Here is a 239975-nt window from a genome sequence, read left to right on the forward strand (position 1 = left end):
TTTAATTAAGGTAGAATGTGACCAAGATCAGGTAGATATTGTTTTAAAATATGTTAGTGATGTATATAAAGGTACCAATAGTCTTATTATACTTGATGACTGTGCAAGTTGCTTAGATGTTAAAAATAGGACATCGCAATTAATAAAATTAGGCTTTAGTGCTCGTCATTATGGGCTTTCTACTATTGTTATAACACAGCAATTGACTAGTATTTCTAAGCCTTATCGCGAAAATATAAGTTATTTAGTTACATTTTATAATACAAACCGCAATGATATGAAAACAATATTTGATGATTATCTTTATGGTGTTGAGAAAGATGATATAGAAGAAATAACCAAAAAATTGAAAAACAATAAGTATGCACATTTAGAAATACAACTTGTATATCCATACCAATGGAAAATTGTTATTCCACAATAAAACATGTGTTAATATATATGCCAAAGCGTAAAGAACCTGAAACAATTGATGATATAATTAATGAGATTGATTCCACAAATGATATTATCAAAGATGGTATGTGATGAAAATATACAAGATAAACCGCAAGAGGGTTTTAATAAAAGAGATCAACTACTTAAACTAGCTGAAGATGGTGATTTAGACAAGTCAGTTGCTTACATTAAAAAGCTAGTCAAAAATTATTGATAAATTATACACTGAATACGAGAAAAACGATTACAAAAGCTAATGAGTTTTTAACTGATTTAGTTATATCAAAATTTTCAGATATATTAAAAGGGTTTGATGCTATTGAAGATCCCAAAGAATTAACAAAACAGCTTAAATCAGACGACCTTTTAAAACGAGATGTTTATAGTTTAGTAGAAAAATATCACCCTATTACCTTTTTAGGTTTTTTATCTGGTGGTATAACAACCGTTAAACATGTTTACGAACATAAAAATAATAAACCGGATATAAAATCTGAGGAATAATATAAATGAGCTTATTTTATGGGCATGATAAAACAGATATTAATGTAAATATACAAGGACCTGTAGATAAAACACATCTATCAGATAACCACTACACTAAAACTCAAGTTAATAATAAATTTAATGACTACTATACTAAAACACAAGCTGATGGTAAGTATGCTTTGACTTCTAATTTACTAAAATATTATACTAAAATGCAAGCTGATAATAAATATGTTTTTGTTTCAAGATTAGCCAACTATTATACAAAGAATGAAACAAATGGTAAGTATGCTTTAAGTTCTAATTTAAATAAATATTACACAAAGACTGAAACAGATGGTAAGTATGCTTTGACTTCTAATTTAAATAACTATTATACTAAAACACAAGCTGATGGTAAGTATGCTTTGACTTCTAATTTAAATAACTATTATACTAAAACACAAGCTGATGGTAAGTATGCTTTGACTTCTAATTTAAATAACTATTATACTAAAACACAAGCTGATGGTAAGTATGCTTTGACTTCTAATTTAAATAACTATTATACTAAAACACAAGCTGATGGTAAGTATGCTTTGACTTCTAATTTAACTAACTATTATACTAAAACACAAGCTGATGGTAAGTATGCTTTGACTTCTAATTTAACTAACTATTATACAAAGAATGAGATTGATAGCAGAGTAAATGGTAAAGTAGTACACCATAGCAATCAATTAAATTATAAAAATTTTAATAGTCGACAAGATACTATCAGAATTTATTTTAATAATGTTAAATTTATTGAATTTACACTTTTATTAATAAATCCGTCTGATAACTCTAAAACAATTGAATTAGATATGATGGCAGATAAGATTAAAAAAATTAAAATAACAAATGATAATGAAAAAAGATAGTTAATGCATTACTAGATTTATATCACGTATACTGTGTTGATGATGATTTAACATATATTTATATTATTATTGAACCAAAAAATCTACAGTTTCAATTGATTATGACGAATGGAAAAGAAAATGGCTTAAAGCATTTAATGGATTAACCAAAATACAAGTTTATTCACAACATCAATCTACATTATCTATGACATTTAATGGTTTTCACATAATTTCGGGGCTACTATAGAAGATAATATTCTATCAACTGAAAAATTTGTAAATGATGAAATCGAAAAATTAAAAAAATTATTAAAGATAACTATCAAGCTAAAACTTAAGATGAAGAATAATCCTCATGTTTGACTAAAACTGTTTGTAATAAGTAATTAATACAAAAGCGATATACAAAAAAATTCAAAATCCTGAAACAATTAGTAAAAACACTTTTAACAAAATTATATAAAACATTGTTAAACATGTACATGTGACACGCACTTGACAGACAAATTAAAAACATATAGATTCCATAGTTTTTAAAGAGCATCTATGACATTGTTGGCTCAAAATTTCAGGCTTAGTTGCCTGAAATTTCTCGACACAACGATTTAAAAGATGCTTTATTAACACTTGATTATTAAAGAATATTTCTACCACGCGCTGAGTTTCAAGACCATTGTTAAAGACCACTAGTTAATCCAATATACCATTGACTATAAAGCGCTGCTACTGATATTTTAATAACATTTTATTATTAACACTTGATTATTAAAGACGGTTTTTAAAATTTAAACGCACCTATATATTTCAAAAACATATAGATTCCATATTTTATAAAGAGCATATATTAAGCCTCTGGTGTCCTACGGACACCAGAGCCGAAAATTGTAGCTAAAGCTAGAAGTTTTACCCACCAGGCTCGCATGAATTCTCGACGATCCATCCCTTCAAGCATGGAGTAAATATTACTTCGTAATATTTACATCATGCATGCGATGCCGGATCGTCTCGAAACGATGCTTTCTTAACATTTATTTCTAAAGATAGTTTTTAAAATTTAAACGCACCTATATATTTCAAAAACATATAGATTCCATATTTTTAAACGACAGATTGAAACCTCGAGATTTTAACCCCCCTTTGAAACAATGACTTTTTTACGCAGCTTTTTTACATGGCCTTTTGCGAGAGGGACGCCTTTGAAAGATGGCCTTTTTCACACTACTTTGAAATAATGACTTTTTTTTTGCACAGCTTTCTTTACATGACCTTTTGCTGAGGGACGCCTTTTGAATCATGGTCTTATTTTGCGCTGTTACAAAGATAGTTTTTACCCAAGGTTAAAAGTAGTATCGTACATGGGGGGATATAGAGCACTAAAAGTGCTCTAGAACCCCCATGTACTATACTACTTGTTTCTACTTAAGGCATTTGTCAATATCTATTTCAGTATTATAAAATCATATTAAATGTTTCAATTAATCATTGAAGATCCTCAAATAATTCAGTTTATCATCTTTGTATAAGAATGTAGATAATGTACATACAAACCTGAACATTGTACACCAGCATCATTAAAATGTACACAATTATGCAATCCCCATTCTCTATGTGAACAACTCGAAATATTACTTTCATTTCCTACACATTGAACGTCGTCTAACCATATCCTTCCACTGCCACGTGGAACATTACGTCGTAGTAAAGCCCTGAAATAATAGTCATAACCAAGTTGTCGACACACAACTTTAGCATCGTTTATATCCCAGCCATCATCACAAATTGTTCCCCATTCTCCATTGTAAAATACCTCTACACGACCTTTGCCAATAGAACTTTCTGGTCCCCGAAGTCTAACAGAGTTGATAACTGATAAAAAAAGAAAATCAAGAGATAATGCAAAACATAGAAGTCTCAACTCCGAAATATTCTAAGTTACATGTATACATATAAATATCCTAATATGTTAGATGCCATTGCAAAATCTTCTTAGGCGAAATTAATGAATTAAATTAGTAACAAAAATTAATAAAAATATTACATGAGTACAATATCAAAACGTTTTAGACAAGTAGACACTATTTGACTTTCATGAGTCTAAATAATTTTTATTTAGATCAGTCCTCATTTCTTTTGTAATATAAATATCTTATTAACACTTTAACTTGCGAATGTTCCCATTAGTTTTCCATCAAACATTTGATTTTATCGCCATATGGTAACACTGACCCATAACTTGTTGAAACAAGAAAAAAATAAAAGTAAATTGTTTACATAGACTCTTCGCTCACAACGTGGAAAACTATATCGTATTTTAAAATAACTGTCTTTTAATTATTCAGAAATACGTTTCTGGTGCTCTCTAGGCATGGCTTTAACTGAACCTTAACGGTCAGTTAAAAACAAATTAAAAATGAATTCTTAAGATAGACAGCACGATATTAAAAGACATAAAATTACACTCAGTGTTAATTTGGAGATGCTTCTGTTAAATATGCAAAAAAAATTTTAATGGGCCTTTATAAGCCACAGCCTACAGCCTTAAAAAGCTATAATGAAGGTAAACAATCGTAAAAAAAACAGACAATTTAAGGATTATTACATTCCTCCACGGAAAATTTGGTCAATGGACTGCCCTTTTTCTCAAGTATTATCGAATCTTTCTATGGGCTATCATAAAATAGTTATGTTTAATTATGTCCTCGTGGAACGAGTTGTGTTTATATGTTTAATTTACGTCCGAAGCTGTGTTTATACTTAACGAATTTGTCAATATTGTTTCAGTATTTGAAATCATATTAAATGTTTCGATTAATCATTGAGGATCCTTTAAATAATTTAGTTTATTATCTTTTTAAATAAATGTAAAAAATGTAGAAACAAACCTGAACATTGTATACCAGCATCTTCATCATGTGTACAATTATGTGATCCCCATCCACTATGTGCACAACTCGAAATATTATTTTCATTTCCTACACAACGAACTTCGTCTAACCATAATCTTCCACTGCCATGTGGAATTACCTCCTAGTAAAGCCCTGCCAGCATAGTCATAACCAAGTTGTCGACACACAACTTTAGCATCGTTTATATCCCAGCCATCATCACAAATTGTTCCCCATTCTCCATTGTAAAATACCTCTACACGACCTTTGCCAATAGAACTTTCTGGTCCCCGAAGTCTAACAGAGTTGATAACTGATAAAAAAAGAAAATAAAGAGATATTGCAAAACATAGAAGTCTTCACTCCAAAATATTCTAAGTTACATGTTTATATATAAAGTATCCTGTTTTGCTGGGTGCCATTGTAAAATATTCTTGTGCGAAATTATTCATTTAAATTAGTAACAAAAATTTGATAAAAAAACTTACATAAGTACAATTTTAAAACGTTTTGGACCATCAGACACACTATTTGACTTTCATGAGTCAAAAAAATTTTTTATTTAGACCAGTCCTCAATTCTTTATGTAATATAAATAAGTTCTTAACCCGTTAACTTGCGAACTTTCCCCATTGGTTTCCCATTAAATCATTTCATTTTATTGCAATATGGCAAAATTACCCCATAAATTGTTGATACAGGCAAAAAATAAAGAGTAAATAGTTCACTCATACTCTTCGTTTAAAACGCGGGAATCTTTATCGCATTTTTAAAATAACTGTCTTTTTAATTATTGAGAAATATGTTTCTGGTGCTCTCTAGGTATGGCTTTAGCTAAATCTTAATGGTCAGTTAAAAACGAATTTAAAAATGAATTGTTAAGATAGACAGCACGCCATTACAAGACATAAAATTACAGTGCAGTGTAAATTTGGAGATGCTCCTTATTAATGTGCAAAAAAATTTTAATGGAGCATCATAAGCTACAGCATACAGCTTTAAATAGCTATAATGAATGTAAACAATCGTAACAAAACTGATAATTTAAGGATTATCATATTCCTCCAAGGAAAAGTTGGCCAATGGACTGCCCATTTTCTCTGGTATTGTCGAATCTTTCTCTGGGTAATCAAAAAATTGGTTATGTTTAATAATGTACTCGTGGAACGAGTTGTGTTTATTTGGTTAATTTACGTCCGAAGCTGTGTTTATACTTAAGGCATTTATCAATATCTATTTCAGTATTATAAAATCATATTAAATGTTTCAATTAATCATTGAAGATCCCTCAAATAATTCAGTTTATCATCTTTGTATAAAAATGTAAATAATGTACATACAAACCTGAACATTGTACACCAGCATCGTTAAAATGTCCACAATTATGCAATCCCCATTCTCTATGTGAACAACTCGAAATATAATTTTCATTTCCTACACATTGAACGTCGTCTAACCATATTCTTCCACTGCCATAAGGAACATAACCTCCTTGTAAAGACATGTAAGCAAAGTCATAACCAAGTTGTCGACACACAACTTTAGCATCGTTTATATCCCAGCCATCATCACAAATTGTTCCCCATTCTCCATTGTAAAATACTTCTACACGACCTTTGCCAATACAACTTTCTGGTCCCCGAAGTCTAACAGGGTTGATAACTAATAAAAAGAGAAAATAAAGAGATATTGCAAAACATAGAATTCTCAACTTCTAAATATTCTAAATTACATGTATACATATAAAGTATCCTAATATGTTAGATGCCATTGTAAAATCTTCTAAGGCGAAATTAATGAATTAAATTAGTAACAAAAAATTGATAAAAAATATTACATGAGTACAATATCAAAACGTTTTAGACAAGTAGACACTATTTGACTTTCATGAGTCTAAATAATTTTTATTTAGATCAGTCCTCATTTCTTTTGTAATATAAATATCTTATTAACACTTTAACTTGCGAATGTTCCCATTAGTTTTCCATCCAAACATTTGATTTTATTGCCATATGGCAACACTGCCCCATAACTTGTTGAATCAAGCAAAATAAGAAGTAAATTGTTCACATAGACTCTTCGCTTACAACGTGGAAAACTATATCGTATTTTGAAAATAACTGTCTTTTACTTATTCAGAAATACGTTTTGGTGCTCTCTAGGTATGGCTTTAGCTAAATCTTAACGGTCACTTAAAACGAATTTAAAATGAATTCTTAAGATAGACAGCACGAAATTAAAAGATATAAAGTTACACTGCAGTGTTAATTTGGAGATGCTCCTTTTAATATGCAAAAATTCTTATGGAGCTACATAAGCTAAAGCCTGCAGCTTTAAAAGCCATAGTTAATGTAAAATCGTAACAAAACAAATAATAAAGGATTATCACATTCCTCCACGGAAAATTTGGTCAATAGGCGGTCCTTTTCTCTGGTATTACTTAATCTTTTTATGGGCATAGTATAATAGGTTATGTTTAATTATGTCCTTGTGGAACAAGTTGTGTTTGTTTAGTTATAAATCCATACCCTGGCACGAGTTACATTCTCCTGAGTATCCTTTCATACACTTGCAGTTTAATGATCCATTAATTTTACGATAGTAAGTGTTGGGTCCACATAAAGGAAGTCGAAAAGTGTTTGTCGCTATATAGAATAATAAAATTAAAAATAAAATCAACTATGGATTTCAAAGAAAACATGTTCTTTCTCAAAGAACACAATTTGTTATTCAGTATCCACTATGACGTACCCAGATAGGAGATTTGTGATGTATTGTCGATATCTTTGGTGTTTACGAATATCGTAAAAACAAAACAATTAAATAAATGTTGAAAATTTACAGAGTATGAACAGATTTGCTGGCTGTTCGGGATACTATAAAGGATGTATCTAAAGAAGTTAGATAATTAAGAAATGTTCAGGAAATTATCAATTCATCAATATTTCTAACAAAATGTGCCAAAGCTCATGTATTTTGGCATTGCCTTGTCTTGATTATTTAAAAGTAAAATTGAATTAAGATTTAATCTCGAAAACCATGAGCGTACTTCGTAATTGCCTCACTTTGAACTGCATGCAGAAAGAAAATGAAAAGTTTCAAATCTAGTTTAATCCAAAGATTTAAGAGTTTGAAGTCTGTTTTGCAATGTACTAAATATTTAGAAGATTTGATAAATATTAAGCTCACTTCACAACATGCTCAAATTGGACGTTTTTGTCTTTCATTCTATTTTCATGAATTTTTTTCTTATTTAAAACTGGTTACAAGCCAGAGTGATTGTTGAAATGATGTAAGAAACAATAAGGATATAAATTTAACACCCAACAAATTTGGCAAGAATAGACAAACGGCAAAAACATCCAGATTAGACACTTTGCACTTTAAACTTAATGTTTATCAAATTTTCTATAATTTTGGAAGGAAGAACAACCGTTTAATAATGCATTGTAACTTTAAACTTTTTAACGTCTTTCAATTTTAAGTACATTAGCGTGAGAGTTTTTGCAAGTCTTAGCTTGTTATGTCAAATAAGTAAATATTTAACTACCGTTTGAGTCAGGAGTGATACTGTGTATAGCTACAGCCAAATCAAGATAACCGTTGTTTACAGGAAGAACATATTTACGCCTCATACGTTGATCTGTTGTGTTATGGACACTAACGACACTTCGTCCGACACTAGTTATGATATAAATGAAATCTTTAAATACTGCCATGGGACCTCCTGAAGTTCCAAAATCAATTACATCATGGGAGTAGTAATCACAAGAAAAAACATTTCCGTTTGAAACTCGCCAATAAATCTTCTCTTTAGCCATGTCAAGCGTTAGATCATGTGCTATTGATTGAAGTGAAACTGAGAAGATATGATGTTTATTTGCATTCATGCTCCATAACCATAAGAAAAGTTCTGTACTTTCTGCCAAGAATAGATACCTTAATAAAAATATTTGTTTTGTACATTGTTTTCTCTATACGTAATGAAATACATAAACAATAAACAGGCTAATATATGCATAAAAGGAAAGATAGATTTTTTTAATTTAGACAAAGATGTTGTCAAAGTATTCAGAACTACTTTCATATATAGACGGTTTAATGGAACATATTCATGAAATTTGTAATATAGCAACATAAAGCTATTTTAGCTAACAGGAAAAGATCATCTTTAATATTTGAAGTCCCTCGTTTGAAAACCGAACTAAAATATATGAAGTAATTAAACATTGCATGTGATTCAGAGCATAATAAATGTAATATGTTATTTTTATTCACATAACTTCTATAATGATTGGTATTGTTTGAGATTGTTGTCGGAATGAGTAATGCTGTAGTTTGGAGTGGCTGCTGAATGAATTGTGTTGGTAATTGATAATGCTAAAAATTATCTGATGCGTGGAAGTTTTGTTCGAATTGAAAATTTGGTGTTGGTAAATGATATGCACCATTTAATGTAGATATAAATTTAAGAAAGCTTTGTCATTTCAGGTTTAAGCTTTCTTAATTTTTCAGTTTCATCTCGCATGAAAAGTAGCAGCTCCTTGGATGGATCATCGTCTACAAATGTCTTTAAAAGAGCTATAGCTTCACAAACATTGTCTTTTGTTGATACTTTTTTTTAGTTTGTTTGGACAAACGATTTTTTACAACTATCTTAACCTTCTCTAATCAAATGTCAAATTTCTTCATTGTTTTTCTGAAAAATTAGAAAAAATTGACACTGGAGCTAGCACTATTGGTATCATTTAAAAATGATTATTCTATCGCCATGTCATGTTCATGTTTTAAGAATCTCTGGATTAGACAAGCTGCAAAACTGCTTGAACACTATGGCCTTACTTTATCAAAATGTTTTATGCATCTGGCAGTTTTAATTATCATCGCAGCATATTTGCATTCTTTATACATTTCTTAAATATATTACTCATTTGAGTAACAGTAAAGTCCTTGTCTTCTTGTCGTTCATTTCACCTTGCCCCGAAGTCTATAAAAACTTTCTCGCATATACTACCATTCTTTTGGTTTTTGTGTTCGTAAAAATTATTTTTTCTTGTAATATGATAAAAATTAATGCCCAACATAAAGTTTTAATTAGAGTCATAGAATTAGACCAAAAGTTTTAAAATGGAATTTATACCGACGTTTCGTCCTTAGTCAAGACATATTCAGTCAAATTTATAATTTATAATGCGATGTTAAGACAAGATATTGTATTGATGTAAGACAAGATAGGTGTTAAATTACGACTTAAGAGGCGGTGTCAAATGGAATATTTGATAAAGAAGTTGGGAAGTAAAATATACTTAAGCTAAGAGAGGTTAAGTGCAATGGAACTTTCTTTAACGATGGGTGAAGACTTGTATTTATTCATTAGAAGGCTTACATGAATGGAGAGCTCGTAGGAATCGTTAGAAAGGGAAATTTTTTTGAAATTCGTAAATTACTCATAACATATTCAGAAAGTTCTCACTTCACAGGCTGTTCAGCCAATTTATTTTTAATCTCTAACATGATTATTATCTTCAGATTCATCATCAGTTGAGCAACTACAGATCTAACGTTTGCATCAATTACACTAAGAAACACAGCATGAACTAAAGGTAGTGGAACGATTTTCGATTCCGGTGATTTGATCGGATGTGTGATTGGATTTATTAAAGAGTAGTGTGCATACAGTTAATTTGCAGCTCTTGCCTTTTCAACATACTCCGCCATTCAATGCAAGTTAAAAGAAGGCTTGAAAAACCATAAACTTGATATACTGATTTTTTTCTAAATTGCCACATTTTTTGAAAATTAAATTCTTTTTTATATTTTTGATGTAACTACGTGGGAATGTGCGCATATTTTTTTTATCTTCAATAAAAAACGAAAGGTTGAAGTTTTTGACGTTCATTAGCTTCGTGAATTTTTTAAAACTTTATTGCTATTTCGTATTGAGATTGTTGCACATCTCTTACACTGTCTCAAAAAGGGTTATAGTAATTGAAAGGGCAAAGCAAAGCAACAAACAATGCTCCCAATCTGGTGAAATCTTTTGCGTAGGTTATATCTTATTAAGCATATGATTATTATGGAGGCGTCAAGCAAATTGCATTTTCTCACAAAGAAAAGTGCTCTTGGGTGGCCAGCAGAAGCCAGTAATCTTAATAAATGTAGAACACCAAGTTGCACAGTGAAATTGGAATACTTTTTGTTTGTAGGTTGTGGCAAACCAATGTTGTGTGAGTATTTGACTGAAGTTTCATCGGTAAAGTATTTATTTAATACTTTATTGTAGTTTCTATCTATATGTTTTATTTCATTCAACGAATTCATCAATTATAAACATTGTTTTCTCCGTTGTTACATTTTTGTCAAAGCTCTTTGGTTGCTTAACATAAGTATCGCTGTCGATTTTTGCAATTTCAGGATCTGCATGTTATTTTCTGCTGCGTGTGTGCTGAATAATCACACGAACTGAGCTCATCCTTGCAGTTGGTTTCAAATGCCTCATAGTCACGCAATAAAATATTGCTGGCCAAATCTCGTTGATTTTATTGAAAAGCTGTCTAAATATATGACGTTTGTTTCTTTATACACAAAAAATACTTAATATTCGCACCCTCAGGTAAAAGCGAGTTTTGTTTTTCCTCGGAAATCAATATTTTTTCTATTCTTGTACTTTCAAATAACAGGCCATGATACGGACTTCAAAAATTCAACTTTTCTATTAAATTAAAATGCAGTCTCTAATAACAAAAACTCTTAGCTTACTTAAGAAAAGCCTCCAATAGATTGACATAGTTTCTTAATTTTACGTTAAAAAGTTAATAAAAAGAATTTCAATATCGCCTTACCCCTGTTTTGAGTCAAATGCGATGCTAGAAAATCGCAAGCCTGGTTGAAGCCTCATAACACTTGTAATTTTCTTTTCCAAAAAAAATTGGTAGATAATGTTCGTGGAGTCAATGTAAAAGATACGACGACCAATCCAGTCAACTGTAATATCATGAACAGAAACATTTTCCGCAACAATTTCGTTTCCAGTCAAGTCAAAATTTCCCCGTTTGATGTCTTTGTCATCAATGTAGTAAAGCATATTCTCAACTACATCAACTTCAATGTCATTATATTTTGATGCATGGTCAAATTTATTCTTACTGGAGCCATTAATAGTGCTGACATGAATATCTCCAGTAATAGAATCAACAGAGTATATTTGATCAAAGCTCAAAATAATGAAATATGGCTTTGGATAAACACCTAAATAAATAATAAAAAATATATAAGTAACAACGATGCAGGTGGAATAGTAAAATGCAAACCTTTATAGACTTTAGTATCATAATATTGGTGAAACCAGAAAGAGTGTTTTTAGAAAGAGTTTTTCACAGTAGAAATTTAGTACTAACTGAAATTAGATTGGCTGCATAACTTCTACCTATTATTGATGCATACTTTTATTTTAGTGCTATGAACAAGAAACTATGAAAATTTGTCAAATCTAAAGATTATACCTTTGTAAAAACACATTTCCGTTTGCATTTGCATCATTTCTTTGTTGTATTGTTTTACTTCCTTGCATGCAGTTGTGTTATCGTCATTGCCATTTTTATCAACGCAAGTTTCTATCCATTCTTTCACGTCGTCTTTAGTGTTTCTAACCTTTTCTTGCAGATTGATATGTCGTCATTACCATTTACTATATGGCACTAATAGACAGGATTAGGAGAGTCCCAAGAACCACTTTTGTTGAACTTGATATCATCTTTATTTTCTATTTATTAGAAGGTGGATGATTATTAATTTCTTTAAAGCTTTTGTAGTAAAACATTTACTTTATTTATGAAAGGCTTATCATCAATATAATCATATAATCAGTTTGTTCTTAAACTTTTTTAGGGATGTATAAATCAAGTATTGATTTCTATAATCATGTAACATTTTAACTTCCTTATCCAAAGAGTATTTTCACGTTTCCTTTCAGAAAATTGATGATGATTGAATATTGTTGCAATAGATTAGGCAAATTGTTCATTATAAAGACTCATGCTTACAACAATTCATATAAGAAGAGTTCACCAGCGTAGAACGTGTTTTGAATAAATAGATATAAGGTTTCTAGGAAAGCATAGAAAGATATAGTACATTTTAATGTCCACCATAAGGAAATGACGCAAATTATGAAATTCACGAAGAGCAGTTTACAAAAAATTTAAAATCGGTTGATTTCAAATTTGCTTTTGTTAACTCAGTTTACCAGATGAATGGGAAAAACGTATTGCTAACTAAGCCAGCAAAATTAAACGCAAAATAATCTGTTGCTTAGTGTTTAATAGACTCGTTTGTCTCTGTAACTACATGCCGTCTAGTTACAGAAAGGGAGGCCCTTTAAGCAATACATGATATTCTGCTTTACAACATCTGTTAGTCGTATAAAGAAGTTCGACTCTCCTAATTATATAAGTTCTGAATTAAATGAAATTTATAAGCATTTTGACAGAGCTGCTAAAGTAAAGAAAGTCTAAAAAGCTAAATAGAGGAATGCAACTTTGCAGTATTAAAAAATTTCTACTTCTTCAATTATTTTGTTTCAATATTCTTGCAATATTGAATGATTGTTGCAGAAGCAAGAAACATAGAACAAACAAGAACAAACAAGAGCCAAGAAATGTATCATTTGTTCTGCATGTACTTCTTGCTCTTTATAATGACTTCGGTATTGATGTTTGATGATGATTTGCGCCATTTTAATTTGTTGATTTATGTACCTCTCTTTCTTTATCATTTCCTTCAATCATAAATTTCAGTTTTAATGTCCAATCAAGTATTCTTTATCACACATGCATTCAAGTTTTAGATTACTATTTCCTCTGGCGTATCAATATAATAATAATTTAATACATTTCCAGACATTCCTAAATATCAATTAGTAGAACTTTATCGTTGGTTGTGATCAATCAATTCGTTTTTGTTTTCAACATAAGGATAAATATGAAATGATAAAGAGATTTGCAAAACGGTAAATTTTTTTAAAGAATTTTAGACTAGTCAAATTACCAGTTGGCAGCTATGTATATATGATGCATGCTGCGCTACCCTTAATTACAGAAAATGCTTAAAAATACATACAAAATGTTTCATAAAGCTTTAAGTATTTTATAAGATAAAGATCGTGTTAGATTATCTGTTGGATTACGTATAAGCATGACTATGATAAATGAAATGTATGTTCTTAATAAGGAAGTGAAATCCATAAGAGCTATTGTTATAAAGTAAATGGTTTGAACCCGCGTGTATCGTTATATGTTTGTAAATGATGATCGTCCAGGTTAATAAAGTCCTGAGAAGGACTGTTTTTGATGTTGTTGACTGACGTTTCGACAACCTTAGCGGTAGTCATATTCAGAGTCAAATGAGGAGTAAACGTCAGGTTAGCCGTATTTGTTGTCTGGTTCTTACGTCATTGTATTGTGTGTACAGGAAATGTGCAGGAAATGTATTGTATTGTGGATTAGTGTGAAGTGAAATATTTTATTTTTAGTTGTGATGTGTGATTTAGGTGTGACGTTTTAGTTGTAGTGTGTGAGGGTGTCAATTGTGTATTTGTCATTGTGAATTAGTTTGAAGTGATTTTTTAGTTGATCGTTTGTTTTATTGTGAATAAGTCGTTTGTAAGGTGCCAGTAATTGCTGTGATCTGTTCAGAGGGTTTGTTCCAAGTTGGTATACCAACTTTCTAATGTAAGCCGTTGTCTATAGTCAGTACTGTAAGTGATGCATTTTGCCGAGTCCCAGTCAATGTTGTGCTTTGTGATTCGGTGATGTTCGGCAATGTGATTAGTTTTGTCTTGTTTCTTAGTAGCTCGTTTGTGCTCAGTAAGTCTTATGTTTAAGTTCCTGCCAGTTTCCCCGATATAGGAGGCGTGGCAGTCGGAGCAGTTTATTTTGTAAACTGCACCTTGTCGTTGTTGGGTTGTTCTTTGTCCTTTATGTTCGTTAGTACTTGTCGTAATGTTGTGATTGGTTTATGTGCGACACGTATGTTGTATGGTCGTAAGATACGCGAGATAGTCTCAGACGTACCTTTGATGTAAGGTATCGTTGCTGTTGTCACTGAGTTGTTCGTTTCGTTGGGTTCGTTGGGTTTGTAAGTGTTGCGTTTGATAAAGTCAGAGTTATAGTTGTTTTGTCAAAACACGTTTGAGATAGTTGTTTTCGTTTCGTAGAGCGTCCGGTGAATCACATATGATTTGTGCACGTCTTGTTAATGTTCTGATTGTGGTGGCTTTGTGTGATGTAGGGTTGTAAGATGATTGGTCTAGTAGTCGGTCAGTATGTGTTGTTAATAAACTGTTGTTCCTAGTTTTTGATTGTCATGTTTTACCAAACAGTCGAGAAAAGGAAGAGTTCCGTTTTCTTCGACATCTTTGGTAAATTGTATGTGGGTGTTCTGTTTGTTGATGTGAGTATGGAAGTCATCAATCTCGTCTGCATGTAGTGCTGTGATTGTGTCATCTACGTAGCGAAACCAAAAAGGTAGTGCATGTTTGTAAGTCATGAGTGCCCGTTCCTCTATAGATTGCATTACAATTTCAGCAACTACAACAGAAGTGCGTCCATTTTGTTAAAGTAACCATTCCTGTCCATGGACAGGAATGATTACTTTAACAAAATGGACGCACTTGTTAACGACAGACAAACGTACGAACAACTCAAACGAGACCCAACACCATCACTAGTACGCAAACTTAACAGCAAGATCTTCTCTATGAGAAAATCTAACATTATATCTGAACGTATTTACTATCGACTCAGATGTTCAGTACCACGACCACCCAGACTATACGGACTACCAAAACTTCACAAACCACAAATACCCATGCGACCAATTGTATCATTCTGTGGTTCGCCTACTTACGAACTTTCAAAGTACTTGACCAACATACTGCAACCACTTACAAACAAATCAAAACACAAGCTACAATCCACTGAAACTTTCATTAAAAAACCAGACAACTATATACTAGTGTCTTTTGATGTGAAATCCCTGTTCACCAGTATTCCACTTAATCTGGCACTTACTTGTACAAAAACCCTCATTACAAACACCATGGACGTACTGCCATTACCGACAGAAGACATTATGGAGTTACTAGAGCTCTGCCTCACCTCGACTTACTTCCAATACAAAGGAACACACTACAAACAATTACATGGGACAGCAATGGGCTCCCTTTTGTAGTTGCTGAAATTGTAATGCAATCTATAGAGGAACGGGCACTCATGACTTACAAACATGCAATACCTTTTTGGTTTCGCTACGTAGATGACACAATCACAGCACTACATGCAGACGAGATTGATGACTTCCATACTCACATCAACAAACAGAACAGCCACATACAATTTACCAAAGATGTCGAAGAAAACGGAACTCTTCCTTTTCTCGACTGTTTGGTAAAACATGACAATCAAAAACTAGGAACAACAGTTTATCGCAAGCCAACACATACTGACCGACTACTAGACCAATCATCTTACAACCCTACATCACACAAAGCCACCACAATCAGAACATTAACAAGACGTGCACAAATCATATGTGATTCACCGGACGCTCTACGAAACGAAAACAACTATCTCAAACGTGTTTTTGACAAAAACAACTATAACTCTGACTTTATCAAACGCAACACTTACAAACCCAACGAACCCAACGAAACGAACAACTCAGTGACAAAAGCAACGATACCTTACATCAAAGGTACGTCTGAGACTATCTCGCGTATCTTACGACCAAACAACATACGTGTCGCACATAAACCAATCACAACATTACGACAAGTACTAACGAACATAAAGGACAAAGAACAACCCAACAAACGACAAGGTGCAGCTTACAAAATAAACTGCTCCGACTGCCACGCCTCCTATATCGGGGAAACTGGCAGGAACTTAAACATAAGACTTACTGAGCACAAACGAGCTACTAAGAAACAAGACAAAACTAATCACATTGCCGAACATCACCGAATCACAAAGCACAACATTGACTGGGACTCGGCAAAATGCATCACTTACTGTACTGACTATAGACAACGGCTTACATTAGAAAGTTGGTATACCAACTTGGAACAAACCCCCCTGAACAGATCACAGCAATTACCGGCACCTTACAAACGACTTATTCACAATACAAACAAACGATCAACTAAAAACATTACACTTCAAACTAATTCACAATGACAATACACAATTGACACCCTCACACTACAACTAAAAACGTCACACCTAAATCACACATCACAACTAAAAATAAAATATTTCACTTCACACTAATCCACAATAACAATACACATTTCCTGCACATTTCCTGTACACACAATACAATGACGTAAGAACCAGACAACAAATACGGCTAACCTGACGTTTACTCCTCATTTGACTCTGAATATGACTACCGCTAAGGTTGTCGAAACGTCAGTCAACAACATCAAAAACAGTCCTTCTCAGGACTTTATTAACCTGGACGATCATCATTTACAAACATATAGAGCTATTGTTCTTGCGTTATGTTATAAACTCTGAATTTTAAGTTTTCTTTATGTTTTCTTTGCTTACCATTGAAGAGGAAATTTGGCTATCAATGAAATTTCTCCTTCGAATTCTGATAATTTATTTTCTATCCTTCTCCAACAGCAGCTTAGAAAAAATGTAACTGAAACAAAACTTGTCGTGTCTTAAAGTGCTAGTAATATTGGCTTTTTGAATTTTGACATCACGCAAGACAAGTACTTTTATGTGGACGGGGACACAAATTTTCATGATTTTTCATTATATTTTGGGATGAAGAGCCATAATTGCTGAAATATAGTGTCAGAAAAAATATGCAACAAAAAATTGTTTCAGCAAGTCCAAAAATACCATTTACATTGAAAATAACAGACCAAATTATTTTAATTCCTTATAACAATACCCGGAAAAAATGTTTATTTTGACGTTATTCAAAATTGGTCAAGTATTTCAAGTGTCTCTACAATCTAAAAGAAAAATATGCACTGCAGATGTTAGTTTCTGTTCATAGATAAGATACAATAAGCCAAAAAAGAGTACTGTCTATAAACAACTTTTGTTCAATTTTTAGAGTTCATTATATTATGTTTTATCCATTTTCTACTTAACCCAACATGAAACTTTCTAAAGTTCATCATTTTCAGACAAGGCTAGTTTCTTAGATGATTATCTTTATAGATGAACTATATACGTGACGGTGACACAAATTTTCATGATTTTTATATATATTTGGGATAAAGAACAATAATTGCAGAAGTTTAGTGTCAGAAAAAATATGCAACAAAAATATTGTTTCGACAATTCCGAGAAATATCATTTACATTGAAAATAACAGACCAAATTACTTTAATTTCAAATAACAACACCCGTGAAAAATATGTTTATGTTTACGTTATTCAAATTGGTCAACTATTTCAAGTGTCTCTATAAACTAAAAGAAAATGTGCACTGCAGATGTTAGTTTCCGTTCATAGATAAAATACTACAAAGCCAAATAAGGAGTATTGTCTATAAGCAATTTTGTTCAATTTTATAGTTAATTATAATATGGTTTACCCCCTTTTTACTTAACCTAACAAGTAACTTTCTAAAGTACATCAAATTGAAACAAGGCTGGTTTCTTAGGTAATTATCTTTATACATCCCATTTGGCACGATTTTAATTTCTCATGTTTTTATTATATTTAATTCATTTCAACGTATTCATTCCCTTTCCTCTCTCAAAAATAGTGAAAATAAGGACAAAAAAGAGACATTAATGTTGTAAACCCTCCCCCCTTAAACATTTTAAAAGCAAAATTTATGAATTACATTATTCATGATATACATGATATTCTGTTTACAACATCTGTCTGTCGTAGAGAGAAGCTCGACTCCATAATTATATAAGTTCTGAATTGAATGAAATTTCTGAGCATTTTGACAGAACTGTCAAAGTAAAAAAAGTCTCAAGAACTAAATATAAGAATGCAAGTTTGCAGTATTGAAAAATTCTTACATCTTCAAATATTTTGTTTCAGGCAGTTAAAAGGCGTTTTCCATCTTCAAAAATGGTCTTGTAATATTGAATAATTGTAGCAGAACAAACAAGTGCCAAGAGATGTATCGTTTGTTCTGCATATATTTCTTGCTCTTTAAAATGGCTTCTGTATTTATGTTTGATGATGATAGTAGTATAGTACATGGGGGTCCGAGAGCACAAAAAGTGCTCTCATATCCCCCATGTACGATACTACTTTTAACCGTGGGTAAAAACTATCTTTATAACAGCGCAAATTAAGACCATGGTTCAAAAGGCGTCCCTCAGCAAAAGGTCATGTAAAGAAAGCTGCGTAAAAAAATCATTGTTTTCAAAGGGGGGTAAAAAACTCGAATTTTCAATCTATCGTTTAAAAATATGGAATCTATATGTTTTGAAATATATAGGTGCGTCCGGTGAATCACAAATGATTTGTGCACGTCTTGTTAATGTTCTGATTGTGGTGGCTTTGTGTGATGTAGGGTTGTAAGATGATTGGTCTAGTAGTCGGTCAGTATGTGTTGGCTTGCAATAAACTGTTGTTCCTAGTTTTTGATTGTCATGTTTTACCAAACAGTCGAGAAAAGGAAGAGTTCCGTTTTCTTCGACATCTTTGGTAAATTGTATGTGGCTGTTCTGTTTGTTGATGTGAGTATGGAAGTCATCAATCTCGTCTGCATGTAGTGCTGTGATTGTGTCATCTACGTAGCGAAACCAAAAAGGTAGTGCATGTTTGTAAGTCATGAGTGCCCGTTCCTCTATAGATTGCATTACAATTTCAGCAAGTACAACAGAAGTGCGTCCATTTTGTTAAAGTAATCATTCCTGTCCATGACTGTGGTCATGGACAGGAATGATTACTTTAACAAAATGGACGCACTTGTTAACGACAGACAAACGTACGAACAACTCAAACGAGACCCAACACCATCACTAGTACGCAAACTTAACAGCAAGATCTTCTCTATGAGAAAATCTAACATTATATCTGAACGTATTTACTATCGACTCAGATGTTCAGTACCACGACCACCCAGACTATACGGACTACCAAAACTTCACAAACCACAAATACCCATGCGACCAATTGTATCATTCTGTGGTTCGCCTACTTACGAACTTTCAAAGTACTTGACCAACATACTGCAACCACTTACAAACAAATCAAAACACAAGCTACAATCCACTGAAACTTTCATTAAAAAACTGTGCACTATACAAATACCAGACAACTATATACTAGTGTCTTTTGATGTGAAATCCTGTTCACCAGTATTCCACTTAATCTGGCACTTACTTGTACAAAACCCTCATTAAAACACCATGGACGTACTGCCATTACCGACAGAAGACATTATGGAGTTACTAGAGCTCTGCCTCACCTCGACTTACTTCCAATACAAAGGAACACACTACAAACAATTACATGGGACAGCAATAGGCTCGCCCGTTTCTGTTGTAGTTGCTGAAATTGTAATGCAATCTATAGAGGAACGGGCACTCATGACTTACAAACATGCAATACCTTTTTGGTTTCGCTACGTAGATGACACAATCACAGCACTACATGCAGACGAGATTGATGACTTCCATACTCACATCAACAAACAGAACAGCCACATACAATTTACCAAAGATGTCGAAGAAAACGGAACTGTTCCTTTTCTCGACTGTTTGGTAAAACATGACAATCAAAAACTAGGAACAACAGTTTATCGCAAGCCAACACATACTGACCGACTACTAGACCAATCATCTTACAACCCTACATCACACAAAGCCACCACAATCAGAACATTAACAAGACGTGCACAAATCATATGTGATTCACCGGACGCTCTACGAAACGAAAACAACTATCTCAAACGTGTTTTTGACAAAAACAACTATAACTCTGACTTTATCAAACGCAACACTTACAAACCACACGAGCCCAACGAAACGAACAACTCAGTGACAACAGCAACGATACCTTACATCAAAGGTACGTCTGAGACTATCTCGCGTATCTTACGACCAAACAACATACGTGTCGCACATAAACCAATCACAACATTACGACAAGTACTAACGAACATAAAGGACAAAGAACAACCCAACGAACGACAAGGTGCAGTTTACAAAATAAACTGCTCCGACTGCCACGCCTCCTATATCGGGGAAACTGGCAGGAACTTAAACATAAGACTTACTGAGCACAAACGAGCTACTAAGAAACAAGACAAAACTAATCACATTGCCGAACATCACCGAATCACAAAGCACAACATTGACTGGGACTCGGCAAAATGCATCACTTACAGTACTGACTATAGACAACGGCTTACATTAGAAAGTTGGTATACCAACTTGGAACAAACCCCCCTGAACAGATCACAGCAATTACCGGCACCTTACAAACGACTTATTCACAATACAAACAAACGATCAACTAAAACATTACACTTCAAACTAATTCACAATGACAATACACAATTGACACCCTCACACTACAACTAAAAACGTCACACCTAAATCACACATCACAACTAAAAATAAAATATTTCACTTCACACTAATCCACAATGACAATACACATTTCCTGTACACACAATACAATGACGTAAGAACCAGACAACAAATACGGCTAACCTGACGTTTACTCCTCATTTGACTCTGAAGATGACTACCGCTAAGGTTGTCGAAACGTCAGTCAACAACATCAAAAACAGTCCTTCTCAGGACTTTATTAACCTGGACGATCATCATTTACAAACATATAGAGCTATTGTTCTTGCGTTATGTTATAAACTCTGAATTTTAAGTTTTCTTTATGTTTTCGTTGCTTACCATTGAAGAGGAAATTTGGCTATCAATGAAATTTCTCCTTCGAATTCTGATAATTTATTTTCTATCCTTCTCCAACAGCAGCTTAGAAAAAATGTAACTGAAACAAAACTTGTCGTGTCTTAAAGTGCTAGTAATATTGGCTTTTTGAATTTTGATATCACGCAAGACAAGTACTTTTATGTGGACGGTGACACAAATTTTCATGATTTTTATATATATTTGGGATAAAGAACAATAATTGCAGAAATTTAGTGTCAGAAAAAATATGCAACAAAAATATTGTTTCGACAATTCCGAGAAATATCATTTACATTGAAAATAACAGACCGAATTACTTTAATTTCAAATAACAACACCCCGTGAAAAATATGTTTATGTTTACGTTATTCAAAATGGTCAACTATTTCAAGTGTCTCTATAAACTAAAAGAAAAATGTGCACTGCAGATGTTAGTTTCCGTTCATAGATAAAATACTACAAAGCCAAATAAGGAGTATTGTCTATAAGCAATTTTTGTTCAATTTTTATAGTTAATTATAATATGGTTTACCCCCTTTTTACTTAACCTAACAAGTAACTTTCTAAAGTACATCAAATTGAAACAAGGCTGGTTTCTTAGGTAATTATCTTTATACATCCCATTTGGCACGATTTTAATTTCTCATGTTTTTATTATATTTAATTCATTTCAACGTATTCATTCCCTTTCCTCTCTCAAAAATACTGAAAATAAGGACAAAAAAGAGACATTAATGTTGTAAACCCTCCCCCCTTAAACATTTTAAAAGCAAAATTTATGAATTACATTATTCATGATATACATGATATTCTGTTTACAACATCTGTCTGTCGAGAGAAGCTCGACTCCATAATTATATAAGTTCTGAATTGAATGAAATTTCTGAGCATTTTGACAGAACTGTCAAAGTAAAAAAAGTCTCAAGAACTAAATATAAGAATGCAAGTTTGCAGTATTGAAAAATTCTTACATCTTCAAATATTTTGTTTCAGGCAGTTAAAGGCGTTTTCCATCTTCAAAATGGTCTTGTAATATTGAATAATTTTAGCAGAACAAACAAGTGCCAAGAAATGTATCGTTTGTTCTGCATATATTTCTTGCTCTTTAAAATGGCTTCTGTATTTATGTTTGATGATGATTTCCCCTATTTCAATTTGTTGAATTATGTACCTCTTTCTCTTGATTATTTCTCTCAATCCTAAATCTAAGTTTCAATGTCTAATCGAATATTCTTTATCATACATGCATTCAAGTTTTAGTTTACCATCAGTCTCATGTAAAAACGTAAAACACTTTAATTGCTGAAATTTAGTGTCAGAAAAAATATGCAACAAAAAAATTGTTTCAGCAAGTCCAAGAAATACCATTTACATTGAAAATAACAGACCAAATTATTTTAATTCCTTATAACAATACCCGGAAAAATGTTTATTTTGACGTTATTCAAAATTGGTCAAGTATTTCAAGTGTCTCTACAATCTAAAAGAAAAATATGCACTGCAGATGTTAGTTTCTGTTCATAGATAAGATACAATAAGCCAAAAAAGAGTACTGTCTATAAACAACTTTTGTTCAATTTTTAGAGTTCATTATATTATGTTTTATCCATTTTCTACTTAACCCAACATGAAACTTTCTAAAGTACATCATTTTCAGACATGGCTAGTTTCTTAGATGATTATCTTTATAGATGAACTATATACGTGACGGTGACACAAATTTTCATGATTTTTATATATATTTGGGATAAAGAACAATAATTGCAGAAATTTAGTGTCAGAAAAAATATGCAACAAAAATATTGTTTCAACAATTCCGAGAAATATCATTTACATTGAAAATAACAGACCAAATTACTTTAATTTCAAATAACAACACCCCGTGAAAAATATGTTTATGTTTACGTTATTCAAATTGGTCAACTATTTCAAGTGTCTCTATAAACTAAAAGAAAAATGTGCACTGCAGATGTTAGTTTCCGTTCATAGATAAAATACTACAAAGCCAAATAAGGAGTATTGTCTATAAGCAATTTTGTTCAATTTTATAGTTAATTATAATATGGTTTACCCCCTTTTTACTTAACCTAACAAGTAACTTTCTAAAGTACATCAAATTGAAACAAGGCTGGTTTCTTAGGTAATTATCTTTATACATCCCATTTACTCAGAAATACTGAGTTTATGGTCTATGGGGAAGTGTTTGTCGATTAATGAAAGGAATTTGTGGCCAATGTTCGATGTTTTTGCTGAATGGAGGGTTGTACCAAAGTATATTTTGTCGAAGTCTGTTTTTCCGTTTGGTAGTAGAGTCTGAGTCGAATTTTAGTATGTATCGGTATCCGTTTTCATCGAGTGCTTTTTGGTATGGTGCAGTTATTTGGTCAAATGATGCTTTGTCCGATGATAGTGAAGATAGACGTTTGTTGATGGCGTCGGGTATGTTCTTCGTTATGGATGGTGGATGGTTGCTTTCGCTGTGGACGTATTGCAGAGAAGTGTTGGGTTTTGTGTAAGGGCGATATGAAAAATTGTTAAGATTGAAGGTGATGTCAAGGAAGTCGATGATTTTTGTTTGCTTCAATAGTTATGCGTAGTCCATTGTTGTTGAATATCCGGCATATTTTCTTTTTAATATTCTCTGTTTCTCGAGGTGTGGTGTTTGAAATGGCAAGTCCGTCGTCTCGATAAAGTCCTATGTCTGTTGTGATGTTTTGTAGTTGAGAAAGGAGTTAGCTTCCTACGAGTTCGCATGTCTCAGCTCCGTCGAAGCTACCCATTGTGACGTCGAATGTTAAGTTATATTTCTTTTGCCAGGGTTGTTGGTTGTGTATAAGGAATGAATTCTTAGCGTGTATAATGATGTTTTTCGGCGTTTGTGATGTTGTCGTAGGTTGAGGCAAAATCCAGTGCTTTGTTAAGTAGGTCTTGATTAATGGATGGATAAAAGTCTACGATGTCGAAGGATATGAAGGTGACGTTTTTTTTGTGTTTGATAGATTTGAACCACTGGATCACAGATGATGAGAATAAATTAGTAAATTATTAAATAATAATTTATATAAGTATTTATAATATTAGTTTGCTCATTATTTCTAATATTAAATATTTCCATAATTAATGATTAAAGAAAACAAACGAAGAGTGGAAAGGCATCTTTTTTGAACATGATGAAAACTACATGACGTTTTAGCTACTGGATCTTATAAAAACATCAAAGTTCGCTTCAAAAACAAAGATTTAATAAAACCAACTTACTTTACCATCTTTACAATCTTTCATAGCTTTCTTTACCATAATACGTGTGTCTAATATCACCTCCAACATTCTAAAATAAATCAAACTTTTTGAACATATAACAGCCAAAGATATCAAGACCCATTTAGGACAGTAAAGACTTAAAAAGGAACGCTATGTACATCGAATGACAAAGAAGGAACGCTATGTACAACGAGTGACAAAGAAGGAACGCTATGTACATTGAATGACAAAGAAGGAGCGCTATGTACATCGAATGACAAAGAAGGAACGCTATGTACATCGAATGACAAAAAGGAACGCTATGTACATCGAATGACAAAGAAGGAACGCTATGTACATCGAATAACAAATAAGGAACGCTATGTACATCGAATGACAAAGAAGGAACGCTATGTATATCAAATGACAAAGAAGGAACGCTATGTATATCAAATGACAAAGAAGGAACGCTATGTACATCGAATGACAAAAAAAAATTGCAAAATATACTACAAAATGCAAATGTTATTTTTTCAATAATGTTTTGAATCAATAAAAATGTGACCTGTAACCAAACCAAATGAATGTGAAATATCCCACATTACCTGGGTAAATTTCCTCGTCTTATGTTAGATTTTACAAAAACAGAGCCGTTGCGCTTAGATGAATATCATCTTGCAGTTTCTGAAAGGAAATTTATTGTTTCAAATGTATTGCTTGTCGTAATGGTAATTTAGTAAAAATTCTCACCTCCAGTAAAGTTGGAGGAACATTCAACGATGTACAACCAAACTCAAAATGAACAACGACAAGTAAGACAGAGAAAATGACTTTTTACCTTAATTTTACAATCCATGCTACACGACAGAAGAAGATGAGCAGATTTCGGAAAGAATCCTATTGCAGAAACACCTTTAGAGTGTGACCAGACCTAAGAGAAAGATAAAATAATACAATAATACATAAGTACGAATATCTCCATTGCCTTCTTTTATCACGACGGTAGAAGGATGAACTACAGGAAAACAAATACTTCAATGTTATTAAAAAGTGCTGTATAAAGTGAATATTTGCATCAGGAAGTATCGTTACGTTTTTGTCGAGGTTAGTAGAGTCCTGTGAAGGACTGTTGCTGTTGATGTTGACTGACGTTTCAAAAACCTTAGCAGTAGTCATCTTTAATGTTAAATGATCAGTAAATGTCGGACATTAATAACGCAATATTTGTTAAAGCTCTCAGACCCGCCATGGAGCGAGTAATCACTCAGGAATTTAAAGGCGCTGGTATTTATCTTCCTGGGTCAAGAAGTATAGAAGGTGATAGCTTTATTGGAAATCTTATTGGAAAACTCATACCTACGGTCACTAAACTCATACCAAAACTGTTACCGTCTCTAGGCCTAGCAGCTATATCACGTGCTATCACCGGCAGCACGCAAAAAGCAGTTGCTGGTAGTGGTGTAGTTAGGAAAGGTGGTGCAGCTGCTAAAGGTGGTGGACGTAATAACTACACAGTTCACGGCGTTACACTTTCAACGGCTCAGAAAAATAACCTGGCAAAGGCAGTCAGAGAAGGAACCGCACTGACTATACGACTTACCAAAAAAGCACTTGACGGCCCTGACATGCTTATGCTTACTAAGACGCAAATTAAGCGCATAATGGATCTGGGTTGGATTTAAAATTGTCTAAGAGTCAGATTACAGCCATGGTTTCATTTTATAAAGTACTAGCAATTTTTTCTCGCAATAGTCACCATCTTCTGTAATAAAAATAATCACTATGTGTACTTTACCTTGACAAAATACTAATGTCACTTAAGTTTAGTTCCTCTCTTTGAGCAAATAATAATGTTCACTATCCTTAGCAACAATTTCTTTTGCAGAATCTAAAGAGAAACAAACAAACATCAATTTGTTATCTTACTAGAGAGGTTACTAAAAATTGATCTCTTTGTTTTTAGAATTAAAATCAATCAATTCAAAAAAATCCTACCAATTTTAGGCTTTTTTGCAATGGATTGATTTCTTAGATAGCAACTTCTGGTTTGATGTCGTTCAACAAGGCTAAGTGCAACATTAGTGAAGTTTCCAAAGTATGAAGCCAATCTTTTAAAGTAACTGTGCTTTGCTTCATATTGCATGCACCAGTTCCGAATCATTGGTCCAAATCTGAAAAAATCAAGGACTTATGTTAGATAGAGGGAAACCAATGATGAAATTTTTACATGCATTTTGAGTTACATACCATATTTTTATTTATAAACTAAGATACAAACTAGCAAAATCATACCTGTAAATGAGTTGGGTAATGAACCAAGTAATGCATCTTGGGTATAACTGAAAGCCCAGGATAAAGCTGGGTGAATTTCCACAAAAATTTCTTCAGGTCTCTTTCCAGGATAGCAAGTTCATCAGTGCTTTTGATTGGTGAAAAAAACAATGTCAACAATTTTAAGGAGCAACAGAAAATGCATCCACTTTTCTTCATCCTGAGGAATGGCAATGCCGAGAGCTAAAGGAAGGAATTTTCCAAGGCACCACATTTGTCTTGCTATAAAAAGAAAAACCAATCATTTAAATCAAGGGTGATGGTATTAATTCTTGTGACAATCACTACACCCTACCTTTTTGCTTTAAACTATTGTTTTCACTCCTCAAAGTTGTCCGCGTGATTGGTGATGGCTTGTTTTTATCATTAAAATATCCATAATCAAAAGAGTTAATTCTTTCATTAAGTTGCTCCACTGTTAAAAATTTTTCTTTAAATATAAAGTCCTTCAGCAATTCTTTACATACATACTGAAGTACTCCTTCTAGTATATCATGCATTGCATCACCTGGCATGCCATCTGCTAGATGAAAATACCTAGAGTTGCGAAGAACTGATCTCCTGCAAAGCCCATATGCTTTACTCAGTTCTGGGTTTTCTTCAATTTCTTCAATCTACATTTTATCTATGTTGAAACAGGTTAATAATGTATTATAATAAACATACATACTTTCTGCTTTATTTGTTCAGTGGTTCCCATGCATTGCTGGCATTTCAAATGTGCACCTGGACTTTCTTTGAATCCACCCATGAGTTGTGATCCAAGATTGTCTCCAGAAACCAACACAATAGTCCCAGAAAATGACATAGGTTCACCTTTAACAATGAACTGGTGACCACCATCCTCAAAAAAGAAGTGTGACAGTTAATTTTAAGCAATTTTTATCAAACTACTTTTTCTGCACAATTATCAATAACAGGTAATAAGCTAAAAAACAATAAATAGGATCCTTACTTGTTCAAGGTATTCAAGGTCATTCATGAAAGGCTCAAAGAGAATGTCAATGCCATATTTTTTGATAATTAGAACTGTTGCCATAAGGAGTAGGTGAATGTTATCACGCTTGGATCGATATCGAGGATCAATATTTCCAGTTGTGTAGTAAACAACTCCTGTCATATAGAAATAATGGCATATGATGTAATAAGAGCTTCTTATAGCCTTTCATTGCTCATCCACTTTTTTACATTTGAGTGACTGATTTAGTCACTATGATGTCATTAAATTATTACCTAACTTATGATTTCCAGTTTTACTACCAAGGGCATTTGCAATTTCCAACTCATCATAGTAAAGCATGATTTGTAAAGCAGTTGAGTCCTTGGAAAACAGTTGATGGGTTTTAAAATACTGGCCATCGCAAACATCCTCAATCACATCATCATGTTTATGTTGCCGAAGATGACCATGGTTTAGCTGAAATTGAAATCGAAGAATGAAAATATTAAATTTATTAATAAATTAAATTTATTATTAACCAGCAATGGAAATGTCTGGTGGTAGGATGGGTGCCTTCCTACCATCAGACTTTTCAAATTAAAATCAGGCTATTTTCATATTTTCATGAAATAATTGGAATATATTTTTGGAAATGTGCTCTAATAAACGCATGTCACCATTGTTTTTGCTTTTATGGAAACTAACACAGTAAAACACACATAAAGTTCCTTTTATGGTTATACATAGAACATGTATTAATATTTTGCAACCCTGTTATTGATATGGGTACTTGCAAAGATGTAGTTGTCATAGTTTGATAAACTTGCCAACAAAAAAAAAACACAACCATGCTATTAACAATCTGACCTGTTCAAGTACTCCTTTTACATTGAGCACTTTTTCCAAGGATTTAAGCAGTGGTATGTACATGATTTCATCATCTTTAATAACCTCTTTGTACACAGTCCTTGAAAGTCTTTTCACAATCTGTGTCCAAGTTTAATTCGTCTGAGTTGCTACAATTAAAATAATGATTATGCATAACAAGCACTAAAGAGCAGCTGGCTCAAATCTGTTAAAAATCTTAAAAACTTTATTCAAAACTCTTAACATTCTAAAAACAGTCAAAAAACATAGAAATAAAACTTACAACTAAGCCAAAATGCTCCTCAAAATAAGCATTCTGTTTATACTTTGTGGAAATATGTTTGAATGGATTTGAGATAGCATGTCCTTCATCAAATAATTCATCAAGACCTGGCACATCATTATAATTTAATCCAGCTTTCTCTAAGCAATTTTGCAAACGGTGTTTAATTGCTTTGACTGTTCCTTGGACAAGTTCAGTGGATTCTTCTACAATGTTATCCACACATTTTTGTGTGAGCAGATTGATTTCTTTTGTTTTTAGAAGAAATTGGGCCTTTTTGTGTTCCATTGCTTGAACAGAGTCATCAAGTTCATTTTCCCTGTTGAATTCATCAATTAAGAGTTCAAGTCGATCCTCATCAGGACAAAAATTGGTTTGAGTGCTACTCGCTGATTCAACGCAACATAGATCACGTGAGTTTAAGTCAACATTGGCGTGCTTTCTTCTAAGATGACTTTTGTAAGAGTTAAACTAAACAACAAATCCGTGAACGCACTGAATAAGTAAATATTTTTAATAAATAACAAACAAATCAGTGTCGTATCAAGAATCAAAAGCTTACCTTAGCGAAGGTTGAATTACATTCCGGCACTTCGCAGAAATATGCAATCTGGCATCGTGTTTATGAACAGCGACCAAATGATGCAACATTCCAGCGACAGACGTTGAAAAAACGTTGCACATACCTGACAACACAATCGTGGCATAATTAATTGAACTTTTACGAATATTCTCGCGTCACTAGTCAAGTGACAACACCGTTACCGTTTGTTAGAGCAATGAATGAGTGAATGAGTAAAATCGATTTGGCCACTTGACATCCCACTACGCAAAGCGGCACGTGCCTGACTGCTTGTTGCCGATGTATGTAGTCGCGTGGCGTGTTTCTAAACTTCTTGTGCTTTGTTGAAGTGCATTTAAGCGTTGAAACTCTTGTATTGTGGGCAAAATGGAAATCAACAAACAATCATCCGTCGCTGGCATTATTCTTTTTTTGAAAAACAACAAATTGGATGAAATTGTCGAAGATTTTAAAGGTATTGTCTCATCCTGAAATGTAGGTCGCATGTGTGAGGGTTGTTGTCTCGTGCATAAATCTAGTGTAGAAAATAATTCAAAATTAGATTTATAGATGACTTGCCTTGTTTACGTTTTGCTAGCAGGCAGATTTTGTCGAGCGCTTTTAGAGAATACCAACAGCAATAACGTAATTTCATTGACGTTTTGCTTCTTATATTTTAAAGCTAATCAAGTCGACGGCGAGGATTTTTCAATTTAGAACCAAATGATATTTATCAGATGATTCCTCGAATAAAACTTCACAAGAAGTTTACGTGTATTTGGAATGACGTTACTCAAAAGGTAAATTGAAGCCTTACAGGTTTTCTACATAAAATGGTTCAAAATACTTGGTTTGTTATTGGTTTGTTGATTATATTTTTTACTGCCATGTGCTTTGATTGTGTCGTTATAAAATGAGCAGAAGTAAAATTTCAGGCTTCATCTATTAACAGGGTCATCAGCTTCAACAACACACTCTTGTGTCACTTCCAACAACATAAGAACCATCAACAAGGATGTGAATCCAGACATTCCGAGTAATTCTGCTGATCATCAAGAAAATCATGATGAGGTATCAAGCAACACAGCTTGACTTGTTTTGTCTTGTAATTGTGTGGATCCAGATGAACCATTGCTCCCATTTTGCATGAAATAGCTTAAAAAACATTTAGTCTGCTTACTATACAATGTTTTGTTCGTCTATGCTTTAGTTATGTTGTATTATGTTTGATGAAGAGTCACCATAAGTAGAATTTATGATTCAATCCTCCATTAACAGGGCTTTTCAGAATCAGCTTCAACAGTGCACTCGCACATCTATTCAAGCCACATAAGAACCATCAACTTGGATGTAAATGAAGACATTGTTCTTAGTACTTCAGCTGATCATCAAAATGATGAGGTATAAAGGCTGAAGCCATTATTTGTATACAATATTTGTTCTAATGCTAGATCATAAATATACAATGTATGTAGTTCATAAATATACAATGTATGTAGTTCATAAATATTTTGCTGCGTTATTTCTTTACTTCTTTATGTTGTATGTTAAGGTTGAATTTTACTATTTTTTAAGAACATTCGACCAGAGAAACATCTCAAGGACAATGCTCCAAAGAGTCCCTTGACAGCTAATGTGAAAAGACAAAGCAAAAGAATATCAGCAGTATCCTTGAAGAGCTGGAGGATTGTCCAGTTGAAGATGAGAAAGGTTGGTGTAAAAATCAATAAGTTAAAATCCTTATTTATACTGAAGTGTTAATGCTTTAGAGAGTGATAATGGTAATATATTCATTCTATGCTATGTTGATTATTTTAGAGGTCAAGAACCGGTGTATAATGGCATGTTTGCCTTATGTGTTAGATGACCAATGCACCCATCGAGATATGAACAAAAAGCTATTTTGGGACATTGTTGATGTAAGAGTTGATATTGTCACAAATAATATTTTCTGCATAAATGTGTGAAAAAATTGATAAATAATTTTATCGCTGTTGAAGGGTAAAAGCTTGGGGGAAGTTCAAGAGATCATTAATAAAAGTTCATCTCCTAGACTCCTATCAACAGGAACATTAAGAAACATTCATTCAATAATGTTGGTGGCTGGGGATGACTGTGGCAAAGCTGAAAACGGAAAATATTGACAATGCAGTTATTATTTTACTTAGTTCTTTTATACTTTTAATGCGAGTATCCTAAAGGCATTAATGGACATTGCAAAATGTATTTATTCTTTTAGAACATTTGCTTTCAAATTCAAAATGCAATTTTAACGCTCAATTGCCAACTTTTGTCGATCATTTTATTTCTTCTAGGAAGTAGAAAACTTTTGTAGTGTTAATTAATGGCATGTAGTAGAGATTTTAAGTATTCTGTGTTTGCAAAAAATGTGCTATTTATAATTGTGTGAATGATTTTCTTTAGCTTAGTTAAAAAGATCCTCTATATTGGTCAAATGGTCATGGATATGCACCTGAAAAAAAATGCTTATTTAATGGTAAAAACAACCAAATAAAATTGGTCAAGTAAATTTTTAATTTTAACCATTTTTGTTTTTGGTATTTTTGACCAATTTAGGAATTGGTTGTTTTGACCTATAAAAATTGTTCTTCTCAGGTGCATTCAAATGACCAATTTTTTTTGGTCATTTTGACCAATCTATTTTTACTGTGTAGAACATTGGATTCCAGGGTTAGAAAATTACTTGATCATAAAACTATAAATGCATTTTCAAATCTTAAGAAAGTTTGACGTAAAATAATATTAAATATATAATTTTATTTTGACTATGTTAATTAATCTACTTCATTCAGTAGCTAAATAATTGCAGGCTACCAACATGTATGAATTGCGTGCCAATTTTTTTAAATGTATGCCATTGTATTTAATAAACGCAGTGTTTTGGGAGATGTACCCAAAAGCCAAGAAATGAAAAGAAACGTGAATATTCATGATAACTACGATAAATAATGTTATGACAAATGTCTTCACTTGGCCCCAAATGTGGACACTGTTTTTTTTCCAAAACAAAACGAAATGGGAGGGAAAACCGGCGGATCCGGTAAAAAACCCTCCAATAAAAGAAAAAATAGAAAATTTAGAAGAATTGCTTCAAATTTTTGTAGTTTTTTATGATGTTTTATACTTTTGTTGTTTTCAATGATCCTGATGATCTACTTTAACATGCAGCGTAGTCAGATCGTGCGTCTTATACAGTCGTAGAAAAAATTTAAATTTACGGAGCAATAAAAATGTGGGTTGACTACTCTATTGACAAAGCAAATATTATTCGTACATAAGAAACGCAAACTTTTGTAGAGCACAAAAAATGAAATAGTGCAGAGTGTTAACAAAAATTGTAATCAATAGACGAAAAACGAAAACTAATAGCAGCCATATATAAATCATGTATAAAAATTATTCAGTACGTAGGAACCTGACCATTCACCTGTCCATAACAATTAAAAATGAAATGACTAAAGAGACGTTTTGACTTGCACAAAAATAAATTTTGATGTCTGCTAGACTTTATTCCCTTAAAATTTTCTATGTTGCCTCATTAATTAATAGCTGGCTTTCACTCGTGTGTTTTATCAGAAAACTTAACAATTTTGAACATTTAGTTATACGGAAATTTTTAACGCTCGAATTTGAAAATGCATTATACTGATAGACATTATGGATAAATAAATTAGCAAGTGTGCATTTTATAATAACGACGCTTGTTTCTTGGTGTGTCTGCCCGACTTCGTCGTTCATTCATTGTCCAGTTAGAAGGCCTACAGACATAGCTACTCTATAAAAAACACGTTATAAATGTCAGCATAATGAAGGAACAAAAACAGAAATTAATTATATTGAAAAGAACAAAACTTTAATACCTGATTTCCAAGGGTTGTCCTGGTTAGTCTGATCCAGGCGACTTGGTCGGTCTCTTCCTTTTTTTTCACCGCATAGTTTTTACGTTGTATCGTTGAAATTAATTGTAAAATTTTTATCTTAGTAATTCAATGAACGCTATTTGCATCATTGCAATTTTCTTAATGAACGTTAAATAAAATTAGTAAAAAGTAGCGAGTGAAAGCCAGCTATTTTCTCACAGCAAGTGACATCTTTTATTGACACTTTTTAAGCTGGGTGTTTTTCATGGTTAAGTTTCAAATTATAAAAATAGACCATCAGGTTCTTTTTAACTATCTCATGCAGTTACTCACACAAGTTAATTTTAGCACTTATATCTACTCAACTTACAAACCACAAGATATAGATCGTGTTTTTCCATTCGCTTCTTTTCCATCTTCGTAGAATGTAGTCCATTTTTATAGTGCAATCCCTTCAATGTAAATGTTCATACGTACATATGCTGTTATGCGATGTCCATTCATCATGTCGATACCAATCCATACACAAAGTAAGGAGCATCATCAACCAATACAGAAGCTACTGATACGATGAATCGCCCCTTCGATATACTACAATTCACAATGCACTGTTATGGTAACTTCAAGCGAAGGAAAAGGGACCGCCCTTCAATACCCTAGTTGTATCATTACTCAAAGAATGCTTAGTGCAGAGTTGATCTTCTGTGAGTATCGGTTGACCACCTTTAGGTGGGTTCATATAACAATGGGGCCCATCATCATTATATGAACAAACAACTGACATCAACAAAGAATCCAAACTACAAATGAACATTCTTGGCCATGAATCACCATGACACATGAGTAATGAGAAACTAGTAAGAGTAATTGAAGTGAATGACAAAGGTGGTAAAGGGGCTTTCGCAACTCCACTCTTGTGGGATCTACAATATAAGAAAATAAGAAAGACATGTATGAGATTTCATGATTAATAACTTTGCATATGACGTTAGTTTGCGTTTTAAATTTTTAATCAGATATATTGAGAATGAGCAAATTGTTATATGTTTTGTGTTTGACTATTTAAACGGTAGAACATTCACCTTCATTGCACGAATAGCTTTAGTGAGTTGAGTTTGAACGATGTAACAAGTTTCACACGATCAAAGACTTATAATCGCGATGAAAGCATTTTACCGTGAAAGCTCTCAAATTACGAGGAGTTCATTATTCAATGTAACTCATACTTCAGTACTCGTCAGTAAAAAGACAGAATTTACCTTTCTTCCTACAACGTCAAAGTGAGTAATTTTCTGTTGAAGTAAAACACGAATTTAAACATGTTAACGTTTCTTTAATTGACGTCATAACTAAAATTATTATTGTGATTGCTCCTTAGGAGCATGTCACCTTTCACAAAGACAACAAGTAATCCTTTAATGCGTTTTATGGCCTGTTTCAAACATTACATTTTACACGAGCCGAATGTATTAAAGACAAAAGATAATAAGGAATTTTATCTCATTATCTTTTCTTTCCAATGCATTGGGCGTGTGTAGAATGCAATGTTTGAAACAGGCCTTAAAAACGCATTGAAGGATTACTTGTTGTCTTTGTAAAAGTTGACATGCTCCTAAGGAGCCAATCACAATAATAATTTTAGTTATGACGTCAATTAAAGAAACTTTAACATGTTTAAATTCGTGTGTTTTACTTCAACAGAAAATTCAAAGTAAAATGACTACCGCTAAAGTTGTTGAAAGTTAAATATTCGCTGTGCAAATTATTTACCATCCAGTCATAATGGACTTTGCTCTAAGAAACTTGACAATTTACAAGGTGTAAATACTGTGAAATCAACTCTAAAATCTCGCAAAAAACTTTTTCTCCATGACGAATGAACGAAAACGGTCACTTTTAATTTCGCGTTGGAAATGGGCTCTTGGTAGATAAATGCAAAATGTGCCACAGGAAAACAAATAGTAAAATATCTTCGCAAAGTGAAAGTTTTAATGAGAAAAACATGTTATTTTTTCATTATGAAAATGATATCTATGTTCTTTTTTCATGCTTTCCTTGACTTTGAAAAATGTTCAAAAAACAATAATTTCACATCATTCCCATACGTCAACAGGATTACCCCCTTCTGGGAATGTTTTGGCAGGGTAACTACTATTTTGGTCGGGCAATGCCTATGGGTTGCGCATCGTCCTGCCGCACTTTTGAAATGTTTAGCACTGCACTAGAATGGATCGCTAAAACCCATTTGAGCATTGAACATATTATTCATATTCTTGATGATTATCTCCTTGCTGCCCCTTCATCCGACCAGTGTTGCGTTGCATTACAAAAGTTTACATCTCTTTGTGCTCATGTCGGTGTACCAATAGCTCCAGAAAAAACGTTTGGTCCTGTAAATATCCTCACTTTTGCTGGCATTGAGCTCAATACGCATGCTATGGAAGCCCGTCTACTAGAGGACAAAATCCTCAAAACAGGCACGCTTCTCGGAGAATTTCTCAAGAGGAAAAAGGCCACGTTAAAAGAAATCCAGTCGTTGATTGGCTTGTTGAACTTTGCATGCATGGTCGTCTTACCAGGCAGAGCATTTCTTCGTCGGCTGATTGACATCACCAAGGTAGTTAGGGTAAATCATTACTACATTCGTTTGACAAGGTCTGTAAAAGCAGATTTGAGTCTTTGGAAATCTTTTATCGATGATTTTAACGGTCGGTCATTTTTTTCTTTCCGACTATTGGCTTCCATCTAATGTTTTGAATTTGTACACAGACGCTTCTGCAAGCTTTGGCTTTGGAGCCATTTTCGGTAAATTTTGGTGTTACAAGGCCTGGCCTGAGCACTGGAAAAATTAAACATTTTATTTTGGAATTTTACCCAATCGTTCTAAGCGTATTGCTATGGGGTCACCTTTGCGTGATCAACGCGTACTATTTCACACAGACAACGCAGCATTGGTCGAAATTTTAAATAGATCTACCTCTCGGGACCCGACAGTGATGATATTTGTTCGTCGCCTGGTGCTAGCTTGCTTAAAATTTAAAATTTTGTTCCGTGCCAAACATATCCCAGGTGTGTACAAACATCTAGCTGATGCCTTGTCGCGTTTTCAGGTTTCAAAATTCAAAGACCTAGCCCCCGCGAACATTCACACTTTGCCGTCGGTTGCTCCCGAACATCTACTACCGCACAATTGGAAGCTGTAACTTCTATTTTACTACAATCTAGTTTGCAGCCATCGTCAATCCCCACTTATCGTCGTGCTTGGAAATTATTCCAACAATTTTCGCACGAGGCTCTTCAAAGAGCTTTAGTTTCACTTCCCATTTCACCGACAGACCTCAGTTTATTTATTGCTTTCTTGTTTCAACGTAAGTATGCGCCTTTTTACGGTGCTTACATATGTCTGCGCTTGGGTACTGTCATCGACTGGCGGATTACCCTGACCCTAGTAAAGCTTTTTGGATTGTTCAGATTTTAAAAGGCTATAAAAAGATAGGAACTCGAATTGATTCTCGGTTGCCAATTACTATGCCCTTACTTCGCAGTATTCTGCGGAATATAGCAACATTAACTTCCACTGTGTATGACAAGAGGCTTTTCAAGCCATGTGCACCACTGCATTTTTTGCCTTTTTACGTATAGGTGAGATTACAACTTGTCATAGGTCAGCTTCAGTTATCAATATTAACCAGGTAGTTAAGGTGGTCGATGCAACTAATAAAACAATCAAAATTAAGATAACATTAAATGACTTCAAACATTCGTATAACGAACGACCTGCCGTTCTGACGTTATCGCGTCGTTCAGATATCTGTCCGGTTCAAAGCTTGCTGGATTACTTTTCTGTTCGAGATTCTTCTAATGGACCGTTGTTTTATTTAAGTTCAGGTAACCCTGTCCCACGAACTTTATTTACCATTTTCTTAGCTTCAGTGTTTAGAGCGTGTGGTCTGGATTCATCCAAATACAAAGGGCATAGTTTTCGGATCGGAGCAGCTACGTTTGCAGCAGAGTGGGGTTTTTCTGACGAAAAGATTCGTGCGATGGGTCGTTGGCGATCGGATGCATTTCACAAATACATTAGACCTCCAAGTTTAAATGTTTCTTCGTTGTAATGGCTGGGGACTTACGGTGGCTGCATTCTTGTTTGGCAAGACAAATGCTCATAGTACATATTCTGTTGTAGTTGAGGTTAGGCAAAATGATCTTACTTGCTGTCGTTTAGCTGATGCAGGGGCTAGGCTAGCGGCTTCATGATTTCTTTTTGCATTGTGTTCATTCTGTGTTCGGATGCAGGGGCTACGTTCACAATTAACAGCATAGCATGTGGGATTGATATCTCTTTATCTCACTCATAGATGAACAGTTGGGGTACGTTCATAGTTAATAGTTCTCATCTTCTTAAACATTTGTCTTGCTCGTTTAAAAAATTATTAGTGTTCTTATATATTTTATTGTACAGGCGTTTCTGCCGCTGATGGGTTGGGGCGGCCTCCTTAGCTCAGGAGGCTTATGGCGTTTTTATCACCCCACCTTTTCTGTGCTATACAGAAAAACTTTGTTCGTAAAGATTTTTGTTTAAATTGTGTAAAATAATTAGTTTATATTATGTTATACTTGTTATTTCTGTTTTAATAAATCGGCATGTGCTTTAACAGATTGCCAATTTTTACCCAAAAGAGAGTACTCTTTAATGTCATGCGCACAGAAAACAGAGCTCATCAGCCCAAGAACCTCCTTGAATTTCGATTTGTTATGATTAAGCGGAAGCGATAAAAGACCAAATTATTTTAATTCCTAATAACAATACCCCGAGAAAAAAATATTTACTTTGACGTTATTCAAATTGGTCAACTATTTCAAGTGTCTCTGTAAACTAAAAGAAAAATGTGCACTGCAGATGTTAGTGTCCGCTCATAGATAAGATACTATAAATTAAAAAAAGGAATATTGTCTATAAGCAACTTTTGCTCAATTTTTAGAGTTCATTATAATATGTTTTTACCCCTTTTCTACTTAACCTTACATGAAACTTTCTAAAGTACATCAATTTCAAGCAATGCTAGTTTCTTAGGAAATTGTCTTTATACATAAACTATATACGGGACGGGGACACAAATTTTGATGATTTTTAATTATGTTTTGGATAAAGAGCCATAATATCAGAAATTTAGTGTTAGAAAAAATATGCAACAAAAACACTGCTTCAACAATTCGAAGAATTACCATTTACATTGAAAACAACAGACCAAATTACTTTAATTTCAAATAACAACACCCCGTGAAAAATATGTTTATGTTTACGTTATTCAAATTGGTCAACTATTTCAAGTGTCTCTATAAACTAAAAGAAAAATGTGCACTGCAGATGTTAGTTTCTGTTCATAGATAAAATAATATGAAGCCAAAAAAGGAGTATTGTCTCTAAGCAATTTTTGTTCAATTTTTATAGCTCATTATAATATGATTTACCCCCTTTTACCTAACTTAACATGAAACTTTTCAAAGTACATCAAATTCAAACAAGGCTAGTTTCTTAGGTAATTATCACTATACGTCACATTTCACATGATTTTAATTTTTAATATTTTTAACAAATTTAGTTCATTTCAACTTATCAATTCCCTTTCCTCTCTCAAAATGCAGAAAATAAGGACAAAAAAGACACATTAATGGTTGCGACCCCACCTCCGTAAAAATTTTCACAGCAAAATTTACAATTTACATTTTCATAAGTTGCAATCCTCATACAGGCAAATTTTTTTCGTTTTCACCGAATGTATAAAAGCCAAGTTTCTGCACATGCTTTTTTATTTTTCTATCATAAATTTTGGCGTACTACGTATGTTTGTATCTTATTAACATAATGTCAAATCTAAGTTGTTTGGGCCCATTACTTGTGCAATATGTATAAATGTACATCATTAGATTATACTTTCGAACAATTTTTCTGAAAATAATAATGATTTTTCTACAATTCATTTTTAAAAATATTACATTGTCATTGAATGGAAAAACATTCTCACAAATTTATTCAGTTTCTACAAAAAAAAAACGCTTTCTGAAAAAAATCTGCAGAGAAATGTCTCTTTTGTTACGTTGCTTTTGAGTCGGATTGTGTAACAGGGAATATTTAATACTGATTGCAAAAAAACATAAACACCTCTTAAAAATTTTTTTTTTCATGTTTAAATTATTCAACAGCTTAATTCCATTGACGTAATTTTATTAGGAGTGCAAGCTGACTCACGCTACACTCAGCAAACGCCGATCAAATATTGCATGTTGCGCCCGCGATGAAATAGTAAAAATAAGCATGCAGTGTAAACTGACTCACGCTGCACTCAGCAAACGCCGATCAAATATTGCATGTTGCGCCCGCGATGAAATAGTAAAAATAAGCATGCAGTGTAAGCTGACTCACGCTACACTCAGCAAACGCCGATCAAATATTGCACGTTGAGGTGTGGCTGAAGGAAAGTCGAACAGAGCATATCTTGTGAAAATTATAGCATAAAATTTAGTTGAGGTTAAACTAAGTTGCTTTACTGAAGAAAAGACTGCACAGATGTACGTAAGTTTCTCTTGATATTCTGCATTATAAAGTTAAAATTAATAGGGTTACAATTTCAGTTTAAATGTGTATAAATTTTTGTTTTTGTTAGTTATCCCAAATGAGAAAGACGACGGAGGCCTAAATGGCTGAAATTGCTGTCGGAGGATCGAGTAAACATCGTCTTCGTAAATAGAATAAAATAAAGATCAACTTTCTGTGAGTCATAAAATAAGTTTATAACGTAAACTCACATTATAACAAAAATGATGTGGCGTCTATAAATAACAACGTTTTACAACAACAAAATGTTTTATTTGTTCATCAAAGAAAGTCGTAATTCAAAACATTGATATTAACACCAAACATACCGATGCTTTCCTGTTATGTTTATAAAACGCAACATACTTTTCTATGTAATTTTCAAATTATGAAATTATTTACCAAAGGTTACCAATATTTTTAAAAATAATTTCCTGACGCTAAAAAGACCTTATCCACCGTGGATAGAGAGTATAAAGGAACAGTCAGGGGTCGGTCACACCAATCACAACCCATGAAATGGAGCAAAGTTTGTTTTGATTCATTTTATTAGCAATATAAAGAAAAGACCTGGTAGCAAAGTTTTTCTGGAATGTAGTGCAGTACTAATATTATCACTATTTCATAGAGGACTATGAAGACAACTGGTAGATGTTATTGTCGTAATGACCATAATGACATTATGAAGTTGTATATTCTAGATGATTTTTATTTAGCCGGGTAAGCTTGCAACATATGTTATAAGATCTAGAAAGACCAACTTACCGAAACATTTCTTTTTAGATTTGAAAAAATGTATCCATTCCAGCATAGGCTTTCGTATGATCCTGGGATATTTACGCACTAGTGTTCTTTGCCACACAAAGAAGAGTGACATTCGTCGGTATCTAATGTTTTACGACAAAGTGTTTTAAAATTTGTACATTAAATAAACAACTTTATGTCTAATATAAAAATGTTTTTAAGGTGAACATGAAATTTTTCATTTCATTTGTTGTTTTTGAATATTTCTTAATTGATTTTGTGATAAATTAAAGAACATACATGATTGTCTTAAATTTTGAATATTACATGATTGTCTTAAATTACATAATTCTCTATTGTTTATATACCTAAAGAAATTATACATGATTGTCTTAAATTTTGATATTTGATTTGAACTAATCAAATTTTAAAACTTCAATTAAACTCTGTATCAAATGGACTTTTGTATAAAAACCCTTTCCTGAATCATACAGACTACGCTTGTTTTTGAAGTGTGAGCAAGTGGCGGCAAAAAGTAGCCAAAATTGAAGTTTTTTACATGATACGTGAGTGAGTGGGAAATCACGACTTCTATAAGTGGAGACAAATCTACGCTGACCACTGAAACTAGTTGCTGGTTACCATATCGAGCTAGTTATTTGTTAAATTAAGAATGTAACATGTTGAGTGCGATGTAAATGAGACATTTAATGATAATTCCAATATTTCACATGTTACATACAAACACAAATAATAGTTTCAAAGTCAGTGGAAATTTCTGGTCAACGTTAACAGAATCAATTAATTAACGATCATTTATGGTACATGAAGGATGAGTGCTTCACAAGCAGTACTAGTACTAGTGCAAATAAAATTAGTTACATATGGCAATAGGATTGTTAAGGTAGCAGCTAAGGTATAAATCATAACTAGTACCTACATAGCTAATAGGACTAAGAAGTGTCACGTGTACGAACGATGATTGCTATTTTGATTTACTCTCGTCAATAAAAGACATATGAAAAACAACTTAGCCGTTAAAAACAATAAGATTATCTGGGAAAAACTCTTATATCAGATGCATATCAATTTTTATATCCTTTCTTTGCATGGAATCAATAATTTTTGAGTCTGTTAATTCAAGATGCTGACTTAAATTGGCAAAAAAATGCATAGACTAAAATAATTATCTTAAATCATCATCATCATCATATCTTGTCGCGCGAGGGGCGATCCAAACTCGGGCTGGAAGTTTGGAAGTGTTGCGCGTGTTGTAGCAATCAGTCGAAATGAGGGACGGCACGTGAAGCCTTGCTACTTGTCTCCATTATCTTAAATTATAGCGTATCATCCAGACTAAATACTCTCGAAAATTTATTTACTAAACAATCCTTCGAGAAAAATTTTTTACAAGAAGTTACATGAACCATATTTGATCCAGAAAAAACAGCTGGAAAAGATGCTAGCTTCGCCAGACATGAACGTTTGCAAAAACTGCGATGCCTAAATGGACTGAATTCAAATTTTGAGGAAAGTAAGGCCTCAATCATTACAAGCCTTTAAAACAAAGAGCACCACAACAAAGAACTGATGCTATTTATGGCTATTGCATAAAGAGGTGTTATAAAACGACCAAACGAAAAAAATTTACAAAAAAATTGAAAAGGTGATTCAAAGTCAAATAAAAGTAACTTTTGGAAATGTTGCATCGTACCATAGATTATGACAAATATGTTCAATCAAGTCTTATTCTTTTCATTATCAAATATATTATTTTCTAAGTAAGTCAACAAACACAAACCAATAACTATAACCAGGACTATAAACAAGCAGGTTGGCTACGCACAGGAAACTAGAACGTTGACTGCATAGGAGGGGGGGGGGGATGTTCATCTGTTTATTTCTGCCAGACTGATTTTTTGTTTGTTAGTGATTTTAATGTCAAAAGAAATCACTCGGAAAGAGCTAAATACATGAATATTCACAAGCGTTCTTGTTTCGGTTCTGTCTATACCGGTGAATTTTCTGTCTCTTTTTAACTGCATGTTTACTCAACCTCATATTGCATGATACCCCTTCATCAAGTATCCTCAACCTCATAACGCATCATATCTACTTCATAAACTATCCTCAACCTCATAGTGCATGATACCCCCTCCATTAACTAACCTCAACCTCATAATACATGATACCCCCTTCATCAACTATCCTCAAACTCATATTGCATGATACCCCTTCATCAAATATCCACAACCTCATAACGCATCATATCCACTTCATAAACTATTCTCAACCTCATAACGCATAATACCCCCTTCATCAACTATCCTCAACCTCATAATGCATGATACCCCTTCATCAACTAGCCTCAACCTCATAATGCATGATACCCCTTCATCAACTAGCCTCAACCTCATATTGCATGATACCCCTTCATCAACTATCCTCAACCTTATAATGCATGATACCCCCTTCATCAACTATCCTTAACTCATAATGCATGATATCCCTTCATCAACTATCCTCAACCTCATAATGTATGATACCCCTTTATCAACTATCCTCAACCTCATATTGCATGATACCCTCTTCATCAACTATCCTCAACCTCATAATGTATGATACCCCTTTATCAACTATCCTCAACCTCATATTGCATGATACCCTTCATCAACTATCCTCAACCTCATAATGCATGATACCCCCTTCATCAACTATCCTCAACCTCGTAATGCATTATACCCCCTTCATCAACTATCCTCAACCTTATAACGCATAATATCTACTTCATAAACTATCCTCAACCTCATATTGCATAATACCCCCTTCATCAACTATCCTCAACCTCATAATGCATGATACCCCTTCATCAACTATCCTCAACCTCATATTGCATGATACCTCTTCATCAACTATCCTCAACCTCATAATGCATGATACCCCCTTCATCAACTATCCTCAACCTCGTAATGCATTATACCCCCTTCATCAACTATCCTCAACCTTATAACGCATAATATCTACTTCATAAACTATCCTCAACCTCATAACGCATAATATCTACTTCATAAACTATTCTCAGCCTCATATTGCATGATACCCCCTTCATCAACTATCCTCAACCTCGTAATGCATGATACCCTTCATCAACTATTTCAACCTGATATTGCATGATACCCCCTTCATCAAATATCCTCAACCTCATAATGCATGATGCCTCTTTCATCAACTATCCTCATACTCATAATGCATGATACCCCCTTCATCAACTACCCTCAAACTCATAATACATGATACCCCCTTTATCAACTATGCTCAACCTCATAATGCATGATACCCCCTTCATCAACTATCCTCAACCTCATAATGCATGATACCCCTTCATAAACTATCCTCAAACTCATAATGCATGATACCCCTTTCATCAACTATCCTCAACCTCATAATGCATGATACCACCTTCATCAACTATCCTCAACCTCATATCGCATAATACCCCCTTTATCAACTATCCTCAACCACATAATGCATGATACCCCCTTCATCAACTATCCTCAACCTCATATTGCATGATACCCCCTTCATCAACTATCCTCAACTTTATAATGCATGATACCCCTTTCATCAACTATCCTCAACCTCATAATGCATGACGCCCCCTTCATCTACTATCCTCAACCTCATAATGCATGATACCCCTTCATCAACTATCCTCAACCTCATAATGCATGATGCCCTTTCATCAACTATCCTCAACCTAATAATGCATGATACACCCTTCATAAACTATCCTCAACCTAATAATGCATGATACCCCCTTCATCAACTATCCTCAACCTCATAATGCATGATACCCCTTCATCAACTATCCTCAACCCATAATGCATGATACCCCTTCATCAACTATCCTCAACCTCATAATGCATGATACCCCTTCATCAACTATCCTCAACCTCATATTGCATGATACCCCTTCATCAACTATCCTCAACCTTATAATGCATGATACCCCCTTCATCAACTATCCTTAACCTCATAATGCATGATATCCCCTTCATCAACTATCCTCAACCTCATAATGTATGATACCCCTTTATCAACTATCCTCAACCTCATATTGCATGATACCCTCTTCATCAACTATCCTCAACCTCATAATGTATGATACCCCCTTTATCAACTATCCTCAACCTCATATTGCATGATACCCTCTTCATCAACTATCCTCAACCTCATAATGCATGATACCCCTTCATCAACTATCCTCAACCTCGTAATGCATTATACCCCCTTCATCAACTATCCTCAACCTTATAACGCATAATATCTACTTCATAAACTATCCTCAACCTCATATTGCATAATACCCCCTTCATCAACTATCCTCAACCTCATAATGCATGATACCCCTTCATCAACTATCCTCAACCTCATATTGCATGATACCCTCTTCATCAACTATCCTCAACCTCATAATGCATGATACCCCTTCATCAACTATCCTCAACCTCGTAATGCATTATACCCCCTTCATCAACTATCCTCAACCTTATAACGCATAATATCTACTTCATAAACTATCCTCAACCTCATAACGCATAATATCTACTTCATAAACTATTCTCAGCCTCATATTGCATGATACCCCCTTCATCAACTATCCTCAACCTCGTAATGCATGATACCCCCTTCATCAACTATTTTCAACCTGATATTGCATGATACCCCCTTCATCAAATATCCTCAACCTCATAATGCATGATGCCTCTTTCATCAACTATCCTCAACTCATAATGCATGATACCCCCTTCATCAACTACCCTCAAACTCATAATACATGATACCCCCTTTATCAACTATGCTCAACCTCATAATGCATGATACCCCTTCATCAACTATCCTCAACCTCATAATGCATGATACCCCCTTCATAAACTATCCTCAACTTTATAATGCATGATACCCCTTTCATCAACTATCCTCAACCTCATAATGCATGATACCACCTTCATCAACTATCCTCAACCTCATCGCATAATACCCTTTATCAACTATCCTCAACCTCATAATGCATGATACCCCTTCATCAACTATCCTCAACCTCATATTGCATGATACCCCCTTCATCAACTATCCTCAACCTTATAATGCATGATACCCTTTCATCAACTATCCTCAACCTCATAATGCATGACGCCCCCTTCATCTACTATCCTCAACCTCATAATGCATGATACCCCTTCATCAACTATCCTCAACCTCATAATGCATGATACCCCTTTCATCAACTATCCTCAACCCTAATGCATGATACAACTCTTTCTAAACTATCCTCAACCTCATAATGCATGATACCTCTTCATCAACTATCCTCAACCTCATAATGCATGATACCCCTTCATCAACAATCTCAACCTCATAATGCATGATACCCTTTCATCAACTATCCTCAAACTCATAATGCATGATACCCCCTTCATCAACTATCCTCAACCTCATAATGCATAATACTCCTTTCGTCAACTATCCTCAACCTCATAATGCATGATACACCCTTCATCAACTATCCTCAAACTCATAATGCATGATACCCCCTTAATCAACTATCCTCAACCTCATAACGCATCATATATACTTCATCAACTATCCTCAACCTCATATTGCATGATACCCCTTCATCAACTATCCTCAACCTTATAATGCATGATACCCCCTTCATCAACTATCCTCAACTTCATAATGCATGACGCCCTTCATCTACTATCCTCAACTCATAATGTATAACATAACCTCATCAACTATCCTCAACCTCATATTGTATGATACCCTTTTCTCAATAACTATCCTCAACCTCATAATGCCGATACCCCTTCATCAACTATCTCAACCTCATAATACATGATCCTTCATTAACTATCCTCAAACTCTTTGATGCATTATACCCTTCATCAACTATCCTCAACCTCATAATACATGATACCCCCTGTCAACTATCCCCAACCTCATATTGTGTTGATACCCCTTCATCAACTATCCTCAACCTCATACATGATACCCCTGTCATCAACTATCCTCAACCTCATATTGCATGATACCCCTTTCATTAACTATCTCAACCTAATAATACATGATACCCCTTTCAACTATCCTCAACCTCTATCGCATCATATCTACTTTAAACTATCCTCAACCTTAACGCATAATAATTTCATCAATCATCCTCATCCTCATAATGCATGATATTCCATTCATCTACTATCCTCAACCTCATAATGCATGATACACCCTTCATAAACTATCCTCAACCTCCATAATGCATGATACCTTCACTTCAACTATCTCAACCTCATATTGCATGATACCCCCTTCATCAACTATCCTCAACCCCATATTTCAAGATACCCCTCATCAACTATCCTCAACCTCATAACCATCATATCTACTTTTAAGCTATCCTCAACCTGATAACGCATAATACCCCGTTCATCAACTATCCTCAACCTCATAATGCATGATACCTCCTTCATCAAGTATCCTCAACATCATAACGCATCACTTCTACTTCATAACCTATCCTCAACCTCATAACGCATAATACCCCTTCATCAACTATCCTCAACCTCATAATGCATGATACCCCCTTCATCAACTATCCTCAACCTCATATTGCATGATAACCCCTTCATCAACTATCCTAAACCTCATAACGCATCATATCTACTCACAAACTATCCTCAACCTCATAACGTGCATTACCCCTTCATCAACTATCCTCACCTCATAATGCATGACGCCCCTTCATCTACTCATCCTCAACCTCATAATGCATGATAACCCCTTCATCAACTATCCTCAACCTCATATTGCATGATACCCTTCTCATCAACTATCCTCAACCTCATAATGCATGATACCCCTTCATCAACTATCCTCAACCTCATAATACATGATCCCCCTTCATTAACTATCCTCAAACTCTTGATGCATTATACCCCTTCATCAACTATCCTCAACCTCATAATACATGATACCCCCTTCGTCAACTATCCCCAACCTCATATTGCATGATACCCCCTTCATCAACTATCCTCAACCTCATAATACATGATACCCCCGTCATCAACTATCCTCAACCTCATATTGCATGATACCCCTTCATTAACTATCCTCAACCTAATAATACATGATACCCCCTTCATCAAATATCCTCAACCTCATATCGCATCATATCTACTTCATAAACTATCCTCAACCTCATAACGCATAATACCCCCTTCATCAACTATCCTCATCCTCACAATGCATGATACCCCATTCATCTACTATCCTCAACCTCATAATGCATGATACACCCTTCATAAACTATCCTCAACCTAATAATGCATGATACCCTCTTCATCAACTATCCTCAACCTCAGATTGCATGATACCCCTTCATCAACTATCCTCAACCCCATATTTCAAGATACCCCCTTCATCAACTATCCTCAACCTCATAACGCATCATATCTACTTTATAAGCTATCCTCAACCTGATAACGCATAATACCCCGTTCATCAACTATCCTCAACCTCATAATGCATGATACCTCCTTCATCAAGTATCCTCAACATCATAACGCATCACTTCTACTTCATAACCTATCCTCAACCTCATAACGCATAATACCCCCTTCATCAACTCTCCTCAACCTCATAATGCATGATACCCCTTCATCAACTATCCTCAACCTCATATTGCATGATAACCCTTCATCAACTATCCTAAACCTCATAACGCATCATATCTACTTCATAAACTATCCTCAACCTCATAACGCATAATACCCCTTCATCAACTATCCTCAACCTCATAATGCATGATACCCCCTTCATCAACTATCCTCAACTTCATAATGCATGATACCCCCTTCATCAAGTATCCTCAACATCATAACGCATCATATCTACTTCATAACCTATCCTCAACCTCTTAACGCATCATATCTACTTCATCAACTATCCTCAACCTCATAATGCATGATACCCCCTTCATCAACTATCCTCAACGTCATATTGCATGATACCCCTTCATCAACCATCTCAACCTCATATTGCATGATACCCCTTCATCAACTATCCTCAACCTCATATTTCATGATACCCCTTCATAAACTATCCTCAACCTCATAACGCATCATATCTACTTTATAAGCTATCCTCAACCTCATAACGCATAATACCCCGTTCATAAACTATCCTCAACCTCATAATACATGATACCCCCTTCATCAACTATCCTCAACCTCATATTGCATGATACCCCTTCATTAACTATCCTCAACCTCATAATACATGATCCCCTTCATCAACTATCCTCAACCTCATATTGCATGATACCCCTTCATCAAATATCCTCTCCTCATAACGCATCATATCTACTTCATAAACTATCCTCAACCTCATAACGCATAATACCCCCTTCATCAACTATCCTTAACCTCATAATGCATGATACGCCCTTCATCAAGTATCCTCAACATCATAACGCATCATTTCTACTTCATAACCTATCCTCAACCTCATAACGCATAACACCCCCTTCGTCAACTATCCTCGACCTCATAATACATGATACCCCTTCATCAACTATCCTAAACTCTTAATGCATTATACCCCTTCATCAACTATCCTCAAACTCAAAATGCATGATACCCCCTTCATCAACTATCCTCAACCTTATAATGCATGATATCCCCTTCATCAACTATCCTCAACCTAATAATGCATTATACCCCCTTCATCAACTATCCTCAACCTCATAATACATGATATCCCCTTCGTCAACTATCCTCAAACTCATATTGCATGATACCCTTCATCAACTATCCTCAACCTCATAATGCTTGATAACCCCTTCATCAACTATCCTCAACCTCATATTGCATGATACCCCTTCATTAACTATCCTTAACCTCATAATACATGATACCCCTTCATCAACTATCCTCAACCTCATATTGCATGATACCCCCTTCATCAAATATCCTCAACCTCATAACGCATCATATCTACTTCATAAACTATCCTCAACCTCATAACGCATAAAATTCCCTTCATCAACTATCCTTAACCTTATAATGCATGATACCCCTTCATCAACTATCCTCAACCTCATATTGCATGATACCCCTTCATCAAGTATCCTCAACCTCATAACGCATCATATCTACTTCATAAACTATCCTCAACCTCATAATGCATGATACCCTCTTCATCAACTATCCTCAACCTCATTTTGCATGATACCCCTTTCATCAACAATCCTCTACCGCAGATTTCAAGATACCCCCTTCATCAACTATCCTCAACCTCATAACTCATCATATCTACTTTATAAGCTATCCTCAACCTCATAACGCATAATACCCCCTTCATCAACTATCCTCAACCTCATGATGCATGATACCCCCTTCATCAACTATCCTCAACCTCAAATGCATGATACCCCCTTCATCAAGCATCCTCAACATCATAACGCATCATTTCTACTTCATAACCTATCCTCAACCTCATAACGCATAATACGCCCTTCATCAAATATCCTCAACCTCATAATGCATGATACCCCCTTCATCAACTATCCTCAACCTCATATTGCATGATACCCCCTTCATCAACTATCCTCAACCTCATAACTCATCATATCTACTTTATAAGCTATCCTCAACCTCATAACGCATAATACCCCCTTCATCAACTATCCTCAACCTCATGATGCATGATACCCCCTTCATCAACTATCCTCAACCTCAAAATGCATGATACCCCCTTCATCAAGCATCCTCAACATCATAACGCATCATTTCTACTTCATAACCTATCCTCAACCTCATAACGCATAATACGCCCTTCATCAAATATCCTCAACCTCATAATGCATTATACCCCTTCATCAACTATCCTCAACCTCATATTGCATGATACCCCCTTCATCAACTATCCTAAACCTCATAACGCATCATATCTACTTTATAACTATCCTCAACCTCATAATGCATGATACCCTCTTCATCAACTATCCTCAACCTCATTTTGCATGATACCCTTCATCAACTATCCTCTACTCAGATTTCAAGATACCCTTCATCAACTATCCTCAACCTCATAACGCATTATTACTATTTATAAGCTATCCTCAACCTCATAACGCATAATACCCCTTCATCAACTATCCTCAACCTCACATGCATGATACCCCTTCATCAACTATCCTCAACCTCAAAATGCATGATACCCCCTTCATCAAGTATCCTCAACATCATAACGCATCATTTCTACTTCATAACCTATCCTCAACCTCATAACGCATAATACGCCCTTCATCAAATATCCTCAACCTCATAATGCATGATACCCCTTCATCAACTATCCTCAACCTCATATTGCATGATACCCCCTTCATCAACTATCCTAAACCTCATAACGCATCATATCTACTTCATAAACTATCCTCAACCTCATAATACATGATACCCCCTTCATCAACTATCCTCAACGTCATATTGCATGATACCCCTTCATCAACTATCCTCAACCTCATATTGCATGATACCCCCTTCATCAACTATCCTCAACCCCATATTTCAAGATACCCCCTTCATAAACTATCCTCAACCTCATAACGCATCATATCTACTTTATAAGCTATCCTCAACCTCATAACGCATAATACCCTTCATCAACTATCCTCAACCTCATGATGCATGATACCCCTTCATCAACTATCCTCAACCTCAAAATGCATGATACCCCCTTCATCAAGTATCCTCAACATCATAACGCATCATTTCTACTTCATAACCTATCCTCAACCTCATAACGCATAATACGCCTTTCATCAATATCCTCAACCTCATAATGCATGATACCCTTCATCAACTATCCTCAACCTCATATTGCATGATACCCCCTTCATCAACTATCCTAAACCTCATAACGCATCATATCTACTTCATAAACTATCCTCAACCTCATAATGCATGATACCCTCTTCATCAACTATCCTCAACCTCATTTGCATGATATTCATCAACTATCCTCAAACTCATAATGCATGATACCCCTTCATCAACTATGCTCAACCTCATAATGCATAATACTCCTTTCGTCAACTATCCTCAACCTCATAATGCATGATACACCCTTCATCAACTATCCTCAAACTCATAATGCATGATACCCCCTTAATCAACTATCCTCAACCTCATAACGCATCATATATACTTCATCAACTATCCTCAACCTCATAATGCATGATACCCCTTCATCAACTATCCTCAACCTTATAATGCATGATACCCCTTCATCAACTATCCTCAACTTCATAATGCATGACGCCCCCTTCATCTACTATCCTCAACCTCATAATGCATGATAACCCCTTCATCAACTATCCTCAACCTCATATTGCATGATACCCTTCTCATCAACTATCCTCAACCTCATAATGCATGATACCCCCTTCATCAACTATCCTCAACCTCATAATACATGATCCCCCTTCATTAACTATCCTCAAACTCTTGATGCATTATACCCCTTCATCAACTATCCTCAACCTCATAATACATGATACCCTTCTGTCAACTATCCCCAACCTCATATTGCATGATACCCCCTTCATCAACTATCCTCAACCTCATAATACATGATACCCCCGTCATCAACTATCCTCAACCTCATATTGCATGATACCCCCTTCATTAACTATCCTCAACCTAATAATACATGATACCCCCTTCATCAAATATCCTCAACCTCATATCGCATCATATCTACTTCATAAACTATCCTCAACCTTATAACGCATAATACCCCCTTCATCAACTATCCTCATCCTCACAATGCATGATACCCCATTCATCTACTATCCTCAACCTCATAATGCATGATACACCCTTCATAAACTATCCTCAACCTAATAATGCATGATACCTTCATCAACTATCCTCAACCTCATATTGCATGATACCCCTTCATCAACTATCCTCAACCCCATATTTCAAGATACCCCCTTCATCAACTATCCTCAACCTCATAACGCATCATATCTACTTCATAACCTATCCTCAACCTCATAACGCATAATACCCCCTTCATCAACTATCCTCAACCTCATAATGCATGATACCCCTTCATCAACTATCCTCAACCTCATATTGCATGATAACCCCTTCATCAACTATCCTAAACCTCATAACGCATCATATCTACTTCATAAACTATCCTCAACCTCATAACGCATAATACCCCCTTCATCAACTATCCTCAACCTCATAATGCATGATACCCCTTCATCAACTATCCTCAACTTCATAATGCATGATACCCCATCCTCAACATCATACTCACGCATCATATCTACTTCATAACCTATCCTCAACCTCTTAACGCATCATATCTACTTCATCAACTATCCTCAACCTCATAATGCATGATACCCCTTCATCAACTATCCTCAACCTCATATTGCATGATACCCCCTTCATCAACTATCCTCAACCCCATATTTCAAGATACCCCCTTCATAAACTATCCTCAACCTCATAACGCATCATATCTACTTTATAAGCTATCCTCAACCTCATAACGCATAATACCCCGTTCATAAACTATCCTCAACCTCATAATACATGATACCCCTTCATCAACTATCCTCAACCTCATATTGCATGATACCCCTTCATTAACTATCCTCAACCTCATAATACATGATACCCCCTTCATCAACTATCCTCAACCTCATATTGCATGATACCCCCTTCATCAAATATCCTCCACCTCATAACGCATCATATCTACTTCATAAACTATCCTCAACCTCATAACGCATAATACCCCCTTCATCAACTATCCTTAACCTCATAATGCATGATACGCCCTTCATCAAGTATCCTCAACATCATAACGCATCATTTCTACTTCATAACCTATCCTCAACCTCATAACGCATAACACCCCCTTCGTCAACTATCCTCGACCTCATAATACATGATACCCCCTTCATCAACTATCCTTAAACTCTTAATGCATTATACCCCCTTCATCAACTATCCTCAAACTCAAAATGCATGATACCCCCTTCATCAACTATCCTCAACCTTATAATGCATGATATCCCTTCATCAACTATCCTCAACCTAATAATGCATTATACCCCCTTCATCAACTATCCTCAACCTCATAATACATGATATCCCCTTCGTCAACTATCCTCAACCTCATATTGCATGATACCCCCTTCATCAACTATCCTCAACCTCATAATGCTTGATAACCCCTTCATCAACTATCCTCAACCTCATTGCATGATACCCCTTCATTAACTATCCTTAACCTCATAATACATGATACCCCTTCATCAACTATCCTCAACCTCATATTGCATGATACCCCCTTCATCAAATATCCTCAACCTCATAACGCATCATATCTACTTCATAAACTATCCTCAACCTCATAACGCATAATACCCCTTCATCAACTATCCTTAACCTTATAATGCATGATACCCCCTTCATCAACTATCCTCAACCTCATATTGCATGATACCCCCTTCATCAAGTATCCTCAACCTCATAACGCATCATATCTACTTCATCAACTATCCTCAACCTCATTTTGCATGATACCCCTTTCATCAACAACCTTCTACCGTGATTCAAGATACCCCTTCATCAACTATCCTCAACCTCATAATCATCATATCTACTTTATAAGCTATCCTCAACCTCATAACGCATAATACCCTTCATCAACTATCCTCAACCTCATGATGCATGATACCCCTTCATCAACTATCCTGAACCTCAAATGCATGATACCCCCTTCATCAAGTATCCTCAACATCATAACGCATCATTTCTACTTCATAACCTATCCTCAACCTCATAACGCATAATACGCCCTTCATCAAATATCCTCAACCTCATAATGCATACCCCTTCATCAACTATCCTCAACCTCATATTGCATGATACCCCTTCATCAACTATCCTAAACCTCATAACGCATCATATCTACTTCATAAACTATCCTCAACCTCATAATGCATGATACCCTCTTCATCAACTATCCTCAACCTCATTTTGCATGATACCCCTTTCATCAACTATCCTCTACCTCAGATTTCAAGATACCCCCTTCATCAACTATCCTCAACCTCATAACGCATCATATCTACTTTATAAGCTATCCTCAACCTCATAACGCATAATACCCCTTCATCAACTATCCTCAACCTCATTATGCATGATACCCTTCATCAACTATCCTCAACCTCAAAATGCATGATACCCCCTTCATCAAGTATCCTCAACATCATAACGCATCATTTCTACTTCATAACCTATCCTCAACCTCATAACGCATAATACGCCCTTCATCAAATATCCTCAACCTCATAATGCATGATACCCCTTCATCAACTATCCTCAACCTCATATTGCATGATACCCCCTTCATCAACTATCCTAAACCTCATAACGCATCATATCTACTCTTATAAACTATCCTCAACCCTATAATACATGATACCCCTTCATCAACTATCCTCAACGTCATATTGCATGATACCCTTCATCAACTATCCTCAACCTCATATTGCATGATACCCCTTCATCAACTATCCTCAACCCATATTTCAAGATACCCTCATAAACTATCCTCAACCTCATAACGCATCATCTACTTTATAAGCTATCCTCAACCTCATAACGCATAATACCCCTTCATCAACTATCCTCAACTCATGATGCATGATACCCCCTTCATCAACTATCCTCAACCTCAAAATGCATGATACCCCCTTCATCAAGTATCCTCAACATCATAACGCATCATTTCTACTTCATAACCTATCCTCAACCTCATAACGCATAATACGCCCTTCATCAAATATCCTCAACCTCATAATGCATGATACCCCCTTCATCAACTATCCTCAACCTCATATTGCATGATACCCCCTTCATCAACTATCCTAAACCTCATAACGCATCATATCTACTTCATAAACTATCCTCAACCTCATAATGCATGATACCCTCTTCATCAACTATCCTCAACCTCATTTTGCATGATACCCCTTTCATCAACTATCCTCTACCTCAGATTTCAAGATACCCCCTTCATCAACTATCCTCAACCTCATAACGCATCATATCTACTTTATAAGCTATCCTCAACCTCATAACGCAATACCCCTTCATCAACTATCCTCAACCTCATAATGCATGATACCCCCTTCATCAACTATCCTCAACCTCAAAATGCATGATACCCCTTCATCAGTATCCTCAACATCATAACGCATCATTTCTACTTCATAACCTATCCTCAACCTCATAACGCATAATACGCCCTTCATCAACTATCCTCAACCTCATAATGCATGATACCCTTCATCAACTATCCTCAACCTCATATTGCATGATACCCCTTTATCAACTATCCTAAACCTCATAACGCATCATATCTACTTCATAAACTATCCTCAACCTCATAATACATGATACCCCCTTCATCAACTATCCTCAACCTCATATTGCATGATACCCCTTCATCAACTATCCTCAACCTCATATTGCATGATACCCCCTTCATCAACTATCCTCAACCCCATTTCAAGATACCCTTCATAAACTATCCTCAACCTCATAACGCATCATATCTACTTTATAAGCTATCCTCAACCTCATAACGCATAATACCCTTCATAAACTATCCTCAACCTCATAATACATGATACCCCCTTCATCAACTATCCTCAACCTCATATTGCATGATACCCTTCATTAACTATCCTCAACCTCATAATACATGATACCCCTTCATCAACTATCCTCAACCTCATATTGCATGATACCCCTTCATCCTCCACCTCATAACGCATCATATCTACTTCATAAACTATCCTCAACCTCATAACGCATAATACCCCCTTCATCAACTATCCTTAACCTCATAATGCATGATACCCCCTTCATCAAGTATCCTCAACATCATAACGCATCATTTCTACTTCATAACCTATCCTCAACCTCATAACGCATAACACCCCCTTCATCAACTATCCTCAAACTCATAATGCATGATACCCCCTTCATCAACTATGCTCAACCTCATAATGCATGATACCCCTTTCGTCAACTATCCTCAACCTCATAATGCATGATACACCCTTCATCAAGTATCCTCAACCTCATAACGCATCATATCTACTTCATAAACTATCCTCAACCTCATAATGCATGATACCCTCTTCATCAACTATCCTCCACCTCATTTTGCATGATACCCCTTTCATCAACTATCCTCTACCTCATATTTCAAGATACCCCCTTCATCAACTATCCTCAACCTCATAACGCATCATATCTACTTTATAAGCTATCCTCAACCTCATAACGCATAATACCCCCTTCATCAACTATCCTCAACCTCATAATGATACCCCCTTCATCAACTATCCTCAACCTCAAAATGCATGATACCCCTTCATCAAGTATCCTCAACATCATAACGCATCATTTCTACTTTATAACCTATCCTCAACCTCATAACGCATAATACCCCTTTCATCAAATATCCTCAACCTCATAATGCATGATACCCCTTCATCAACTATCCTCAACCTCATATTGCATGATACCCCCTTCATCAAGTATCCTAAACCTCATAACGCATCATATCTACTTCATAAACTATCCTCAACCTCATAATACATGATACCCCCTTCATCAACTATCCTCAACCTCATATTGCATGATACCCCTTCGTTAACTATCCTCAACCTCATAATACATGATACCCCCTTCATAAACTATCCTCAACCTCATAATACATGATACCCCCTTCATCAACTATCCTTAACCTCATAATGCATGATACCCCTTCATCAACTATCCTCAACCTCATATTGCATGATACCCCCTTCATCAATTATCCTCAACCTCATAACGCATCATATCTACTTCATAAACTATCCTCAACCTCATAACGCATAATACCCCTTCATCAACTATCCTCAACCTCATAATGCATGATACCCCAATCATCAACTATCCTCAACCTCATAACGCATCATATCTACTTCATAAACTATCCTCAACCTCATAACGCATAATACCCTTCATCAACTATCCTCAACCTCATATTGCATGATACCCCTTCATCAACTATCCTCAACCTCATAATGCATGATACCCCTTCATCAACTATCCTCAACCTCATATTGCATGATACCCACTTCATCAACTATCCTCAATCTCATAATGCATGATACCCCCTTCATCAACTATGCTCAACCTCATAATGCATGACCCCTTCATTAACTATCCTCAACCTCATAATGCATGATACCCCCTTCATACTCTATCCTCAACCTCATAATGCATGATAACCCTTCATCAACTATCCTCAAACTCATAATGCATGATACCCCTTCATCAACTATCCTCAACCTCATAATGCATGATACCCCCTTCATCAACTATCCTCCACCTCATAATGCATGATACCCCCTTCATCACCTATCCTCAAACTCATAATGCATGATTCCCCCTTAATCAACTATCCTCAACCTCATATTGCATAATATCCCAATTCATCAACTATCCTCAGCCTCATATTGCATGATACCCCCTTCTGAACTATCTTCAACCTCATATTGCATGATACCCCTTCATCAACTATCCTCAACCTCATAATGCATGATACCCCTTCATCAACTATCCTCAACCTCAAAATGCATGATACCCCCTTCATCAAGTATCCTCAACATCATAACGCATCATTTCTACTTTATAACCTATCCTCAACCTCATAACGCATAATACCCCTTTCATCAAATATCCTCAACCTCATAATGCATGATACCCCTTCATCAACTATCCTCAACCTCATATTGCATGATACCCCCTTCATCAAGTATCCTAAACCTCATAACGTATCATATCTACTTCATAAACTATCCTCAACCTCATAATATATGATACCCCCTTCATCAACTATCCTCAACCTCATATTGCATGATACCCTTCTGTTAACTATCCTCAACCTCATAATTCATGATACCCCCTTCATCAACTATCCTCAACCTCATATTGCATGATACCCCCTTCATCAAATATCCTCCACCTCATAACGCATCATATCTACTTCATAAACTATCCTCAACCTCATAACGCATAATACCCCTTCATCAACTATCCTTAACCTCATAATGCATGATACCCCTTCATCAACTATCCTCAACCTCATATTGCATGATACCCCCTTCATCAATTATCCTCAACCTCATAACGCATCATATCTACTTCATAAACTATCCTCAACCTCATAACGCATAATAACCCTTCATCAACTATCCTCAACCTCATAATGCATGATACCCCAATCATCAACTATCCTCAACCTCATAACGCATCATATCTACTTCATAAACTATCCTCAACCTCATAACGCATAATACCCCCTTCATCAACTATCCTCAACCTCATATTGCATGATACCCCTTCATCAACTATCCTCAACCTCATAATGCATGATACCCCTTCATCAACTATCCTCAACCTCATATTGCATGATACCCACTTCATCAACTATCCTCAATCTCATAATGCATGATACCCCTTCATCAACTATCCTCAACCTCATAATGCATGATACCCCTTCATTAACTATCCTCAACCTCATAATGCATGATACCCCCTTCATACTCTATCCTCAACCTCATAATGCATGACAACCCCTTCATCAACTATCCTCAAACTCATAATGCATGATACCCCTTCATCAACTATCCTCAACCTCATAATGCTTGATACCCCTTCATCAACTATCCTCCACCTCATAATGCATGATACCCCCTTGATCACCTATCCTCAAACTCATAATGAATGATTCCCCCTTAATCAACTATCCTCAACCTCATATTGCATAATATCCCAATTCATCAACTATCCTCAGCCTCATATTGCATGATACCCCCTTCTTGAACTATCTTCAACCTGATATTGCATGATACCCCCTTCATCAACTATCCTCAACCTCATAATTCATGATACCCCCTTCATCAAATATTCTCAACCACATAACGCATCATATCTACTTCATCAACTATCCTTAACCTCATAACGCATAATACCCCCTTCATCAACTATCCTCAACCTCATAATGCATGATGCCTCTTTCATCAACTATCCTCATACTCATAATGCATGATACCCCCTTCAACAACTATCCTCAACCTCATAATGCTTGATACCCAACTTCATCAACTATCCTTACACTCATAATGCATGATACCCCCTTCATCAACTATCCTCAACCTCATAATGCATGATACCCCTTCATTAACTATCCTCAACCTAATAATGCATGATACCCCCTTCATCAAATATTCTCAACCTCATAATGCATGATACCCCCTTCATCAACTATCCTCAACCTCATAATGCATGATGCCTCTTTCATGAACTATCCTCATACTCATAATGCATGATACCCCCTTCATAAACTATCCTCAACCTCATAATGCATGAGGTTGAGGTTGAGGTTGCCTTTATTTTGGTTGAATATTAGGTTTGCATTTTTTCAGATTGGCCAAATTCTTGGTAAAACATTAATATTGATTCAGGTGATAATACGTAATGATTCGTCCTTGGGTAAAACTATTCTTAATGTTATCATTAATGAATCTACACTAATGTCGAGATCGGGTAAAGACAGTGTGTTGCTTCTAGGCGTGCAAAACCCACCCGTCTTTCGTAAAGAAGGCGATAATTCCAAGCCTGTCAGTTTTATAATCAGGGTAAAAAGTGCAGAAAATACCGAAGAACTTCTCACGAAAATGAAGCCGTTGTAAATTTGTGCTGATTACATAAATATGTGGTTGATCATGTCATCAAGTTCAGTAGAGAAGTACTTGACAGAGTAGTGGTGATGATTTTGTCGATTCTTAATGGAGGGATGATTAGAAAAAAAAGATTTGTAGCTACCTGGAAGCTACTTGGTGAAGTTTTGTAGAATACTAAGGGTTTTTTAAAAGAGTGATAATATTTTACTTTAAGACTAAATGGCAACATCTCAAAAATGGAACCCTGAGTTGAACAAACAGAGCTTACAAAGTCTGGACGATCACGAATATGGAACTTTTTCTCACTTATATACTTCATATATATATATATTGCTGCACTCTTGAAGAGCTTTTGTAGCTCTGTTTTACATACCTTTATTAAAACCTATGGTAAATATCCATTCTTTCACACTGTGCTAGTGAATTTATTTTGTGACAGTTGTTGTGATTCGCGTTGCTGCTGAAAAAATTATTTATAACATTCAATGAAAACTTCTACATTGCAAGAATCTACAAAAATTTCAAGTAAGCACATGCTGATACACGTAATTTAGATACAAAGGACGCTACATGGTTGGTTGATAATAATCTATCATGAGATTAAGTTCACAATGATAGGGTAACATTACACAAATTACTACACTTTCCTTATTTCATTATAAAGACGTGGCTTGGCAAACACTTACATTACACTTATACATACGGCAGTGTCATTTTGGCTACATAGAAAATGTTGAAAATGATCTATTTCAACTTTACTTTTTGTTATTGTAAATGTATTTACTAAGTTATCTTCGTTGGCAATTAATTAAGTTCATTGTTCCGCGCTACCTGCACTTTGCTTCTATCAAAATGATTTTTAATTTCTATGTGTTTAAACGTTGTTTTTTTTTTTGAAAAGCTTGGTTCTTTCTGATATTAATGCTCCCTGGTTGTGTGCTTTGATTTTCGCGCCACTGTTCTTTTCCACTATGCTTAAATCACTGCACCCAAGCTAAATTTGTACACTCTGTTTTACATGCAGAAAGTTAAACCATTTGCTTTTTCCTATTCTTTAAGGATATATGAGATCCTTCTTTTGATATTTGAAAAACATTTCTAACACTACCCAATCTAAATGTTTACTCGTTATCTTCTTGTGAAATATTTGGTAAGTTGTCTTTGCTTGCAGAGTAACTTAAGCTCATTAAGCCGCGTTGTATTTCGCTTCTATTAAAATGATATTTGATTTCCATGTGTGTTTAGACCTTTTTGTGAAAAGTTGCGTCCTTCAAATTGCTAATTTTATCGGTCCCTTGTTATTTTCAATGATTTTTGAGCTTCTGTTTCCTTCCACTATGCCTAAATTGCAACATAGTTGTTATAAAAATTTGCACTCTGCTTCACAAATAGAAAGTAAAACCATTTAAATATTTCAACAAGGCTCCATCTACAAACATAAAGTATACGTAAGGGTCTGGGAGTGATTGCCTAAACCTTTCAACGGTCAAGTAATTATTTAATGTTTCATTCCAGTTTCAGCCGCTTTGTTTGAGACCACACAGGGGCTTACAAGGTATTTAATATGTGAACAACTTTTCTCCGTTCTTAATCCTATAATTTAAATAACCCTTAACTTGCTCAAAATAAACATCCCTGTCAACTAAATATGCCGATAGCAGTATAGATATTTTAACAGAAGGTCCACTCGTGTCGGAACCTTTAATGATCGTGTCCCTCACTTTTATGAAGCAATTTCTAAGAAGACACGCCTTCCAGAAAGATACTTCCGCTAGATCGCATTACAAAATATAGATGTTTTTACAAATATATTGATTTGCACTAAAAAAGCTTGGAACCTTATCTTATTCGAAAGATGATAACTCTTTGTAAACATTGATAACTTATGGTAATCACCAAGACTAACTCGGTTGATCCGCCTCTAAATGAGAATTTGCTACGTTATTTAATCTATAACGTTAATCAACTGCACGCTTACTGGTAATAGCAGTTATGCTATGCTGGCTGGCTTACTTTCGACTTTAGATGGGTACCTACCTGTGTTCTCAACTTGATCTTAAATTTTTACCTCCAATTTTTTAGTTTCTTGCTCTGAATTGCAACAGGTTTATAGTACAAAATGATGGACATTATTCATTATCCGTTTTAATTTTGTCAATGACAAATTTATCGACTCCATCAAAAATTTTACCTTACTCGCTCTATTTTCGTGGTTTCTTAGTGATATACTAGGTAAGCTGGACTCCTCTTATCACATTCCGCAAAAATGCCTCTTTTACCTCTTGGCTCGAGCTTTCTGGGATTCTGTATGTGTTAGCAAAAACACATTGAACCGAACCATGCATTTTAGTAAGAATAGACTTAAATCTCGTTAGAGCCTCATTTGCAATTATTTTAATTCTATTATTGCAACACCTGTTTGCAATATATGTAGATGCCATTACTGCACAAGTTGACAACAACTTTGGTAATTTTAATTCTACTGGTAACCATCTGGCCATATTGAATAAATTTGACCAGTCTCTCTCTTCCCATTTTGGTAAGGCGAATAACTCTCAATAAACAATGTCTCTTGCATGATTAGACTATTACTTAAAAGAAATTTGAACTCATATCCTGCAAATTCTCCTAAATTATCACTTTTGATAAATTTTAGTTTTCCTTTGGTTGCAATTTCAGCAAGAAATTCAATAAGCATTTCTTGACATCATATATTCGAACAAAAGAATATTTAGCTACATAACCCACGGTTGTTTATTGTCACATTTCACAACTAAATCTGGGCTAGAACTCAAAAGGCCAAAACAAACTGCTATGAAATGAAAACATTGACACAATACAAAAATTACAAAATAATCCGATAAGACCTTCACAAATCAGCTCAAAAAATTAGACGAATCTGATTTTAATACATTACATTCACTTGATTATTTTCCTGTTCTTTTCCAAGTTAATCTTGATGATAAGTATTCAATAGAGGTTGAGAAAGGCATTAACTTGAAGAAGTCTTTTTTTAATGTTAAGACATATAAAAATGTAGATCCAGGTGGTAATGATGCTTCAATGTTTTCAAATAATACATGTCTCGGTACTTGTTGCAAAAAGATCAAAATGATTTGATTTTATAAGACATAAAACAAAAACAAAAAAAAATTTTCTGTGATGTATTTCAGAGTAAATTACACGCAATAAAAATTCTCTTCTTTGCATATCCTACGTGTCACGTTGAAATATTTGACATTTTAATGCTTTTATCTCAGGTAACTTAAATATTAGGGTATGGTATTTTGAAAAATGAGGTAGAGAATATTTGATTACAAAAACATTTATTTATTGTTTTTTTTGAAAATTTCTAAGATCCCATTTTAAACTTGTACGAAATTTTTATCATCAACAAAACCTCACAAAAAGAAGCAAACATACTTGTAAGTGCTCTTCCTCAATGTAAGAGAGAACGAAAAAAGATAGAAAAAGAGTTATTAGAAATCGAAGCAACTTATCATGTAACTTAATGTAGTTTTAGTACGTTCATCAAAAATATTACGGCGAAACAAATTTTTTTCACTTTCTTTTATTTGACTATTTTTTAGCCTGTGTTCAGGCATATACCATCTAACTCAATATAGGCAAGATACCACTTCCAGGAAGTTAGGTAGCGATGTATGTAACACACCGTCGTTGACGCTAGGTTGTTACTACTCAGCGACATGTTTGCCAGGTTACCAATGGTAGTCGTTATAACACATAGAACTAAAATACATGGAGCGCTACCTAAAGCCAATAGTTGAAGCGAAAAGCCCAAATCTTACACCAGATAGGCGAGATTTTACCCCAGACACGCGTGCTTAGTGTTTTGAGACTCTCGCACGGAGTAATAATTGACTTCACAAGCGTGTCTGATGTAAAATCTCGCGTTTCTGGGGTAAAATTAGGGCTTCAAAAAATTATTAAGGTTTTGTATTACAAGTAGCACTCCATGTATTTTAGTTAAATGTTATAACACCATCTGCAATCATGTCGCTATGTCGTTATGTTGTCGAGGTGTAAGGACCTAACGACGAAGATTACAAAGGTTTGATTAAATTATAAGTGTTCTTTCTTAAAAAAATGGGTAAAAAAAGTCGTTAAACTCTTTACTTAGGCATAATGAAATGAAAATGTCTCATGTTTTTGATTTAGGATAGTAAATGTAGTCTATTGTAAACAGATTCTGTGAAAATCATTGACGTTTTAGCATTTCGTAAATATTTACTCTAATAAAGCAAGGATGTTATTTACAAATGAAGTAATTCATACACAAATTAATAAATAAAAGATGTTTACTGCATGTGTTTGCACAGGCTTATGCAATCCGAGGATACCTTTGGGAGAACTCGAGAGCAGATCAGTGCAAGCCCGAGACCGAATGTCTAGGGTTGCACATGCTCAAGAATTTTTACCCCAGACACACTTGCAAAAGCCAGTAAAAAAACGAAAAACATCTTTAATTTTTTTAAAAAAATAACAATAATGCGAAATAAAAACCGTTATAATATTCTTTTAACGTGTAGTCATGATCAATTTGCAAATTCTCTTTGATTGATTGATTGATTTGATTGGTTGAGCTTAGATCGTTTTCGCAAACTCATGCAAACACAGGTCTAAACCCATCAGCGCCCGTGCTTCGTTGTGTTTATTTTATAATATGAAATGATGTCAAGTTAACGATACTTTAACGTTACATAACAGTATATTTTCTGAATTACCAAAACTTTCTGAGAGATACCGTACTCATCTGGTTATGATTCTTCACTGATATATGTCATGAGAAAGATAAACACTTTATTTTAGCTGTAGTCTGTACTAAGAAAAAGTTCAAAAAAATGAAATGTTTTCACTAATAATTTATAATTTGCATTCATTGTACAATCATAAACATTGCAATTGAAGAAATGGTACTCTATGTTGTGCTTGATGTTTGATAAATCATAAATGATTAGAAACATAATAATTCATGAATGCAATATCTGACGTCATTTTCTAAAATCGTCATCCATTTTGAGTGAGACAAAATGATTCTTAATTTTATTTCGATATCATATTCCAAACATTTCTGATTCCTACAATGCATCAATTTATTGGTAAATCAATCTACAGGATTAACAAGTCCCAACGGAAAAACTAAATGTCAAGATTTACAATAGATTGATTTTAAGATTTCTTTTAATTACAAAGCTGTCGAGGTTTGCCTCTCCTTTGGAAACACATCATAAACTGATTTTATTAATTTTATTTTCATGCAATCGCGGTCATCTCTGGTTGGTGGGCAGTACAAGTGGCATGGTAGGTAGCAATTGCCAGCATTGTCTTGCGGAATCCACGCAATAACTTTATGTAACTTAAAAGAAAATCTTACGGCTTGATTTGTCAATTGTCAAAGATAATGTAATTCAGTAAATCATTTGATTTGTCAATAATATTTTATTCTTAGCAGAAATTAAACTTCATCATTTTACTTTTTATAGATTATGATAATATGTACATTTACTTTATATGATAATATGGTTGATTACAATTTGTTTACACGTAGTTTTGTATTACAGATACATTTCAACAATGGATAAAATGTCAAACACACAGCATTTTCTACATAAGCTTTCAAATTTTCCACGACACTTTTACGATCTTCGATTAGAATTAGGTTTTAGTGTATTTCTTTGACATGATTCCCCATCACTAGGATCTTTCCTTATAACCTATAAAATTTCATGAAATTTAACTCTTAGAAAAGCGCTTTCCTGCTTTCAGTCTATATCAAGGAATATAGGAAAACCCTATTCATGATCTGAACGGAAAAAAATTTTGCAAATTTTGGCCAGTTTTAAATTTTGTCCTTAAATACTACTTGTGTTTGCCAAGTCTTACCATGATTAAATCAAAACGTTTCATCCATTGGCATAATCATAGTATTTTTCCTTGGTAGCAATAGAAAGATGAAACACGTCATTTTTTGCAATGAAAAGTAAAAGAACAAAATATAATCTTTCTCCCTGAAGTGTTTATGAAGGAAAACTTCATAAACACTTCAGTAGCAAGTCCCATCAAGCTACTCTGGCTGATTTTGCTCGTTTCTCAATAACATCTGGCCATATTGATGTAATGATGAATGCGAAAATGAAGGAAATATTGATGCAAGAGAAAGCACATGAAGAAAAGAACAAAGAAATTATGTTGATTCTTCTTGATGTGGCTCGCACTCAGGCAAGCAGTCGTTGGCATCCAGAGGAGGCGACAATGACAAGGACGGAAAATTAATTCAGATTGTAAATCTTTTTCCAATACATTCTCCTGTTCTCAAGCTGTGGCTGGACGATCACCGCCTAAGGCCATATAGTACAACATATACAAGGTCAGAGGCACAAAATGAGATGCATCATTTGCTGGCTCAATCTGTGAGGGATGAAATTTGTGCTGAATTAAGTCAGCCGGTGTATTTTCTGTGTCTGCAGACACTACACCTAATACTTTGAATCAAGACATGCTTATCGTCGCTGTAAAATATGTCAACCATATGAGCATCCCATGCGAGAGACGGCTTGAAATGAAAGAGAGCCTTGATAAAACCGATGCTGGAGCGGCTAAAGTTGTTATTAAATCTTTAATAGAAAATGAAATCGATATAGATATGCTTGCATTTCAAACATACGATTTCGCAACATCAATATCTGGATAACTAAATGGTGCTCAAAAAGTGTTGCAAGACATTTTAAAACGACAAGTGCCTTACATCCCTTGCCAGAGACATCGGTCTAATACATTCAACGAGCATTGTTGCAATTATAGCTCAATAAGTACATCAACGTACGGCGCTCTAGATTACGTATATGTGCTCTTTAGCAAAAGCACAAAAAGAAATAAAATTGTAGAAGAAAGTTGCAAAGATGTTGAAAACAATTTAAAGTTTCGAAACTTGTCAAAGACAAGATGGGTTTACAATTCTGAGTCCATTGATGCTGTCTGGAGAAGTTATGAGGTAATACCAAATGCTATTGTGAAAGTTATTAATGCTCGAGAAGTAGAATCAAAAGTAAAATCTAAAGGCGATGGAATAAAAAAGAAATTTCTTAGTTTTGACTTTCTTTTTGCTGTTATTTTCATGCAAATCATAATGACAAAACCAATCCCTAATCAAACAGCAGGAGGAGGGCTAAATATAATATATTCACTTAACCTGATTGATGCTACAGTAAAAAACCTTAGACAAATTCGAAGTGACGATAACGGATTAGACTCAGAGATAGAGGCAATGGTTGCATTTGTTACCAAAGTAGGAATAGACGTAATGGCAGAATACACACGTCATCATCGATCAAGAAAGTCACCCAAACGAATTGGTGAGCATTCCGAAATAACAACAGAAAAACCTTTAAAGATTTGTACCAAAAGAAATGTACTTGGTTCTAGACTCACTTATTACCGAGTAAACCAATATCATTAAAGTTTGCATAGACCAGATAAAACCTTTTGGAGAGAGCTTACAGCTGCCACTAGAAAGGCCGATGGCTGAATCAGTTCATGAAAAGTGTAGTCTTTTTCCACCGGCGGTATAAGATGTTGATGCAGAAATACTGCTGTCTGAGTTGGAAGTTTTTAATAACATTGTGTCGTCACAACTTAAATCAGAACCCAAATCCCTTTAAGACGTTGCTTTATTTGCCTTCAATCACAAAAAGTCTTTCCAATGGTGTGCTAGGCGTATCAACTATTGCTGACCGCTCCAGTGTCCGTTGCAAAAGATGAAAGGTTTTTCAGGAAGTATATGATTGTCAAAAACTGCTTGAGATGCACGAAGATAGATACGCGATTAAATGACTTAATCGATCTTGCATGTGAAAAAGACCCTACGGACAATGATGACTTAAATGTCATTTTAAAAAATTGGGCAACTACAAGGATGCAAAAAAATGACATTAAAGATTTAATAATAGGCTAAAGTGCGTTCTGTCACAAGAATACAATATGTATTACAAAAATATATAGCGAAAATCTGTTCAATCATCACAATATTTTATTGTTGAATAAGTACTAATCTATATGATCTGCAGGGCATCTTGTATCCTTGCAGGGCAATTTCATCCCCCACACACATTAAAAAGGCGCTAGTTTAACTCCTGTGCATAAGTTGTGAACCGGTTAACTTGCGAACTTTCCCCATTGGTTTCCCATTCAATCATTTCATTTTATTGCAATATGGCAAAACTACCCCATAACTTGTTGATAGAGGCAAAAAATAAAGAGTAAATAGTTGACTCATACTCTTCGTTTAAAACGCGGGAATCTTTATCGCATTTTTAAAATAACTGTCTTTTTAATTATTGAGAAATATGTTTCTGGTGCTCTCTAGGTATGGCTTTAGCTGAATCTTAACGGTCAGTTTAAAACGAATTTATAAATGAATTCTTAAGATAGACAGCAGGCCATTACAAGACATAAAATTACACTGCAGTGTAAATTTGGAGATGCTCCTTATTAATGTGCAAAAAAACTTTAATGGAGCATCATAAGCTACAGCATACAGCTTTAAATAGTTATAATGAATGTAAACAATCGTAACAAAACTGATAATTTAAGGATTATCATATTCCTCCAAGGAAAAGTTGGCCAATAGGCTGCCCATTTTCTCTGGTATTGTCGAATCTTTCTCTGGCAATCATAAAATTGGTTATGTTTAATTATGTACTCGTGGAACGAGTTGTGTTTATTTGGTTGATTTACGTCCGAAGCTGTGTATATACTTAATGAGGATCCTGAAATCATATTAAATGTTTAAATTCATCATTGAGGATCCGCCAAATAATTCAGTTTATCATCTTTGTATAAAAATGTAAATAATGTACATACAAACCTGAACATTGTACACCAGCATCTTTATGATGTGTACAATTATGCAATCCCCATCCTCTATGTGAACAACTCGAAATTTTATTTTCATTTCCTACACATTGAACGTCGTCTAACCATATTCTTCCACTGCCATAAGGAACATAACTTCCTTGTAAAGACATGTAAGCAAAGTCATAACCAAGTTGTCGACACACAACTTTAGCATCGTTTATATCCCAGCCATCATCACAAATTGTTCCCCATTCTCCATTGTAAAATACTTCTACACGACCTTTGCCAAAAGAAATTTCTGGTCCCCGAAGTCTAACAGAGTTGATAACTGATAAAAAAAGAAAATCAAGAGATAATGCAAAACAAAAGAAGTCTCAACTCCAAAATATATTCTAAGTTACATGTATACATATAAAGTATCCTAATATGTTAGATGCCATTGTAAAATCTTCTTAGGCGAAATTAATGAATTAAACTGGTAACAAAAAATTGATAAAAAAACTTACATGAGTACAATATCAAAACGTTTTAGACAAGTAGACACTATTTGACTTTCATGAGTCTAAATAATTTTTTATTTAGATCAGTCCTCATTTCTTTTTGTAATATAAATATCTTATTAACACTTTAACTTGCTAATGTTCCCATTAGTTTTCCATTCAATCATTTGATTTTATTGCATATGGCAACACTGCCCCATAACTTGTTGAAACAAGCAAAAAAATAAAAAGTAAATTGTTCACATAGACTCTTTGCTTACAACGTGGAAAACTATATCGTATTTTTAAAATAACTGTCTTTTTACTTATTCAGAAATACGTTTTTTGGGCTCTTTAGGCATGGCTTTAGCTGAACCTTAACGGTCAGTTAAAAACAAATTAAAAATGAATTCTTAAGATAGACAGCACGACATTAAAAGGCATAAAATTACACTCAGTGTTAATTTGGAGATGCTTCTGTTAAATATGCAAAAACAATTTTAATGAACCTTTATAAGCTACAGCCTACAGCTTTAAAAAGCTATAATGAATGTAAACAATAGTAAAAAAAACAGATAATTTAAGGATAATTACATTCCTCCACCTAAAATTTGGTCAATGGACAGCCCTTTTTCTCGAGTATTATCGAATCTTTCCATGGGCAATCATAAAATAGGTTATGTTTAATTATGTCCTCGTGGAACGAGTTGTGTTTATATTGTTAATTTACGTCCGAAGCTGTGTTTATACTTAAGGAATTTGTAAATATTGTTTCAGTATTTAAAAATCATATTAAATGTTTCGATTAATCATTGAAGATCCTTCAAATAATTCAGTTTATTATCTTTGTAAATAAATGTAAATAATGTAGAAACAAACCTGAACATTGTATACCAGCATCTTCATCATGTGTACAATTATGTGATCCCCATCCACTATGTGAACAACTCGAAATATTATTTTCATTTCCTACACAACGAACTTCGTCTAACCATATTCTTCCACTGCCATGTGGAACATTACCTCCTAGTAAAGCCCTGACAGCATAGTCATAACCAAGTTGTCGACAAACTACTTTAGTATCGTTTAAATCCCAGCCATCATCACAAATTGTTCCCCATTCTCCATTGTAAAATACATCCACACGACCTCTGCCAATCGAACTTTCTGGTCCCCAAATTCTAACAGAGTTGATAACTGATAAAAAAAGAAAATAAAGAGATATTGCAAAACATAGAAGTCTTCACTCCAAAATGTTCTAAGTTACATGTTTATATAGAAAGTATCCTGTTATGTTGGGTGCCAGTGTAAAATATTCTTGTGCGAAATTAATCATTTAAATTAGTAAAAAGCTTACATAAGTACAATATCAAAACGTTTTGGACCATCAGACACACTATTTGACTTTCATGAGTCGAAAAAAGTTTTTATTTAGACCATTCCTCATTTCTTTATGTAATATAAATAAGTTCTTAACCGTTTAACTTGCGAACTTTCCCCATTTGTTTCCCATTCAATCATTTCGTTTTATTGCAATATGGCAAAACTACCCCATAACTTGTTGATACAGGCAAGAAATAAAGAGTAAATAGTTCACTCGTACTCTTCGTTTAAAATGTGGGAATCTTTATCGCATTTTTAAAATAACTGTCTTTTTAATTATTGAGAAATATGTTTCTCGTGCTCTCTAGGTATGGCTTTAGCTAAATCTTAACGGTCAGTTAAAAACGAATTTAAAAATGAATTCTTAAGATAGACAGCACGCCATTACAAAACATAAAATTACACTGCAGTGTAAATTTGGAGATGCTCCTTATAATAGCTATAATGAATGTAAACAATCGTAACAAAACTGATAATTTAAGGATTATCATATTCCTTCAAGGAAAAGTTGGCCAATGGACTGCCCATTTTCTCTGGTAATGTGGAATCTTTCTCTGGGCAATCATAAAATTGGTTATATTTAATTATGTACTCTTGGAACAAGTTGTGCTTTTTTGGTTAATTTACGTCCGAAACAGTGTTTATACTTAAGGCATTTGTCAATATCTATTTCAGTATTATAAAATCATATTAAATGTTTCAATTAATCATTGAAGATCCCTCAAATAATTCAGTTTATCATCTTTGTATAAAAATGTAAATAATGTACATACAAACCTGAACATTGCACGCCAGCATCTTCATGATGTCTACAATTATGCAATCCCCATTCTCTATGTGAACAACTCGAAATATTATTTTCATTTCCTACACATTGAACGTCGTCTAACCATATTGTTCCACGGCCATAAGGAACATAACCTCCTAGTAAAGCCCTGAAATAATAGTCATAACCAAGTTGTCGACACACAACTTTAGCATCGTTTATATCCCAGCCATCATCACAAATTGTTCCCCATTCTCCATTGTAAAATACTTCTACACGACCTTTGCCTTTAGAACTTTCTGGTCCCCGAAGTCTAACAGAGTTGATAACTGATAAATAAAGAAAATCAAGAGATAATGCAAAACATAGAAGTCTCAACTCCGAAATATTCTAAGTTACATGTATACATATAAAGGATCCTAATATGTTATATGCCATTGTAAAATCTTCTTAGGCGAAATTAATGAATTAAACTAGTAACAAAAATTTGATAAAAAAACTTACATGAGTACAATATCAAAACGTTTTAGACAAGTAGACACTATTTGACTTTCATGAGTCTAAATAATTTTTTATTTAGATCAGTCCTCATTTCTTTTTGTAATATAAATATCTTATTAACACTTTAACTTGTTAATGTTCCCATTAGTTTTTCATTCAATCAGTTGATTTTATTGCCATATGGCAACACTGCCCCATAACTTGTTGAAACAAGCAAAAAAATAAAAAGTAAATTGTTCACATAGACTCTTCGCTTACAACGTGGAAAACTATATCGTATTTTTAAAATAACTGTCTTTTTACTTATTCAGAAATACGTTTTTGGTGCTCTCTAGGCATGGCTTTAGCTGAACCTTAACGGTCAGTTAAAAATAAATTAAAAATGAATTCTTAAGATAGACAGCACGACATTAAAAGGCATAAATTTACATTCAGTGTTAATTTGGAGATGTTTCTGTTAAATTTGCAAAAAAAATTTTAATGAACCTTTATAAGCTACAGCCTACAGCTTTAAAAAGCTATAATGAATGTAAACAATCGTAAAAAAAAAGATAATTCAAGGATTATTACATTCCTCCACGGAAAATTTGGTCAATGGACTGCCCTTTTTCTCGAGTATTATCGAATCTTTCTATGGGCAATCATAAAATAGGTTATGTTTAATTATGTCCTCGTGGAACGAGTTGTGTTTATATTGTTAATTTACGTCCGAAGCTGTGTTTATACTTAAGGAATTTGTCAATATTGTTTCAGTATTTGAAAATCATATTAAATGTTTTGATTAATCATTGAGGATAGTTCAAATAATTCAGCTTATTATCTTTGTAAATAAATGTAAATAATGTAGAAACAAACCTGAACATTGTATACCAGCATCTTCATCATGTGTACAATTATGTGATCCCCATCCACTATGTGAACAACTCGAAATATTATTTTCATTTCCTACACAACGAACTTCGTCTAACCATATTCTTCCACTGCCATGTGGAACATTACCTCCTAGTAAAGCCCTGCCAGCATCGTCATAACCAAGTTGTCGACAAACAACTTTAGCATCGTTTAAATCCCAGCCATCATCACAAATTGTTCCCCATTCTCCATTATAAAATACATCCACACGACCTCTGCCAATCGAACTTTCTGGTCCCCAAATTCTAACAGAGTTGATAACTGATAAAAAAAGAAAATAAAGAGATATTTCAAAACATAGAAGTCTTCACTCCAAAATATTCTAAGTTACATGTTTATATATAAAGTATCCTGTTATCTTGGGTGCCATTGTAAAATATTCTTGTGCGAAATTAATCATTTAAATTAGTAACAAAAATTTGATAAAAAAACTTACATAAGTACAATATCAAAACGTTTTGGAACATCAGACACACCATTTGACTTTCATGAGTCGAAAAAAATTTTTATTTTGACCAGTCCTCATTTCTTTATGTAATATAAATAAGTTCTTAACCCGTTAACTTGCGAACTTTCCCCATTGGTTTCCCATTCAATCATTTCATTTAATTGCAATATGGCAAAAGTACCCCATAACTTGTTGATACAGGCAAAAAACAAAGAGTAAATAGTTCAATCATACTCTTCGTTTAAAACGTGGGAATCTTTATTGCATTTTTAAAATAACTGTCGTTTTAATTATTGAGAAATATGTTTCTGGTGCATAAAATTACACTGCAGTGTAAATTTGGAGATGCTCTTTATTAATGTGCAAATGAATTTTAATGGAGCATCATAAGCTACAGCATAAAGCTTTAAATAGCTATAATGAATGTAAACAATCGTAACAAAACTGGTAAATTAAGGATTATCATATTCCTCCAAGGAGAAGTTGGCCAATGGACCAGGCGCGGATCTAGGATTTTTCAAACATCAGTCATAAAATGTCGAAGGCGCTCCGCACCTGGGGGTGTCTGAGGCATTCTCCCCTGAGAAATTTTGAATTTCAGAGCCTTGAAAATGCCATTTTCAGCGTTTTAGAGCAATACAAAATGTATTTGTGGGCATCGTTTTTGCGTAAAAACAACACATTTTGCTTACGTTTTTTTGAAAAAAAAAAAAATGAAGTGAACAATACTTGAATGTTTTGCCAAATATTTAGGCTCATTAGCATGTCTAGGAACGTAAAATTTATTTTACAATAATGCTATTCAAAAACAGATATAGCCTTTAAAAATTTCTACCAAGTTGTCAGGCATAGACCCCCCTAGAGACCCCCATTCAAACCTCTATGTAATGAGTTAAGTTAGAAATTTGGTACTACAAGTGACAGTTCATAGATCTAGAAAAGCTCAGACTTCAAGCAATGCAAGTTTGTTGTAACCCTTTACCCATCTCCACATCAGTGCCAGCAAATTCACCTTTTGAGAAAAAACTCAAAATTTTTTTCTGCCAAAGGTTAAGCAAAAATTATCAGAGTGAAAATTTGCAGTTAAGGACAGCTTAATGCCATAAATGTTTATTAGGCATTTCACTAGACTATCATGTCCTGTAAGTATATGCAAAGTGTGCTATATAGCAATCACTAGTAGCATTGTATTTGCAAATACAAACAGAATGTAACCAACATCTCTTTAATTATATAATTACATGAATGTTAAAATTGGTTCTTGTGTCATGCTTACTGGTTATGATAAATATCTTTTCTTATGATCAAAGCTTGTTTAAATGTACATCAGAAATAATTTAGTTTAGAAATTATAATGATCATCAGAAAAATACTTTGCTGTTTTGCCAAATTTCAAGGTTTATCTGCATACATAGTAAGACATTTTTACTTTATAGAAAATGCTTTTCATACATCAATAGCCCTTTGGAATTTATGGCAAACAATCTGGTATGAGCCGTAGATTAACACACCTTTACATCTCTACATGAGGTGTTCAGTTAGAAAAGGGGACAATATGTGACATGGGACAACATTTCATGTATGTGAAATACTAAGGTTTAATACCATTCCAGTCAAATTGTCAAAATAAAAATCACAGGTTATAGTAAACAGCTTCTCATGTAATCAATGTTAGTTTTCTCAAATCTTAAACAATATGTAGTATAACTGTCCAATGATTGAATGATCAATGATCATAAACTGAAAAGCCCCAAAAAAATTTGTTTATGATAAAGTAAATAATAGTATGGCGCCTTATGGCTACAGATTTTTTGTCCATTGAAGTATATTTGCAGGAATGTAGGATTTCGCTGCCGTATAACGGCCACGATTCCCCAAGCACTAAAGAAATCAAAGCTAAATGTCCTTCGTCAACAACAATTTTAGAAGCATCGATCTGCTTACCATACGCCATATTGACATAAATCGCATCACACACTCGCATAATTGACTTTGATATATTACATTCATGCATACACTTCACTTGTCCTTTACTTACGATTTTGGAAGTAAATTTCTGCTGATAAAACTCAAAACCATGTTGGCTTTCTTTTGAACATCAATGACTGAAATGTCGCTCGCGAGATCGTCTTTGCCAAGCATTTAAAATTTATCCATAAATTTCCACCCTCTTGAAAAAATTCACATTTTGGACAGCAGCATTCATGTCAATATATGAATTTGTAAAAGATTTCCATAAATTCCATCTGATTGTAGTTTAGTTTCTATCATGCTTATAAAAAAAATTACTATAAAACGATCAAACATTCAATTCAGACAGTGAGCTTGACTTAGTTAGTTCAGTTGGCTATCAGTCGAAATCCGTCAAACCAATCACAATAAAGCAAAAATTCAAATGAACCAATTGTAAGATAGCAATTGGACTCCCTTATACGTCCGGCCACCCTTATTATCAGTCGAGACCATTCCAGACTGTCCACTTATCTGGCTATTGACCAATAAAATAAGCGTTTTTGACGTTCATAGACTCCTTTATCCGTCGAACCAGTCAAGCCACCCCGCTTATCAGTCGGTTATTCCAGGTCAATTAAAATTCAACTGATCTGGTTACCAACGAGATATTCATTGGATTAGTCATTTGTTTTCAATAATAAATAATGCGGGATTTTTATCACGAAGTAAATGCGATAAGAAAATAAGAATAATTAATGAATTTTTAATTAATATGAATAGGCAATTTTTGAATTTCAAACATCAGTCGCGCGACGGATTTGACATACTCTAGATCCGCCCCTGCAATGGACTGCCCATTATCTCTGGTAATGTCGAATCTTTCTCTGGGCAATAATAACATTGGTTATGTTTAATTATGTACTCGTGGAACGAGTTGTGTTTATTTGGTTAATTTACGTCCGATGCTGTGTTTATACTTAAGGCATTTGTCAATATCTATTTCAGTATTATAAAATCATATTAAATGTTTAAATTCATCATTGAGGATCCCCCAAATAATTCAGTTTATCATCTTTCTATAAAAAGGTAAATAATGTACATACAAACCTGAACATTGTACACCAGCATCTTTATAATGTCTACAATTATGCAATCCCCATTCTCTATGTGAACAACTCGAAATATTACTTTCATTTCCTACACATTGAACGTCGTCTAACCATATTCTTCCTCTGCCACGTGGAATATTACCTCCTAGTAAAGCCCTGAAATAATAGTCATAACCAAGTTGTCGACACACAACTTTAGCATCGTTTATATCCCAGACATCATCACAAATTGTTCCCCATTCTCCATTGTAAAATACTTCTACACGACCTTTGCCTTTAGAACTTTCTGGTCCCCGAAGTCTAACAGAGTTGATAACTGATAAAAAAAAGAAAATCAAGAGATAATGCGAAACATAGAAGTCTCCACTCCGAAATATTCTACAGCCTACAGCTTTAAAAAGCTATAATGAATGTAAACAATCATAAAAAAACAGATAATTTAAGGATAATTACATTCCTCCACGGAAAATTTGGTCAATGGACTGCCCTTTTTCTCGAGTATTATCGAATCTTTCTATGGGCAATCATAAAATAGGTTATGTTTAATTATGTCCTCGTGGAACGAGTTGTGTTTATATTGTTAATTTACGTCCGAAGCTGTGTTTATACTTAAGGAATTTGTAAATATTGTTTCAGAATTTAAAAATCATATTAAATGTTTCGATTAATCATTGAAGATCCTTCAAATAATTCAGTTTATTATCTTTGTAAATAAATGTAAATAATGTAGAAACAAACCTGAACATTGTATACCAGCATCTTCATCATGTGTACAATTATGTGATCCCCATCCACTATGTGAACAACTAGAAATATTATTTTCATTTCCTACACAACGAACTTCGTCTAGCCATATTCTTCCACTGCCATGTGGAACATTACCTCCTAGTAAAGCCCTGACAGCATAGTCATAACCAAGTTGTCGACAAACTACTTTAGTATCGTTTAAATCCCAGCCATCATCACAAATTGTTCCCCATTCTCCATTGTAAAATACATCCACACGACCTCTGCCAATCGAACTTTCTGGTCCCCAAATTCTAACAGAGTTGATAACTGATAAAAAAAGAAAATAAAGAGATATTGCAAAACATAGAAGTCTTCACTCCAAAATATTCTAAGTTACATGTTTATATATAAAGTATCCTGTTATCTTGGGTTCCATTGTAAAATATTCTTGTGCGAAATTAATCATTTAAATTAGTAACAAAAATTTGATAAAAAAAACTTACATAAGTACAATATCAAAACGTTTTGAACCATCAGACACACCATTTGACTTTCATGAGTCGAAAAAAAAATTTTTATTTAGACCAGTCCTTATTTCTTTATGTAATATAAATAAGTTCTTAACCGGTTAACTTGCGAACTTTCCCCATTAGTTTCCCAATAAATCATTTCATTTTATTACAATATGGCAAAACTACCCCATCTTCATCAAAAGCGTGTAACTTTTTCAAAAGCAAATTGCTGCTTGCATTTTATGATTTAGTTTAACATGTAACTGATGGAATAAACTAAACTCTGTAAATATTTAAACTTCTCTTCTGTAGATATTTTATTTCTTAGTAAATTTTGTAATTGTTTTTGAACAAAAGCATGCCCTTGTGGAAATCAATCCCAGTTGACAAGGCCATTGTGTCAAAATAAAGATTTTCATTCATTCATTCATTCATTCATCATTGAGGATCCCCCAAATAATTCAGTTTATCATCTTTCTATAAAAAGGTAAATAATGTACATACAAACCTGAACATTGTACACCAGCATCTTCATAATGTTCACAATTATGGTTTCCCCATCCTCTATGTGAACAACTCGAAATAGTATTTTCATTTCCTACACAAGAAACATCATCCAACCATATTCTTCCACTGCCATAAGGAACATTACCTTGTAAAGCCCTGCCAGCATAGTCATAACCAAGTTGTCGACAAACAACTATAGCATCGTCTATATCCCAATCGTCATCACAAATTGTTCCCCATTCTCCATTGTAAAATACTTCTACACGACCTTCGCCAATAGAACTTTTTGGTCCCCGAAGTCTTACAGAGTTAATAACTGATAAAAAGAGAAAATAAAGAGATATTGCAAAACATAGAATTCTCAACTCCGAAATATTCTTAGTTACATGTATACATATAAAGTATCCTAATATGTTAGATGCCATTGTAAAATCTTCTAAGGCGAAATTAATGAATTAAGTTAGTAACACAAAATTGATAAAAAATATTACATGAGTACAGTAACAAAACGTTTTAGACAAGTAGACACTATTTGACTTTCATGAGTCTAAATAATTTTTTATTTAGATCAGTCCTCATTTCTTTTTGTAATATAAATATCTTATTAACACTTTAACTTGCGAATGTTCCCATTAGTTTTCCATTTAATCATTAGCTTTTATTCCCATATGGCAACACTGCCCCATAACTTGTTGAAACAAGCAAAAAAATAAAAAGTAAGTTGTTCACATAGACTCTTTGCTTACAAAGTGGAAAACTATATCGTATTTTTAAAATAACTGCCGTTTTACTTATTCAGAATACGTTGTTGGTGCTCTCTTGGCATGGCTTTAGCTGAACATTAACGGTCAGTTAAAAACAAATTAAAAATGAATTCTTAAGATAGACAGCATGACATTAAAAGACATAAAATTTCACTGCAGTGTTAATTTGGAGATACTTCTTTTTAATACGCAAAAAATTTTAATGGAGCTACATAAGCTACAGCCTACAGCTTTAAAAGCTATAATGAATGTAAAAATCGTAACAAAACATATAATATAAGGATTATCACATTCCTCCACGGAAAATTTGGTCAATAGGCGGTCCTTTTTCTCTGGTATTATTTAATATTTTTATGGGCATCGATAAAATAGGTTATGTTTAATTATGTCCTCGTGGAACGAGTTGTGTTTATATTGTTAATTTACGTCCGAAGCTGTGTTTATACTTAAGGAATTTGTAAATATTGTTTCAGTATTTAAAAATCATATTAAATGTTTCGATTAATCATTGAAGATCCTTCAAATAATTCAGTTTATTATCTTTGTAAATAAATGTAAATAATGTAGAAACAAACCTGAACATTGTATACCAGCATCTTCATCATGTGTACAATTATGTGATCCCCATCCACTATGTGAACAACTCGAAATATTATTTTCATTTCCTACACAACGAACTTCGTCTAACCATATTCTTCCACTGCCATGTGGAACATTACCTCCTAGTAAAGCCCTGACAGCATAGTCATAACCAAGTTGTCGACAAACTACTTTAGTATCGTTTAAATCCCAGCCATCATCACAAATTGTTCCCCATTCTCCATTGTAAAATACATCCACACGACCTCTGCCAATCGAACTTTCTGGTCCCCAAATTCTAACAGAGTTGATAACTGATAAAAAAAAGAAAATAAAGAGATATTGCAAAACATAGAAGTATTCACTCCAAAATATTCTAAGTTACATGTTTATATATAAAGTATCCTGTTATGTTGGGTGCCACTGTAAAATATTCTTGTGCGAAATTAATCATACAAATTAGTAACAAAAATTTGATAAAAAAAACTTACATAAGTACAATATCAAAACGTTTTGGACCATAAGACACACTATTTGACTTTCATGAGTCAAAAAAAAAATTTTTATTTAGACCAGTCCTTATTTCTTTATGTAATATAAATAAGTTCTTAACCGGTTAACTTGCGAGCTTTCCCCATTGGTTTCCCATTAAATCATTTCATTTTATTGCAATATGGCAAAACTACCCCATAACTTGTTGATACAGGCAAAAAATAAAGAGTAAATAGTTCACTCATACTCTTCGTTTAAAACATGGGAATCTTTATCGCATTTTTAAAATAACTGTCTTTTTAATTATTGAGAAATATGTTTCTGGTGCTCTCTAAGTATGGCTTTAGCTAAATCTTAACGGTCAGTTATAAACGAATTTAAAAATGAATTCTTAAGATAGACAGCACGCTATTACAAGACATTAAATTACACTGCAGTGTAAATTTGGAGATGCTCCTTATTATTGTGCAAAAAAATTTTAATGGAGCATCATAAGCTACAGCATACAGCTTTAAATAGCTATAATGAATGTAAACAATCGTAACAAAACTGATAATTTAAGGATTATCATATTCCTCCAAGGAAAAGTTGGCCAATGGACTGCCCATTTTCTCTGGTATTAACGAATCTTTCTCTGGGCAATTGTAAAATTGGTTATGGTTAATTATGTACTCGTGGAACGATTTGTGTTTATTTGGTTAATTTACGTCCGAAGCTGTGTTTATACTTAAGGCATTTTTCAATATCTATTTCTGTATTATAAAATCATATTAAATGTTTAAATTCATCAAAAGCGTGTCACTTTTTCAAAAGAAAATTGCTGCTTGCATTTTATGATTTAGTTTAACATGTAACTGATGGAATAAACTAAACTCTGTAAATATTTAAACTTCTCTTTTGTAGATAATTTATTTCTTAGTAAATTTTGTAATTGTTTTTGAACAAAAGCATGCCCTTGTGGAAATCAATCCCAGTTGACAAGGCTATTGTGTCAAAATAAAGATTTTCATTCATTCATTCATTCATTCATCATTGAGGATCCCCCAAATAATTCAGTTTATCATCTTTCTATAAAAAGGTAAATAATGTACATACAAACCTGAACATTGTACACCAGCATCTTCATAATGTTCACAATTATGGTTTCCCCATCCTCTATGTGAACAATTCGATATAATACTTTCATTTCCTACACAAGAAACATCATCCAACCATATTCTTCCACTGCCATAAGGAACATTACCTTGTAAAGCCCTGACAGCATTGTCATAACCAAGTTGTCGACAAACAACTATAGCATCGTCTATATCCCAATCGTCATCACAAATTGTTCCCCATTCTCCATTGTAAAATACTTCTACACGACCTTCGCCAATAGAACTTTTTGGTCCCCGAAGTCTTACAGAGTTAATAACTGTTAAAAAGAGAAAATACAGAGATATTGCAAAACATAGAATTCTCAACTCCGAAATATTCTTAGTTACATGTATACATATAAAGTATCCTAATATGTTAGATGCCATTGTAAAATCTTCTAAGGCGAAATTAATGAATTAAATTAGTAACACAAAATTGATAAAAAATATTACATGAGTACAATATCAAAACGTTTTAGACAAGTAGACACTATTTGACTTTCATGAGTCTAAATAATTTTATATTTAGATCAGTCCTCGTTTCTTTTTGTAATATAAATATCTTATTAACACTTTAACTTGCGAATGTTCCCATTAGTTTTCCATTTAATCATTAGCTTTTATTCCCATATGGCAACACTGCCCCATAACTTGTTGAAACAAGCAAAAAAATAAAAAGTAAGTTGTTCACATAGACTCTTTGCTTACAAAGTGGAAAACTATATCGTATTTTTAAAATAACTGCCGTTTTACTTATTCAGAATACGTTGTTGGTGCTCTCTTGGCATGGCTTTAGCTGAACATTAACGGTCAGTTAAAAACAAATTAAAAATGAATTCTTAAGATAGACAGCATGACATTAAAAGACATAAAATTTCACTGCAGTGTTAATTTGGAGATACTTCTTTTTAATACGCAAAAAAACTCTAATGGAGCTACATAAGCTAAAGCCTGCAGCTTTAAAAAGCCATAATTAATGTAAAAATCGTAACAAAACATATAATATAAGGATTATCACATTCCTCCACGGAAAATTTGGTCAATAGGCGGTCCTTTTTCTCTGGTATTATTTAATATTTTTATGGGCATAGATAAAATAGGTTATGTTTAATTATGTCCTCGTGGAACGAGTTGTGTTTATATTGTTAATTTACGTCCGAAGCTGTGTTTATACTTAAGGAATTTGTAAATATTGTTTCAGTATTTAAAAATCATATTAAATGTTTCGATTAATCATTGAAGATCCTTCAAATAATTCAGTTTATTATCTTTGTAAATAAATGTAAATAATGTAGAAACAAACCTGAACATTGTATACCAGCATCTTCATCATGTGTACAATTATGTGATCCCCATCCACTATGTGAACAACTCGAAATATTATTTTCATTTCCTACACAACGAACTTCGTCTAACCATATTCTTCCACTGCCATGTGGAACATTACCACCTAGTAAAGCCCTGACAGCATAGTCATAACCAAGTTGTCGACAAACTACTTTAGTATCGTTTAAATCCCAGCCATCATCACAAATTGTTCCCCATTCTTCATTGTAAAATACATCCACACGACCTCTGCCAATCGAACTTTCTGGTCCCCAAATTCTAACAGAGTTGATAACTGATAAAAAAGAAAATAAAGAGATATTGCAAAACATAGAAGTATTCACTCCAAAATATTCTAAGTTACATGTTTATATATAAAGTATCCTGTTATGTTGGGTGCCACTGTAAAATATTCTTGTGCGAAATTAATCATACAAATTAGTAACAAAAATTTGATAAAAAAAACTTACATAAGTACAATATCAAAACGTTTTGGACCATAAGACACACTATTTGACTTTCATGAGTCAAAAAAAAAATTTTTATTTAGACCAGTCCTTATTTCTTTATGTAATATAAATAAGTTCTTAACCGGTTAACTTGCGAGCTTTCCCCATTGGTTTCCCATTCAATCATTTCATTTTATTGCAATATGGCAAAACTACCCCATAACTTGTTGATACAGGCAAAAAATAAAGAGTAAATAGTTCACTCATACTCTTCGTTTAAAACATGGGAATCTTTATCGCATTTTTAAAATAACTGTCTTTTTAATTATTGAGAAATATGTTTCTGGTGCTCTCTAAGTATGGCTTTAGCTAAATCTTAACGGTCAGTTATAAACGAATTTAAAAATGAATTCTTAAGATAGACAGCACGCTATTACAAGACATTAAATTACACTGCAGTGTAAATTTGGAGATGCTCCTTATTATTGTGCAAAAAAATTTTAATGGAGCATCATAAGCTACAGCATACAGCTTTAAATAGCTATAATGAATGTAAACAATCGTAACAAAACTGATAATTTAAGGATTATCATATTCCTCCAAGGAAAAGTTGGCCAATGGACTGCCCATTTTCTCTGGTATTAACGAATCTTTCTCTGGGCAATTGTAAAATTGGTTATGGTTAATTATGTACTCGTGGAACGATTTGTGTTTATTTGGTTAATTTACGTCCGAAGCTGTGTTTATACTTAAGGCATTTTTCAATATCTATTTCTGTATTATAAAATCATATTAAATGTTTAAATTCATCAAAAGCGTGTCACTTTTTCAAAAGAAAATTGCTGCTTGCATTTTATGATTTAGTTTAACATGTAACTGATGGAATAAACTAAACTCTGTAAATATTTAAACTTCTCTTTTGTAGATAATTTATTTCTTAGTAAATTTTGTAATTGTTTTTGAACAAAAGCATGCCCTTGTGGAAATCAATCCCAGTTGACAAGGCTATTGTGTCAAAATAAAGATTTTCATTCATTCATTCATTCATTCATCATTGAGGATCCCCCAAATAATTCAGTTTATCATCTTTCTATAAAAAGGTAAATAATGTACATACAAACCTGAACATTGTACACCAGCATCTTCATAATGTTCACAATTATGGTTTCCCCATCCTCTATGTGAACAATTCGATATAATACTTTCATTTCCTACACAAGAAACATCATCCAACCATATTCTTCCACTGCCATAAGGAACATTACCTTGTAAAGCCCTGACAGCATTGTCATAACCAAGTTGTCGACAAACAACTATAGCATCGTCTATATCCCAATCGTCATCACAAATTGTTCCCCATTCTCCATTGTAAAATACTTCTACACGACCTTCGCCAATAGAACTTTTTGGTCCCCGAAGTCTTACAGAGTTAATAACTGATAAAAAGAGAAAATAAAGAGATATTGCAAAACATAGAATTCTCAACTCCGAAATATTCTTAGTTACATGTATACATATAAAGTATCCTAATATGTTAGATGCCATTGTAAAATCTTCTAAGGCGAAATTAATGAATTAAATTAGTAACACAAAATTGATAAAAAATATTACATGAGTACAATATCAAAACGTTTTAGACAAGTAGACACTATTTGACTTTCATGAGTCTAAATAATTTTATATTTAGATCAGTCCTCGTTTCTTTTTGTAATATAAATATCTTATTAACACTTTAACTTGCGAATGTTCCCATTAGTTTTCCATTCAATCATTTGATTTTATTCCCATATTGCAACACTGCCCCATAACTTGTTGAAACAAGCAAAAAAAAAAAATTAAATTGTTCACATAGACTCTTCGCTTACAAAGTGGAAAACTATATCGTATTTTTAAAATAACTGTCTTTTTACTTATTCAGAAATACGTTTTTGGTGCTCTCTTGGCATGGCTTTAGCTGAACATTAACGGTCAGTTAAAAACAAATTAAAAATGAATTCTTAAGATAGACAGCACGACATTAAAAGACATAAAATTTCACTGCAGTGTTAATTTGGAGATACTTCTTTTTAATATGCAAAAAAATTCTAATTGAGCTAGATAAGCTAAAGCCTGCAGCTTTAAAAAGCCATAATTAATGTAAAAATCGTAACAAAACATATAATATAAGGATTATCACATTCCTCCACGGAAAATTTGGTCAATAGGCGGTCCTTTTTCTCTGGTATTACTTAATATTTTTATGGGCATAGATATAATAGGTTATGTTTAATTATGTCCTTGTGGAACAAATTGTGTTTGTTTAGTTATAAATCCATACCCTGGCACGAGTTACATTCTCCTGAATATCCTTCCATACACGTGCAGTATAATGATCCATTAATATTACGATAGTAAGTGTTGGGTCCACATAAAGGAAGTCGAAAAGTGTTTGTCGCTATATAGAATAATAAAATTAAAAATAAAATCAAGTATGGATTTCAAAAGAAAACATGTTCTTTCTCAAAGAACACAATTTGTCATTCAGTATCCACTATGACGTACCCAGCTAGGAAATTTGTGATGTATCTTTGGTGTTCACGAATATCGTAAAAACAAAACAATTAAATAAATGTTGAAAATTTACAGAGTATGAACAAATTTGCTAGCTGTTCGGGATACTATAAAGGATGTATCTAAAGAAGTTAGATAATTAAAAAATGTTCAGGAAATTATCAATTGATCAATATTTCTAACAAAATGTGCCAAAGCTCATGTATTTTGGCATTGCCTTGTCTTGATTATTTAAAAGTAAAATGAATTAAGATTTAATCTCGAAAACCATGAGAGTACTTCGTAATTGCCTCACATTGAACTGCATGCAGAAAGAAAATGAAACTCTGTTTGAACTCTGTTTTGCAATGTACTAAATATTTAGAAGATTTGATAAATATTAAGCTCACTTCACAACATGCTCAAATTGGACGTTTTTGTCTTTCATTCTATTTTCATGAATTTTTTTCTTATTTAAAACTGATTACAAGCCAGAGTGATTGTTGAAATGATGTAAGAAACAATAAAGATATAAATTTAACACCCAACAAATTTGGCAAGAATAGACAAACGGCAAAAACATCCAGATTAGACACTTTGCACTTTGAACTTAATGTTTATCAAATTTTCTATAATTTTGGAAGGAAGAACAACCGTTTAATAAGGCATTGTAACTTTAAACTTTTTAACGTCTTTCAATTTTAAGTACATTAGCGTGAGAGTTTTTGCAATTCTTAGATTATTATGTGAATAAGTAAATATTTAACTACCGTTTGAGTCAGGAGTGATACTGTGTATAGCTACAGCCAAATCAAGATAACCGTTGTTTACAGGAAGAAAATATTTACGGCTCGTACGTTGATCTGTTGTGTTATGGACACTAACGACACTTCGTCCGACACTAGTTATGATATAAATGGAATCTTTAAATACTGCCATGGGAGATCCTGAAGTTCCAAAATCAATTACATCATGGGAGTAGTAATCACAAGAAAAAACATTTCCGTTTGAAACTCGCCAATAAATTTTCTCTTTAGCCATGTCAAGCGTTAGATCATGTGCTATTGACTGAAGTGAAACTGAAAGAATATGATGTTTATTTGCAGTCTTGTTCCATAACCATAAGAAACGTTCTGTACTTTCTGCCAAGAATAGATACCTTAATAAAAATATTTGTTTTGTACATTAGTTTTCTCTATACGTAATGAAATACATAAACAATAAACAGACTAATATATACATAAAAGGAAAGATAGAATATTTTTTTAGTTTAGACAAAGATGTTGTCAAAGTATTCAGAACTACTTTCATATAAAGACGGTTTAATGGAACATATTCATAAAATTTGATATTATAGCAACATAAAGCTATTGTAGCTAACAGGAAAAGATCATCTTTATCATTTGAAATCCCTCGTTTGAAAACCGAACTAAAATATATGAAGTAATTAAATATTGCATGTGATTCAGAGCATAATAAATGTAATATGTCATTTTTATTCACATAACTTCTGTAACAATTGGTATTGTTTGAGATTATTGTCGGAATGAGTAATGCTGTAGTTTGGAGTGGCTGCTGAATGAATTGTGTTGGTAATTGATAATGCTAAAAATTACCTGATGCGTGGAAATTTTGTTGGAATTGAAAATTTGGTGTTGGTAAATGATATGCACCATTTAATGTAGATATAAATTTAAGAAAGCTTTGTCATTTCAGGTTTAAGCTTTCTTAATTTTTCAGTTTCATCTTGCATGAAAAGTAGCAGCTCCTTGGATGGATCATCGTCTACAAATGTCTTGAAAAGAGCTATAGCTTCACAAACATTGTCTTTTGTTGATACTTTTTTTCAGTTTGTTTGGACAAACGATTTTTTACAACTATCTTAACCTTCTCTTTTTAATTGTCAAATTTCTTCATTGTTTTTATGAAAAATTAGAAAAAATTGATACTGGAGCTAGCGCTATTGTATCATTTGAAGATGATTATTCTATTGCCATGTCATGTTCGTGTTTTTAAGATTCTCTTGATTAGACAAGCTGCAAAAACTGCTTGAACACTATGGCCCTTACTTTATCCTTACTTTATCGAAAATGTTTGATGCAACTGGCAGTTTTAATTATCATCGCAGCATATTTGCATTCTCTTACACATTTCTTAAATGTATTACTCATTTGAGTAACAGTAAAGTCCATGTCTTCTTGTCGTTCATTTCACCTTGCCCCGAACTCTTTAAAAACTTTCTCGTATATACTAAAGTTCTTTTGGTTTTTTGTGTTCGTGAAAATTAATTTTTTCTTGTAATATGATAAAAATTAATGCCCAACATAAAGTTTTAATTTGAGCCATAGAAATAGACCAAAATTTGTAAAATGGAATTTATACCGACGTTTCGTCCTTACTCAAGACATATTCAGTCAAATTATAATTTATAATGAGATATTAAAACAAGATATTGTATTTACAAAAGGTGTTAAATTACGTATTAAGGAGGCGGTGCAAAATGGAATACATGATAAAGAAGTTGAGAAGTAAAATATACTGACGCTAAGAGAGGTTAAGTGCAATGGAACTTTCTTGAACGATGAGTGAAGACTTGTATTTATTAATTAGAAGGCTCTCATGAATGGAGAGTTCATAGGAATCGTTAGAAGAGGAAATTTTTAAATTTGTAAATTAATTATAACATATTCAGAAAGTTCTCGCTTCACAGGCTTTTCAGACAATTTCTTTTTAATCTCTAAAGTGATTATTATCTTCAGATTCATCATCAGTTGAGCAACTACAGATCTAACGTTTGCATCAATTACACTAAGAAACACTGCATGAACTAAAGGTATTGGAACGATTTTCCAATCCCGTGATTTGATTGGATGTGTGATTGGATTTATTGCAGGGTAGTGTGCAGACACTTAATTTGCAACTCTTGACTTTTCAATATACTCCGCCATTCAATGCAAGTTAAAAGAAGGCTTGAAAAACTATAAACTTGATATACTGATTTTTTTCTAAATTGCCACATTTTTTGAAAACTAAAATTCTTTTTTATATTTTTGATGTAACTACGTGGGAATGTGCGCAGTTTTTTTATCTTCAATAAAAAACGAAAGGTTGAAGTTTCTTACGTTCACCACCTTCGTGAATTTTTTAAAACTTTATTGCTATTTCGTATTGAGATTGTTGCACAGTATATGAAAGGGCACAGCAAAGCAACAAACAATGCTCCCAATCTGTTGAAATCTTTTGTGTAGGGCATATCTTATTAAGCATATGATTACCATGGAGGCCTCAAGCAAATTGCATTTTCTGCTAAAGAAAAGCCCTCTTAGGTGGCCAGCCGAAGCCAGTAATCTTATTAAATGTACAACAGCAAGTTGCACAGTGAAGTTGGACTACTTTTTTGTTTTTGGTTGTGGCAAACCAATATTCTGTGAGTATTTGACTAAAGTTTCATCGGTAAAATAATTATTTAATATTTATTGCTGTTTCTATCGGTCTGTTTTATTTTATTTAACGACTTCGTCAATTATAAACATTGATCAGTCCGTTGTTACATATTTCTCAAAGCTTTTTGGTTGCTCAACATAAATATCGCTGTCGATTTTTGCAATTTCAGGATCTGCATGTTATTTTCTACTGCATGTGTGCTGAATAATCACACGAGCTGAGCTCATCCTTTCAGTTGGTTTGAAATGCCTCATAGTCACGCAATAAAATATTGCGTGACTATGAGGCATTTTATTGAAAAGCCGTCGAAATATATGACGTTTGTTTCTTTATACACAAAAAAATACTTAATATTTGCTCCCTTGGGTAAAAGCGAGTTTTGTTTTCCCTCGAAAATCAATATTTTTTTTTATTCTTGTACCTCTAAATAACATGCCATAATACGGACTTCAAAAATTCAACTTTTCTATTAAATTAAAATGCCGTCTCTAATAATAAAAAATCTTACCTTACTTAAGAAAACCCTCCAATAGATTGACATTGATTACGCTTACAAGTAAATAAAAAAATTTCAATATCGCCTTACCCATGTTTTGAGTCAAATGCAATGCTGGAAAATTGTAAGCTTGGTTGAAGCCTCATAACACTTGTAATTTTCGTTTTCAAATGAATTTGGTAGATAATGTTCGTGGAGTCAATGTAAAAGATACGACGACCAATCCAGTCAACTGTAATATCATGAACAAAAACATTTTTCGCAAAAACTTCGTTTCTAGTTAAGTCAAAATTTCCCCGTTTGATGTCTTTGTCATCAATGTAGTAAAGCACATTCTCAACTACATCAATTTCTATGTCATTATATTTTGATGAATGGTCAAATTTATTCTTACTGGATCCATTAATAGTGCTGACATGAATATCTCCAGTAATAGAATCGACAGAGTATACTTTATCGAAGCTCATAATAATCAAATATGGCTTTGGATAAACATCTAAATAAATAATAAAAACTATAAGTAACAACGATGCGAGTGGATTCAAAAAATGCAAATTTTTATAGACTTTATGATCATAAAATTTTGTGAAAGACCAGAATAAGTATTTTCAGAAAGAATTTTTCACTGTAGAAATATTACTAATAACTGAAATTAGATTGGCTGCATAACTTCTACCTATTATTATTGAATATTGTTTTTGGTGCTATGAACAAGAAACTATGAAAATTTGTCAAATTCAATGAATATACCTTTGTAGAAACACATTTCTGTTTGCATTTGCATCATTTCTTTGTTGTATTGTTTTACTTCCTTGCATGCAGTTGTGTTATCGTCATTGCCATTTTTATCAACGCAAGTTTCCATCCATTCTTTCACGTTTTCTGTTAATGTCTCTAAGCTTTTCTTGCAGATTGATATGTCGTCATTACCATTTACTATTTGTACACTAATAGACAGTATTATAAGAGTCCCAAGAAAGACTTTTGTTGAGTTTGATATCATCTTTATTTCCTATTTGTTAGAAGATGGATGATTATTAATTTCTTTAAAGCTTTCGTAGCAAAACATTTACATTTTTTATGAAAGGCTTATCATCAATATAATCATATAATCAGTTTGTTTGTAACTTTTGGGGATGTATAAATCAAGTATTGATTTCTATAATTATGTAACATTTTAACTTCCTTCTCCAAAAGTATTTCCACGTTTGCTTTCAGAAAATTGATGATGATTGAATATTGTTGCAATAGATTAGGCAAATTGTTCATTATAACGACTCATGCTTACAACAATTCATATAAGTAGGTTTTACCAGCATAGAAAGTTTTTTGAATAAATAGATATAAGGTTTCTAGGAAACGAAAGCATAGAAAGAAATAATACATTTTAATGTCCACTATAAGGAAATGACGCAAATTATGAAATTCACCAAGAGCAGTTTACAAAAAATTTAAAATCGGTTGATTTCAAATTTGCTTTTGTTAACTCAGTTTACCAGATGAATGGGAAAAACGTATTGTTAACTAAGCCAGCAAAATTAAATGCAAAATAGTCTGTTGCTTAGTGTTTAATAGACTCGTTTGTCTCTGTAACTACATGCCGTCTAGTTACAGAAAGGGAGGCCCTTTAAGCAATACATGATATTCTGCTTTACAACATCTGTTAGTCGTATAAAGAAGTTCGACTCTCCTAATTATATAAGTTCTGAATTAAATGAAATTTATAAGCATTTTGACAGAGCTGCTAAAGTAAAGAAAGTCTAAAAGCTAAATAGAGGAATGCAACTTTGCAGTATTAAAAATTCCTACTTCTTCAAATATTTTGTTTCAATATTCTTGCAATATTGAATGATTGTTGCAGAAGAAGCAAGAAACATAGAACAAACAAGAACAAACAAGAGCCAAGAAATGTATCATTTGTTCTGCATGTACTTCTTGCTCTTTATAATGACTTCGGTATTGATGTTTGATGATGATTTACGCCATTTTAATTTGTTGATCTATGTACCTCTCTTTCTTTATCATTTCCTTCAATCATAAACTACAGTTTTAATGTCCAATCAAGTATTCTTTATCACATATGCATTCAAGTTTTAGCTTACTATTTCCTATGGCGTATCAATGTAATTATGATTTAATACAATTCCAGACATCCCTAATTATCAATTAGTATAACTTTATCGTTGGTTGTGATCAATCAATTCGTTTTTCTTTTCATCATAAGGATAAATATGAAATGATAAAGAGATTTGCGAAACGGTAAAATTTTTTAAAGAATTTTAGACTAGTCAAATTACCACATGGCAGCTATGTATATATATAATGCATGCTGCGCTACCCTAAATTACAGAAAATGCTTAAAAAAACATACAAAAATATTTCATAAAGCTTTAAGTATTTTATAAGATAAAGATTGTGTTAGATTATCTGTTGGATTACGTATAAGCATGACTATGATAAATGAAATGTATGTTCTTAATAAGGAAGTGAAATCCATAGGAGCTATTGTTCTTGCATTATGTTATAAACTCTGAATTTTAAGTTTTCTTTATGTTTTCTTTGCTTACCATTGAAGAGGAAATTTGGCTATCAATGAAATTTCTTCTTCGAATTCTGATAAGTTATTTTCTATCCTTCTCAAACAGCAGCTTAGAAAAAATGTAACTGAAACAAAACTTGTCGTGTCTGAAAGTGCTAGTAATATTGGCTTTTTGAATTTTGACATCAACACAAGACGAGTACTTTTCTGTGGACGGGGACACAAATTTTCATGATTTTTCATTATATTTTGGGATGAAGAGCCATAATTGCTGATATTTAGGGTCAGAAAAAATATGCAACAAAAATATTGTTTCAGCAAGTCCAAGAAATACCATTTACATTGAAAATAACAGACCAAATTATTTTAATTCCTTATAACAATACCCCGGGAAAAAAATGTTTATTTTCACGTTATTCAAATTGGTCAAGTATTTCAAGTGTCTCTGCAATCTAAAAGAAAAATATGCACTGCAGATGTTAGTTTCTGTTCATAGATAAGATACTAGAAGCCAAAAAAGAGCATTGTCTATAAACAACATTTGTTCAATTTTTAGAGTTCATTATATTATGTTTTATCCATTTACTACTTAACCCAACATGAAACTTTCTAAAGTACATCATTTTCAAACAAGGCTAGTTTCTTAGATGATTATCTTTATAGATGAACTATATACGTGACGGTGACACAAATTTTCATGATTTTTATATATATTTGGGATAAAGAACAATAATTGCAGAAATTTAGTGTCAGAAAAAATATGCAACAAAAATATTGTTTCAACAATTCCGAGAAATATCATTTAAATTGAAAATAACAGACCGAATTACTTTAATTTCAAATAAAAACACCCCGTGAAAAATATGTTTATGTGGACGTTATTCAAATTGGTCAACTATTTCAAGTGTCTCTATAAACTAAAAAAAAATGTGCACTGCAGATGTTAGTTTCCGTTAATAGATAAAATACTACAAAGCCAAATAAGGAGTATTGTCTAAAAGCAATTTTTGTTCAATTTTTATAGTTCATTATAATATGGTTTACCCCCTTTTTACTTAACCTAACAAGAAACTTTCTAAAGTATATCAAATTGAAACAAGGCTGGTTTCTTAGGTAATTATCTTTATACATCCCATTTGGCATGATTTTAATTTCTCATGTTTTTATTATATTTAATTCATTTCAACGTATTCATTCCCTTTCCTCTCTCAAAAATGCTGAAAATAAGGACAAAAAAGACACATTAATGTTGTAAACCCTCCCCCCTTAAACATTTTCAGAGCAAAATTTATGAATTACATTATTCATGATATACATGATATTCTGTTTACAACATCTGTCTGTCGTAAAGAGAAGCTCGACTCCATAATTATATAAGTTCTGAATTGAATGAAATTTCTGAGCATTTTGACAGAACTGTCAAAGTAAAAAAAGTCTGAAGAACTAAATATAAGAATGCAACTTTGCAATATTGAAAAATTCTTACATCTTCAAATATTTTGTTTCAGACAGTTAAAAAGCGTTTTCCATCTTCAAAAATGGTCTTGTAATATTGAATAATTTAGCAGAACAAACAAGTGCCAAGACATGTATCGTTTGTTCTGCATATATTTCTTTCTCTTTAAAATGGCTTCTGTATTTCTGTTTGATGATGATTTGCCCTATTTCAATTTGTTGAATTATGTACCTCTTTCTCTTGATTATTTCTCTCAATCCTAAATCTTAGTTTCAATGACTAATCAAATATTCTTTATCATACATGCATTCAAGTTTTAGTTTACCATCATTCTCATGTAAAAACGTAAAACACTTTGCAAAAATTTCATAATTCTTAAATGTCTATGATAGTTTAAAAAAATTTTTTTGTTATCTGTATTTAGACTAAAAATACTTAATGATTGTTGCTCTGAATATTTTTGATGTAGCTACTATTTCCTCTGGCGTATCAATGTAATTATGATTTAATACATTTCCAGACATTCCTAAATATCAATTAGTAGAACTTTATCGTTGGTTGTGATCAATCAATTCGTTTTTGTTTTCATCATAAGGATAAATATGAAATGATAAAGAGATTTGCGAAACGGTAAAATTTTTTAAAGAATTTTAGACTAGTCAAATTGCCAGATGGCAGCTATGTATATATGATGCATGCTGCGCTACCCTAAATTACAGAAAATGCTTAAAAAAACATACAAAAATGTTTCATAAAGCTTTAAGTATTTTATAAGATAAAGATTGTGTTAGATTAACTGTTGGATTACGTATAAGCATAACTATGATAAATGAAATGTATGTTCTTAATAAGGAAGTGAAATCCATAGGAGCTATTGTTCTTGCATTATGTTATAAACTCTGAATTTTAAGTTTTCTTTATGTTTTCTTTGCTTACCATTGAAGAGGAAATTTGGCTATCAATGAAATTTCTCCTTCGAATTCTGATAATTTATTTTCTATCCTTCTCCAACAGCAACTTAGAAAAAATGTAACTGAAACAAAACTTGTCGTGTCTTAAAGTGCTAGTAATATTGGCATTTTGAATTTTGACATCAACACAAGACGAGTACTTTTCTGTGGACGGGGACACAAAATTTTTGATGATTTTTCATTTTATTTTGGGATGAAGAGCCATAATTGCTGAAATTTAGTGTCAGAAAAAATATGCAACAAAAATATTGTTTCAGCAAGTCCAAGAAATACCATTTACATTGAAAATAACAGACCAAATTATTTTAATTCCTTATAACAATACCCCGGGAAAAAAATGTTTATTTTGACGTTATTCAAATTGGTCAACTATTTCAAGTGTCTCTACAATGTAAAAGAAAAATATGCACTGCAGATGTTAGTTTCTGTTCATAGATAAGATACTACAAGCCAAAATAAGTATTGTCTATAAGCAACTTTTGTTCAATTTTTAGAGTTCATTATAATATGGTTTACCCCTTTTTACTTAACCTAACATGAAACCTTTCCAAAGTACATTATATTCATACAAGGCTAGTTTCTTAGGTAATTATCGTTATACATCCCATTTCACATGATTTTAGTTTCTCATGTTTTTAATATAGTTAGATCATTTCAACCTATTCATTCCCTTTCCCCTCTCAAAAATGCAAAGAATAAGGACAAAAAAGACACATAAATGTTGTGACCCCCACCACCCCTCCCCCTCCGTAAACATTTTCAGAGCAAAATTTACATTTTCCACTTAAATTTTCATAACTTACAATCATCATACAGGAAAGTGGTTTTTCATTTTCACCGAATGCAGAAAATACAGATAAAACCTGCACAAACACCACGGTGGTAAACCACGGTGGTTTTATCAGGTGGTCACAAACACGGTGGTTTTATCACCACGTGGTGATAAAACACACACACGTTTTATCACCACGTTTTATCACCACGTGGTGATCACACGCACACACACGTTTTATCACCACGTTTTATCACCGTGGTTTTTTATATGCGAAAATACAGATTAAACTGCTCCTCATCGGTTCTTAGTTCTTGAACCAAGTGCAGAAAATCTCCTTGTACTCTCCTTTGCCTGTTTATTGACGAGCCCATCATCTTTTCATTTTATTATTTTTTCCCGTTTTTCAACCTCTTCCAGCTCGTACAATATGCAAACAGATGCTAGTAACTTAGCCTGATGACTAGACGCCATGTTGATAGTCGCAATGTGGTCGCCATACTCGTTTTTGCATGTGTGTTTCTGACGTTCAAGCGACTAACGCGCGCATCAATTCGCTTTAGTCCCGCGACCAAAGCGACTGCACAGTGTGTTTCAGTGTGTTGTAAATTATGTTAGCGAGTATGGGGGCTAAGGAGGAGTACATTGAAGCCCCCCCATCGGTTTGTTTAAAAAATTTCATTGTCGAAAGAAAAAGCGCTTTTAATGCAACAGTCAATAATAAGTTTTTTAAGAGTTCTTTCCTCAAGTTTAGTTAAAATTTGATTTTCTCAAAAATTTCTTTCCAAAATTATTTTTATTGCTCTGTTCAAAGGCACGTTGGTAAATAAAGATTCGACGTCAAACGAAACGAATTGATAGCCTTCAATAAATTTTTAGGAATAATGTGGATAGAGTTTACGGCAACGAACGAATCGTTAAGAGTAAATTCATTAGAAGCGAGAGGATTGAGTAGTGTTGAGAGAATATTTCCTGGGTTATAGTGTGGTATGTTAGTACCACCCACTTCACACTTCCGTTGGAATGATGTGACATTCATATCAGTAGAGCGTCAGTTCTCTTGTAAATATAGTCTTGACGATGAACGTGTAACAAATTCAAAGTATAATTATTCAAATAAAAAATTGTCTTGTTTTCTTCCCAAATATTGAGTTAAAAATGAACTTTTTGTTCGGAGTAAGCTTTATTTTTTTTATTATATCGTTACTTTGCGTGCGTTTTTGTTTATAACCGACCCCCGCGATCCCGACCATCACGATCCCGAACGTCACGATCCCTTTCTCGGCGACGATCATGTCTATCGCGATCTCTATCACGGCCACGGTCTCGTTCACGATCACGCCTTGAACGGTCACGATATTCACCACCACGATCACGTTCATCTCGCTCGCGATCCCTAAAAAAATAGTAAAATCCATTTTGGAAATTTGACAATAATATAAATTGAATTTAAAATATTCGGGACTGCTGGTTTTTAGTTTTCCTAAGGTTCCGTACAAGTTGCACATGTTGAAATGCAAATGTCAATACTTGTCTACTTAAAATTTTAATGAAATGAAACACGTGGTTTTCATAATAATTGCATAGTACAAACATTGAAAAGCGAAAATTTTAACGGTTAAAAAAATTCTTTCCTTTAGAATACCACATTACCCGACCAGTAACTTTAAAAACCAGCCTGAAGTAAAGACTGCAAAATCCATAGAGCAATGGAAAGTTGGAGCAATCTAATTGCGCCAGAATAAAAGTTCCACATACGCTCTGACTGGTGAACCCCTTGTAAACCAAGCACATAATCAATGCTACTTCGCGAGTGTAAAATGGTAGCTATTAAACAGCCGATAAATTCCGTTCTAGATCGCAATTTTAAAATGCCCAAGAGGAATTTGAAGAAAAAGTGTTGCTTTATATGAATCTTTGCTTTTTATATTTATTTACTCAAAAACGTAGCTCACCAAAGGCTTCAAACAAAGTGCAAATTTCTCAATCCTTTTGTTTACATTTTCGCGTTTTGCGAGTTCTGATTGGCTAATTTTTAAAACGTAAACTAACCTATGATTGGCTCAGAACGAAACTCCCCCTTGTTCGTATATTGTAAACGTTTGGTAATATTCTTCAAAAATCGATGCAATTTGCAATTAAGGTCTAAACGACAGTTAAGATCTTAAATCTAAATGACAGTTATTACATTTGTCGCCCCGCATAAACAAAAGAAATTTTTAAGTACTCTCTGCGACACAATTGGAACATTAATTTAAACAAACAGAACATCCGTAACATCGGCGAATTTTCAGACTGACGGATCCGACTGTCGAAAGCTCGCTTTGTATGTGCTCACACGATCCATTTTTTGTGATCCGACTAATCGGATAGTGTGAACGGGCCTTAATGCGGGGAAAAAATCACTTGATCACGTTACATCATGGTTAACTATGGGATTAATCTTTTGCTGAACAATAATTTTCAAACCACAATAAAAATAGCACTAAAACAAGTAACTGAATTACGATTATGGCAAATCATTTACAGCTAACGAACATTCATCATACCTGTCAAAATTTTCGACGCGGCCAGAATGCTTTATGTTTGCTTCAGGAGCACCATTTCGTGTGCCACCTAGCCCTCCACCTTGATAGAAAGTCAGAAAGACGTAACTTATAGCACAAAAATATGAAATTGAAATATACCAAGTGTGTAGCAGCAGTCCCTTTCTAGCCCATAAAAAGAACTCACGAACTTATATGAGCCCAGGGCTAACAGATAAAAATTTAGGATACTAAAATACACGTTCCTACTTATGGCTTGAAATCCTTCCTAAAATTTAGGATTGACATTGATTGATTATTTCCTAAAACTTAGATTGATACCCCAATTATTTTACATTTTGTTCGCAGTGACAGTTTCCTTCCACTCGTTGATAAATAAATTTTTTCCAAAAATCACCATCTTATTTACCTAAACGTCGAGGTTTCCAGTTCTTCACTGTTCTTCCTCTTTCCACATCAACTACTATACGCCTGCCGTCAATCTTCTTACCGTCAGCATGTTTATAAGCGGCTACAATGGTACGAAACAACTAAGGACTAACTCAAACAAACACCAAAAAAACCAAACAACTGCCTAGTACATAGCTTATAAGGTAGGCAGGTGGATACACCGAGACCAGAAATCGACAACACTTGAAGATAAACCGACCAATCAACCTTACCCCATATTTGCTTACTGTAGCGAAAAATATTGGTAGCAAACATCGAGAAACAGCTTTGTATGATTTATTTCAGTCGAGGTTTGCATCACGTAGGCTGGACGGTAAAAATAGGTACGAAATGCGTACATGTGGGTAGCCTATCAAGTGCATGGCTAGTAAATGAAGTAGATTTAATGAATATAGTTCAAATAAGATTGCATATTTAATACTATTTAAATAAAACTTGTTCACGATTTGGAAATGTTTTATAGTTACACGACCCATATATTTATTTAACTCTTTCTGCTTTTTTCGAGACTGTAGCTTAGCTTGAATTCCACGTGACCGGGCTCAATTTATTTTGACGAACGCTGGATCGTTGTTGACATGCTTGACTTTTATGGTATAAAATATAATTTGTTTGGGATCAAAACCGAAGCTTATAAAATTTGTATAAAATGGCGCCGTTACTTGACTTATATCATAACCTGTAAGTCATTTCACACTATTTCGAATCACAGGTAAACGGAGAATATATAAGAGCCGCCTATCGAAAACACCGTCGTAATTATTCCGATATAGGTAAAATAAAAATTGCTTCTGAAGACAAGGGGAATACCTCAACTTTAAAATGGCAAATACTCCATACTTACAAAACACATATACTTACACAAACATGATTCAGAGTTCTTATTAACTTGTCCAAACTTTTCATTAATTCATTCAAAAAAATTATTCACTTCGAATTGAGTGAAATTGGGGACGACTTTTCCAAGGGGATATTTCAATACTTGGAGGAAGTTTTGAAGTCAAAGAGAAAGCTAGCATCGCCTATGTATATTCGAATGTATAATTTTTCATAATCTTATACTGTAGTAGACAAGCTTAGCTTTCAAAATTTAATCGAAATTGATCACATCACTTTCTATTTCGCAACACAGTGCTATAGTACGAGAGATTTAACATTACTTAGATTTGGACTTAAGTCAAGTGAAGCTACACTTTGTGCATTTTAAACACATTGTACGCAGTGCCAAAAATAGGGCATTGTAGGTTTGTAAAACAGCAGTTTTGGTGAGTGGAATTGAAATTTATAAGTTAGCATTGCAAGAGCTATTAAAACGTATTTTTCGTCATCAGAAATTTGAATTTTTGCAAAACTATTTGCCTCTTTTTGAGTAAACAATATTTTCTTTGTTTTAAAAGCATTCGAATGTAATACGAACCTATACCCACCAAAATACCCACCAGTTAAAATGAAACATTTCAAATGATCAAGTAGTGTTAGCCATGGCATAGGAGCGAGCAATCGTCTGTTGCCATTCACTTGGAAATATCGACAGTATTTGCACTGCAATGATTTAATAATAGCAGCATATTACTTTGATTGCATTGGAATTGAAAGTGTTGGAAACACAACCGGAAAAAAATGGTGGTAGATATCGATGGCATTGCAGTGAGAAAATTATTAAAAACGTGATAAAAAAATCGGATTTTGTTCCAACAACAGCATCGTACTAACCAGGCTGTGTTCAACGACTTACCATTACAGACAACTTACCACAACACGGTCATTTAGAAAAATAAACGATTTCGAAACTTTGCGCTCATTAAAGAACTAAAATTGTTCATTACAAAACAAATGGTAGAACTTGTAATGGTAGAACTTGTAATGGTAGAACTTACTATGCATGTCCCTTTCATGTTCAAACTCGACAAAACAATAACCACGAGGTTTTCCTGTTGTAGAATTGGTCACCATTTGAATCTACATGCGGAGAAGATACAGACAATCATAAAAATCACTCAAAGTTCTTATCCTTGAAGACAACTTATTGCTTTCAATAAGCCAAAAACACTTCCTTATAAAACGTCATGTCCTAAAAACAAGTTGACCATATTTTATAAACCGAAAATTTGATCTTCGTGCATTTTTTAGAGCTCAAAGTCGGTGATGATTTGCCTGACCTTAACATCAAAAAAACTAGGGCGAATGTCTAGATCTGACGTCATATCGGGAACCCGTTCTAAGAAAACACTGTATTTTACACATAATTTCCTCAAAAGCATAGCTATATTGTTGCATTTGCCACGTGTATGACATCTTGTGTCGTGGATGTTCAAATACATCTAATTTTAAACAAAACGCATCAGATGAATTCCCGATGTGACGTCAAAATAACATTAGTTGCCAGTTTTTATTCTGGCGGTCAAATAATGAAAATGGTCAATTTTTCAACTTGGAGTGCGAAAATATCCAGCAAAATCATATTTTAAAAGTACTCTGAACTATTTAAATGGCAGAAATGCAAAACACGATATAGGCACTTTAAGTACACTGACCGATTTTACAGGACCATAAACCTCCATCTCTCTCCAAGATTATCGTATCAAAACCTTTCAGATACATTCATAAACATACCAGGTCTCAAAACAACGACAGAAACGTCCACAGCCGCAAATGAATGAGATATCTAAACATGTCTATTTGGAAAAAACTCGTCTTTTACATTAAACAAGTATTAACGAAGGTGCTTTTACGCAATTATGTAAACATGTTTGTAGACGAGAAGGACAAAGTTCAAGTTGGCGAAGTCCTTAAAACGATTGTTGGTGTCTGAATAGGCTAACATTCCGACAAGCTGTGAGTAGTCATTTCTGAGTTAAGCAAGGAGTAACTTTTAGAAGTAATCAACGTTTGGCTATGAAGAAGAATGCCGCCAAATTTATCGGAATACCAACAGTCTATAAAGATCCTTGTAACAATACTCCCTGGTTCGAACATTCACTTTAGGCACAACTTGCACCATAGAAGGTGAAAAGATAATTTTTTGAGAAAACAAACTCTCCTGTTGATGTTTCAAGCTGTAAAGTTGTTACCATGCATCGCACGACTGGAGTACTTGGAAAGACGTAAAAATAAGGTAGGTCAAAATGACCGGTAACGTAAACAAACCGGTCAACAAGCTTTTTGGGGCGGTCATTGCCGTTGACCGACCGTTATAGTGAGCTCTCGATAACCTTAACTATACATACATGTAATGGTGGGTGTAAATCACTAAAAAAACCTGGTTACATACGGTATGCATATAACGAATAATTAAAACAATTAACAATGTACTCATCTAATTAAGGGGCTGTTCATATGAGCCCGGCTACACGGGATTCATCGAGGCGTTAATTGATTTTGAGGCATTGAAAGGGTGCAAAACTTCAAGCTTAAAGATTACAGCTGTTTGCTAAGTGCCACAAGCCATTCCTGTTGAAATTCTCAAATTAGGCCAAACTGGTTGTTTCAATTTTAAATGTTTTGCATACTTATTAAATCAAAATATAGTGAAGTTGCTCTAGAAGATTTATCTAATGACACATAAGAATAGAATTGTTTCCATTTGCCAAAATCAATTAACGCCTCACTGAATCCCAGTTAGCTGGGCTCGTATGAACAGCCCCGAAGTAATGCTCAACTCCTATTCCTAAAAAATATTGCTTACCAGTCTCCCAACAAATAAAGTTTTAAATGCATCCGTGACTGATTTTGTGTGAGGATCCCCTAAAATAATTAAAATAAATATCATACAGTGCGTAAATTTCACAGTTTTTATGATGTTGAGTTTTGTCCCCTCTTAGTGGAGTACAAACCACTAAAACACTAGTGACTTTGTCCATCTTTCGTGGAGTGTTAAGAGTCAGTGGCAAATGATTTTGTTGCATTGCCTGACAAATTTTGGTATTAATACAGCTTATTCCTGTTTTAGTTGACTTAAAGGCAATATAGTTAAGCTTTTTTTTAAATTATATTGGTACAAAAATACAGGTATGTTCACAACGCACTTCATTTTGTCAATGTTAAAGGTTCAGTGCTAAGTTCTAGTGAAAAGTAAACATCACATAAGATTTATTTAATCACTACTCTTCACCAACAGCCTGCAACATAAAATAAAACAATTTAGAACATTTATAACAATTTAGGATCAACTTACATTCTTCTGCAGCTTTCTCCAAATCCGCTTTGTTTTTATCAATTCTTTCACATTTCTATTTTCAAAAAATACAACATGTAAGCTGCAGCTCTAGTTAAATATTTTACCATCAGCCACCACCATCACTTATTGTATACTAGATATATATATATATTATGTTATAAATTAACAACTGTTTATTCTGACAACTGATCCTCTCACAAGTTTATTGAACTTCTTTAAAAATTTGTACGATGAGAACAGTGGTGGATCCAGCTCTTTATCTTATCCCCTTCATACAATTTTGATACTGACATGAATATATTAATACTAATTAAAGTTCAAATTTTTCTGAAATGTAAGCAAAGCTCAATACAACTTTTTGCCCTATCTCAAAAATCATAAGTCATAATATTGTTAAATAACTCAAAAATGAAAATGTATTTTTAAGATAAACTCTACACACCTTCAAGACTTTTTAAGCACTTGAAATAAAATGCAAATAGGTCTAATTACTAGCAGAGACATATTACAGAGAAAAGTAAACTTTATAAAGAAAACGTTGTGCTTTCATGACAAAATAAAAATGTAATGAGTACTATTAAAGCTGTGTATTTGATCTTTGTTTTTAATCCAGAGGGATATAAACTTCAGCTCTAAAATTGCAGTGAAATGCATTTACATTTTTATAATTTCCTATTCAACAATGTGATCAGCTCAGCACCCGCTTTAACATTCTCAATTTAGAATTCAGCTCTTTAGGGATAGTGTGCCTCGTACATATAGGCCAAAAGCAGGAATATTTTGAAACCGAATAAGGTTTTCAAGCTGTTACAACCATTTTTTCATTTAGTGCACTAAAATATCCTTATAATACAGACTTTGAGTTGGAACAATGATTTGTATTGAGTGAGATGTGTTTATTTTCAACTTTTGACCTGACAGACCAGTCAATAGAAATTGACCAATGAAGGTTTTCTTTGCTCTTTTGTTGACCAATTGTATTAAAGGAAAGTTTGCAAGCTAACCTACAGATCAGTCAAAGCACACTTAAAGTTGCCTGCCTGCAGACTGGTCAAAATCAATAACTGGCCAATTGAAAACATATTTTCGAGCTTTGAAGATTGCCGACAGGTCATACATTCATACAGAAACTACTGACCTCGCTGCTGAATACACCAAAGAAATGGTTGCTCCATTAGTCTTGCAGTAATGCGTAATATTATCGGATTTTGTACGAAAATGTTTTTTGAACGTAGGTAGTGATAATCTATGTTTGCTTTGATTTTGAAATATGGAACTTACCAATTTCACAAATTTTCACCTACTTCACTTGACTGGTTTGATGTACCAACTTAAAATTTACTACTCTGAAACCAAAAACATACCTTTCTTCCTATTTTTTCAACTCTAGTTTCTGCACGAGTTGGAGAAGGTGTATCTTCAGGATCCTATGAAAAATAAGTAGAGTCGATTTTACTGATAGCACCTGCAAACTTTTTGAAGTGATTCAGTTTTTTATAGATACCACATTGGCAATGTACCTTATACACAATCACATGTCAGTTGCTGAGGAATATGAAAATCAATGTCTCTTAGTTGGGGATTAATGTTGCTCAAAAGTTTTGCACATTCATTCAACACTAGAATTGCTGAGCTAAGCACTAGAATTGCTGAGCTTGGGCAGTTTTCAATGCAAGAAATGTGTGTGCATATAACCTTGAAATTTCAAAATAATATATGTACAATTAAAAGAATTAATATGTTAGCATTTCTTTGTATAAAAAAATCTTATTAAAATCACGCAAAAGCGAGCAAATCCAATTAAACACAATAGAAAAAGAAAGTTCATCAATTGATTAAATTAGACCTTTCCATTCAATTACTTTACAAATGAAATCAAAATTCACATTCTGTGTACTCAAACAGATAGGGAATAAGAATAACTTGTTAAGTTCAACTTAATGTAGCTGTCTACTTATATCATCTGGATTTATGACTGATTTAAAAACAATGAGGTACAATAAACAATAGCTATTATATGACTTTAAAAAATCAGAAAACCCAATCATATGAGATATGTACTTGCTGTCAACTTGGTGATATAAAATTTTGGAATAAGAAAAATATATTGCATCATATTTAATTTCTAGTACATCAAATTCTTGAGAAGCTTCACATGCAACTTTATTGAAAAATTATGTTGATAAACCTAAATATTTTTTTCATTTCAATCACGTGGTTTTCACAAGAACAAACAAGGCAGGGAAAATTTTAATACGTATATTTCCCTTGAACTGTGAACATCAAAGTTTTTCAAAAATCTTTGTATATCAGGTCGATTGCCAAAACTACTGAATTGTTTGTTTCGGTATAGAATACGCGATAACTACCCAATATTTTATAGTCAAATAAGGCGGTTTGCATTCTATGGACTATACTTCAACACATGTGAACAAAATCGAGATATCTGATTTTTCATTCCTCTAGTGTTCAAAACGCAACAACACCCACAGAGATGTTAAAATGTATTGCAACATTAAATCAACGACGTATTTAATACCTCGAAGTCAGCAACGATACTCGCAATTCCACTGTACGGCCAAGGCTTTTTCTGATGACCTAGTTTATCCAGAGGCGGAAGATATGGTATGGGAGGTCTAGCAGCAAATAATGCCAAAAGATTTGACGGTAAAAACGCGGTCATTTCGACTATAAAATTAAAATATTCGCAAACTCTGCCAGTTCCAACGAAATAAGAACACAATAACGAGTGAAGAAGTCAAGAAGTTAGGATTTCTATTGAGTTGGCCGGGTGGGCTCATGGGTACTGTGGGGACACCAGTGAACTGTAATATAAACTGGAACAATAACTCCTATGTAAACCAATATAAACTACGGTGGCCCGTATGTGCAATACACGAATAAATATGTAAGTGCGTAAAAAAATTATAAATCTCCAACAAAATAATCATAACACAAATCAAACTACTAGATACAAGTAAATAAGGTTTATTAAGTGTTAATTATTGAACAATACGCGACAAAAAGCTGTCAAAAACACTGCTAAATCTTTCACTTGCGTGAAATGTAGAATCAACTAAAATATTTTGAATACAAAATACAATGGCACATGTTCCCAACTAGGCTTGCTTTTAAAAGAACATTTCATCTGGTCGTCCAGCAACAGTTTCAAACCTAGACTTCCGTATGTAATGTGTGTTCCAGTGTAGTTGGACTGATGTAAAATCTGACTGAAGAAGTTCACTGAAGCAGAACCACAGACAATCTTTCTGCAATTGATTTGATTGGCAAAGTTGACCAATTTCAACAAGGTCTTTAAAAAAATTCATCCACCAACTGGAACGATTCTTGCGCAAATAGGACCACCAGTATTCAATGTGCTGATTAGAGGGTGAAGTGCCATACCTGTGTGATTTCTCACCAGCAAATTCATCTGCCCCATCACATCGAAAATACGATTGAATGGCAGCCAAAATTGTGTTTTCAGTTCCATTGTCGGTTCTAAGTACAGTGGGACAACCTCCAAACTCTTTCACAGCATTTAAAAAAAAGTGTCCAATTACTGCAGGATCATTGATAGTTCTGCAGACCTTAAACCACAGGACCTTGTGGCTGTAGCCATCAATGCACCCATGAACTGGAAAACCATAAGGTTTTAACTTATCATATCCATCCACGTGCCATGTATAGTTTGGGCCTGGGGTGTGATAAATTCGGCGACGAAGAGTTTTGGACTTTCTTTGTTGTACACCTTGAGGATCAAGTTCCTTTAGGATAACTCTAACGACATCTCGTGGAACCTGCATACCTTCAATTCGCAATGTATGCCAAACCGCACGATAACCGCCAGAACAGCCAGGACCGTCAAGCTCTTGCTAAATACGAGTTTTAACATTATCTTAGTTATAGTCAATTTTCTTTCGTTTAAGCCCAAGATAGTGAAGTTTTGTATTTAAGGTTCTCGAAGAAATTCTGATGCCATGGTATTGAGACAAAAAACAAAGTATCTTTTGGTAATCAAAGCCTTGTTTAAAGTAACGCTCTATAATCTCTTCGCAAGATGGATTTTCAGCGCGACTCTGACTATTCATTTTCCAAAATAAAATGCTTTCGAAATCGCTGCATTATACGCTGTAACTGTAATTAATCTAAGTAGTTTCTTCGTTTTGCAATCGTGATATGGATAAATGGCAGTAACAGGACTATTCGTAAAGTGTTCCCTTATGATCGTTGATGTTCACAGATGCGACATTTTGTTGTGTATTGAAAACGATATACTTGTGCATAAAGTATTTATGTTAATGTTTATATAAAAGGAGTTGGTATATTGTGAAATATTTAGTTGTGTAATTTCATATATTTATTCGTGTTTGCAGATACGGGCCACCGTAATTTAAAATATTTGTTTGCGTCAAAAGTTCACAAAATGACAAAACTTTGCATGATGAAGTGTCAAGTTCAAACGTTATCAATTTTGAAGTATCTCTGATTACTGAGATGTGGCAAAATTATTCAAAATTAGAGATTTCGAGATTAACTACTCTGAAATTCCTTTTTTAAATAAAAACTGCCCCTAAAATCTTGAGCCCCCCAACTTTTACTTGCTTCTCACGCCCCTGATCAAGTTATTTGTTTATACAGATCAAAAGTTTACAAATGACAAAACTTCATTAACCACGTTTCAAAGTTGGAACGCTGACAATTCCAGAGAAGCTCTTAACTTCATAAATTATAAATCTTTAATTTTTGAGCTATCTTACTTGTAAAAGGGTGGCTACCCCGTCTTCCTTTATGATTATTTCAGTTAGTTTGCATGTAAGTCAGGATGTTCAATAATTGAAATAAATAATAGTAAACTGTGAAAGGTTTATTTGCATAAAGCTTTTAAGTCAAAATTTCTTTGTTTTTACTTCAGTCATAGCTAAAATAAAAAATTTGCATTTCATATTTTATTGGATATAAACAGAATTCAATATTTTACAATAAAAATATCAGGTGATTAAAATCAAGCATTTATTAAACAGTCCGATTTCTTTATTATCAAGCAAAAGCAAACACATCATGTAGTTGGTTGCGTCGCTTTTATCCTTTTTGAATTTGTGAAGGTATGTTGATTTTAAAGTTTACTCTCCTTTATGTAACGGTGTATTCTAACATTCTGATTTAATGTTTTGTGTCCATGCATCATTTTTTTTTGTTTTGATGTCACGAATATTATAGTTAAATATAACTTATAAATTAGTGCCACGTATGTTTTATATGGATAAGTTTTCTTCATTTTGGTGGGATTTTCAAACACAGACAAATTTTGGATACATTACACGTGGAAAATACGACTTTTCTCACATCAATACCAGTTTACTCCAATCGTTTATTTCAAATTATATTAATACAGCAAAGTTTATTAAATTAAGGTGTTGAGTCAAAATAATGACACGTCAAAGAATGTTACATGTGCATGTCGTTAGGTGCAATAACTTTACTTTTTCTAACATGGCTTTTATCAAGATTTGTACAACATTTTATACAATATAGGACTAGAATATTTACATCGAAAGAGAGTATGAAGTTTATTACCTAGATATCTTATATTTCGCAAATTTTGCGTTAGATATCTTTGGAAAAATTAGTTGCAACAGATTTGCATGATCATTATCTTTGTGTCCTTTCTGTGTCTTTGTTGAAAGGCATTTTTGATATGAATAGCATTTGTTGATATCGATGGGTTTTTTAAACAGAGAAGCTCTGTTTATAGATTTTCTTATCTTCATAAATTATAAATCTTTAATTTTTGAGCTATCTTACTTGTAAAAGGCTGGCTAACCCGTCTTCCTTTATGTTTACTTCAGTTAGTTTGCATGTAAGGCAGTATGTTCAATAATTGAAATAGATAATAGTAAACTGTGGAAGGTTTATTGGCATAAAGCTTCCAAGTCAAAACTTCTTTGTGTTTGCTTCGGTCTTAGCTGAAATAAAAAATTTGCATTTCATATTTAATTGGGTATGAACAGAAATCAATATTTTACAATAAAAACAGCAGGTGATTAAAATTTAAGATTTAGTGAGCATTTCAATTTCTTTATTATCAAGCAGAAACAAAGACATCATGTAGATGGTTGCGTCGCTTTTAATATTTTTAAATTTGTGAAGGTATGTTGATTTTAAAGTTTATCTGTAATTGATTGTTTTTATGTAATGTGTCACAAATGACTTATATAAATAATTACAGTACTACGCATGTGTTATACGGACAACATTTGTCAGTTTTGATGAAATTTTTAAACAAACGGTAATTTATTTTGGACCATTTACCATTGTAAAGTACTGACCTTTCTCTGATTAATATAAACTACACACTTTAAAAGTTTATATTAAATGTTATATGTATGTAGAATCTACAAATTTGACAAGATGAGTCAAAATAATGACACGTCAAAGATTGTTAGATTTGCATGTCATTATGTGTAATAATTTTACTTTTTCTAACATGGCTTTTATTAAAACGTGTACAACATTTCACTTTTTTCATTCATTTGTTACGTCTTATACAATTTACAATTCTTTGGTTAAGCATATTCTGAATCGTCAACAAAAAACAGTCAACAAGATCTTAAAGATCTTTGGTCAATTTAGATGGTATGTCAACGTACAACCATTAATATTTTAGTGAATATAGGACCTGAATATTTACATGGAAAGAGAGTTGGAAGTTTTTTATCTAGATCTTTATATTTCGCAAATTTGGCGTTAGATAACTATGCCAAAATTAGTTGCTACAGATTTGCATGATCACTATTTTTGTGTCCTTTCTGTGTTTTTGATGAAAGGCATTTTTGATATGACTAACAATTGTTGACTTTCATGGGGTTTTTTAAACAATTACAAATAAATGTTAGATAATTTAACTTTGGAAAACACTGAACTTTTCAGCATCAGCGCTAGCAATACATTCCAACACTTCATTTCAAATATTATTCTAAAAATTCAATAAAATGTGTCAAAATAATGACACATCACAGGATTTCAGTTATGTATATCATTATACGGAATGATTTTAATTTTTCTGACATGACTATCTTCAAGAAGCACAACATTTTTTTCATTTCTTATTGGATTCTCTTGCTAAAAATCTTATGCATGATCAACAGAAAACAATTATCTTTGATGCATTTTAATTGATGTCAACATAAAATTCATTAATGTCGACACAAAATTAGGAAATTGAACGAGACTTACCTGCAATTGAAGTTCGATTGGGATTGTATTAGCATCTACAGAGCAGAGATTACACAAGATACTACGCATGCGCACATTGGTCATATTTCAAAGATAGTGGCCACATGAACCTCCTAAATGTGTATATGAACGATATGCAGGGAGGCAGTGACATGATGGGTGGGCGTGTAATCTCTGTTCTGTAGATGCTCATAGAATCCCAATAAAACTTCAACTTCAGGTAAGTCCCGTTCAATTTCCTAATTCTATTAGCATCTACCGCAGAGATCCCACGAGATTTGAAAGTCATGTGGACACACTTCATGCCTACAAACAAATACAACATTAAGTTATAAACATATTTTAATTGGAGATGTATCAAACATACCCAGAAATAGTAATAAATATGAATTTAAAGTATTTCCTTCTCTTGCACTATACATGCAAGTATATGTGTTCTGAAATCCCTGCCAAGTTCAACTAAAGAGAATTCTCATCCAATATCTTTCTTATTGGGACGTTGAAAGAAACGCATTCCCAAACTCCGCATCGCCACGTTGAGACACAAAACGCAATGAAAAAGGCAATCAGTCTTCCAACTTGCAGCTACCTAAATGTAGCCAAATGCCTAAATGCAAGAAAAATAAAATGTCCAATTGGGTTGTTTTCAGCTGCCATCCTCGATATTCATTTACACGTACAAGTAAAACTGTAACATTACGTAGCTATCTTTGATCTTCAACAATTTTAGTTGTCTATAAACTCTAATTAAAGAACCAATTTACGATAAAATTGATAATTTTATGTCCTTTAGATGCAGTCAAGAGAAGAAATTAATAACTCCTCTCTGCAGAAAGTACTTACAGACGTTGAAAAGAAACTTGTTGATCTTTTTATCCAAGAATGGAACACTCATTACAAACAATCTCTTGGAGAATGGGAAAATACAAACGTTAGTGGTCAGAAATTGTTCAACATTGAAAGATCAAAAAAAATATTTCGCGATGAAAAAATACTGTCAAAACTTAAAGATGGTGACACCAGTAAGTGGGATTGCACGACAATATGTAAAGCAATATTGTTTACCCACTCAATTGGAACAAACATTAATGATAAAGTTAGAGCTGCAGTGGACAAACTTCGTTATGTAAGAAACAAATTCATCCATGAAAATAAAGGAAAAGTTTCTGATTCGAAATTTCATACAATGGTTTGTGATATTCAAAACTCATTTCAAGATCTAGGATTTTCATTCACTGAAATTATAAAAATAAAAAGTGAACGAAACATATTTTATTCTTTTCAAGTACTTCCTTGCAAATCAAATCACGATGTGGTTAAACGTACAGAGTTACTCAATCAAATCACAGCAGATCTCAATAACTTGCGCAGTACTAACAATAATGAACTGACATATTACTATATTTCTGGTAATCCTGGCAGTGGTAAATCTCAATTAGCTAGACAAATTTGCGAAGAAATATATAACTCGTTTGACTGGGAAAAGAATACGACATTTGTGATGACACTCGACGGAAAAGATATCGACTCTCTTTTGAAAACTTATGTAGACCTTTGTAAACGATTAAACAATGATAAAATTTTGATTGAAAATATTCAGAAAGAAGCAAAAAGCAGCGAAGACAAAATTAAAGATTTTCAATTTTTGCTTACACAGCAACTGAAATCATGGCAAACATGGTGGATTATTGTAGATAACGTGGTTGAACTTCATAAAATTTATCCATTATTACCTCAAGTTGGTGATCATAGTTGGAAAAATGGACAAATTGTAGTAACTGTGCAAAATACAGATGCTATACCACCAGATGGAAATCTAAATAAAAACATTTCACTTAGTCATGGTATGAATGATGAAGAATGTCGAGAACTTCTATCTGTCTTTTATGATATTCATAACAAAGAAGAAAAATTTTTAAAGGATGTATCAGACAAATTAGATCGTCAACCGTTGTTCCTGGCAAATGCTGCTTCCTACGTAGGTAGAGTAAACAGTGTAAATCCGACATTCACGTGGGAGAAATATTTTGATAAGTTGAATGAAGGAGAGCGACAGAACATGGAGGGCTATTTTCAAAAAATAAACACATCTCACTTAGGAATGAAAACTGTTATGTTAGCAGTACAAAAAAATGCCGAAGAATCCTTCTTGTTGGAACATGTTTTTAAACTTTTCTCAATAATATCTTTCGATCCCTTACCACAAGATGTTATAATACAATTTATTAAAAGCATTGATCCACAAATATCTGCAGAAGATGTCTGTCTTCAATTAAAGCATTGTTCTTTATTCCTTCAAACGGAAAACAACGACATCCGCCTGCACAGCGTTGTACACGAAGCCATCAAAAATTATTCATCGCAGACCTTTGGCTGTAAACAAAACGAAAATAATTCTAAAAAGTCTCCAGCTGATCTTGCCTGTCAAGTTGCTTGGGCACTAAATCATTTTGAAGACAGAGAAGATGAAATCAATATAATTCCACATCTAATTAAATTCATAACAAATTCATCATTTCAACATTTCCTAAATAAGTTGATCGATGTAAAGTCATCAAAACAAAAACTTGATGAAAGAAATTGGGAATTTGCCAAATATTTTGTAGATGTTTTAGAAAGATTTTTCAACTATAAACTTGCAACTAAAGTACTTTATGAAATAACAGAAATTCAAACTAAAGTGTTAGGTGTTGATCATATTGATGTTTCATATTCGTACAACGAGCTGGGTTCATTGCTTTGGAAGAATGGAGAATATGAAAATGCTAAACGTTTTTATGAACTAGCGATAGAAATTGAAACAAAATCATTTGGACCTGACCATGTTAATATTGCGACAACGTACAACAATCTGGGTTTGGTTTACAGTAAAATGGGAGAGTACGAAAAAGCAAAAGATTTTTATGAACGAGCGATAGAAATTAAAACTAAAACATTTGGACCTGACCATGTTAATAATGCGGCAACGTACAGCAATCTGGGTTTGGTTTACTATGATATGAAAAAATACGAAAAAGCAAAAGATTTTTATGAACGAGCGATGGAAATTGAAACGAAAATATTTGGACGTGACCATGTTAATGTTGCGACAACGTACAACAATCTGGGTTTGGTTTACGATGATATGGGAGAGTACGAAAAAGCAAAAGATTTTCATGAACGAGCGATGGAAATTGATACGAAAACATTTGGACCTGACCATGCTAATATTGCGACAACGTACAACAATCTGGGTTCGGTTTACAATAAAATGGGAGAGTACGAAAAAGCAAAAGATTTTTGTGAACGAGCGATAAAAATTGAAACGAAAGCATTTGGACCTGACCATGTTAATATTGCGCCAACGTACAACAATCTGGGTTTGGTTTACCGTAAATTGGGAGAGTACGAAAAAGCAAAAGATTTTTATGAAAGAGCGATAGATATTCAAACTAAAACATTTGGACCTGACCATGTTAATATTGCGAAAACGTACAACAATCTGGGTTTGGTTTACAAAAATATGGGAGAGTACGAAAAAGCAAAAGATTTTTATGAACGAGCGAAAGAAATTAAAACAAAAGCATTTGGACCTGAACATGTACTGCAATAATATACAACAAACCTCATTTGGATATAAACAAACCATAGATATTGAAACTGAAGCATTTGGACCTGAACATGTTTTGCAATAATATACAACAATCTTCATTTGGTTATAAACAAACTATAGATATTGAAACTGAAGCATTTGAACTTCCATTTATCTTTTACTTGCTAGAAGCTAAAATACTCCTGTCTTTGAGAAAACGTACAAGGGGATATAAGAAGAGGAAATGAATTTGTAGCTCATTTTCAATGAAGAAGAAAATCAATTTCTCTTTTACATTTTAGGTATGTCTTCTTTATACTAAAGCTGATTAGAAACAGTTGTATTGTAGATTTCTTTTAACAAAGGTTCAAATAACAACAGTTGTATATTTATAAAAGCTATAAATATATTTTTGACATTATTCAAACATTTGTATTTTCAAGTTTTCAACTGTCATTTATTTACTGGAACAGTTTTTGTTAAGAAACTTATATGGAACTATCAAAGTATATATATGAGTTTAGTTTGCAATATCTAGCTATTCAGAAGTTGTGAAGTTCCTTAAAATGAATGTTGTTGGGTGATTTTCTTGTCTAATGAGAGTAAATATTGATCTTACAGCAACCATGATCATGTAACATCCCTTTTTGAAATTCTGAAAAGCCCACAAGATTTGCTTTGCTATATAAGTATGAATACAGTCTTTTCTATATTTATTTCTATTCATTCATATAATTTACAAGATGTAGTTTCTATTTATGAGAATTGTAGTTGTTTGAAATGGACATACAGTTATTGTTATTTGATTCAATCATACTTGATTTGGGGACTAAGATCTTAATTGTCGTGACAATGTTTGTTTTTTTTTTACTTTAGAGGAAATATATATTTAATGATTGATTCAATAATACTTTATTATAGTTCAAACTATAAAGGCAATGTAAAGTAAAAGTTATAAATAACCTGAAGAAGAAAAAGTAGGATATCATTGCCATAGCATTGACAGAAGTGAAAATGACACATTTAACTGTCCGACTGCCAGGTTTTAGACTACTGGATTTACTATAAATACAAAATCCCAGCGTTGGCGCAGGATACTTGTTATTTGTGGGGGAGGAGACAAATTCATATATGCATGTCTTAATCCGTTGAAAACAATGGATTTCAAATGAACTTAATGTGGCAGAACATGAATATATGAATATGTGCCTCCTACCCAAAATAAAGAGTCTGCTATGCTATTTATTCCCAGGGCATCTTGAAGAGCTCTGGCATTGTGTGTAACAGTTAGTATTTCATTTTGCAAGGAACTTCTTATTTTTTTTTTCAAAATATTATTAGAAAATTAGAGAAATTGTGTACAAACTACAAAAAGTTTAAATTAGGAGTATATTTCTAGGGCAAAACCCTCCTTTAAAGTATGTATCCATATTCAGGAGTGAATGACATGACCAGCCATTTTTTGCTAATGTCTTTACAACTGATAAGAACAGTAAATGAGTCATTTCTACTGGTGTCTTTACTACTGATATGGACAGTAATGAGTCATTTTCATTCCTATGACATTCATGTCTTACATTTGCTTTAGTTTATACTTTACAATGCTTTGAAACTGATTCTGCCAGCTACATAAATGATTTTACCACAAAATCACAATACAAAATGTTGTGGTTATCTCTGATCCCAAGAAAATCAAATATAAGTTAAAAATGCGATTCACTACATTTAAATGTAAGTGAAAAAAGAACATTGCCACAACAATTAAGGTTTAAATCCCCAACTGTAAATAGAAAGAAATGTTGAATCAAGTAACCAAACTATTGACCTTCTCTCCACACACAATTCTTTTAAATACAAATTATTTTTTACCATTTATCACAGTGAAAAGAAATTTGTCTATTTACACACCTAAGCCAGTGTTTAGGCTTTTCAGAAAACTTACTAAGCATTATAAATTTACATGTAAATAATGTACATGTCAAGATTATTCTTATTAAACAACAAAAAGAACCAAACAAACACTCCATTTAAACCTTTGCCTACAGAAATTGAAAATACAACTGGTGCTGGTCAGCTAAAGGAGAAAGAAAACATACCCAAAAGTCAGGGCTAACAAAGCATCTTGTTCCTTGAAATGGAGCCGCAAATCCATTCCTTTCTGTAAAGACTAAACACAATAAAAATCCTTTGTCGACAAGCGTTTTGATAGATCTGGCATGTGTGACCTTCTGACAATGTAATTCATCTTTATGTATGTTTTAGGTAGTGATGTGGACAAAAAAATGGAGCTTTTACTCTAATTATGGGTGTCTGGCCCATATTTACTGTTGTCATCTCATATGTAGTGTAGTGAGTAACGAAAAAGTACTTGAACAACAAAATATTTATTTTCATAGCACTGGTAGACTTGCTATGCGCTACGAGTTGTCATGGTGTTATTAAAGGGCTGAATTCTGAGATCTTCCTTTGATTCTTATTTTTTTATTTTCGGCAAATTATACACGTATTTAATAAAATATACATTTAAGTTGATTTATCCAAAGGGGAATCCCCACGGTCTGGGGATCTAAGTTCTTGATACAGGGTGCTTCAAAAAACGGTAGTCCAACTTTTACTTGCTGATGTGTGTAAATGTTGAAAATGTTGAAACCCTTAGCATTAAATTTGTTTCAATATCTCAAATATAATACGCTTTAATAATTATTTTAAACATTCATTCGTTTTATCTTTTGTCATTGACTTCAATTTTCGTCGATCAAAATAATAGTTGACTTGAAGTGTGATTTTATTGTTTTTTGTTGTGTCATCTCTATCCTAATCATAAAATATTTCTGAACTATTGTAAAGATAACATCAATACTTGTAGTAATAATGTAGTAAACCTTGGTACATCATTAAGATTATTTGTTTCCATTCCCATTCCAGTGCAGGTATCTGATAGAGCAACTACACAAAAAGAAATTCTCATAAAATCAGTTAATAATGATGAAAAAAGTTTCAGAGTCAAACTACAAACTTGTCCAGTCGTCAGCAGTGCGAATATGAACGCTAAACGTCCCTTGCTCTGTGCTCTAAATAAAGTTTATAGTTGTACATATACGTCGATGGACCAAATACTTTATGTTAGCGACAAATATAAGCACGTACGAAGGTTAGAGTAAATGGATGCCATTCCTAATGAGAATATTTTGGACATTGAAGAAACACATACTGTAAAATAACGTTTATAAAATATACATTTAAGTGTATTTATCCAAAGGGGAATCCCCACGGGAGCTCGAAATATGTGAACATTTTATAACCTAACCTGACCAGGTAAATATGAAAACCCAGATTTCTTCATTTGAATACTTTATGTTAGCGACAAATATAAGCACGTACGGAGGTTAAAGTAAATGGATGCCATTCCTAATGAGAATATTTTGGACATTGAAGAAACACATACTGTAAAATAACGTTTATAAAAACATATGAATGAATGACTGTCTACACGATGTCAAAATAGCATGTCAAAATGTCACATTTTGTACATTACGACAATGAATAATTAATAATAAATGTAGCACGTCAGATCAAAGATCACAGCGAAAAAAGTTATTTTTCAATAATTAAGAAAGCCCCAGTCCTTCAATAATGAAACCATTGACAGTCAACATAATATTTTTGCACAACAAAGTCGTTATTGGTGTACACTGAAGCAGTGAAAAAATGCATAAGAAATGACGGTTATAAAGAAATATGTGAACATTTTATGACCTAACCTGAGCAGGTAAATATGAAAACCCAAATTTCTTCATTTGAATTTCAATAACATTTGATGGATGTTTCACAATCTTTAAATAACAACAACAATAAAGAAATGGATAGTCGTATTGGTGGAATGGTTTAATGACGACAGCAAAACAGTCACCTTGGTTACAGTGACAGTTTGTAAAGATATAAGAAAACGAATGAATCTTTCAATGAAATATAATGACAAACGGAGCTACTATCCACTTCCGCGACTAAAATAAGAAAATATCTCTATTTGATACGTTTCCATGTTGATTTAAACAACAGATTTGCTGACCTGTGGTCCTGCGGACTCAAAATGAGGATCAATTTTACATTTTGGTGATAATTGACAAAATTCAGGATCGTGATCCTTAACATTTGTCTGTCGACGTATTAAACCTCTAAAAAAAGATTAATGTGTACGAGCTATTGCAAGAGAAGAGCCTGGGGACTAGATCAAAAGAAGATGTTGCACAGAGTAACAAGTCGATGTTATTTTTCCAACTTACTGCATGCCGTGAACAATCAAACCAATGAAGAAAATGATAAATAAATGATGGGTGAACCAAAAGACTTCAAAATACGAACGTCTGCAAGAAATTCACGTTTGTGAGCAGATGATTGGCGGATGAAAAAACCAATCATTTCACACCTTAGAAGTCCTGTTGATGACGTAACCTAGAAAACAGGAATTAAAACAGGAATCAAACAAGAATGCCGAAGATGAAATTTTGAAAAAGGCCGTTAATTATGTAATATGTAACGGGCTTATTTTAAAGTTCTAAGTTGACTGTTGTGCGGTAGTATTCATGAAAAGAATCCATCTAGGCAAAATATATTTGCAATAAAGATGTATGACATAAGATGAAACTAAAGCTGTTGTACGTAGTAAATCAGAGAAAGGAATTGTTTCCATCTAGGCAAAATATATTTGCAATAAAGATGTATGACATAAGAATCAACATGCTTTCAATAAGAAAGATTTTCCTGTGTAAAAATTTTGCTTCACCATATTCAACATCGAGTACGTTTTCATGGTTAATAAAACTATTCAAAAAGTCAGTAATCTTGCCGTGCAGCTGAAAGTAGTGACTCCACGTATTTTCCATTTCTGACTTCAACATGATTTGCTCTTCCTTGGATCGGTCAAGCAAATGGCATAAATCTATAGCCTTCCGTTTAACAGTAAATGGAACTGAACAATCTTCATCAGTAGGTGCAGCTAGATATTCACACCAAAAATCATTGTCAAGATCTTTGACAGTATCTAATGTTAATGCGGTATGTGTATGATTAGAATGTGATTGTTTCGCCTCGTTATAAGCTGCGATATCTTTATTGACATCCTTTGTTACTCGAGTAATTTGCTTCGAAAGTCTGGATGCCAACGCTTGACCATCTGAAAAGCAGAACAAACATACAGAAACATTTACAAACATACAGAGAAGATTACAAAGAAGGCAACATGTAAAATAATTTACAAACATTGCAAGTGGTATGAAACATTTATGAGTCTGACTCAGTATTTTGCCAGCTTGCAGAAATTGAGTTCTCTCTTTCCACGATCTTTAACTGCTCGTCAATTCTAAACAGTAAATACCAAATCATTACAAACACAAGGCAAGGTCAGACAAGCACCTGCAAGTCACATATACATCTCTACTTGTACGTACGTATAAAAACAAGAAATAATTTTTTATTTGATATTACAACTTATTATTCACAATGTTACGACGTACATTCATAGCTTCAAAATTTTCCCACTTCATTTTTCTAAATTCACACTGTTTAAGACTTAAATATCTCCAGAAACATGTTGAACTTTTCGAACATACTTTTTCATCTGATTAAATGGAACAGTCAGTTCACTTGGATCAGTGCAACCATTCCATCGATGGTAAAGATGAGCATACAAGTCCAGGTATATAACGTACTTGCATTTCCAATCTTCTTCTTCTGTAAGTTGTTCAAGATTTACGTATATTTGTTAAAAAAAGTTTTCTATAGGTAAAACATTTCCACATAATGAGCATCAATAATTATGTGTCAAATCTGTTCCTTAGCTACAAGCCATTGTTTCTCAATTACTAACCAGTCTCAACTTCACGACCAAAAAAAGTCGATTTGTCCTTCATCCACTCACGAATATCATCTATTGAAATGCTGTGAGCTTTAGATAATGAAAAAAAGAAAATTTACTGCTTTCATGTGAGTCGTAAATAGTTCATATCCAAAATCGGAGTCAAATATAATCACACAGCAAATACAAACATATACTCACATGGAAAGCACCTGCATAACTTTTCAATATCTGATTTTGCAGTTTCTTCCACGTCAACAGCTCGCTTCATCCTTGCCATCAGCAAATTGCCTCAAAAAACAAAATTTAATTCATACCTGCTATTACATAATATGATGACATGTTAGCTATGTATATGTTCAAACAAAGAAAGAAAAATTAGTTATACCTATATTAACCTTCGTTTTCTTTCCATAATGCAAAAGAGCATCACTGAGTACATCAACTCTGTGACTTGGACGCATTTCTTTAGTCATTCTGCTAAATTTGCGAATGTAAGCTCACAATCTCTCCAACATCTCACCGTCAGTTAGGCCAAATCCTTCTTTACGACGGGGACTAAATTTAACCTTTTACAAGAAAGATTTAGTAAACAATTATTGAATTTTTATCATTTTATTATCTACAATACCATTAGTTATGATAGCATAGGTATCACCATCTGTTAATACGTATGAAAAATAAAAACAATAACAACTAACTTCGCATCGTCCAACATGCCCATAGCAGTGAAAAATTGGAATTGAAAATTGAAAAATGTCAAAAATCGGATCCTCCAAGTTGTTTTTGTAAATAAAATAAAGAAAAACATGTGAAAGACTACCTTTTCAAAGAAAAAAAGTGTTGAGGGAAAGCTATTGACAAAGGAAACAGGTAACAAAGCAACTATTGTCAATTGAATATTACCTGTAAGTGTTTCACCAACATACATGCAACATCATACAATATGTTTATTTTGAGTGCAGGATTATCAACATTATCTTTCTCTAATTCTTGGAGAACATAAACTGCATAGCTCAATCTATAAAATATGTAGAATATTTTTTTAAATAATGCAACCACATGTATGCAAAAAGCTTCAGCACTTGCACAAAGCATTGAAAGTAGCAAACCAACTGAAAAAAATAGATTTACACCATCAAATGCATGCATCCTAACCACCTCTTTCAAACCAAGAACATTTAGGTAAAAATAGAGAAAAATGTGTGAAACAGACCTCTCTCCATGTTTCAAATTTAAGAATTTTTTAGCAAACTCATGTCGACAGCCTCGCCCAAAGATTGCTGTTTCATTAAGAGCTTTGTAGCGATTCATTGATCGAACAGCATTCCCAGCAAGAAACCCATGACACTCCTATAAGTATCAATATGTAACAAACAAAAAAGTATACAAGAGCTTTATTTCCTAAAGCCCATGGCACAAATTTATTGAAAATAAAAACTATGTGGTAGAGAATGTAAAAAAATCAAATATATTCAAAGGATTGTAACTTCCATGCCTGAATTTTCATTAGAATAACAAAGTATATTAAAGCTACATTGACCTTGTTTGATGTAGGTGTGGTATAATTGGCAACAAATTGATCAACATGTGCCTGATCATAAAACATCAGCTGTCTGATTAGAGGTTTTCCAAGACTCTGCCCAGCTTTTTCCTTCGTCCAATAAATAGAGCATCAAGAGACTCAAAGATCACACCATCAGTCTTCAATAAAATGGTGAAGGATAAAATCATGCAATGTATTCGAGTTCAATGATGCAAATGATGCAGTCAAAAAGGTGTTTGAGATAGCATTGCTAATGTTCTTTTTACTAAATTGTCATTTTTAAACGAGTAATACGAATATACTCACTTTGGGACAAGTAGGACAGATATTTCCTTCATCAAGCTCAGGAATAACACAGCTCAACATGTTTAGTTAATGTCTATAAATTCTGAAAAAAATAATGACACAAAGAAAGCAATTATGTACTCTTAAACAAATGACATAAACAAAATACAGTGCAATACAGTAATACTTGAGGAAAAATCCTTTCCCATCATAAACTTTAGCATTTTGATTTCCTCCAATGAAATACATCTCTTAAGATGAGATTTTTAGTCTATAAAATTGACTGCAACTTTCCCAGCAATTCATACGTAGTACAGCAGTGCAATAAATCAGTGACCTACATGCAGTTACCTATATTCTTCAAAAGCATCTATAATGATAGGATACATTTTTGGTGTTGCATAAGAAGAGAATATGTGGTTAAGATTAAACTATTCAAATGACTGACAAATGCTTTTTATTGATGCCTGGCATTCCATCTGCACAGAATGAATCAATTCAAAAAACTCAATTGCAAATGCAATTCTTGGTTTTGTAGGTGTTCCACCCCAAAGACCAAATTGCAGAACTTGAACAAACTCTGGAGAGCATGAGCAAAAGTGTACCTCAACAGTACAAAAAGTGCCTAAAAATTGAAAAAGATCCAAAATTATAATTGTGTTGAACCATCCCAGCTAAAATGAAGAAACTTTTGCAGCACATTTTACATATAACATACCTTTAACATCAACAACAGAAACGCTTCTTTTGTGATGAGCTGTTTGGCATGAACAATCATACACCAGCATGTTCATGAGTTTATATGGCCAAAACATGCCATCCTACAAAGCAATGAATAACCTCGTAGAAATTAGTTGTAATCAATCCCCTTTCTTGCAATCATAAAAATATTAGATTAGTGCTTCGTAGCATGTTTCACAATGTAAACTCTCATTTTATTTTTGCATTTTTTGTTGCAAGTGTTGAGAGAGTTAACTGTAAACACTTTTATAATATCTAGCTTATAAAGGTTACCTTGAATATTTCAACATGATGACAAATATTTACGGTTGTGTGCATCTTTAACATACAGTTCTCACAATACTTGCCATTGGACCACAATTGCTGCACCTAAATTTTGCTTCATTATCACAATGAATACACTTTAGATTGCTTCAATTTTTGCCAGCAAACTGAAATGTATTCTTTATAATTGAATGTAGCGAATTTTCCCATGCTTTTTGTTTTCTTTCAACTTTCTGGTAATAAGAAGATGATTTTTCACAATCATGGTGAACATCACTTTCAAGATCACTGTTATCTTGTTCCATTCCCAGTTCATGGCCTTCCAATGCACCACAATTATCAGGACCGTTAAAAGAACAGCTTCCTCTATGATCCTCAGTAACCAATTCTGACAAATCCACCTCCTCTCTCTCAACATGGCCATCCTCATCATGATATGTGACAGCTACAGTTGCTTTAAACCTTTTATTGCTCCTACAAAAATTATCATAAAAATCTATAAAATGAAAATAAATGTTGAAAAGTCTAACAGCTATAAGGCCGTTATTTGCTGTACCTTGGCATCTTTTAAAATTACCAGAAAGAAAATCACAAATCAGAAAATATTATCGATATTACCAATGACACAATAACATAAGTTAAACGACCAAAGTACAACGTATGTATCTCCCACGACTACCTGCCGACGTTTTGTACCCGTACTTTACCGGCTTTTAGCCACGTCTCATAAGACGAATGGGTGATTTGTTTGATGTTTGTAACATGTTTGTAAATGTAGATCGTCCAGGTTGGTATAGTCCTGAGAAGGACTGTTTTTGTTGTTGTTGACTGACGTTTCGACAACCTTAGCGGTAGTCATCTTCAGAGTGATTTGCTTGTTGGTAGAACGAAAGGGTTTTTGTTCCGGTATATTGTAGGAGCCTTTTTCCTAGGGTAGGGGTAACATATCTCACGTGACCGGGAACGTAAATCATTTAAATTAATTCCACAAACTCGACTAGAACACCGCGCAGATATCATGTAGTTCGTTGTGTCTTGAAATCTTTCTGACTTTGTAAAGGTATGTCGATTTTAAACTTTACCTTTCGTTGTTGTATTGTATTTTGATTTTGTGATTTAATGCTTCATGTCCATTTATCGGTTATTTTGTTTTTCTGTAAAATATTCTACTTCCGCGTTATGTACACGTATGCAAATGTTTTATAAAGATAAATTTGTTGATTTTGGTGAGATTTTGGAACTAGCTCAAATCAAAATATATCTTATAAAACATATAAGATATATTATTATATCTTTATAGAATAATAAAAAGAAATAAATTTCTACTATATAATAGTAATGTTATACATCGATACACATCATGTGCAGAGTAGATGGTAGTCGAGGTAGTAGAGGAAATAAGATATTCATGGATAATTTCGTAAAAGCACTATTGCTAATGCGCATTTAATAAACAGGCATTCTGGAATTCCGCGGAAAAAAACGAGAATTCCGTGGAATTTTTGAAATCAGTTCCGCGGCTATAAATCCAAATTCCGCGACCAAAATAACAAATTCTGCGGGATATAATAAAACAAACAAAACTATTCTTTATCAAATTGCTAGTGTGTAAAACTGGTCTATTTTTAAACAGTGCCATGTGGTAAAATTTACATTACTTATACGTAACTATGTTTAACCGTAACGAGCACCAAAAGTTGTAAATGAAGCTCTAAAAGTGATAATGTCCCCTACTGTCTGTAACAGGGCATTATAAAATTTCTACAATATCAACAATATTAATCCAGCACTCGTCGTCGCTTTCCGGCCAAATAAAATAGAATGCGTTGCCAGAAGCCTTTACCTCCTTCTAAAAACGAACCTCGATTTCTTCTAGTTCTTGGTCTATATTCAGTATAATCCCACAGAATATCTTTGAACCGCTAGCTCTTGATGATGTAAACCTTACACGAACATACATTGCGATTGTAATATTGGAAAGTTTAATTGGCCCAATGCCCTGTTCATCTCTGCTTGCACCAGACGAAATTTCCTTTATTTTGTCCATACTAGTGCTCTTATGTTCACTTCTTTTCTCTTTGCTGGTACCTACATTGAGATTCTTCAACTTTCTCTTGTTGCTGATTTTTTGTTTTGACTTATTCTGAATACCACTTCCGGCATTGCAAAGTTTACAGTTATGAAGTACACTACTTGATGTTTCCTGAATGGAACAACAGGATGGAAAGGTGCAAATAACTCTTCTGCATTCACTGCATTGGTGTCCATATGAGACTTCTTTCTGACAAAGATAACAATATTTCAATTCATCACCTGACTTCTGTTTTAGAGCGTTTTTAAGAGACATGCGTTTTGTTGCACCGCTGGAACTAGAAGCAATGGAATGGGGTGTATCTTTCTTTTGAGAACTGACTGACTTCATCTGCAAACTTTCATTGCCGGAACTGGAAGCAATGTTATGGGCGGTACCTTTGTCTTGATAACTATTGGGGCTTGTCGATTTTGTGGCAAGGTGCCGAGAAACTTTCTTGACATGTCTTTGTTGAGGACTTTCATTTTCCTCTTTAATGGAATTTTTCACCCTCAAATTCCAGTTAAGGAAATGTAATGCTTTGAGAGTTTGCTCATTTAAATTCCTTCTCTTCTGATCAAGAATGGAATTATATGTGCTGAATGTCCTTTAAACATCGTATCATCCCAATGTTCCAGTGCAATAGTGGGAGGCAAGCTTATAAAGTTCTGGAAGTTCTTCTGCATGGGATTTCCAAAACAGCTTCAGGTCTACCTTACCTTGTGGACTTTCTGATACAGCATCAGGTCCGAATATATCAACATACTTATGCCATTCTTCATCGGAGACACTTTCTTTGAATCTAGGAATATTGGTGTATGAACTGTGTAGCTTTGATGAAGAGACTATGTTGTGTGGTTCAAGTACTTTGATTTCCTTCAAAAATTCTGATGCTGGTTGTCCTCCATTAACAATATACTTCTCGAGTTTTGCTTCTGCTTGCTTGAAAACACTTACAAACTGTTTCTTCAAATCATCCTGGTGATCTATCTCCAAATCATTAAACGATTTTGAAAGATCATTAGAATCCACTGCAATATTTTGCCTCAAGTAGTCCAGTAGCTGATTCATTTTTACATAGGACTGAGTAATGTGAGGAATCTTCATTTGAAAGTAATCAAGATATATAAGCAAAGATGGTGCTTTCATCTTAATGAAGTCAAACTGAGCTTTTAGTTTCAATAAGTATGTCTCATCTTCGTATATTTCTCCCAATCTTATCAAAGAATTGGATGGTTGATCCGAGACCTCAAGCTCTGCTGATATGAAGCTCCTATAGTGCAAAAAACGGTCTGCGTGATATAGCAAGGAGTCTAACCAAGCACTCCAGCTTTTTGTTGTTGGGTAAGGAGGCATACAGACAGACTCCTCTTCAGTAGAGACTTTTTTCAAAAAGTTTAGAAACCTACTTTTTCTACCACTTGGAATGTAAAACAAATTTCTGAAACATTTAACAAACTCAGTTATTTCAGAAAAATTTTTCTTGAAGTCTGAAACAACGAGATTAACAATGTGACTATGGCAAGTAATGTGCACACAATTTGGAAAAGTAACCGAAAGTGTGGACGAAAATGCTTTCTTCATGTATGCCACGTTATCAGAATTAGAAATGATCACATTATCAAACGAAATATCATACTCATTTTTCACACTTGTTGTGTCACGTGTTACCCTCTTTTTAATAAAGTTTAATCAATCAATCAATCAATCAACTCATTTACGACTTTGAGCACTGTCTGGGACACTGTCACATTGTTGGTGCTGGTCAAAAAATGTGTATCTAGTAAATAAGCGCAAGTATTGCCATGAGGAGATAGTTCATCAAAATCAAGAATAACAGCCAAGACATCCATTACATAGCGTCCCTCATCATCGCTCAGCTCATCAGTCAATATAGCGACTTTTTTAGCGTTAAATTTTTGCTTCAATTCCTCTTTCTCTACAACATATTCATCAAGAAGATACTCATCTCGCAGTTGAGAGGATCCAGGAATAGCACCACCATTTTTTACCCTTGTGGTCAAGAACTCTCTTAGATATGCGTTATCAGATTTTAATAGCGGAATATTCGCCGCAGTGCATGCATATATCCATTCTTGACAAACCTTGATTTTCTCTGCCTTTGCATTGTTAGAGAATTTCAGTGCTGTTTTGACAGACTGCTGCTTTCCAAAAGAGATTGCTTTGGCATGACTCTTTGATTTTAGGTGGTCATCGACGGTGGATTTCCTTACATGATCAACTACGACATTGCACTTTGAATAGAACAACAGACCATCATCCACGTGAAAAGTTCCTGACGGATATTTACTTGCTCGTTGTTTTGCATCTATATTCACAGAAAGGTGTGACTTTGTCTTTGGATGAGGAACTTGGGACAATTTCTGTACAACAAATTTATCCATCCGCAAAGCTTACATTGAATGATCTTCGCTCGTAAAAACTGCCGTCATTTTTTCCTCGTATTTAATTTAAATAAACATCGTGAACGGAAGTGAAACGCAACGGAAGTACTTCCATTTTGTTTAAAATTTTACAGACGTAGCAACTAGCAAAGGCAACGCACTAGTGTTGTTTCGCTCCAGACTTCATTTAGAACACCATATAATTCGTAAGTTCAGGGAATAATTTTGAAAACAACGTGTAAAAATTAAAATTCCGCGATATTCCGCGAATTTTGATCGATTCTGCGAAATCGCGGCACCGCGCAATTCCAGAATGTCTGAATATACATGACAAGTTTTTTTAAAATAGATATGTTTCGACATCTCATAATGCCATCTTCAGTATGAGTGAAATCATAAGTGATACAGGGTTTATGTAAAAATAATATGATACATAAATTACAACAATAAAAGGAAATAAAATAAATTAATGGGGAGCGTCCGAACGTATTATAAAATAAATATTATATTGAATTTAAAAACTTGAACATTGAGGTCAGGGTTAGTTTTGTTAATGTGGAGTGCTTCTTTGATTTTAAGGGTGAATGAGGTGTCGGCAGTGTCGATGATTTTGAAGCAAGAGGGTGAATAGTTGGTTTTGCATGGAAGGTTAGGTTAGGTTAAAGGTTTTTATTATTCATCTTCAGATTAAAAAGTACGATGAATTTACATTGAATTTCTATATTTTCATACTATACTAAAAATTACATGTTAACTTTATTATATATATATTTACAAGATCTAGCAATAAAAGATTGTTTATGACGTTTGGTCCGAGATAAAATACTATAAGTTTTGCTTTTACGCAACTTGTGCGAATTTTCTTTGGGATAAGGTACTAAAAATTTGCATGGATGATCAGGTTCCTCTATAATCCTTTTGATCTCTTGGATAGTTGCTAGTTCACGTCTGCTTTTTAAAGAGGGCAAGTAGTTTTTATCTAGTTGTAAAATTTTTAAACTTCTTCTTTGTACACGTTCAATTTCTTGCTGTAAAAAAATGTGGAAGTCCTGCCCAGACTGCAGATGCATACTCTAATACTGGTCTTATTTTTGATGTATATGTTAATAATCCAACATCTGAAGGTAATTGAGACTTCCTACAAAGTCGAAGATGATATAGTCTTTTATTTGCCTTGCTTGTAATTTGGTGTACATGTTCATTCCATTTAAGATCATTTTGACATGTTACGCCAAGAAGTTTGAAATTAGTAACTCTTTCTATTTCCTCTTCTCCAATAAATAGGGAGGGTGGTTCTTGTATTGAGTCCGTAAAGCATATCCACATATCCTTTGTTTTTTTCGGATTCAGAGCCATTCTGTTATTATCAGCCCATTTCCGTAATTCGTCGATTACTTTTTGCATGGAACTGCATTCACCTCTTTCGACAATCTGGTTCTGAGTGCAATCATCCGCATATTTACATGTATTAGCATCTATTTCTTTAGGAATATTGTCCTCTAAATCATTTATATATACATTAAAGAGCACTGGTGATATGACAGCGCCTTGTGGCACGCCCAAAGGGCAAGGTTGGATGGATGACATGGCTCCTTGTAGGTTGACTTGTTGCGTTCTTCCTGTCAAAAAACTTCGAATCCATTGCCAGAAAGACTTATTAATTTCCATAGATGCTAATTTTTGTAGTAATATATTGTGATTCACCATGTCAAACGCCTTTCGAAAATCTATAAATAATACGTGAACTCCCTTTCTACCTAATTGAGAATTATCTGTTGCATTATACCAATTTTGTGTCATAGCTATTAGAGCAGATACAGTAGATCGGCCATGAGTAAAGGCATGTTGGTTACTCTTTATTTTGAAATCTGATTTATTCAAATGGAGTTGAAGTTTGTCTATTACTTTAGCCATTTGAGGAAGGATAGATATAGGTCTGAAGTCATTTTCAACATTGCTTGGATTATTAACTTTAGCAACTGGAGTTATTAGTGCATGTTTATATTGGCTGGGGTACTTGCATTGTTTTATACTTGTGGTTACTATATTGTGTACGACTGGTGCAAGATCTTCGCAAAAACGTTTAAGTATCCATGCCGGAATTTTATCATCACCTGTTGCTTTTCTGGGATTTAGGTGCTGTAGACAACTCTTGACCTGTCCAATAGATGGTAAAGGAGGTTTAACATCCTTAAGTGTTTGGTTGATCAAGTTATCTTATTTCGGGTAATTGGTTTAACCAAGGTTTTGTAAAGACTTGTTGTTTCAGCTAGTTCCAGTACATTTTCATCATAAACATTTCTTTTTACATTATTCCCGCTATTAATTCCCAACATTAAGAAGATTGATTTATACCATTTTTTGGGGTTAGTCGTACGAAAGTCTTTTGCTTTTCGTTTGTAATATGAAATTTTGGCGTTGTTTATAAGTTTTGAGACATCAGAGCATAGTTTTTCATAACGTGCTTGATTTTTTACATGAGAAAGCACGTTGTCTGGCTTTGATCTTTGATTTTATAAAGCTTGTCATCCAAGGTTTATCTGAAGCATGCATTCGTACTGTTTTTTCAGGAATAGTTTCATCCATAATACTAAGCATCGTCGAGGTAAAAGCATTTACTTTTTCATCTACATCTTGTACATTAAAGACCTCCGACCAATCTTCAAGAATAAGTTTTCTGCATAAGACATTTACTTTTCCAGGTGTTAAGAGTCTTACCCTTCTGGGAATTGTTGGTGTTTTTTCTTTCTGTTTTGGCACTAATAGAAGGCAATTGTGATCAGAACGTCCCAATGGTGGTAGATGCTGTGTTGGTTTATACATATCTCGCATATTTGTCAAGACTTGATCCAAAACGTTTTTTCCTCTGGTTGGGTATAGGATAGATTTTTTTTAAATTGAAACAATTACATAGATTAGTCAAGTTTAATTTATTGAAGTCTCCAGCAACTATAATTGCAGAGGATGGACGTTCACATAGCAACTGATCTAAATTTTTGATGAGATATTCAATCATATCATGTTCTTTTCGGCACTTTGTCCAGGTGGATAATAAATAATGACGATAATAATTGCACTAAATGGGCGAGGCGTTCTTGTTGGTTTAAGCACTAACCATAGCACCTCTTTATCATTGTCTTCATCAAATAACTTACGACTAACAGGTATACTTTGATGTACATAAGTAAGAACTCCTCCGCCAAGGGTGGGTCTGTCTTTGCGAAATATTTTGTATTCATCATTAATCGATATTGCTGTGTCTGGTATATTTGGAGAAAGCCAGGATTCTGTAATCAGTACAACTTCAGGACCATTATTCATGACGACTCCATGTAGTTCATCAATTTTATTAGTTATATGACATGCATTTGTGAGCATGATTGTTGGGAGAAAGGTTTTACTGGATCATTACTATTAGTTATAATTTCTATACAGTTGCATTTGCCATAATTGTATCCCTTCTTTATTTTAATATGTTTGATTGGTTTCTCTCGGTTATACGAACGTCAATGGAGAAGATGTTATCATTGGTTGTGTAATCTGATGCGATTAAGCCACGATGCATTCGATCCATTTTCCTTCCCAGCTTAGCCCCGAAACCAGTCCTATACTGAGAACAAACGTCAACATGCGGTTCAATAGTAGTTATTTTTCGTTCAGTGTTTGATGAACAAAGTGTAGGTATGTTAACCATTCTTTTGCTTTGTTCTTCCTTTTGCAAGATGTCTGATAATCGTACTTCAAAAAAGCTTGTTTGCGAAGATCTTGGTGATGTGAGTATGTTGGGGGATGATGGTAATACCGAAAAGGGGTACTCTTATGATAAAAATTGTTTTTCTTTGTACTTTTAGAAGGTGTTTGAGATGGTGGATATTTAATGGCGTTAAACTTGACTTGATAATTACCATCCTTAGAGTTGTTTTGCTTTGAGTTTTGGAAAACAGTAGTAGGACTCGGCAGTTGCTCGGTGTTAATTGCTGTAAGCGATGTTAAATTTTGTTTTTGATCAGAAAGGACTTCATGAGTTGTATCAACTGGGTTTGATGACTTCTGTTCCAGATGGATAGTAGCAGCAGAATTGTTTATCTGGAGTTGTTCCATGCCAGCATGATTTGTAGTATACTTGATATGTTGTTTTTCACGATATTTAGTCATTTGCATTGAAAACGTGTCATTGAAATTTTGTTTGTTATTAATTGTAGTATAATTTTGTAGGGTAACCGGACAGTTTTTCGCCTTGGTGTAATTATTTTTGTGTTTGGCACGATATATTTCTAGTTGATCATCAAGAGAGTTAAGCGATTGTGATGGGACAAAATTATTGCAAATTTTAAATTCATGTCTTTTGTTTCTAGTTTCAATAGCTCGTTCAGTCTTTTTGTTTTCAAATCTCTTTTTTAACATTAATACATCCGTTCTAAGCTCTTTAATTTCCAATTCAAGTTTGATATTTTTATCCTTTTGTACTTGCAACTCTGTTTGCAATGCCCTTATATCATCTATGAGAATTTGAGCCTTTGCTTCGTGGGGAAAATATTGGGTATTTTCTAAAGTTTGAAGTGCATCGACTCGGCTTTGAATAATTTCGATATCAAGTTTAATATCTTCGATACACTCTTTAATGTTAACATTCGACAGTTGAGGTGTCATTCCACCTGAGGCTTGGGAAGGAATACGTTGTAAACATCTACAACATACCTTTGTATTAGCTTTAAATTCCTCCAAAGTTGTAGATACACACATTTGAATTAGACAATATCTTAGTTGATTACCGCTTTCTCCTTGAAACATCAAAGTATTCTGTCTACCACAGTACCAAGTACAAACAAGATCATTGCTTGAACCGACAAACTTTCTTGAACTACCTCCCGGTGATGACCATTTACCTCGTTGATCAAGGCTAATTTCGAAAAAATCTTGCAGTGTTTTTAAGGAATTTTGCCATTTTAATCGTTTTCCATCATAAACAATACATTTAGAAGCTTTAAAACTATAAATTCTTTCTATATCACACTTAAGATTACATTGATCGCGAGACAATAAAACACAACCTTCCGCCATGTTTGAAAGTCTTATGGGAGATGAGTGAGATTTAAGAAGGTGTCGGTAGATATGAGAGTTTTTGTCTGTTGTGGTATGTTCCCTGATTCTTGTTGATAAATGGCGTGAAGTTTCGCCAATGTATCGAGAATTACATCCCGCGCAATTAAATTTATATACCACCATAGATTTAATTGAATCAAGGATTGGGTCTTTGAATGAGAAAAGGTTTTTGATTTTGAACGATTTGAAAATTAGTCGAATGTCAATATCTGTACAGAAGCGTTTTATAATGTTTGTAAGTCTGCGTTGTTTGTTTCGTGAGTAAAGTCCGATGTGTAGTTTAAAGTATAGAGTTGTTATTTTGGAATTTTCATTTGTGTCGGTTGTGATCGTCGTGTCAGGAGTTTCGGTGTCTAGTTTGAGGTTGTTGTTTTGTTTGTTGTCGAGATATCGTTTTACGGTTCTGTTAATAAAGTGAATTGGGAAAGAGTTTCGTAAAAGAATGGATGTGATGTTTTTTATGTCTCGTTGAAAGCCATTGTTGGTATTGTTAACTTTGTATGCTTTGTCGATTAGTGTGCGTATAAGTCCGGTTTTGTATGAAAGTGGTGTGAAACCACTATTCACCCTCTTGCTTCGAAATCATCGACACTGCCGACACCTCATTCATCCTTAAAATCAAAGAAGCACTCCACATTAACAAAACTAACCCTGACCTCAATGTTCAAGTTTTTAAATTCAATACAATATTTAGTTTATAATACGCTCGGACGCTCCTCATTAATTTATCTTATTTCCTTTTATTGTTGTAATTTCTGTATCATATTATTTTTATATAAACCTTGTATCACCTATTATTTCACTCATACTGAAGATGGCATCATGAGATGTCGAAACATGTCTATTTTCAAAAAAGTTGTCGTTTATATTAAATATGTATTGGCAATAGTGCTTTTACGAAATTATGGAAAAATTCGATTTCCGCTCGGCAAGACTCTCGCTACTATTTTACGAAATGTTGCCCTACTTTTACGGTGTATACCCATTCCCCCACTATGTCTCTATTTGTTGGGGGTGGAACAAGTTCAAGCGTATCGTTGTCAATTAACGCTTTCATTTCATCATTCGTGGCTTTTTGCCATTTTACTTTTTGATTGGAGCTTATTGCTTGGGAACAGGTCGTTGGGATGTTAGATACTCTATAGCAGGGGTCTCCAAACTTTACAGCCAGAGGGCCACATGAACTTTCATCCAGCATGTCGAGGGCCAAAGAATATAAAAAATTTCCACGTTATCCTTCAGCTTTTTACATTTCGCAATGTGCTTGAAACGGAAGTAGGAAGTTGGGAGAAAAATTGACGTAAGCCACTCTTGCTAGTTGGCTTGCGACATAACGTGAACTTTCTGCACAAAGTTTATTTTGTTTAATAATATTATTATTTTTTCTTAAGTGCCTCTGCGGGACGGATTGAGAGGCCCAACGGGCCGCATCTGGCCCGCGGGCCGTAGTTTGGAGACCCCTGCTCTATAGCAATAATCTACGGTATATGAGACAGTATCCTCCCCTAAAACTTCTTCTGTCATATACTCGTCAAGTTATTTAGGCTTACTACTTATCCTAGTGGGGTATCTTGATTCTCTAGATGTCTCTGGAGTACTAATGTCTTCGTTAGTTGTTTTGGGGTTTCTTTCATGCAATTTTGCTATTTGAGGTGCAAGTTCTTCATCATCTATCATGCTTAGTTTTGTTTTCCCTAACAATCGATTTGAATTTCTCGCTTGTAAATTCAGTGCCGTTATTAATTTTTTCCCTTCACATTTTCATAAGGTGCAACATCTGCTAAAAACTGTTTTAATGCCTGTGGTATATCGCTTTTATGCTCAAGAAAATAGACCATATTCAATCCTGAATAATCGTCCATAAACGACAATGCGTATCTAAACCCTTCTCTTCCTTTCGGATCAATAGGACCTGCAAGATCCGTGGGAATAAACACAATAGGACCCCTCGCCTTTTTATCTTCCAGCTTACTTTTCGTTTGACACATTTTACCTTGCGTACAAACCTCACAATCAACTTCCCTGAAGTCTGTGATTTTCATCCCCTTAACCACCTTTTCTAGTTTTCTAACATCCTTGTAGTTGCAGTGACCTAGAACCTTGTGCCACTCCATGTAAAGACAACATGCATTTTTATTCGAAGATGATGTGCTATTTCTGTAGTAAAGTTTGCCTTTTTGTCTTATTCCAAACATTGAGCCATCACGGCACTGTACATGCTTATTGTGTCTATCTAAATTGACTTTTGCCTCCTTTTCTACAGCAGCATTTACTGAGAATATATTTTGATCGTAAGATGGGACGTATAAGGCATTACTTAATAAGACATCCTGCGCATTTCCATGCAAATCAACTAATTTGACTTTAGCAGTACCTTTACCGACTACTACGTTGGCTTTACTATTATCTGCTAATTCAATAAAATGCGCTTTACTATCAAATTTACTATCAAAATCTATAAATTTTGACTTATCGTTAACAATGTGGCTTGTAGCTCCTGTGTCCACCAGTAGAGTAAAATTCGCTTGATCCTTATCCTTCACGTCTTCTTCATCGTTCTTTTCTTCATCCTTTGACACGAATAAAAAGGAGTGTTGCCGTTCACTGTCACAGCGCTGCCCGTCTTTAGCTGTCTTCTACGTTTCTTTCGTCTTTCGGCAATCTTTCGTGTCGTGGGTCTTGGTTTTGCATATGGAGCACCACTTGTTCCCCTTCACTTGGCATTGTGAGATTTTGTGTCCCTTTTTTCCACATTTGAAACAATTTTCGTCAAATTTAGGTTTCACATACATAACGCTATCACCTACCTCAGTTTTTGGTGACAATGGTTTGGTAAGATAAATTTTCTTCATGACTTCGTAACGAGTTTTTAAATTCCGTAAATGTCATTTGTCTTTCCATTGAATTGTTACGGTAGCAAAGAAGTCGTACGTGCTTGACAGACCCTTCAAAACCATTGCAATGAGTAATGCATCACTTATTATCGCCTTGGCTTCTCTTTAGGCTGTTGCCGATCGTTCCGCTCGCAATATATAATCTGTGACAGTCTCGTCGTCACTTTTTTCAGCGAAGTGAGTTTTGTGTAAAGAGCGATGATGCGAGGTTTTCCTCTGCCTTGATAGTGATGTCTGAGGATTTCTAAAGCTCTCCGTTCATTGTCTTTTGCCTCCCAAATCACAATAGACAAACTTCTGTCAACCAGACATTGGACCAACTCTGCAAAAGCGTCAGCCAGTTTTGAAGCACATAAATACAAATATAGCAATGACTAAGAGTAAGGTTCATGAAAATTATGCACTTCTGGAAGTATTATAATATGAAGACATTTCATTAAAATCAATAATCAATCTACGTAGCGTCATAACACGAAGAATGCACAAATCCGCCAAGGTTTAACTGAGAAGTTAAAAATTGAAACTATTCATGTTGTGATGAATATTTCAAAAATTTCAAGTGTAGAAGCAATGTTTAGGGCGATTTTACTAACAACGGACTTGGTACAAATTTTCTGCCCCCTCCTCCCCCACTCGCAAAATCCTGGCGACGCTACTACCAAAATGTAGCCAAATGCCTAAATGCAGGAAAACTAAAATGTTTAATTGCGTTGTTTTCAGCTGCCATCCTTGATATTCATTTACTCATACAAGTAAAACTGTAACATTACGTAGCTATGTTTGATCTTCAACAATTTTAGTTGTCTATAAGCTCTAATTAAAGAACCATTTTATTTTGATATTAATAATTTTATGACCCTTAGATGCAGTCAAGAGAAAAAATTAATAACTCCTACCTGCAAGAAATACTTACAGATATTGAAAAGAAGCTTGTTGATTTTTTTATCCAAGAATGGAACCATCATTACAAAGAATCTCTCGGAGAATGGGAAAATACAAACGTCAGTGGTATGAAGTTGTTCAATATTGAAAAAACAAAAAAGAAACCTCCTGACAAACATATTCTGTCAAAATTTCAAAATGGTGACACCAGTAAGTGGGACTGTACAACACTGTTTGCAGCGGTATTGTTTTCCAACTCAGTTGGAGCAAAACTTGACCCAAAATCTAAGGCTGCTGTGGATAAACTTCGTGTTATCAGAAACAACTTCATCCATGAAAATAAAGGAAGCGTTTCTGATGACGAATTTCAAACAATGCTTTGTGATATTGAAAAGTCATTTCAAGATCTAGGATTTTTATTTAATGAAATTAATGAAATAAAAAGTGAACGAAACAGATTTAATTCTTTTCAAGTACTTCCTTGCAAAGCAAATCACGATGTGGTTAAACGTACAGAGTTACTTGATCAAATCACAGCAGATCTCAATAACTTGCGCAGTACTAACAATAATGAATTAACATATTATTATATTTCTGGTAATCCTGGTAGTGGTAAATCTGAATTAGCTAGACAAATTTGCGAAGAAATGTTTAAGTCGGTTGACTGGGAAAATAGAACAACATTTGTGATGACACTCGAAGGAAATGATGCCGAATCCCTTTTAAAAACTTATACTGAATTTTGTCAACGTTTTAACAATGATAAAACTGTCATTGAAAATATCTCAAAAGAAGCAAAAAGCAGCGAAGACAAAATTAAAGATATTCAATTATTGCTGACACAACAACTGAAATCTTGGCAAACATGGTGGATTGTTGTAGATAACGTGGTTGAACTTCATAAAATTTATCCATTATTACCTCAAGTTGGTGATCATAGCTGGAAAAATGGTCAAATTATAGTAACTGTCCAAAATACAGATGCTATACCACCAGATGGAGATCTAAATAAACACATTTCAGTTAGTCATGGTATGAACAATGAAGAATGTCGACAACTTCTATCTGTCTTTTCTGATATTCATAAGAAAGATGAAAAATGTTTAAAGGACTTATCAGACAAATTAAATCGTCAACCGTTGTTCCTGGCAAATGCAGCTTCCTACGTAAGTAGTGTAAAAAGTGTAAATCCGACATTCACGTGGGAACAATATTTTGATAAGTTGAATGAAGGAGAGCGACAGAACATGGATGCCAATTTTCAAAAAATAAACACAACTTACTTAGGAATGAAAACAGTTATGTTAGCTGTACAAAAAAATGCTGAAGAATCCATCTTGTTGGAACATGTTTTTAAATTTTTCTCGATAATATCTTTCGATCCCTTACCACAAGATGTTATAATACAATTTATTAAAAGCATTGATCCACAAAAATCTGCAGAAGATGTCTGTCTTCAATTAAAGCATTGTTCTTTATTCCTTCAAACGGAAAACAAAGAAATCCGCCTGCACAGCGTTGTACACGAAGTCATCATAAATTATTCATCGCAGACCTTTGGCTGTAAACAAAACGAAAATAATTCTAAAAAGTCTGCAGATGATCTTGCCTGTCAAGTTTCTTTGGCACTAAATCATTTTAAAGACAGAGAAGATGAAATCAAATAATTCCACATCTAATTAAATTCATAACAAATTCATCATTTCAACATTTCCTAAATAAGTTGATCGATGTAAAATCATCAAAACAAAAACTTGATGAACGAAATTGGAAAGTTGCCAAATATTTTGTAGATGTTTTGAAAAGATTTTGCAACTATAAACTTGCAACTAAAGTACTTTATCAAATAACAGAAATTCAAACTAAAGTGTTAGGTGTTGATCATATTGATGTTTCATATTCGTACAACAAGCTGGGTGTATTCCTTTGTACGAATGGAGAATATGAAAATGCGAAATATTTTCACGAGCGAGCAATGGAAATTCAAACAAAAACATTTGGACCTGACCATGTTAATATTTCGACAACGTACAACGATCTGGGTTCGGTTTACAAAAATATGGGAGAATACGAAAAAGCAAAAGATTTTTATGAACGAGCGATAGAAATTGAAACAAAAGCATTTGGACCTGACTATGTTAATATTGCGAAAACGTACAACAATCTGGGTTTGTTTACTATAATTTGGGAGAGTACGAAATAGCAAAACATTTTTATGAACGAGCGATAGAAATTGAAACAAAAACATTTGGACCTGACCATGTTAATATTGCGTCAACGTACAACAATCTGGGTTTGGTTTACGATAATATGGGAGAGTACGAAATAGCAAAACATTTTATGAACGAGCGATAGAAATTAAAACGAAAACATTTGGACCTGACCATGTTAATATTGCGCCAACGTACAACAATCTGGGTTTCGTTTACTATAATATGGGAGAGTACGAAATAGCAAAATATTTTTATGAACGAGCGATAGAAATTGAAACAAAAACATTTGGACCTGACCATATTAATATTGCGTCAACGTACAACAATCTGGGTTTGGTTTACGATAATATGAGGGAGTACGAAATAGCAAAACATTTTTATGAACGAGCGATAGAAATTCAAACAAAAGCATTTGGACCGGACCATGTTAATATTGCGACAACGTACAACAATCTGGGTTTGGTTTTCTATAACATGGGAGAGTACGAAAAAGCAAAAGAATTTTATGAACGAGCGATAGAAATTGAAACGAAAACATTTGGACCGGACCATGTTAATATTGCGTCAACGTACAACAATCTGGGTTTGGTTTTCTATAATATGGGAGAGTACGAAAAAGCAAAAGATTTTTATGAACGAGCAATAGAAATAAAAACAAAAGCATTTGGACCTGACCATGTTAATTTTGCGAAAACGTACAGCAATCTGGGTTCGGTTTACCGTAAAATGGGGGAGTACGAAAAAGCAAAAGATTTTTATGCAAGAGCGAAAGAAATTGACACGAAAACATTTGGACCATGTTAATATTACGAGAAAGCAATCACGTTGTAATTTACTGTGATAGGAAAAATACGAAAGACCAACATAATAAAGTTTAAAGGGGTAGTCTGACCTTAACACAACTTTCGCTCATATGAAAGTGTATATTGTTCTTACCTCTCTCACGAAATCCTAGGTTTCCAATTTAAATTTAACTCGAGAAATAATGCCTTAAATGTGTGTATTTTTGCCTCTTGTTCGATCGCCATTGTGTACATGCAAGCGAAGCCGCAGTCCAGCAGTGGTTTTTTGTCGTGACGTCACTGTGCGGTGATCGTTGTCAACATAAGACAAAATATACTAGCAAAAGTAGATATTACGCATAAGCATATTTATAGTTGCATTTTATTTTCTAAGTTTTTAAATTATTTTGCGCAATGGATACGGATTACTCAAACGATTCCTCTAGTAATTATTCTGGAAGCAGTGTTTCAAACTACGAAGAAATGATTAACGATCAAAACATGATTCAACCATATGCTTATGAGCCGATTGAAACAGACTCTAGCGACGAGCCTATGGACGACTCCGACGAAGTTCAGCTGTTGTAACAATGAATGAAGACTCAGCACAATTTGAGGGAATAGATACTCCGGACTGTATTACAGATAATCCTGTTTTTCGTTTAAATTATTGGGTATTACGACTGGCATGGAGTGAGTACAAACAACACTATGGTTCAAGAGCTGAAGAAGGAGCACACAAAGACATGACAGGCTTACAGGCAACTGGTTCGATGGTGTTGGAATGTATTGGGCGAAATTAGAGTACCATCTTAGCAGCACATTCCAACCATCAGGTCTAGAAGAGGACTTTGTCTTTGAGGGTTTTAAATTCGCTGATGAATAATAATGATAATGTAAACTATTATAGCCATATTTATAAGTATCGTTAATGATGAATTACTAATATATAAAAATATAAATTGGATTTAGTAAATGAACAATAAATACAAATTATAATGGCCAAGCCAAACCAATTCTTTATTTGTGCTATGCAAGGATTTTGGTGTACATAATTAAAAAGTGCCTTTGCTAATGAATTTGCATAGCAAAACAAAAATTGGGCTACTTTACTATTAGAGATTCTCTTATTATTAATTATGAATATTGATATATACATAACTATTTTTTGGGGACTGTTTAAGTCATATTCTTTTGTGCAAGGTATGATGGAAGATGTCTGCTGTTTTAATGTAAAAAATGTACATAACAAGATTTCTTTATCAGCAAGCATTTCAAGAAATATTGCATCTATAGAAAAGCCAAACAAAGAAAGTATTATACAAGCACAATAATAAGAGAATCTCTAATAGTAAAGTAGCCCAATTTTTTGTTTTGCTATGCAAATTCATTAGCAAAGGCACTTTTTAATTATGTACACCAAAATCCTTGCATAGCACAAATAAAGAATTGGTTTGGCTTGGCCATTATAATTTGTATTTATTGTTCATTTACTAAATCCAATTTATATTTTTATTTATTAGTAATTCATCATTAACGATACTTATAAATATGGCTATAATAATTTACATTACCATTATTATTCATCAGCGAATTTAAAACCCTCAAAGACAAAGTCCTCTTCTAGACCTGATGGTTGGAAATGTAGCTAAACAAAAGATGGTAGTGGTACTCTAATTTCCTTGCCCAATACATTCCAACACCATCGAACCAGTTGCCTGTAAGCCACATGTCTTTGTCTTTTGTGTTCAGCTCCTTCTTCAGCTCTTGAACCATAGTGTTGTTTGTACTCACTCCATGCCAGTCGTAATACCCAATAATTTAAACAAAGATTTCGAAAAACAGGATTATCTGTAATACAGTCCGGAGTATCTATTCCCTCAAATTGTGCTGAGTCTTCATTCATTGTTACAACAGCTGAACTTCGTCGGAGTCGTCCATAGGCTCGTCGCTAGAGTCTGTTTCAATCGGCTCATAAGCATATGGTTGAATCATGTTTTGATTGTTAATCATTTCTTCGTAGTTTTAAACACTGCTTCCAGAATAATTACTAGAGGAATCGTTTGACTAATCCGTATCCATTGCGCAAAATAATTTAAAAACTTAGAAAATAAAATGCAACTATGAATATGCCTATGCGTAATTTCTACTTTTGCTAGTATATTTTGTCTTATGTTGACAAAGATCACCGCGCAGTGACGTCACGACGAAAAACCGCTGCTGGACTGCGGCTTCGCTTGCATGTACACAATGGAGATCGAAAAATACACACATTTAAGGCATTATTTCTCGAGTTAAATTTGAATTGGAAACCTAGGATTTTGCGAGAGAGGTAAGAACAATACACACTTTCATATGAGCGAAAGTTGTGTTAAGGTCTGACTACCCCTTTAAACGATAGAAATTGAAAGTGAAGCATTTGACCTCTATATTTATCTTTTATTTGCCAACAGCTAAAAGTCTTCCGTATTTGTGAAACGTTTCGTGAGATAAAGGAAGAAAAAAAGGACAAAGGGCAGTTGTATTTTCAGTTTAGAGACATAGACATTGAAAGAAAAGCATTTGGACCTGAACATATACTGCAATAATATACAACAATCTTCATTTGGTTATAAACAAACTATAGATATTGAAACTGAAGCATTTGGACTTGTATTAATCTTTTATTTACTAGAAGCTAAAATACTCCTGTCCGTGAGAAAACGTATAAGGAGATAGAAGAAGAGGAAATGATATCGTAGCTCATTTTCAATGAACAAAGGTTCAAATAACAACAGTTGTATATTTATAAAAGGTATAAATATATTATTGACAATATTCAAACATTTGTATTTTCAAGTTTTCAACTATCATTTATTTACTGGAACAGTTTTTTATAAGAAATGTACAGTTATTTGTATATTTCTAATTATGAGAATTGTAGTTGTTTGAAATGGACATGCAGTTATTGTTATTTGATCCAATCATATTTGATTTGGAGACTAACACCTTAATTGGCGTGACAACGTTTGTTTGTTTTTTATTTTGGAGGAAATATTTATTGAATGATTGGTTTAATCATTTAATGATTGGTTTAATCATTTAATGATTGGTTCAATAATACTTTATTATAGTTCAAACTATTAAGGCAATATGAAGTAAAAGTTATAAATAACCTGAAGAAGAAAAAGCAGGATATCATTGCCATAGCTTTGACAGAAGTGAAAATGACACATTTAACTGTCCGACTGCCAGATTTTAGACAACCAGATTTACTAATATATAAAAAATCCCAGCAGTGGTGCAGAATACTTGTTAATTGGGGTGGGGGGGCACAAATTCATATATGCATGTCTTAATAAGTTGAAAACAATGGATTTCAACAGTACTTAATGTGGCAGAACATGAATACATGAATATGTGCCTCCTACCCAAAATAAAGAGTCTGCTATGCCATTTACTCCCTGGGCATCTTGAAGAGCTCTGGCATTGTGTGTAACAGTTAGTATTTCATTTTGCAAGGAACTTCTTATTTGTTTTCCAAAATATTATTTGAACATTAGAGAAATTGTGTACAAACTATTAAAAGTTTATATTAGGAATATATTTCTAGGCAACACCCTCTTTAAAGTATGTATCCATGTTCAGGAGTGAATGACATGACCAGACATTTTTGGCTAATGTCTTTACAAATGATAAGAACAGTAAATGAGTCATTTCTACTGATGTCTTTACTACTGATATGGACAGTAATGAGTCATTTTCATTGCTATGACATTCATGTCTTGCTTTTTCTTTAGTTTATACTTTGCATTGCTTTGAAACTGATTCTCCTAGCTACATAAATGATTTTACCACTAAATCACATTAGAAAATGTTGTGGTTATCTCTGATCCCAAGAAATTCAAGTATAAATTAAAAAAGTTAATATAAATCAAATTCCTTGAAATGAAGTCAAAATCCATTCCTATCTGTAAAGACTAAACACAATAAAAATTCTTTGCTGACAAGCGTTTTGATAGATCTGGCATTGGAGACCACCTGACAATGTAATTTATCTTTATGTATGCTTTAGGTAGTGATGTAGTCAAGAAAAATGGAGCTTTTACTCTAATTATGTGTGCCTGGCCCATATTTACTTTCGTCATCTCATATGTAGTGTAGTGAGTAACGAAAAAGTAATTGAACAACAAAATATTTATTTTCATAGCACTGGTAGACTTGCTATACGCTACGAGTTGTCATGGTGTTATTAAAGGACTGAATTCTGATATCTTCCTTTGATTATTTTTTTATTTTCCGTAAATTATACACGTATTTAATAAAATATACATTTAAGTTGATTTATCCTAAGGGGAACCCCCACGGTCTGGGAATCTAAGTTCTTGATACAGAGTGTTTCAAAAAAAGGTATTTCAACTTTTACTTGCTGATGTGTGTAAAATACTGAATAAATAACTGTAGTTTTAAATATTTAAAAAAAGAGCTCTAGGTTCTAGCTATGGATGCTGTTGTTTGTTGCGATTTGGAAGGAAAATGAGTGAAATGCAAGCGCGTTGAAAAATTTTGGTCAAAGTCGCATTCTTTCACCTCTGAGCATATTTTCGTCAACATGAAAGGTGCTTCACTTTGATTTTGCTGGTTTGTTGACTGACTATCATGGTGATGTCTTATTTTTCAACCTTGAAAATATTTGAAACTATCTGACATTTACAATTTCCATGATTGAGCAAAACTTGATACTCAAGGATTCATTTTTTATCATTTTCGCGCACTATTTTGAACATAAACGACAAAGCATTTATTAAAATAGAATTCAAATTAAGATTGTCTGTTTCTTTGCCAAGGTATTTATAAACTTCCTTTATGTTGTAAGTTCTCATCACCTAACTAAAGGATTGTATCACATTAGCCAAGTCGTTGAAATATATTAGGAATAACAAAGGGCCCAGAATAGAAACCTGTGCACAGTAAAAAGAAAAGGGCCATTTTAGCCCCCAGAATGGGGCCAAAATATTGACCCCAGAACGGCCCCATAATTTAGAGCCAAATTCGGCCCTTTAAAGAGGGGCCAAATTCGGCCCTTTAAATCTAAACATGAAATGGTTCAATGCCCAAATTCCCTGAAGTCTCTGCATTTACATTTTTATCAGCTGTCAACTTTTGGAATAATTTTTACTTGCTGCACATTCTTTTTTTCATTGTCAAGGTTCGCAACATTCAGTTTTACATGATCCATCAAAAGAAGAATTAAAACAAATTGATGGTCACTTGAATGATCAAGATCTTGTGTACAAGTAAGTGGACATACATTGTCATGTATCATCCATGGGAAATTTTTCTACAAGCATTGGCTCTGCTTGGTGTGCAATATCTGACCCATGTGTGCTCATTAATTAATGAAAATTTTAAAGTATGTACTATTTTTTTATAGGACTTCCTGGGTAAAAATCCTTGGAACACTCTACAAAATTGGGGCAATTATCCATGTGGGCTTCAACAATTTTCTGCCTGTTTTTGCTGAGATTAAATCAATCCATGTTTTAAACTCATCAATTGAAAGGGTGTATTTTGCTGCTGAAATTTTGTACACAAAAGAGTTTTGTGAGCATTACCGTACCTATGTTGTAAACAGAGCAGTACATCCTGAAATTCAGTTTTACCCACAAAGATCGTTGCAGTACTATCTCCCACTTCACTTTCTGAATCCTGTCTGTTCACATAACCAGACACATGTTTGGCCTAAATGTGATATTCACAATTACAATTAATACCAATATTTACTGATTTAAAAGATGCAGTGCGTATGTTCATAATAAATATCATCACATTGTGAAATGTTGCCTATCAAAAATTTTTTGAGAACTAAAATATCATATCTTTGTCATAATATGTGATTTAGTTTGTTCAAAAGCAATTAAAACTGCTAAAATGCAAAAAATACATTCGTCATGGAGCCAAAACGGCTCTATTGTCTGTTTTAGCCCTTATTGTTAGCCAATACGGCTAGCAATTTCAAAAGCCAAAACGACCTCATGGGGCTAAAATGGCCCTTTTCTTTTTACTGTGTGGGTTTCCTGTGAGACTTTCTTCTTCTTGTGATATAACTCTTCATATTATAAAGCGAAAAAACAACAAAAGAGAGACGCAAAGGTATAGACACTGAGCTAGACACAAAGGTGGACAAAAACATAGACAAAAAAGTAGACACAAAAGTAGACAAAAACAGACAAAAAGGTAACACAAAGGCAAAAAGATATGCAAAAAGATACACGAAAGATTGACAAAAAGACGAAGACTAATGGAAACAAAAACAAAAGAGAGAGGCGCAAAGGTATAGAAACTGAGGTAGACCCAAAAGTGGACAAAAATATAGAGAAAAAGGTAGGCACAAAGGTAGACAAAAACATAGATGAAAAGGTAACACAAATAAAGTCAAAAAGATATACAAAAAGATACACGAAAGATTGACAAAAAGACGAAGACTAATGGAAACAAAAAGGTAGACACAAAAGTAGACGTAAAGACTAAAGTCAGACAAAAACATCATAATGTGCAAGGATTGTCGTTTCACAAAAAGATAAATTACTATTTTTTTCATTTGATTTTAGATATTTAGACCAACAAACTGAAAACAGTTAAACTTGTTTCGGAAGAAAAAGAATGGACGATATTAACCATCGTATCTAGCTAATTTCCAGCCTATCTGACAAATATCCTCAGTTTCATGTCGACGACGGCAAGCACAGAAGCAAGTTGGCCATTTCTTACAACTGTGCATGTCGCACACGGCATGAAATTGAAAATATTGACTGCAGTAAGAAAATTAGGAATTTTATAATTTGTTTTTTTTTATGAAGATAAATTCCATGTTTTTATCCCACAAGATTTTTACATTAAAAAACGTCGAAATTTGGGCGTTTGATAATGGCGTAGTTTTATTCATCTGTAAAGAAAATGAAATTGTGTAAAGTTACAATAGCTAATTTAAACACCTGAGATAAACACAACTTTCTAATGAGTTTATTTTGTTGCTGTAAAAATTTTACCATCATAAATCGTTGGTTAAAAGTGACTTGTCTTGCGAACAATTTTCGAGACAAGAATCGTGATCTAAGAAAGAAAAATGATCAGGAAAACGTTTTAAAACAGCCAAAGGCCAAGAAACTGCATTTGACTTGGAGACACTGGAGATTGAAACGTCGCTAAAGAACAAAATCTTTTGATTTCCCATTCATAGCTTGCCATGTAAACGGCCTGGTGGACTCACAATATATATACGTCTTGCAAAATTACTGTCAAAAACGATGAACGAGGAAAAAGATACTTACCATCTTAACATTTCCTCAGTTATAAAGCAGTTCAGAGGAAGTAGAATATCAATTCATAAATAGCTCAGCCTCAAGGGAATGGTGAACAAAAGCCAAATACGTTTTCATCGTGGTCAATAATCAATTTCTTTATTTATTCAAGTCCTCCATCATGGTGAATTAAAACCACCAACATTTGTTCTATGTTTCTCGATCGCATTAACAGAAAAATGTTCATGTCTAAAATAAAGCAAAGAATTAACATTAACAAAAACGAAAACTTTATAAGAAGACGTATATTTAGGTCATACATTTTGCATAAAGATATTAATGTCGTTTACATTTCACACTTCAATCAAAGAGAGAGTTCTCTCCGAACACGAATATCAAAAATCACATTTACCTGAACATGTTATGGAAAAAGTCAAAGATATACTTTGCTTTCGGCAAATATTCTTCGTGTTAGTAGGAAGGTAGAGATTTAAATAACGCATTGAAAGTTTGAGTTGATCTTAAAATATGCCCCAAGTTGCGGAAAGCGTGTGTTTTCTGATTGGTCAGTTCTAGGCGTGTACTTAATTCTACATGGTACACAAGTAAAAAAGACTTGCTGCTAAATGCACTCATTTCTTTTTGTTTTTTATGAGCGAACGCTTTAATTTTTAAGGTTCCTGCTTGCGTAACAAAGAAAATTCGTTATGTCGTTGTAAGGGTAAGGTCCGTTTCAAACGTCGCATTTTACGTGAACCAAATGCATTAAAAACAAAATAAAATGAGAAAAAAATCCTCGATATCTTTTGTTTTAAATACATTCGGCTCATGTAAAATTCCACGTTTCAAACAGGCCTAAGATAAATAGTAAACTCAATGACATAAAAAGCACTTAAAAAATCGCGGTATTTTTCAAGAACTCGAATATTCGTTAACCGCTTGAACGTACATTTCGACATTAATGTTTGTCATTATATAAAAGTTTCTGGTGAAGAACAGGGCTAATTTTGAAAATATATAAGCAAATAACATAATGGTAAGGAAACATTATTTGCTTTTTAATTCCTAGGTTAAAACATTTTCAAAGGTAGTATTGAGAAATGTCTTCGACGAGGATCGAGGCCTCTCATTACTAAGATATAGCGTAATTAATATTTCCACTTTTTTATATACCATTCCCAAATTTTATTAATTTAAACGTTTGTTTGTTCAGAGATTAGATAGTAGACACCAATGTTCGATGGACTAATGAAACGCAGGCAATAGCGAGATGTTTTTGACATTATGCAGATATATAACATAGAAAATGTAAACAACAAAGTTGTAGTGGTTGTGTTGGCAAAACCTTGTTATGGTGTTGTGTTTTGATATCCGACATTTTGAGTTTCCACCCATTTTTGTCAGATTATATCAATCATACTGGTATTTTGTAATTGTCAATCATAAAAAAGCAAATCCTTACGTTCTCATCAAGTGCCTATTTTTTACAAATTATCATTGTATAAAGAATGTTTCAATGATACATCCTGTATAATTATTAAAAGGAAAATTTAAAAGTTATAAGCACATTAAAGAAATAATTGTCGAATGCGTCAGCAACCAACCTGGTGAAACGGTAAATGAATTGAAGAAATAGAAATATTATTAACGTGAAAGTTGTCTGAAAGTCACTATTTTTTATACGGCTTATTTTGATATCTATGTTGCATGCTTCGTTGTTTGTCCGTCTATGCTTAATTAATCTTTAGCTTGCATTTATGTGTCTGTTGATATCGAAAATAATGAGTTACAACGAAACAATGTTAGTGCTCCAAAAACAAGAATATTTTAGGAGTAACAGAAATGGCATTGTTTACTACATCCAAAGAAGTTAAGTCAATTGGGCAAAAAAATATTTCTTGTGATCATTTATGTACATTTATACCTGTATTAGATGGCAATCCTTGACAGAATAGCGAAATGGTGACCCATTATGATCCATTATAAATTACTGGAACTCCAAAACCCTTTAGGTTTGTGCTATAAAAATATGAATGTTTAAATTACAAAGTTTAACCATGGGCGGGCGGCCCAAAAAATCACTGAAATTGTATAAACAAACGATAACTCGCCCCATTCCATCGTAACAGACCGTGCCCCGCAAACTTTGTATTGATTGATTGTATCTGTATTATATATTTACCTAAAAAAATATATTAATAAATAATAAAAACAAATACATAAATGAATATATAATATAGATACAATTAATCAATACAAAGTTTGCGGGGCACGGTGTGTTACAATGGAACGGGGCGAGTTATCGTTGGTTTATACAATTTAAGTGATTTTTTGGGCCGCCTTTAGTTTAACCTCACAAAGTTAAATCTATAACAAATGTGCTTCGCCAAGAAAATGCTTTAGCGAAAAATGTGAAATCTCTATTTCATCAAGATTTCAACGATGATAATATACCATCAACGTTTGGTGGTTATATTGTTTACCTCTGACTGACCATAACTTTCTTCAATTGTTTTTTGAAAGTCTCTTAATGTCATTCCATATTCCATATTTGTTTTTAACTTCTCTAGTTTAAACATAACAGGACAATCCAGTGATATACAGCTCAGTTGTTCATCTCTAGCTCCACAACACTGAAAACATATCTACAATATGAAAAAAATAAATGTCATGAAAAAGACAAACCATAATTATTAGGTTATTTATTAAGCATACCTATTTAAGATGACTGTATTTTCTTTCCCAGTTCCCCACTCTCCCTTCCAGAATAAAGACAGACTTTTGAGGGTTGCTACGACAACTTTGACACAAACCGTGCTGTGTTAATTGTTCACATACAGGACAGTGTAGAGTTGTAAAAAACAGAGAAATTGAACGCTAAAATTTGTTCAAATAAATTAATCTAGCTTTTTAATCAATTCAGGAATGTACTTATGACAAGTAACTTTTAGTTTCCTTGGAATAACACGATGTCGAGGGATATAGCGGGGTAGTTATGTATACCATGAAAACACATCAACACCAATCAAGGAAAAAACGCGATCCAATAGGGGAAGTATTTGTTTCTGAACATAGTAGATGGTATTGAGGCGTAGATTTTTATCATTTAACACATGAATAGGACTGAAGAAAATTAAAACAAGAAGATTGTTTAATGAAGACAATCATATTTATACTAAAGTATTTATTAATAACATTCCAACAGCTTTTGTCATGATACATAACGTAAAATAATGAATGACAGCAACATTTGAACTTACTCTTTAACCAATTGAATCAATGGTAGTCCAGGACTGCCGTTAACAATGACGTAAGGTACACGTTCTCCCACGCGAGGTTCCGCGCGACGATCACGTGACAAATGACGTCTATACAAAAATAGAAATAGTAAAACTGTAATCATGAAAACAATATAAAGAGGATTTTTCATTTCAACAATAAATTGAACTTTGCAACTTCCAAAGCTGGAACACATGCTTTTGGTTTATATCTTTTCATACCACGATATTCCTTAGCAAAGATGAAATCCTGAATCGATACTCTATCTTTCATCATTTTAACGAACTGCCGCTGGACAAACTTCTTCACAAGACTCACGTCTCTTTCTTCAAATAAAATCCTTAAAGACTTCTCTAAAATCTGTTAGAAAAATAAAATCACAGAGTGTTTGAACTCAAAATTACCTCCCCCCTGCAGAGTCTTGTGTGATTGGATGACACAGTAAATATTGTCGATTGTTCCATACCATAGCGACCACTGGACATGTATCTCGCCGTACAGTCTCTATTCCTTTCGCATCAAACACTGGATCTTTCTGTTCTAATGTTTCGTACATATAACCAACGTAACGTTTCTTTGTTTGAAGAACACAAGGCATATATACCTAAAAAGTCATCCCTAGTTATACATAAATGTATCTTAAATTCAAAATCTCTCAAATAGATACAATTTTGCAGTAGATAAAAACCTTTTCAAACTTTAGTTTCACAGGTTTAGGATTCTCTGCAGTAACAGCATCAACCATTTCTTTTCCAATCTTAAACGCTTCCTCTTTACTGGCACCTTTTACTAATATGAAAAGACTATCGGTCTCCCCATATACCACACGAGAACCCACTCATACCTTGTGTTCACGAGATTCATAGCTCGTTCCAGGGTCTCGCGTGCTTTACAAACAATGGCGTCAGTAATCTGATGAAAAACAGAAAAGAATATTCAGATGGTTTTATGAGTAAAATGAATCCAGTATGACAATAAGCACTTGATAGATTTTCAATCTGAAAATGTGACTTAGTCCAGGCTCACGATAATCATAATAATCAACATGTATCCATATTAAATATATTATATATTTACCAATTATCTGTGGTAAATGTATTATATATTTATTGTATCTTAAATATATATGTGTATTGGTAAATATATAATATATATAATATAGATACAATCAATTAATACAAAGTTTACGGCTCACAGTCTGTTTAGATGGAATGGGGAGAGCTATAGTTTCTTTGAATTTCTATCATGACAAGATCAAAGTTACCTCAACACTCGGCCTTCGTCCTGAGAAGCTTGCTGATGTGTAACCATAAGTGACATTTGCAATCAACTTTAACGCAAGTTGTCGAGCATCAAGAAGTTGAAGAAGAGTCTCAAAATGTAAATTATTTATGATATTGAATGATTAAAGAAAAGAAACGAAGAGTGGAAAGGCATCTTTTTTGAACATGATGAAATCTCCATGACGTTTTAGTTACTGGATCTTATAAAAACATCAAAAATCGCTTCAAAAACAAAGGTTTAATAAAACCAACTTACTTTACCATCTTTACAATCTTTCATAGCTTTCTTTACCATAATACGTGTGTCTAATATCTCCTCCAACATTCTAAAATAAATGAAACTTATTGAACATATAACAGCCAAAGATATCAAGACCCATTTAGGACAGTAAAGACATAAGAAGGAATGCTATGTACATCGAATGACAAAGAAGGAGCGCTATGTACATCGAATGACAAAGAAGGAACGCTATGTACATTGAATGACAAAGAAGGAGCGCTATGTACATCGAATGACAAAAAAAAATTGCAAAATATACTACAAAATGCAAATGTTATTTTTTCAACAACCTTTTGAATCAATAAAAATGTGACCTGTAAAGTAGCATAGTACATGGGGGTACGAGAGCACAAAAAGTGCTCTCATATCCCCCATGTACTATACTACTTTTATACCGTGGGTAAAAACTATCTTTACAAATAAATGTTAACAAGCATCGGTTTTAGATGGCCCCAGCCAGGAGGCTATCGATTTAGCGAAGCTAAATCGCAGAGGTGGGAAAAAACTCAAGTTTAAAAATATGGAATCTATATGTTTTAAAAACTATCTTTACAAATAAATTTTAACAAGCATCGGTTCAGAGGGGCTTGGCAGCTCAAATTTTAGCGTAGCTAAAATTGAGCAGGGGATGAAGCCCCGAGAATTCTAGGCGACGGTGGGGAAATTTTCACGAAGTGAAAATTCGGAGCCGAAAGTGGCATTCGATGAATATTCGAAGAATATTCGAGAATAACAGAGGCTTAATATATGCTCTTTTAAAACTATCTTTACAAAATATGGAATCTATATGTTTTTGAAATATATAGATGCGTTTTAATTTTACAAACCGTCTTCAAAAATCAATTGTTAACAAAGCATCGGTTTTAGATGGCCCCAGCCAGGAGGCTATCGATTTATCGAAGCTAAATCGCAGAGGTGGGAAAAAACTCAAGTTTAAAACTATGGAATCTATATGTTTTTTATTTGTCTGTCAGGCGCGTGTCTTAGTGCATGTTTTTAATAATGGTTGTTTAATGTAGTTAGCACACGGCACCAGCGCATTTTAATAATATAATGTTTTACAAAACTATGGAATCTATATGTTTTTTTAATTTGTCTGTCAAGTGCGTGTCACATGTATATGTTTAACAATGTTTTATATAATTTTTGTTAAAAGTGTTTTTTACTAATTGGATCAGGATTTTGAATTTTTTTGTATATCGCTTTTGTATTAATTACTTATTACAAACAGTTATGTGATATGTAGTCAAACATGAGCAGGAGGTATGTATGATTTTACTCTAACAGAGGCCTATGCTACATGCTTACTACACATTATAACTGTTTGTTAATATTTAGTTATTTGAACTGATATTATAATGGCCATAAGCTAATGTTGTTACACCATCATCTAATATATATCGTTTATCATCAAAACAGCTGAGTGATACTTTATTAATTTCATAACTACTAAGTTGATGGTTTACACTTCTAATAGTTTTCATTGTATGATGCATTTGTTTGTTTTCAAATAGTGTTGTTTTATAGTCTTCATGTTTTATTTTACTCTTAATAATATTTTTCTTAATTCCTTTAGCTTTTTTATCTCCTTTATTATTATCTTTAATATAACTGTACATTTTACTTCGTAACCCAACAAATTCAGTAATTGAGATTCCAGCGGCTTCGTCTTTAAATTTACCAATAACTTTTTTATTAGTCTTATCATAATATTGAGAATCTTCTGGGTAATCACTAAAATCAAATTTATCATTATCAACACAAAAATCTTTATAGACATCTTCAGTTTTGATTTCATATGTTAAACTATCTGTGTCTGTGAAAAGAAGTTTAGCTTTATCACCATATTTCTTCTTGATATAATTGTAATGAAAATCATACATCAACGTTTCACTTAAATCTAAGATACACATGCCAACATATGTAGGCCTGTTAAGGGTTAGTGTTTCTTTGATCTTATGCACAGCCACAAGATTCTCATTGAAGATTTTACTACTTACATAAGTAGGTTTTGAAGCTAATTTTAATAATTTATTTTTATTAGTTACCAGTCTAACATCTACTCGTTTTCGTAAATTCTCCATAGTCTTGCCGAATACTGAATTATTCATTAATTTGAAGAAGTCTTTTTCAAAAGAATTTTTTGCATTAGTTCTTTTTTGAGTATTAAAGTCTATGTATTTTTTCAACCATGGAGATTGATTAAATTCAAGTACTCTATGTACTTTTTTAACTTTAACCCAAGATCTAAATATAGTTGAAGATTTCTATAATGTAAAACGTATTTGTATTTATTTTTTAAAGTTGGAATCAGTTTGCTTACTAATCCTGTTGATATATTGTAATTAGAAGCAATTGTCTTACAATATTTTGACAACATGTCGCTAGTTACCTTAAGTTTTTCTGGTGCAACAGGATAATCGTTATGTAAATCATGTAGTTCTTTATTGTATTCTAAATCAACTTCTAAAATTAAACCTTTTTTACTATCTGCTTGATATTTAGCAAGGTTTATGTTGTTAATCTGTTTATCAGTTAACCATTTGAAATTACCAGTAGGTAAGTTTTGTGACATAGCCCACCCATACAGATTGTTAGCATCTAAATACGTTAAATACTTTGATGGCTTATTATTATCATAAGATGATTGATATTTGTTATTAGCTTTACCATATCGATTAGCAATATAACTAACACCTCCTCTCATACCCTTTTCAATGAATTGAAACATATCAATATCTGTCATTAATTCTAATTTAATATCTGTCATCTTTAACATAGCATCCCAAGACAACCCAGGAGATGTGAAATAGTGGCATGGATCTAATTTATAGTATTCTAAGCATGTTTTTCGAAAGTTTTCAAATACATCACTTAATAGAAGGATATCAGATTTCAGATATAGGTCGTGATACTCCCCCATGTTTTTCAGATTGAATGTATTCCACACTTTTTGTGCATGCTTATAAGCATCATCTGATATATTCTCAGAAGTAAGAATACTATAAAAGTCTTTTTTTGAAGGTAACTTCTCATTAAATTTTTCAAATGAATCCATATAATCATATGGATATATGCCTTTTTGAGTCATTAAATTAAATTTTTCACCTTTAAACTGATTAGAGGTATATTTAAATGAACCTTTAGGTAGGTTACTAACAAGCTTTCCAGACTAGAGCTCATAAATTGAAAACTATCAATAAAAGTAAGGTGGTTACCTAACATAAAAGCCATATACTTTTCCATATTATTAGGTATAGCATTTATATTCATTTGAATATCTTCTCCTTTTTTGTTTTTGTATGTATGCTTCTTAACAATAGCTCCGATTTCTTGCATAATAAAATGGCTATCATATCCTCGTAAATTATGAAATATTACTGGGATCTTTAATTTATCAGAGTCTATTCTTAGTTTTAAATTACAATCTTGATGTGCTGAGCCTCTGTATTTACTAGTGATATGGCAATGGTCTCGAACTCGAATATCTTTGTTAGTATATTTTTTGTTACAGATATGACATTCATCAGCTTTTTTAAATTCTTCTTCATTATCAGAGGTCATTTTTAATGGTTTATTAAAGTGAGTTTTTATAATATTTTTACAATATTTAACTTCTTTTAACATAGCTTCCATAAATTTGTAAACAGCCTTTTCACCTCTATATATTTGAATTTTTTTCGTGAATTTATCATCATAACAACAAACAACTTTATATCCATAGCCACAGTCTGTGTGCTTCTGATAGGCTTCAGTGAATGATTTTTTATTATTCTGATTACAACCAGATATCTTTTCTGTAATAGCCTCAAAGTCAGCATATATAACAAATGGTATTGGTTGTTGCTTATGATAGTTGTTGAATTTAAGTATGTTATTATTTTTATCAGGCATTCTTATTGATTGTATACCATTTATTAATATACAGTTTTCTATATGGTTATTTAATATTTTTTCAGAACTAAAACATTGAAGACATCTCATACAAAAATGTTTTCTTTCTTTATGTTTAGTTTGATTGTACATAAATTTATTAAAATCTTTTATTAATACATAATGTATGTTTTCATTATCAGTTATCAATAGTAGTTCCATATGGTCTTCAAATTTTTCTTTTGAAATGAATAATGGGTATGGTTGTTTATCTTCATAACCGAAAACGTTAATGTTAATTCTGTTTTGCTTTTCGATTTTATTATGTTTAACAGCCACTGGAAATTCAATCCCAGAGTAGTCTAATTTGTTAATATATTCCTTATCAGATTTTTTAATTCTCTGTGGGTCTTTATTTTGTGGATTTAAATATCGAATATGGCACCATCTAAAGCATTCATTATCTCTATTTTTGATATTAATTAATCCTTTTTTACTATTTTTAAGTTCTTGTGGTAAATTAATGTATGAACTCCCTTTAAGTGGTTTATATTGTACAACATTAAGATAATGGTTATCTACAGAGCGTATAACCCATAATGAAGATTCTTGTGTAAATTTATCAATCTTATTTAATATATTTTGTTTTGAAATTTGTAAGGATTCATTGATTTCATTAGAATTAGTAATTGTTAAAGCTGGACTGTTGAAATAAGCAATTTTTGTTAAAAAACCAGCAGTACCACCATCTTTTATTTCAAATTTTTCAAATGTTATTTTAAGAGTTTCAATATATTTAAGTGCTTTCATTGATGTTAATATTTCTTTAATATAATATGTAAGATACTTTCTAGTGTTCTGTAATTGTTTCAATGGATCTTTATTGTTAATAATGCTTATTTCATATGACTTTGTATAACCTTTAAGAGCATTGTTTGTTTCTCTTATTTCAACTCTAGGTGTTGGTATTGGTTTTTTATTTTTATCTGATAGCATCTGTGTATTGTTCTCATACTCTTTAATCATATCTTTTACACTCTTTCTTCGTTTTGGGACTGGTGTTAATACTTTTATTAATTCGTTTTTTCTAAGTTTATAATAATCTTTAACCATTTTTTCTTTAGCAATAACTTTTAACTGAGATACAGTCATTTGTTTGATATTGGATTGTGATAGTACTTTTTGTACTGGTTTGGAAATTAAAGTATTATTAACTTCAACCTTAGACTTTTGATTTAATATTATCTTAATTAAATCATTTCTAGTCAACTTTTGGAGCGCATCTCTATTCATCTTATGCATATTATATAATATAGGCTTGTCTTTAAGTACCTTTCGATTTAAATAATCTCTATTCATATATATACTATATATTTTATTTTTTTTTAAAAAAAACGCACTAATTTTAATTATAGAAATAAATCTATATTTAAAACTTTTTATAAAAACTATATTATTTTTAATTTTTTGAATTTCTTAAATGTTTTCTAGTTCTAAGATGTAAAGTTTTGTATGCTAAACTATATGTTTTATTACATGAATCACAATGCCATGGTTTTGAGAGCATATATGATGTCCTATGTTGTTTGATTTGTTCTTTATTAAAAATTCTTGGCCTTCCTCTTATTAGGTTATCTGAACACATATATACTAATACTATATATTTTATTTTTTAAATAGTTATTTAATGCGTTTAAGATAGATTCTAATAATACCATAAGCAGTTATATGAGGACAATATTCATATAAATCAAATTTTATAACATGAATATCTGTATCTGTATTTTTAATTTCATATTCAAATTTACAATCTCGCCATTCATGAAATCTATTAAACAGAGCATATGTTATTTCATTAAAACGTGGTACATAAGTATTACTGTTGTCTATTAAACCTGGTTTAAATGTCTTTAATATAATAGGTTCTGTATCAATATTCATTGCACACATCACATGTAAAACTTTTGTTATATTTTCAACATTATATCTATTTTTTGAAAAAGATAACCAGTCCTCTGTATGCAACTCATATTCTTTATATTTAACCTGATCTTCTTTATAATGAAGCTCATAAGTTAATGATTTAATGTACATGTTTTTTTCTTCCATTAATTTATTTAATAAATCTAAACTAATTTTATTTTCTTTATACTTATATACATCTTTGTTTTTTATAACTTCAACCATTCTATATAATTACTATATATATTATTTTTTTATGGTGCGTTCAAATTATACAATGTTTTTTCAAAATCCTTCAAAACAACTTCTATATTAGAACTAGTTTTTTTACAACATAGAATAAAATTTCTAATCTTTTTTAATAGATCTTTAAGATTCATATATAATCATAAATGTTTTATTTCTTTAACTGGACCCAGTTGTTATAATAAGTACAGTCGATATCTTTATCCCACTTAAGGATTTTATATACTTCACCAAATAATCTATCGTCAAAAATCCTCTTTGTCTTACTATTTTTCATATCTTTAATATGGTGTTTTAATGGTATACCCCTACGGCTGGCTAAGCGTATTATATAATAATTATACATACTAACATTTTTTTTATTAATTAATTTATGTTTAATCATAGTACTAACAACCTTTATAAAATCATTTGTCAATTTCTCAACATATTCAAAAGTTACACACAATCTAATTTTATTATAAAACCATTTTTTCCTTGAATGAACTGATCGTTGACATTTCCAAATCTCTGGTATCCATTCATTAACTATCTTATATGAGTGAACAGAACCACAGTGTTTACAAACATTCATTTTATTGTTATCTGAAATAATTTCTTGATTTTCACAACATAAGTATGTCTTAACAGATCTATTAATATAACTATCACATATCTTTTTATCACAAAAGCAACAATTTACATAACCAAAAAACTCTTCTAACTTTTTATGAATCAATTTGTTACAATACATATAATATAATATAATATAATATTATATCTTTAAGTAGTTTTATATAATAAATATCCGGATATAATACCAAGACATACCATTGTAATAGATTGATATTTTTCATATTCTTAGATTTTGTAAAAGTCATTTAATTGTGGTTCTCTATGAAATGTTAACCGTTGTAATGTATTGTTTTTCTTTTCTAAGCATATATAAAGCTTTGTTTGTAAGTTCTATATCATTATCAGCATATTGAAGTTCTTGTCTAAGCTGTTGAATTTTATCATGCTGCTTGACTTCATTTTCATAGAACGCCTCTTTAGCTCTTTGTAATTTTTCTAGAGACTCATGGTATCTTTTCATTCCCTCAGTGTAACCGTTTTTATCATGTTTATGAAATAGCCAGCCTGCTAGGGAAAAACCTAGGCCGTTAACAACCGCTCCAAAAGCTGTTCCAGCCCCACTAGTAATAACACTTGTCATATATATTTATACAGATTTAACTGGATTTTCAGGAATCCACTTTTTGTCTTGAGCATATTTAACTAGCATTGTTGATGCTGTAACAGCAACAACCAGTTTAGCAAAATCTTTGATACTGTTTGTGTCTGTTAATTTTTGACCTAGTAGTTTTTTAGATGCCATTGAAAGACCTACAGCAGTTGTTGTCACAAGCACTGCATCAAAAGCTTCATTCATAAACTGTTTCTTAGTCATAGTGTTACTCATATATAATAGGAAATATTTTATTCAAATGAGTCTAAATTATATTGTTTATTTTTTTGTATCAAAACATGTTTTTCACTAGTTGTTTCTTCTCTAGCTTTATCGTTTGTTAATTTTTCCTGCTTTTTATCATTTTTCCTTGTATAATATAGACTAGCAATAGCAGTTAATACTCCAATAGTTCCAAATAAAAATCCGTAATTAATATTCCAGCTATCATCCTCAATTTTCTTTTTATTTTCTAATTCAATCCTATCTCGCATCTTTTTTTCTTTAGCAGCTTTCGATATAGCAGCCAAGCGTTTCCCAGCTTCAACTCTAAGAGGGTCTTTCTCTTTCTTAACTGTAGTTATCTTTACGTTTTCTTCAGACATGTTATATAATACTGTAGATTTTGTTCACAGATAACTCACAGATAATCTTATAGATAACTTACAGATAACTCACAGATCTTTATATTTTTTGTTATATTTACTCACCATATCATCTATAGGAGGGCAATTGCCTATTATAATATCATCGATAACTTTTATGTCTGATATAAATATCACTTCATCATAAGGTAATCCTCTTAAATATGATAGTCTAATTTTCTTTAATTTATTATACTTCCATTTATAACAGGTATATATCTTGTGATAGTATAAATACAACTTTTTTAGCTTTTCAAATTCCTCTTGACTTAACTGACTCGAAATATGGTTAAAATCTATTACTTTTTTCATATTATCAAACATATTTAACTAATATGAATGATGATAGCGTTGATATACCGAGTAAAGCAATCATATCTGTTTGATGGGGATTATTTACTATCATTTTTGTATGTTTATGTACTACGGGTTTTTTATACACTTCATCTAGAGTATTTAGGTGTTGTGATGGTGCATCTTGATATACTTTTTTAGGTTCTTCCCTTTTAACTCCATAATAATTTATTTTAGAATTAATACCGAATTTCATAGTTTTATTCGCTAATGCTAAAATATTATTATACCCATCAATCTTTTTATTCAATATGATCATACGGCTGGGTATTAAAATCATACCAGGGCTGATTACCATATTTAAAATAACATTCGTGTCTTTTATACTCTTTCTCATGTTAGATATCAATACAGTCATATCATTCTGTACTAGAGTATCCTTTACTAGTTTCCTAAAAACATTTTGGGTTTGCATGCTTTTAGCTCCATGATTAACTATTGGCCATCTTGTATCAGCCTGGCTACCTAGAACTGAATAAACAAAACTTTCAATGCTCTCTTGCAAAAGAACTTTTCCGATTTGTGTAATCCCTTCAGAATTATATGCAATGAAGCTCTTATAATCAGTAGTTGAATATTGAAAATTAACATAATACCCATCACCATTTTTATCGAATTTTAAAATACCTTTATAAGGTATATGCTTTTTCAGTTCCGTAAAGTCATATTTGTCTAATAACGATGGATGCTTCATAAATTTTTGAATAGTATAATATAGATGATACTTAACAAGGCTTTGTATAATTCTACTTTTATTAAAATTTAAATGATTAAGTGCAATACCGCATAAAAAACTGGCAACATATGCCCCACAAATCATAGCATAGTACGCTTCTTTTTTATAATTTAAATGACTTTTAATATTGTATCTTATACCAGTCGGCTGTTCTTTTTTACTTTTAATTTCACTTGTCCACGTAGCTGTTATAGGTGGTAAATTACTCATAAAATAATCATTCTCTGTGACATACAATCTGAAGTTACAGATATCAACATTTACCGACCTTTGAAATGTAGGTTTTACAATAAACTTTGAGGACCACCTATGGATCGTTTTATCAAAAAAGTCCTGGTAATGACCTTCATCCCCATTAACAGCTGCTATTAGATTTGAAAAAAAAGGCGTTTTAGTTGTTTCTAAATATATTTTTGGCCATGATGTATATGATACATGTTTTAAATCATCATCACCTAATTTTATAGCATTTTCTTCTATTTGCTTGTTTGACATATAATATAAGCTATGTTATATATGAAAAAGTTCACTGTTTTTATAGACGGAGATAGTACAAAAATTGACTTACAAGAAAGTATAGTAACATCTGACTATTCATATTTATATATCAAAAAAGCTTATGTGTATTGGGAATATAAAAATGTGAAATTAAATAATACTTTAGCTTTTACAATAGGCGCAACAAAATATAATATAGATGCTGGTTACTGGACTTTTAAAATGCTTAAAACGTTTTTTGAGTCTGTTAATGTAAAGCTTGAGATGGTAGAAAACAACGGAACTTGTAAAATAACTAATAATAATGACGAGGTATTAGTATTGTCTGATACTCTTATTAAAATGTTAGGTTTTAATGATACCATAAAAACTATAAAAAAGGTATCGTACAAAATGGTGTTTCTAAAGTGGATATAAACAGAGGATTAAACTATATTCAAATTTCTTCTAATATTGTAAATTCAAGTTATAATTATAACCCTGAAGGAAAAAAAAGTAATATAGCTTTAACTTTACCAGTAATAACAATTCAGTCGTTATTTGGCACTGTATACGAATACAATGATATTGAATCTAAAGTTAAAATTATAAAAGGAGCCTTTAACGAGCTAATATTTAATATATTAGATTAGAATTATAACAAAATTAAAGCAGACATTATTCTCCTTGAATGTTACCTTGAGTAAGTTAAATGGATGAAGACATTAAAATTGAGCAAAGTTTAAGAGATATTTATTATGATCCGAAAACAGGGTATCAATCAGCAGAACGGCTTTATCAGAAAGCATTAGAAGAAGGTATAGATGTTAGTAGGAAACAAGTTAAAAAATGGTTAATATCTCAAGATACATACACTAGATATAAACCTATTATTAGGAGACATAAATTCAGACAAACAAGGGTAAACTATCTTGATGAACAAATACAAATGGATTTAGTTGATATGGGTTCTTATAAGTATAAAAACAATGGTTATTATTGGATATTAACAGCTATTGAAATATTAAGTAGATATGCATTTGCTATCCCTGTTTATAGGAAAGACACAAATAATATGACAAAAGCTATTGCAAAACTATTAAGTCAATTTAAAGATAGATTTAATGATTACCCGAAACTAGCGCAATTTGATGATGGTAAAGAATTTTATAATGTAGGTGTCAAATCATTATTAGAGAAACATAAAATTAAGTACTTCTCTATTAAAAATGATAAAAAGGCTGCGATTGTTGAACGATTCAACAGAACACTTAAAACATCTATGTGGAAATATTTTTACAGTAAAGGAACATATAAATGGATTGATATATTGGATGATTTAGTATATAATTATAACAATACAAAACACAGTACAATCTTGATGAAGCCTAAAGATGTTAATAAAAATAATGAAGATGAAGTATGGAATACATTATACGGTCATGAAGTGGCTTATTTACCATTACCTAAGATTAAAATTGGTGATATGGTTAGAATATCAAAGTATAAATCTATATTTACGAAAGGTTATGAAGCAAATTTTTCAGAAGAGCTGTTTAGAGTAACTAAAGTTATTAGAGGAGATCCGACTTTATATGAGATAGAAGATGTAGAAGGAGAGCATATAATTTGTAAATTTTATGAAGAGGAACTATCAGTTGTGAATAAGAAAGACGATGTTTATAGAGTTGAAAAGATATTAAAACGTAAGAAAGTTAAAGGTAAAAAGATGGTTTTAGTTAAATGGTTAGGTTATGATAACAAACATAACAGTTGGATTCCTGAAAGTGAAATACAAAATATAGAGTAATCTATATAATGGATGAAGTAGATTTTGATTATATTGAATTAGAAGATAAGAAGCAAGAAGATAATAAGCAAGAAGATAATAACGATGATTGGCAAAATTTTCAATTTATTGATGAAACATCATTTAATGGTGATAATTTCGGTGTAACAATAAGAAGGCCGACAAATAAAAATAATACTCTTCCTGATGTTCCTACTTCCACTCCTATTTATACAGATATTTCTAGTCCTCAAAATGAAGTTTTTTTTGCTGTTGAAAAGTTTATTACAAGAAATTATAAAAAAGAGTTTAGATTTGATAACCTAAAAGGTGATGCAGCTTCTGAAGGTATAAATTTTAGATTAAATTTAGATAAAACTGATTCGAATGATATTACTTACAAACCAATAAATAAAAAAAATAAGCCAGGTGATAGTATATTTGTTTTAAAACGTAACAAAAATGGAGTACTAAAATACAATACATTAAAAAATGCTAAAGAAGCTGTTAAACAATTTAAAAAAGAAATTAAAAGAATTATTAATTTGCAAGATGAATTTATAAAAACTGAAGAGAGTATGCCTATGGTTAATTTAAATAATGAATATACAGAGAATTTCAATCAAATAACTAATGAAGAACTTAGAGAACATATAGGTGTGATGACTCCATCTGGAACTATTGATAAAAGAACACGACCACAATTCATAGAAGCACAAATAAATCACTTTTCTGAAGAGCTAAACAAAACTATAGCTAGAATAGATGAAATAGAAAATGAAAATGAAAATAGTATTGACAATATTGATGAATTAACCAATTTGCACGAAAGAGCTGCGGAATTAGAAATTTTAATTAGAGAAGAAGAAGATCAATTAGAAAAAGAGGATGTACGAGATAAACAGGAAGAAGACATTACTAGATTACAACAGTTTAAAGAATGGGTTAAGGAAAATATCCCAGGATTATCAGCTTTATTTATATCTGTGGCTGGTATAATTACAACCATTAAGCAATCCTACAAGGTGCTCAAACTGCTAATAAATTTTCTAAGGCTTTAACAAATATAGGTAAAAAATTATGGCCAGTGTTAGGACCATTATTGAATATTATCGCTCAGACTATATCTTGGGGAGCTAAAGGTCTAGCATGGGTAGCTTCTAATCTTTGGGTTTTAGCTATTGCTGCTGCTTTGTTAATATATGATCAGTATAAACAAAGAAGAAAATAAAATATGTTTTAATATATATGAATAGATTATTACAAGAAGAGCTTTTACCTGGTTATAAAAAGACTGATATGGCAAAAATTAAAGGTGACCGTACTTTTTTTAGTATAACCTTTAATCCTAATAGTCTTAAACCGAATGAACAAGTTTATATTAATATTCCGAAATTGAAAGCAAATAGTTGCTTAGTGCCTGGTTCACTTAATCTATCGTTTGATCTTAAAATCAGTAATACAAAAAGTCACTTTATAAATAATCTCAGTCAGATTTTACAACATAGACTACAAATTAAAGTGGCTGGGAAACCCTTTACGATTGTAGTGAACATAATGTTATAAGTGTATACAAAGACTTATGGTTACCTAAAAGTGATAGACAAGGCCTTATTGAATATGGTATATGTAGTCAAAATCTAAGAAAACTTATTTCAAAGGATGATAGTGGTGCAACAAGTGGAGATTCAGGAAAAGTAGCAGACAAATTAATTTATGATATTTATGGTACAAGGCAGAAAATTAATATTGATAATATTCTTAAAGATCATGGTTTGTATTGTCCATTCAATATGAATAATAACTTTCAATACATAATAACATTATCAGCAAGTGATCAAGTCCTTATCCCTCAAAGTGGTCAATCTATTGGTGATTATAAATTAAAAAATATTCAGCTAGAATATGAAACTATTGAAAATAAAGAAATTGCAGATGAGGTGACAAATTTATATTCTATAGGAAGAAGTCTATTTTATGAACATATAGCCCTATTAAAAAAGGAAAAATGGGATAAGTCGAGTACAATACAGAATGTTAACGTCAATGTACCCAGAAAAAGCATGAAAGGAATAGTACTGCTATTTAAAGAAGATGCAGTTAGTGATAGTGAAAAATTTGTATTCGCATTAATTGATGAAATTAAAATAACGGTCGAAGGAGTGCCTAATGTTATTTTCGCCCAAGGTATGGATAAAAAACAATTTTATGAAGAAGCAAGACGATTTTTCGATAGAAATATCCCGATAGATTGCTTCATGACAATTGAAAAATTTTATAAGGATAAATTTGGATTAATTATCGATTTACGCACCTTTCAAGAAAAAAATATTGCTGGTAACGGAAAAAAAATCGTTAATACTCAAAACGGCATTCTGCTCGAAATTAAAAAAAGAGCATATACAAAAGATTTAAACTGTTACATCTATGTTGTTAGTGATGCTCTTGTTCAATTTGTTAATAATGATTTACAAAGTATTCAATACTAAAATAACCAGTAATATATAAATGAATACACCTTTTAATATGATTATTTTAGGCATGACAAATCGTGGTAAAAGTTATTACCTTCTCAAAATGTTAGAAGAAAACTTTAATAGACATTTTGATTATATTATTTTATTATGTCCAACGCTATCATATAATAAAACCTATCAAGAATAGAAATATATAAATGATTCTGATTCAATTAAGGTAGAATGTGATCAAGATCAGGTAGATATTGTTTTAAAATATGTTAGTGATGTATATAAAGGCTCTAACAGCCTTATTATACTTGATGACTGTGCGAGTTGCTTAGATGTTAAAAATAGAACATCGGAATTAGTACGATTAGGGTTCAGTGCTAGGCATTATGGGCTTTCTACTATTGTAATTACACAGCAATTGACTAGTATTTCAAACCCTTACCGCCTGAATATACATTATCTAATTACATTTTATAATACAAACTGCAATGAAATGAAAACCATATTTGATGATTATCTTTATGGTGTTGAGAAAGATGATATAGAAGAAATAACAAAAAAATTGAAAAATAATAAGTATGCACATTTAGAAATCCAACTTGTGTTTCCATACAAATGGAAAATTGTTATTCCACAATAAAACATGTGTTATATATATGCCAAAGCGCAAAGAGCCTGAAACAATTGATGATATAATTAATGAGATTGATTCCGCAAATGATACTATCAAAGATGCAGTATGTGATGATAATATACAAGATAAACCGCAAGAAAGTTTTTATAAAAGAGATCAACTACTTAAACTAGCTGAAGATGGTGATTTAAATAAGTCAGTTGCTTACATTAAATAAGCTAGTCAAAAAATTATTGATAAATTATACATTGAATACGAGAAAAAACGATTACAAAAAGCTAATGAGTTTTTAACTGATTTAGTTATATCAAAATTTTCAGATATATTAAAAGGGTTTGATGCTATTGAAGATCCCAAAGAATTAACAAAACAGCTTAAATCAGACGACCTTTTAAAACGAGATGTTTATAGTTTAGTAGAAAAAATATCCCCTCTATTACCGTTTTTAGGAATTTTATAGGGGGTATAACAACCGTTAAACATGTTTACGAACATAAAAATAATAAACAGGATATAAAATCTGAGGAATAATATAAATGAGCTTATTTTATGGGCATGATAAAACAGATATTAATGTAAACATACAAGGATCTGTAGATAAAACACATCTATCAGATAATTATTATACTAAAACTCAAGCTGATGGTAAATTTAATGACTACTATACTAAAACGCAAGCTGATAATAAATATGCTTTGACTTCTAATTTACTAAAATATTATACTAAAACACAAGCTGATAATAAATATGTTTTTGTTTCAAGATTAGCCAACTATTATACAAAGAATGAAACAAATGGTAAGTATGCTTTAAGTTCTAATTTAAATAAATATTATACAAAGACTGAAACAGATAGTAAGTATGCTTTAAATTCTAATTTAACTAACTATTATACTAAAACACAAGCTGATGGTAAATTTAATGACTACTATACTAAAACACAAGCTGATGGTAAATATTATTCTAAAACACAAGCTGATAGTAAGTATGCTTTGACTTCTAATTTAAATAACTATTATACTAAAACACAAGCTGATGGTAAGTATGCTTTGACTTCTAATTTTAATAACTATTATACTAAAACACAAGCTGATGGTAAGTATGCTTTGACTTTTAATTTAACTAACTATTATACAAAGAATGAGATTGATAGCAGAGTAAATGGTAAAGTAGTATACCATAGCAATCAATTAAATTATAAAAATTTTAATAGCCGACAAGATACTATCAGAATTTTTTTTAATAGTATTAAATTTATTGAATTTACACTTTTATTAATAAATACGTCTAATAACTCTAAAACAATTGAATTAGATATGATAGTAGATAAAATTAAAAAAAAATTTATCATCAAACTAACAAATGATAATGAAAAAAAGATAGTTAATGCATTACTAGATTTATATTACGTATACTGTGCTGATGATGATTTAAACTATATTTATATTGTTATTGAACCAAAAAAATCTACAGCTTCACTAGGTTATAATGAATGGACAAGAAAACGGCTTAAAGCATTTAATGGATTAACCAAAATACAAGTTTATTCACAACATCAATCTACATTATCTATGACATCTAATGGTTTTTCACAAAATTTTAGGGCTACTATAGAAGATAATATTCTATCAACTAAAAAATTTGTAAATGATGAAATCGAAAAATTAAAAAAATTTATTAAAGATAACTATCAAGCTAAAACTTAAGATGAAGAATAATCCTCATGTTTGACTACATATCACATAACTGTTTGTAATAAGTAATTAATACAAAAGCGATATACAAAAAAATTCAAAATCCTGAAACAATTAGTAAAAAACACTTTTAACAAAAACTATATAAAACATTGTTAAACATGTACATGTGACACGCACTTGACAGACAAATTAAAAAAACATATAGATTCCATAGTTTTGTAAAACATTGTATTATTATACATGCGCTGATGAAATGCACTAGCTCCATTAAGCAACCATTGTTAAACATGTACTAAGACACGCGCTTGACAGACAAATTAAAAAACATATAGATTCCATAGTTTTGTAAAACATTATATTATTAAAATGCGCTGGTGCCATGTGCTAACTACATTAAACAACCATTATTAAAAACATGCACTAAGACACGCGCCTGACAGACAAATTAAAAAACATATAGATTCCATAGTTTTAAACTTGAGTTTTTTCCCACCTCTGCGATTTAGCTTCGCTAAATCGATAGCCTCCTGGCTGGGGCCATCTAAAACCGATGCTTTGTTAACAATTGATTTTTGAAGACGGTTTGTAAAAGTAAAACGCATCTATATATTTCAAAAACATATAGATTCCATATTTTGTAAAGATAGTTTTAAAAGAGCATATATTAAGCCTCTGTTATTCTCGAATATTCTTCGAATATTCATCGAATGCCACTTTCGGCTCCGAATTTTCACTTCGTGAAAATTTCCCCACCGTCACCTAGAATTCTCGGGGCTTCATCCCCTGCTCAATTTTAGCTACGCTAAAATTTGAGCTGCCAAGCCCCTCCAAACCGATGCTTGTTAACATTTATTTGTAAAGATAGTTTTTAAAACATGTAGATTCCATATTTTTAAACTTGAGTTTTTTCCCACCTCTGCGATTTAGCTTCGCTAAATCGATAGCCTCCTGGCTGGGGCCATCTAAAACCGATGCTTGTTAACATTTATTTGTAAAGATAGTTTTTACCCACGGTATAAAAGTAGTATAGTACATGGGGGATATGAGAGCACTTTTTGTGCTCTCGTACCCCCATGTACTATACTACTCTGTAACCAAATGAATGTGAAATATCCCACATTACCTAGGTAAAATTTCTCATCTTATGTTAGATTTTACATAACTGCTGTGATTGAACGCCCAACGGAAGGTAATTATTTATTAACTTTCTGAAGTGAATTAAGAATAAATATACTTCAATTCTTGTTTCAAACAAAAAGGTATGTTGAGTTTTTCAACGTTATTATAAGACACAAACGCTTTAACTGCGAGTAAACACAATGTCTGTAAATCGTAGACAACGGGCAACTTCCAGAAAAAAACTCGGGGATGAACACTTGTAACTGAAGCAACTTGACACAAATTACCAAAAAACGAGGTCAGACACTCAGATTTCATACACTGTCGATCAGGTTCATCAACGCAATCCAACGTATAACAAATTTGACCAGAACGCGAGCCAATAATGAACGTCTTAACAATGTAATCAAGTCGACAAGCTATGGTAACAGCAATAAGTTTTCCGTCAGGAGAATAACTGATATCAATAAAAAAATCAAAGTAATTGTGACGTTTTGGGTGAACTGTCAACCTTTTTCGATGGGCTAATTTGAAATTTTCAGAATTGTCAGACAGATTTAAAACGCGCCACACACAAAACAGCCCGAAACAATCACATATTGCAAATTCCCCACGGCCAAATGCAGGATTGTAGCAGCATTTTTTAACTGCTGTATAATAATTGTAAACACGAACGCGTTGTAGTACTTTTAAACTGTCAGCATCAAAATAGAACAGTTCGCCATCAGTGCTTCCTGCCAAAAGACGGCTGGCATCAGGAGACAGAGCCAAACAATTGAAGCCATCAGCAAGATACTCCATCCGCAAATCTAAATAATCTTCAACACCACTTTCATTCCCACTTTCACATCTTTCTTTTAACACTTGCTCGTCACGCTCATTTTCCTCAAGTTCCGTATAAAGAATAGGGCAACCTAATTGAATGCAATCAACTCCATTAAAATCAACTTTAAGATTAATCCATTGGTCGGGTCCTCCTTTTATAGATTCTTCTAAGTTCCACAAACCGTCTGGTAGTTTATACACGCGACACCAAAAACGATCCAAGTCATGGGGAAAATCAGGATTCAAAAGAATAGTGACGGCAATTCTCTTTCCATCTGGAAAGAACTTAATTTGAGAAATGCAAGCATGAAAACAGTTTATGCAATATACCGGTTTAGGTAACTTGCCGACCTCATTATCTGGGATGGCAAAAACAATCAAAGCAAAATTGATAATATCATATTTGTGACGATGATACACATCGAGTCCTGCACTTGCAGCGATTAACGAACCGTCCCAAGAGACGGCCCATTTTGTTTCAGGGTCAAAGGCCAACAAATAATTTTTCGAGTTCTTTTCAAATTTTATATCCATGAATTTCTTCACATCAGATTTAAAATCTTCACTTATAAGTCCTAGTGCATCGCTCCTGTAACTGTACAAGAAACTTTTCAAGGATGAAAAATAACACAAACAACGTATATCCATATTTGTTTCAATGTTGACGACATGCGATGGCAAAATACCGTCTAATTTCTAAATAAAAAAAGAGATGTTTTAATCTTAATGGGAAAAGCTCACCAGAAGTTCAATATTTCAAATATTTTATGGTTTATACCTTGCTCATACATATCTCATATTCAGGAAAGTTCGGAGCTGGTGAACGTTCAGATTCATCATCAGAGAAATTGGAAGACATCTCACAACTCTCTTTCCTTTCTCGAACAAGCCCTATTTATAAGAATACCTAAAAAAATCGACTATATTTCGAAGTTGCTTTCATTCGTTTCTGGGAAGCATGATTTTGTTTGTATCCCTTGCATTGTTTGTAAAGTGACATCTACTGGTAATGCATTCATGTGTGTCTCGACTCTAGAGCCTCGATCTGTATAAAATATTCCTATAGACTAACATACGAAAGAGTTGTGACAGAAGAAGTATAATTGCTTAGTGTCCACTATTTTGTTTTGAAACCAGCAACTGTCTGGCAAATATAGAGAGTTGAATGGTGAAAAAACAAATTTTCAGTTTTGTTTTCTTATTCATGAATAAACGGCAATATGGTTTACTTCAAACTAATTCATCAAGCAACGTTCTTAGATACCTGACGCTCGACATTTTAATCTCAACCATTTAACTGAAGCTAATTTTCTACTGTTGTGGAGATGAAAGAACTCAATAAGCGAAAACTTTTATTGCAAAGTATTCCTCCGTTTAACGATACGCATGTCGGTCATTACACATTAAAATAAAAGCGTTTCAAAAGGCAAATACTTTAAAATCCCATAGTTAAAATATTCTGTGGAAATTTCCAACGAAGAGGCGTTGTGTTTAAGTTATCCTGAAAATAAAATAACCTATTGCGATGTATTGATTGTTTTGGCTTTGCTAATTCCCATTAACATGATAAAAACAGGTAAAATTCACACTTACCGGAACAAAAATTGTCAGAACACATTTCAGTGAAGACGACATTAAACCACAATAACTGACTTTAACGACAACGAGGTCGGCAAGGTCTGACGTCAGAGTCTGTTCTATCCACTAACATGTATCCCAGAAGTAAGCATTAATATTCACCAAATCAATATCCGGTGTAATCAAGGAAAATACCCTTACATTCACTGTTATAAGTTTCAGCATTTTCTTATACTTCTTTAAAATACGCAGTAAAATTTAAAATATATCTTATTTTTACAAAAACCACTCTATATTACCTTCTCAAAATAAATCTAAATGAAACCATATTAATGTAAACGCATGTCCATTTCTGCAGACACAAATTTTTAGAAGTTAGGGGGTGGACGGTGTATTCAATGATAAGTTGACCCATTGTTTACATGATTTATGCAGGCTGTCACGTGTAGTAAAACAGACTTGTTGTCACTTGGTATGCAATGAAATTCAACATCTTTTTTAGTCCTGAATTACACCCATTTCCCCCTCACTTTCTACGACTATGTGAACTTTAACACTTCAATGACCTTTTCAGCTGTAACGTCAGTGACAATCTTCAGCAGAGTGACACATTTCCATTGTTTTTTACTGGAATATGCCAAAGTCAAGACATTTTTTGTTGCTTAAAGTAAAAGTTCTCGTAAAACTGCAATGGACTTTCTTTTCATTCTCAATGTTTACATGCTTACTTCTGGAACTGATATGTAAATTAGGGTGCGTATGTTTCTTCGTTTCCTAATCAACATATCTTAAAAGCATGTTTTATTTCGTTAATCCACTACAAACAGCGTGGGTTTTGTCATAACTTTTTTATTCTTATGTGAATTGATGAGCAGTGGCGTGTTGACAGGGGGCCATGGCCCTCCGAGGAAGGATTATATAAGGGCGCCAAACGACAAAATGGGCGCAAAATTTTTGGTTCATCCTGCATTTATAAACAGCTAAAAACAAGAAAACATGAAGCAGTAGAATCACGTGAAACAGACCAAACGTACATTCTGCAAACCATAGTGAATGCATATTTTATGTAATTATGTAGTGATGTACATAACGTTCGTATATTACTTATCTAGATTTATGTAATAGCATTAGAGAAAATAGCCAGTCCTACTTTTACACAAACCTGCTACTTAAACTTACGAACTTTACCTTAAAATTACGTAAGTATACTTAAATTTCCAGTACTTAATCAGTCTCACAATAACTGCACCAAGTTTAAGAAAACTATAAAAGCTTGCAAATAAATTGTACATAACAGAATACACACAAATGATGTAAATAATATCTTTGCTAGTCATTAAATATAATTCACAAAAACAAAATAATGTTTCAGTTTATTTTCTTACTCTTGGACACAATATTAAATATAATACAAAGCTAAAATCACTAATTGGAATGTAAAGACGTCCAATAGAAACCTTATTACAAGACTTTTACTTGATTATTTTGATGTTTCGGATTATCGGGTGAGTATAACAATAATTTTTTGTTCCCATTTTGATTTCTAACCGTATATTAATATTATAACAAGACAGAACTTAGAATCCCTTATCAGGAGCAAATACATATTTTTGCTTATCAGCTGGTGTGACTGGCGCCCTCTTTCGGCAATACTTTAACTTAGATCTTAACGCAACAGAAAACCCTAACTTCAACATTGGGTTCGCTGCTTGCCGCCAGCTTTGCGCCGGTGCTAAAGACGTCACCATGATGCTTCCTCTCGCTGACATCTTGGGCTTCGTCAAAGACATTGACTCGGCTTTCTTTGGTGTAGAGTTTACTTTGAACCTTACTTGCGACACTGCTGAAAACATACTTCATAGAGCAAATGGGGTTGGTGCTGGAAAATTTAAGATAAATCATCTTTCGCTTTGGGTTCCTTACATCAGGCTTTCAATCGAAGTGCAGACTATGATAGAAAGCAAGTTGGTCGCTGGATACACACGCACGCTATATTTCGAGCAAAATCGTATCTACCAAAAACGATTTGGCCCTAATCAGGTCATTGCATCGTGGCTTGTAACAATAAACAGTAGTGAAGAGCTACCAACTCACATTTTTGTGGCTTTCCTGAAAAAGAGCTTGATGTTAATTACACAGCTGCTAACAGCAATTACAGCAGAGTCTACATGATGTTTTAAGACGCTGCAATGAAGTACAGCGATCCAGATACAGGCTCTCAAGTAAGCTTAAGAGACTTTGCAAGCCTGTTTCCTATTTACCATTTCGATGTAAGTCATCATGCCGATGTTTTGAGAAAAAAAGAGGCAAACATTAGAATTCGTTGGACATTGAACCAAGCTTTTCGTAGCGCCATTAATGCTGGTGGCAGGAATTAGTATAACATGTTCTGCTTATGTTATTAGTTAAAAATATTTATAAGATTAATAAAATAAAAATTTTTCGACTGTTTGTATACGCAAATTGTTTTGCATGTGCACAAAAATGTCGGACATTAATAACGCAATATTTGTTAAAGCTCTCAGACCTGCCATGGAATGAGTAATCACTCAGGAATTTAAAGGCGCTGGTATTTATCTTCCTTGGTCAAGAAGTATTGAAGGTGGTAGCTTTATTGGAAATCTTATTGGAAAACTCATACCTAGGGTCACTAAACTCATACCAAAAATGTTATCGTCTCTAGGCCTAGCAGCTATATCGGGTGCTATCACCGGCAGCACGCAAAAAGCAGTTGCTGGTAGTGGTGTAGTTAGGAAAGGAGGTGCAGCTGCTAAAGGTGGTGGACGTAATAACTACACAGTTCACAGCGTTACACTTTCAACGACTCAGAAAAATAACCTGGCAAAGGCAGTCAGAGACGGAACCGGAGTGACTATACGACTTACCAAAAAAGCACTTGACGGCCTTGACTTGCTTATGCTTACTAAGACGCAAATTAAGCACATAATGGGTGCAAAACCCACAGAATCTTAGTTGGATCTAAAATTGTCTAAGAGTCAGATTACAGCCATGGTTTCATTTTATAAAGTACTAGCAATTTTTCTTGCAATAGTCACCATCATCTGTAATAAAAATAATCACTATGTGTACTTTACCTTGACAAAATACAAATGTCACTTAAGTTAGGTTCCTTCTCTTTGAGCAAATAATAATGTTCACTATCCATAGCAACAACTTCTTTTGCAGAATCTAAAGAAACACACAAACATCAATTTATTGTCTTACGAGAGAGGTTACTAAAAATTGACCTCTTTGTTTTTCGATTTAAAATCAATCTATTCAAAAAAATCCTACCAATTTTAGGCTTTTTTGCAATGGGTTGATTTCTTAGATAGCAACTTCTGGTTTAATGTCATTCAGCAAGGCTAAGTGCAACATTAGTGAAGTTTCCAAGATATGAAGCCAATCTTTTAAAGTAACTCATATCGCATGCACCAGCTCCAAATCATTGGTCCAAATCTGAAAAAATCAAGGACTCATGCTAGCTAAAGAGAAACGAATGATGTAATTTTTACATGCATTTTGACTTACATACCATATTTTTATTTATAAACTAAGATACAAACCAGCAAAATCATACCTTTAAATATGAGCTGGGTAATGAACCAAGTAATGCATCTTCGGTATAACTGAAAGCCCAAGATAAAGCTGGGTGAATTTCCATAAAACTTCCTTCAGGTATCCTTCCAGGATAGCAAGTTCATCAGTGTTTGTGATTGGTGAAAAAACAATGTCAACAATTTTAAGGAGCAACAGAAAATGCATCCACTTTTCTTCATCCCGAGGAATGGCACTGCCGAGAGCTAAATGAAGCAATTTTACAAGGCACCACATTTGTCTTGCTATAAAAAGTAAAACCAATCATTTAAATCAAGGGTGATGGTATTAATGCCTGTGACAATCACTACACCCTACCTTTTTGCTTTAAACTATTGTTTTCACTCCTCAAAGTTGTCCGGGTGATTGGTGATGGCTTGCTTTTATCATTAAAATATCCATAATCAAAAGAGTTAATTCTTTCATTAAGTTGCTCCACTGTTAAAAATTTTTCTTTAAGTCCTTCAGCAATTCTTTACATATATACTGAAGTACTCCTTCTAGTATATCATGCATTGCATCACCTGGCATGCCATCTGCTACATGAAAATACCTAGAGTTGCAAAGAATTGATCTCCTGCAAAGACCATATGCTTTACTCAGTTCTGGGTTTTCTTCAATCAGTTCACATTGGTGGTCATGACCAGCATGAGTTCGAAGTGTAAAATGTTTTTCTAAAAACTGAAAGACTTACTTTAAAGTGTATGTTTCTGGTCTGCTAAAAACCATAATAAAACATTTGATCTATGTTGAAACAGGTTAATCATGTATTATCATAAACATACATACCTTCTGCTTTATTTGTTCAGTGGTCGCCATGCATTGCCGGCATTTCAAATGTGCACCTGGACCTTCTTTGAATCCACCCATGAGTTGTGATCCAAGATTGTCTCCAGAAACCAACACAATAGTCCCAGAAAATGACATAGGTTTACCTTTAACAATGAACTGGTGACCACCATCCCCAAAAAAGAAGTGTGACAGTTAATTTTAAGCAATTTTTATCAAACTACTTACTCTGTACAATTATCAATAACAGGTAATAAGCTAAAAAACAATAAATAGGATCACTTACTTATTCAAGGTATTCAAGGTCATTCATGAAAGGCTCCAAGAGAATGTCAATGCCATATTTTTTGATAATTAGAGCTGTTGCCATAAGGAGTAGGTGAATGTTATCACACTGGGAACGATATTGAGGATCAATATTTCCAGTTGTATAGTAAACAACTCCTGTCATACAGAAATAATAGCATATGATGTAATAAAAGCTTCTTATGGCCTTTCATTGCTCATACACTTTTTTATATTTGAGTGACTGATTTAGTCAATATGATGTCATTAAACTATTACCTAACTTATGCTTTCCAGTTTCAATACCAAGGGCATTTGCAATTTCCAACTCATCATAGTAAAGCATGATTTGTAAAGCAGTCGAGTCCTTGGAGAACAGAGGATGGGTTTTGAAATACTGGCCATCGCAAACATCCTCAATCACATCATCATGTTTATGTTGCGGAAGATGACCATGGTTTAGCTGAAATTGAAATCGAAGAATGAAAATATTAAATATATTAATAAATTAAATTTATTATTAACCAGCAATGGAAATGTCTGTTGGTAGGATGGGTGCCTTCCTACCATCAGACATTTCAAATTAAAATCAGGCTATTTTCATATTTTCATGAAATAATTGGAATGTATTTTTGGAAATGTGCTCTAATAAACGCATGTCATCATTGTTTTTGCTTTCATGGAAACTAACACAGTAAAACACACATAAACTTCCTTTTATGGTTATACATAGAACATGTATTAATAATTTGCAACCCTGTTGTTGATATGGGTACTTGCAAAGATGTAGTTGTCATAGTTTGATAAACTTTCCAACATAAAAAAAACAAACAACCATGCTATTAACAATCTGACCTGTTCAAGTACTCCTTTTACATTGAGCATTTTTTCCAAGGATTTTAGCAGTGGTATGTACATGATTTCGTCATCTTTAATAACCTCTTTGTACACAGTCCTTGAACATCTTTTCACAACTCTGTGTCCAAGTTTAATTCGTCTGGTTGCTACAATTAAAATAATGATTATGCATAACAAGCACTAAAGAGCAGCTGGCTCAAATATGTTAAAAATGTCAAAAAACTTTATCCAAAAAGTCTAAACATTCTAAAAAAAGTCAAAAAACATAGAAATAAAACTTACAACTAAGCCAAAATGCTCCTCAAAATAAGCATTCTGTTTATACTTTGTGGAAATATGTTTGAATGGATTTGAGATAGCATGTCCTTCATCAAATAATTCATCAAGACCTGGCACATCATTATAATTTAATCCAGCTTTCTCTAAGCAATTTTGCAAACCGTGTTTAATTGCTTTGACTGTTCCTTGGACAAGTTCAGTGGAATCTTCTACAATGTTATCCACACATTTTTGTGTGAGCAGATTGATTTCTTTTGTTTTTAGAAGAAATTGAGCTTTTTTGTGTTCCATTGCTTGAACAGAGTCATCAAGTTCATTTCCCTGTTGAATTCATCAATTAAGAGTTCAAGGCCATCCTCATCAGGACAAAAATTGTTGTGAGTGCTACTCGCTGATTCAACGCAACATAGATCACTTGAGTTTAAGTCAACATTCGCGTGCTTTCTTCTAAGATGACTTTTGTAAGAGTTAAACTAAACAACAACTCCGTGAACGCACTGAATAAGTAAATATTTTTAACAAATAACAAACAAATCAGTGTCGTATCAAGAATCAAAAGCTTACCTTAGCGAAGGTTGAATTACATTCCGGCACTTCGCAGATAATATGCAATCTGGCATCGTGTTCATGAACAGCGACCAAATGACGCAACATTCCAGCGACAGACGTTGAAAAAAACGTTGCACATACCTGACAACACAATCGTGGCATAATTAATTGAATTATTACGAATATTCTCGCGTCACTAGTCAAGTGACAACTCCGTTACCGTTTGTTAGAGCAATAAATGAGTAAAATCAGATCAATATTAAGTGTCATTAAGTGCATTTCTTTGTCCAATTAGTTGCGAACTTGCGGCGATTGGTCGATTTGCCCACTTGACATCCCATTACGCAAAGCGGCACGTGCCTGACTGCCTGTTGCCGACATTGAGTTCTATAAGACCTGGAGGGGAAACGTCATCAAAATTACTATAAATTATTATCGCGCGGCCGCGTGGTCAAAAACATGGCGGATTTTGGTTGTCAAAGTCAGCGGAAAGACGCGGGCTCATAAAATGAAATTTTTTTCGCCCACCCGGATTTGACAACCACAATTGCGATTATATAAAATATCAATGCCAAGCACAAAGACTTTAGAAATTTTATCTTTAAAACATGCTGCAAACCTGTTTGGTATACGGATGCTGAAGTAATGCCAGAAAAGGAAACATTTCATGACACCGGTAAGCAACGAAAGATTGTGTACTATTTAAAGTGTTCAGTTTTTGTTTTAAGTCAATACTTGAAGTGTGATGGCATAAATTTTGTGAATGTTTTTACTCCTAAGTTATAATTTAAGTTATGTTTATCCAGTCTTATTTGTTCTTTACTTAATCGATTGCTAGACGAGGCAAAGCAATCAGTTCTTATCGAGATATGCATATCTTAAAACTCCTTGTTTCAACTAAGTTGAAATGGAGGATTTTTTCATGATATTTTTCTGAAAATATGAAGCAAATATTAAGGACAGAGCTGTATTGAAATCAAATGCAGTGCAGGATTAATTAATGAGCTCTTTGGTACATGTCGTACAATAAAAAATACCTGTATTAAACAGCTAGCCTGGACAATTTGACAGATTATGGACAATCTTGATGATGGTGTGTTAAGGTTTGCTTTTTGCTAAAAGTTTTATAAATGCCATCTGGTGTTTCTGTAAATGAACTGTTTGTTGTAGTAAACAGGTTAGTACATAAGAAATAAGATAAAAACTACTTTGTTCAATAATGTGCCAAATTATGCTCCTACCTTGAAATATTTGCTCAAGATAAGCTTATTATGATGACATGTAACCTTAAATATAGTACTGCATCATCTGACAAAATCCATACATTTTTCAATTACAGGTGATTAAAAATTCACATAAGATGCATTGATTGCAATGAAGTTGAATGTGGAACAAGCAAAAATTGATGGCAAAAAACTTTTTGTCTTGAAGAATTATGATATCATTTAAAAGAATAAGAGTAGCAATCTAGTAAAAGAAGCGACATCTGTTTTCAACATGAGACTTTTCCAATTATGTATAGTTTCTTTGTACAAAATACTGTTTTATATAAACTTGATTTTTAAGTCATTCACTGATATTTTTATCAAAAGATGAAAGCAAAAATTCAAAGGCATAATGTACAATTCAAAAGTTTGTCAAGTTGTTTGAACCTAAAAAAAATTAGTATAGGTAACTGCAATTTGTAAGGACACAAGAGAAAAGTAGTGCAAGAAGGTTAGCATTTTTGAGAATTAATAAGTTCTTGACATACATTACACAAGGCCATAATATTATAAATAATGACTGTACAATATCAATTATACAACATGCTAAATATCTTCACCTACATTATAATTATTTATACAGATTTGCCTTCATTCAGCAATAAGAAAAGTGTTATGTCAGAGAAACCAATGCACTTTAATTTATGAAATCGTATTTTCAATGGGAAATTAATGTAGTTCTGTTCAGTAGTAGATCCATGGTTGTCAATTACAATCCAGTTTCTAATATCTTGGCTCAAAACAGAACCAGCAACATGATTATAGAATTTCTGAATTTCGTTCTTTTGCTCTCCTAGTTCAAGATATTTTCTTCATAAGTTCTCAGTAGATTTATCAGAATATCATAATACTTTATAAGACACCCAGAATCAATTCTATTCAAGAAAGACAGTTGCACCAAGCTGTTAACAAACAGTCAAAAACACAAGTAATGCGCATGGGATTATGCATAAAGCTTAACAACACATTGACAGTGTAAAGAATGCCGTTTGATATTTATTTCTAATATAGCTAAAGCATTACTTGACAAAATATACGTTATTTTACAGTAGATTTACCTCATTTAAATGTGTGTGTCTATTTCACAAAAACCTGAAGCATTATTTTCAATATTTTATGCTTACGGTATCGTGGTTGTTTTCGCTGGTTGTTTTTATATACGCAGGAATAGAGATCCGTTTCGGGAGGGAGCGAATGTTAAAAATTTTTCTCAAAGTGGAAGTTTTGACAACCAAAATCCGCCATTACCGCCATGTTTTTGACCACGGGGTCCAGGCCCCTTTGCCCCTCCAGGTCTTATAGAGCTCAATGGTTGCCGATGTATGTAGTCGCGTGGCGTGTTTCTAAACTTCTTGTGCTGTGTTGAAGCTCATTTAAGCGTTTAAACTCTTGTATTGTGGGCAAAATGGAAATCAACAAACAATCATCTGTCGCTGACATTATTCTTTTTTTGAAAAACAACAAATTGGATGAAATTGTCGAAGATTTTAAAGGTATTGTCTCATCCTGAAATGTAGGTCGCATGTGTGAGGGTTGTTGTCTCGTGCATAAATCTAGTGTAGAAAATAATTCAAAATTAGATTTATAGATGACTTGCCTTGTTTACGTTTTGCTAGCAGGCAGATTTGGTCGAGCGCTTTTAGAGAATACCAACAGCAATAACGTAATTTCATTGACGTTTTGCTTCTTATATTTTTAAAGCTAATCAAGTCGACGGCGAGGATTTTTTCAATTTAGAACCACATGATATTTATCAGATGATTCCTCGAATAAAACTTCCCAAGAAGTTTACGTGTATTTGGAATGACGTTACTCAAAAGGTAAATTGAAGCCTTACAGGTTTTCTTTATTAAAATGGTTCAAAATACTTGGTTTGTTATTGGTTTGTTGATTATATATTTTACTGCCATGTGCTTTGATTGTGTCGTTATAAAATCACCAGAAGTAAAATTTCAGGCTTCATCTATTAACAGGGGTCATCAGCTTCAACAACACACTCTTATGTCACTTCCAACAACATCAGAACCATCAACAAGGATGTGAATCCAGACATTCCGAGTAATTCAGCTGATCAACAAGAAAATCATGATGAGGTATCAAGCAATCCAGCTTGACTTGTTTGTCTTGTAATTGTGTGGATCCAGATGAACCATTGCTCCCATTTTGCATGAAATAGCTTAAAAGCATTTAGTCTGCTTACTATATATTGTTTTGTTCATCTATGCTTTAGTTATGTTGTATTATGTTTGATGAAGAGTCATTATAAGTAGAATTTATGATTCAATCCTCTATTAACAGGGCTTGTCAGAATCAGCTTGAACAGTGCACTCGCACATCTATTCAAGCCACATAAGAACCATCAACTTGGATGTAAATGAAGACATTGTTCTTAGTACTTCAGCTGATCATCAAAATGATGAGGTATGAAGGCTGAAGCCATTATTTGTATACAATATTTGTTCTAATGCTAGTTCATAAATATACAATTTATGTAGTTCATAAATATTTTGCTGCGTTATTTCTTTACTTCTTTATGTTGTATGTTAAGGTTGAATTTTACTATTTTTTAAGAACATTGCACCAGAGAGACATCTCAAGGACAATGTTCCAAGGAGTCCCTTGACAGCTAATGTGAACAATTCCAATTGGTTGTCCAAGTTTTGTTTGCCAACAAGAGTAAGTAGCATTATAACTTAGTTTTGTACACACTACAAGCTTAATATATGTTAATAAAGATTGCCATATCATTTTAAACCATGCTGTTTGTGTTTAGTGAGAACCAGCAGTGGAGGAGGCATAAAAAAGGCAGGAACTAAATCCCAATGAAAAAAATGCATTAAAGAGGCGATTAACTTCTTCAATTTTGGCACATAATGAATCGCCAACTGTTCATGAAAGAAAACACATTGCTCTTATGTTAATTCAAAAGTATCCATTCTTAAAGGGATCATTTGGTTCTGGTCATGTAGGTTAAAAAAATCAATTATATTGCTGCATAATTCAGTTTCATAAAGTACTGTCATTGTTTTGTTTTTCCAGCAACTATGGGCAAACAAAATAGCAGACCGAGTCCTTAATATGCAAAGAAGAGCATCCCGAGCTCAAAAGCAAAGTACGCGGTGGCCCAAAGGGAAAACCTGGTAGGAAAAGTAGGAAATCAGCTTGCAATTCTCTCTCATCTCTTCCAGAAGGTGAAACAGAAGCAGCTATTGTAATTCAACAAAAGCAGTTGGTTGAAATGTTTAATATTGGCTCGCAAGACATGAGCAAGATCAATGTGTTGATGAACAATACCTTTGCTCATCGGCGTAGAGACATTTTCGTGAACAATACAAGGGCTTGGAAGCTTCTGCATGACTACCTTTTTTCAAACACACCAAGGGAGTTGAAGTAAGGTTTCATTTCTTTTTCTTATTTTTGGCTCAATTGCCAACTTTTGTCGATCATTTTATTTCTTCTATGAAGTAGAAAACTTTTGTAGTGTTATTTAATGGCATGTAGTAGAGGTTTTAAGTATTCTGTGTTTGCAAAAAATGTGCTATTTCTAATTGTGTGATTGATTTTCTTTAGCTTAGTTAAAAAGATCCTCTATATTGGTCAAATGGTCATTGATATGCACCTGAAAAAAATGCTTGTTTAATGGTAAAAACAACCAAATAAAATTGGTCAAATAAATTGGTAAATTTAACCATTTTTGTTTTTTGGTATTTTTGACCAATTTAGGAATTGGTTGTTTTGACCTATAAAAATTGTTCTTCTCAGGTGCATTCAAATGACCAATTTTTTTTGTCATTTTGACCAATTTATTTTTCCACGTATACACGTATCTATTTTTACACTGTATACACGTATATTGAGCTATGGTTAGGCAGTTGGCTCTTTTCTTTTTCGGTGCGATTATGAGCTTCCTATAATGTTGCATTGAATTTTGTAGAATGCAAAAGTGGAAATAAGGAATATTTCAAAACGTATCTTGGTCGTGCAGAACTTCTCGCTGGCTGGCAGGGAAGGTAGGATTCGAAGTTAGATGCACCTGTTATATATTTTCCCTTTCTAAGGTTTTGACAAATCGGGTCAATTTATTTTTTCGCCATTTGTTGTTATCGTCGTGTATTTAGTATTGTCGTAAATACACCACAAAGATTGCCGAAGTTAGCGAGAATTAACTTTGCCGTTTTTCCGGTTTATGGGTGATTGTTCGTAGCTAAGTAGCTATAATTGTTAAAACATGGTTTGACCATGTTCTGATTGAAATTTCGATGAAGTATTTGTATTTCAAATATTTCCAAGTTAGATTCTAAGAAACAAAAGTTTGTTTTTTGTGTGCAATATTTATGCATGCTTATTAAATTAAAAATCACTCCAACAACGGTTGGTGATCGGCTCTTTTTTGAGTTTCAATCAAAAGTTTATCGTCAGAATCGTTCACTGCATAAGGGAATAGACCGAAATTGAATTTGACAAAAAAAAATACGTTTACAACTGTAGAGCTCTAACGTCGGTGTTTCAATTCACGATCCAAGCTGTAGATTTAAATAATAAAAGCAAAGCTTGCGGACCAACTGAAAGTGCTGAAGTGATAAGACTATTTTAATATGTCTGTCTTCATATAAACTACTTATCTCTCAAAGATGACGATGTGCGCTCCGATTAGAAAAACTCGTTCCTCAACACTTTAATTTGAGTTTTTGTTTCTTTATCTTTCTTTGTATTGGTAAACGTTGGTATTTTTCTTAGAATTGCAATTACTTTTTCAAACTTTATTTTTGAATCGTATACAAAGAAATCCAGCTTGTAGAGCTAAAACTTGTCATTTACATCAACAGTTATTAATTGTTTTTGATGAGACATATTAGAAAACCGTGACTCGTCATTAGCCATAAAACACTTTCGTCGTTTTTCCCGTGATATCTTAGCGTAACCTGGAGCAAAGTGGGACACTTTTTCATTCATTGCAATGTAGCTGCACAACGAAAAACATTGTTAAGACCAAATTTGGCCGAAACAATCTTTGTCATCTGACAATTATTTGGTTGTAATTTTAAAAACAGAGTCCATCTTAAGGTCATGCTATGATCAAACTTTGCTGTATTAATCATTTCTCACATTCAAGTGTGTGATCCTTAGGTGTCTCACTTTGCTAACAATTGGAAATTAAACGAGACTTACCTTAAATCGAAGTTTAAATAAAATTCTATTAGTCATTAGCGAGGAGTGCAGGAACTGTAGGAGAGAGAGTACTGCACATGAATTGACCAGTATTTAGAGCACGAGTATTGGTACAATGGCTAGAGTGGAGGAGAGGGGATGGGGAAAAATATGGGTGGGCCTACACGTCGACGCTTGTATGACAGCTCTAAAATTTGTTAAATTATTCGCGATTCTGCAATAACGTTCGGAAAATGTATGAAATATTTGGATTTTTATTCTTGAACAAAATAACAACTTAAGTATCTGCGAACAACGATATTACAATTAACAAGTTCACAATGTCACTTGATCTGACATTTGTCATACCTACTTCATTATGCATGCAAAGCTATGTTGTTTATGTTTTTTGCGTGATGTTCATATCTTAACACTCCCTTTCGAAAAATATAAACTAATCACTATTCCTTTAAATATTTGTTACTCCCATATTAGATCTCATTCGTTGAAATACAGTTTTTCCTAATGGTTTCGTTAACATATCAGCAATCATTTGTTGTGACGTACAATACTCAAGTGCAATTTCTTTCTTCAGTACTTTGTCGCGAATGAAATGATATTTTATGTCAATGTGTTTCGTTCTTGGATGGTATTTTTGATTTTTCGACAAACTTATTGCTCCTTGATTATCCTCTTTTATGATAGTTGGTTCCTTTTGAGTGAAGTTTAAATCATGTAGTAAGCCTCTTAACCATATTGCTTCTTGACATGCTTGTGATGCTGCAACATACTCAGCTTCAGTAGATGAGAGAGCTACAATACTTTGCTTTTTGCTTGCCCAACTTACCAATCCACCACAAATCATGAATAGGTATCCTGAATGTGATTTTCGATTATTTGGATCACATCCACAATCAGCATCAACAAATCCACTTAATTTAACTTCGGATTCCTTTTGTCCATCAAAGCAAATGCCGTGGTTAATCGTACCTTTAATGTAACGTAAAATACGTTTGGCAGCATTCCAATGGTTTTGGCTAGGGTTAGCACAGAACTGATTAACTGTTGAAAGTGCTTGTGCCAGGTCTGGTCTTGTCGCTTTAACTGCATACGTTAATGCGCCAATTAATGCTTGATATTGGGTTATGTTCATTGGCTCTCCTTCATTATTTAACAACTTGGTTCCGAGCTCAACGGGGGTTGCAACAGGTTTGCAGTCTTGCATTCCAAATCTCTTCAATAAATTCGTCAAATACTTTGATTGATGAAGTCGCATTTGTTTCTTTTCCCTGTCTCGTTTCCCTTCAATGGATTTTTGTACAATTTACATGAAATAATATGAATTTTGGCATTTTCTGAATTGCATTGACTGGGGAAACTAATTGAGAAAAAAAAATTTTCACATTCTTGTTAATTACACTAATGAGCCAATATGGCGGCCGGCTAATTAGCACTGACGCGTGACATGATTTTGTGCAATTGAACAAGTTAAATATCATAAATGATACATTTTTGGAAAGCTTAGAACATAATCTAGTGCCTGACGTTTTTATTTTTTCAAAAATTCTTTTTTATAAAAAAATATTGAAGAAAATCTAAATTTTTCATAAAACTCCCCACTAATTAATATGCAAATACATGATAATTAAAACATAATTAAGAAATTTTAAATTTTAAAAACGTCAGGCACTAGTTTAAGTTGTGTTTTATCTACATACCAAATTTCAATTTTCTGCATCAAATTCCAACAAAATTATGATGTCACAAAAACTACCCATTCTTGTAAAATCAATGAATGCAGAAAAGAGCAATTTAAAGTTTCCTTTTATAATATATATCTGTAAAGTGCCTTAGAACCCCCCCTTTTCATAAGTTGGCCCTTCAATAGCCTCAGCTTTGTCCATATAACTTTTCCTTTCGTGTCTTAGAAATTTTCTTCTGTTCTTTACTGTTTCTGTTTTCTGTTTTGTGGAACATTTGTTTCTATTGATGTCGACACTTTGTTGCTTCCAAGAAAATTTTCCTGGTGTTATATTCAAATCTTCAAAGATCTTTATAAAGAAAATATCTCCATCATTGAACTTTAGCACTGCTAAATATGTGGCAAGTGCAACAGTTTCTTTCTCTGCATAAGTTGACTTAGGACATCTCTCCCAAATCAACCCATTTAAACATTCATTAACGTTTTGTGTTAAACCATGCATTTCTCCAATAGCCTTTGGTCACATAAACTGTCAAAACTGGTTCAATTAGTTCAACAATACATTTAGCTAAACCATTCTTATGTTTGTATGTTTCTGGGCTGACCTTATACTGACACCAACTGTTTTCTCCATCCGGACAAAGCTGATGTTGTGGGTTGGCGTCTGTGGATGCAACATGATACAAAGAAGCCTTTATATCCCTAGCCATTTTTTCAACATCATTGAGATTGTTTCTTACTGCCAGACCATAGTAGTTTTGTAAAATGTCTATTTTTCCATCTGTCAATCTTCCTTTACCAGCTAAACCTTTTCCATCCTGAAGTTTTACACCTTTATTAGCATTCTTCAACCTCCAACCTGCTCCCAACTCGTTTCTGGACATGACCAATACACTCTAATTTATTTGGTATTAGCTCATCTCCATAGGGTTTCCTATCAACAATATTGTTATAAGTAGAGGAATCACCATCACCAAGCATGTGAATATATTTTAGTCCTCGTGTCGCCACTGATCTTTCAAAAATTCTAACTGCTCCAACTGTTTCCATACTGTTGGAACTACCAGAGTGATTAATTTTGCAGAGGTGGTTGGCTTTCCACACTTCATACCTTGGATCACTTTGTTTCTTTTTCCATTTTTGACACTCTTTACATTTATCTGAAAGAACTTCCACATCAACACATTTCTTTGTGGATAGAGAAATAGCAGTAACCACACCATTGTGTGACGCATGACCTCTTTTCTGCCATGTTCCATCCAGGGATATTCCACATTCTCCTTCATCATTTCCACATGCTTCTTTCACTTTAAATGCATTTGTTGTCATGCTATCGTTTGCCAGTTGTTCGATTATTGGGAAAAGTTGTTTGTTCTGAATCTTCGTGAAGTTCTTTCGAGTGGGTGGAGGAGGCATATTCATTACCTTGGCAAATGTTTGCATGGCATTGTGCCCTTTTCCGATTTCTCGAAACGCTAGCACAGATCGGACGTTGATTTCAAACGAGCCCCCATGTTTTTTAGACGTATGAAAGCAATGCTTCCAATCACATCTCGGATCTCGACAGTCCAAAACAACATACTGGGAAAATCCATGTTTTTTGTTTAAATCAATGTGAGCTGTTGTATCATCTCCGCATTCTGGGCATTTCAAAACGTCTTCAAAAACGCCAAACAACACAGACAAAAATCGATAAATATTGTGCCTTCTTTTATCGAGTCTATATGATCACGCTCAACTCCATAATCTGCACTTTGATCCCCAATTTCGACGCCAGAAGGACAAGTGTTTTCAACATGATCATCGCCATATTTGAATTTCTTAGCTGGTTTTCTAGGGGTAATTTTCACCCTTTTTCTACTTCTATTGCGACTATTTCCCATTATATTAAGAAGAAAAACCAAAGAGAATGATTTTTCAAACAAAAAATTATAACTTTCCCAGCACAAAAATGTTAGAATTCAAAGATTATTGAAGGAACGTAATTTCTCACACTTCCCGATCGCCACGCTGTTCTTTATAGCTTTATACCATCCCCCAAACAGCTATTTACCACAGAATTACGACAAAACGAGCCGAAAGACCTTGTTAATAACATACGTCAAAAGTAGCAAGGAATGAAAATGGTTTCAGAGAGTTTTGGTGGATATTAGGAAGCCCTTTTTGGTTACTAAGGCGTTGCTAAGGCCCAAATTATTAAACAGTGTCAGTTTTTTTACTTTTTCAAGTATTTTGATGAAATATTTTACAAAATAAACTTCAAAATCATAAACTACAATACTCAATGTATCCAAAACAAACGAAATTGTTTTTTTCATTTTTTGAAACTTACGCCTGATTTGGAAGGGGAATAAGTACCTTGAATGCCAAGACAGAAATGAATTTCACCTAGATCTTTCATTTCAAAGCGTTTCTTTAAAATACCTTTCTCCTCTTCTAGCATTTTCTTGTTGTTACTTGCCAGAATCAAATCATCGACGTATAACGCTAAAAGCATGATATTATCTCCCTTTCGTTTAATGTACAGGCACGGATCAGAATTGGATTGAACGTAAGCGGATTTCTTTAAGAACTGATCAATGGTATCAAACCAGCATCTCGAAGATTGCTTCAAGCCATATATGCTTTTGTTTAATTTACAAACCTTCTGTTCTTGTCCCTTTTTCTCATATCCTTCAGGTTGCTTCATGTATAAGTAGTAATATACATGGGGGTACGAATCCATAAAAAGTTTACTTTTTATGTATTCGAATCCCCCATGTATATTACTACTACACCCGTGGGTATAAAAGCGTAAATTAGGACCATGGTATAAAAACGTCCCTCTGGTAAAAGGTCATGTAAAAAAGCTGTGTAAAAAATAGTCATTGTTTCAAAGGGGGTAAAAATCTCGAGGTTATAATCTATAGTTTAAAAATATGGAATCTATATGTTTTAAAAACGGTCTTTACAAACAAATGTTAACAAGCATCGGTTCGGAGAGCATCCGGCAGCGCAGATTTTAGCGTAGCTAAAATTGAGCAGGGGAATGGGATGCTCGAGAATTCTGGAACCCTGGTGGGGAAATTTTTCACGAAGTGAAAAATCGGGGTTCCCCCACGTAGATTCGATGAATATTCGAAGAATATTCGAGAATAACAGAGGCTTAAAAAATGCTCTTCAAAAAACCGTCTTTAAGAATTAATTATTAAGAAAGCATTGGTTTTGAGGGGGCTCGGCAGCGCAGATCACGAAGTGATCGAGCAGGGGATGGAGCCCCCGATAATTCTAGGCGACGGTGGGAAAATTTTTCACGAAGTGAAAAATTGGGGTCGTCTCCCATTGGATTCGAAGAATATTCGAAGAATATTCGAGAATAACAGAGGCTTAAAAAATGCTCTTCAAAAAACCGTCTTTAATAATCAAGTGTTAATAATCAAGTGTTATTAAAATATCAGTAGCAGCGCGCTTTATAGTCTACGTGGTATATTTGGCAGACTAGTGGCCTTTAACAATGGTCTTAAAACTCAGCGCGTGGTAGAAATATTCTTTAATAATCAAGTGTTAACAAAGCATCTTTTTAAATCGTTGTGTCGGGCGATAAATTTCAGGCAACTAAGCCTGAAATTTTGAGCGCAACAATGTCATAGATGCTCTTTACAAAACTATGGAATCTATATGTTTTTTTAATTTGTCTGTCAAGCGAGTGTTATATGTACATGTTTAACAATGTTTTATATAATTTTTGTTAAAAGTGTTTTTAATAATTGTTTCAGGATTTTGAATTCTTTTGTATATCGATTTTGTATTAATTACTTGTTACAAACAGTTATTAGTCAAACATGAGGAGCAGGTATGTATGATATTACTCTAACAGAGGCCCACGCTACATGCTTACTACACATTATAACTGTTTGTTAATATTTAGTTATTTGAATTGATAAGATAATGACCATAAGCATAACTTTTACATCCATTAGCTAATATATACCGTTTATCATAAAAACAGCTAAGTGATACTTTATTAATTTCATAACTACTAAGTTGATGGTTTACACTTCTGATAGTTTTCATTGTATGATGTATTTGTTTCTTTTCAAATAGTGTTTGTTTATAGTCTTCATGTTTTATTTTGTTTTTAATAATATTTTTCTTAATTCCTTTAGCTTTTTTATCTCCTTTATTATTATCTTTAATATAACTATACATTTTAGATCGAAGTCCAACAAACTCTTTAATTATATTTCCAGCAGCTTCATCTTTCATTTTACCAATAACTTTTTTATTAGTCTTATCATGATATTGTGAATTTTCTGGGTAATCACTAAAATCAAATTTATCTTTATCAGCCCAAAAAATCTTTATAAGCATCTTCAGTTTCTATTTTATAACAGAGAGAATCGGTATCAGTGAATAATAATTTAGCTTTATCACCATACCGCTTTTTGATATAATTGTAATGAAAATCATACATCAACGTTTTACTCAAATCTAATATACACATACCAACATATGCAGGTCTGTTAAGGGTTAGTGTTTCTTTGATCTTATGCACAGCCACAAGGTTTTCATTGAATATTTTACTACTTACATAAGTAGGTTTTGAAGCTAATTTTAATAATTTATCTTTATTAGTTACTAGTTTAACATCTACTCTTTTACGTAAATTTTCCATTGTTTTCCCAAACACCGAATTATTCATTAATTTGAAGAAGTCTTTTTCAAAAGAATTTTTTGCATTAGTTCTTTTTTGAGTATTAAAGTTTATGTATTGCCTCAACCATGGGGATTGATTAAATTCAAGTACTCGGTGGACTTTAGTTAACTTTAACCCGAGATCTAAGTATAATTGAAGATTTCTATAATGTAGCACATACTTCTCTTTATTTCTTAAAGTGGGAATCAGTTTGCTTACTAATCCTGTTGATATATTATAATTAGAAGCAATTGTCTTACAATATTTTGACAACATTTCGCTAGTTACCTTAATTTTTTCTGGTGTAACAGGATAATCGTTATGTAAATTATGTAGTTCTTCAGGGTATTCTAAATCAACTTCTAAAATTAGACCTTTTTTATTATCTTCTTTATATGTGGCTAAATTTATGTTGTTAATCTGTTTATCAGTTAACCATTTGAAACCACCAGTAGGTAGGTATTGTGACATAGCCCATCCATATAAATTGTTTGCGTCAAGATACATTATATATTTTGAGGGTTTATTCTTATCAAATGTTTCCATATACTTGTTATTAGCTTTACCATATCGATTAGAAATATAAGAAACACCTCCTCTCATACCCTTTTCAATAAATTGAAACATATCAATATCTGTCATTAATTCTAATTTAATATCTGTCATTTTAAGCATAGCGTCCCAAGACAAACCAGGAGATGTGAAATAGTGACATGGGTCTAAATTATAGTATTCAAGACATGTTTTTCGAAAATTTTCGAATACATCTGCTAATAATAAAACGTCTGATTTCAGATACAGGTCGTGATAATCACCCATGTTTTTGAGATTGAATGTATTCCACACTTTTTGTGCATGGTTATAAGAATCATCTGAGATATTTTCATTAGTAAGAATACTATAAAAGTCTTTTTTTGAAGGCAATCCCTCATCAAACTTTTCAAAGCTATCCATATAATCATATGGGTATATACCTTTTTTAGTCATTAAATTAAGTTTTTCACCTTTAAACTGCTTAGAGGTGTATTTAAACGATTCTTTAGGTAGGTTACTAACAAGCTTTTCTAAACTAGAGCTCATAAATTGAAAACTATCAAGAAATGTTAAATGGTTACCTAACATGAAAGCCATATACTTTTCCATATTATTTGGTATACAATTTATATTCATCTGCTTTTCCTCGCCTTTTTTGTTTTTGTATGTATGCTTATTAACAATAGCTCCGATCTCTTGCATAATAAAGTGGCTATCGTATCCCCTCAAATTGTGAAATATTACTGGGATTTTTAATTTATCAGGGTCTATTCTAAGTTTTAAGTTACAATCTTGATGTGCCGAGCCTCTGTATTTGCCAGTGATATGACAATGGTCTCGAACTCGAATATCTTTGTTAGTATATTTTTTGTTACAGATGTGACATTCATCGGCTTTTTTAAATTCTTTTTCATCATCAGAGGTCATTTTTAATGGTTTATTAAAGTGGGTTTTCATAATATTTTTACAATATTTAACTTCTTTTAAAATAGCTTCCATAAATTTGTAAACAGCCTTTTCACCTCTATATAGTTGAATTTGTTTAGTAAATTTATCATCATAACAACAAACAACTTTATATCCATAGCTGCAGTCTGTGTGCTTCTGATAGGCTTCAGTGAATGATTTTTTATTATTCTGATTACAACCAGATATCTTTTCTGTAATAGCTTCAAAGTCTGCATATATGACAAATGGTACTAATTGTTGCTTATGATAGTTGTTGAATTTAAGTATGTTATTATTTTTATCAGGCATTCTTACTGATTGTATACCATTTATTAGTATACAGTTTTCTATATGGTCATTTAATATTTTTTCAGAACTAAAACATTGAAGACAGCGCATACAAAAGTGTTTTCTTTCTTTATGCTTTGTTTGATTGTACATAAATGCATTAAAATTTTTTATTAGAATATAATGTTTGTTTTTATTATCAGTTATTAATAGTAATTCCATATGGTCTTTAAATTTTTCTTTTGATATATAAATGGGGTATGGTTGCTTATTTTCATAACCAAATACATTAATGTTAATTTTGTTTTGCTTTTCGATTTTATTATATTGTTTAACAGTCACTGGAAATTCAATCCCAGAGTAGTCTAATTTGTTAATATATTCCTTATCAGATTTTTTTATTCGGTATGGGTGTTTATTTTGTGAGTTTAAATAACGAATATGACACCATCTAAAACATTCATTATCTGTATTTTTGATATTAATTAATCCTTTTTTAGAGTTTTTAAGTTCTTGTGGTAAATTAATATATGAAGATCCTTGTAATGGCTTGTATTTAACAATATTAAGATAATGATTATCTATAGATTTAATAATCCATGCAGAACCTTCTTGATTGAATTTACTAATTTTATCTAATATATTTTGTTGTGAAATTTTTAGTGATTCAGTAATATTTTCATTATTTGTAATTGTTAAAGCTTGACTGTTGAAATAAGCAATTTCTGTTATATGATCAACATCACCATTATATTTTATTTTAATTCTTTCAAATGTTATTTTAAGAGTTTCAGTATATTTAAGGCCTACCATTGATGTTAATACTTCTTTAATATAATATGTAAGATACTTTCTAGTGTTCTGCAATTGTTTTAATGGATCTTTATTGCTCATAATACTTATTTCATATGATTTAGTAAATCCTTTAAGCGCATTGTTTGTTTCTCTTATTTTAACTCTTTTTGTTGGTACTGGTTTCTTATTTTTATCTGATAGCATCTGTGTATTATTCTCATACTCTTTAACCATTTCTTCAACACTCTTTCTTGGTTTGGGGACTGGTGTTAATACTTTGATTAATTCGTTTTTTCTAAGTTTATAATAACCTTTAACCTTTTTCTCTTTAGCAATAGCTTTTAATTGTTGTACAGTCATTTTTTTAATATTGGATTGTGATAGTACTTTTTGTACTGGTTTGGAAATTGAAGTATTATTAAGTTCAACCCACGGCTTTTGATTTAATATTAAATTAATTAAATAGTCTTTAGTTAAATTTTGAAGTTCATCTCTATTCATATTAGGCATACTATATAAAATACTCATGTCTTTAAGTACCTTATGTTTTGTTTTATCTATATTCATCTTCTGCATATTATATAATATTGGTTTGTCTTTAAGTACCTTTCGATTTAAATAATTTCTACTCATATATATACTATATATTTTATTTTATTTTTTTTTAAACGCACTAATTTTAATTATAGAAATAAATCTATATTTAAAACTTTTATAAAAATAATTAAATTAATTCATAGTTTGGATTTTAACATTTTGTAGTTTTATTTTTTTAAAATATTCTTTTAATTCAGATTTTTATGTAATAAATTTGGTAACATATTTGGCATTAAACCATATTCATAATAAGGATTGAACCCTTTCATATGTAACCATATACACTGATTTAATTGTGCACGAATAACAGGATCATCTAAACTTTCTTGTACAGTAGTATCATAATAATACAATAGTTCTTGTTTATGATTATCAGGTTTAAATCTTAATAATTTTAATTTTTTATTATGTTCAACTAATTTAAAATTATATTCTATTAATTCAGATATTAAAGTATGTTTAAATGTTTTAAAATCTTTACATTTTTTATAACCTTCTTCATCAGAATCATAATGTTTTATTTTTGTTGGTAAACCATCAATTAATATATATACATCAAATTTAGATAATAAATAATGGTCTAAAAAGTCAAAACCCACCCAGGTCCAAATGACATAATGATATTTTATTATTACTCATTTTAATGTTATTAACATAATCTTTTGTTTTAAGTCTTTTAAGTTTTTCTATTTTCTATCATATATAATTACTATATTTAAATTTTTTTTGTTAAACGCACCTAAATTTTTTGAATTTATTAAATGTTTTCTAGTTTTAAGATGTAAAGTTTTATATGTTAAACTATATGTTTTATTACATAAATCACAATACCATGGTTTTGAGAGCATATATAATGTCCTATGTTGTTTGATTTGTTCTTTAGTATAAATTTTCGGTCTTCCTCGTATTTGTTCATCTGAACACATATATACTAATACTATATATTTTATTTTTAAATAGTTATTTAATGCGTTTAAGATAGATTCTAATACCAGAAGCAGTTATATAAGGACCATATTCATATAAATCAAATTTTATAACATAAACATCTGTATCTATATTGTTGATTTCATACTTAAAATAACAATCATCCCATCCATGATCTTTATTAAACAAATCTTCAGTGATATGTGTAAACTGTGGTATATAAAAATCACTACTAATAGTATATATATAGGTATATAAAATCACTACTAATAGTATATATATTAGATGGTTTAAATGTATTCAATATAACAGGTTCATAATCAATATTCATACTACACATCACCTGTAATATTTTTTTTATATTTTCAACATTATATCTATTTTTTGAAAAAGATAACCATTCATTTGTATTCAATTCATAATATTTAGTTATATATCTATCAATATCGTCTTTATAATAAAGTTCGTACTTTAATGATTTAATATACATGTTTTTATCTTTCATAATTTCATCTAATAAATCTAAATTAATTTCATGTCCTTTAAATTTATATACATCTTTGTTTTTTATAACTTTCACCATTCTATATAATTACTATATATATTATTTTTTAAGGTGCGTTTAAATTATCTTTTTATTTATACAATGTTTTTTCAAAATCCTTCAAAACACCTTCTATATTAGAACTAATGTTTTTACAACATAGAATAAAACCTCTAATCTTTTTTAATAAATCTTTAATGTGCATATATAATCATAAATGTTTTATTTCTTTAACCCAGTTGTTATAATAAGTACAGTCGATATTTTTATCCCACTCAAGAATTTTATATACTTCACCGAATAATCTATCATCAAAAATTCTCTTTGTCTTACTATTTTTCATATCTTTAACAGGGTATTTTAATGGTATACCCCTACGGCTAGCTAAGCGTATTATATAATTGTTATACTTGCTAATATTCTTTTTCTGTATCAACTTATGTTTAATCATGGTCCCAACAACCTTTATAAAATCATGTGTCAATTTCTCAACATATTCAGAAGCCACAAACAATCTAATTTTATTATAAAACCATTTTCCTTGAATGAACTGATTTGACATTTCCAAATCTCTGGTATCCATTCATTAACTACCTTATATGAGTGAACAGAACCACAGTGTACACAAATAATTTTATTGTTATCTGAAATAATTTCTTGATTTTCAACATAAGTATATCTTAACAGAACTATTAATATAACTATCACAATCTTTTATCACAAAAGCAACAATTTACATAACCAAAAACTCTTCTAACTCTTTATGAACAAATTCATTGCACATATATACTAATACTATATATTTTATTTTTAAGTAATTTTATATAATAAATATCCAGATATAATACCAATCACAACCATTGTACCAGATTGATAATTTTTCATATTCTTAGATGGTTTGTAAAAGTCATTTAATTGTGGTTCTCTATGAAATGTTAACCGTTGTAATGTATTGTTTTACTTTTCTAAGCGCATCTAAAGCTTTGTTTGTAAGTTCTATATCATCATCAGCATATTGAAGTTCTTGTCTTAACTGTTGTATTTTATCATGTTGCTTGATTTCATTTTCAGCGAAAATCTCTTTAGCTTTTTGTAGTTTTATTAGAGAATCGTGGTATCTTTTCATTTCATCAACATAACCGTTTTTATCAAGTTTATGAAATAACCAGCCTGCTAGGGAAAACTAAGCCATTAACAACAGCCCTAAAGCTGTTGTTAACCCACTAGTAATAACACTTGTCATATATATTTATACAGATTTAAATGGATTCTCAGGAACCCATTTTTTGTCTTGAGCATATTTAACTAGCATTGTTGTTATAATAGCAATAGCTAATTTACCAAAATCTTTGATACTGTTTGTGTCTGTTAATTTTGACCTAGTAGTTTTTAGACGCCATAGAAAGACCTACAGCAGTTGTTGTCACAAGCACTGCATCAAAAGCTTCATTCATAAATTGTTTCTTATTCATAGTATTACTCATATATAATAGAAATATTTTATTCAAATGAGTCTAAATTATATTGTTTATTTTTTGTATCAAAACATGTTTTTCACTAGTTGTTTCTTCTCTTGCTTTATCGTTTGTTAATTTTTCCTGCCTTTTATCATTTTTCCTTGTATAATAGAGACTAGCAATAGCAGTTATACTCCAACTGTTCCAAATAAGAATCATAATTAATATTCCAGCTATTATCCTCAATTTTCTTTTTATTTTCTAATTCAATCCTATCTCTCATCTTTTTTTCTTTAGCAAATTTAGAAATAGCAGCCAAGCGTTTCCCAGCTTCGACTCTAATAGGGTCTTTCTCTTTCTTAACAGTAGTTATCTTTACGTTTTCGTTTTCTTCAGACATGTTATATATAATACTGTAGATTTTGTTCACAGATAACTTATAGATAACTCATAGATAACTCACAGATAACTCACAGATCTTTATATTTTTTGTTATATTTACTCACCATACCATCTATAGTAGTACAATTGTCTATTATAATATCATCGATAACTTTTATGTCTGATAGAAATATCACTTCATCATAAGGTAATCCTCTTAAATATGATCTTATATCCATAAGTATTTTTTCATATGATGTATATGCAAATTTACACATTTCTAAGTTATTATTAATCTTACTCTTAACCATATAACCTTGAACTAAAGAACCTAGGCCACTCAGGGTGGCTATAACTATCGGATTTACAGTTATACTACCTACAATACCACCAGTCGAGACTAAAAAAATACTTCCTATGTTTAGTGATAGTCTAATTTTCTTTAATTTATTATACTTCCATTTATAACAGGTATACATTTTGTGATAGTACAAATACAACTTTTCAGCTTTTCAAATTCTCTTGACTCAACTCACTGAAATATGATTAAAATCTAGAACTTTCTTCATATTATATTATAAAACATATTTAACTAATATGAATGATGATAGTTGATATACCGAGTAAAGCAATCATATCTGTTTGATGGGGATTATTTACTATCATTTTTGTATGTTTATGTACTAATGGTTTTTTATGAACTTCATCTAGAGTATCTAGGTGTTGTGATGGTGTATTATCTTGATGTACTTTTTTAGGTTCTTCCTTTTTAACTCCATAATAATTTATTTTAGAATTAATACCGAATTTCATAGTTTTATTAGCTAATGTTAAAATATTATTATACCCATCAATCTTTTATCTAATATGATCATACGGGTATTAAAATCATACCAGGGCTGATTGCCATATTTAAAATAACATTCGTGTCTTTTATACTCTTTCTCATGTTAGATATAAATACAGTCGTATCATTCTGTACTATAGTATCCTCTAATAATTTCCTAAAAACGTTTTGAGTTTGCAGGCTCTTAGCTCCATGATTAACTATTGACCATCTTGTATTTGCTTGAGCTCCAAGAATTGTATAAACAAAGCTTTCAATAGACTCTTGCAAAAGAATTTTTCCGACTAATGTAATACCTTCCGAATGATATGCAATGAAGCTACGATAATCAGTAGTCGAATATTGAAAATTAACATAATAACCATCATTGTTTTTATCAAATTTTAAAATACCTTTATAAGGTATATGCTTTTTCAATTCCGTAAAGTCATATTTATCTAATAACGATGGGTGCTTCATAAATTTTTTAATCTGATAATATAAATGGTATTTAACAAGGCTTTGTATAATTCTGCTTTTATCAAAATTTAAATGATTAAGCCCATACCAGATAGAAAAGAAGCCACATAAGCCCCACAAATCATAGCGTAGTATGCTTCTTGTTTATAATTTAAATGACTTTTAATATTGTATCTTATACCAGTCGACTGTTCTTTTTTACTTTTAATTTCACTTGACCACGTGGCTGTTATAGGTGGGAAACTGCTCATAAAATAATCATTCTCTGTGACATACAATCTGAAGTTACAGATATCAACATTTACCGGCCTTTGAAATGTAGGTTTTACAATAAACTTTGATGACCACCTATGCAACATATGATCGAAAAAATCCTGGTAATGACCTTCATCTCCATTAATAGCTGCTATTAGATTTGAAAACAAAGGCGTTTTAGTTGTTTCTAAATATATTTTTGGCCATGTTGGTATATGTTTTGAATCATCATCACCTAATTTTATAGCATTTTCTTCTATTTGTTTGTCTGACATATAATATAAGCTATATTATATATGAAATTCACTATTTTTATAGACGGAGATAGTAAAAAATTGACTTACAAGAAAGTATAGTAACAACTAACTATTCATATTTATATATCAAAAAGCTTATTTATTGGGAATATAAAAATGTAAAATTAAATAATACTTTAGCTTTTACAATAGGCGCAACAAAATATAATATAGATGCTGGTTACTGGACTTTTAAAATGCTTAAAACGTTTTTTGAGTCTGTTAACGTAAAGCTTGAGATGGTAGAAAACAATGGAACTTGTAAAATAACAAATAATAATGACGAGGTATTAGTATTATCTGATACTCTTATTAAAATGTTAGGTTTTAATGATACCATAAAACTATGAAAAAAGGTATCGTACAAAATGGTGTTTCTAAAGTGGATATAAACAGAGGATTACACTATATTCAAATTTCTTCTAATATTGTAAATTCAAGTTATAATTATAACCCTGAAGGGAAAAAAAGTAATATAGCTTTAACTTTACCTGTAATAACAATTCAGTCGTTATTTGGTACTGTATACGAATACAACGATATTGAATCTAAAGTTACAGTTATAAAAGGGTCGTTTAATGAGCTAATATTTAATATATTAGATCAAGATAGTAACCCTGTGAATGTAGGTAGTATTCTACTTGAATGTTATCTTGAGTAAGTTAAATGGATGAAGACATTAAAATTGAGCAAAGTTTAAGAGATATTTATTATGATCCAAAAACAGGGTATCAATCAGCAGAACGGCTGTATCAGAAAGCATTAGAAGAAGGTATAGATGTTAGTAGAAAACAAGTTAAAGAATGGTTAATATCTCAAGATACATACACTAGATATAAACCTATTATTAGGAGACATAAATTCAGACAAACAAGGGTAAACTATCTTAGTGAACAAATACAAATGGATTTAGTTGATATGGGTTCTTATAAGTATAAAAACAATGGTTATTATTGGATATTAACAGCTATTGAAATATTAAGTAGATATGCATTTGCTATCCCTGTTTATAGGAAAGACACAAATAATATGACAAAAGCTGTTGCAAAACTATTAAGTCAATTTAAAGATAGATTTAATGATTACCGAAACTAGCTCAATTTGATGATGGTAAAGAATTTTATAATGTAGGTGTTAAATCATTATTAGAGAAACATGAAATTAAGTACTTCTCTACTAAAATGATAAAAAGGCTGCAATTGTCGAACGATTTAACAGAACGCTTAAAACATCTATGTGGAAATATTTTTACAGTAAAGGAACATATAAATGGATTGATATATTAGATGATTTAGTATATAATTATAACAATACAAAACACAGTACAATCTTGATGAAGCCTAAAGATGTTAATAAAAATAATGAAGATGAAGTATGGAATACATTATACGGTCATGAAGTTGCTTATTTACCATTACCTAAGATTAAAATTGGTGATATGGTTAGAATATCAAAGTATAAATCTATATTTACGAAAGGCTATGAAGCAAATTTTACAGAAGAGCTTTTAAAGTGACTAAAGTTATTAGAGGAGATCCTAATTTATATGAGATAGAAGATAGAAGGAGAGCCTATAATCGGTAAATTTTATGAAGAGGAACTATCAGTTGTGAATAAGAAAGATGATGTTTATAGAGTTGAAAAGATATTAAAACGTAAGAAGGTTAAAGGTAAAAAGATGGTTTTAGTTAAATGGTTAGGTTATGATAATAAACATAACAGTTGGATTCCTGAAAGTGAAATACAAAATATAGAGTAATCTATATAATGGCAGAAGGAGGTTTTGATTATATTGAATTAGAAGATAAGAAGCAAGAAGATAATAACGATGATAATGAAAATATTGCTGAAACATTATTTATTAATGATAATGATGATAAATTATTTATTACTGATAAGGATGGTATAACAATAACAATACCTAATAATCTTCCTGATGTTCCTACTTCAACTCCTATTTATACAAATATTAATAGACTTGAAAATGAAGTTTCTTTTGCTGTTGAATCTTTTATTACAAAAAAATATAAAAAAGTGTTTAGATTTAATCACCTAAAAGGTATGGCAGCTTCTGAAGGTTTAAATTTTAGATTAAATTTAGGTAAAACTGATATAAATAATATTACTTACAAACCATTAAATACAAAAATAAGTATAAAAAAGTAGTAATTGTTTAAAACGTAATAAGTAAAGTGCTAGAAGCTGTTAAACAATTTAAAACGAAATTGAAAAAAATTATTAATTTGCAAGATGAATTTATAAAACTGAAGAGAGTATGCCTATGGTTGATTTAAATAATCAATATACAGAAAATTTCAATCAAATAACTAATCAAGAGCTTAGAGAACATATAGGTGTAATGACCCCCTCTGGAACTATTGATAAAAGAACACGTCCACAATTCATAGAAGCACAAATAAATCACTTTGCTGAAGAGTTAAACAAAACTATAGCTAGAATAGATGAAATAGAAAATGAAAATGGTATTGACAACAATATTGATGAATTAACTAATTTGCATGAAAGAGCCTCTGAATTAGAAATTATAATTAAAGAAGAAGAAGAGAAATTAGAAAAAGAGGATGTACGAGAGAAACAGGAAGAAGACATTACTAGGTTACAACAGTTTAAAGAATGGGTTAAGGAAAATATCCCTGGATTATCAGCTTTAGCTATATCTGTGGCTGGTATAATTACAACCATTGTCATAGGAGCTAGAAAAGCAATCCTTCAAGGTGCTCAATCTACTAGTAAATTTTCTAAGGCTTTAGCAAATATAGGTAAAAAATTATGGCCAGTGTTAGGACCATTATTGAATATTATCGCTCAGGCTATATCTTGGGGAGCTAAAGGTCTAGCATGGTTAGCTTCTAATCTATGGGTTTTAGCTATTGCTGCTGCTTTGTTAATATATGACCAGTATAAACAAAGAAAAAAATAAAATATGTTTTAATATATATGAACAGATTACAAATTGAGCTTTTACCTGGTTATAAAAGAAGTACTATGACAAAAATTAAAGGCAACCGTACTTTTTTTAGTATAACCTTTAATCCTAATAGTGTTAAACCGAATGAACAAATTTATGTTAATATACCAAAATTAAAACCAAATAGTTGCTTAGTGCCTGGTTCACTTAATCTATCGTTTGATCTTAAAATAAGTAATACAAAAAGTCACTTTATAAATAATCTCAGTCAGATTTTACAACATAGACTACAAATTAAAGTGGCTGGGGAAACCCTTTACGATTGTAGTGAACATAATGTTATAAGTGTATACAAAGACTTGTGGTTACCTAAAAGTGATCGACAAGGCCTTATTGAATACGGTATTTGTAGCGAAAATTTACGAAAACTCATTTCGAAAGATGATACTGCTGCAACAAGTGGAAGTCCAGAAAAATTAGCAGACAAATTAATGTATGATATTTATGGTATAAGACAAAAAATTAATATTGATAATATTCTTAAAGACCATGGTCTGTATTGCCCTTTCAATATGAATAATAACTTTCAATACATAATAACATTACCACCAAGTGATCAAGTCCTTATCCCCCAAAGCGGTCAAAATATAGGTGATTATGAATTAGAAAATATTCAACTTGAATATGAAACTATTGAAAACCAAGAAATTGCAAATGAGGTGACAAATTTATATTCTATAGGAAGAAGCCTATTTTATGAACATATAACCCTCTTAAAAAGAAAAATGGGATAAGTCAAGTACATTACAGAATATAAACGTAAATGTCCCTCGTAAAAGTATGAAAGGCATTGTACTACTATTTACAGAAGATTCAGTTAGTGATAGTGAAAATTTCTATTTCCATTAATCGATAAAATTTCGTGACAATAGAGGGTGTTCCAAATTGTATTTTCAACCAAGGTATGAATAAAAAACATTTTTATGAAGAAGCAAGAAAATTTTTTGATAGAACTATTCCGATAGATTGCTTCATGACAATTGAAAAATTTTATAAGGATAAATTTGCATTAGTTATCGATCTACGCACCTTTCAAGAAAAAAATATTGCTGGTAACGGTAAAAAAATCATTAATACTCAAAATGGCGTTTTACTTGAAATTAAAAAAAGAACATATACAAAAGATTTAAACTGTTACATCTATGTCATTAGTGATGCTCTTGTTCAATTTGTTAATAATGATTTACAAAGTATTCAATACTAGAATAACCAGTAATATATAAATGAACACACCCTTTAATATGATTATATTAGGTATGACAGCTTGCGGCAAAACCTTCTTTCTTTTAAGAATGTTAGAAGAAAACTTTAATAGACATTTTGATTATATTATTTTATTATGCCCAACGCTATCATATAATAAAACCTATCAAGAATGGAAATATATAAATGATTCTGATTTTTATAAAGTAGAATGTGACCAAGATCAGATAGATATTGTTTTAAAATATGTTAGTGATGTATATAAAGGTACAAATAGTCTTATTATATTAGACGATGTAGCTTGTTCGCATGATGTTAAAAATAGGACTTCTGAATTAGTTCGTTTAGCATTCAGTGCTCGTCATTATGGACTTTCTACTATTGTGGTTACACAGCAATTGACAAGTATTGCCAAACCTTATCGTGAAAATATAAGTTATTTAGTTGCATTTTATAATACAAACCGCAATAATATGAAAACAATATTTGATGATTATCTTTATGGTTTTGATAAAGATGATATAGAAGAAATAACCAAAAAATTGAAAAATAATAAATTTGCTCATCTATTTATTCAACTAATATATCCATACCAATGGAAAATTGTTATTCCGCAATAAAACATGTGTTATATATATGCCAAAGCGTAAAGAGCCTGAAACAATTGACGATATAATTAATGAGATTGATTCCGCAAATGATACTATCAAAGATGCTGTATGTGATGATAATATACAAGATAAACCGCAAGAGGGTTTTAATAAAAGAGATCAACTACTTAAACTAGCTGAAGATGATGATTTAGACAAGTCAGTTTCTTACATTAAAAAAGCCAGTCAAAAAATTATTGATAAATTATACATTGAATACGAGAAAAACGATTACAAAAGCTAATGAGTTTTAACTGATTTAGTTATATCAAAATTTTCAGATATATTAAAAGGGTTTGATGCTATTGAAGATCCCAAAGAATTAACAAAACAGCTTAAATCAGACGACCTTTTAAAACGAGATGTTTATAGTTTAGTAGAAAAATATCACCCTATTACCTTTCTAGGTTTTTATCTGGTGTTATAACAACCGTTAAACATGTTTACGAACATAAAAATAATAAACCGGATATAAAATCTGAGGAATAATATAAATGAGCTTATTTTATGGGCATGATAAAACAGATATTAATGTAAATATACAAGGATCTGTAGATAAAACACATCTATCAGATAACTACTACACTAAAACTCAAGTTAATAATAAATTTAATGACCACTATAATAAAACTCAAGTTGATAATAAATTTAATGACCACTACTATAATAAAACTCAAGTTGATAATAAATTCAATGACCACTTTACTAAAACACAAGTTAATAATAAATTTAATGACTATTATACAAAAATGAATCAAATTCCAAGTATGCTTTGACTTATGATTTATCCAAATTCTATACAAAGAGTGAAACAGATGGTAGGTATTCTTTGACTGCTAATTTAAATAAATATTACACAAAGACTGAAACAGATGGTAAGTATGCTTTGACTTCTAATTTAAATAACTATTATACTAAAACACAAGCTGATGGTAAATTTAATGACTACTATACTAAAACACAAGCTGATGGTAAGTATGCTTTGACTTCTAATTTAAATAACTATTATACTAAAACACAAGCTGATGGTAAATTTAATGACTACTATACTAAAACACAAGCTGATGGTAAGTATGCTTTAAATTCTAATTTAACTGACTATTATACTAAAACACAAACTGATGGTAAATTTAATGACTACTATACTAAAACACAAGCTGATGGTAAGTATGCTTTGACTTCTAATTTAAATAACTATTATACTAAAACACAAGCTGATGGTAAGTATGCTTTGACTTCTAATTTAACTAACTATTATACAAAGAATGAGATTGATAGCAGAGTAAATGGTAAAGTAGTACACCATAGCAATCAATTAAATTATAAAAATTTTAATACCCGACAAGATATTATCAGAATTTATTTTAATAATGTTAAATTTATTAAATTTACACTTCTATTAATAAATCCATTTGATAACTCTAAAACAATTGAATTAGATATGATGGCAGATAAGATTAAAAAAAAATTTATCATTAAAGTAACAAATGATGATGAAAAAAAGATAGTTAATGCATTACTAGATTTATATCACGTATACTGTGTTGATGATGATTCAAAAAATATTTTATTAGTTATTGAACCAACAAAATCTTCAGTTTCACTAGGTTATGACGAATGGAAAAGAAAATGGCTGGCAGCATTTAATGGATTAACCAAAATTCAAGTTTATTCACAACATCAATCTACATTATCTATGTCATTTAATGGTTTTTCACAAAATTTTAGGGCTACTATAGAAGATAATATTCTATCAACTAAAAAGTTTGTAAATGATGAAATCGAAAAATTAAAAAAATTTATTAAAAATAACTATCAAGCTAAAACTTAAGATGAAGAATAATCCTCATGTTTGACTAATAACTGTTTGTAACAAGTAATTAATACAAAATCGATATACAAAAGAATTCAAAATCCTGAAACAATTATTAAAAACACTTTTAACAAAAATTATATAAAACATTGTTAAACATGTACATATAACACTCGCTTGACAGACAAATTAAAAAAACATATAGATTCCATAGTTTTGTAAAGAGCATCTATGACATTGTTGCGCTCAAAATTTCAGGCTTAGTTGCCTGAAATTTATCGCCCGACACAACGATTTAAAAAGATGCTTTGTTAACACTTGATTATTAAAGAATATTTCTACCACGCGCTGAGTTTTAAGACCATTGTTAAAGGCCACTAGTCTGCCAAATATACCACGTAGACTATAAAGCGCGCTGCTACTGATATTTTAATAACACTTGATTATTAACACTTGATTATTAAAGACGGTTTTTTGAAGAGCATTTTTTAAGCCTCTGTTATTCTCGAATATTCTTCGAATCCAATGGGAGGCGACCCCAATTTTTCACTTCGTGAAAAATTTTCCCACCGTCGCCTAGAATTATCGGGGGCTCCATCCCCTGCTCGATCACTTCGTGATCTGCGCTGCCGAGCCCCCTCAAAACCAATGCTTTCTTAATAATTAATTCTTAAAGACGGTTTTTTGAAGAGCATTTTTTAAGCCTCTGTTATTCTCGAATATTCTTCGAATATTCATCGAATCTACGTGGGGGAACCCCGATTTTTCACTTCGTGAAAAATTTCCCCACCAGGGTTCCAAAATTCTCGAGCATCCCATTCCCCTGCTCAATTTTAGCTACGCTAAAATCTGCGCTGCCGGATGCTCTCCGAACCGATGCTTGTTAACATTTGTTTGTAAAGACCGTTTTTAAAACATATAGATTCCATATTTTTAAACTATAGATTATAACCTCGAGATTTTTACCCCCTTTGAAACAATGACTATTTTTTACACAGCTTTTTTACATGACCTTTTACCAGAGGGACGTTTTTATACCATGGTCCTAATTTACGCTTTTATACCCACGGGTGTAGTAGTAATATACATGGGGGATTCGAATACATAAAAAGTAAACTTTTTATGGATTCGTACCCCCATGTATATTACTACTTGTATATTTCCTCTTTAAGTTCGCCGTTCAGAAATGCTGTCGACACATCCATTTGGTGTACGTCCAAATCTAACTGATTAGCGATTGCCAAGAGAGAGCGAATTGATGTATATTTTGCTACTGGAGAAAATATTTCTTCATAATCTAAACCATATTCTTGTAAGTATCCTCTCGCAACTAACCGAGCTTTATGTCGTTCAATTGAACCGTCTGCTTTGTACTTTACTTTGAATATCCATCGAGAATCTATGGCTTTACGATCTTTAGGTAAATCAACCAATGTCCAAGTATTGTTTTTTATGTGGGAGGAATATTCATTGTCCATTGCTTGTTTCCATTTCGCCTTATCTGGACTATGAAAAGCTTCATTAATGTTGAGTGGTTCATCGTGACGGATAGATTCATCATCAATGCTAGCGACATTGTTCTGCCACCAATTACCTGTGATCACCACACCATATCTATCAGGAGATTTGTGTGTTCGTGCTGATCGTCGTGGTTGTTGTTGTTCATCTGTCATACTGTTGTTGGAACTATCTTCCATTTCTTCTTTGACTTCATGTTCTTCATTGTCTTCTAATTGTTCATCATTCTGTTTTTCGGTCACAGTATCTTTATCATATCCATGTATTACTATAGTAGGTTTCTTTCGTCGATCAAATGAGCTTTCGTCAAATAACACGTCTCTTGATATGTGAATTTTACCAGTTGAAGCGTCGTAGAGTCGATAACCTTTACTTGTGAGGCTGTACCCAACAAATGTGCATTTCTTGGTTTTGGAGTCCCATTTCTTCCTTGTTTCCTTAGGAACGTGCATGTAAGCTGTGCAACCAAAAATTCTCAGATGTGAAACATCAGGTTTCTTAGAATGGAAACATTCGTAAGGTGTAACTCCGTTCACGGATACAGTAGGACTTCGATTTCTTAAGATGACTGCAGTATGAACTGCTTCAGCCCAGAATTTCTTTGGTAGTTTTGCGTTGTTCAGCATAGATCGTGCAGCTTCTTGAATGGTTCTGTTCATTCTTTCAGAAACTCCGTTCTGTTGTGGGGTTCTTGGAACACTAAACTGATGCTGAATTCCCTTATCCTTTAGATATTTTTCAAACATGTGACAAGTGTACTCACCACCGTTATCTGATCGAAGTACTTTAATTTTCTTATTAGTGAGATTGGTCACCATTGCTTCAAACTCTTTAAATTTCTCAAAAGCTTCATCCTTACTCTTCTTAAAGTAGGCTGTTGTGTACCTTGATTTATCATCAATAAATGTTATGAAATATTTATTTCCACCAAGACTTGTTTCTTCCATCGTTCCACAAACATCGCTATGGACAAGATCGAGTACATCTTTAGCACGCGTTGCAGGTTCTCGAGGAAAGGTTGCTCGTATCTGCTTTCCTTGTGTACATCCTTCACAAACTTCAAAGTGATCATCGGATTGAAAATTGAGACCTTTAACCAACTTTTGATCTCGAAGTAGACGTAAATTCTTCAGGCTTAGATGGCCATACCGTTGATGCCATATTTCTTCGCTAGTATCACTTGTAGAAACATTCGCATGCTTTGAATCATCCTGTTCTTCTTTAACATCAAGAACATACAGGTTATTCATCATTCTTCCTGATCCAGATATAGATCCATTTTGATCAAGTATCAAGCAAGTGTGTTGATTAAATTCAACTGAGTATCCCCGTTTTGCGGTAGGACTAACTGAGAAGAGATTTTTCCTAAATCTGGAACATATAGAACGTCAACCAATCTTCTCGGTTCATACTTCTTCTTAGACTTAATCTCAATGTGTACATTTCCTTTTCCCAGTGCTTGAACAATTCTGTCATCTCCTAGCTTTACCTTTTCAGGGGATTTGAATAGGATGAAATCAACCATGATGTCCTTATTATATGACATATGTGATGATGCACCTGAATCAATGTACCACGCAGATGCTTTGCTATCTGTAAACAATGATGAATTCTGAACTGTGGCTCCGTAGGATGCTTCTTCCCTTTTATTTCTATTGTCACTTTGCTGATTCTGTTTGGGTTTGCGACATTCTCTAGCCCAATGTCCAGGTAACCCGCAGTTATGGCATTTACCTTTTCTTTTGAATTTGGTATTCTTTACTTTGTCGTTTTTGGACTTTTGACATAGTAGTGCTTTCTCACCAATATCCTTACTTTCGTTGGATTCTTTACGTTTCTGTTCTTCATGAAGAAGTCTAGCAGTAACGAATTCTAATGATAAGTCATCCGCTCTAGATTCCAATGCTGTTATTAAGTCAATGTACGAATCAGGTAAACTACAAAGGAGTGTCGCCACTTGATCTTCCTCAGAAACAGACGCACCCAATGCTTCTAATTGACTTGCAATATCCTTCATCTTGTTGAGATGTTCGGTCATGGAATCATGAGGACCCATACTTGTAGTGAAATATTTCTTTCGCAAGAATAACTTATTGGTCAAAGATTTGACTTCATAATGACTTTCTAATTTCGCCCAAGCATCTTTTGCAGTACGCGCTGATCGAACGAGGGATAGCTGTTCATCGCCGAGAGACAAACATATTGTTGCAAATGCCTTCCTTTCCCGCCTTTGATTTTGTCGACGTTGAGTATCAGTAGTTCCTTCACCATTAGGTTCTACCTCATCGCCAATAACTATTTGCCAGAGATCCTTTTCTTCAAGTATCATCTGCATCTTAAACTTCCAAAGGTGAAAGTTTTCGCCATTGAACTTTTCGATCCGTGTAAATGCTTCGTCATTTCCCGAAGTCGCCATATTCAATATTTCGCACTTCTGTAAGTTATATTCTCATGAAATCGCGATATCTCATAAACTTTCCGTATTTGCCGTTATTAACAGAAACTCAAACGCTCCTGGGCCCATAACCTGTTAAATTATTCGCGACTCTGCAATAACGCTCGGAAAATGTATGAAATATTAGGATTTTTATTGTGAACAAAATAACAACTTAAGTATCTGCGAACAACGATATTACAATTAACAAGTTCACAATGTCACTTGATCTGACATGTGTCATACCTACTTCATTATGCATGCAAAGCTATGTTGTTTATGTTTTTTGCATGATGTTCATATCTTAACAAAATTTACATGCACTAATAAGGTAACGGCATCAAAGAGCGTAGTCGTAATGGCGCGAAAGTCCGGCAAGACTTTGTCTCTCAGCATTTTAATTGGTCATTGACAGTAACTGAGAGAGAACTTGCGACACACACACTAGAATCTTGTAGAACTGCGGTGCGCAAATCTCGCTGACGATGGAAATTTTTAAGGCTTGACCATATAAGCTCATTGAGTTTAGGCACAGTAAGTTTGTCGCAATTTTGCGATGGCTTTTCAATTATTTTTCTGCGCTCCTCAAGCCCAATATTTGAAGAAAATTTTTCATTTGTAATCTAAGCTATTTTGGAATGAATCGCTGAGCAGCATCAGAAGGTCTTAACTAACGTCAATTTCTTGCAAAAAATGAACAAACTTAAAAAACGAGTAATTCAACTTTTGTAAATGTTTATTAATACTTTTACTTTCAAATCTGAGCATCTTTACTGTCAATGTTGTGCATCAAACATGACGCCATCGGTGCACAGTTTTCTGAATGAATGAAATAAGAACCACTATATAAAATTGCTGCTTTCGTATGACAGCTTATACCTCAAACATATATTTAAACTTTATATAATAGCACACAGTAAAGCATCCTACATTTTTATTTTTATTTTTTTTTTTTTTTATTATTATTATTCCTAAACTGATACTTACCTTGGCCTTACTTATGCGCACTTTAGAATTTCTACCGTACGTTTCCTAATATTGTCTGCCTAAATTTTTCTAATTTGTTTTTGCTTGTTGGTTTTGTAAAAATATCTGCTACGTTGTCTTCACTAGGTACATATTTTAAGCAAACTCTTCCTTGCTGAATTTCTGTAAGAATTTCTGTAAGAATTTCTGTAATTTTCCTTCCGTCTTTCTGTAAGACTCTCTGTGGTCGCCAGACACATTTGACATGGCTGCAACAATTGCATTCACGTCAAACGTGTATTTTGATGGACGACCAGCAGTGCGCTGTGTTATGTTTTGTGATATTACGTATGGATATATTTGTTTCTTTACGAAAGGCGATCTGAGTACCTCGATTGCAGATTGCATTGCAGATCGATTTGCGTACCTCGATGGCAGATCGCATGCCATTCCTGTTTTCGTTCCAGCGAAGATACAAGTTCTTCCGAGCAAGAAATGTGTTTTTCATCCCAAGTTTAAGAAGGATTTTCCCCCAGAAGCCATCCGACTTTCTGTAAGACTCTCCGTGGTCGCCAGACACATTTGACATGGCTGCAACAATTGCATGCACGTCAAACGTGTATTTGATGGACGACCAGCAGTGCGCTGTCGTGATATTACGTATGGATATATTTGTTTCTTTACTAAATATGGTTAATTTACAATCAACGGAAAGCTATTAGGAACTATAAAAAATATTGTCATTATTGCACTGAACAGAATTCATTACGAAATTTAAATATACGTAAATGTAAATAAGTATGTCCATTATTTAAGGAGTGTCGCAGAATTCACTGAGTTCGTCCAGAAAATTGATCTGCACTCTGATTCGGTTTGTTTTATGGAGTTTATTAGCAATGAACAATCTACACAATCTCCCCGACTATTACAAATTTGAGTCTATTTATATGTTTACATTTCGTGACTTACGTGCACTACTACAACATGAATTAATTAAGAGAGAAAATACTTAGGAAGTGTTAAGTATATACACCCTAATTTAATTATAATTTTGGCACACATAAAACTCTGCATGGGAACTTATAAAATCTGGCATGCAATAAAAAATATAAATGAAATATCCTAAATTATACAACACTCTCCCCCCCTTGACTCACTCAGGAGTCAAGCATCGCCCTAACCTTCCACCTGGCGTCCAAAGCCGCCTTTCTCTTAGTCTTCTCCTTACATCCGCTAACCATATCCTCCTTAACAACCCCTTCAACCTTACTCTCGTCTTTAACCTCAACTGGATATAAATGCTGAATCGCTCTATTCAACACCTGGCGACGACCGTTTGTCATCACGCAAACCCTTGCACCACGAACGACCTTATCCTTGCCACAAATCAATTCCTGAATCACACCTGTCTTCCACTCCCCCCTTTTCTTACCCTGCTCAAACACAATGACCACATCCCCTGGCTTAATTATCGCCGACTGTTTGTCTGCCATCCCAACCTTATGAAATTCCCGAAGATTCGTGAGATACTCCCGTTTCCACCTGCTCCAAAATGCTCCAGTATGGTACTTAAATGTTTGAATCGTGTCCTAGTGTTTGTTCTAGTCGAATCTTGTCCTAAATCATTAATTTTGAGTCCTTGCTATCGGGTAATGTCACGATGCGCCTACCATAGACTAAATGTGCAGGAGTAAGTACTTCACTATTCACTTCCTCGTACTCATACGTTAAGGGTCTAGAATTCAAATTAGCTTCAACTTCAGCTAGAACAGTTGTCAGTTCGTCGAAAGTAAGTTTTGCATTGCCCAAAACTTTCCTTAAACAGACTTTCACTAGCCCTATCATCCTTTCGAAAAACCCTCCCACCATGGGGCCCTCTCTAGGTTAAATCGCCACTCAATGTTCTTAGCGCTAAGGCAATTATCTACTTCTTCGCATTGAAATAAGTCGCGCAACGTCTTTTTTGCGGCTTTAAATGTTTTGGCGTTGTCAGAAACAATAAGTTTCTGTGTTCCAAACCTTGCAAAAAATCTTCTTAAACAGCGCAGAAATGTCGCTGCACTCAAATCGTGCACTAACTCTAAGTGAACCGCGCGTGTCACACAGCAGGTGAACAGCGCAATGTACACCTTGCTCATACTTGCCTTTGTTTTACGTACAAAGGTCCTGCAAAATCTACGCCTGAATTTTCAAATGGTGCGGCTCTCCTAACCCTAAACTCTGGTAACGCTGCTTGCTTTATTTGTGTACACGGCTTACTGTTCCATCGTTTACAAGCTACACATCCACCGCTCACTCTCTTAACTTCCTGTCTGCCCTTGGGTACCCAATACTTCGACCTCAGTTGCGCCAACGTGCTCCGAACTCCCCCATGCATAACAGATTCATGACACTGCCTAATCACTAGCTCTGTGAAATACTGTCTCCTAGGCAAAACAATCGGCTCTCTAGCTTCTGCCTCCAAATCTGATTCACCCAATCTTCCCGTACAATGCAGTATCCCGTTCATTTCTATCAGTCCGTACTGTCTTTCTAACTGCTTAAACTCGGGTTGCTCTCGTAACTCTAGCTGGGCTGACTTTATCCACTCGCATTCTCCATCATTCATTTCGCTCGCTTTTATTGGTCCGGTAAAAATTTCTAATCCTAGTCTTTTTTGTTTCAAATTATAGACGAATCTCTTCACCCACGCAGTAACTCTTAACAGCCGTGTAAGTGTGCTGTATTTACTTATGCTAATGACATTGCCAATTCCAAACAATGACCTTGCACTTATGATTAGGTTAACAACAAATGACCTTTTCTCTTCAACCTTGCTGTCTACTGTGGGAACTATCTCCTTCACCATAGGATAATGCCTTGGACTACCCCGCAACCAAGACGGTCCTGACCACCAAACCTCCGCGTTCTTTAACTCAGTCATCAAGACCCCTCGCGACCCTAAATCTGCAGGGTTTTCCTTACCTGGACAATGACTCCACTCTGTTTTGAACTAAGCCTTAATATTTCGTCAACTCTATGCTGAACAAATTGCTTCCAATTGCCTGAGTTGACTATCCAATACAAAACAGTCATACTATCAGTCCAATACTTAACGCCCTCAAAATTATACTCTGACTCTAACGCTTTCCTGACTGCAGACATTAAATGAGCCAATATTCTAGCTGCCATTAATTCTAACCGCGGAATACTAAGTTCTTTCATCGGGGCTACTCTTGTTTTGCTGGCAATCAACTTAACACGAACATCGTTACCGTTCAAAACTACTAGATACACAACCGCACAATAAGCTCGCTTTGACGCATCCCCAAATCCATGCAAAAAATATCTCTGCTTTGATTCTGAGCCAGATGTGTCAGTCACGCCGCTCGAGTACCTGCCTATTGAAACACTCTTTACCTCCTTTAGATCTCTCAACCACTTCTCCCACTTCTCTTTCACACTTTTAGGCAATGTATCGTCCCAATCCACGCCACTGTAACAAATATCTTGAAAGAGAATTTTAGCTTTAACAATCGTAGGACTCAAGAGCCCTAATGGATCGAAGATACAAGCTAACAGACTCAACACATTTCTCTTCGTCGGTTCCGTGTTTTCCGCTTTCGCACTCAAATTTTCGAAATCGAATATTATTACGTCCCCGACGCTATCCCATTCCAACCCTAATACTTTACCAAATTGACCCTGTACTTGAGCAAGCGTGGTTTTCGCATACGTTTGCTCATCAACGCAACTACTTTCCACGTCACGCACATCTTCTTCAATTTGCGATCTTAACGCACTATCATTAGTCCGCCATTTGCGTAACTTAAATCCGCCTTCATTCATGCGTTCGTTGGCCTTACGATATAGCTGATACGCTCGCTCTGTACTAGATTCACCGCTGGCAAGATCGTCCACGTAAAAGCTTTTAGCAGTTTTTCTGAAAATTCCCTATCGCACTGTAAATATTTGCTAATATGATGCCTTAACGTCGAATTAAGCAAAATGGTGACGAATTCACCCCAAATACGACTCTACAAAACGGTAAACTACAAGATTCAAATTGTTGCGCAGTACATCATCTACCCACAAAAACCTTAGGCTATCTCGATCCCTTTCGTGCACTTCAATGTTTAGGAAGGCCTTCTCTATGTCCGCTATTAGCGCTATTCTTTGCTCACGGAACCTAAGCAGAATATCAAACAAAAGTGGATTAAGTGAAGGTCCGATATGCAAACAATCATTCAAAGAGACACTTGACTTGAGTACTTTAGCGCTTGCGTCATAAACCACTCTAACCTTTGTCGTCTTGGCATCCTTTCGCACGACAGCTTGATGAGGCATGTAATGTATTTTGGCATGAGAATTAATCACACTATCTTTTCCTACCCTCTCTATGATGCCTAACTCTTCTTGGGCCTTAATGATAGTGTCATATTCCTTCAGTAATTCTGGGTTCTTACCTAGTCGTCTGATTTGTCCCTTCATTCTCTTAAGACTTAAGTCATAGTTAGTAGGTAAAGGATCGTGACCCTCCCTCCAGGGCAACCCCACTGAATAACGCGTACCGTCAAAACTAAGATCGTTTATGACCGATTCATGCACATCACTTACTTTGTCCTTAATTCCTAGGCTTTCTAAATCCCAAAAGTTTTCTACGTTGATACAAGTTTTATTAGCGGAGCAAAAATTTACCTGAGCAGTGGCGGGTTGATTCTTATCCGTGCTTCCAACCGGCCCTGAAACTACCCATCCAAGCACCGTCTCGATAGCCACAGGCTCCCCCTGCTTCCCTCGCATAATACGACCTTTCTGCAACGACCACAAGTAATCCGCACCCACGAGTACGTTTACCTCCAATTCCTCATTTACCTTACAAACATCAGACAACCACAACCCCTTCAAATGTTCAAAGTTATTTCGAACCACCTCCAAATGTTGATTACTAATTACTGATATTTCTGGTACAACATATGCCTCGATAGATACGACTTCACCACCCGACAACGAACTCAAATCCAATCGCACAACCCTTCTCAACTCGTTCTCTAAAGCCCTTTTCCCAAACGTTCCTATTCTCAGATTTTCTTCACGAACGACTTTACATCCCAACGCTTTAGCCGTCCTTTCAGTAACAAATGATCTCTGACTCCCAGAATCCAACAAAACCCTTACTCGTCCCGACTTACTACCAACCAGTTTTGCTTGTGCAGTTTGCAAAGCAACATTGCATCCTGCTTTTCACAACTATTCTTAGGACTTACAAATAGAGTATTACTACTATTGGCATCTACATTCTCAACCTCCTTTGTCCAACAGTTCCCTGGGGCTTACTTTCCTTTCCCGAATCACACAGAGCCTTGTGGTGATTCTTCTTACATATACTACATTTAATATTGTTGTCACAGTCACGAGCCTTGTGGCCCTTTTCCAAACAAATATAACAACGACCGTATTTCTTAATAATATTCTTACGTTCCTCAATTGACTTGATCTTCTCACATTCTTCATGCCGATGACATCCCAGGCAGAATGCGCAACGAACCGGTCCCGATTTTGTCAGGAGGGCGCTTGCTGTTTTTGTATCGTTCCGCCTGGCTCCATTTGATGACTTCTCAGGATCACCATGCCGTTCTCGTTGCTCTCTCTGAACTCGATGCTCTTCTCGCAGCTCAACTTCGCACTTTAACGCTCTTAACATATCGTCCATATCCCACTGATGGAAGTTTTCGCCTCTCGTGATCAACAATCGAATCGATTCCGGTATCAAGTTCAAAACGTAAGGTACCACGATTGATGAATACGTAGCGCTGTCCACTCCCAATGCATCCAAACCTCGATGATGTGCTTCGACACTATCACACAAGTGACGAAGAGACGTAATATCTCTCGGACCTTTCACTCTATCTAAGTTCAAAAGTTTTTGCATGTGCGCTCGTTGGACCGATTCTGGCTTCCCATAGCGTTCCTTCAACGCGTCTATTGCAGCGTTGTAGTTTGCCGAAGTCAAAGAATATCCCGCGATACATGACTTCGCTGGTTCGCCTAAGAGTCCCCGAAGATAATTGAATTTGTCAACATCGGACAAACTTCCATTTCCGTGAATGGCGCTTTCGAAGGAATCCCAAAACTCCTGCCATTCGCAAACATTTCCATTGAACCGCTTAACGTGCAGCTTTGGCAATTTTGCGCAAACTGTTCTATTGGTCACCGACGCTCCTCCGTCAGACCTTAACGAACTGTTCATTCTATTTTCCGAAGCGCAATTGCCGTCAATCTTTTGGCGAAGCTTCCTCGCCATCGACTTTGCTTCAGAACTTATTCTTCCAGCTTCCTCGACTTCGCTGACAATGTCAAGTTCTGACGCTTCTTCGTCCCCAGCAATCAAGTTAAGGATGTCTTCATCCAGTTTTTGGAGCATAGCGACTGTCTCCAAGATTTTGTCGCGTTGCTCTTCCGCGTCATTCTTTCTTCGTTCATCGAATGCGTCGACTAAGCCTGCTGCCGACGCCACAACTTTCGTCAGGTAACCGCGATGACCTGCTCGTACTCTTTTCTTTCTTGCTAACTCCTCCATACTATCCGGCTCGAAGGACCACTTGTCGCAGAATTCACTGAGTTCGTCCAGAAAATTGATCTGCACTCTGATTCGGTTTGTTTTATGGAGTTTATTAGCAATGAACAATCTACACAATCTCTCCGACTATTACAAATTTGAGTCTATTTATATGTTTACATTTCGTGACTTACGTGCACTACTACAACATGAATTAATTAAGAGAGAAAATACTTAGGAAGTGTTAAGTATATACACCCTAATTTAATTATAATTTTGGCACACATAAAACTCTGCATGGGAACTTATAAAATCTGGCATGCAATAAAAAAATATAAATGAAATATCCTAAATTATACAACAAGGAGCCTTTGCATTGAACTCCAGCAGTGTTGTGTAAAACCTCCTTAAGTTAGTATATAGAAGATATAATAAATATTTAATAAAACTTTTACAACAATTTACACAACACTCAGAATCTTGGTGCTCTCACTAGTTAATCCTATCAAGTGTCTTCCGCATCTTATGCTGTGATGGAGAAAGTTTTAAGACCACAACGTTTTGACACCAATCCTAACGCTCAAGACGCTGCTAGATCGTGGTTGCACTGGTTTGCTACTTTCAAAAATTTTGTAGCTGCTATACCTAACGAAGAAGTGAACAAATTAAAGGTTTTAGTCAATTATGTTTCTGCCGACGCTTATCAACTTTTTTGTGAAGCGACAACCTACGAGGAAGCTATAGAATTGTTAAAATATCTCTATGTTAAGGTTCCTAATAGAGACCTTAAGATTTCACGACGCGCGTTACAACGACGCGAGTTTGGCGCGCATGGCCTGGTGCGAATGCGTCCGCGTGTCATTGTAAGTTAAGTCATTAAGATTGGATTTCCTTAACGACGCGAACTTGTGAGTTCACTACCTTTACTTTCAAAAAAATGGCCTCCTTCAAAAAAACAAGAAATGCTATAGCTGTTGCGTATGACGCCGCTTTGATAAACGAAGAAGAATTTGCGCTTTTGTATGATATTTCGCGTTCAAATAACCCAGAATTAAAACATGGCGACTATTCATCTTTTGATTTGGAGGAAATTGATGAAGTTACATGTGCTGTAGACTTTCGTTTTAAGAAACACGAAATTCCTTTGCTGGCTGAAGCGTTAGAGTTTCCTCATCGTTTCAAATGTAAACAAGGAACAGTTTGTGATGGGCTGGAAGCTCTCTGCCTTGTCCTTCGTCGGTTTGCTTATCCATGTAGATACAGTGATCTAGTACCGCTGTTTGGAAGGTCTGTTCCAGAACTCAGCATGATCATGAATACCGTTGTTGATTACATTTTTGAGAGGCATGGGGACAAAATAACCAGCTGGAATCACCAGTTGCTCAGCCCAGAAAATCTGAAGATTTATGCTGAAACCATCCATCAAAAAGGAGCAGCTCTTGATAATTGCTTTGGTTTCATTGATGGGACAGTAAGGCAGATTTGTAGACCAGGTGAAATGCAACGAATAGTGTACAATGGTCACAAGAGGGTCCATGCTCTTAAGTTCCAATCAGTTACACTTCCAAATGGAATAATTGCAAACATGTTTGGACCAATAGGTAAATGCAATGTCAAGGGTAAATTCTGTTGAAAAACAAACTGAGTTATTTTTCTTTTAGAAGGAAGAAGGCATGATTCTGCCATGCTGGCTGAGTCAGGACTTCTGAATGACCTTGAAGAGTTTGCTCATTGGAATGGAAAACCCATGTGCTTATATGGAGATCCCGCATATCCTCTGCGCATTCATTTGCAAGCACCATACCGAAACCTACCACTAACCATGCCAATGGAAGAATTCAATAAGTCAATGAGTGCTGTGAGAATATCAGTGGAGTGGATTTTTGGTGACATTATAAACTACTTTAAATTCCTTGATTTTAAGAAGAATCTAAAAATTAGCTTAAGTTCTGTGGGCAAAATGTATATAGTTGCATCACTGCTTAGAAATGCTCTAACTTGTCTTCAATCAAATATGACAAGTGATTTTTTTCAGTTGGAGCCACCCTCTCTTCAAACATATTTCTCATAATTTTTTTTGTGAATATTTCTTGTTTCTCATACATTGTAATTACAAATTATTTTATTTGTCTGCAATTTTTGTGAAAAAAAACATGATTAGTTTATTTGTCAGCAATTTTTGATAAAAGAGCTAGTAGGGCTTGTGATTGTTGTTGCTGTTGTTGAACCAGTAACATTTGATTTGCTTGAATTTGCTGGTTTTGTTGCCTTTGCAATTCAAGCATGTTTTGCAGCAACTGATTTTGTTTCTCCATGAATTGCTGTTGACTTTCTTTCTGATTCTGTAATTGCATCCTTTGTATTTCTATTTTCTCTCTTTCCAATTTTAAGCTTTCCTCTCTTAATTTTCTTTCTTTCTCCCCCTTTTCTCTTAGAAACTCTAAAGTAGAAACTCCTCCTTTCCTAACTTTTTTTCTAGCACCACCTTGCTCGCTTTCCTTTCGCTTCCTGGTTTCGGATAGGTTTTCCATAGCCCTTCTTCTTATCTCTTCTGCTGCTTCTTTGTCTGCATTATTTTTTCTTCTTTCTGCAGCTGTAGCCTCAGCAGCAACAACATCACTAGCTTTTTCTCTAGAATGAATTTCTTCGAGTAAATCATCCAGCTCAGTTGCTTCTGGAGAAATGCCACTTGCATTTATTTCTTCTCTTTCTTTCTTGCAATAGTTTGCAAGCAATTTTCGCACTCTGTCTCTAACAGCACGCTGGTCAACACGAAAGAAAAGGTGGTCATGTTGCTCTAACTTCTTAGCAATGGCTTCCCACACCTTTCCTCTTTCAAGGGATTTTTTTCTTGTTTCAAAAAGTCTTGACACAACAACTTCTTTGCACAGTTCGACATCATGCTTTTCTGTCCACTTCATAACAAAACTGATTCTAAAACAATTTAGAAATATATAGTAGCCAAAATTGATATATCAGACTATCAGTACCCGTTGCATAGTATTTTTATGCAAACATAGAAGGGAACACAAACCGTTATTACAAAGTAAGACAAATTTCAAAGCCACTGGATGTTAATTTGGCCAAACAATAAATTTAACTCACGGTGAATTTCGTGGTGTACTTGATGAGCAATCACTTGATGCTGATGAAAACTGTTCTGCCATTTTCTTGCCTTGCTAAAAGCAAAAATGTAAAAATATTTTACTCACAGATAAATATCAACACATCAATCACTTACCAGACTCCACAGACAATTGTAACAGGTGAATTAAAAGCTGAAATACTTACTTTAAAACTTGTTTTTCTGAAAAATTCCACACTCGATGTAGGACGACGTGAGATTAAGCAAAGACGCCGCGTTGTAGAAGCACGACAAACCTCAACGACGCACGCACATGCGCATTGGTTTAAATTTCATTTCCGCTCGTGTTGTAGATGAGCGCGTCGTTAAATCTTAAGGTCACTAATGAGATATTTTCGCGACATAAGTTAGCTACTCGTAAACAACAATCTGGCGAGAGCCTGGATGAGTATTTGCAAGAATTAAAATCGCTAAGCAAAGATTGTAATTTTCGTAGCGTGACATCAAATCAATATCGAGACGAAGCTGTACGAGACGCGTTTATAGCAGGTCTTCTTTCAACTAACATCCGCCAACGTCTTCTCGAGAATAAAACATTAGACCTTCAGACAGCTTTTGATCAAGCCCGAGCCTTAGATACAGCACAGAGAACTTCTGAAACTTTTGCAGACGGAATTCCAATAACAGCTGCTGCTCTATCAAACAAGGACGGGGAGAATTCGTTTATTAATCAACGGGCATTCGAAAACCAAGATAAAACTGATCAATCTGACGGACATCAAGAGAACAACGGCATAGAAAGGTACGTTGCCGCCTCTTCTAGATCAGCGAAATGTTTCTTCTGCGGTAATCGACCACACCATCGTTCCGCATGCCCGGCTAAAGACGCCTATTGTTATAAATGTAAAAAGAAAGGACATTTCCAAAGAGTATGTAAATCGGTCGCTCCTCAGGCTTCGTATATAGCATTAGCATCAACTAAACATACAGTAGCAAAGTCACTATAGAAAGCCTGTATTGATGTCTTGATTAATGGAAAATCTTGCAAAGCTCTAATTGATTCGGGAAGTGCACATAATTTTATACATCCCAAAGTTGCAAGTAACCTGGGATTGAACGTTTATACAACTCAAGAGAAAGTAACAATGGCTGCATCCTCAGCCATATGCCTAATTTTTACTCATAATAACTTTAATGTTCCCTCAATATCAATTTTTACTCATAATAACTTAAAATGTCCCCTTTTTTCTCATATTTCTAAACTTGTCTTTTATAGACACCCCGTTCTTATGCTTCGGATGAAAATTGTACTCGTCACGAATTTTCGCCCATTTTCTGCCATGTTTATTATATCCTTCTTTAATAAATTCCTCTTCCTCTTTAGACCACATTACACGTTCTCTTTTTGATCCTGAAAACATGAAAAATACGCCAGGTAAACTTTGGCATCAGTCAGTTTATGACTGGCCATAACGTACCTAATTTGGTTGCTACGATTTTCTTCATAGAAAGATCGTCTTCATCATCATCATCATCATCCCTAGCATCATCATCTATTGTAGAAACAAATTTTTGCTTATTGAAATTTCTTAAATAAAATTAAATATTTTTTCAAATAGTACATAAATAGATAATTCTGAAGAACTTCCTCGTTATACATAAAAACAAGGCTAAGATGTGTATGTATTGAGTAGTACAGAGAAAAACAAGAGTCTTATAAATTCACTGCAATCTTCAACATTTATAAGCTTTATTATTTTCCTCTAACTTCGTTGCTCAGAAAAAAATAAAATTGTTTAATCATACATGATTAGCGAGTTAAGATTATCGACAAATGCATGCCAGGGCACATGCAGGCTCAACAGGCATAATTTTTGTACAGCACTGAGCTATCACTAGCTATATAATGTCACGTTTACCCCCCTCCCCCCCCCCCAGGAAATTAATTGTCTGTAAAGATATAGTAAATAAACAAACAAAAAATTAAAACATTATCTATTGCACGAACGATTTTTTGTTGATCCTGTAAAGATATAGTAAACTACGCGCACAATAATAATTTCATGACACTTTTTGCAAATATTTTCCACTTATTATTTTATAAACAGATTTGTTTGTAAAAGTTCTACATTTTTTGCTTTTATCATATAGTGGAATGTTTTCTTTTTGCAACAACATACAAAGTTTATGATGATATTATACATGAAACTTTTATATCAGTTTGTGGAAGAAAATGACTGATTCGTATACCAACATAGAAAAGACTTGTGATATATATACGTATATAAATTAAATCATAACAAGACCTACATTATCGCAAAAGTTAAATTGAGCGATTGAAAATTTAAATCGTCTTATATTTCTCTACTATAGAAAGCAGGCTGCTTTGTTAAATCAGTAATAGAAAAATTACCTCCTCTTCATCACCTCCTCCTCCTTCTTCTGAATTATGATTGAAAGTAATAGGTTATATGCATTGAACAAAATAGTCACTGGAGACTGAGAGAAATCATTGGATGAACTATGATTGTAATTATCTTTATTTCTTTCCTAACCACATTAACTGTGTTCTCCACCGGGGAAATTATGATGCTGTGGATTCTCATCAGTTCAAGCAACATGATAAAGTGATGCTTCTATGGCCTTAACCCTATCATTGTTATCAAGAAGGTTTTCCCTCACTGAAAGCCCATAATATTTTGCGAAGTATCTAGTTTGCTTTTACCTTTCATTTATCATCTTTTTCATGTTTCTTGAATAACCCTGTTGAAAGAATGCAGTGTTAGTCAGGACGAAAAATATTTAAAAATATTTCTTAACTTTTAAACAATAAACATACCAAATTGACATGGAAAGTTCTTATATCAATTATTTTGAAAAAACTATCACCAGGCAGATTTTGTTTATTCGTTTTTTTTTCACCCAGCGCGTAAGGCAATCGTTAAACTACTTTTCTTACATTAGCAGTTACCAGTGAAATTAATTGGCGTTCTTGAGATTGGTTTCTTTACGCATTAGGTACTGAATTTAGTACTTTTATTTTATGCTTGTACTGTTTTTATTTTTCCATAAAGGTTTAACACACATATGATTTGGTGTATGTAAACTGTAAGAATGATTTCATAAGAAAAATATTGATTACGTTCCATTTCATATACAGCGATCTTGTACATTGTTTTATCCCTGGTTAAATGTTTTAAATGTAAATGAATGTAAAATTTTAAAGCGACTATGAGGAAAAACTTTTTAAATTGTACAAGAAATTTGCTTTAGTTAACAAAGTAGGTATCGTCTTCTGTCTTCAGCACTTTCTGTCGATCCCGAACGTTTAGGTTTATCGTCTTCTGTCTTCAGCACTTTCCGTCCATCCCGAACGTTTAGCTTTATCGTCTTCTGTCTTCAGCACTTTCTGTCGATCCCGAACGTTTAGCTTTATCGTCTTCTGTCTTCAGCACTTTCTGTCGATCCCGAACGTTTAGCTTTATCGTCTTCTGTCTTCAGCACTTTCTGTCGATCCCGAACGTTTGGCTTTATCGTCTTCTGTCTTCAGCACTTTCTGTCGATCCCGAACGTTTAGCTTTATCGTCTTCTGTCTTCAGCACTTTCCGTCGATCCCGAACGTTTAGCTTTATCGTCTTCTGTCTTCAGCACTTTCTGTCGATCCCGAACGTTTAGCTTTATCGTCTTCTGTCTTCAGCACTTTCTGTCGATCCCGAACGTTTAGCTTTATCGTCTTCTGTCTTCAGCACTTTCTGTCGATCCCGAACGTTTAGCTTTATCGTCTTCTGTCTTCAGCACTTTCTGTCGATCCCGAACGTTTAGCTTTATCGTCTTCTGTCTTCAGCACTTTCTGTCCATCCCGAACGTTTAGCTTTATCGTTAAATGCTAAAGCCTACATCAACGTGTCATTATCCACGTGAAAAAATTTCATAAATTGAAGATTCTCATAATGTTATCACACCCATACTCAAAGGAAATCGAAAAACTAATTCTCGCTACATATTCGGCAATTTTTGTGTTGTTTTTTGATGATACTATGATAAGTAGCGCAGCAACGTAGCTAAGTTCTGAAAAAATAATGTGACCCGATTTTGCCAAAACTTAAAAAAATAATTTGTGCATTTACTTTCGAATCTTACCCTGCTTCAATCCAGCAGGTTACCTAAGGACCGAAATACTTTTCGAACATTTGCGTTAAATTTTGTGAAATGTTATAGAAATGTCTTGTTCGAAGATCACACTGTAAGAGATCTGAAAACCATGTTGCATAAATAGTTACAGCTACTTCCACATCAATTTTAAGTTTCGTGACAGCTTTTAAAGCTCTCGTACAGTTTGGTAAAGTTGTGGATATTAAAACACAACAACAAACCATATAGGCATGTGCATGTAAAATGTACGTAAATTTTGTTTAGTGTATAGTTATATTTATAGTTAACCGCAGGCCGTTACGAAGGACAGTGTGTGCGGGCGGGGGACACACTCAAGTAATATTTTCGGCTAAATAAGGCTTGTTTAAACATGTACGTAAGCGTGAAAAAAAAACTTAATCTTATTTGTGTTGAATAACCATGTGGATGTAGTTCCTTTCAGAAGACCACGCCGTATAACCACATCCATTTTCGAAAAATTTGATTTCAACTCTTCGACACGGCCTTTGGTTAAGTCATACTCAAGCTTTCGTATTTCATAATTAATCTAAACTTTGGTTTCTCACTCCCAGGCGAAAACAAAATGCCTTTGTTTCTTTCTTTCGCTTATTTCTTATTTGAAATCAGAGTTATTACTGTTTAGTTTAAGTGTGTTTTTTTAATCTAAGAAAGTTTTATTGTTTTCATTTTGTTTTGAAATTTCATGTTTTATATAAGTAATATGTGTTTGTCTATAGTGTTGAAGATATATTGAATGTAAATGTCATCATCTCTTACTTACACTTGTATTGAAAGTTTCCAATAATAGAAAAGTGTAAATTTTCAATCTTTATTTTGTCTTAATTTTTTGTGCAAGCGTGGATTCGATAAGCTGCGTGATTTTACACCTTTCGGCATTTCCTTTGTTGTGTACGACTTTGATAAAGTAGGTCAGGTTAATATTTTTGTCAAGTAAAGTAATCAGTTTAATGGACGGTTAACCCCTTCAAAAAATAAAAATGTTTTAGACATTTGATACCAAAGCGAATCCACGTTTTAAGTCCAGCATTGTAACACTGTAGATAAAGTACTGTTTTCAAAAATATATGTTAACAAAAATACATTTAATTGCTTGACTTGGATCGTGATCCAGCACTCTTTTCCTAAATATTTTGTTTTATGATGATTTTGGTCTTACAAATGCAGCAACTAGTTATTGTTCGGAATTTGACATAAAATTTTTTCTGTTGTCATTGGATTACGCTTGTAGTGACGTACATAACGTGCGTATATTATTCATCTAGATTTGTGTATTAGCAATAGAGGAAATAGCTAATCCTACACTTACTCAAACGCGCTACTTAAACTTACGCACTTTACTTTATAATTACGTAAAACTACTCAAATTTCAAGTACATTATCCGCCTTGTAACAACTGCACCTTGTTTAGCCAAATATATAAAAAGCCTGTAAATAAATTGTAACTGATAGAACACTCACGATTGTTGTAAATAACTTCTTCGCTAGTGAATAAAATAATCACAAAATTTAACAGCGTTCTAGTACATTGAACTCACGTTCGGAGCTCATACGAAAGACATATATAACACTAAATTGGTGACCCCGAAAGATATTCTTGACTGGCGAAATGGCTACAACTGATGAACCTAACGCTTCTTCAAGGACAGATTCTTCATCTGTCACACCAACCGCTTCTATGATCAGCATCAAACTTCCACCATACTGGGAAGCTTCATCAACTTTGCAAGACCATTTCTGATCTTGCTGCGTCAGTACAGGCTCTCAATCTTCGTTTCCCTTCATCGTCCGATGTCAATAACCGTTCATCTCGCTCTCGTAATCGGCAACCGAATGATCCCACTCACAGACCATCCAATAATGGTTATTGCTGGTATCACGCCAAATTCGGCGCCACTGCCCGCAAATGTGTTCACCCTTGCACATTTCCATACATCGCTACGGTCAAACTACAACGCCAGACAATAGACGCGGCAACATCGTCTGGCGTTTCCACACAAAGCCGCTTGTTCTTCATTACCGATCAGACCACCAAACGACGATTTCTCATCGATACAGGTGCCGAAGTTAGCGTCATCCCACCACTTTCCGCAGATCGACGACAACGCCAAGCTTATGACCTCCAGGCAGCCAATTCCTCTACAATTGCTACCTACGGCAAAAGGTCAATCACCCTCAACTTTGGACTCCGCCGACCCCATTTTCAATGGATCTTCACCATTGCTGAAGTCCGCCAGGCAATCATTGGCGCTGATTTTTTACGCCATTTCAACCTCCTCGTCGACCTTCGCTCAGGAAGTCTCATTGATGCAGAAACACACATTCGAGTCAATGGAATCGCCACATCAATGCCTTCTCTTTCTCTTGTTCATGCTACACAATCCTCCACACCTTTTTCAACAGTATTACAAGACTTCCCAGAGATCACTCAACCCACCACCAAAGAAACACCAGTGAAACATCAAGTAGTACACCACATTATTACCGAAAGGTCCCCCATGCTCTCCACGTCCATGCCGTCTCCCACCTGATCGTTTACACATTGCCAAAAAAGAATTCCAACAAATGCTTGATCTTGGAATCATCCGCCCTTCCAGCAGTCAGTATGCCTCTCCTCTCCACATGGTTCCCAAGCCACAACCCGGTGACTCTATGTATAACCTGACGTTTACTCCTCGTTTGACTCTGAAGATGACTACCGCTAAGGTTGTCGAAACGTCAGTCAACAACAACAAAAACAGTCCTTCTCAGGACTTTATTAACCTGAAAAGTACCTTGATGGTAAGGAGTGTATGGAGGAGTGAGAGGATTTAGAAAAGCAGCAGCATGATTGTGGAAGAGTTTGGTAGGAGTTGTGAGATTGGGTGGTGAATATACATACGATTTAGATGTTGATGTATAGCCAAAGTCAGGAGTATGGAAAGGTAAGTTAGTAGATGGAGTTTTAACTTGTTCAGGTTGGTTAGTAGCATCAGAGAGTAGTTTCTATTCAAACTTGAAAGACAGTTTCTCTTCAGCAAAGGAGGAGGACCAGGTAAGTTGTACAAGGTTGTAGGCTGATAGCATGTTAAGTAGAGATTTAGGGAATTCATGAGAACTGTTATTGTTCTTTTCAACATACCATTCTATTTTAAGTTTGATCGATTTAGTGTTTATATTGATGTCCCAGGATGGAGAAGAACCAATACCAAGATTTCCAATTAATGAGGAAGCTTGAAAAAGTAAGGGATAGTATTATTTACCAATGAAATCGTTTGGATTCGATGAAATTTTCTTAGGCGTAGTTGGAGTAGGAAGGACACCGTTGAAAATAGGAAGCAAAATCGCTTTAATTATGGGTTTGAAGATTTTCGTAAATAAAAGAAAAAATGTATACAATTCGACTCCAAAAATCTTTTAGAAATGTAGATGAGGTTACCAGGAACACGTAGATACCAAATATAGATAATCCACGATAGATTTAAGAGCTAAAATTTTCGAACGAAGACGAGCGCGTGATCAACAAAACAACCGCCGATCGCACCAATTTATAAACTTTGATTTCTCGGCGAAAAATGAACCAATTTCAGCCAATAAACTCTTGAAATGATCGCTAGACTTTTAGCTAAAACATTATACCACAAAGTAAGGCCAATGAACAATTTTGAAGGAAGAAGATCAAAATTTCGAAGAGCACCGCCGGAAAATTCAATGGCCTTGCATTTTTGACCTTGCTATGGCAAGATATCAGGCCGTGTAATTTGAGTAGGCCATGAACTAGTAATACAACAACAAATATTCAGATATACGTGTACAGGTTAAGATTAAAAGAGAATTCAATTTTTGAAGAGTCGCAATATTTCATCATCCCATCCTTAATGTAATTTAAAATTAAAACATTTATAATTCTTGAAACATTGGCAAACCTTTCAAAAAGTACAAATAACTTACAAAAAATCTTGAAAGGAGAACTCAATATGCAGGTTTATTCAACAGAATCAGCCTGTGAGCCAAGCAGTAATTAAAAAGGAAAATGTTATTTTTTAACCTTTGAACTGGTAGCCTAGCTGTGAAGTATCTTGCCTTAGCAACGATGGGGCAAATTCTATTCTTGTACGAGCAATTTGCATTTGAACATAAATGCGGTATTTTAAAGATATTCGGATAATTTTGTTGTCAAATTGATTTACATAACTTTTTTCATCAATGACGTATGCTTAAGATGACCAAAAAAGGTCATTATATTACAAAATTGAGATTTTTTCTATTGAACTACATAATACATGGAAGGTTGCCTGTAATATAAAAGCGTAATAATTCATTGACTTGAAGCCAATTATGACCAACAGAACAGCGTGTCTGGAGGGGAAAGAACGTATATCACTCGCGCAAACATATACAGTACACGAGACTTACTAGTAAATACGTTTATGCCGAGTCTTTTATGATTAAATTGATTTTGTTCAGAGAAAGAATTATAGTAGAAAAGTGTTTTGGCATTAAAGGTAATGGGGCTGGATCTTTATTCAGTCTTTAAGAAGCTTACTATTGAATACGTTTTTTGAAATGGAAAATATTAACCATGAATACTGTAAAAAAGAGTGACATCATTCATTTGTTTACATCTGAAACATTGCAGCAAGTACGAGTTTATTTCAAAAAAATTCAGTTGGATCTATTCAATAATTTACATGAGTTTCTCCTTGGAACATTATAGGCTTTGTACGTAAACTTTTTAACAGAAACTATTAGATTTTGTACAAAATTGATATTTGAAATAGGGTTGAACGTATGTGTAACTTCAACAACGGTAATTTACCTGGACATCATGAAAGGTTAAAAAAAATTTAGGTGAAGACTTAAAAAATTAAACGCTTTGAAAGAATTTCCTTTGCTGCTTCATTAATTTATATAACATGTGACGGGTATTATTTTCCTTATCATGTAAAACAAAGTTTTGTGTAAGTTTGTAGACACTGAAAATTGTGTTTTTCTCAAAGTAAGTTTGTACGTTCACGTAAACACACTAATAATAATTTAATAGTAAATTATTTTAAAATTTGTTTTTGCCAAATAGAAACAAAAAAAGATTCGTGTTTTGGTTTCGAAGCTTTGCAGTTTATAGCTACAAGTTATTTTTTTGTTCACTTCTATTATCTTCAATAAAAATTTGATGAATATATATTTGACATTTTATATGGCATTTTAGAACATAATGGAAGTAAAAGTAAAAAAATCTCATATTCAAGCACATTATACTACTTAAAAAATCGCTGTAATGCCTATTAAATACTTCATGCACGTAATCGTGTTAAAATAAAGCAGTCAAATCAACCAGTAAAATTTTTTAATTGTTCTATTTTCATATCATGATACACAAAATGAAGTTCAACCAGCTAGATGTTAACATAACAGATAATTTTTAGCAATAAATTGATGAATTTGACCAAGTGACTAATTTACACAAATTCCCGTCATGTCAACGAATTCACACAAATTTATGCTCAAAATTATTGCTGTATGTTTGTTTTTCTAACAAATGTTGATTGGAGAAACTTACAAAACAATAAGTTTGCAAAAACTACAAAAAATTCATTTTCATAACATAATTTTATATATATATATCTTTTACCCTCTTATTTCGCTACTTATAGATGTATATACCTATGTTTAATACGTTTATATTTCTGAAGCAATTTTTATATCTCCTGGGTAACCATTAAGGAATTTTGCATATATAATAAACTATATCAAGTCTATTTTCAGATTAGTAGTTGTAGCTAGTCCAGTCAATTTAAACAGCTTTTGTAATGAATTAAAATTATATTAACATATTCCCTCTTTAACTGGTCATATCAAGTGCGATTTGAATATATATTTATCTTCACTCTCACGTCAATGTTTTAGAGTTATTCAAAGGCCGCGCTAGCTCTGCCTCTGCTATTTGTATATTTTTCAATGTTTTAGCTATCCAAGCAATTTTATCCTTCAACATAAATTGTTTTGTATTCACTAGTGAAGAAAGAACAATTTACCATATACTAACAGACAGTGAAAACATAAAATTTACATATCAGAACGACAGTACTAAAACTTGCACTCTGACTAAGCCACAGAAACTAATCAAATTTTTTCAAATATGAAAAACTATAGTGTTCTTAAAGCACTTAAACATTCTGTGTTTTATGGATGTGTTTGCTTGTTGCTTGCGGTGAAAGCGCAGAAAATATTTATTGATATACAAGCAATTTAAAAATAGAAATGTGCATGTTTTTTATTTATTCTGGCAAATTACCAAAGATCTTTCTTTAAAAAATAATAGTTTACTAAGAATTAGTGTAATTAGTGTATTGTCCTTGTTAAATGTTATTCAAATTAAAGGGTATTAATTCATACAGCGACGAAATGGAATATGTTACACGAGCGTATGATGTAGAGATAAAACATTTCCGGCTGATGTTCTGATTTAACAAGTTACTCTTTGTTACCTAATCTTAAAACATAATCACTGACGATGTTGTCCAATACGTATAACTTATTACTTTCATTCTTAATTCAGGAGAAAACAGTAATGTAAATGAAGAACAAAGAGAGGAAGAGGTAATTATTTTAATAATGATTTATCAAAGCAGTTTTCTTTCCTTAATACAGAAATATCAGATGATGTAATGGGGGATGTAGTTAGTTTTGAAGTATCTTTATTGTCGTCAAAATGAACCACCACTATAAACATCACTTGTTCAGTGAGTTTGTATGGTAAAATGTTGTAAGTTACTGTTACAAAAGTGATTAGTTAAAACAACATAGCTTGTTCAGAGAGTTTATATGGTAAAATGTTGTAAGTTACTATTGCAAAAGTAACTAATTTCAAAAGCATGTTACGTACCTATACAAGTTACGTTAACGGTAACTCGTAATATGTTTCTTAAACGTGTAACATTTACAGTAACTATTTACAGGTAATCATATTATTTCTAGTATACGGTCAACAGTAACTCATTTTTTGAGTTGAATAATTCGACAGTTAAATTAAAGCTCTGTTAAGGCGAATTGTCTGGGCGAAAGCGAGGTTTCATATATTATCATACAGACCTTTGCTTTTATCAAGTTAGCGATATGATAATTGATCATTTCTCTTTTAGCAAACGATTGACTTGCAAAGTTGTGGGAAAATGATGGAGATGATCCAAAGCAGGATCAGTCATACCGAAGCATATCCGCATTTTCAATCAATTCTTCAACATTTGCTTCATTTTCCAAGTATTTAGTCGAATTCATGTGGATCTTTTCGTAGTGGTGTAGGGTATGTTAAGTTTTGTTACTTCAAGTGCCCCATTTTTTCTCCGCTACACCACTGACCTTTTGTTGAATATTTTAACAAGAAGGCAGTTGATAATTTATTATATCTATCTGCCTTTGATGGTTTAGTAAGTGAAACGAGTCTTTTTGAATTTAAAAGTTTACCTTTAACACTGTAAACTATATATTTAGGCGAAAATAGAGAAATTAGAAAAATTTGTGGACTGGCGGATTTAGTTATGCAACAAATGTCAGTTCAAAGCGAAGATGAAGAAGGTTTGAGAAATTGAAATGAAGATATTCATTTTGATGGTAATCTTCGGTATTAATGTGTCGTGCATTTTAGAATTGGAAGAATTGCGACAGAGGCTTGGGAAGCTTAACATACATCATAGATAGTAGGAAAGACCAGGTTCGGTGATGCTATCAAATATGTTGAGTTGAGAAGTGGTTGTTGCATTAAAATTTTCATTGAGATCTTGTTTTTGTTTAGAACTGTCAAATTTTGTTATCAAACTAAATACTTCTAACAAACAGTTAGCGCGAGCTGTTCTCACCATAGATAAAGATGGCGAATTATCTGTAGAAATGCTCGAACAGGTAAAATTTCACTTTGACTTCTTGCATGGGAGTTAAAATTTTTACTAACGAATCTATCTTCATCCTTTTTGTTTAGCTCTTCAAGCTCGTACACACTACCCAAGAAAAAAAAAACTGCTCGATGATCATAGTAAGAAGAAAGAACAGCTTGCCAAATCATTCAGATTTTTCGAAATATCCAAGTATGTCGTATATGTGACGTGATCCAAAAAATGACAGTTAAAAGCGAAGATGGCGAAGTTTTGAGAAATTGAAATGAAGATTTTCATTTTGATGGTAATCTTCGGTGCTAATGTGTCGTGTATCTGTACCGGCTAACCTTGGTGAAATATTTTACAGAGAACAAAATTATGCAGCAATACTTTCTTCGACGTCTCATGAGAGAATAGATCCCATCATTAGAAACCAGGGCGGATTTAGTGTGAGTCGAGTAACTCACACGAGTAATTCAAAACGTTTGTACAAGAATAATTCGTTTTTTGTATTGTAAAATTAAGCTTTTTGAAATGTGGTCTGTGGTCCATTTCGGAGAATAATGGCCGCAAAAATGCTTCTGAGCCAATCAAAGCGCGCAAGTTTGCCGAAAGTGACGCTTGCCATGTAAGAAAGAATAATTACTATAAACTGTTAAATACTAAAATTCGCAGATTCGGGTGATCTATTCTGGCATTTTAATTGGTCAGGACTCAGGACTTACTTCGGGCTTAAGTGGTCGGACTACTACAAAGGCTTTGACTTTCGTTTCCATGTGATTGGTTAAACTTACTTGACTTTAAGCGTGTGGAAAGGTGGAAAGTCTCACGACAAACTCATTTTAAACGGGATACTTACTTAGACTGCGCATAAGAATGTAAACGTTCGGAATGCGATGAAAAACGATAGTAGGTGAATGTGAAGATTCTTCAATCATTTCTAATCAAGCAATATTTTGATACTTGCTCAGAAAGCCAAGGTTTATATCATTGCTTTTGGTGACAACGATAATAAACGGATCATGTCAGCCGAGATATGACCGCTAAAAGTTACATACTTGCCTGTAATTGTTATAATTCACGGCTTTGAGGTACGAATTTTATTATTTTAGTTACAAATTTCCAGATGAAGCATTGCTTTTGCCACATTTCTTGTATTTATTTTATGTTGTTCTTTGTACGTAAATGTCGATCATGCTTTTTTTAGTGCTCCCTCCATGGGCACAAGATAGTTTTTAGAAGTTTGCATTATTTCAATGTTTCATAAAACTACGGAATTTATATGTGCCATAGCTCTAGCCTCCAATGTGCATAGGTTTTGCTGCGCATTAATGTTTTAGGTTGTTGAAGTGACAGAAATTTGTCCATATTAATCAAACATAATCTGAAATATAAAGATTAAATAAATTACAATTATTAGAAAGTCGCTACTCGGAGTTTTATGCCAAAGCAATCTTCAGATGAAGTTTGAAATTGCTTTTTTCATTGCTTTGGCATGAGACTTCGAGTAAGAACATTTTAAGAATTGTTATTTATTTAGTCATATACGCTCAACTCTGATATTGAGCGCTTTTATTTGCTTCAAATAATTTAATTTACGTAACTGAAAAATATTCTGAAATATAAATATATTGCTTCTTATGCAGAGCTGGTATTTATGTTTATATATCTGATATTACATGAAACTGTGTATACCAACCTGTTTCATTGGTGCTGGTAAGTTATGATAGTTTTATCCATGTTTTAAGGCAACTAACTTCCATTGAATTAGTTTTGAGTTATTTTGAACATCCTGTATTTTTATGTGTTTTGCTCATCAGCAAGGTGAATATATTTAAAGTGACTTTAGGCATCTTTTACTTCTCTTCACATTACATGAGAGTGTTGATTCAGGATTGACTGGGAAAGATTTGGTTAAAATGAACCAATTTTAAATCGCTTTGAGAAGAACTAGTGTATGTGTATTATAGCTGTCTTTTATGGCTTTTATGCGGCGGAGTTGTACAAAAGTGCATGAGTTAGATGTGAACAACACAGGACATGTTAATGCACGTTACCATCATGTTCAAAGCTAAGCCGCCATAATTAACTGTGTTTTCAAAAGTTAAGTATGCTCCATAGGATAGTTAACTTTAACTACCTTTTAACTGCTATTAGCGCCAATTAGTTTTTTATACAACAGACTTAACCGCGTGGTTAAATTTAACTACCTTTTATCTGCAAATAGTGTAGTCAAAAAATAGTTAAGAGCTTTATACAACAGGCACCTGATAATTAAGGCGAGCATGTTATCCTTTAGCAGTTAAGCCTAGATTGAGATTTTATGCTTAAAAGTAGTCGACGATTCTTTTCTGGCTTCAAGTTGTAAATAAAGCTCCAATATACAAAGGCAATTGTTCTTGTTCCATTGTACTTTAATCTTTCGTTCTGCTCTATATGATGATTTACTTTGACTTAGTTTTGAATAATTAAAATCATTATTGTATATAATGCATCTATTAATCAATATTCGTTTAATTTTTCGATGATTCTCCTTGAGTACTTTAGTTCCAAACTATCTACAATTAACAACAAATTTTGACGGTAAGTTTGTAGATTAATGGCGTACATGCGTAGCACATTTGTTGTTCCAATCAATGTAAAAATCTGACACAAAGCTTAAATCTTTTATAGTACAATGGATCAACAAGTAAAAAGAAAGAGACGGTAAGCATTCAGTTAATATTGAAACCACGTCCATAGATATATAAAGACTAACTGTGCGATTGCTGATAAGCCGTCATATTGCGTAGCAAGTGTCATTTCGGAACTTGCAAAATTATTGTTACTCATTTACTGTTAGTGATAAAATACAGACAATAGGTTTTCCGTCTTTTGCTTCGTTTCATTGCCTTATAACTCTTCAGGCCGACAACATATGTAATCGGATCGTCATTACAAATATCTAAAGTAATTAAATTAATCTTAATGCTACATTTAATATAATTCTGATGAAAATATCATTTCCTAAACTTTATGTTAATTGAAAACTTGGTAATTTTGGTGCGTATGCCCACCAATATGATGATTTTATTGGCATTTATCAATCATGAAACATATTACTTTAATGGATAAAGCATTTACAAAAAGTTGAAGATATATTACATAAAAACTTAGTACTTCCTACAATGCCCACACATTTTATAAAACCTAAAATGCCAAATTGACATTGTAGTTAAGAATGCAATCACTAATTTCTGGTAAAAGACATAATGTACTTTTCAATATATGGCATGTAATTATAATGTTGAGTCTAATTGTGAAGCTTAAGTACATTATAAGTAAAAGTTGACATTGATACATGCATTGATGTAGAAAAGGGTAGTTAATTCTTCATGGTTTACTAACAACTAATCAAGCAAGAGACAATGCTGCAGGTTTGGCTAATGATATTTCTTCATTTTTTACTTATAGTACTATCAGTGGCATATCTATCAAATATTTTTTCGTCAGGTCTTGTATACAAAGACCCATGCCATACAAAATCATGATTTTCAATCATACGTAAAGTAAGACATAAGTACTTTATTGAAGTTTCATTTACAAATTGTAAATTAGAAACAAAAATTATAAAGGTTTCTAAGAAGTCAAAATAAAAATTACTGTCTTAGTTTTAGATATCAACTTTATAATAAAACCGTAACTTAGTAATACAACAACAAATATTCAGATATACGTGTACAGGTTAAGATTAAAAGAGAATTCAATTTTTTAAGAGTCGCAATATTTCGTCATCCCATCCTTTATGTAACTTAAAATTAAAACATTTATAATTCTTGAAACATTGGCAAACCTTTCAAAAAGTACAAATAACTTACAAAAAATCTTGACAGGTGAACTTAAGATGCAGGTTTATTCAACAGAATCAGCCTGTGAGCCAAGCACAAAATGATAAGGAAAATGTTATTTTTTAACAACAATGCTATACCACTATTTAAATGAGCAGACATAAGGACAATATCAAAAGTTCTTACAATAAGACATCAACTCAGCTGTTTCTGTCGAAACTAGCATGCACAAATGAAAACTGTCATTAAGTTTCAACACCTTTAAATAGGACAAATACAAACAAATTATTCTTTGGCGGCTGCTTCAGTGAACTCCAAGTAACTAAAAAAAACTACAATTATCCATCACATATAAAAACTCCTTGTAACATCATGTTTAGTCCATCAATTAATTTATTTCGAAAGATGGGAAAGATTCCAGTTAACTGTCTATAATTTTCAAATAATCGTATAAGCCAAGCAACCACATTTTGAGAAAGTGAAACTTTGCACAATATCAAGAAATCCACAAAACTTTCCTTTATGAAAGCTATCATAAGACTCATCATGCACTTTGTATGCAAACTCTTGTCCAGACTGTAAATTGAATAAGCATTTTTATCATTATATCATACCTTTAATTACAAGCTTAAACCACTGATATGTATATTACACTGTATAACGCACCATGTATAAAATCATAGTTAAAACAAACATAGATTGCTGACGTGTATACAATTTATACGTAGCCGGCCGTAGCTAATTGAATATTCCAAGATGGCGGCTCAAGCGAGCAAAAGGACTATAATTTCTATTACGAAAATGAGATTTTTTGCATTTTAAGTCGTTGTACCCTTTGCATCATAAATATAGCCACTTTTTTTCGAAATGGGAAGACATTGCGGAGTTTTTGGGATGTAACCTTGGATGCATCAAAGGAATAACACGACAAATATTGCTTCGTGAAATTGTTAACGAATTGTCACCTGAGACCCATGATAGCACTTTTTTTAAGTCTAGATTTATTCCAAGTATTTTTATGAGAAGGAAATAACTAAAAGTTAAAAATATTGGTGTGTGCTATTTGGACTTCTGATTTAATTGTTAACATACACCAAAAATGGCAGAAACATCCAAAGACCTTAATAGTCAAAACACTTGAGGCTGAGGCGGCTGCTAAGGAAGTACTAAGTTTTTATGTCAACAGTTATGAGGTTTGACCCAATATATTAGTCTCACAGGAGAAGATGGATAATAATAAATGAGAATCAATGATCTGAAATTGGCTAAAATGCTTTTCAATTGATTTGGTAAATGTTTACAAAACAAAGCGTCATGACCGAATTTGTGTTCATGCATATGATACATATATTAGTCAAGATATGGTTTAGAAGCGGAATTAAATGCTGTTGCAGAAATTTGCAGCCATGAAATACTGAGACAAATGGATTTCATACTGTTTCATTATTCATAATGACAAACCACACTCATTACTGTGGCCTGTAGGTGTGTAATAGTTTCTCTCACAGGACGCTAATGTTTGCCTTGATATGAAAAAGTAAGGTACATAACTGTAAAATACTCATATTTTATAAGAAACAAAACTTTTGTCAATTTTGCTTCAGTCAATCAATGTAATACAGTAAGACACATTTAAAGAAGTCATTGGATCCATGAAACATTGCTTATTTGCTCTTTTGGTTTTGTCCTTCATTATAAATCACCTTACAGAAGTTCACATTAAATGAAACTCGGTATTTCTTAAATTTTAATGCTCGATGTGATTAACATGACCACTTGGCAAAAATTTGAAGAAGATATTTGTCGTGTTATTCCTTTGATGCATTCAAATTTACATTGCGTAATGAAATGTAGCATAAACAAGGTGAAATACCATAAACATTACATGTCACACGATTTCAACTTCAAGACAAATGTCGGTTGTGCGATGTTGCCATGTCCTAATCAGACAACAAATGTTGAAGTGGCTGTTTGCGTTCATGATGCTAAAGTACCAGAAATACACCAAACACGACAAGTAAAACAAACTTGCTTTGAAAGGTACAATAGAGTCAAGTGAAAATTTCTTTCTCAAGAAATGACAGTATAGACCTGTACTATAAATCACCAATGTGTTTGTGCTTAAAATAATGGATTGTTCGTCGTATTATCGAATGGAAAAAAAGGGACCTTCATGGAGCCATAGCTAAAAAATTTCGCCTCTACTTCAGAATTTTAAGTAAAATACTTCTGAGAGTTTGCGAATCCTTTATAAATATATGACGTATATGGTACACCTACTTTTCTTTTCCCAATTTTGTAAAATGAGTAGACGAGTAAATGCTCAGAATATGTGTGTTTGAACATGCTCAGATGTCATTTGCCAAGCAGTTAGAAATATTTTTTCCACAAAATATATTGTATGGTATTGTATTGTGGACATATTGAGAGACCGATATAAGTTGCGAAAAGCGTTGAACCGACATTGTTGCTACGCATCTGCTCCCTGCTCACTATATTTGAGTGATCTCACTGATATGTATATTACACTGGATAAGGCATCCCGTGTATAAATATAGCACGAAAATTAAATTCGAAAGTTGGCTTATTTGCTTATGATCTTCGTTCCCACTTTATTAGAATTTTCTATTACAAAATCACAGTTTTTGTGTATTTATCCGTTCTACAAACTTTTGATTCCAGCAAAATTTTTATGAAAGGGACAGAATGACCGGCAAAGATATGCAATCCTAAAAATTTTGTCTTCTTGCCTTTTTTAATGTCAGAAAATTGACATGGTACAAAGTCGACCTGCATTGTTTTAAACCAAACTGGCGATTATATGATTCTGTGCGTCTAAAATGTGGAAGTATTACAGAATCCTAATAGTACCACCAAATTATTATCTGTAGTGACGTTCATGGAAGGTTGCTACAAATTACATATTTAACAACACGTTGTATCGTGTTGTTATCACAAACATTATAATATATTCAAATTACGTAGTTGCAAAGCCAAGAAAACGGAGCTTTAGGGTTAAAACACTCTATCTGTTTTCCTTTACATCTCATGAAAATTTTTCCTTTATCAGAAATTTTTAAATTGAAAAAAACGCGAAAACTGTGATTTTGTATTAAAAAAGTATATTAAATTTGGAAAAATTCGTAAAACATCCAATACGTTTTACAAAAGTTCGAGTGAATGGGACTGCTTTGGACATTCAGTCCATGTATTAGATTTGAGATCAGGAGGCTTTCATGGATCATTAGGTCTGGAGTGTAGGGGGAAGATGAGATGATAGTAAAGTCGTCAAAGGCAGCTGTGTGACCTGATATGTTGATGTGTCATAAGATGCTGGATGTTGCAGAGCATTAAGCTGTTTTACTGTCAGGGACGAAATCCCCAGTTGCTCTGAGATTCTAATGTAAAGATGGCGTGTGGTTTGACCAACATACGACGCGTTGCAGCGTCGACACTTAAAGAGATAAACAACACCAGATTTCAGGAACTTGGGAATATTATCCTTGAAGAGAAAAAAATAGGAAATTTGTGTAAAAGGACGGAAAACAAATATAATCCTTATGTGAGGGAAGACAGCTTTGCAGAGGCGGTTAAGTTGGGTGTGTATTTTGGAGAGACTGTATGCCTGTGTAGGGAAAGGAGAAATAGACGAGGTACTTGAGCATGGTGATAATAGGTGGTTTGGGGGAAAAATAACACGTTTATTTATTATTACATTCTTATTGTTCTTATTGTTTTGATTTTTCTTTATTGTTATCATTATTATTAACATGCTCATTTTCTTTATTATTTTTATTCTTTTAAAACACGCATTTTACAACACCAAGTTTTAAATTCTAAGAGATAGTATCAAAACCTATAATCAATGGTCCCCTCTGGTTGTTACTATTATCATTGTATAAATTATTATCATTATTATTTTTATTATTAATATTTGTTATCTTTCGCTGACTTAATACCGATTTTACGACAAAGAAACAAGTCATAACTAATGGCTAAAGTTTCTTTGCTTTTTTTGCTCTGCATGGAGGGCGATTTAAACGTTAATTAACGAGGTAAACGCCTTTCATACAACCTGGCCCAGTTAGATAAACGCAACGCTAAACGGCGTGCATGCATCGCAGTTTTAACCATCGTTTTACTATCTGTCGGATTAAGAATATACTCGTTGGATGACGGCTAAACGTCGTTTATTGTAAACGGCTTTCGTACAACCAGCCCCAGAAGTATCTAAGTTATATTAATAAATACAAACTTAAATTAACGTGATTTATGCAGTTGACTTCTGTATGGCTATGCTAAAATTTTCTTACTTCTTTATCTCACTGACCTAAGACTTGTTGATTTAATCTGCAAAGACAATTTCTTGGTAAAGTGACGGCGCCACGAATTTGACCCCGGGGGCGGCGCTACGGGACGGATTACATGAAATGAAAAATCACCACGGACATTGTATTATTTCCTTGGGAAGACGATTACATGGAACAAAAAAATCAACCTAGTCAATGCACATTTTTTAATGCATCTATGGTTTTTGTTACTTATTCATTTTGCATGATCATTTATTCACACGATTGTTTGGTGTTAAATAACTATTTAAGTATTCAATTATTTA

The 239975-nt window shown here is 33.2% G+C and overlaps 8 protein-coding genes, 16 long non-coding RNA genes and 1 pseudogene across 28 annotated transcripts; 7 read left to right on the forward strand and 18 right to left on the reverse strand.

The window, feature by feature from the left end:
• Positions 1–3311: 3311 nt before the first annotated feature.
• Positions 3312–91352, reverse strand: LOC124458469 (deleted in malignant brain tumors 1 protein-like). The gene is made up of 14 exons (XM_047008480.1): positions 91104–91352; positions 90444–90849; positions 87184–87572; positions 86202–86318; positions 85006–85320; positions 82073–82387; positions 79140–79454; positions 77389–77706; positions 73824–74141; positions 72479–72796; positions 69850–70167; positions 4836–5009; positions 4694–4749; positions 3312–3677 (listed from the first exon to the last, which is right to left on the reverse strand). The coding sequence occupies exons 1-14, from the start codon at positions 91216–91218 to the stop codon at positions 3621–3623; spliced, it is 3531 nt and encodes a 1176-aa protein (XP_046864436.1). The 5' UTR covers positions 91219–91352; the 3' UTR covers positions 3312–3620.
• On the reverse strand, positions 29031–30081 carry LOC124458478. The gene is made up of 3 exons (XR_006953207.1): positions 29846–30081; positions 29284–29754; positions 29031–29149 (listed from the first exon to the last, which is right to left on the reverse strand). It is a non-coding gene; the product is annotated as an uncharacterized LOC124458478 (long non-coding RNA).
• Positions 30804–31880, forward strand: LOC124458477. Its single transcript, XR_006953206.1, has 5 exons — positions 30804–30916; positions 31134–31246; positions 31421–31555; positions 31664–31764; positions 31846–31880. It is a non-coding gene; the product is annotated as an uncharacterized LOC124458477 (long non-coding RNA).
• A 5483-nt stretch (positions 91353–96835) lies between the features above and the next one.
• On the reverse strand, positions 96836–106100 carry LOC124457239 (U1 small nuclear ribonucleoprotein 70 kDa-like). Its single transcript, XM_047007521.1, has 9 exons — positions 105804–106100; positions 104629–104691; positions 103262–103316; positions 102773–102831; positions 101622–101648; positions 100965–101046; positions 99047–99148; positions 98641–98719; positions 96836–97487 (listed from the first exon to the last, which is right to left on the reverse strand). Exons 1-9 carry the CDS (start codon positions 105945–105947, stop codon positions 97316–97318), a joined length of 783 nt encoding a protein of 260 aa, XP_046863477.1. The 5' UTR covers positions 105948–106100; the 3' UTR covers positions 96836–97315.
• A 10738-nt stretch (positions 106101–116838) lies between these two features.
• Positions 116839–117420, reverse strand: LOC124456822. Its single transcript, XR_006952485.1, has 3 exons — positions 117379–117420; positions 117088–117281; positions 116839–117017 (listed from the first exon to the last, which is right to left on the reverse strand). It is a non-coding gene; the product is annotated as an uncharacterized LOC124456822 (long non-coding RNA).
• Positions 117421–117450: 30 nt separating this feature from the next.
• Positions 117451–118635, reverse strand: LOC124456821. The gene is made up of 3 exons (XR_006952484.1): positions 117982–118635; positions 117833–117904; positions 117451–117515 (listed from the first exon to the last, which is right to left on the reverse strand). It is a non-coding gene; the product is annotated as an uncharacterized LOC124456821 (long non-coding RNA).
• A 739-nt stretch (positions 118636–119374) lies between these two features.
• LOC124456820 lies at positions 119375–120296 on the reverse strand. Its single transcript, XR_006952483.1, has 4 exons — positions 120127–120296; positions 119938–120015; positions 119681–119846; positions 119375–119430 (listed from the first exon to the last, which is right to left on the reverse strand). It is a non-coding gene; the product is annotated as an uncharacterized LOC124456820 (long non-coding RNA).
• Positions 120297–120335: 39 nt separating this feature from the next.
• LOC124456816 lies at positions 120336–121552 on the reverse strand. 2 transcript variants are annotated; one of them, XM_047007155.1, is made up of 4 exons: positions 121469–121552; positions 121142–121278; positions 120832–120946; positions 120336–120494 (listed from the first exon to the last, which is right to left on the reverse strand). In XM_047007155.1, the coding sequence occupies exons 1-4, from the start codon at positions 121532–121534 to the stop codon at positions 120426–120428; spliced, it is 387 nt and encodes a 128-aa protein (XP_046863111.1). In that variant the 5' UTR covers positions 121535–121552; the 3' UTR covers positions 120336–120425. The 2 variants fall into 2 exon arrangements, 1 of the variants encoding a protein (XP_046863111.1); XR_006952480.1 differs by lacking the exons at positions 120832–120946; positions 121142–121278; positions 121469–121552 and adding an exon at positions 120627–120700 and having other exon boundaries at positions 120349–120494.
• A 658-nt stretch (positions 121553–122210) lies between these two features.
• Positions 122211–122750, reverse strand: LOC124456823. The gene is made up of 2 exons (XR_006952486.1): positions 122475–122750; positions 122211–122381 (listed from the first exon to the last, which is right to left on the reverse strand). It is a non-coding gene; the product is annotated as an uncharacterized LOC124456823 (long non-coding RNA).
• Positions 122751–122909: 159 nt separating this feature from the next.
• LOC124456817 lies at positions 122910–123611 on the reverse strand. The gene is made up of 2 exons (XM_047007156.1): positions 123318–123611; positions 122910–123235 (listed from the first exon to the last, which is right to left on the reverse strand). The coding sequence occupies exons 1-2, from the start codon at positions 123323–123325 to the stop codon at positions 122911–122913; spliced, it is 333 nt and encodes a 110-aa protein (XP_046863112.1). The 5' UTR covers positions 123326–123611; the 3' UTR covers position 122910.
• Positions 123612–126532: 2921 nt separating this feature from the next.
• Positions 126533–127237, reverse strand: LOC124457240 (CGG triplet repeat-binding protein 1-like). The gene has a single exon (XM_047007522.1). The coding sequence runs from the start codon at positions 127235–127237 to the stop codon at positions 126533–126535; it is 705 nt and encodes a 234-aa protein (XP_046863478.1).
• A 9000-nt stretch (positions 127238–136237) lies between these two features.
• Positions 136238–173187, forward strand: LOC124456826. 2 transcript variants are annotated; one of them, XR_006952489.1, is made up of 4 exons: positions 136238–136249; positions 136357–136358; positions 151559–151572; positions 163472–163532. It is a non-coding gene; the product is annotated as an uncharacterized LOC124456826 (long non-coding RNA). The 2 variants fall into 2 exon arrangements; XR_006952490.1 differs by lacking the exons at positions 136238–136249; positions 136357–136358; positions 163472–163532 and adding exons at positions 154440–154443; positions 173088–173187.
• LOC124456824 lies at positions 144297–145031 on the forward strand. Its single transcript, XR_006952487.1, has 2 exons — positions 144297–144387; positions 144525–145031. It is a non-coding gene; the product is annotated as an uncharacterized LOC124456824 (long non-coding RNA).
• On the reverse strand, positions 145929–146177 carry LOC124456825. Its single transcript, XR_006952488.1, has 2 exons — positions 146140–146177; positions 145929–146036 (listed from the first exon to the last, which is right to left on the reverse strand). It is a non-coding gene; the product is annotated as an uncharacterized LOC124456825 (long non-coding RNA).
• On the reverse strand, positions 146523–150046 carry LOC124456815 (annotated as a pseudogene).
• LOC124456818 lies at positions 150186–168402 on the reverse strand. 2 transcript variants are annotated; one of them, XR_006952482.1, is made up of 3 exons: positions 168390–168402; positions 150359–150435; positions 150186–150274 (listed from the first exon to the last, which is right to left on the reverse strand). It is a non-coding gene; the product is annotated as an uncharacterized LOC124456818 (long non-coding RNA). The 2 variants fall into 2 exon arrangements; XR_006952481.1 differs by lacking the exon at positions 168390–168402 and having other exon boundaries at positions 150359–150553.
• On the reverse strand, positions 172200–174229 carry LOC124456827. The gene is made up of 3 exons (XR_006952491.1): positions 174137–174229; positions 173938–174031; positions 172200–172951 (listed from the first exon to the last, which is right to left on the reverse strand). It is a non-coding gene; the product is annotated as an uncharacterized LOC124456827 (long non-coding RNA).
• A 397-nt stretch (positions 174230–174626) lies between these two features.
• On the reverse strand, positions 174627–175396 carry LOC124456828. 2 transcript variants are annotated; one of them, XR_006952492.1, is made up of 3 exons: positions 175229–175396; positions 174758–175120; positions 174627–174684 (listed from the first exon to the last, which is right to left on the reverse strand). It is a non-coding gene; the product is annotated as an uncharacterized LOC124456828 (long non-coding RNA). The 2 variants fall into 2 exon arrangements; XR_006952493.1 differs by having other exon boundaries at positions 175225–175396.
• A 1570-nt stretch (positions 175397–176966) lies between these two features.
• LOC124456668 lies at positions 176967–177400 on the reverse strand. The gene is made up of 2 exons (XR_006952383.1): positions 177215–177400; positions 176967–177123 (listed from the first exon to the last, which is right to left on the reverse strand). It is a non-coding gene; the product is annotated as an uncharacterized LOC124456668 (long non-coding RNA).
• Positions 177401–179800: 2400 nt separating this feature from the next.
• Positions 179801–182943, forward strand: LOC124456664. Its single transcript, XR_006952380.1, has 7 exons — positions 179801–180284; positions 180438–180557; positions 180763–180885; positions 181036–181140; positions 181238–181429; positions 181504–181854; positions 182399–182943. It is a non-coding gene; the product is annotated as an uncharacterized LOC124456664 (long non-coding RNA).
• Positions 182944–215162: 32219 nt separating this feature from the next.
• Positions 215163–216793, reverse strand: LOC124457241. The gene has a single exon (XM_047007523.1). The coding sequence runs from the start codon at positions 216447–216449 to the stop codon at positions 215163–215165; it is 1287 nt and encodes a 428-aa protein (XP_046863479.1). The 5' UTR covers positions 216450–216793.
• An 883-nt stretch (positions 216794–217676) lies between these two features.
• LOC124456663 lies at positions 217677–218526 on the forward strand. The gene is made up of 2 exons (XM_047007039.1): positions 217677–218029; positions 218090–218526. Exons 1-2 carry the CDS (start codon positions 217735–217737, stop codon positions 218497–218499), a joined length of 705 nt encoding a protein of 234 aa, XP_046862995.1. The 5' UTR covers positions 217677–217734; the 3' UTR covers positions 218500–218526.
• A 64-nt stretch (positions 218527–218590) lies between these two features.
• Positions 218591–219351, reverse strand: LOC124457242 (GRB10-interacting GYF protein 2-like). Its single transcript, XM_047007524.1, has one exon. The coding sequence runs from the start codon at positions 219347–219349 to the stop codon at positions 218591–218593; it is 759 nt and encodes a 252-aa protein (XP_046863480.1). The 5' UTR covers positions 219350–219351.
• Positions 219352–219744: 393 nt separating this feature from the next.
• On the forward strand, positions 219745–224491 carry LOC124456667. The gene is made up of 2 exons (XR_006952382.1): positions 219745–222845; positions 223385–224491. It is a non-coding gene; the product is annotated as an uncharacterized LOC124456667 (long non-coding RNA).
• A 1710-nt stretch (positions 224492–226201) lies between these two features.
• LOC124456666 lies at positions 226202–231664 on the forward strand. Its single transcript, XR_006952381.1, has 6 exons — positions 226202–226904; positions 230222–230262; positions 230805–230965; positions 231154–231237; positions 231308–231373; positions 231455–231664. It is a non-coding gene; the product is annotated as an uncharacterized LOC124456666 (long non-coding RNA).
• Positions 231665–239975: the final 8311 nt, after the last annotated feature.

This window comes from Xenia sp. Carnegie-2017, unplaced genomic scaffold (genome assembly GCF_021976095.1).
Source record: "Xenia sp. Carnegie-2017 unplaced genomic scaffold, XeniaSp_v1 HiC_scaffold_6, whole genome shotgun sequence".
NCBI lineage: Eukaryota > Metazoa > Cnidaria > Anthozoa > Malacalcyonacea > Xeniidae > Xenia > Xenia sp. Carnegie-2017.

Bases quoted from the DNA above. Each gene is read 5' to 3' on its own strand.
- LOC124458469 (XM_047008480.1), bottom strand. From the start codon at position 91,218: ATGGAAACTTGCGTTGATAAAAATGGCAATGACGATAACACAACTGCA. The intron at 82,388-85,005 runs GTTTGTATGTAC...TCTTTTTAACAG, and splicing joins TGCTGGTGTACAATGTTCAG to TTATTAACTCTGTAAGACTT. The intron at 72,797-73,823 runs GTTTGTTTCTAC...TTTATTTATCAG, and splicing joins TGCTGGTATACAATGTTCAG to TTATCAACTCTGTTAGACTT.
- LOC124457239 (XM_047007521.1), bottom strand. From the start codon at position 105,947: ATGACCGCGTTTTTACCGTCAAATCTTTTGGCATTATTTGCTGCTAGA. The intron at 98,720-99,046 runs GTAAATAAGATG...CTTTCTATCAAG, and splicing joins CTGGAAACCTCGACGTTTAG to GTGGAGGGCTAGGTGGCACA. The intron at 97,488-98,640 runs GTATGATGAATG...CTATTTTTTTAG, and splicing joins CGCGTCGAAAATTTTGACAG to GGATCGCGAGCGAGATGAAC.
- LOC124456816 (XM_047007155.1), bottom strand. From the start codon at position 121,534: ATGTTTTATGATCAGGCACATGTTGATCAATTTGTTGCCAATTATACC. The intron at 121,279-121,468 runs GTCAATGTAGCT...TGATACTTATAG, and splicing joins CCACACCTACATCAAACAAG to GAGTGTCATGGGTTTCTTGC. The intron at 120,947-121,141 runs GTCTGTTTCACA...CATATTTTATAG, and splicing joins AATTTGAAACATGGAGAGAG to ATTGAGCTATGCAGTTTATG.
- LOC124457240 (XM_047007522.1), bottom strand. From the start codon at position 127,237: ATGGATAAATTTGTTGTACAGAAATTGTCCCAAGTTCCTCATCCAAAG.
- LOC124457241 (XM_047007523.1), bottom strand. From the start codon at position 216,449: ATGGAGGAGTTAGCAAGAAAGAAAAGAGTACGAGCAGGTCATCGCGGT.
- LOC124456663 (XM_047007039.1), top strand. From the start codon at position 217,735: ATGATCATGAATACCGTTGTTGATTACATTTTTGAGAGGCATGGGGAC. The intron at 218,030-218,089 runs GTAAATGCAATG...TTTTTCTTTTAG, and splicing joins AAACATGTTTGGACCAATAG to AAGGAAGAAGGCATGATTCT.
- LOC124457242 (XM_047007524.1), bottom strand. From the start codon at position 219,349: ATGAAGTGGACAGAAAAGCATGATGTCGAACTGTGCAAAGAAGTTGTT.